The following is a 288,358-nucleotide window of genomic DNA, read 5'->3' as shown; positions in this document are numbered from 1 at the left end:
CATTAATCAATAGGCAAAGAAAACTAACCACTCTAAAAGCTAAAGAAAACTTCGTCTTCGAAACCTCGAAAAAATATAGGTCTCTTACCTTTAAAATGTTTTGGGCAACAGACAAACTCAACGCCTGAGAACAGGCTGATGCCACACGGAAGCAGCATAGCGAAAGTACGCAAACGAAGGCCACGTTGTGCACAGGCCCTTCCAGCTGTAGCATTCCATCTGGAGAACTGCCAGCATCTGCTCTGGTTGTGGATGTGATCGAAGAGACAGCTCTCGGGGACCAGCAACGCGTCCGATTGGAATGGACCTTCTGCCGCCAAACGATCTTTGCAGTTAACGGGAATTTATGTAATACTTCACATTCTTTGAGGAAGTTTCTGATCAAACGATAGGAATGTCTTTTAAGAGTAACCTAATATCATCTCTTTTCCAAGTAATAACTAAACTTCATTATATTTATAAAATATTACAAATAATTTTGTTCATGGCGATCGCCGCCAATTTTGTCACATTTTATTGTATAGATACCATGTTTTGTCGTCATTATTACGTAATAAATGTAATAATCACTCCTAGTGTAAGACGAACAGTTATAAACTATATTATATATCGTATATCACAATGCGAGTTGATTATGATTACATACAATAAAAAAAATTATTCCGTTAGACAACTATAAAAAAAATTCATGCTTGAAGACCGGAAGCGAAAATATATAATAATGTTGCTTAAGGAAATTTTAAATGTGTTTGCTATTACACATAATTGGAATGAGTTTGTGTTTGTTATTGTACATGGTAAATAAGTTTAAATACATACCAAGACAGCGGAACGGTTTGACCCATCGAGTAACTTTGCACTTAGCGGCGTTTCCGGTTCCGAGTTTGCACCAGTTGCTCACTTTGACGTAGTGAGAGGCTTCGACGATGTTGGTTATGTCGTGGCTTGGGTACACCTGAATGATACAATATATATTACAATACGTATAATACTTTATAGAACATTTATGCAAAACACTAAAATACATTAAGGCTACCTATGGTAACATATGGTACTTGCAATGCAGACGGTTTGGACGAGGGTTAGAGGTGTGTATATTGCCATTCCCCGCAATAAAAAGATATAAGGCTTACCTTCATAATAGGTGAAAGATAAAAACGTTTCAGTTTCATACAACAACACAGAAACCTTATAAAATGTTATCAGTAAAGAGGCCGCGTGTCCCTGCCTCTATCAGAGGGCTTCGTGACTTAACTTTTAATCATCGGAAATTATGGTAATATTTTCCTTTCTATTATTTTTATTATTTAACTATAATTATGAACATCCCAACACACCAAACACACCTCCCCCAAGCCGGCTGGTCACCGTGGGGTTTGTCGCCACTCCCTTTCAGTTCAGAAACGAGATTAACAGTTCAGCTCAAAACCCAATCGAAAATAAGTCTAGTATATAAAGTATTACTCTGTCACGTCGCGTGTCTGAATTGTCTATCGAGAACAATGGAAATGGAAAAGAGGAAGACAGAGCAAGAGATGGGCAGACGATATAAAGAGAATAGGACAAGAAGAGTCAGCACATCTGATGTTAATTAGATTAAGTTAGGTTGTGTAACTTAAACAAGTGGTTATATATTATACCGATGTCAACAATAAAGGCTTAGTAACTATGAACTTCACTTAAATATACATTGTTTGATAACGTCGGAGAATACGTATAATAATTAAAACCGATCTAATGATCGTTAAAAAAAGAAAGGTTAATATTATTAATTAAATTAATTTTATACCTTCTTGCAGTAATCAAGTATCTCCATCTTGTCCTTCAAGCAGTTGCGCGGTTTCGTGGTGAGGTCGGGTGTCCAGCGTCCGGCAGCGGACATGTATTGCGGGTGGTAGGACGCGCCCGCCTCGCACAGAACTGCCACTTGCGGCTCTGCACTGTTTGTGGTCTGAAACAAATGAAAGTTTATTACAACTTTATAATTTGCCAAATTTTTTAATCTATGTTTAGAGTTCTAAATCTAACTAGTTGGTTACAGCTTAATTTAGCTATTCACATTAAGACAATTGAAGACAATCACATACACAGAATAAAAAAATCACTTTAGTTACTGGCATAACTTAAACAGTTTATTAATTATTAGCAGCAGTTTAAATATTATTTTCCTTCTTGTATTCTAATTCTTGGAAACATGCCCAGAATGAAATATATTGAATTAACCTTTTCCGTGGCCAACGGAGGCTCCATAAGAGTTCAGTCACCTGAATCGGAAGACCCGACGTCTAGACAGCACAACACTATTGGGAACGATTTAGTCACCATTCGTCTTACTTACGCGAGACATTTTTGCAATATTAAAATTGATTGCAGATAGCAGAGTGTATTAACAATAAAAGTAAAATATACCATAACAATAGTCGTTATAACTATTTTATTACTAGCATACAATGATTTGTACTGCTACTTATGTAGTGGCTTCAATATATTTACTTCAAGGAAATTTTATTACAAAACGTTTCCGGTCTCTCAAAACCAGAACGCCCCCGCTAGAGACAGGCAATAAACGAGGCGTGTTTCATAAATATATCACTTTCAACAGATGTCTACATTGTTTTAAACTAAGCTTTTTAGTTCTATTTATATAAACTAAGTTGGCGGTTAGCAAGCTTTAACGTAAGCAAAAATTCTAAAGTTAAAACGCAAAAAGCGTAACTTTTGCAAAATAAAATAATAACAAACATTCCTTTCATTGTTACAATTTCCACATCACAAGAAAATGTTAACAAATGTTCCTTGCTATTGTAAATAACTTTCTTCATACTAGAAAATATATTCTTAAGAATCTTTTCATTGTAAGTGGAGCTTATGTAAGCATGTGTAAGGCCGTTGCATTATCGATCGAAGATTGCTGTTTGCACTGAACATAGTAAACATATGGAGGGCTTACAGGCTATTGAACCCTGATTTTATTTGCCAATTGAATGTAGCCATTATTCTGATATTAATATTAATTACGCCTTATTTATTCCTTGAAGCATTTGTCCCTATTTACAATAGATACAAACTTAAAATTGTATACACAAATAATTATTTATTTATTCATGTCACCAAACATAACAATCAAATATACAGTATTTAAAATTTTCTTAACCTACTTAGTAATAATAAAAATAATTAAAAATTAATAAAGAGAAAATTCAAACAAATTTTAAAAGGTTCGTCTCTGTGGCAGTGTACTTTTAAAAATAATTTTATTTTTTTCGACCTCTTATAGAGTACTTCTTCCAACTAGCTCCATTTTTCTCTATCTTGAGCATTTTTCACCCAATCTTCCCCACCACCTGATTTAAGCTCGTTAGTCCTTCTTTACCATTCTGATATTATTGGACGTGGAATAGTTCTGTCTATGAGAAAGTTGTTGGTACTTGATTTGTGTAATTTTGTAAATTCTAAGGCACAAGGAGGAAACAAGCAAACACTAAAACTAAGTTCTGCCCATGTAACATCAAGATCAAGTTGCCGGACGTTTCTACAAGCCTTGAGTAGAAACCTTTATACATGTTGATCACGTATGCGGAATTTTACACGTTTACACAAAATGCTTCATTTATATAAAGTTTATAAACATTACTCTACCTCTGAAATATTTCCTTGAACTCACTACATATTTTTCAATACTATCAAAATAGTGATAATGAATTGCAATCCTATTTAATTACATATTATTTGATTGGATAATTCGTTAAAATATCTACCCATCTTTATGAAGAATATACATTTAATTACAGGAGAATGAAGAGGCACTTGTTTTATACTTAAAAATTATTTGATACTGTTGAGATAAAACAACAGTCCAAATTCGTTATAATTATTATTTTTCTCTAAGCAATAAACCCTGTGGCGTTATCACCTTTTAGGTTTCGGCATCTGTTTCGGGATCATTTACTTTTCTAATAGGCATTGGTAAATTTATAATAGAAGATGCATTATGTTCCAGACACACACCGGCAAATTTTTGTGTAGGTCCGATTTTTTCGAGATATTATCCTCCAACGTACGAGAGGAAAATCCATTAGGACAGCCGGGGATTGGGCTTACGACCTTAGTAAGGATGTGCATACGAAAGCCACTGAGCCAACACCGATCTGCTTACTAGCAGTCTAAATAATTAATAAGTTACAAAAAATCGGTCGAAAATGTTAAACCGCCGTCAAAACAATTTGCCTACTGCAAACAGTTTGCGAGTAGCACTCGGCGCAAACCGTTGTCGTTTGTTTAGGTCCGGCAACTTTGTTTAACTGCTACAGAATGTGTCCATTAAACCACCCCTTTATTACCTTGTTACAGTGGCAAGTCAAGGTACTGTCAAGATTTTTATATAGAGTTCATACTTATAGAGTCATAATACTTTTAAAATAAATGTTTCACAAGATTTTAAGTTTCAGTTTTTTTTAATCTAGTAACATATTTGTATATAGAGATAAGGTAATATAATTTTAAGGAATATGAAATTGAAGTAATCATAACATGGCAACACAACGATTGCTTCGAATGGCCTATATGTATCATTTATTTAATTAAATTTTGGTCCGCATTATAGGATACATCTACAAAGGAAAAATATAAAATTTAAAACACTTGTAACTTCAGACTACTCTGGAAGGTATATTATACAAAAGTTTATCACAACTGAAAAATAATTCAAATCAAGCTCAATTATTATTTTCCATTGCCCATTTATTCGTGATATTTTCGGGATTCAACTTTTGAACAAGGGATGTTAAATTGTTCGTTTGTGTGTGACAGCGACGCTACCCATTCAGTAAAAATAATTTGAGAAGGGACACACATTAATCATGTTTATTTGTGAATTTAAGCTTAGAATTTTCAAACAGATGTAATTAATTAATGTTTATTGTGAAATGTAGCTTTTTGAAAGTTTTTCAGGCTTTTATGTCCAAGTTTCTCTTGGACTTTCATCTCCAACTAAGTTCAGTTAATAATATAATAATAAATACACTATTATTCCCTGATATTTTTTAATTTACATGTTATTCTAATAAAACAGTGGTATTCTTAAATCCAGTTTACATAGCGAAATAATAAATTTATTAGCAACCACGTTGGTCCTGTTGTCGTCGACACAGGCCTCCCCCAATTATTTCCACGTCTCTCTATCCTGGTCTGCCCAATTCTCCATCCTTTTGGTAGATCTTCCTCACATCTTTTGATATGACCTCCTCGTATTCTTTTCCCGTTCCTCGGATACCGTTAAAAATACCAAGGTCAGTTAGTATGTCACACTGGCTATTAGTATAGCAAGTGACAAAAGTATGATGATAGTAGAAGAGAATCCAGGTATTTGTTAACCGGTGCTTGCAACAGACTCTGGGAATCTTTTGGTCAGAATATTTCTAATGTACGACTACTGGAACGGTGCTGGGAAACGCCAATCTGCCACTAGACCTTACGTTGCAAATGAAGATGGATCGGACACACTCTTCGAGCTCAACCACATTCCCAAATAGGCCCCAACCTACGGTTTAAGAAATGTTAAATGCTTCTAATTTTACTTTTACTGCCAGTTCTCAAATTAAGGGCGCAGAACGGACGAGATGTTGTAATATGTTTGTAAGGAGTTGCAACCATTACACCATGTTGTAATGAAATCTTTAAGTATAATTAGCTATAATAAAACATATATAAACGGAATAAAACAAAGATTTGTTATCAATCAGCAATAGGCATGGGACACGCACTTACATTCTCGTGGGAGCAACACGCAAATACATTGTCGAAATAACTGATATATAGATATAATCAGAATTAGGGTCTGTTTCACAATGTACTGATAAGTTCTACATAAGTTCCAAATAAGCTATTTATTACTTATTGGTAGGATAAACATTGTTGCGTTTCACGACTATCGGATAGCGCTAATCGTCACATAAAGTCCATCATAAGTTATGAGTCCGATGAAACATGAAGTTTCTTATGCCAAATAATTTGTGATGCATATCTATTTGGTACTTTATCCATACATTGTGTAACCGACCCTTAAAGTTTTTACTTTATCATCAGCGTTATCCACTTTCAAATCGATACATATTTCGAACTACTTTGAAATCAACCAACTGAACGTTTCATTAGGGGACAGGCGTTTTGAAGTATAAAACCCGCCATCACCATCCAGCCGTATCAAGTACATTTGCCAACTCGACTCAACTAGGTTCGCTCTGCCGCCTCGCCCGACTCAACTTCTTGTTATTTCACAGTTAATTACAGACTTTTCACTTAGTTATTTCTATTTCCTTTTGGCTAATTAACTTTAGCGCACTCGCTCGAAATTGCCAGTCTCGTTATTAGTTAACTTAGATATTTGCGATCAACTCACTTTAAACTTTTCCGTTGTGTTGAATTTATTATGAAACTTTCTACGTTATTAATTATTTTTTAAATAATTAATTAATTGATAACGTTTCAACTGTTAAAATCTTTTATATTATTATTTTTACGATACAGCTTCTTCGTTTATGTCTTAAAATCGTTAATCTTTTAATTTTTTATTTCCTTATTGAATAGTACATATATTCTAATATATTCTACATTGATATTCTAAGCATTTAATGGGGAGAATAAGTTTATATCATATCGTATAACGAGAGTTTGGTTTTTATTATATGACAAAGCATAAAGTTCGAACACAACGAATAAAGTTCAAAGTGTGAATGCACGCGACATTTGGTATTAAAAGATCCATATCTTTTAATACCAAATGTCGCTTTTAACAACCAATATTAAAGAAAAACCTGTCCGACCAGCCATTATAAATCTGGGCCTCAGATTTCTGTATCAGTTTGATCATTTGTTATAGTTTTAGTTTAATGCAGCACTTGCGTATGCAATGTAAGTGTCCATGGGAAGTGGTATTACTTAACATCAGGTAGGCCTCCTGCCCATTTGCACCAAAAAACCTATCCTACAACCATTACTTCTTTATAGTATTAGTATAGATATATACAAAAGACCTTATGCCCAGACATTTAGCGTACACGTACCTAAATTATCGTTTAATTATCGGGTGATTAAAGCTTTGCAATTAGAAATCCACGTCGAGGCGAACTCGTAAGGCAGTGTTGAGACAAGTTGGCTCGTTAGTAAGTTTGTCAATACCTTTGACAATATTTGGTGCAACCGGAATTGGGCAACTTGTTTGGGAAGGGTCCTTTAACATGACAAACAACTTGAACTGAAGATGTAAACTGTAAATTAAAGAGCTGTAGATGAGTGCCCGAAGGACTGAAAGCGTGTGATGAGGTTGCAATGAACTTTATATACAAAATTTACATTGTCGTATCGTATATACCATGTCTTCTACAATAATCGTATGGAGGTAAATATTTTTTTATACAACAAGTGGCAAACGGCCAGTAGTCTCATCTAATGTTAGTAATACGCCGCCTATAAACACTCTCAATGATAGAAAGCTCTAGAGAGGACCCTAAGTCAAATTATTTCGAAAAGCTGGTTCCAGAAAGTGGTGGTGTGGGGTATAAACTGCCTTAATAAACGCTCAGTTGTAGAACGACAGACGTCGAGGTGAAAGTTCACATTCTCCTACGACATCCGACGTTTCACGACTGAGCGTTTTTCAAGACAATATTTGCCGCGCACCACCGCTATGTGGAACCAGCTGCCCACTGAAGTATTTCCGAACCAATTCGACTTCTCCTTCAATAAAAGAGCATACAAATTCTTAAAACTCGCGAGCCCCTCTAGCATTGAGAGTGTCCATGGGCGGCGGTATCACTTAACATCTTGTGAGCATCCTGCCCGTTTGCCCCCTATTTTATAAAAATAAAAAAAACTCAGCTGCAGGTATTAAGCGGTATGGAGGCAGCAAGTCGCCCTATCGCTTAGGGCTTTTCAAGACAGACACGATCTTCAGTATTGTACGTTTTTCTAATGAATAAACACAAAACTGGAGCGAAATCAAAAATTCTTGCATGATTAGAGTGATTCTTTATACCTGAGTAGATTAGGCATTCAAAATATTAAACAGTTCCGAAACAAAAAAGAACTGCCAGTAAAATAAACTATTATACTCACAAATAAAAATACAAAAATCGCTTTGAATCCCTATTCGATCACTTATAAGGCGACGACGAAAAGGTGACGACACATCGAATCGGGGCCAAGACTCATCTTTATAAATGTTCTTTCCAATAAAGTTAGATCTCCAACTTAGGGAGAGTTTAAGTGCCAAATGTAGTAAGGGTAAAGAAATACGATTATTCTGAAATATTGCTATGTTCGAAATCTCGCATTTTGATGGAAAATTTATTTTACACGTTCGCCTATTTTCCCTGAAAGCTTTAAAATTAACTATTCTTATTTGTTATTAATACAAAAACACTCCTTATTAATAAAAATAGCGTAGTATATTTGCAACCGGCTCTCTTTTCACAAAATAAACAAACTTTGACAGAAAGAGGAGTTGTTCGGACTAATACCTGCAGCGGAGTTTTATCATCGGACGTCAAGGCAGAATACAAAATACCTATTACCGTTCATACTATATATCCGTATCACCTAACGTCCGTGTTAGGTAAGTAATGTTAAGTGAATTGTAATTCAAAATCAAAACTGTAATTTAAGTACATGAATTCATTAAAACATTATAAATATTCCCTGTCACAGGTCTTGACTTACTAGGGAGGCCTCAATCTGAACTCCACTATATATAGCTTAAATAAAATAAATGTCTCTAATATCTGTTTGTATATTGTCTATATCTTTATTCTCTTTAATGTTCGTAAAGTATTATATACAGTACAATGTTACTCTTGTTATTATAAAAATGAAATATTTCGAGAGTTTCGTTAAAATTCACACGTTATTTTATCCCAATATTAAGCAAATTCGTTATATCAATATTCCATACGAGACACGTGACGTGAATCCCTTCCTTTGATATGTATGTGTTTCATTCATATGGGAATAATTTTAACTATGATATTGCTGAAAGTGTGTCTGTGGTTCTATAACTATTATACATAATACATACATGTATAATAGTATTATTAGAAGCTTTCTTAAGCTTTGTGCAATCAGAAAAATATTATAGCATAGCCTCCCTCAGTCTTCTGTCATATCTTTTCTACGAAAACTTTAACGTTCATTTTGAAATTTCAAGACAGCAGATCACAAGAGGAGTATCTGAGAAAGCAGTCTTGGTATCTCATATAACTCTGGTGCCGTCATGTACATTTAACATTTTGAAGCTATATACGTCCAAACAAATGAAGTAAACATGTTTATTTGAACAACAATGCGAAGTCATTTGGTTTATTTAGTTATATATAACAGATATACGGTCATGAATTTCCTGCATTCGACAGGCAATGTCATTGGGACATGAACACGACAGCTTTACGTAAGCATTGAAATATATTTACGATAATATAAATTTGCAATAGGAATAGATAATAATTGTATAATCTTTAATATAGATTCGTCGATAGTTGTTAAAATCTCTAAAATGGATTAATTTAGAAGCTGGAACAAATTATAAGTATTATATTTTGTGATATATTCAAATAATGAGAGCATTGTGGTTTGCGTGCGACTCTCATCCCTGAGATCGTAGGTTCGAGGCTGTGCACCAATGGACTTTCTGTCTATGTGCGCATTTCACAATCGCTCGAACGGTGAAGGAAAACATCGTGAGGAAACCGGCTTGCCTTAGACCCAAAATGGTTGACGGCGTGTGTCAGGCACAGGAGGCTGACCACCTACTTGCCTATTATATTGAATAATGATTATGAAACAGATCTGAGGATCAGACCTTAAAAGGGTGTAGCGCCTCTGATTTATTTATAAATTATATACAAATATATTTAATATATATATATATATATACATTTAATATATTTTATGTACTCACAATTGTGTCTATGAAAACTAAATCTTGCACGGAAATATAAATATTGAAAACAAAGAAATACTTATTGTAGTATCACATTTAAAAGATACACACTTAAAATGAATAGCCAGATACCGCCTAGTGTAAAGGTTGGGAAATAAGGATCTATAATTTTATAAATTAAAAATAAAGCGTTATAACCGGATTTTTTTAATATTTATAACTCTAATCAATATACTAGCGACCTATCCCACCTGAAACACCTGGATCTGTCGCATGACTGGACATTTATTTGTTAAAATATTTTCAAAATATGTTACTCAGATTTATGTAGCATCTAAAAAGTAAATTTTTAAAATAAGTCTTAATACATTTATTCGTTACAAAACCAATAAATCTTTGTAATATTAGTATAGATGTTACCTGAATAATTGCGTTAAATAATTCCCCTATTAATAACGATAAATCTGGCTAAATGGGAAGATTAATCAGGCCTGTTGACATCTATAAAATTACAAGGCTATCTGGGACAAATTGTGGCACTTAATGGTCAACAAGCTGCACTGAGTGGCTCAACACGACGGCCATAAATTTTCCCAATAATTAAGTTACGCGTGAGAGAGTTCGAAAATACATTCGTTAATTGTGAAGCTTTTGAGTTTTTCATATTGATTTGTTAGTAGTAGTATCATTTTTACACTTATATATGAGGTCTGGGAAGTCAGGTAATAGGGCATAGTAAGGACTTATTCTGTTAAGGACCTACTTAATTACATTATTAACTATCAACCTTCGGTAAAGAGAAACTTGGGAAGATCATAATGATGAGTTGACAACATAGTTAAGGTTTCTTGGGAGAAATGGATGGAAGAAGCCAAGAACAGCTTTTCAAATGGAAAGTTCAAGAGGAGGCCTATACCCAAAAGGGGTCCAGAACACAAAGTAACGGAAATAAAAATAACTATAGACTAAGAGTTTTAATATTATAGAATTAAAGTATCACTAAATTCGCCATCGTTCATTGCATTTTAAAACGAAAGAAAGATATAGTATTGTCTTTGGTTAACATAGCTTTTACATATTGAAAGAAAACAATTTTTTAATCGGATTTAAGCTATTTGTATTATTATAAACTTATAATTAATCTAGTCATTATTATATATTAGTAGTCATTTTTACAAAAACCCGTCATCTTTTAGTCGATACCAACTGCGGGGAAAATAAATACAGATAACACAACTTTCTCTACAGCTGTGATACTTTTGACATTCTACACCTTTTGTCTTCAGTCACCGTGACCACGCACGCGGTAAAGCAAGCAAAACGTCGGAAAATTTTTAATATAAAATTATGTAAATAATTATAAGTTTATAATAATACAAATAGCTTAAATCCGGAAAGAAAGATATCGTGTTCGTAAGACCTCAAATTACAAGTTACAAAGTTCTTGAATGTGACATCGTCTTCCAAGTACCACGAGCTCTTTATGTAAATAAGTACCTTATACCTACTTGTTTTGAGATCGTAACCCAACATTGTTAGACTCAGGGTTGCCATTTACTTTCTATATTAATTAACTGTCTTTACCTCATTTGGATTTTCTTCTCATTATGGACAAGTGGACTATTAATATTGTAACTTCTCATTATTTAATCATTCATTTTTTGGACTGTTTTTAAACGCATTTGATATGGGATAATGAGTGATATAAAGAAACAGTGACGTTACAAACTAAGTATACTAAGGCTTTATTGTATATGTTTCGTAATCTTTTTTTTTTAAATATACAAGTTGAATATAAGTCTTCCATGCCTAACCCCGTCGATATAACTCTGTGACTGTTAGATGAGCTCTGACTTAAAACATTTATGTTATTGATTCTACTAACACTATTATGCTATCACTATATATATGTAGATATATAATACATAGTTACGTAGCCACTAGAATGCAATCCTTGCACATGCGGATCAATGGAATGTGGATATTGACCTGAACATAATTAATACATAGGGCTTCATATAAATTAAATAAATGTACAATTTAGTTATTTGAGATTTTAAATATTCTTCAGTCTTGGCTTGTCTCCTGATGCTAAAACGTTTAAATGTAAATTCAGCCAAAATGGCGTCGTAGAATCTTAAATTATATAATCTTTTATATAAGAATATACCTGCACCGTTTTAACTAAAGTATTTATCTGTTTTTTAATTACAGCGCAAACAGTTTGAGAAGAGACGAAAGAGTTAAAAAGTGCTTAATTTTATGAATAAAGTATGTGTGGAAATTAATCAGTATCACTAATCACAATTTATTTATTGGTAACAATGTACACTTATGAACGTCAAATTAAAAAAAAATAGGAAACTCTCAAATAAAGGGCATTACACTTGCGCAAAAACTGGCCAGAAACTCTTCTCTTTTTGAAGTGAACACGCGTCACATTTTTCCATTACGCGCCATCTTTTCTTGTCCCTACTACGGTTGATTGGAAGTGATTAATAAAAAAAATATAATAACAATAACAATGATAGTAATAATTATATTTCAATTAATGAAATTTTGTAATAATCTTAGTACTAATAAGGTAAAATGAAATAATTGTATTACTTGTATATCATCTATGATAATAAATCTTTATCTAATTAAACTTTATTTAACCAATTCTTCGAAAAATAAGATCATATAGAAGTTTCACTAACGTGTGTACACTAGTACACGCACACATTTTTTTATCGCCAAGTATGGCTACTTACGGTATTGGTATGGCTACTTACGGTATACTTGACACATAGAAACAGCACGCCACATTAATAAAGTTTGCATTATCAGGCAAAATAGGAGCACTTAGGTAAACTTAATAATATACAATCAAAAGTTCTCGAAAGTTAACTTAATTCAGTATGTAATAAATTTTCATTAATAGTCCAACAGCCCTGAGTAAATAGCTAGCCAAGTTTCGTGTACAAGCACCCTCAGAAGCTTGCCTCGTCGCCACTTTTTACTTCGTTCACAAGTTTCAAGGGGAAATTAAAATGAGCTCAGTCTCGCACTGTTCAGCTTTTGTATAGACTTTGTTGTAACGTTTTTTCCTACTTGTATGAAAATGACAGCTGTAATATTTCAGATTTATGATCAGATGATGATAAAATACTGAATATTCCTTTTTTATCGTGAGCTTTTGCGTCAATTGATCTATATAAATTAAAAAGTCTACCACGTCAAATTTTGTCGTGTTGGTGCACTTACTTGCCTGTGAACAGGAAAAGGGGATTGTATTCAGAGTTTTTTCCTTGAAAAAGGAGCAAACGGCTAGGAGTACGGAGGTTCAAGACAAAACTGTAGTACCTCTGATACCCAACAAAAAGGTCATAATTTGGTATACCAAGCCAAAGGAAACTACAGCCACAGGAAGGTTTTTTATTCGTTTTCTGATTACCCAAAAATGCTATAAATATCTATACCCAGAGATAACCTGAAGATCCAACCACAGTTTTAATTGCTTAATTCTGCATAGTATTGCGATTGTCTACTGTTTAACAATAGAACCATGCCAGGAAATATTTTTCGCATCAATACGTCACTATATGATAAATTGAAAAGTCGACGGTTTGACGTGCCGCCATTTGTCCCTGTTTGATGTAGACATATTTACATATCATAAAGTTATGTACAATAAGGCTCACGTAAGACATTTTATAGAGTTACCCTGCATCATTGATATTGTCTAGATAACGCTACTTTCGAAAGACGATAAAGTTTGCTTTTATAGGATGTATAATGTATTTTATTTAATCAAATATAACAATATATATTCTGTCATAAGGATTAGAACCTGTTTTAAATAGGAGATGTTTTTGTCATTATAAAATCTTCGCGTTTGTAGCCTCATCACGAGTTAACGATTTCGTGTTTGCGTATTGTTTCTACAGTAAAGCATGCTTCTACTTCAATCTATCGGTTTCTTAGTTATTCTTTATTTATTTAATTAATTGGTATAAATTACTGCTGTAACGTATGACGAGGAGAATGATGGTTGGACCAACATGTAAAAGAAGGCTTGGAGATTTAATGTAACGGCTATATAGGATATATACTATATCCTATATAGCCGTAATTTTTAAAATAAACTTTAATTACGATTAATAGTTTTAAGCTAGATCCGATTAGAACGTTAAAATACTTTCCTATGCTTCCTGTCGCTAACTTTATAACTATATAATTTTACTATGTTTAATAGTATGGAGAGTATGTGCAGTTATATTTTGTTTAATCATCTGACAGAATTCATCAATCATTTCAGCAGTTTCGTAACACTCCAAGAGGGCTATGTTATTTAGGTTAGATATTATAACCAGTTTACTAATTATATACAACTATTGTTTCGCCAGGAAACAAACCTCAAATCAAAATATGTGCTTACCACACAGGTCGTCATAAACATAATATGTATTATATATTCTAGACTTTAGTTCTAAACAAATAGTTCCTAGATTTCTTAATTATTGTGTATGTAATAATAATTATAAGTAGAACTCTATGAAATATTGCCCTCATTACGTAAAAAAACCTAGACTTGGCGTTCAGTAGTAATGTACTAAGTAATTAAACGCTTCTAACCACAAAGAGCATAAAGTTAAACTATAAGAGCTTATATAGCTATAGACAATGTTCATTAGACTACTGAGAATAGGTCATATAATGTTTTAATAGCTTTTATTACTTGCCGTTGAAATTTTAAAACGACGTCGTAAAGATACTTATTATTTATTTATTTATTAGTATATATACTAACATCTTAGATGGGAAGATGATATTAAAGGGGGCAGGAACAACATGGACTAGGAAATCAAGAGATAGATTTTTGTGATCAAGAAAAGGAAATAATAAGATTATATTTACATTTACTTTAACTAAATTTCATTAATTACTTACTAGAAATTAGATAAAATGTAACTTACAAGACTGGCCATATTTATTTATATTTTATACTGCAATACTCACAAATCCTAAAGATCTTCAAGCTTTTAAACCGGCTTACAAAATCAACCGGCGTCAAACTCAACCGCGTGATTTTTGTACCATTACCACTATCTTTTTAATAAAAAATAAAATAAATCAATGGCGCTACAACCTTTTATGTCTGGGCCTCAGATTTATGTATCTGTTTCATGATCACGTGATCAGCCTTCTGTGCGTGACGCCTGCCGTTGACTTTTTGGGTCTAAGGCAAGTCGGTTTCCTCACAATGTTACCTTCACCGTTCGAGCTTGTGTTAAATGCGCACATAGAAATAAAATCTATTGGTGCACAGCCAGGGATCGAACCTAGGAACCAACACTGCTCTGGTCTATTAATTCAAAGAAAAATAATTGTTATCGTGAATGCTTTGTCAACTAAATTTTAAGGTGATTGAAAATTTAAAGGTGTAGAAATGTTTAATTTAGTATTTACCCTTTAAGGTTTATTAAAATTACCTGGAGACAACAAACGTGAACGATTTAGTTGTCTCGGGAACCTGGCAGAGCATTTTACGATTAAAAAAAAAACATATTTTCTGGATTTAAACGTCCTCTTTCTAAAAACTAATGTGTAAGTGCTCTGCTAACTTCACAAACATGTAGCAAATGTGCTTTAATTTAGTACCATCTTGGAAAATGGATTTGATTTCACTATTAATTTGCTTCTACGGTATGCTTGTTTGTGAATTTATTTTAGTAAAAACGCATGAAATACGATGTTATATTTATTTAATATACTTTTGGAAATATGATGTCTTGCTTTTTTTAAAATAAGGAATTTTGTTTAAAACCTTATCTATAGCCTCCGATGCACAGATAATATCGGAATGGCCATGACATGCCTCGTGCCACCGTATTTGTGCGTGACGTGGGGCGTATTGATTTTGTGTGCGCGCGCATCCAAAGCCTTGCTCCCTGTGGGGGCAGGGGGCAAACAGCTATTCGAATTTCGATTTTTATAGCCCTCGATTTTGTAAGGTTAATATGATGTGTCAGCTACAAGGAACGGACTTTATAAGAGATTGCCACGAGTTGATGTGCTTCGTTTTAGATTGAATCAACGAAGGAGAGAATTGTATTACAGATTAATTTTATAATTGATTTAAAAGTAGTTTTCGATACTTATTTTTGATTTAAAAGTTCTTTTTAATTAATTATTATAGCGTTATGTAAATGACGAGTGAGTTTTCAACATCGAGTTTGCATTTTATAAATGGCGTATAACCCAGAGTTCCTCAGCTAGGTTCAGCGTTTAATCGACTTGAATTTTTTATAATTAATAATAGACACGTTGAATGCATTTGGCAGATGTATTCAAACATCTAGAAAGTTAGAATATATCAAAACGACGATATGAAAAAAGATGTCCGAAGGTTTCTTGAAATTATTAGATAATAAAAAATATAATTAATCAAATTGATTCATTGTATAGCTATCCCTACATGCAATCAGCGAGGCGTTCCTTCATTGAGTGGTTTCTAAAGGATTCAGTGACCTGCGAATGTTCTGTCATGAGTGTTATAATATTAACATTGAGGGAATAAAGGTTGAATGTATCGCACCCCACTCCCATAGGCGTCATCTGCAAAGGAACCATTTTTTATCTCCTTCACTTCATAAACTCCTTCAAATACCTCTCAATATTTACTTAAATTCTTTAATATTTTCTCGTTAGACTTGGTTTCATAGAAGAGTATTATTATAAGATTAGGTTAAATTTAATTAATTTGCAAATTTAAAAAATTTTATTGTGTACTTATGATATTAACTTTAAAAAAATATATCAATGGCACTAAAACCTTTTTAGGTCTGGGCCTCAGATTTCTGTTTCATCATCATTTGTTAATAAATTAATGGGCAACTAGATGATCAGCTCCTGTGCCTGACACACGAAGTCTACTTTGTGAGTTTAAGGCAAGCCTCTTTCATCACGATATTTTCATTCACCGTTCGTGCGAATGTTAAATTACGTTAACTTTATATCATCAAATATTGAAATAAATTTTATGTGTGCATGTATTTTCTTTCTCTTCGTGTTTGTTATGTTTTCCCATATGTACTTGTCACATTTAAAGTGGTTTTTTTTAATGGAACACCTGATGTTAAGTGATACCGCCGCCCATGGACACGCTCAATGCCAGAGGGCTCGCGAGTGCGTTGCCGGCCGCTTAAGAATTGGTATGCTCTTTTCTTGAAGGACCCTAAGTTCAATTGGTTCGGAAATACTTCAGTGGGCAGCTGCTTCCACATAGCGGTGGTGTGCGGCATAAATTGCTTTGAAAAACGCTCAGCCGTGGAACGGTGGACGTCGAGGTGATCCGAACAACTCCTCTGAACACTCTCCATGGTAAGTGCGGTTTTTCTTAAGTACCAATACATCAGTTAGCCGAGCGTTGTAAATAAATAAAAAAATATCGTTCTAATATCTCATGAATCCAAAGTCTAATTCAAAACTGGTCATGAACGTTGTTGACAGAATTAATTATTAAGATAGCCTTTAAGGCTTAAAAGGAATGCTCTTTAAGTAATCCAAACAGCTTTTCATTTTAGTGTTCAGCAAAAGTTTTAGGTTAATACATTTTAAAATGGATGAGATTCTATGTATCAAAGTGTAATGTGAGAACATCAGTGTGAATTGAAATTCAAGCTGAGGGAATGCTTCACAGTAACGATGTTTTACGCCTCGAATTACAATCGCTTTGAGCATATTATTTTTTATACACTTTGTGCTTTACTTTTATTAATGCCATAGTTTTAGAGGTAGACTTTTTGATGCTCTTTTGATGAATATGAGTAAACTTGTAATTTTTGCATTACTAGTTAGAGGACTTTTGTAACTTTAATTCTAATATAGCCTATTTAAGCTAATAAAACATTTACTTATTGATTTATAACTGTCCGTCGCTCTTCAGTCGGCAGCACATATCTGAGCGTCGTGGTGAGCAAGGAAAAATCTGAAGCGTACAAACTGTTTCCACTTGTTTCTGTCCAGCGCTTGTCTTATTCTTATACCTTACAGTTTTGAGGACGACGAGTCTTTCATTTGAACGGTCCATCTGGTTGGCCACGGCCACGTGTTTTCTGTGTTACCAACCACGATTAGTTTCTCCAAGTTCTCATCGCATCTGCGTATTGTAGGGCTGAGATATGATTTAATTAGTTGTCGGCATATAGTAGACAGGCGAGTCCGTAACATATATCTATACAACTAACAGATAACACTGTTATAGTTGTGTAACATATTTACCGTAACAGGATATATAACGACCTTTCAGTTTGAGGTTATTTCTGATATGTCGATAGCTTTAATCTATAGATTTTAAGCGCATTAGAATAGTGCAAACAATTCAGCGTGGCGCAAAATTTTCTGTGCCAGAGTGACGGCATAATTTTTAGGACAAAGACGGTTTCCTTCACGAACGTTAACTGCCCACGTATAAAGCTCTATTGATGCACACTGAATCGCTAACACAGTGAACTCTAATTCGGATGATAAATGCATTAATATTTTCATATATTAACATATGTATATTTCCATTTTCTTCTTTAATCTGTGTGTCCTTTTTTGGCAAAGGCCTCCTCCAAATCCCGCCAGTCCTATGCCACTATTTGCCATGCCATAATTTAGTCCATCCACCTTCTAAGTTAGCTTCTCTTCTTGATCTTGTGCACGAGTATAGTACTTTCTTGCTCCACTTTTCTATTCCTCTTGCCTTGGCGCCACCTGATATTGTAACATCTGATACCTTAGTCTCAATGTATTGTTGATAAATGCAGTGCATTAAACATCCAAAAAGCAAGTCAAACTCTTTTCAATGTAAAATTGTACATTAAATCACTCATTAATATCAGTTAGTGAATAGCCGACCGGAACTTTTTAATTTATCTCCGAGTGCTCGACTTGTATGTTTAGCCATAGTGATTGCTTGTGCCAATATATTTGCGCTTAATTGAAACATTTTCACCTGGCTCGTTTAAATGCAATGTTTATTTTTCGACCTAAAAGCCAATTCAGCTTTTAATGCTTACTGAATTTATACGTTTAGTATTAACAGTCGTAGAATTGGTTATCTTTAACATCTATTGGAGTGGTGTATGGCCTACTACTTCAGTCTTCTTTGCCGATGAGTAGGGATGTCTCTGGCTCTTCACCGGAGAGCGACCTATTCTTGAAGCGTATGGGGGTAATATACTGTGATTTAAAAATGTGCTTGGAAAAGATTAGAAGATAGCAAGAGGTTTACTGTCAATTTTGTAAATAGCTTAATTGTATTTTATTTTAGTTTTATGTTATTTTTAGTTAGAATTTGGCCATGCATGCCTGTAGAAATAAATAAAAATAAATGTCTACCAATACAAATTTAATTAACTTAAGGTAGGTAATTTAATGCCTGATTAGTTAACGAATGAACTAAGAACGCAAAGGGCAGATTCAAACCTTAATTACTGTCTAACTAACTAATTCTTACGACTCTGAGTATACGAAATGTAATACACAAAATACCATTAATTTATATTTATTAACTAAATGTTGTATGCACTGAAGCATTAGTATTTTTAACAAACATTTTACCAACTCATGTTGTTTGATGACGATAAAAAAGATGGTAGAGCAGTATTGACTACTAGCTGCAACGTGCAGCTCCCATCCCTTAAGTCGAAGGTTCGATTAATGGCTGGACCAATGGACTTTCTTTCTATGCGGGCATCTAACATTCGCTCGAATGATGAAAGAAAACATCAAGAGGAAACCGGCCTAAGACCCAAGAAAGTCGAAAGCGTAAGTCAAGCAAAGGAGGCTGATCTCCTACTAGCCTATTAGATTGAACAACAATCATGAGGCTTTACCTTAAAAGGTTTTAGCGCCACTGATTTATTTATATTACTTAAAAGGAGGAAATAAAATTTCAAAATTGCCGTCATAAGGTTTTGTTAGAAATTTCATTGTTATTTTATGATATGAAATGAAAAGTAATAATTAGAACTATTCTAAGCTAACCAACGAAGCCGAACGTCACTTAACTTAACCTAAAATCAAAGGAAAATCAATTGAAAGTTAGCTAAGTAAAATTAATTATTCGATTTGTTTGCTATAACACAAATATACACATTAATCATCCCGGATTAAGGGAATAATCGGTTTGTCACGTTCATCGCTTTGTATCATTAAAACATTATTATTTCAGGAAAATGGGCATCATATCAAATCCCTGATAAATAGGATATTAGAACGGTCTTATTGTATGCCTTGTTGATATTTGTACAGATATAAACAATAACATTTTATTATAAAATGTATATTTTTTTAGATTAAGATATTATTCAGTTTGTATTGAATCTGTCTTCGCATCAACATTTATATCTTAAAATATTTTTTAATAATGTGACTAAAGGCAGTGACTGCATTGAGCAGTGTTGGCCTAGTAGCCACTAAGTTTCGTTATTACTATTGTTATGTATTTTAGTTATTACTATTGTTTTTGATTTATTGTTTATTATCACTATTATGCAATGTTACAGTCTTTGTCTATGGTTTGAAGATGGCAAATAAGTTTTTTTTTATGATTTAGAAATACAATTTAAAATAAAACAAAAAGCTACGTTGCATTTCGCAGCTTTTAAGCGACACGCTATTAAGCGATCCGATTAAAACGATATAAGATAAATCCTGCATATATATAGGCATAATAAGACAGTTGCCTTATTTAAAAAATTACTAAAACTCATATAAATAACGAGCAGTGTTTGCCTAGTGGCTTCAGCGTGCGACGCTCATCCCTGAGGTCGTAGGTTCGATCCCCGGCTGTGCACCAATGTATTTTCTTTCTATGTGCGCATTTAACATTAGATCGAACGGTGACGGACTTGCCTTAGACCCAAAAAATAAAAAATCGAAGGCGTGCGTCAGGCACAAAAGGCTGATAACCTACCTACCTATTTAATTTATAAATTTTCATGAAACAGATACAGAAATCTGAGGCCCAGACCTAAAAAAGGTAGTAGCGCCATAGATTTTTTTTTGACTTAAGGGTAATGTAGAATTCCAGTTGTAAAAGGGTTTTAAAATATATCGAATAGTTTTAGATTTATTCGTTACACACGTAAATATTTCCTTTTTATAATATTACCACAGAAATCTTATGGCACTCCGAAAAATCAGTTGTTATGCCGGTTTAACCTTTAATATTATCGTTGCTAATTTTCGTAAAGAGTACCTACGGTTTTAATAAGGTTTAATCCTAACTGACGTGGGTCGACATTTCCTACTGCTTAAACAAAGAAATTGTTCTTTAAAACCCGGAATCAATTAAGACATTTTTGAATTAAGTATCCTTGGTTTTTTGTACAAAAATATATAGATAGTCAGCAAGAAAGTCAGTGATACAGACAGCCACTGCCCCCTCTATTCAATATAAAAAAATTGAATAAAAAGCGTGGAAAACACAGCCAATGTGGCCGCAATGTAGAAATTCCAAAATTTCCTATTTGAACTCAATTACTTTTTTTTATATAAGGGGGGGAACGAGCCTGCGCGACGCCCCAAAAGGGCCATCACAGCCCATAGATACCCATTTTTAGTGAATGCATTGCCAGCCTATGAGGGAGGAGTATACTAAAAAATGTAAGAGTTGGACGGGAGGTATCACTCAGGAAAGACCTCCATCGGGGGAGTCGATTCCACAGTTTGCTAGTTCACAATAAATGCCTTGTAAAATGGACCATGGAAGAATTTTGAATTCATACTTATCCATGAATAAACATTTGACGACTATATATAAATGTATAGGGGATCTTTTATAAGTAAAAAATAAAAGAAGTCGCCCTAATAGCCAAATAAAGATTCATAAATGGTAAGATTCATAGTCAAGAGTTATCACTTAATTCGACTACCGTATGTAATTCAACACGTTGTCGGTCTCTTAATTTTCCTTTAGCTAATGGAAATCAGACTGACTGACTGCGTTTTTTTTAAACCAGCTACCCACTGAAATTTTTCCGAACCAATTCGACTTAGGGTCCTTCGAGAAAAGAGCATACCAATTCTTGCTAGCTCTCTGGCAATGGGGGTCACTTTACATCAGATAAAACTCCTTTTAAATAAAAATAGACTTTTAAGCCAGACTTCAATTGTAACATCTGCCACGTTTCTCCCGATCTTTTACCTTCTCCTTAGAAGTATTAATTGGGCAAATAGAAAAATGCATAGCCGTGAATCGAACACACGACAGGATTAAGTGTCGTTTACCGTTTCTCGTTTAACCATTAGTTAAATTTTCTAGGTTTCTTATTCATGTAAATAAAGCACGTAATTACTCTAAGTATGAAAGTATAAACATTTATAAATGTAAGCGTAGAAATAATGATGCATTAAAGAGAAACTAGGAGTTTAAAACAAACTTCAGTCGAGCATAAATTTAAAATATATTTTAAAATGTACAAAGTTTGTTAACTTTAAAAATAGTATTGATGGTGCAAGGGATAAAATGAACCGTCTTTATATTGGCCGAACTTGTTCGCAACTGACATTACTTAATCGTTAATAAATTTATATGGGAATGATATATCTGTATGTAATACATTTTATATGATTAATATAGTTTTAATGTCCTATCAGCTTTGGACGGAACAGAGGGTGAGTGAGCCTCCATCGCGTTCAGATTTGAGCCTCGCATTTCACCTCGCTCGATATTCCAATCAAGCATATGCTTATATACCATTGGAATCTCTTTATAGTATATGACATATCCAGTTCCACAAAGTTGCCCGTTGGAGATCTTCATTGTTTTCATATATACTTATTGTATACATAAAAAGATTTTGAAGTCTCAAAAGACGCCATACTTGAAAATATCTAAATGAAAGTATTAAAGTAGAAATAAGTAGTAAGGTAAACGCTATATTCTTGCAAAAAGCAGTATTTCACTCTGAATTTCTGTTTACAGTAACATTTTCTTATTATACTGCAACTATAACAATATTTTGGCCCACGGGGAATTACTGTGACACTCAAAATTTAATTAAACCCATCTCCGTAGACTCGCTTCAAGATTTCACAAGTTTCATCCAAGAGAACGCTTAATTCTGTTTTAACGTAATTAGGCTTTCAGCGCTTTAGGCGCTTGAGATAAATTGTGTAACCAGTTACATAAAGCATAGTGAAATCGAATTGAGCGCTGTAAGCTGGAAATTATTTTGTTTTGTGTTTGAATAATTTTGTTGCCCTGTCAAGAGTCAAATGATGTTATGAAATTTTACAATGGCTTTTTTGTAATAATACCAACTTACAGTCTTATAAATTTAGATCTCGGGCAACATGTTTACTTTTCTATAATGTACCGATCATTCTGTAACAGCTGATCAATGAATTTTTTTATAGAACAGGGGGCAAACGGGCAGGAGGTGAACACCTGATGTTAAGTGATACCGTCGCCCATGGACAATCTCAATGCCAGAGGGCTCGCGAGTGCGTTGCCGGCCTTTTAAAAATTGGTACGTTCTTTTCTTGAAGGACCTTATTTAGCGCAGTTCAGATAGAAAAATACAACGCACCAACACTATGTGGAACCAATTCGACTTCCCTTCAAGACAAGACCGTATACCGATTCTTAAACGGACGGCAAGGCACTCGCGAGCCTTCTGGCATTGTGACCATGGGTGGTGGTAATACACCAGGTGAACTTAATGCCCGTTCGCCCCCTGTTCTATAAAAATCAAAATGTGTGCTAGTGTAAAGAAGTGTAGTAGTGTGTAGTGTACACACGTAAGTGAAACTTCTTTATGACTTTATTTTTCGAAAAATGATCTACTATATACAACAGTACAGTATACAAATTGGTTAAATAAGTTAAATTAGATAAAGTTTAATAAAAGGCTTTTATTATCATAGACATGAATACAAATAATACAATTATTTCATTTTACCTTATTACAACCAAGATTATTACAGAATTTCATTAATTGTAATAGAATTATTACTATCATTGTTATCGTTATTATATATTTTTATTTTTAATGGCTTCGAATCTCTTCGAATCAATCGTGGTGGGGACAATGTGACGGTTTTTTTTCCAACGCCAATAAAGAAGTTTCACTTCTAGATTACAATAAGAATGCAATGTATAGTATAGGTTTACTTTAATTTACTAAGAGGCTTTCTTATTCATATATAAGGAATTATCCAGGCGCCTAATGGAATCTCAAAATAGAAATAAAACTATAAATAGCTATACCGCAATGCAGGGTATACCCATATCTGAAGAATTGGCACGTGAGTCGCATCGCCTCCACCCCATTATGAGGTCCCATAACCGTAGCGTTATCTAAATTATTTCCAAGATTAAATTGATAGCTAGTAGTAGTAGACTAATATGAGAGTATACGTATTAAAAAAACACTTTTTAAACGGATTGAAGCTATGTATTATTATTATAAACTTATAATTATTTACATAATTTTAAATTTAAATTTTTCCGACGTTTCGCGTGCTTTACAGCGTGCGTGGTCACGGTGACATAATAATACATAGCTTTAATCCGTTTAAAAAGTGTTTTCTTAATGTGTAAAAGCTATGTTAACAAAAGATAATACTAGTATACGTTTTTTTATAATAAATACTGTCTTTAGATATTTTGAATAAATCCATTGTGACATAGAAGACAAATAGTCAACTCTAACCGGATATGATGGTATCTTTGATACTAGATACAGATTTGTGTATCGATTTCGAGAGTTCCTGATAAAATTTATGAGTACGAGTGTTGAATGCGCATATTGACAGAAAGTCTTAGTGCACGGCCGGGGATCGAACCTACGAACTCAGGGAAGAGTCACACGTTGAAGCCACCTTTTTAGGAGAAGATAATTGGCTTGAAGAGAATTTGAAAGTTTCAGAGTTTGATGTAAGCTCATAATTAATAGGTATGAATTAGAGGCCTTCCGTTAACTCAAATATATATCACAAAATAACTATAAGTATAAGTACAATTATCTGGAATATGTCAAGAAAGTTGTTTTATCTGTAAGGTGTATGTATGATGACGGGTTTTGTTTGTCCTTTATGCAAAGCTAATAATAATTACAGTAACTAAAACTGTCTTAATATCACAGAAAAAAACAAATTTAGACGGTGATTTTGTAAATTGAATCATCAGATGAAAATAGGAGCACTTGGTGGAGTACTTGGCTTGTCCTGCGATTGATTTTTATACTTACAATATAAATGGTAAAAGTGAGGTTGTAGGTTTTATCAACAGATTTCAAAAATTCTTTGACAAGAGTAAACCACGTCTTTCAAAACTAAAATACATATAATGTAGTAAACTAAGATTAAAAGAAATCTAGAATTGAAAAAATACGTCTAATTTCAGTTTTACATCTCATTTTGTTAAGTCTTAATCTTTGTAATAAAAAGAGACAAATGGGAATATTAAAACATATTAGCCCTTATCAAATGGTTGATAATAGTAATTTTCGGTTGTACGTTATTACGTAAAATAAATCAATGTTATCATAAAAAAACACATTTATAAACTTTAATACGACGAGCATGATTAATAACAGTCCATACATTCGTAACGGATCACAAACAAAGCAATGAGTCAGCAAATTAGTCGTCAGGGCTAATAATTCTGAATCACGCTGCACTCGGCCGTGATCGATATCGTCTAGACATTTAGGCCATAAATAAATGAAATATTAACCCCACGACAAATATCTGCGTCTAGTCCCAGATAGTTTTGTGGTTCACAGCTGTGGTTATACATTTGTAGATTCTAAATATATCAGTTTTTGGAAAATAAAACTGATAAAAGCTTCCAACCCTTTACAAAGCCGTAATCACTAAAGAGCTAAAGAAAGCGTGAGGTCAGTACTTTGTATATGAATTAGTTGATTTAAAATATAATAAACGTTCTGTAGTTCGGTAACAAAAATATAATACCTTGTTTGTCTATCGTTATGTCTAGACATAGAGCACAGATGTTTTTGATTCGTCTTTGTAACATTTATTAAATTGTTTTGGACGATAAACACAATCTGTGTTTATAAAATTCGTTTAATCAAGTTGTAAACGCGCAGCAATGTATTTGTTAGTTAGTACGGAAACTGTTAGTAGCGCAGTGTTGGCCTAGTGGCTTCAGCGTGCGACTCTCATCTCATCTCATCGAGGTTGTAGGTTCGGTGCACAAATAGTTTTTTTTTAATAATAATAATCTTTATTTCTTCTATATAGATAGAAGGTTATTATTTGGAAGTGTATGTGAGAGACTGGTCTCTGTAGCAGGAGACCTGAGTGACAGATCGCCAGCCTAACCACCATTGGACCGGAACACGTACAATCAGGTCATTTTCATAAGATACAATAGAAGAAAATAAGTAAGTGCTAAAAGAAAACATTGTTTCATTTATATGTGCATTTAACAATCGAATTCTCGGACGGTGAAGGAATATCACATATAGATTGACATTTATATTCATGCCCTCTAAGCGTGATATCCACTTTGACTCTTGTTAAGAAATCAAACGTCGAGATGTATAAATAAATTCGCGTTTATATCCGTTAATGTTATATAATCAAATATATGCGTGATACATTATGCACCCTTCTATTATGATAATATGTACGTTTAATTACAGCTATTAAAATCAGAAGTTTTGGGGGAAAGGCCCTGAGATCGGTTCTAAATTAGTTGTTTGCTTTTTTAGTAGCTGTGTTTTATCAAATTTCCCTTGTATAATGAAATAAATACAATTCTAAGCGAATTTCTCACATATAACAATAGTTACAGGAATAACTACAGAGTTGGGGTAGACTCTGGGCTGGTGGTGCGGGGCTGAAGACTTGTAAGCAGGCCTGACCACACTTCTTTTTTGAGCTATATATTGCATACTAAGACCTTCGTACTTCAACAGCTAACTTATACAAATCACAATAGTACTAAATATATAGCCAAAAATTGTAAGAACATAAAAAAGAAAAAAATTGAGATAAAATACATTAAGTTATTGGTGTTGAACTATAAAAATGTTTATTAAATAAAGTATTATATATTAAATATCAGTACTACGTTATATTGCTACGCCTACACGTTTCGTAGCACCGTCTACAATTCTCCAACGTATTCTTTAATAATTAAATACATCTATACTAATTTCATTTGAAATACTTTTGCTTTTGCAGATTTAAACGCATTAACAAAGCATTGTTTATATCTATACAACCATTAATTTCAGAGCTATTTGACCGAAACACGCTCCCGTTTCGGCCTACAAATGTATAATAGGGCTTAATAAACTACGAAAACATTTACTGAATGTAAGCTCGCGAGGAAAATGGTCGGTGATTACTGAAACGAGAGGGCATTGCTGTAACGATTAGATAGATGGGTTCGTAAATACGCCTTACCTATGACGATAGTGGGGCTGAAATTGTCTGTAATTTTATAAGTTATGGTGTATTAGACGTGATTTTAAATATGTTAAGTAGACGAAAAGAATGTATTGATTTAATTTCGAGATGAAAACACCCGACAGCTTTTTAGTGAGATTTCAAAAGGGCACCTTTAAAGTTCACAATGACCGTGATAAACGGATCATTTTTTCTTCTAAATATTACTAATATTTTTTAGTTTTTAATTTGGTTGCACAAACTAACAACACTGTAGTATAACCTAACTAAAGATTCATGTTTGTTATCATGTTCATTTCTTGTTGCTACTTCCATAAAAAATCATGCTCAACATAGTGGCATTGTAAATATTGTTTAGAAAAAGCTCTTGTATATATAAGATTTATTTTTATTACAATCAGTTTTATTTTTACAAAATATCCTAAAAAACAATACATTTTTTTGGGATAGAGAGCATACTGGTCGTAAGCTCATCTGGTGTTATGTAATACCGCCGCCAATGAACACTCTTAATGACAAATGGCTCGCGAGTGCGTTGCCTGTTTTTTAACATATTACAAAACGTTGCATATCAACAAATCAATTAGAAAAATAAACGAACAATCAAAACACGATTAAACCTCATTCATTCAAGCTTATTTAACCGTAAAGTGCAGCTTTTTCAGAGCCGCAGTTTTCATAAAATTCTATTGTCAAACAATAAATGAAACTATTGAATTTTTTCCAAGGCAAGCCGTGCACTTTTAATGCACAATTATTCTGAATACGGATTTTATGATCCGTTTTATGCGTATTTGTGTCAACGTTCAAATAGAAAAGATCGGGAATTTTCCTACAAAAGAACAATGCTATCTCGTTCATATTGATCTCCCGACTAAGCTTTCAACACGTTATAGGGTGATAATATTGCAATTGACGTAATGCGTTTGCTTTTGTGCGTTAGCTGAGTCGTAACAGTGTTCGTCTTTCTTAAATACCACATTTGAAAAGAAATGACTAAGCTGTTTGGCAGGGCATTTAGAATTGTCGTTTATTGCTTACCGATCAGTTTATTTTAGCTTATACGTAATAATTAATAATAATAATAACTGTATCACAGAATTATTAATTCAATTTTATTTTTCTATAAAGTTGTAGAACGACTGTTTTAGATTCCGTTCTAAGTGGGTGGGCCTTTGCCAAACAAGGTAAATTTAAAAACACAGTGAATAGCAGAGATAAGTTAATATGTTATTTTATATCAAGAGAAGCAACTATTAACCCGGAGCTAATCATTGTATGTGTTACAACAAATTTTTAACTTCAAAAAATTCGCGAGAGGACGAGTCAATTCGACATGTAATTTTTTGCCCATGATGTAAATATATAAAATCATAATAGTTCAGGTTATACATATCAGATAAAGTCAGTGCCTTTGTGAAATAATAGAGGTTTCAAAACTAATATATTAAAGCCAATGTTAAGCCTAATTATCGATTAGCTTTCGAATATTATCCCCGGGCTAATGTCGGGCCAACAATAGCTGGTCGTTAATAATGAGGTCATTAGCTTAGTGACGCCATTAATTTAGTGGTTTTAGCTTTGAAGTTTCAGCTTTAATAAGTTATTTTTATGCAACTGCTTTATTTCTAACAAATAACTAAACTATAACTAAATTAATTATTTTATTTTATATTTATTAAAATTAATTATTAAATATTTTTGTCCTAAACGTACTTGTAAACAACAATTTTCTTTTAACATATTTATTTATTAAACAAAAAAGTTATCGTTACAGAGTACTCCAATGCGGTAATTATTTTCATTTACACTGTTTGTAATAGGTTAAAATATTTACAAAAAAACTTACTATTTTCTTCAATATAGGAACTGACATTAAACAAACCTTTTATCTGTTCTCTCATTAATAAATTTTATTTATAGAAGACACTATTATGCGGTACTAAGTTTTATTTTATGGGATACAGTATTATCATTAATCCATTACAAAGTATGAAGATAAGGGCGGGCACTGATCTAAGCAGAACTTAAAGAGGCTATTCCCTGATTACCTAGAAATGTATTTTAACCACTTAATTACTTAATCCTATGTATGGCTTCGCAAATCCTTTGTACTGAGAGTATTTCATTATAGTCATACGGCCGTATGGCATAGCAGTCTATGGCAATTTTAATGATTTGGGTTGGTCTAAAGTACATAAGCTGTACAGTATTTACTAGCACGCCGATCTTCTGTACATGGGAAATGTTAGGATCCAGGAAAAGTAAGCCGAAGTCATAAGGAGCGCAGAAATATGTTTTCTTGTTAATACATAAACATGCGCGTACTCCGTCCAAGTCAAATCACTCGACGGTAATTCAATAAGAAAATAAATGTACTTCTTTTGAGTGATTCATAATTAGATGTGTATTATGATGTGAAAGTACAGGACTGTATTCACATCATCGGTCATAGGGAATGATTTTATTAAAAACTTATCAAATTTCAAATAAGATTACTTTACTTGTAAGCAATGATAATGGAAAGCATGTCCAAACGGTGAGGCAAAGGACGACCCTTCGAGAAATGTAAAGGGAGTGTCGGCATTTCCAAAACTGCTAGCCCTTACAGAGTTATTTTTTATATAACGTAGCAAACGGGCAGGTGCCTCACCTCATGTGAAATGATGGACACTCGCAAAGGCTCGCAAGTACGTTGCCGCGATTCTTAAAAAATATTGGTACGCTCTTTTCTTGAAGGACCCTAAGTCGAATTAATTCGGGAATATTTCAGTTGGCAGCTGGTTCCACATATCGTTGGTGCGAGGCAAAAACTGCCTTAAAAATGCTCAGTTTTCAGATGGCTTGTTAGTAAGTATAAGATTTTTGTATTCATTAACTTAATAATGATAATAGTTAATCATATCCTTCATTTTAGCAGGAAATTGTTTTTTATTTTACGTGTTAGCAAAGCTACTCTAACAACTGGTCTATAGAATCCTTTTAGCGTTTCTGAGTCATGAGATTTCTGATTAGAAAGGAAGCGTCGCTTTCGCACGAATATTCTCTAGAGCCAGTTCCACTAAAGGTGGAATCTTCAAAGGATTGAGGTTTCTGTAGGAGGATTATGGTACTGAATAAATTCCCTTTGATGTTGTTCATATTAAATCTTAAGAATTGTGTAAATGGACATTCGGATAAGTTTAATTAAAATCTTTTCAAAAATTTGGAGAATCCAAAATTTATTTACTTAGATTATATAGCAAAAATGTGTGATAAAAACTCAAAAATATATATTATGGTATAAGAAAATTAAATCAAATCAAAACAAAAAAATTAATTAAAAGGTATAGTGTAAAACAATTGATGAAGCTAAACTTTCAAATAGCTTTTGAAAATACCAAGATTATATCTCTAAGTAATCAGCTATTTCTTGATTCACGAAAATTAATTATGACCTAAATTACTTCCAGTCCAACTTAAACGCCTTTAACTCTTTGGAATAAATTTTAATGAGTACTTGAAATATACTTTGTTTGCCTACGTGATTCCATTACGTTTAGATTGTATGAAGTACTCTTTCTCCTATGGGACAAACTCCAATAATTAATAATAATAATTTTAAATAGATGATTAACTCCCCATGACACGTGGATGATGGTCATTATTTATACAAGAAATAATATTTATTTCATAGAGCAATATTAATATCGTCCGTAGAAAACTAGTGTACCATTCGACGAGGAGACTCTCGCCAACCACATCTCGTTACTTTCGAATAGTGAAAATAACATCCAAAAAAATATAGCTTAATTAAATTCTATTCAATAAACGAAAATTTCAATATCGTAAAATGATTGCATCGCTCAAATGAACTTAAAAGGTTCACGAGTATTGGCTTTGATTATATTTTGAAATTTGAAAATTAGAATTCATTCCGGAAGGTATTGCTAGTGACTACGACTTTTAAAATAACATTATTTATTCTGCTGTTAATAATAGTTGCGTTATTTTTTTGTTATGTAATTATGTAATTTTTTATGTTAATTTTAGTTGTTTTATTATGTTAAAATATATGTTTTTAATGGATTTTAAATATATCAATGTTAGGTTGTGTCAACCTTCAATTAGAAGTCGACAGCTGAGTTTCTTCATCGTTGAGGCGGATTACTTAATTCCACCCGTATCATATCGACGTCCGTCGTTCCACAATTGAGCGTTTTTATTGCATTTTACCGCACACTACCACTATGTGGAGCCAGCTGCTAACAGCAATATTTCTAACAAGCTAACAGAATCAATTCGACTTACGGTCCTTCCAGAAAAGAGCGTACCAAATATATAAGGCCGACAACGCACTCGCGAGTCCTCTCATTGCAAGAGCCCATGGGCGGCGGTATAACTCATCAGTTCCTCCTGTCTCCTCTAAAACTGGCAAAATGAAATTCAGAGTTCTTCAATGTTTTTTAATGTTCATAACTGATTACCGACATTAATAAATATATTTTGACTCTATTGGTATTGATGGAGCCTCGTTAAGTCCCACTACATTAACTAACTATATGTTACGCTATATGCCTTTTGGAAACTCCATCTCACAGCTCATCCTTTTTAAGCAATTCGTTAAGGATCTCTGCCATAAAGTTGTCCGCTCCCCGACTCCATACGATTGGCCTCATTACTTGTAATTTTATTTTTGTTGATTTCGTTATGCACTTCTTGGACTTTACTGTTAGTATTTATTTTGAGTTTTCCTTAATTTCCTTAGTATCTCTTACTAGTGCTGCCTGGAAGAGACCGCTTGTTAGCGATAAGGCCGCCTGTTTCATCGCTAATAATTAATGTTATTTGTATACATTACGTAATGCAACTGGCATCGTTTGTAATAAGTTAATAACCTTGTATGGAAAAATAAAATCCTACGATTATTGTGAATGTCGTGATTTTTAAATAAAACCGGCACAAACCGTTTAATTTGGCATGGACGGTTGGACACCGTAGAAAATGAGAAAAAGAAAAACCATCGACGGAAAATTTCAATCGACGGGGTTTTGTCTCGAATACAGATTTATTGGATTCGTTTTTTGGTTTTTCTAATGAAAACACTACACGCCTTCCTGGGGTAATAAAATATTCTTTGTTTATTAATGTTATAATAATAACACTGTATATGTAACAATCTTATCTGTTGACAACAAAAAACAAAATATTGTAAGGCTTTTTTTAGAATGCGGGATTCCCCTTACGGGAAATCTATAAAGAGTTGTCCGAAAACGGAGAAAATACTATTCGTATGAATTAACAATTGAATTATATTTAAATTCATTTATTCATAAGATTTTGATTGTAAAACATTCCTAATTCACGATTTGCCTTTATTACTCAAATAATTTGCTGTCCCTTTCATATATATGCAAAATTAGTGGAAAGCTCTGGGCTTATGAATACGTTATAAGTTTACAATATTTTCGAAAACCTTGGATCTGTGAAAATTAAAAATGGTTCCAAAATACATTATGCAACCTTAAAATAACTGAAGTATATCTCATATGTATATTATATACATCCTTTTATACTATACATATATACAACCTGTCATAATATTTAAGGAAAAAAGCTATTTACACACAACTGCGGACTCTAGTAACGAAAAAAAATGCAGTATGTCTATTAAAACAATCATAGAATAGTTAATTGTATAAATTGTAAACAGCATATAGTTATATTTTTTTTAAATAATAATAATATATTGCAAGAATATGGTACAATAGTAATTTCGCATATTCTGCCACATACAATGGCAAATTTGTCTTTAAAGGAGTTTTACATTTTACATTATAAGTCATATTAAAATTGGACAATTCTTATATTATTTGTATCGTACAAAAGGTTTAAATAATAATTTGCCTTAATTTATACATACATTCTTACATATTAACATAACTACAAAAAGTTTTTTTTTAATGGAGGGCCATGGGGCAGGAGGCTCACCTGATATTAAGTGATAAGCCCAAAGACATTCTCAATACCAAAGTGGAAAGTGTTGCCGGCCTTTTAATTGGTACGATTTTCTAAAACGTTGAATTGGTTTGGAAATACTTCAGTAAACAGCTTTATAACGCTCAGGTGTTGAAAGACGGACGTCTAGGTAATACGAGTTGAATTTCATATTACACCTCGACGTGCGATGAGAACTCAGCTGCAGGTATTCAGAACAACTCCTCTGAACACTATCAATGCGGTAGAAGATGCAGTGACCCCACATCTCTACGGAACGCGAAGGAATTAAGACGAATTTGAATCGCGCTTCGTTGAATACAGTTATTAATTCGTAACGATGTAAACAGTGGCTAGGGCTATTGCGCTGTATAATCGAATTGATTGAAACAAGTGAAGTTCGATTCAAGCGGTCAGATGACAATCGATCCAATTCATATTCGAATATCGTTAAAATTCTTTGCGTTTCGAAAATGTTTTTGACGAACATATTTCAACAATAGAGATTTTTCAGTTGTGAAAATGTAGAGAGAATTCCTCGAATCCAAACATTTGTAACTATAGTTGTCAAACAGAAAACACGACAAAACAAAACGTTAGAAAAAAACTACCTTTTTGGCCTGGGCCGCAGATGTACATGTTTCGTAATCATTTGTGTTTACCAAATATATCCTTCAAGACCGTACCGACTCTTAAAAGGTATTGAGGGTGTCCATGGGCGGCTTTAACATTAGGTGGTCACCCGCATCACCTCGACGTACGTCGTTCTCGACGCACGCCTGAACGTTTTTCAAGGCAATTTTAATTCAAATACTTCAGTGGGCAGCTGAATTCGACTTAGGGTCCTTCAAGAAAAGAGCGTACCAATTCTTAAAAGGCCGGCAACGTACTCGCGAGCCCTCTGGCATTGAGAGTGTCCATGGGCGGCGGTATCACTTAATATCAGGTGAGGCTCCTGCCAGTTTGCCCCTGTTCTAAAAAAAAGGTGAGCCTCTTCCTGTTTAGCCCTGTTTTATTTTAAAAAAATATTGTTGTAAAATAAAAGTAATGTTATCTGAATTAGTATTACAAAATTATAAGGATCTGAATATTATAGATTGCCATTTTATGGAACTGATACCATAGATTCAATAAAGACAGAACGAAAACCAATAATGCTGATTGGGTTGGATATACATATCTATTACAAACCGGTAGGGTAAACGCCCCAGTACGCCCAGAGCGTCCGCACTCACCTGGAACAGAAGGACAATGTGTCATTTACCTTGTTATTGAGTTCGCAATCGAGGGATTGGAGGAAATTTGTTGATTGATTTCAATTTACCAACGCTGAGCCACTAAATTGATGTTATATTCGGTTTAATAAATCGTATCATTCGTTTTTTGAAATGTGGTTTAACTTGTGGTTTACTTTTACAGAAAAGGGTTTAAATTTAACAAACAGCCCCTTATACCTGACAGACGCCGACTTTTTGGGTATAAAGCAAGCCGGTACCATTGATTTATCATTAACACGGTGGTTCCCTCACGATGTTTTCCTTCACTGTTGTCCTACACGGAATGTTTATTGCGCACATAGACAGTAAGTCCATTGGTGCACAGCCGGGATCGAACTTGCGACCTCGGAATTGCGAGTCACACGCTGAAGCCGCTAGTCCAAAACTGCTCATAAAAAGACATAGACGACAATAATCTCAAATTTATGAGTAAGAGTTTATCCATGATATAAAAGAGTCAGGGCCGTATAATAATTAAAGTGTTAAAGCATCTTAAGCCTAAGCACGGCCCTCAGATGAATAAATCATAAGAAGAAATTACCGCAGAGAAAGCATGTCTACAATTTATTTTTAAAAATATATAAAATGTATTAACCTCGTTATGAAGTTTATAAAATCTGCAATCTTGTGACGCCATACGTTTAATCAATAATTTTGTCCGTGAACTATTACCCTAAAGCTAGGAATGAGTCACGCAACCGCAAAACCCTCCAACATACTTCCCACTTTCGAACATGGGTCGATAATTAGTACTGTTACCCTAATATTAAACAGTATTACATGACAAGTAGATTATTTTTGTGCAGTATTTTGTATATACTAGGTGATCCGGCAAACGTTGTCTTGTCATGTATATTATTTCTAGCAAACACTTTTTTAGTCATATAAAAATTACTATGTACTATAATCAAAAATAGTGGTTGTTTTTAGGGAGGTGAAAATTAAGGGTTTTATGTATTTTTGTATGTTAAAAATAAAAATGAAAAATTTAGGGGTAACCAATACGTACACAAAATTTCACGAAAATCAGCGATCGGGAACTCCGAGGCCAAGACTTAAAAAGGGTTTATACTGCAACTGGTTTTTAATATTCAATTAAAACTTGCTTGTATAGTGAAGAAAAACATCGTGAGGAAACCAGCGTGTTAATGATAAATCGATCGTAACACACTGACAGATACTAGTACAAACACACCTACTAGTAACAAAAATCAATATATCTTTTGGTTTAAATACATATTTTTAAGCATAAAACTTTATTTATAACTTGACGTTTAGAAGTAATTACAGCAGCCGTGGTCAGAAGAAGAATGCTGAGGATATGCTAGGTCCATAGAGTCACGAACGAAGTTTTACGGCGCGCCAAACGATCCCGAGAACTCACTTAGACCATTAGAAAAGAAGAAGATAAGATACTTAGGACATGTGTTTCGACACTAACGATACTGACTTCTTCAAGTCATCATGATGGGCAAGGCAAAAGACGCACTGGCAGAAAGAGGAAGTCGTGGCTCCGCAATATCAGAGAATGCACGGGAGTGGCCAGCGTAGCTGTAGCGTAGTAGTTGGTGAAGAATTATGACAAGCTGAACGCGAGCCTCCAGTAGTGGAGAGGCTCTACGAGAAGAAGAGTGGTCAGCGAGACACGTCAACAACAATCTGCTGTAAAGGCTGTATACTAATACTTATAAGGTTTTATTTGAGTACCTAGTACGTAAAACCAAAATAATTTTAAACGAATTTTTCTATAGAAACGGAATCATAATTTTTTTTAATTATATATTTTGCATATTAACATGGATTATTTTACCATTTCTACCTTTCACATTTTGAACCTTTTTGTGAAATTTTCTTTAAATTGATATTATTTTAATTAACAAAGGAGATATAAATAAGTTATACAGAACGCTTAATTAAGCCGCGTCGAGTGAAAATTTCTCGAGCTAATGAATTCACTGAATGTCCTTGTGAGCTCATAACTTGGAACAGCGTTTTCACTCCTTTTTGTAATAGGGTTGGCAATATTAAAATACACAAATTAAGTGTAGACGTTCACCTCTCGAAAATAATATTTTTGAATAATTTAAAAAAGGAACATTCTTTTTTTTTCAATACATTCACAGGAACCACTCAATCGAGAAGACAACACAGATGGTACATGACCTTTCCTGTTAACTTCTACACGTTTTAAAGGTGAAAATGGAAGATACTATGTATATGTATATCTTCTAGCAGTAGTGTCACCTTGACGAGAAGGGATATAAATCGTCGTCGCAAGCATAAAATTTTGAAAAAAAAAGTAATTTAAAATGTATTTTTGTCTAATCATAAATCTGGTCATAATAACTGTACACTGTGTTTATACATTCCGTTATCCAAATACATTGAAAGTGTGTAAACGGTAATTTCTGTTTATCTTGAACAGCTATCCTCTATCATATGTAAAGTAAAGTTTATAAACCGCTAAGAATGAAAACTACTACCTTGCAACCCTAGTGTTTGAGACAGACCTTGTCCCTTTATTCGCGCAAACGAGTTAGTGAACACTTCATGAAAACGTTTATTGCTTCAACATATATAATAATTATAAAATACAAAATATATACGTTCTAGCTTTTCTTAGTTGATTAAAATAATTGTGGGTGAGAATTATTAGTTTTTTTTAAATATTATGGCAAAAACTTTATGCCAGTTTCAAGTAAAGGGTTAGGAAACTACACGCGAAAAGAAATAAACAAAGACATCAAAAGAAAACAAAGGATAAGCTAGTTAAAAATAAAACAAACATATTACATCGAATTATTAGTTTTATATAGTCTGTCGTTACTGTAATTAAATAATTCATTTTAGATGTAATCTTTGTAAAGTCAACTGTTATATTCATTCAATTGTCATAATTAAGCTCAATAATCTATTTTTCAAGTCTTGTTCGATTTTTCAATCTCTTTACCGAAAGGATTCCTGTTATTAAAAGACTTCAAATTTGAATTGTGATGCAAATACAATAATATTGCTTGTTCTATTAAAAATTAAGCTCCAAATATTAAGCGTAAACTGCATTTATTTTTATATAAACATTTCAAAGTCTTACTAAAATACTTAATATAAATAATTAATTACGAATATTTTTCTAAATTACAAAGTACACGAGTACTGTTTAAAGCCTCTCAAAGATCAATGAAGATAAGTACAAAATATAGTTATAGGAATGTAGTAGTCATAGTAGATTTCAGGAAGAAATACAGATTTTAGTAGAATCCATCAATTTTTTTTCTAAGGCTGGGCTGATGCCGGTTTGCCTATGAGTGATACGGCGCATTGACTCTCTTCTCTTAGCCAGAGTGCATTTCCGGTCATAAATTTTTAATTAACTATATTTTTTTAATAAGGAATAAAAAAAACATAGAATTCTAGTTTTTTCGAAATGCAAATGAAAGAGTTCTTTTTATTATTAATATTGATTCTATTCAATAAATATGCGACCAATCAAATTACCGAATACTATAAAACTACCAAACTATCTAATCTCGAATCTGGAAAGCGAAATTATCAAGCGCAATCCCGAACAAACCCGACCCAACTTGGCTCGTTATTCAAAAGTTGAAAACTAATTCAAACAACGTTATGGCTAATCGTAAATCTCACCTATTTTAAGCCCTGAGATATATTTTTCACGAGGGAAAATGAGATTTTTCGAATAATATAAGTTTAAATAAATGTTTTAACTTTTATTTCAATGAGAAAATATTTTTTATTAAATAAAAAAGACAATGCAAGAGCGTCCCCTTAGCGTAGTAAGATTTTTGACCCAGAAGTTATGCCGTAGAATCACGGCACCAATGAAATGTTCCGTGATTACAAACTAAGGGGAAAACATCAAAACAACAACCTGCATGCTTTAGACCTAAAAATCGATGGTGATGATTGATGCTCAAGTCTTCAATTCTTTAGTTAAGGTCGAAGTGACCGCATATCTACTACTACTACTACACTAAGCATGATTATAACTAGACTTAAAATGGACGCATATTGTTTTAAATCGTTTATCGACATCTATTAATATAATACACAGTTAAATAAAAAGATTATAACATGTTGTAATGTTCCCAAAACACCAACTATCACACTCCTTTGAATGATGTTTCAATTAATTTACGAAGCTCGTGTCACAATAGCGTAATTTGATAATTCGTATTTCCATAATAAGGTCTGTTATAATGTGTAGGTAACACATATCTACATATACTATTCTGTTACTTACATAATAAAACATAAGTGTCTGTATACTCGCAGTTCTTTAAATGACCAAAAATTTTAAGAAACCTTTGAGATCTCTGTAATAAAATAAATCAGAACGTAGATAAGTTGTTAAATTAAACTGTTTAAATTTAACTTTGTAAGTGTTAGGTCTGGGCCTTAGCTTACTGTATCTGTTTCATGATTGTCAATCTAAAAGGCAAGTAGGTGATCAGCCTTCTGTACCTGACTCACACCGTTGACTTGGAGTCTAAGGCAAGATTTCCTCACAATGTTTTCCTTCACCGTTCGAGCGCATGTTATATGCGCAGCCGGGGATCGAAGCTACGACCTCAGGGATGAGAGTCGCTCGCTGAAGGCACTAGGTCAACACAAAATATAGCTAATGTTCAATTATAATAAAACAAAACTCCGATTTTATTTGTCCCATTTATCAATTTACCGCAAATAAATTTCCCTTAGTTGTATATTTCCTTCATCTAAATGTAAGCAACAATTCACCCTAGAATAAAAAACAATTGGCTCGGACGAGCATTGTATCACCCATGAATGGTAGATTACATCTTATCTTGCCTTCAGGGTTTTCTAAGAGATTTTTATGTATGCGGGCTCGTCTAATGGGATTGCTATATTGAGCATGAGAATGTGTTAAGTTCATTTATATAACATTGCTGCGCGCAAAATCCAATATGTATAATGTACATAATATTATCGTTGTTGTTAATTATAGATTCTTAGTTATTAAACTAATAAATAAACGAATAACTAACTCAACAAAATGACACAATAAAAATCGTAAAATTTTGATTAAATATAGTTTTTTATCGCAATACGCCTTTTTTTTAGTATTTTTAATAATTAATTACTTTTCGAAATGTAATTTATAAACAACATCTGTCAACAGTCTAAAATTAGTAAAAAAATCGTTAGCAAAATTCAGAAAGTGTTTGACAGTTCATAGAAATGCATTTCATTTTAAAAACTTTTACTTACGTCAAACCTATAATCGTCGGCAACAAACACCTAGACAACTGTCAAACTGTTATCGTTTCGACGTGAATCAAACCTAGGACCTCTCATATATGTTAATCAAAACCATGACAGCAGTAAGCTTAAACTTATACGATCTGTAAAATATGTAAAAACCATTCAAAAAAGGGCTCATTAACCGATAACTACGATTCGATCACCACTCAATTAAAAATAACACGAAGAGATATCGGATTATTATTTATTAAATATGGCAATATTGTAATTGGTTTTACTAATTGCTCGGAAAGTCTCGACGTAATGGCTTCGTTTTTCCTTTATTTAATGATATTTTTATCTCAGTAGCTTTTACCATGAGACTGACAACGAATATTTGACAGTATCCGAAGTTTTTTAATACATTATCATTTTCATGCAAGCTTTTTTCGACCCACAAAAGCTGAAGGGTATAAAGGTACATAAAACATTATGATAATGTAAAGATGTAGAAGAATGAAAAGCCGTTAATAAGTAGAATATACAAGCCATCCGTGGACGTTGAAATCGGGTTGGGTAGGCCTTGTCGGCCATACCTGGACAAAATCCAGGAGGTACTAGAGAAGGGATAACTTTAAGGAATTAAATATTGTGACTAATCTGGTGAATATATTCTTGAAACCTTGTTGTTTGTACAAAATGATATAAACGATTTTAAAACATATGGTGACTTTTACCAGTATAAAACTCGAAATATAACTAATTTAAGCGTATGACCAATCAGGCTCCAGAAGATAAACCACTCCTTATATGGAAATTGTATTCGTTTTTTACAACAAACTCCCAAGCGAAATTAGAGAATTATTACTAAATAAATTCAAATCTCTCGTTAAACGTAAATTAATCAATAAAGCTTTTTATAAATATGACGAATACTTAAATGATTCTAATCCTTAAGATTGATTTGCTCCAGTTCAAACAATTTGTGTGACTTAAAAATTAGCGTTTAAAAAGAGTGCCGGAGAGTTTCTTGCCAGTTCTTCTTGCCCGCTCTACGCTCTTGACTTGCAAACAAAAATGTACAGTTAAAATTAATTTAACTTCTTTTCTGATGTTATTAAGTGTATTTGTTTACCTATATGAATAAAGTTATTTTGAGTTTAAGTTTGAATGTTATGAAAGTAGATGAAGCCAGAGAGGTATATCAGTACCATAGCAAGGAGAACCTTCGAGAAAAGTCGTGATATTATAAATAAATGAAATAAAAACATTAGGAAATATCTTTTTATTCTGAAGCCAAATGAAGAAATGAATCGAATGAAAACCAAATAAAATCCACATACACGAACATCAGCAAACGCTCAAATTGCACCTCCATGAATACTTTTTGCAATTAAAAGCAGTAAATTTAACCTGACACTGTATTTTCGAAATGCATTCTTAAGTTAAGAAAACTAAGTAAGCCACTTTCAACTTCACAAGAAGTTTGTTACAATGTCCGCGTCCTAGCTAAGTTATGGCTAGATTTTAACTTTGGAATGGGTTAGCACACTGAATAGTTGATCAAGATTGCAGTGGCTATTTTGAGGAGATATTTTATTCATTACTTTAAAGTTTTGTGAATAAGAGAATTGAAAACACAAAGTTTAATTTTCGTCACATACAGATTTCTAATTAACGATGTAATGTATGAACAGGGTTCGCCTAGTGGCTTCAGCGTGAGACTCTCATCCCTGTGCACCAATGGAATTTCTAAGTGCGCATTTAATCGCTCGAACGCTGAAGGAAAACATCGTGAGTAAACCGGCTTGTCTTAGACCCAAAAAGTCGACGGCGTTCGACAAGCACAGAAGGCTGATCACCTACTTGCCTATTAGATGATCATTATCTTGAAACATATACAGAAATTTGAGGCCCAGACCTAAAAAGGTTGTAGTGCCATTGATTGAATTATTTATGTAATTAAATATGTTCCACTTGGCAGTATTGGACAGTGGCCTAACAATCCCATCAACCTTAAGGTTCGAATCAAGGCGTTGCGATGAGATTTTCTTCTATGTGCGGAAATAGCACTTGATCCTACATTGATGTCATGTGTCAACCATAGAAGGCTGATCATCTGCTTATGTATCAAAAAGAAATTATCGAAGAAATGAATGCAATCTGAGGCCAAGACCGTTTTATATGATAATGAAAATGTAGTTTAAATTTAAACTAGACAAAGAATATAATTAATTGGATCTTATAACTTTTGATGGTGATAGTTATGATTAAGAAGCAGCACCAGCTACAATACTGCCTATTCCTAGCCTCCAACTTTCAACCGGCCCTGGTCATGTACTCGTTAAGTTATCTTAACCAAATCATGTATAACGGCCTAAAATACGAACAAACAACATAGAATAATAATCACAAGCCATCAAATTACAGTAGTTCATGGACTAATATAGAATCTGCTGACGCAGCATTATTTACCCTAACGATGTTACCGACCTAAAAGCGCGGTAATTGTGTATTGTTAATAAGTTACATCAAAATTGATGTTGACATTCGCTAACGTTATATTCGTATACGGATTTACTAACGAAGTATTTAGTGTTTATTTCCGAGTCTGATTCGTGTAACCTGACCGATATAGATACGTTTTTCTATGCGATATTTATATGTACAGGTTGCGCAAATAAAGAGACATAGTCACGAGCAATGTTTGTTTACAGATATATTGTTTGTTGCAAATGTTATATGGTACTCCCATAAGGAATTATTATTATTATTTTACATTGGTGTAAAGATGGGGTTTAAACGCATGGCCAGAGTTAAGAGTAACTATGTCATCATTTCATAAAAGTCAAAAATAATTTATTCATATTGGTAACACAATATGCACTTATGAACGTCAAAATAAGAAATATACATTAAATGCTTCTAATTTTACACTTGCTGCCAGTTCTCAAATCAAGGGCGTAGAACGGAAGAGAAGAACTGGCAATAAACTCTCCGCCGCTCTTTTTAATCGCCAAGTATTTTTTTATTTTACACAACGTTTGTAAGGAGGTGCAACCATCACACCATGTTCCACATGACATCATAAGTAAAAAATAATAATAAAATAAATTAAAAACAAAGATTTGTCTCAGATTTTCAAAGATCCTCTATCAGCAGGAGGCATGGTGAAATAGGCACGCGCTTATATTCTTATGGGAACAACAGAGAGAGAGGGAGAGAGACAAACCGACGCATGGACGCCGCCACAAGCAATGACATTTATTTCAAGGATCGTCATGCTGACGATCCTTGAAATGTCAATTTGGCTAGGTCAAATTATATATATAAAGAAATCTATCGATATATAATATAGAGAAACGTTTTGGTAAATTTGTCGAATCACGGTTCCACCTTAAAACAACCCCAAATTTTGTCTTCATATTTCCATCACTCAGTAATGGTGTACCACGCAATAATGTGATGGCATATGCTATTTAACTCCATAGAAATTGATTATAATATCATGATTTGAAAAACCAATGAAAGAAGGTTATTTTTTTTGGCTTTAACCTAATCTAATGTATTCCTGGGAACAGAGACAATACCAGAATAAATTAGTAGCTGTTTTAAGGTGGAGCCGTGATTAGACAAATTTACCAACCTTTTATACCTTTGCATGTATTTTATATTAAGTTGTTATAAATAAATGTAAATTCTGTATTCTATTTTTACGTTTGGGTTGTCTGGAATAAAACTCCTCTAAGCAGCAGTAAGACCAAACATTTCTCTTCTTTTACTCTTTTAAAGTGAAAGCTTGCCGGGGTCTAGGCTCCGAAAATGTTTTAGTCCCATTCGGTGTCAAGACCCTTGGCCCGAGGAGTCGACATCACAGGAGACCGAAGAGCTGGCAATTCAAAGGGGGAACGCTTCCAGTATCTTTGGCTAAAGTTAGCTGTAGAACTTTATATACGTTAATTATCTTATAATTTTGTATAAATTAAATTATAATTCGATATACTAATGCAATATCGTGTATAGAAGATGTCAATTAGGTATGAGGGTGTGCAACTACTTAATCAATTACCATCTAAAATTCGCAATATTAGCGCGTTTAACAAATTCAAAAGGGCATTAAAAATACAAGTCGAAGTGAATCTACTAGACTGAAATTGGACGTGTATCTCGCTCGTATATACATAATGTTTCTCATGTAAATAAAATACAATTTTGTAATTATAAAAATAAAGTTCTTTAAACATTTTAACAGTAAAGTGTTATAATTAGTCAACTCGGGTCGTCGAATATATCACGGCATATAAAATGTAAAGCCATTTACGTAAAAAGTAAGCAATAAAAAGCAATCATTTGTTCGCAAACAATACGAAGATCTGGCAAAACTAATTAAAACTCGAAAAGCCAATCTCATTTTCTAATCAAAAACATACCCCCATTATAGGAAGCCAAAAAGTTTCATTACAGAGAGCACTCTAGTCTTTGTCATCAAAAACAAAGATCAGAGAAAACCCGCTCTAGTTTTTCTTTTGGCTGAAAATAGCTGGCAAAGAGTTACAATCATAATGAAGCCGTACGAATTCTGTATGCATATTGTATACAGGCTCTAACCTCGTCTTTGTTCATATGTATAAAGTTTAGTCAGTTATTGCATAATAGTTCGTGTACCTACTAATAAAGACCCGTAATCAGTTAGGGCCGACACATCTGTGCTTGTTTTTTGATTTCTTACAAAGTGAAATGTGTGTCCACATCTGTGGCTGAAATAGTTAGTCAGAATAATACTTCTTAACCATAGAAGAGTTAGTCACAGTTAATATGTTCATCTCTGGATTTTAAATACGATTTAACGGGTATCATTGTTTCGATTTGGAACTTATAAACTACTTACCAGCTTAGTTACCATAGGTAGATTTGAATATCGAATAGGAAAATTAAAATATATATATTGTTGTATAGATTAAACCGAGAAATGAGAAAATATTTTAGGAAGTGCATAAAATTGCGGTTCTCCCCAGACGTTGAGCACGGCTTGAATATTAAGTAAATGAAAATACAATCTCCAATTTGTTGCCATTGTGAGAACGAGTTGTAAAATTCTATTCAAATTATTTTAAAATCTCAAAATTGTCTTTTAACATTATTTAAAACTAAGTCAATTACATTTAAAACCACACGGTCAGTTCAGATTCAGGTTGGGTTAGACAAAGTGCTGCCTGTCCTTGTAGCAATACAGCTGAAGAGACGGTGTTACATGTTCTGACCAATGTATGGATACGACAGGTATAACAGGTATAACACTGAACAAGCTATGGGCATAAAAGTAATAGAGACGAATTTAACGGAAATAAGGTTCAACATTAAGTTAAGAGGCATCTTTTTGGGATTTGCTGTAAAAATCATACAAAAAGTTTTTAAAAGAAATAGATAATAGTGTTTAATCATCCGGATTAGCAATACCATATGTAAGCTATTTAATACCTCCGACGACTACATAGTCGGGGAATTGTTTATTATTTTTTGTTTATTTATTAACGTAACGTATTGTATCGATACATTACAATATAAAAAAAATAACATATTTAAATCAAAAGGAGGGTAACTGGCGGCCTTATCGCTTTCGAGCGAGCTCTTCCAGGCAACCACTGTGATTAAAGAAAAAAAAATTAATAAATTACATAAGATAGGCAAGAAGTGCAAAAATACATGTTATACACAGTTATTAAGACAAAACTAAACAGGAACAAAAAAAACAAACTAAACTAACAAGATTATACATTAAAAATAAAAAGTAAAAAGACACATAAATCAGGATAATTTAAGATAAGTCTCACGTCGAATTATCTAGAATTAATTTTAAAAAAAACCACCAGGTCACGTCGACTACATGATACTACTTGATATGGTATATGTAACTATAGTTACCATCGCTTCAGTAATGAATAACGTATATTGTATACGTATATACTTCAAGTATCTCCGAACTTCAATACAAGAACGAAGTATTACTCTTATGTAATGTGTATTAGACCAATCGGACGTAATACTTTGGTGTCACTCATGATGATATATAGTCAATATGTATCTATACGAGATAAGTTTAGTAAAGTACTTATTTACACAACTATATTATTGAGAATTATGCCTATCTATTTTATTGAACTGGCCGCAGCAAGCAGCAATTTTATATCCAGTTGTACTTCTTAATGTGTAGTCATTTCTTCCCTATTTGCATACATGCATAACTTAGTTTATTAAAAGAAAGATCTCTAAATTTTATTTACAATGAAAAGGTGATGAAAAATGACACGGTGTAAATCAGTAACTCCATGGAGACCTTTCGCTGAGTCGTTTTAAAAACATTGCTGTGTTACATTATTTGCTATTATTCTATTTTATTCCCATTTATTTATTTTATTGCATGGATCTGGTTAGCGCTGCGCCTTCTTAAGTTCTCATGTTATTTTCACACACATCACACAACATGTGTACATCGTCTGTATAACATATATTCATAACTATATGATTATCCTCCTTGTAATAGGTGTGATGTCTGAGAGCATAGTAAAATGCACCCGTTGAGGCCTTACGAAACGACTTTATTTTACCCTAACCTTGGTCATATTCATCAATGTTCTAGAAACACATACTCGTGTGAAGTACGTGTATTATTAAATAATATCAGAGAATGTAGTCTAACCTTGTGTTATATACGAGTCAAGGCTCTGTTAATGAACGCTTCATGTATTTTGCCAGGGCGGCAGCTGTCAAAATCACTGGAGTTAAAACCCGGGAGCAATACGCAGTCGTCGAGGACTGTTAAGCTAATTCTCATTTAATACTACAATTCTGTTTGTGCAATTTTTGTTTAATTAAATACTTTTTTATGAGCAATAAAGGCTAATTCTGTCTGTAGTTTTTGTGTTTTAAATGTTTAAAATTTTTCATCATCCTTCGTATATTGTTAAATTGTTTGATATCAGTGCTATAAAACTTCTAATAGCGATACCAATTTTGACGTCCTTGCATGACAATTCATAACACACCCTACGCAGAGTTAGAGCTTCTTCTGAGGCCTAGTATGTAGTTACAGACTTTATTCATTCACTCACACACTCACTTATGCACTCAAGCGTGTTGATAACAGTTAAAAATCAATAAAAAATATAATAATAATAGATGTAACTAAATTATATATAAATTAAATATTTTAAGGAATGTATAATTAAGTTTGTTATGAAAGTGCTGGAAACCCTGACACAGGTATTTTTTACTTAAAAGGGTTCCCAAATCATACACATTGTAATGCAATTATACTTAAAATGAATAACTACATAATTTATTTTATTATTAATTCGATGTATTCCCTTAATACGTTGCGATCGTGTGGTACATAAACTAAAGGAAGGTTAGTTGGAAGTTATAGAGTGCCGATGCTGCCAGTGGGTAACTGCGGCATTGACTCACGTACTAATAAATTTTGTTAGTAAATGTACTGATATATAAGAAAATAATGTTACATCATTATCAGGTCGACAAAAATATTTTACTTACTATTAAACAATTGAAAGTATATATTTTTTGGGAATAAATGAATGCGTTATGCATAGCAGAGATGGCAAATATGAATAAAAAATAGTTTGCATAATGGCAATTGTCGATTTCCTTTCCGCACAGACTAGTATGAATGTTTAGAAAAATATATGTTGATTATTCAAAAAACTTTAAAATGTTTTTATGTGTAGCAGAAGCACTGGCTCGTTTCCCATTAATTTTCTTTTTTGTTGGTAATTGCTGTTGTAATAGCATTAGCATGCTTGCCAAACTTAGCTCCAAAACATCAGAATCGTGCCAAGTAAAAAATATTAGTAAAGGAAAATACAAATTTTTTAACATCAACTTATTCTGATCAATATTTGAAATCTTTACAGACGCACCATATCTTGAAACTTCGTGATTTGTTTATTAGTCAATTTTCATAAAAACTACCTCAATATCTATTTTAATTCGAACTTCGACCACTGGAAGCTCTGGGGGTGAGATTTGTAAGTGAGACTTACTCACTTAGCTCGAACTACCAAAAATAAACTTTGACATGCGGGAGTTAGACATAGTCATTGTCACATTTTCGAATCTAAGGAGTCCAGACAGCGCCAAGTGTTGCAGTTTGTCGTTTGGACACGGCGTAGTTATTAAGTAGTAAGTTTTAAAATAAAGTTCTGTACTAACGACAATGTAGGTATGTAAAAATACACCTATTTTAATTTCATGGATTTATACAGAGGAAACGTATTTTTAATTAACAAATGCTAATCCAAATAAAATACCGATTACTCGATGTCTAACATTAGTGAAACAATTTGTAATATTTTAACGCAATTGTGTCAATAGTGAGGGTAGACGCATATTTCTCATAACGCATATAAAAGGGGCTTGACCAACAATTCTTACAAAAGTTAAACATATCTTGAACCAAAATGTCTTCAAATTCTTAAACAAAACACGAAATAAGGAAAGTACAATTTTAATTATGTTCCGAAATTATTCAAAGAACTTTGTCTACTTTCAATTTAGCTTGAACGCTTCCATTGTTTAGACTTTTGAGGGTACTTGTGTAAGCATCTTGATTGTTGTGACACGAATGCTAAGTACTGTTTCGAAATATACAAAATAAAAAACAATTAATTTTCATTTAACATTCAATAATTCTACTATATGTATTGCTGCTTAATGTAAGATATTTTGATTGATTCGGGTTATCGCAAGTGTCAGACGTTATGTCATAAGTTGTGTTACCTCCATCATATTTCGTGTATAAAGATCTCGAATCTTAATGGGCTTTGAATATATTGCCCTCCATTTTGCCAAACACTAAAAAATCGCTTAAGCTGTCAAATTTAAAAATAGAATAGACAAACCTCATCGACACACGATAAAACCTCTTCTAGTTCGTAGTTTTCACAGATATTTAATGTCAAATAATATTCTAATTTCAAAAATCATACTACAGCCAACATTAGTATAGCTAAAATTCACCCTCTTTTAGGGTGACGCATACAAGTCAAGTTAGCGCCTACAAATAAAATGGTATTTGTATTGATTTAGTTTCGTGTCCCTCACTGGAGAAGGGTCGGTGTATTGCGCCCTCGGGAATAAGTTCTATGGTTTCCATCTTCACGTTCTGAGGCACCCCTTGTTTTACTGTTTATGCATTAACTTGAGACGGGTTTGTGTATCATCGTTTGTCGATTCTTTTCGTTTTAAACATTGGTTTGAAATTTTTTAAGTAAATAAAATTTATATATTATATTAAACGTAACATATTTTTCGGTATTTTGTAATATTTATAACTATCAAAATCTTACTAGATGTTAAGGTCATAATGAAATAAAAAAAAATTATTTTAAAATTTTTATTAAAATTTATAAAAATAATTTTATTATATTTTAAGAAACACAATCTCGCTAGTAAGAAATAGTTCAAAAATTCTGAATTTAGCATCTGCATGGGACAGGTGTATTTAAAACTTAAAACCTTTCATTACTCAAATTATTAAAGTGAAACTTCTTTATCGGCATTGCATAAAAGTTTACCGTCACATTATTCCGTTTCGCGTCACATTTTTACGTTACGCGCCATCTTTTTCTTGTCCCACCACGGTTGATTCGAAGTATTCGATATAATAACGATAACAATGATAGTAATACTTCTATTACAATTAATCAAATTCTGTAATAATCTTAGTAGTAATAAGGTAAAATGAAATAATTGTATTATTTGTATTCATGATTATGATAATAAAAGCCTTTTGTTAAACTATAATTAATTAATAGTAGATCATTTTTATATCGATAAATAAGGTCATAAAGAAGTTTCATTTCTTTCGTGTGTACCTACACTAGTACACGCACGCATTTTATTTATTTTTTAGTTAGAATACGAAATAATAAAAAAGTTCACCGGCACGTGGATATTTATCTACTAAATACAATTAGTATTTAGCAGATAAATAGCCGATAATATATTAATAAAAGTAGTCAGTTGTATGTCGATTTAAAAAATTGCGATTTTATCTTAAGATTATTATCACTTTGAATTTATCTATTACTTAGCGTAATATTACAAATGAAAATACTATTTAACAGTAAGAATTTCGTTTGAGTTGTATTATAGCTACAGGAAACCGTTAAGATCACAGGAGAAACCAATCTACCCTGAACAAAAGATACAGTTAAATCAGCCTAAGGTACTTCCTATTCAGATTTAACGTATAAAATCAGTGCTATATAATAACGGAGTAAAGTTAAACTGATTATAAATTTAGTATTTATTTGGTTTATCATAGTTATCTGTGTTAATATAGATATAAATATAATGTCATACCCAAACAATGTTAAACAGTTTTAAAATAGCAAACGCAAAAGTTTATAGAAAAATAACATAGAACATATATCAATCAACACCGGCACCCTAAACGAAGATATATTTGAAACCTTGTACTGCAGATAATTTCTTGTTGCAGAAAAAAAAACTGTGTTCACGAAACCGGATATTGGTTCTTGTGGCATGTCAAAATTACCGCATAATTCCGGGCCAGTATTCTGTATTTGTATCTCCAAATAGCGATTGCAATACTGACTGCAATGTTGAGTAACGCGCGATTCCAATGTGGCGACCTCTGAACTTAGTATTTAAATCGAAATTACCTACATAATCATCGGTGCAAAATATCTCTATTGGAAAATACATAGTAGTACCGAGCCCTAAACGCACATTTAACGATAGTTGAAACTACTTGTTCGTTAATACTATAATGTTTTTGACAGTTCCAAAATATTATACAATTTGTATAGATCAAATTTTATACGTACTATCTATATCTTATTATCGTTTAGGTTCAGTTTAATCTAAGAGCTGTTGTTCTTATTTTATTGTCAATCAATCAATCAAAATGATTGAAATGATTTCAACCAGAGGGCAAACAATTAAAATGAAGTTTTTATGTACAAGAGGAAAATGGGCATGGCCACTTTGCCAAAAGGATCGTGATTAGATTATCAGACGCTATCGAATTGGAGTTGGAATTTCATCTTGGGCAGCAAAGAAATATCTTAGAAGCATTTAATGTATATTTGTATATGTGTTACCTATATGAATAAATGATTTTTGACTTTGACTAGCAAATAAAGTACCGAAAATTACCATTTGTAGAAAATAATATAGTTAAAACGTAGTTTCATCAGTCATTAGGTGTTAGACATAATAGAGAATGAACAGTCTAGTTTATAAAAGGAACCCGCAAAAATCAATCGTCTGATGGACTAGAGAATAATAGCAAATAAAAAGCAATGGAAATCGGTGACCGTACTCAAAAAGGACATTCACATTTATTTCAGACAAAAGGCTCACGGTTAAAACTTTATTATGCTCATAAAAAGAAGTCGTTGTTCGTACCATCAGCAAAAACCTTTCAGTCGATATGAATTTTCATCAAATCAAAATTTAAATGCAATTTTACATATCGTAATTCTGTAACCATCGGGAATGCCACTGACAAGTATGTTTTAGTTGCGTTTTTTACACAATGAATAATAATTGATGTACCAAAAAATAGTTATAACGCACACATACACATAGCTTATTACTAACATCGAAAATAACTTAAATTAAAATGTGTTTATTCATTTTAACAATTAACTATAATGTGTAAGTATTGGGAACCCTTTTAAGTAAATAAATACCTGTGTCAGGGTTGCCAGCTATTCCATAACAAATTCCATTAAAAAAATATAATAAATATACAGTATTATCAAAAATTATTAAAATTTTAAACAAATTTATTTATTAGTATATTTAATTACATGTTTTTGTTATTTTTTTCAACTGTTTCCAACACGCCTGAGTGAATAAGTAAGTGTGTCGGTGCATGTGAGTGACTGAGTGAGTGAATAACCGAAGAAATGTGTACATATTATGTCTCAGGAGAAACATTGCTTCAAACTCTAAATGAAATCTGACCCCTGACTGTTAAGACCCCTAAAGGATTGTAGCGCCATGGAATTGTTATACATAATTCTATAAATTACTAACACCTCTACTATAAAATTTATATTAAAAACGTTGTAGTGTTAAAAGAACGTTAAAATGTATAATTTCAGAGCTTTATAGCGTAATATTTTAATGGTAATGACTCAATAAAATGCCCGGTCATTCACCCTTTACGACGCTGGGAGAGAAGTTTAGACAATAAAGATAAACATTTTATATATGTTTTGTTGGACATATAAGAAGTTGTTATAGTTTAATTGCTGAAACTAATTCCACGTTTCTATTGTTTATGTATTGAGAGTTGTATGTATGCGTGTTTGGCATTTATATGCATTATTTAAGGAAGTACTTTCGTTTTTATAAATATATAAAATCATTATAATCCTATTTTAAAAAGTATTCTGTCACTCCTCCTTTACTGTGCAAAATATCCTGCTATGAAATTCCTTACCAATTGATTCAAATTCATTGAAAATTTTTCTTTTTGATCATTTTTCTGCTGCCTCGTAATTAGATACTACTTATATATATTAATTATTACTCGATTAACCTTTGGATTAGCTTTTACATTTTTGTCTATACATATTTTTTTCTTCTTTCCATTTCATAATAGTTATAGTCACATGTTATTTTGAGTTTTGTTTTGTTAATTAATTTTGCACTTCATGTACTTTACCCTCTGTAGGTGTTTCTTTTTTTATTGTTCCAAATTAGAAGAAATCCTGTAAGAAATGGCTTGTTAGCCATAAGGCCGCCCGTTGCCTATTAACTTATGTAACCTGCTTTTTTGTTTTATATGTGTATGATTTTGTATATTATGGAAACGAAGAGTATTATTTGTCTGTCTCAAATTGTGTTTACTTTGAGCTTAAAAGGGACACGTACAGATAATAAATACGACAATCTGATCTCGTACGATGACATTTATAATAATAATAATTAAAAAATAATAATTTTACATGTGAAACTCAATATTATAAACCCTAATCAGTCCTAATTCTAGTCTTCTGGGCTCATTGTAATATGTATCTTCGATGCCCTTTCAAATTGATTAAACACGCCAATATTTTAAACGCTAATTTAATATATAAGTGCACATCCTAAATACTTAATACATGTATACATACATAATGACATTAAGTACCCACGTAATGATAGACATCGACCGGTCCTATGATCATAATGTATTCCGTAAAATAATATCGAGTAAAAGCTTTCACGATACTTATCTATCGTATCAAAGAAATTTCTTCGAAACTCCCGGAGTTTAATTAAAAATTCCGTCGTACGGTCACTCCAACTTACCTGTAACAAAGGAAAAAAATTCATGAGATAAATAATGAATGATAATTTTAATTAAGTTAAATTTTAATATTTAATTTGCTTCATATCTTAATCAAAACATTTTCACTATGATTATATGGAAGCGTTTTTTTTTTTGTAATTGACGGTGACTGTACTCCGTTGAGCTTACGTGTACGTCGCGAGGACTACAGCATTAAGCGGTACGTGTTACTTCTATTTGTCGACAACTAATTCATTTTTGACGTATGGAAGTAACGTATGGTATAAAGGAACCTTTTTTGATAGATTTTAGTCAATATAGTTGCCTTCGAGAGTGATACACCGATTATAGCGGTCATACAATTTCTCGATACTCTTACGCTTAAAGCTAGGAATGGGACAAAGTTATGATTTCTGTTTGTCAATATCCCATATAATTTTAACATACGAAATTAACGGATATTTATACGAAATATCATCCAAGTATGACACATTTCTGTGTCTCTTAGTCATGTCCATCAACATCAAAATTCAGCCTTCGGTGATCCGAGAACTGAACATTTTTGTGTTTCAGAAAGCCAATAAATATTTTTCATCTATCTTTATCAGGTTGCGGGAAAATATTGCTTTAAAAGTATGTACTACAAAGGAGAATTGTCAACATAATTTTACGAATGTTATAATCTCCCCATGAAATTACGTTATGTTTTTGCAAAAATGCCCGAATACAGTTACTGTTTAATATCATATTTATTAAAAAATATATATTTACGCATTAAGAAGAAACTAAAGTTTCACTAAAAACAATTGCCATTTGCAATAATTTAAATTGAATTATTCTTTCGATGTATTAATTAACTTCAAAACTGAAAGAGATGATTAGTTATCTTATTCTTCTGATTTCCGTTCAATAATTCAAATTCCAAATACACTAGAAAGAAGAACGCATACTCCTAAATTCAAAATACGATTTATAATTCCAACGAACCAGAGTAGTGTTGGCCTAGTCGCTTCAGCATGCGGCTGTCATCCCTGGGGTCTTAGGTTCGATCCCAGGCTTTGCACCAATGGACTTTCTTTCTATGTTCGCATTTAACATTCGCTCGAACGGTTAAGGAAAACATAGCGAGGAAACCGGCTTGTTTAGACCCAAAAAGTCGACGGCTCAGAAGGCTGATCATCTACTTGCCTATTAGATTAACAAATGATTATGAAACGGATACAGAAATCTGAGGCCCAGACCTAAAAAGGCTGTAGCACCATTGATTTATTATTTTATTTATTGCAACGAACTATTGACTTGACAGCCATAAGTAACAATTTAAAACCAAGCAATTTAGATAGTACTTACACTATACTACTTGTCACTAATATCAAAATACTAATTGGCCAATTATAATAAATTAAAAGCAAATATTTAATAACATAGGCACATTAAATTGAGAGAAAAACCAACTCAACTTGTGAAGCAATTAATTCCCTTTATTTGCAAGTCTTTATTTGCTCCCCATTTCATTATACTAATATACTGTATAATTAGAACAGAATAAAACAGATTTCAGACTCTGACAAAACTGAAAATGAGGTTTAACCTTGAAGGTTAATAGTTGTATTGTGTTAATAAAAATATGTGTACATGCACTAACTGGTTCAGATCTTCTCGAACAAGAGGTAAGAACCATTCAATGTTCCTGCCAGATTCTTACCAGACTACCAACATTGGGTTCCAAGAGCCTCTTTATAGAATGTGTTCTACGATGGATTCTGCCACCAATATCGACTTCTTTTCACACTCCTCTACAGCTTCATTTAAGAATAAGTTAAAACAACTATTATTGTCCTAAGCCTTGTATTTTTCTTCTTTATTATATCTACTAGTATATTTGTCGTTGTCCTGATTTATATATATTTTGTGTTGGATTGTTTACTTAGCTAACGATCTGCTGTCATGTTTTGCTTTGTTTCTTATTTTTATTAGCGAAGCTTACGTGTAACTTTTATTTTATACTTTTTATATTATAGATATGTATCTGTTTTGTTTCCCTGTAGTTAACCTAGCGTTTACTAAGTTTATTTCTGTCAAACTCCGTGTATGCTGTATTGATGAAACTCTTAGATAATTAAACTATTGAGGTTTATTGAATTGGGTACATTGCAGTAGTATAAAAAGGTCCTCGGAGGATACGATTCTGGTAAACCTACGGGACGTTACGTAACCGCGACTTGTTCGTTCTATGCCCGTATCTTGCCTTGAATTTTGGCCATCATTATGAGCTGCAACAAGTATCGATGAAGACGCAAAACATCCGAGATTTGCGTATTTTAACAGTAAGCAGTGTTACATAAACTTTCGTGATAAATATTAGCATCACCCTTGTGCATTAACTACGTTAATACCACAATAAGATAACTTTCATTCAAGAATTTACCTCAATATAAAGATTGTAGAGACATTATTCAACGTCAAAACGATTTATCGGGCTGATCGATTACAAATTGTTTCATTACGAACCTAATTACGGTGGCTCCTGAAGATATTCTTGTCATCCCTTGGGAGCATTTAAATGGACTTAATTACTCAGTATTAAGGTTCGGTTTTGGGTTGCGTAAATCAAAAGTTTTTTGACTTCATTATCTTATGTTTTGCTAAAGAAAATGTCTTTGATAAAAGTTCACAAAGCTAGTACAATATCTTGGTCTGAATTTAACAATAATTAGTGATATTACTTCATATAGACTATAGTTTAACGACACAGGGAATCTTAGTATGGGCGTTGGTGCACTTCTTTTTAACTAAATGTGTAAATGATATTGTTAATAATCAAGTTTTTATCTCGCCTTTCTGTTCTAGATAAATCGGTAATTCAAAATGATTTCTGAAATTATATTTCCAAAAAAATGCAAATGGAACGACGAAATACTTTCAAACCAAATTGGTAATACATCATTTGATTGACATAAGGTGAACTTTCAAAGTTAAAATGAATGCTAAAGACTTTTTGAATAGAATTACATATTTATTCAATTTATATAAAAGCCGAGTCGCGGTTTGATTTTCAATGAATCCTCTTTTCATACATTTAACATTTTGAAAGGAAAGTTCCATCGCTCCCATAATTGTATTCCTGTAGCGAGATCGTCTTTTTATCTTGTTTCTTAGAAGTCAAAATTTCATTATTTTGTTTACATTTTAGGGATGTACATATATAAAACGTCCGTATTTAAAAAAAATATATATTGTCTCACAATTTGTAGGTTAAAGAGGTGCTTATTCTTCCAACACCGGGTAATGCTTTCAAGGAGATAGTGATTAATTGTTTAAAGGCGCGGTGCCATTATAGCGTTGACATAGTTTGACAACAATTATAAATAACTCAACTTATTACTATGATATTATGAAAATAAATATGACATTTGAATGCCTATTTTTATATAGCTGATTCTGCGGTCGATCTGTATACCACTTTGAAAACGGTTTATATATTAAAACAAGAAAGTGTTTTTATGAATGAGGTCAAAACCTATTATTTCACTTTGTTTTTTGTCAAAAAATGGACAAAAAGTCTTTATACTCTTACTTACAAACGTAAAAAATACTTTATTCTAATAACAGTTACAGGGCGTACAAAGGAAGAGAAGAAACACTCCACTCCACTCCATTTACTTTTACACGATGCGATTAAATTCAATAAGTCCAGCCAGTCACATGAGTGATAGTCAAAATGCACTTCATTGTATTTATTGACTGTTTACTTTTAATTTGATTTCAATTCGACGTTATCAGTATTAAATAAATGATTAATCTATAAACAAGTCCTGATGCCTGTATGGACTTGTGGTTGCCAGCTGTGGTACAGCACCAGTATGAGTTCAATAATCGATTCGAAATAACAGCCTCAGTCGGGACCTAAATGTAGTGGACGTCGCCACAATAATCAAAAGATTGCTGGAACCCACGAACAAAGGCGTGTAACCGGAATGTGTTGACACCACGGCTCTAGTGAGAAGATTGAAAAGGACAAAACCAGTCGAATTAGTGAACCAGTGTAAGTGGGCGGTACTCTTTAGTGCTAAACAGTGGTAAATGAAAAAAAAAATTCACAAGAACAGAATGTCTTCCACTTAATAGAGGCTGTCATTGAACACTTTCTTATATTAAATACCCTTTTTAAATTAGTTAGTAAGTTTTAAATTACTGATTAGTCTTAAATTAGGCTAGAATTTAGTAATGTTAAATGACGTTTTCGTGCAGAGACAATTTTTAAAATTAAAAAAAAAACTACTCAAAATTCTTTCGAAGACAGCTGTGACATTGTCCGAGCGTTATCGCTGTTAGTAAAATGTAACCACGCATTTAATAAATTCGAATCTTTAAAAGTAATTATAGACCATTACGCTAACTTTGGTCCTTGACATTATTACTGAAGGATTTACAAAGTAATTTGGGTCGTATAGGAAACATTTCCGGGTGTAAAGGGTAAATTGCAAAAGTTCGAGACCTCTGGAACGATATCAATTTGTTTTGTTTGAGCTCGCTTGCTGTGTTCGCTTTAATTCTATGCTTACGTCAGCGTTATGTCAGGTAATCATGAAACATGTCAAGATACATGTTTAGTTTTTTTGAAGTGAAACTTCTTTATCGGCGTTGGAAAAAAAATTACCGTCACATTTTTCCGTTACGCGCCATATTTTTCTTGTCCCTACCACGGTTGATTCGAAGAGATTTTAAGCCATTAATATAAAAATATATAATAAAGATAACAATGGTAGTAATAATTATATTACAATTAATGAAATTCTGTAATAATCCTAGTAGCAGCTTAGTAAGGTAAAATGAAATAATTGTATTATTTGCATTCATGTCTATGATAATAAAAGCCTTTTGTTAAACTTTATCGAATTTAACTTTATTTAAGCAATTTCTGTAAAGTTGCATATAGTAGATAATTTTTCTAAAAATAAGGTCATAAAGAAGTTTCACTTCTTACGTGTGTACCCTAGTACACGCACACATTTTTATTCTTTTAATCGGATATAAAAGTAAAATTCTACAACATTTTTAATTACGTTACTAAGCAATGCGTTCAATAGTTGCCTTATTTATAACGTTGAGAAACAATATACGTACAGTATTGTCTTTGTTAACACAGCTTTTACATATTGAAAGAAAACACTTTTTTACCGGATTAAAGCTATTATTATCGTCGTCCGAACGTCGGAAAATTTTAAAATTATGTAAAATAATTATAAGTTTATAATAATACATAGCTTCAATCCGCTAAAAAAGTGTTTTCTTTCAATATACATACACTAAAAATTCTATATCAAAGGCTGGTGATGAGTAACCAGTGCAAGACATTTCTACCAACTCTATGGGACGTAACGCAACTTTAACATAACTAGTAGCTAATAAATTCATCCAATTAAAGCAAGAGCTAACAAGCTTTTGCTTTTAACGTTCATTCATTCACTGACCTCGTTCTAAACAAACTCTATCGCTATTCAGATTGTAACTATTGAATCTCTTTGCAACCCGTTTTGTATTATTGACTACTTAATATCTGAATGAAAGAACCGCATAAAATCGCTTTTAAATGAAGCATACTTCACGAGAAACGCATTATAGTGGTTCGTTTTGAGTTTCCCGCTGTGGAAGAAAAAGAAACAATATTTTCTACAGCTCCGCCTGTGGTATTGGTAAATTAATATCATCTAAATCAATCAATAAAACCGTTAAGTGCTATACGTAAGTATCAATACAATATAAATCACACAATGATTCTTTATACATTTGAGAGCAATTGAAAATGCTTTAAAATTAACACAAAAATAGTAATGTGGTTACTGATAAAATAAACAAAAGCAATCATGTAAGCCAATTTATTTTATGATTGCATCGATGATACCATTTTATATTTGCCAGTATCGAAACGTTTATTTCAACTAACCTAGATTGGCCACACTAATTTATTCATATCGAATAAATTTCAATAAATTTTTTTTACATTTATTTAAAAATATTAAATTATTTCCCGATCCACTAATATCCGGTTATCCTGTGTGTTAGTAATTATTTGTAACAGTTAGTATGTATACTACTCCAAGGTTTGCCATCTTTCTATATCACGAGCTATTTGAATCCATTGAGGACCCGAGATTTTTTTGATGTCATGTGTCACGTGTTCGGAAGTCCGCATACCATATAACTTATATTAAAAAAAAAACAGTAGCGCTACAACCTTTTAAGCTCTGGGCCTCAGATTGCATATATCTATTTGTGATAGTGGCGGTTTCCTCGCGTTGTGGTCTGTGCACCACTGTGCAAGGGATTGAGATATGTCACCGAAAATTTGTAAAACTTGGAGTCTACATTGTGAACTGTAACATACCGCTTACAAAGACTCGTATTAATTGTATCAATGAAAATGAAATTGCATGTGACAGAACTAAATTGAATACGTAACGCGCTGATTGGTAAAAACATTATGATAGGTTAAGAGATGTATTTTTAAGAGAAAGTGTTAATAAAGAACACACCTTACGAAAGCCTCTTTACCGTCTGGTTTGAACCTGAACCGATGTTCTCTAGCTGACTAAAGCAAAAGTGCCAAATAAAATCAAAGTCGCTACACAACCTTTTTAGGTCTGGGCCTCACATTTGTATATCTGTTTCATGATCATTTTTTAATCTAATCTAATTAATCTAATAGGCAAGTAGGTGATCAGCCTTCTGTGCCTGACGCATGCCGTCGACTTCTTGTATCTAAGGCAAGCCGGTTTCATCACGATGTTTTCCTTCACCGTTCAAGCGAATGTTAAATGCGCACACGATGGAGATGGATAAGAGTCGCACGCTCAAGCCACTAAGCCAACATTGCTCAACCGAATTGAATACATATATTTCGAGGCATTTTTAAATGTCATCGTTTATTATAAACCGCGTAGTACGCATCGTGGAAATCTATTCTAATCTACTGGCCATTATAATAGAACTGAGGTAACGAGGTTGAACTAAGCAGGGATTTTCTAAGTTATCACGGGTAATGCAACCGAATATTGTTTTAAAGTTTGTTATAAGTATTACAAGGGAAACTGGAAACTATCTAAGACGGGGTTAACTAAGTTCGTGTGTTTAATATTCGTGAGTTTTAGACATGATTGATAGAGCCTGCGTCCTCCAAGATTACATTTTGAGCCAATATGACATTATGTCAATGACTTTATATATTTAGGGTCAAATATATGCTGTACCTGTATGACGAGAGATGGGAGCGAGAGCAGGTTGAATTGGACAAAAATAATTACAGAATGGCAAGCACGCGATGGAAAAAGGAAACAAGGAAGACAGAGCATGAGATGGGCAGACGATGTAAAGAGAATAGGACAACTTGGACAAGAATAGCTAATATTAGAAAAGAATTGAAGCAGCTGGAAGAGGCCTATGTGTCACAGGACATGCTGATTGCCCAAAATGGGTCAAGTGCTGTATTAGATTAAGTTTTATTTATGTATTAGAATTAAGTTTTTTTTATGTAACTTAAATAAGTGTTAATGTATTATACTGGGTGTAAGCAATAAAGGCTTAATAATAATAATATCCTGTACACGCGGCATGGAATGCATAATTAGATAGTGTATTGGAATGGCGAAGTCGGCGGTGACCCTTCTAGCACAGATATGGAAAGATGGAAGTGATATAAAACTAAAGTACGTCAAAATACTCAATTTTCCACTATTAAACCGAATCGGGGAACATAAAAATGGCTGATTGAGACGGCATGACGCTTTCACAATGTGGTGCTGGCGACGTATGTTGCGTCTTTCTTGGACAGCCCATAGAAGCAATGTCTAAATTCTAAAAGAAATGCATGTCACTAAGAGATCTGCAAGCATTAGTCTCTAGAGAGGGTTGCAATGTTTCGGCAACCTTATGACAACATTGGAAATGGAGGGAAAGAGACCAAGGTGACGCCCAACACGATGCACCGACCAGGTATTACCAAAACCTGGGCACTAAACTGAAGATCGTCAGAGATCGTCAATATACTTTTCCACAACGGGGTCGGGAATATCACAACGGTCAGCACTCGAGAACAGACTTGATTTTATAAATTTTAAAGTTGAAAAAAAAAGTTAGATAATGATTTAAGAACCATACTTTTAAGGAACTCTTTCACATATAACTTGGGTATATATATAACTTGGGTATATATATACTCTGTAAATGTTTTAATAAATAAGCCTAATAAAAAAAAACACAACAGTAAATTCCTAGGTCTAAAACCCTGGCGGCTTTGCTTTGTATCTGCACTTACCGATTCATGAGATGAGATTTGGTAAGGCACGAAATCAAACAGCCGCATCTGCCGCATGCGAACAGCTTAAGGATTTTAAACCTGTATGTTTTAAGTGATTTAATTACTAAAAGTTATTTGATGTATACGAATTGGTTGTATGATTTTAATTCCAAGCTAAAAAATAATAAATTACCGGAATTACCGAACTTTAAAATCCTGAAAGTGGAATTTTAGATATCTAAGATAAGTAATGGATGGATTCCTGTCAGTAAAAAGTTTCAAAAGAATAATGTCAATACGAATCCAGACGGCACCCGAGGCAGATATTACAAAAACATTCTTATGAGTTTCGATATATTGGTACAATGATTTTATTGCGAAAAATGTGCTTTGTCTCGCGAGAACACATTGATACACTGAAAATGGTATTTTAAATGAACTAAGTGAAATGTTGGCGTTCAAATTCTCTTGATTTTCGTATTACAATTAATTGTATAGAGATGAAGAAGAGAAGTCATATCAGTGTTTTTATACATTCAGCAGTTTTTGTTTTCTGTGACGATCTTAGGATATACAGCGTGCTAATGCCTTCATATGCCTATTATTGGATATAAAGGTGAAACGTCTACGATTAATAATAAGGTTTGGTACTTCCACCCACGAACAAAAACAAAAGATGGCCTATAAAGAATTTGTTCGTTCTAGCAGGTCGTTTTTGGACTTCGAATTTGTTCATAAATACTACTCCTTCCACATAGTGATAGCATACAGTTGTTAAACTATTTTACAACAAATATATTCCCAAGTTCAACATAACCGGCATATTTGCGCTAAAATCCCGAGTCAACGCTTATGTAAATATGCCAATGACGTAAATATTTTCCTCGTTTCCGATGGCAAATACGATTGGGGTGAAATAAATTGGGACCGGGAAACCCTTTTTTTGTATCTCATATGATTTATATTGAAGGAAATAGATGCTGCGGCAATTCGAACTAAGCAGTTTTTAAAGAGCAGTGTTAGCCTAGCAATCGATTTTCATCGTGCGTTCGAAACACGGCTTTACACCAATAGAATTTTTGTATGTACGCAATTTACATAACTAAGATGTAGACAAATATTGTGAGGAAAGTGGCGTGTCTTAAAACCCAAAAGAAGACATGCACCAGGGCTGATCTATAAAACTTCAGACGGATACAATCTGCGGGCAAGACCCATATAGGGATGTTTAACAGCGCCATTGGATTATTATTATTAGATAAATTTTATAATTTACATGGTCCAGATTCAGGCCAGAGCTGTTGTAACCAAGTGGTTTCAGGATTCAACTCTCATCTCTGAGAGCGTGCGCTCGAAAAGCACCATTACTGTAGGTAAAGGTAGACATCGTTAAGAAATAGCGTACCTTACACACAACAATCAAATGTGTTAAGCACAGAAAGCAGATCTGATATGTAAAAAATTAATAGAAAAAATGTGTGCGTGTGCTAGTGTGTACACGCGTAAGAACTGAAACTTCTTTATGACCTTATTTTTCGAAAAATTATCTACTACTGCAACTTTACAGAAATTGGTTAAATAAAGTTAAATTAGATAAAGTTTAACAGAGGCTTCTATTATCATAGATATGAATACAGAGAATACAATTATTTCAATATTATTATTATAACAGTCAAATTTACGCAATAATACAGTCCGGAAAGACGTAAGGGTCTAATCTATTTATTAAAGTACACCACTTGTATAATACATTTTCTACAGTATTAGGTTAAAATGTATTCTAAAATACATGACAATTATGATGAACATAAAAATACAAAAACCAATAAAACTACTAAATTTGCTTCCAAAAAGAAGGGAAAAGAAACTGTAGAAACAAATTTATTAATTATTATATTTAATTTATAAATTCATTATAAGATTTCAAATAAATATAAAATTGCTCAAGAAATTTTACGCTCAGATACGCAAGATCTATTCCGAGATAAACGGTTCGATACCACCTTTAAATTCCATAAATAAAACCTACGCACAGCCCACGCATATAAGCCTTCGTGACTTACACCCTGGCTTCACACCGGCTTTAATATCAGGTCTTTGAAATAATATTAAAACTGATTCTGACGAATAAAAATCTCTAGTTCAGTTAAACCGTGTAAGGTAAGTTTATAGTACAAACACTCAGGACACTTGATGTTCAGTGATACAGCCCATGGACATTCATACTACCGGAAGGCTAGTTTATTGCTATTAATTATTAGTTGAAATATTAAAAAAATATACACAAATACTACACACTAAAGAGTATCTTTATGTAATCCGTATCTATCTGAAAAACTAAACAATTGATTTTTTTCACTTATTTGATTAACATTACACATCAAACCATTTTTTTTTACCTAAGTTGACTCTGAAATATACCGACCGAAGATTTTCTTAAATGTTGGCGATAAACAGAGATCTATTCACAATTCCATTATATAAATGCCATTCACAGTACAGACGAGTGGGCAGCGACACTCCAGCCTGATTGGTGGGAGTGGCTTCATAAATAAAGTGAACCGCCGGTTTCTATACTTAACGTGACGTTTACATGTGGGCAGAGTAATGGTGGGTAATTAATTTGTATAAATGGTTCAACTTGTAAATAATTGTGTAGGCAAATAGATGCCTAAAATAATTTTATGTTACATACAGCTCTAACCTCCGAATACCAAATGAACCCTGATTTTTTTATTATAAAATGTAATAGACACACTAGATTCTCATAGCGTTCAGGGTTTATTCCACGCATTCTGAAGTAAGGAAATTGACTTATTTGCATTCGCATAATTAACATTATGGAAATCGAATCCGATTAACTGTTATAAAAGTTTCTCAGGCCCTGAGGGCCTGACAAACTTATCAACGATTATCAACATCCAATCCTGTCGAACTCACACAAAAAATGTTTCCAGATCCAGTTATTAGGAGGACACACGCACGGAAGATTTTTATAAAGATAAAGATAACCTAAGACTCAGCTGATTAAGGAAAGTAGAAAAACCAGATGACCAGAGGTACTAGTATAAGTGAAAAGGCCGTAACGAAGGATAAATAGCGTCTGTTCTGTCACGTCCCACAATTCATTATAGATGTAGACACAGCTCATTAATCTTAGCGAGATAAAAGCATTAAAACGAAAAAGAAACTGGAGGCCTAATAATTTTTATCCAGCGAAGCCTAAATGTAAGTGTAAATAAAAATACTTCCATTCGAACCATCTTTATAAAGGAATAGTTTTATTCGTATACGAATAAATGCTAATGATTAGAAAAATGTACTAAGAATTCCTTGATTTCATCTTCGTTTTAATATTAAAAATATCTGCTATCTCCTTTGTAGAAACGTCCTAGGTTGAAGTATGAAGTTCCCAATTCCTACAACATGTAAATTATCACTGCCGCAAATTTCTGGTTTTTAATTATTTTTTAGTAATTAAGTATGCTGTTTTACCTTTCTAAGGATGTGCAATTGGTTTTTATTTTATTTGGTTTGTTTCTAGACAATATTTTAACGTAATGCCCGTTGGCAGACAAGAAAAAAGGAGCAGTGTTGGCCTAGTGGCTTCAGCGTGTGACTCTCAAACTCAAAATATATATCCACTGAGCTCGAAGGACCAAAAAAGTGTACGACGTATGTCAGAAGGCCGATCACCTTCTTGCCTATTAGACAAATCTCACGAAAGAGATAACGATATCTGAGGTCAAGAGCAAGGTTTGTGATGACACGGTTTTCATCAAATAAAAACCATCGTGAAGGTATCTGTTTTTAGTCAATCACACAACACAATTTTATGTATTTGATTATAGTCAGTCTGAAATTTCATTGCTGCCCAATTTAGTCTCAGATCTTCATTGGCTTTATGAACTTCAGATTAGCATTGGAAGCAATATCAAACATTAATTTCCAATCTGTATCCAGTATTGGTCTTAGGAAGCTTCTATTGAGAGATATCGATTTCAATAACGTACTCAACTGGAATATATATTTAGTTTGATAACAGATTGATTTTCATGTCATACATAAAGTCTGTTCGCAAAGAACAAAAATTCTTAAATATACATACACTATCCTTACAGTACTATCCCACTACGATAATGTCGAAAAAATAAAATATGTATTATTCAATATGTGAACTCATTCAGCGAACAAAAACAGGTATCGATTGTGTCGGTTACATTCTGAAACGTCTACAGCGTTAGAGCGGTTAGACTGCCGAAGCCTACCTCCAGGAAAAAGAAACGTGGGAAGACCACAAAGGCGATGGGCTGATGACATTATAAAGATTTCTAAAGAGAAATGGATAAAGGAAGCAAGAACAGATCAAAATGGAAAATTCAGGAGGAGGCCTTGGGTATATTTACCCTTGGGTTCATACTGCAGAACACGAAGTATAGGAAATAACAATAACTTACGTAGACTGAGTATTTAATAATAAAACTAACACACTCGGGTGTTTGTAATTTTTAAAGTATGAAATAAAGTGGCGTTATTATTATTATTGTTACGATAATCCGTTGAACGGAAAAAATGCTATACCTACCTGTGTGACGTCGTCGTTGTATATGAATATAAACGAATTAAGGCAATTATGTTTTGCTTCGTTTATTTATATGATAAAAAATAAATCAATGGCGGGCCTCAGATTTTTGTATCTGTTTTATACTCATTTCTTAATCTAATAGGCAAGTAGGTGATAAGCCTTCTGTTCCTGACGCACGACTTTTTGGGTCAAGTAAGGCCGGTTTCCTCACCATGATTTCCCTTACCGTTTGAGCGAATATTAAATGCGCACATAGAAAGAAAGTCCATTGATGTACAGCCGGGGATCGAACCTACGACCTCAGGGATGAGAGTCGCACTCTGAAGCCACTAGGCAAACACTGCTCCATATTTATATGAGTTTTAGTAAATTTTTAAATACAGCAACTGTCTTATTATGCCTATATATATGCAGGATTTATGTTATATCGTTTCAATCGGATCGCTTAATAGCGTGAAAGCTGCGAAATGCATCGTAGCTTTTTGTTATATTTTACTTTGTATTTATATATCATAAAAAAAAACTTATTTGCCATCTTCAAACCATAGACAAAGACTGTAACATTGCATAATAGTGACAATAAACAATAAATCAAAAACAATAGTATTAACTAAAATACATAACAATAGTAATGACGAAACGTGCCAACATTAACATTCGCGAAAAACAATTTTCTCATTGAATTTACGGCGTTAAAACAAAGGCAAAAACAATTTACCAGCGCCTGAACATCTTTTATCACGTACAGGCATTTTTATACACCCAAGGGTTATAAAGATAATTAAGTTTCGTCGTGAAAAATGCAGGTGGCATTCGAGAGCTTTAATAAACCTCGAGAGTTCTTAACACGATTGAGTATTGAGAGGGTTTTCTTTGTATATTTTCCGTTTTACTATTCAAAGGAGACTAGACAAAATCACCTGTTTTGAGATAGAAAATTATAACGATCATACGAATGTATTTACCTCTGGTTAAATAAATTAAGAAACTGAACAGAAACTCGTCGCTCAATTGTTTTTTCCATTTTCAAATATCTATCCGTTCTGTTGTTTCGTTTTTTTTATTTTTTATTAATAGGGGGCAAAAAACCTACGAGACGCTTGTAAAGGGCAGTCATCGCAGACCACTGACACCCATTTTTAGTGGGTGCATTGCCTTTGAGGGAGGAGTACGCTCTAACTTTGAATAGTTGGAGGTCGTAACCTCTCAGGGAAGAACCCCACTGAGAGTATTCCACACTTGGCTAGTTCGCAAAAGAAAGTGCCTTGTGAAACGGACTGTGGAAGACTTCCAGCTATCAAAGTGATGTTCTTGATAGGCTTTTAAGCAACATGACTAACAAACATTTATTTTTTTCTTTACGAATATCTGTTAATATTCTATTGTTTGTGTTTAATAATCGTTTTTAATCTGCATTATTATAATTGTGCTATAAAACGTTTGTATTAATCTTTAAATATCGGAAAAGCTCTATCAATAATTTCAATACAACTCTTAAGAAACGCCATACTTTTCACAACAGTAAAACTCTCTTACTTTGGATTATCAAACGGAACTGAGTAAATACGACTGGCGTTTGATTTATTGGAGGAAATAGTTTGGAAGAACCAGTCAATGAACTGGGGAGCTTTATTAGGATTACTCAACACTCAGACTTGGCTTTAAGAAAGTTTTAAAAGAATTCAAGAACTCTGACGTGCCTCCCGAAGTCTTTAACGCTATTGTAAGGTTTTTTTTCTTTCCCTTCTTTTTTTTCGTTTCTATATTTTCGCACATCCTTTATGGGTTTTCGTTTTCTGGGTCTAAGTGATTATTTTTCTTTATTTGGAAGCGCCTGACGCACATCGTGGATCTTTGTTTGGAATTTTCAGTATAGACATGAGTGTTTCTTCAATTTCCTTCATCATACGAGCAATGTTGATAATTAATTTATACATATAAATTATTATTCTAATTGATAAATTATATCTAATTAACATTTTACCGGTTTTGCCCATTGCATAAACTTAAACTTTTTTTTATGTATTTTTTCTGTTCTATTCGATGTAAATTCACTCCATAGTCTTACAATTTAGAGGTTGGAAAAAGATGATAAATTTACGGAATCTAATGACGTTTTGAATGAATATCATTAAAAAACTAATACAATTATTTGTTTTGTTTAAGTTGGCAACAACATTCATAAAAACTACAAAACCACATGTATAATAACTCACAAAGAATTACCATGAACGGCCTACTCTACTATATTACTTATAAATATTGGTGTGTCTAGCGTACGTATGTGTTTATGTGTGAGAGAGTATGTGAGACTATTTACTTAATATATTTTATAAAGAGACTCTTAATGTATCCCGTAAAATATGGCTTTGTGTAAATCTGTAAATAAACTAGCTTTTCCTGTAACTCAAAAACGCCTAAAAGTTAGATTTATAAGCACCAAGCTGGACAGCTATAGACCATAGATTAACGACGGGTCTAACTGACAGTTCACAGTGACAGCTGGCTGAGAGCATAAAATTGATATGCCTCGTCGGTTTTTGTGGTCAGCGACGATGACATTAAAGGGTTCTATTTTAAAGCTGAATTTCTGTGTGACAGGAAGGGTTGAGCAGTGTTGGACTTAAGCGTACTCTCATCTCTGAGGTCGTAGGTTCGATTCCCGGCTGTGGAACCAATGACTTTATTTCTATAGGCGAATTTAACATTCGCTCGAACGGTGAAGGAAAACATCGTGTGGAAACCGGCTTGCCCTAGACCCAAAAAGTCGACGGTTTATGTCAGGCACAGAAGGCTAAACATCTTGCCTATTAGATTGACAAATTATCACAAAACAGTTACATAAATCTTAGGGTCAAATCTAATAAGGTTGTAACACCACTGAGTTTTTTCCTAACAAGGTGATATATAGAATCAAATTGAGGCTTGATAATAGAATATAGGATGACATTTTTAAATGTTAGAAAACCATTTACAAAGCCGAAATAAATATACGGCACGAGTGAAGGCAGATTTGTTTGCGGTATTTGTGTATAAATGAATTTATTTTTTTATCGGTTGTTGAAGGTTTTAATTTTTAATCTATATTTATATCTGAATTTAAAGCGAATAAGTAATAGGATATATTTAAAGGCCGTTTGAATAATAAATTAGCAGTATCCGCATTAAACATGACTTTCCAGACTCTAATATCAGAAGTCTAGACTGTAGACAACCTCATAAAATATAACTTAACATAACCGCACTAAAATGAAATGTCAAATGACTCAGCCTCCATAAATAAACTAACAGACTGTTTTGTATCTATCTGTTGGAGATAGGTTGGAAAGGAATGAATACGATACGTTTAATCAAAGACAAAATATTTTGAGAAAAATGGCGTAATGTTAACGAAACGTAAGTAGTAAAGTTACGTCTTAAACCTCTTTAAATTAGCTATATTTAAACTATTAACAAATTCTTCAACACGTATAGGTGGCCTAATGATGATCTAATATCAGCAGGCGAACAGTGTGCTTGATCGAATTCGATTCGTAGATACTTCCAATGCATACTCTAAAAGTCTGGCACAGCACTCGAACGTGCCATGATTCGAAATATGTATCTAATTCAAGAATATTATACTGAACAGATAATAGGAGCCATCCATAAACTTCTTAAAATTATTGGCTATTTCTTATTTGATGTAATAATTTGTTAATTGTCGAATTTTTTTTTTGGGCTTCAGCGGCTTATTGATTGAACAATTTCGGAGAAAGGCTTTAGTTAAATGTATGTAGGTCTTGTCTGGTCGTATCCTGTTATCCCTGAGATCGTGGGTTAGATCCCCGGGTGTTGACAAAAGCACTTTTGTTCTATGTGCGCATTTAACATTCGCTCAAACGGTGAAGGAAAACATCGTAAGGAAACCGGCTTGCCTTAGACTAAAAATGTCGAATCGTGTGTCAGGCTGAACATCTACTTGCCTATTAGAACGACAAATGATCATGCAACAGATACAGAAATGAGGCCAGGCCTAAAAAGGTTAGCGCCACTAATTTATATAGGTCTATTGTTTTTAAATAATTACAAATGCGCATAACCAGGGAAAATGTTAAAAGAAAACTCGAACAAAAATACGTGTGAAAGGAAATAACCGGCACAAAGTACAACGCGAATGCAAAAACATTGGGATAAAGTCGAAAAATGCTACTGTAAATCGCGTTAAACTGCCTTCGTTAAATACGTAGTGAAAAATTATACTAACCTACTTGAATACAAACATTTTCAACATGACTCCCGTACTTTGGGGCTTAGTACAATTTTATGTATTTAAAATGTAATCCCATGTTAACGGCATTTGCATTTTTAGTTTATGCAAAAATGTACTTTATGTTTGTGTATTAAAGTATGATTTGCTTATATAGATTGTGTTTTTATAAATTTTGTTCTTAGTACAATTACTAGTACATGATCTTCCTAAGAGTCAGCCTTCTTCAAATTCATACTTTATTTTTTACATTTTTAATAAGGTGTACTTATTAATATGTTATTAATAATATATTAAGTTATGTGTACCTGTAGGTGACCAACTTTATCGAAAAAAGATAGAAAGAGAGAAAAGACGACAGCTCTTTTATTTTATCAGAGAGCTGCATAGAGACAGGAAGGACTTTATATTAAAAGCTATTGCTTATATGTATACTACTTATCAATCGGTAAAGTGAATTAGTAATATTAACAGTATATATGACACTTTTCACTTTTATTTTAACATAATAGGTCAGTCTACGTTTGGGTTTTGCTGTAAATCTATATAAATGATAAATAAAAATCATCGCAAAATATATTACTAAGCTTAAATGTCGAAATCGGCTAGAGGTTTTGTAAAGGAAAAATTATAAAAAAATTGAAACCTTTAGTTTTATTTAGTACTTATAGGTTTTTATCTCAGAAAAACCAAGTCTCTATGGGGTAGCATATCAAAAAGTTCCATATATTGCTGTGTAGCTTCTAAAAAGCACGTAAAGAAAAATAACATATTGAGTCGAAACGCGGGACATAAAAAAATAAATAAATTTATAAAAATTGACAGAAACGAATCAACAGTCTCATTCCGAATAATGAGGCTTTCTTTAGGAGGCAAACGGACAGCAGGCTAAACTGATGTTGATATATCCTGCCCATGGATACTCTCAATGTCAGAGGGCTCGCGAGTACTTTGCCGGCCTTTTAAGAATTGGTACGCCCTTCATGGAAGGCTCTAAGTTGAATCGGTTCGGAAATACTTCAGTGGGCAACTGGTTTCACATAGTGATGGTGAAAAACGGTAACGGAACGACGAACGATGAGGTGATACTATAGTGATACTTCAGTAAATGACAGTAAACTATTTAAGAAGGCGATGGTACAAGCAACACTTAAAAGATAAACTCAGCGAAAGTGCTTTCCAGATAACTCGCGTTTCGTGACATAATTTATAAATGACAAGAGACTAATAATAATTTCAGTGACACGTTCAGAATAACCTTCCTGAATTATTTATGAGCCGGTTTTGATACTCCGAATTGGACCAAATAAATTTACTTTTGAAATTAATAAGCCCTTTCGTTGTTATTTAATATTATTCGTCGTTGGCCTTCGACGATACCAAAATAGTTAGATGCTGAGTTGTATGCTTTATAGTTTATATAAAGTTAAATATGATAAACGGAAAATAAAAGTCAGTCAAGTTTAATTATAAACTGTGAATCACTTATAGACGCGTTTGAGGAGTTCAGCAGTGCTACTCTCCATGGTCGATTTCAATGTCTTATTAGAAACTATCTGTTACTTGATAATTATTAGATAATGAATGACGAAGCCGTATAGTTCTGCCAATATGTGTCGATATCACTAACTTAAAATTACGTGGTTTGAAACCTCAGCAGGATCATCTGGTCAGGATTCACTTATATCATTAACACTATATCCTGATCGGAATTAAAATTACGGAGTAAGCAATTTACCCAAATAATAAGATATATTTTTACGTATTGCAGATCAATATTAATTTAAATAATTTACACTACGTCAGTACAATGAGAGTTAAAATACTGTCGTAAGATCGACATAGGGAGTCTAACATAGGATAAAATTCAGCGTGTAAATGTGTATTTAAATCAAATCAAAATAGTAGGTTACCTTAGGGTTCTAATTTACTGCAAGTTCAAAGTCATAGAACAGACGAGAAGACTGGCCGTCATTATTTTCAATCAACAATATACTCATATTGGAACATGCACATTACTATGGGAACCCGAAGCAAACACGTTGTATCAAGGTGAAATAACGTAGAAAATAATTAATGTATTATATAGAACCAAATCTGACCAGTCACCCGTACACAGTCTGACAGTCACAAGTAGCACCTGTTCACGTGTACGACACATGGCCCGCCATTGTATGTAACATTTGTAAAGCCTTTGAAAAGTTATGTAACTTAACGTTAGTTAAATTATTAGTTTAATTTATATAATGAATCTATATATAAATATGATATATATATACAAATGAATCCCTATTTCGCTTGGTCATGGCATCACGCGTGAACGGCTGGACCGATTTCGCTGATTGATGACTTTTGTATCGATAGCAATTTTTTTCTCAGTGCATAGCGCTTTTAAAATTTAAACTTTTGAAGAGGATGAGAAGAATAATGCTTCGATTGGAGTTATTATATTCATATAAAATAATTATTACAATCGCTAATTGTTTGTGGCATTAATCTTGAAAATCCATGTTTTTCACATGGCCAGTAAGTTATATACGCGCCAGAAAAACAAACAAAGAATGTTGTATATCATAAAGCATTTTTAGTTAATTTTACCAATTTGAAATCTATATTCATAGTTAAGACAGGACAACGTCTGTCGGGTTGGCTAGTATAAGTATAAAAAGCTCAGAAATCTAACACTTGCAGCGAATAAATTGTAAACGTTAGTTTTGGTAATCAGTGTAATTTTGCATACATTCATTAATTATTGTAATATAACTTTCCGAGAATGTCCAATAGGTCGGCAACACTTACATTTGTTATAGGTAACAGATGTCTCACTTAGCTAAATAAAGTTAAAATTTTTGATCGATAGAATTTTATGTTAGTGCTAAGCATTTGTTTTAAACAATTAAAGACAGTTGAGAGCGTCGATCAAAGTGTTTAATTTTTATGAACATCCCTCAACAATAGGCACCGAGCTTACTCACGTTATATGCAAAATATTGTACATTTTTTAAAGCCTAGAACTAGACTAAACTTGAATTTAATACTGTTAAAACATTTTTAGTTTATTTGAATTAAAGTTTTCATTGTATAAATTTTAACGTTATGAAGGCTACGTTAAATTGAAAATGGATTTACGAGGATAAGTTTATTGCGATTCTGTTTTAAATTAAAAATTAATTGTTACTCGTATAAAGTGTTCAATTGTAATCAGAGAATTGTCTGATAATTATGACTTAATATGAAGAATTTAATTTTGAGAACTCATTCAGTTTTCTCTTTGTTCATTTCGAGTTTCATACTACATTATTGGCTATTCACATTTTGCTACGGAAATTGGATACGGGAAGTAATTCCATATTAATTTTTTATATGAGAATGGCTTAAGGTAGCAGTTAACAAAACGTCAGTTATAGATAAAATTATTAGACTAACATTTTGTTAATAAATAAAATATAAACAATAAAATGATTGTAAGAGGCTGGCATTACATTTTCTCACCAGACTTTTTATAGTTTGAGATTTTTATTCTTCTTCTTCTTCTTTTTATTCAGAGTGGTGATTACCTAAAGCGTCGGAGTTACGCCCCAAGAGAATAGGCACTCTCTTCAGAATTGTAGGCATAGCATAGTATTTTATTGTATTAATAATAACTTAGTATTATTTTGTATAGTATATTTTAGATTACATTTTTTATTATTTAAGAAGTTTTACCCAACGTGTTCCAGGTTCCAAGGAGGGCAATTAAATTGTCAAGAGGCTATCCGAATTTTTTTAAATTATTTGGAATTTGAATTACAGTTTTTCATTATTAAAATTTCATACCGGTGTTTCGTCAACCATTTCCTACAATTTTTCCTCAAAACCTCTAATTTAAGTTTCTTTAGTGAACTATTATTTTAAATAAAAATAAATAAATCAATGGTGCTACAACCTTTTTAGGTCTGAGCCTCAGATTTATGTATCTGTTTCATGATCATTTGTTAATCTAATAGGCAAGCAGGTGATCAACCTTCTGTGCCGCCTAACATACGCCGTCGACTGTTTGGGTCTAAGGCATGTCGGTTTCCTCTTTATGTTTTCCTTCACCGTTCGAGCGAATGTTAAATACGCACATAAAAAAAGTCCATTGGTGCACAGCCGGGGCTCGAACCTACGACTTTAGGGATGGGAGTCGCACGCTGAAGCCACTAGGCCAACACCGCTCATCCAACTATTCTTTTAATATTATAAATTATGTTTGCCCCATAACAATATTAGAGTGGCTAAGTGGATATTAACAATTAGTATAATACAATAAAATAATTATACAACTCATTGCATATGTATATTATATGTATCATTAATAATATATAATATCTTCAAGTTGTAAACGGTTTACAGCCATACCTTTTCTTAAAACTGCCCCACAGAATTAATTATTATTGAATTATTACATGATTGATCTTAAATTATAGTGATTCATGTGCAGTTATTATTTTTATGTATGATTTTTTGAGTTTAGTTGTTTTTGTTCCCGTTTAATTTTGCCTTAAAAACTACGAGTATGTGTTATATGTACTTGTACTTCTTGCCTACCTTATCTAATTTAATACATTTTTTTACTCTCACAGTGGTTTCCTGGAAGAGATCGCTCGAAAGCGGTAAGGCCGTCTGATGCCCTCCTTTTCATTTAATTATGTAAAATGTTTATATTGTAATGCAACGAAGTGTTAATAAATAAATAATTATTTACAGTCTAAATAGTTTATATTAGAAAAACAGCGTTAAAACAACTTCGTTTAAATCGAACACGAAGCAATTTATTTATGTCAACTCCAGACAGATTCAATATGCCCTAGTAATTTCATATCGCCTCGCTTTGAACTCCCTTGTGTATAACTAGGTTTCATGTATTCCATTTACTATGCCAGGGTCACACTTAAGATACCGGAGTGTTCCTTAATGAGAGCTTTGGGCAAGACCCAGCGTAAGTGAATTTACTATATAAAACTTTCTCTTAATATCTGGGTCAAATAATTTAACTCCCTGAGAGAATTCTCTATAACGCCTTTCGTATATGCACAAGGAAATAGCAAACGTCGGAGGTTTTATAATTACTTAGAAAAATTTAATTTTTAACGCGAATTTTGTTGTATTCTAAATTTAATTTTTTAAATGGTGGTGGCTAGTGTTTTTGACTTTCATTTAAATATCGTTGTTTTCATAATTAGTAGTTTAATGTGTCAAAACGGTTTTCATATACAATAAGATATTGCTTTATTCTGTATACAACCTAATAAGACCAACTTTATCGAGATGATGCACTGATGTTGGAATTTTCGTGTGTCAACTGAATCTGATTCTACATTCAGAGCCCAACATCTCAGCCGGCTACATATAAAGCATTTTCTAAATACAAGTAAAACTGTTGATATTTTTGTATACATTTCGTGGTACACCTGAAAACAAAATATCTCCTTTTGTCCTATTGCTAACCGAATTAGCCTTTAATAAATACCTTTATAAGCGACTTTGCCTTCTATTACGCAACCTCCATGAATACTTTGAGCAATACTTAATACATTGAAAGGCTTTTGTTTCAAGTTTATTAAGAAAATCTTATCTAAAGCTTTAAGTTGCTTTCTAGATTTGATGAAAGTTAAACGTCACTGTGACTAAGATACGGGATGGTAATGTCCCTTAATTGAATCACAAAGTGCTGACTGGGCGTTTCTGAGGTTACTAGAATATTTAGCTGGTAAGTTCAGGAATAATTTAGAACAGTTCAACGAAAGTTCTTAGAATAGATTTTCATTTCCATGTTCTTATAATACGGGTGTAATAGTTGGTTTAGAATTCCCAATAAATAATAAATGAGACCTCAATAGGCAATCCTAAAGAAATTGCTGATAACATTTTCAAGGACGGCTGTTCAAAGGGAAGTATTATCAACTGTTTCCAGTAATCAACACTGTTCTTATACCGTGGTAATTTTCCAATTCATTTAAAAAAAATATTTTTAAAAATGCCGGCAACGCCCTTTGGCAATGTAAGTGTCTATGAGTGGCGGTGTCACTTATCATCAGATAAGCCTCCTATCCGTTTGCCCCCTATTACATTAAAAAATGTGCGTAAATGTAATTGTCATTTAAATATTAATACAAATTATAAATTTATTTCTTCGATATTTAAATTATTTAATTTAATTAATTGCGATTTCTATTGGTATTGTTGTGACTAAAGCATTATCTTGTATAAATAGAAACTACTGTCGTTGTACTCTCGCTCCATGGCTATTTGCTTCATGCTACGTTTGCCCTTTCTTACTCTCTCTCAATCGGTCTCAATCCCTCTCTCCCTTTTCTTCGACAAAAACGCTGCACATCGTCGTGACGCTAATATTATAATTATTGCGTTTCATCCGAAAAAAAAATTACCCTCAAGCGCCTAAAGAAGTTTCACTTATGTATAAAAGTAATGACTTCTTAAGGCCATACACCTATCTATTTGTTTCGGTCTTTCATTAATCTAATAAGAACTAAATCCATTCTGAGAAGAACAAAAATGGCTCTCATTACTAATTCAATACTTAATTAATATGACTAATTAACTTTAACAGAATTCTCCTAATGTTTAATACTGACTTAATAAATGTCAAGAGGAGAATAGTTCCGCATTTCCAACCTTTGGGTCATGAATACAAAATTATTTCCACTCCCATTCTATCTTCATGAATATTTAATTTTTCGGTTTTCCTTATTCTTTCATAGAAATATTGGATCTCATGAGTGCTTTGTGCGCCTACTTGTGGCGATTGATTTCTATGTTACCTTGGTTACACTGGTAATGAAAGATAATGAAAAACGGCTTAATGTAGAAAGTTGCCAATACTTTTATTGTTTTTCGAAGTAATCTCCTCTCTACACATCGTTGCATTCGATGGAACCACTGAGAAAAGCAGTGGGAACGATTCTTCTTTTTATGACATTTTTGTACGCTTTCACCGTATCTTCAGGGCCCGTAAAGCGAATACCTCGAATTTTATCTTTAGTCCAAGAGGATGTAAATGAAAGTCACAGTGCCGACCGGCGGGCACCAGGTCCGGACTGTATGGCGGATGACTCATTATCTCGACACCTGCCATATTCACCAGTCCATGCGAAGGTGTTACTGATCGGCCGTCGGTTAAAGTATGGTGAATCCATCTGGTACAAAGCTTCCTATTTTGTCAAATTGAATCATACCAATGCCTAGGCTTGCCCGTATCTGCTGATGGGCACTCTTATCTTCCTCTATCATGCGTCGCACAGCACTGATCACAGAAGTCGCTGTCCCTCACGCGGAACATCATTGAGATTGCTATGTCCACGCTTAATTTCGTTAAACCAATTGTAAATAGTGTCATAATATGGGGCTTCATTAAAAATGCTAATCGCAGCCTACCATAGCTTTGTTATTGAGTACGCCCAAACGAAATTTTCTCGCGTTAGGTTCATTTTCACGTCTATCAAGAGTTTTAGATTTGCCGCCAATTCACAAAACAAATGACTAATGAATGCCATATACTACATTATTACCAAAGACTTCTAAAATTTAAATTCAAAAAAGTTTTCATTAGCAACGTCAAGGCAGAATACGAAATACCGTATGACCTCGACGTCCGTCGTTCCACAACTGAGCGTTTTTAAGGCAGTTTATACCGCCCACTACTATGTGGCACTAGCTGTTGTTTAGTAATTTCGAACCAATTCGACTTAGGGTCCTTTAAGAAAAGAGCGTATAATTTATAAATTATACGATATATATGTGAAATTCAATATATATATAATAAGCTTTCAAACGTTTCAGAAAAAGTATTTCTCTTAAATCACCGATAGTCGTAAATTAAGGGCCAATAAATATGAAAAGTCAATGAGCAGACTTTTCCCGTTTATAATTAACTTGGTTAAATTACGTAACGATAAATTAACCGTCTTCAGTTTCAATTTTCCCGCTTTTTCTTTTTAATTGAATCGAGTTTATCGCAGCGTATAACAAGGTTCCGTGGTATTTTACGAGGTGAGATACTTCACGTTTTGTTTCAAATATAAAGCATTTCGCTGGAAAATTGCCATTTATATAGGAAAGCTTTGTTAAATTTCAACATGTTTCTAGCAAAGTATTGTTGATTTTATGTAATTGAAAGTGCTTTGTATACTTTGTTATACCATTATTCGAGCCTATTATACAATATAAATAATTAATTACACAGGCCTGCTATGAAAAAGTTTTTTATTTGCAGCTCAAACTCTTTGGTGTTACCTATGTAAATATTAACTTTATTTTATTGCACAACCTCATATATTTTTGTACTTAAATTATACATTAAAATATCATATATATAATTAAGTAAATTCCCTTGTTTTTAGCAACATTTATTTCGTTGTCTGTTTTTACAATATTTATTCTGTGTAGCCATTCCATACTCTGTGGGTGATCATTCAATAGTATACCGTTACATAGTCTGTGACTGTGACCAACCAGAAAAATCAAAAAATAAAGATATATATTGACGTGACGATTGAAGATGTGATTAATTGAAGAATAAGATTGACGTGAAATAAAATTATGTATATTATATTAATCGGATCAGTGTGAGGGGTTCCATCAAGATGATAAAAATTTGGAAAAAAGGTATACAGTTTAGATAACACTATGATGGCTTTAATTATAACTTAAATATTTTTTCAATATTTTAACGATTTATATACATATTCGTGGCACTTCTTTCAGAACTGAATAACAAACATGAAATTTATTTTTAATTGAAAAGCATTTTTATTGCGTTAATTGAAAGATTTTATTGATGGATCAAAAGTACTCCTTTTTCCAGTAAAAGCACGCCCTTAGAAACATCAATTTAACCAAACAGATCCCAAACCAACAGAGCACACTAAACGACCCCCATAACTCACTCAATTAAAGAGCCGTAACGATCATTTGATTTACACCACAATTACGGGAAATTCACGATTTTTGAACTTAGTAATTTTTTTACTTCAACGACTGGTTTTGACTTCAACGTCGTCTAGACTTTAGCTTCTAACTGTTAAATAAATTATTTACGTGTATTTATTTTTATCCCTCTAAACAAAAATATATAAAGAATAATAATAATAGTCCAGTGGCGCTATAACCCTAGGCCTCAGATACATCCGCTTCTTCAATCATCTGTATTTTACATCTGTAAATCTCCTCTATGCCTTCTGCCTTCTGCGTACACTACAATAGGATCAAAACACAAAGGATCGAATTTTGGTTCCACGATGTTTGCCTTCACCGTAAGAGCAGACGCAAAAGGTCGGCATGTGTCAGGCATTGAAGGCTGATCACCTATCTTGCTTTTTGTAATAGTTGCCTATCACAAAAAACAAAAGATCACCAAATAAATACAGAAATCTGTAGCACAAACCTAAAAGGTTGTAGCGATACTGGCTTTTTCAAACTACAGAAGATCTTCAAGAAGATTCTTTATTTTCATTTAACACAACTATAGTTGCTACTAACACATGAATTATAACATTTATAAACGAATTGTAATCTAGTTCACCTGATGTTAATCGATACCGCCGCCTATGGACACTCTCAATAACTTTAATTTTAGACCATTATAAATATAGTTAATAAATACTCTTTTACTAGAGCTGTCGTACTTTAACAAACAATCTGTGCCAAACATGTCGCTCGGCGATCGACTAAGCTTGATTTATATCCGGCTCGAATCAGTCAAGTAATATCCGGGCCCATTTAACCGTGTACTGAGCGTGCGATCGTATATGGGAAATTGCACTCATATGTTTTACTTACTAAAATAAAAAGGTTGAGGGATTACGATACTACTATTGTATGCATAGGACACGGTGATTTTAAGGATAAAGCGTATCAACCGAACAAATAAACCCGATTTTACTATTTGTTTGTTATATTTTATAGTATAATAGTTTTTTTTTAAATAACTCTTTTAAAAAATGTGCTTAGGAACCCTTTCAAGTAAAACTTAATTGTAAATTCTAAAAAAAAAACATATATACAATATTTAATTACATCTTTTTTTATTAATTTTAGTTTTTTCATCTGTTTCTTTTATATAATTACTGTGTTGTACAATTAGAACCACTAAAATAATTGTTATATAAAAACAACACCCGAAGAAAAACTAAGGGTCGATGTAACTGAGACTAACCGAATAAATTTTTTTTTTTCCGTTTTTCTTACGAAGTAAAGCCAGTCATTGTTATGTTCATTCTTGTATACATGTCTCATATTATGTCAATGGACTCCCTTAGAAAACATTTAAGTTACATATACGATATTATCGGAACATCAACAATTATAAACTACTATGAACAGTCGAGACCAACATTAAACCCCTTTGAAGCAATAAATGCACTCCTCTCATTTTCCCGACATTTCACAGTTTCATGCTTTACGCCTCGCTCGCCGCAGATGGAAATTATGGTAGAGATTTCATAAATCCTGAATTATTTAATGCTGGCCAGCACTCTGCCACGATGATTTATAGTACCATTTTTAAGAGAACTTTAATTGTTTTCGTTAAATTTTATACGTAAATATCATTTGAAATATTCTTGATAGTTTAACACACAAGAATTTCTTCAAAAGTTACATTAGCTGTACCTATATGTTTTAATATTAATTTTATCAATCCCTTTTAAGGGTCAAAGTTTATGTTTGCGTGAGTACCACTGAAACCATAGATAATCGAATCAGTTTCATAATGTCTCTCATATACAACAAAATTTATAGTTTTATTAAACCCATATTTGTTCCAGAATAGTTTGATGAGGTTTAGGTTTCTATTTAGTTTTATTTAGCTGCTTGTTTTCTTTTCCTTGCTACCTTGCTTGTGTTCTAATATAATTGATGTTTATGTATGAGTGTGTAAAATGATGTCATATTTTCTAATTTATTAAGTTATATCTTATTACATTAAGATTATCTCTTGGGCAAACTCGTTGTTTTACAACTTATAAATAAATAAATAATAATAATAATCGGTTCTATAACTCTTTCTAAAAATCTTTTAATATTGTGTTTTAAGTCTTTATAATATCTTGCAGTTATCAAGTACTGAATTTTCTTCTGAATAATTTGTCAAGCAAAGTGTAATTTCCCTCAAGTTTTCCTAGTCACGATCGGAGTTTACGACAATCATAAAACATACATCTCACAAATGATTTCTGAGACATATTATTTTATTAATATTAAAAATGAGATTATAACTTATTTTCTACTCGGGATCAACACAAAATTATAAATGGATATTGAAAATATATAGTGATAAAGAAATGGATGCAGAATTCGTTCGATCAAATAGTATATTAATTTAGAAGTTTTATAATCTCTTTAAATGTCCTTAGACTTGGGGTCTGAAACCAAATCACTACGCAACACACACAATGACAATACAAATCCGTTATCGGGTCAAAGTCTTTTTCTAAGGTCCCTATGCTAAATACGCGTTTTTTTTATCGAAAATAATTGTTATTTAATGCGTGAAATTTCAATCATTTCCACTTATTTAGTCTATACATAAATATGCAGAAATTATTATCCGAGAATTTCAATTAAGCATGATATTAATACCTCTTCGGTACGTGAAAGGCTACTCAGGGCAGTTCCTAGAATTGAGTTTTTCTTACTTTAATTAAAATGCATTGATATTCCTTTGAGAACTTAATCAACCTTTTTATGAAAGTAATATTTTCTATTAAGTACTTTTCCAATATAAGTAATGAGGAAATGTTTTTAAGTCACTAAAATAGAAACAGTATATTTGTAATAAAATTTATTTTCAAATATTAATGCCTTTGTTTAAATTGGGTAAATAAGTCACACGGTACGGTCATTGTAAGAAATTTTTTTTTATTCTTTCCCTTGTTACAAAACTAACATTTTCGTACAAAATATTTATGTACGTTACATCCATCAAACTTGGTATTAAGGCTGATATTTCCTCATCTTCATTTATTTACAGTAAAATTTATAATAATTAACATTTATATTCATCAGACGTAAAGTCGCAAATGAAATTATTAATTAGGATAATGACATATTCCCACAAGATAGCGGTACAAGATGAAAGTCAAATATTCCTCTGCAACCTCATACCTACAAAAAGCAATCAAAGCGAATCTAACAAAGAGACAGTCATATAATTTGCGTGGAACCTATGTAAACAACCTCAACTAACACACGTGGAAATACTAATATTAAACAGTATTTGGCTTATTAACTACAAACTGTTTCTTTCTGTCAAATTGTGTTTTCGCTGTGAAGGAAGGAGATAGAACAATACCTGTAATGAGACTGGGCTTATGATTCTAGTCGAACCAAATAATATATGTTAATATTTTATAGAACAGCGGGCATACGGGCAGATATCATCTGATGTTAAGTGATACTGCCACTCATGGTCACACTTAATGTCAAAGGGCTCGCAAGTGATGGCAACTCACTTTTTAAGAATAGGTACTTCGTTTATGGACCCTTTAAATATTGATCATGATAATTCAAGGTATGACTTCCTTAACGTACTGTACGCTAGGCATGCTTTAAGTTTAGACTAAATCTCTAGAATATTTCATTAAGAGTTAGATTTCCAAAATAGAATCCTGGACCTTCTATGTAAAATCGGAGCCACGGAGACGGATCCACAAATGCCTTTTCCAAATATCTTTCATTTCTAATCCCGAGCAATTTCCCTGGTGTAAAGCTTAGTTCAATACTGTTAATCTAGATTGCGCTCTCCCGACCGGAAGACTGGGATTTCTATTAACTGGACTCAGATATGGCTCTCAGGGTTGCCAAACGAATCTTGATTTCAAAAAAACAAAACACCACAATAGGATCAAAACAAAGACGGAAATAAAACAAATGTAACAACGAAACGTTGTTAGTACGTTCGTTTTGTAGATATTTAAAGTTTAAAAGAAATTCTAAAACTGATATATCATCCTTCACATTTGAACGCATTTTCGAACGAATTTAACTAATAGATTTTACTAATAGCTGATAGTGGAAATCTTGAGTTTTATCTAAATATACTAAAATATAACATGGACTGGTCTTAATCTAGCCAAATTGCATGAAATCCACGACGAAGCTACGAAAGCTAACTCAATATTGAAGTGGAATTATGACTTGGAGCGTGTCAATGAATGTGTATTTAATAATGAATCTTTATACATAATTCCTTTTTTTATAAATATGTTAAGTTCCCAGTGTACCGTATAATACAATAAAAGTCATCAAATATCAAATATTCTTATACAAAGGATTTTGCCGCAACGTGTGAGCATTGTCAAAGTGGGACACAGTCATTATGTTAAAACTTGGTGTCCTACATATGGCGAGCTGGAGGATTGCCAGGATAACCGACAAACATTAGCTGAGCCAGCCTTCTCGATTTCTACTTCTAACCGCCAATATCTTTATTGCCAAAAAGTCAAATTTATCTCGAAATGTTATGCTAATTCATTGCAGTTTTATTCGTAAACAATCAAGAAATCTATTACTTAAGCAAAACATTTCTATTATTCACATGTCCTTTATCTAATACATCTTAAATGTATAAAACTCGTAATTTATTACAATTAGTACGAAATTAAAAGAATAGAACCATTATTTGTTGTTGTATTTGTCAAACCTTTCAAAGAACTCGATTAATGTCTCCATTCAACCACAGCCTATTCAAATCAAACCAAAGTTAACACTAAAACATAAAAGTCATAAATCCTGAAAAAGAAATAAAAATTACATTGAAAGCGGCGAGACGTTTCTGAATACCATTTTTCTGTACTTATTGACTACGTTTCCGACTAGCGGAAATGAGTTTCGTCCCCTCCAGGGAAGGGGAGACTGCAGGACAGCAAACCAACCTTGTTATTAACTGACGGAAAATACATTTAACCTTTTCTACCACAAAATTACATTTAATGTAATTTTACTTTCATAAAAAGGGTTAGAAATTATTTTAAAATATGCTTATTTCATTAGGTTGTACGAAGCCTCTTTCCCTTGACATAGAAAGCTATTTAAAACCGTGTTTGACGTCATACCCTTATTTGTGCATGTACAGCGCATTTGGACTCAGGAAAATTAAAAGTGTACCTTGGATATCTGCCAGTCGCATTCTATCGGGAGCCAAATCTAGACAGAATTGCCTTTTGGGACTTATTGGAGAGGGCGAACAAATAGCCTTTATAAGCGATATCTGAGGCCAAACCGATTATTCACAGCCAAGACTAAGCCAATGATAGATTAGGCCATTTCACGGGAGAAAACACTTTTACAGCTGCCAAGGTAATTTAGTCAGTACTTGAATGGGTAATCAAAGTGGCAGGTACCAGGCGCTCAGAGCTTAGAAGATATGGCGATGAGGAGACACAAAACGCTAGTGCGCCAGGAGCCCTTGAGTCGCGTGCCGTTGAGGGCCGACAGTGATTAGAGCACGCTAACAAAGCGCAAAGGGCTCTTAACCTACATGCTCCGTTCCACAGGAGCGCATGCGACACTCCTACGAATTTGTTACCTGGGTTGAATAACGTTCGAAAGAGGATCCAATAAAATGACGTTAATAAAAACAGAAACTTATAATAACTTAAAATAAAGGGGATGCTAAAACGGTTGTGTCTAGACAATCCAGGCATTCCGGCATATGACTTGAGAGCCTGACAATAAACGACGCGCATAAAATTGTAGATGTGATAAATAAAACAGGGGACAATGTAGCAAAATAGCAGCTATGGACTTTCCAGATAAAGTGAAGCTGGCGCGACAAAATTCAGTTTTATTTCACAAAACTGTAGTAGTGCTTTGAGTGCTTTTATGGCATCTGGAAACGACAATAAAATGGCCTTTAATAAAACGGGAGTTTCAAATGTACTGAGAGTATTTGCTCATATTGATCAACTTATCTTGTACGAGAATCAATATTCTCGGAACTGAAGTCGGGGTCGACAAGCAATAAGGAGGTTATCTTCGCTCGTTTACGCGAAAACGGAAGTGCGATATGTGTTCGGCAGTAAGAGCGAGTCTAAGAGGACATTACGTCAAATGCCTCGGTAATTACACGAGGAATTTGAAGGTGCGAGCGACTTTGTGCTGGTAATTTGGTCCCTAATATTCCCTTGACGAGATAAATTTGTTAAAGGTGTTGAGAAACTTTCACTTGTCTAATTATGTGAACGGAAAGGCTTTTAGAACAGCATAGATAGAATATAAGGTACGTCTAAACTGAAGTAATGTATGACTGTTTTATTTACTCTAATCTACATGTGGTTATGGAACTCACATATTGTCATTTACTCTTTAAGTAAAATTAAAAGTGTAAAATATGTGTTGGTAGAAGGAAAAATTGCGAGTGACTCCAGTTATGGAGAACCACCAAAATAAGATGTGAATTAAAATCATCTTTCCGTTTCTTCCTAATCTACATGCGTTTTATGTCTCGCGTGGTTTTTGTCTTTGTTAACAATGAAAACACACACATATAACACATTTTTAGAAAATAAACATTCTTGTAAATACTAAACGCAGTCGCATACCAGCTGGTAAATAATCAAAGCCGCTGATCGCAATTTATTTATTCTAGTCTATAGCGAATTTCAAAGAGATATTGAGAGCCTTTATCTAGGAAGTTTCCCGGTCCATTAGACGTTCGAATCAGTGCACAGATTTGCATCTATCAATGCGAAATGGCGTGGTTCTGTGCATTAAAGATTAATAGCACTAGACTAAGATGAAAAGGACTCTTTCGTCTATTACTTATTACTTATATAGCGTGTATACTATGCATTTACTGCACCCTCGCGTTTCCAATAGCGTATTTATTGATTACGCCATAAAATAAATGAAACTTTTGTTTTTTGATATTTCCACTTTTTTTTATCACATTTTGCTCACTCAGGCTTTCTTAGTTTTATAAGCGTGGCGATTTCCTAAATCGACTCTTTCAACTGTTACATTGCATTCATTCGTTACTAACAATTAACATTTAATTATTTCACATACATTCTATTGTTGTACGTTTAATGTAGACTAAAAAAAAACTCTATTATTTAAAGTATTTCGATAACCCTTCCTGGGTTATCGAAAGTCCTGTGCACTAATTATAAATCTTACTTTGTCCTCAGCTCATGCTATACATTCGTACTAGACAAACAATAAATACAAAATAATCAAAATCGCTTGGTGCTTCAATCGTGAATACTTAATAAAATATTGTACAGACTTACAGAACGACTTATTACTAAAGTTTAGACTCTGAGTCGTTCCGTAAGTCGATAGACATAACTCTCGTTTATCAAAAACGTTTTAAACTTGAGTTACAGTAATAAGCTGAAAATCTCGAAGTTTATTAAAATTAAACTGAGTACAACGTGATAATTTTTACTGGCCCCATCAAATGAAATTTCCACGGGCACCGATGATATGGTTACGCCACTGATTGAGAGTACATATTTGAACAAAGAACTAAAGGAAATATCCTTGGCTTATAATAACAAAATCTTGAAACCTTGATTATAACCAAATAGGTATTGAATATTTCTCGTGTTTAATAACGGCGAAAAACATTCTTTAAGCAATTTAGGCTTTTATATCCCTTCCTTGAGAGTATAAGGAACTTTAAAATATCCAAGATTTTAACAAAAATGTGATTTAGGTATGGTGAATGTATTTCAGTAGAAAATTTCTAGGGCGTAAAATTAATGGTACTGGTTAATAAGCTGCAATGGTGCTTCACTATTGAATGAGAGAAACGTTCATGAAACATCGTTACTGGAACGCGAAATTGAAATCTGTAAAAACGGTAAAAAATTTACATTGAATCCTATAAGTTCCCGTCACGTTCGTGTTTTTTCATGTCGTTTTCTAGCCGAGAAAGTTCTAGCATATTTTGTGAATCATCTCGCTGTTATATTATTTTAAGCCAGAATCGTGACGGAATATAACTTAGAATGTTCATTTATTACGGAATATAGCTTTGTTTGTAAAGTTACTACAAACTCTCATGTATTTTATATACATATTCAAATATATTAAATGCAAATATGGTCTTACTTAATAGAGACTGCAAGTAGTGTCATTAGTCACTATCTTTTGTTAAATATTCTTTTTAGTCAATTACTAGACAATTATACAATTATTAGACTTAAATTACTTATTCGTCTTAAGTTAGGCTAGCTGCCCACTAAAGTATTTCCGAACCAATTCGACTTAGGGTCCTTCAAGAAAAGAGCGTACCAATTCTTAAAGGCCGGCAATGCACTCGCGAGCCCTCTGGCATTGAGAGTGTCCATGAGCGGTATCACTTAACATCAGGTGAGCCTCCTGCCCGTTTGCTCCCTGTTCTATGATCCAATTATAAACATCTTACCGTAATTATAACATCTAATTATGTAAATATATATAAGTCCGTGAATTGAGGTACGAAATCTCCAGGGTAAATGTTCCCAGTAACTCTAAAGGAGTGTTTAAAATGACTCTATTAGAAACTCAATTTTCTGCTCCGTTGTTTTAAAATATGTGCTTTTCTGTGTAGAAATAGCGCATTCTGTCTTGAAAACAATAGCGTCACTAAGTTTTGATTTCACTTATGTTTTCACGTATGTTAGAGGATCATTAAAGCTACTCTCAAATCAAAATTGGCAGAGATTTGATTTGAGATATAGGAAAAAGGTTTTATCCAAATTAATCAATCGTTACAAATGTATTTAAATAAATGATTCTAGTTATTAAACAAAGCTCAATTTGCCTAAATGTCATAAATGGATGAGCTTCTAGGACTATTTTAGCATGCTAGTATGCAAATCAGTTGACTGTGATGTGTGCTTCAGTGATCAAACATGATAATGAGGGTCATTCAAAGAGGATCATTTGTGTCACTAACTAGTATTTACGGTTTGTATACAATGCAAGTCCTAATATAATATACAATCTGTGGTGGTCTTTCGTTTTCTTGATATATTAGAAGGGTTCAACGATCTTATTTTATCAACAAGCCATTAGCAATATTTGAATTACATTTAAGACAGCCGACAGACAAGCCGTTTGGATAAAATAATATTTATTGGATATCACTACAAAAATGTATGTAGTAAAAATACAATTGACATTGACATTTTTTAGACAAGATACGTTGCCGATTTACGCTTTTGTGTAAAAAGTTATCTATTAAATATTATAGTAGACAAGACGCCACGCAGGCCATCCCCTACGGATTTGAAAAAAAGGACATAGAAACAAGACACGATAACTTTTTAAACGAATTAAAATGTTCATAATTAAGTGACTGTGTTTTACATGAATTAGGCTCCGACAATAAATTAGGCGTACATATATTTAACGTTTGACAAAAAAAGTGTAATTTGTCGGTTTTATTTACCGCAATTTTAAGTTGGGGAGTGAAATAAACAAGTAATAGAACGTAAAAAGTAAATTATTCAACATCAATTTACCCTTGAAGACAGGCCTGAAATTTATTTTTATCCAGAAAATATCCCCGAGATTAATTTCGCCTGAGCTTATCCTTGTTTAGATGTTGCCTTAGTACAGAAATTCGGACGACAATTTCTTTTTAAAATACGCTAGTATTACAATGTTTTATTTTTTTGTATTTCCTGGTAAACATTTTTAAATTAGTACACGGCAATTAGTAGTTTTAAAAAAAGATACAATTCTTTAATTAAAAAATTCACTACGTTTTTTTAGGATACTTCTATTTCAGCAGATAGTAATAATTTGTGAGAGCGATAACCGGTTGTCTTGCTTAAAAATTTACAAGCCAGAAACAAGCGAGCCACGTTTTAAAATGTCACGTCAGCGACAGTCGACAGCTTGTCAATTGAATTGTCAGTTGTCACAAAAATAACAAAACCATAGAATAAACACCGGATTATATACACAGAACAGATAAATTAAAAATAATTTAATTTAAATAAAAGATTACAGTAAAATGCTGGTTTGTTTTGCACTTTTTATAACGGCTTTAGTGCCGTGAGAACATACTTGAAATACTATAGTACTACTGACTAAGAGAACTTTTATTTTTTGCTATGTAGCCATGTAGTCCTTATAACCATAAGAAGAAAAATATTTCTATTGCTATAAAAAGACCTTTACCGCTCAACCAGTTTGAAATCAATCACGTGCCAAGCCAAGTAGCTTTTATCTAGGTATCGTGATTTTAGATTTGTTCAATAACGTGTACTTATTTCTGTGACCTCTTTACGCTTTATTAAAGCACTAAATACATGTTCAATTTTGTTACTCGATGGTCAAGTTGATAATCTAATTCAGACATTAAAAAACGTACAGCGAAGATCAGATATATAAATACCTTTATTGAAGTCCGTGGCTATTATATTTCTTATACTATATATATTTCCTATTACTAATGATAAGGTTACGTAGGGCATAGTTATCATATACCTATTTTCTGATATTGCATATGTTAAAAAATATCGCTTTTATACGCCTAGATAGAAAGACATCTCTTTATTGAATAGTGGTGAAAGCAGGGTCGGATCTACTTCAAAGCCATTTGCAGCCCAGGGCCCCTATTCCCACTGAAAATATTGGTGATATTTTTATTTAAAAATATTTCTACAATTTAAAAAATCTAAGCATAAGATCAATCAACTCAAGGACGATGCGCGTCTATCGAACGGAACGGGGAATTCCCCGTCACTTGTTTTCGGTCGGTGTATTTTTTCGCGTGTGCCTTTATTACGAGGGATTTCTCCGTCATAACCCACAAATTCACGATCCGGCCATGGGTGAAAGCAAGGCTTATGAAGGTCATAAATACTATTTCATATCAGCACAACAATCACTTAGATAATTCTATTCTATTATTAGATAATCCTTACGAGGGGACTAGAAAAAAAAATTTGTGGCAGGTTTTTTAAGAAGACAAAACGTATAGTTTTTAAGTAGACAATTTTTTTCATCTTCTTTCATTTAAAATATACAAAGTCCTTTTAAAATTGTTTTGTGATGCAAGGTAAACTATTTAAATACTATCTTTTTGTATTAACCCAAGACAAGTTTAGCAAAAACAAAACGCAACCGTGGGATACTAATCGATAGATCTCCGCAGGGATAGGTGCATAAAAACCTTCACCGTTTTACTTGAAGAACTTGTTCTAGTAGTGCAATCCTTACTTCTTGTAATTCTTTAACCCCTATTTGAGGTAAAGTCTGTTAACTATCAATAAAAGTTTATAAAGTTCAGAAACATTCAAGCCAAGACATACAAAATAAAATGGCTGCCTGTCGTCGTACATTTGTTTTTGTAAATTTAAACAAAATTATAGAAGGCGACAATGCCGTTTGACTTTAATTAAAACAAAATCCGAAATAAAAATTTCCTGAGATTTCTAAATATATATTTTAATAACTCCCAAACTATTACGGCATTTATCAATGTTCGTCCGAAATACCCGTTAAGACGAATTCATAAGGACTTTAAAAGTCCGTCTAGTGCGTCTAAGCAGGCTGCGGGAAGCATTACTAAGTATTATTTTAAGAGACAGACGTAGTCTTGTGCTAGTCAATATACTCCTGTTTTAAAAGCTAAAAATAAATTCCTTACAATTTATTCGCATATGCGAATAAAGTAACATAAATGATCATATGCTATAGCGCTATAAATCGATCAAATGGGATATACAGTCGGAGGTAATCCTCTTAGAAACCCTCTGACGCGTAGTAGTCTTATATATGAGATGTACATAAAGAACCAAGGACAATGGCTAAGCTGAGCGGTGGAATAGTGTTTAATATATATTCTATATACAACAGCAACAATAATAAATCAATAAACTTATATGAATACCTCCTTTTTAACTATAATATGATAACTACATTTAGAATTTTGATGCATATACATTATTATGTACGAGGAACAACTTAGCATAATAGTATAAATATATACAGAATTTCATTAATTTTAATAGAATGATTACTATCATTGTTATCGTTATTATATATTTTTGTTATTAATGGCTTCGAATCTCTTCGATTCAACCGTGACAACACTAAACGATTCTCCCACTTACAATATAATATATATATATACAATTAATGAAGTTCTGTAAAATGAAATAATTGTATTATTTGTATTCATGTCTATGATAATAAAAGCCTTTATACTTTATCTAATTGAACTTTATTTAACCAATTTTTTTCTATTTTTTAAATTAAAATATACATATATTATTTCAGTCCCATAGAAACTATAAATTTGATAATCAATCTACAGAAATCGGTAGTTCAACGTTAATTCTTTGAGGTTTATTTATATAAAAGTTGCTAGAAATAGGCTTTAAAATAGAATTAATTATTATGAAAGAAAATTATTTAGTTTTGATAGCTTCATTGTAAGCGTGCTTGTTGACTGAAGTTCTTTTAATTTTGCGCTTGCTTTGGCAATCTTCCAACTTATGCAGATAAGCTTATGCAGAGCTCCTGAATATTTTGTCTGAAGTTTTCAGAGTTAAGTAGTTTTAGATCCAATTAATACTTTACCTACAGCACTTACTAACTTTAAATCTCAAAAATATATTAGGCATAAATTCATAATGTTTTGGATGTGTATTCAGGGAGTTAATTTTTTTTTATTTCTATCTCCCTTTTTTATCCTGTTTGTTTAGTTTTAGGTTTTTTAATCTCGTTTCTACATCGTACGAGCCGTAATGCAAAAGTTCATCAACATCACTTTGATGGCTGGAGGTCTTTCAAAATCCGTTTCACAAGGAACTTTCTTTTGCGAAACTGTGGAACCGAATCCTACTGGAGGTCTTCTGAGAGATACGACCTCCAACTATTCAACGTTAAAGTGTACTCCTTCCTCAAAGGCCGGCAACGTAACCACCTATTATATAAAAAAAAACTTAACATTAATTTAAGCTGGACTAATTACTATTTGTAAATGCTAAACCCGTACTTGGCGGTACATTAGCTTATTTTTTTGTAAATAAGTTTTAGAGCATTCCAGCTTCTGAGGACTTTATTGAAATAAATAAATATTATCTGTACTTGTTAAATTTGTTCTAGAATCATCAATTACAAAAATAAATAACAGTTTTACACAAATATAGATTATTTATTTGATTTGTCCTCATTCCTACTAATGCTGTGGTGGATACACTAGCTGTTGTGCGGATCGTTGAGCACCATGCGGCCTACGAGATAGTGATGTAGTCCCGGGATTAGGGGCCATATAACCTATGAAGGAATACGGTCACTTTAGGGAAAATCAAGGAAGATCATTTTTATTATTGACTTGTGAATTAGTAGGATGCATTCAACTACTTAGTCAAACGCCTTCCGCACTTAGTGTATCGTATGGCGAGTTCCTAAAATAGTATAGGAATATCTAAAACTTTTATCCATGTATCATATCGAAATTATTATAAAGTCAAGAATTGAGAAATTAGTTTTGTAAAATATTTTTTTGCTATAATAATTCATAATAAGCCAACATTTTTATACAAAGGCCCATATTAATTAGTCTACATTCTTCAGACTTGAACAGTTTTAATATTCTCAGCAGACAAAACAATAGCGTTCTAGAAGCCATTGTAAAAGAGCTATTGTCAAGAAAACTACATCAGCGAAACGTACGAAGACTTAAAATAGTATTCTCGCATCTCAACTTCTTATTCTATGTATCTTATGTACAAGGTACATGTGTATGTATCCCGTATCTTGAAGCGTACTTTTCGAACAAAAGACTACATCCAACTACCCCGAGGCTTTAAGAATACTTGAAGTTGCGAAACTAGCGCTTCAATATTCAATTTTTTATCATCACTATTGTGATACATATAAAAATTGAAAGACAGTTTTTTGCGAATTTTCTATCGGTATTCGCTATAATTATGAGATATTTAAGAAATATACGGTAAAGATAGACAAACATAAATGATATGATAAGCAATAGCGTTTATGCTTATAACCACCTAAATACAATCATTTACGAACAGCTGATAGGTCAAGATGAGTTCACGAACTTATAGGGGTGAATGACCCCCTATTTACGACCGCGAATGTTGCATCGTATATTTCTATATTTTTGTAATGTCCCACAATTCATATAATACATATATACGTAACTATTATCACAGCTTTTTTTATAATAGTCAGTATTTAAACTAAACAAAATCAATGGCGCTACAAGCTTTTTAGGTCTGGGCTCAGATTTATGTGTCATGATCATTTGTTAATCTAATAGGCAAGTTGGTGATCAGCCTTCTGTGGCTGACGCACGCCGTCGACATTTTGGGTCTAAGGCAAGCCAGTTTCTTCACGATGTTTTTCTTCACCGTTCAAGCGAATGTTAAATGCGGGCGTAGAAAGAAAGTTCACAGGTGCACGAGGAATCGAACCTACGACTTCAGGGATGAGAGTCGCACGCTGAAGCCACTTGGCCAACACCGCAATGTATCAGTATTTAAACTAGATTGTTTTTTTTTTGTTGCTGCTAAAAACATTTTAAAAATTAAAATTGCCAATATGATCCAATAACTTTATTTTTATTTTATTGATAAAACAGGTTTCATAAACAAACTATAATCAGTCATAAAACGGAATTGTTATTTAAAATATGTATAATTGCAGACGAAAGCTCCCTATCATCATATTTATCCCAAGAGTATCCTTAACTAAATTGAGGGTTGCGATGCATCAAGCCGCAGTAACACACGAAATTGAGGAAAGCACGTTTTATATCTTCATTATGATTTTATGTCGCGGTCAGGCAATTCGTCATATAATTTATCTCAATAGGGTTGTGATTACAGGAATTTTAGGGGATTTTGATTTCTTCTCTTTTAATTACATCTACAAATCAAAATAGAATTAACCTGCAAGGATCTGTTCATGTTTCTTTCAAAATTAAGATTTTTTTATATGGACAGACGGCAAACGGTAATTAGGCTCAACTAAATAAGCGAAACCGCCTATGGACAGGACACTCTCAATGTCAGAGACTCGCGATTGGGTCGCCGGCTTTTTAAGAATTAGTAAGCATTTTTCAAGTCATGTCACAGCTGCATATTCTTTAAGTAATTACTACAAACGAACGCGTCGTTTCGTCGTCGGATTTTAAATTGCGTAAAAAATGTATGTATATAGCTTATCATAACAATTTCACAAACATGATGATAAATAACACGCCATTTTCTCTCGTCGAGTGCAGAAAAGCGTTTTCTTTTTCTTTATAAGTCACATAAATCTTGAGCATTTCTTCTTACAATTTCATTGCGCCTCGCGAAAGTTTTTGCGAAAATTGAAAATATTCTTATAAATACAGGCTCTTTGTCTACCGTCTGAAACTCTTTAGTGGAACAGGTATTCCCAATAACTTCTTACTTATTTGTTTAACTCTTGCTATTTCAGTTTAAGCTTTTCCGGGTGAAGTGTTATGACATATTGTAACACCGAAACTAAATGCAGCACAGAAGAGAAGAGAACAAAATGTCCTTCTATGTTCCAGTCTACAAGATTCGTAATGGTGCTATGTTTAACGTCTTCGCATCAACACCAACTGCAACAAAATCTCAGTTTTGTATCTCACATCCCGGTTATACAACGACCAACATTTAAGCCTTAACTTGTTAACCTGGAACATTAAGAATAGCGCAAAATCACCTACATAAGCATATCCCCCGATACAAACCTTCACGTACATAAAATTTTACACGAAGCGTCATGTATCATTTTTATTCTCTTTTGTAAATGATTGAACCTTTTTATAAATGTTATGTATTCCGTCTAGCATAATTGTTTTTGTTTGCTGTAGGATAACGAAATAAATAAATAAATATAATTTTAAAGATTTTTTTGTTAGAAAAATAATTCAATTCTAGATTATATTTAATATTCTAAGATAATCCTTATAAATCTCTGAACACGGTTATATTTGAATGGTAAATACGAACAGTGCATTTCAATATGAAATTATCGATAATTCTGAATGCAAGCTTACACTCCAATTAACGTCGGTGTATTTGCGAACAAACAGACGATGTTCACAGCCTTCAGATAATAATCTGATGAAGTGTACATAATGGTCTTTTGTTTATTCGAGTATAATCTGTATAATATTACAAATTGTGACAATTGATAACTTAAAATCAATAAGAACACTTTGATATCGATTTTCCTTTAGTTTTTATAATTGAAGTGAAACTTCTTTGTCGGCGTTGGAAAAAATGACCGTCACCTTTTTCGGTTACGCGTCTCATAATTACGTTACGCGCCATCCTACCATGGTTGAATCGAAGAGATTCGAAGCCAATTATAATAAAAATAAATAATAACGATAACAATGATAGTAATCATTCTATTACAATTAATGAAATTCTGTAATAGTCTTAGTAGTAATAAGGTAAAATGAAATAATTGTATTATTTGTATTCATGTCTATGATAATAAAAGCCTTTTATTCAACTTTATCTAATATTACTTTATTTAACCAATTCCTGTACAGTTGCATATAGTAGATCATTTTTCGAAAAATAAAGCCTTAAAGAAGCTTCACTTCTTACGTGTGTACAGTAGTACGCACACACAATTTTTTTATCTCTTTGTGTATGTTATGATTGCCTATAAGTGCTTGTCAATTAAAAATTGTATTTTTTATTCTTATACCAATGTATCAGTGTGCCCAGCGTTGGTAAACTTATAAATAAATAAATAGGCCATTGTAGTCATTACCTTTGCGAAGAAAATTCATTAGGACATGATTTTTTCAGCACTTAAGTATATAATTGAATTACAATAGAATTCGTACAGTGGCATATTGGCTAAATATAGTTAAAATGTATTTATGTCGCCTTATTTTATATAATGATCGCAATAGATTGAGAGGACTGTATATAATAAAAATTGTTGTTTTAGGGTACCAATTCATTAATTTGTAGCGGAATTACAATTTAAAGAGTAACCGTTTTTAAAGGTATGTGTAATATAGCCTCTTCAAATTTTTTTGAAAAATATATTTGTTCTATTAGTTTTGAATGAACTAAAATCTGTTTTTTCATTTGCAAAATTACGTAATAAATTTCTGTACTAAAGTTACTCTAACTTGTTTTATTAATTGCATGCAGTCTGTCTAGTGTCTAGACGTAACTTAGCAGACAGTGCCCTTAAATTAAGTATTTTAATTAACAGGTCTACAAAAAGATGAAATTTAAAAAAAACAAATATACCCTCGACTAGGTTATATTGTACATAATACAGATTTGTTGATTTCAGTTGGATTCAGTGAGGCCCTGTGGTCGTAGGTTCGTAGAAACCTCGGCTGTGTACAGATAAACTCTGTCCATGTTCGCACTTGCTCGTATGATGAAAGAAGAACGAACGAACCGTAAGAAAAATCGACTTGTGTCAGATACAGAATGCCGATCGTCTATTATGTTCATTTATTTTTAACTAAGATATCCGATATTCTGAATGTATCTAGCGATTTATTTTCTGTGATGTGTGTACATAGTTCGTTTTAAGTAATTTCTTATATTTGTGAGAATATTAATGAAGATTAAAGAAGTTCTTTTCGTTCGTTCGCTTTTGAATGGTATTTCTATAATCTATGGGAAATTGAGAGTCAAGACAACGCTAAGTATGACTCCCATATATAAAATAATAATTATATAAACATTTCTGATAGGTATTACCTATATTAGCAATGCTTCTGTCTTCCCACATGCCAACAGATTTGTTTCTGGAAACTCTGTTTTTCTTTTTCGGAGCTTCCGTAATCACACTCTCCTTAACTTTAGGCATTTTCTGTTGTGTTATTGTTAGAGTATTATACAAAATATACAACTGTTCTAACAACATAAGTATTAAAATTACCCTGATATATTTAGACTTGCAAAAGTGTTCATACACGTGACTTTATGAGATTAAATCAAATCCTTTAATAACATTATCAACGGTTTCAACGCGTCAAATATTCAGAAACAATGCTATAAATATTTTAACATCATACATCTGAATTTGTAGATATTTTTATTAAAAAACATAGTAAAATCATTCAGTCTAGTTTAAATACGGGCAGGTGAGCACCTGATTTTAAGTTATACCGTTGCCCATGGAACCTCTTAATGCCAGAGAAATTGCGAGTGGGTTGCCGGCCTTTTACGAATTGGTATGCTCTTTTCTTAATGGGTCATTAGTCGAAATAATAATAATGTAGTATAATCCTTTGTGAGTGTATCCTCTTAAAATCGAGAGTTATTTCTAGGTGAGCATTATATTAGCAAAATATTATAACATTTTATAATTTTTGAAATAGTTTAATAATCATATTCAATTTGATTAAATTTACTTTCACGTTCAAGATAACACAGTTTTTATGTGAAAACCTAAAACCCTGTATTGATCTAAATGTGATGTAGCTTATTCTAGAAACTATGATCTTTCACAAGAAAAAAGTAGGTGAAAGTTCTTGAATAATCCTTTGCAAATATTTTCATAGTAGTCTGGACAGAACTTGCTATCACGATTCCACTCCAACGCATATCCCACTCCGTCTATTAATCTCCAGTGGGCGTCACTAGTTCAAACTATAATATTTATTTTTAAGTATAATATCTATTAAGTCTGGTATGAACAACAGTACCATACTAAAACAGTTGAATAGGATAAAGTTATTGAATTAATATAACTTATTCACTATAGCTCTGAATTTTCTTCTTAATGTGTCGTATTCCAAATTGAGTAATCTCACATTGGGGCATCTCAAATAATGTTTCGCTTTATCAATACTTTAATTAGCACAAAATCAGATAATAATAAGCCAGAAGATTTTCATCATGTAAGGCGGTCTCACTGTTAAGAGCAGTTTTTTCCACTTATTCGTTTATTTATTCATGTTCAAAAATTATACTCAATTATTTGATTTAAAATAAAATACTTATAAAATAAACGTTTGGAATATCTAAACCTGAACAGACCTGATCAATCGAAAAATTAATTTAAATTCAACGAAAAATTCTTCACGGCTCTCAATTAAGCTTTGCGCGAATTGGATTTTCTTTATTGAGAAACAGGATTATATTCTGAAAGCCTGTAATGCGATTTTCTTTCCATTTAGTTTGGATAAACGGTGAATGAGAAGCGACAATGCACTTATCTCGTAGACGCCAATACGAAAGAGTTAAAATATATGTAATTTTTGTGTTGTACAGTTTCACGGTTTTTGTTAGGTTATCCACTATTTTATCAAAATATTGAGTCTTGCTTGTTCACTTACTAACTTTTCATAAAAAAAACGATTTTTACAAAGTTCTTTCAGTTTTAACTTTGCCCTGCCAAGGCAAGAATTATCTTTCGTGCAGTCGTTCGGAAGTTATGCGCGTACATTTATACATATATTACATTATATTTTAACAGTACCCAGTTTATATATTCTTCAAAATATTCAAAGAAACTTGTCTTTATATACCAAGGGATCCAACACTGCTGTGGCTGCTCCACCACGATGTATGCAAAAAATTGTTACGCAATGGCTATAAAACTATTTAATCACCTTCCTAGAAGTTATACATCACTGCCTTGAAATTCTTTCAAGGGGAAGGTAATAACATTTTTAAAGGCAAAGGTGGCTTTATAGCGTAGGCGAGTATTTAGACCATGCATTTGACACCAATTGTAAATAACTTAACTTAACTTTGACATTATTTTATATTCTTATTATAAGGCATTGTAGAAATTGATATCACATTTGCATGCCTATTTATATATGTCTGATTGTGCGGATATTTGTAGTTGATCGATCTAGCGACTGTCTTGGCACATAAAAGATTATTATTATTATTATAACTATTCTAAATCATCCACTATATAGCTATATGAGCATTTTGAGGTCGTGCATTCAAATCCTAATGAAAACTTTCTTTAGATGCGCAATGAATCTCTTACTTAGAAAAAAATGGTATGTGCAAGCCGATGTATTAGACGTTCAACCAACGGACTTTGCAAATTTAGAAAAAATATTTTTATTGGCGTTCATAAGTATTATATTGTGTTACTTATATAAATTATAATTTGTTTGTAATAAGTACTACAAATATTGCATCGTGTACAATTCTAAGTATATCTAAGGTGCATCTGTTCTCTGAGTTTGATAGAAATGCAATCGATTGCTATTTATAAACTCAGTTCACTTACCCGTACTTGGTTTCTGCTACTTTACTGTGAGTTCTTAATTTCTCAAAAATTATTTTTTAGTTTAAATTTCAATGATATTTTCACGTCTAATTCTAATCTTTGACTGCTTTCTCTCTCCAGGATAATAGAAAAATACTTTTGATCACATTATTTAACATATCTTTCATATATATTTATGTTTATCATCGTTCCAAATCTTTCATTTAAGGAATTTTATTAATTTATTATATTACATAAGAATTATATTTATGTAATTATATATTTTTGTACAACTTACCTGAGAAATTGAAACATATTTGTTACACAAATAAATTATTTAGAAATCAGAACATCCATTTAGCTTTAGGGACTAATTGGTTCTATATTTGCTAATAGAGTCTTGAAGATACAGTAATATTCAAAATTCTTCGAGCTGCCAAAATCATTGGCATAATGGCTTCATATCTATTATTTAAAAAAAGAAGAAGAAATAGCACGTCCTGTACTGGTTTATACTGACTTGGTCCTGAACTAACATAAAAAATATTAACTAAATAAATTAAAAAAAAGATTTTTATAAAAATTAAGAATGAATTACTAAATTTTTTAATATCCCAGTTTTAATTTTCCGTACAATACTATATTTTTTAAATCTATTCGTTAACGTGACGCCGTAATAATGTATCGCATAGAACGGATTTTAAATTAATATATTAAAGCTCGGGTTCTCGAAAGCTTAATCTACATCAGGTGCGAGCACCCTGATTTGCATACCCCGGCCCACTTCAAATCTAATAACGATTGCAAAAGGAATATTGCTATTAATTCCGCTCTTAATAATCCTCTTTTGAAGTACTATTTGAATTTTGATTTTAAACCGCATTGAAAAGCTTCAAGTTGTTCAAGTATAAAGCTTGAATTAGCTTTATTCAAAAATAATAATTTCAATTATATGTGTATAGTAAACGGACCCGCCCCAACTGCGCAAGATTCATAGATATCGTTATATAGAAGATTGCTTTATATATTAGAAGAACGCTGAAATAATAAAGCTTTATATGTCAACACACAGCAATTCAGAACATACAGAATTCTAAAATATTTAAAATTAATTAGTAAATATATTCTTCATTGAAAAGGATAATACGTTACCTAAAAGTTTTCCATCTATTCCATCTATACTCTCCAGATATTTTTTAATAAGAAAAGGAGTACTTACTTGCGTCATAATGCGTATTTTCTTACGTCATACAATCGCTAATTTATTCTAACATACAAGTTATGAAGTATAAAATAACCTATTATATTAATTTCATCTACTAGGTACAATACGATTTATAAATTAAAATTCGTTGAAATTACGAAATAATAATAAAATTACGCAATCTATTTACCATTTAGCGAAACCCAGTAATCGTCACCGACTAAAAAACTTTTATGGCATCGCGTTTTCCGCCGGTCAACTTTACATATTACGTATTAATTATACGTATAAAACAGCTTTTTCTTTTTTAAATTTTATATCATCTAATCTTACCTGGCTAGCATTGAGAGCTTCCAATATTATGGTAAAAACACTAATAAATAGCACGGCACGCGACATCATTGCGGCCGCGGTGTTGCGTTCCCGGATCCGACTGCTTAGACGTATGTTCTAGTCGCTCCGAACCTGCGAACTAGTATGGCTACGGCAATGTACACGTACCTAGAAGCTAGCGTATATATCGACCCTCCCGGGAGTGAATGGGATAGATATTGAAATGTTATGCGTTAGAGGGAGACGTAGAAAGGAACAGAAGGCATGCGCAGTGCTGTTAAAGCGCAATGCATGAGGAGTGTATAACGAATGACGAAAACTGTCGCCGTCTGCCTCTGTCTGGGTTTCCCGATGATGAGCCATCATTTTCAATAAGCTGACGGGAAATTTGGATCTTACGGCATAGGAATAAGGGCGTCAGGCAATTTAAATTTTTCAAAATACGGTTTTTAATTTGAGGTAACTATATGGGACAATTTTTCTGTATGACTCACGCGTAGAAATTGCGCAGAAAAGAAAGGTGTAGAAAAATCTAGAAAGAAGCTTATTTTATACGTGAAACTACATTGATAGAGGTAATTTATGTTTTCCTTGTATTATCATTATTAACATTAAACAGAAAGAGTGGCTTAAAACCAGTAAATATTTATTTATTACATTTAACATAAATACCTTAAAATTTACATAGCTATATTGATTTATTTGATTTATTAATTTTATTTTATTACCTAAATAGGATCTGTAGTCGATAGAACTTCGGAATAAAATTACACAAAAATAATTAGACACATTCAACACAATAAAATATTATTATTTGACAAATATCCATTAACCGTAGCGATATTCAGTCAAAAGACTGTGCTCTGTGCTAATTGGTACATCTATTATTGTAAAATCTATGTCTTTTTGGCAATCTGTTTGTATTTCAGTCAATCTTTCAAATTTATACGGTATATTTACAATAAGGAGATCACTATCTAATCTCCAAGTAGCATTTTTCGTTTGAAGACCTGGTGGAATCATTCTTATGTCTTTAATTTCACTTGACACTTCATTTATTATCACGTAAATTATCCTGTAGTTGATTTTTACCTTTATAAAATCTTCTATGTTTCGTTTGAATTTATATTTAACTCTATACACATCATTTTCATATACTTCTTGGACGTTATGGTAATTATTGCAATTTGTTTTTAATGATTTGTCGGCTAATTCCAAATGCTTAATAACGTTGTAGTCGGGATCTTCTGGACAGCAAAATTCTTTAGAATATTTTTTATATCCTTTATGTTTGTTTTTGTAACCAGACATAACATTGTGATAACCACATTCAGTAGAAACAATTAAAGCAAAAAGAAATAAACGAAACACAATCGTCATGGTTCTGGTAAAACTGAGACGAGAGAAAAAATGTTGTTGTACTGACTGTTATCAATTGCGACCTTCTTAGGAGGGTATCAATGAGGTTATATATAGTGTATTTTATATTGATAGAATTTTTGATAGCTCAGTCTTTAAATTTATTTAAAAATCCTCTTTTTGATCATTTTTCTTCTGCCTCGTAATTAGCTACTACTTATTTTAGAAGGGCATAATTAATTAACAAGGTACTTTATCCTCTGTATGTGTTTCTATGTTTTATTGTTCAATATTAGAGTTGCCTGAAAGGTATTGCTTGTTAGCTATAAGGCCGCCTGTTGCATAAAAACTTACTTTTTGTTTCTTTATTTGTATAATTATGTATATTATGGTTACGAAGTATAAATAAATAAACTAAAATAAATACTTATATACTTTTATTTACGCCAAAAATGTAAATTGAATCTCTGTGAAAATACTCACCACTAATATTTATTTTACCTATAACGGTAAAAATACCCAGAAACTATATTCTGGACTTAATCGGACTTCTATAAGCTTTGAATTTTGCATACTTTTTCCACACGTTACACTCACTTCAAGATTTCTTTCATTTTTATAAGGAATTGTAACGATAAGATGTTCACGATCAATTTTCCTATTGGCAATTGTTGCTTCTAAATCTTGAGGCATAATGCGGATGTCCTTCACTTCACTGCCATTTTTCATTTTTAAAACAACATAAACTACTCTATAATTAATCTTACCAGTGATATAATCTTCTATATCATTTTGAAACTTGTATTCCATTCTATACACTTCATCATCGTATATTTCTCTCACATTGTAATTGTCTGTGCAAAATTTACTTACTTAATCGTTGGCAGTCTTTATATTGTTAAACACAGTTTTAGCTTCTTCATAGTCATTTTGTTCTTGTTGTTCCTTCACAACTGTTGTAATACCCATTATCAGCTTATTTAAGCAGGATAATGATAGCCACATTCAACCGTAACAATCAAAGCTAAACAAAGTAAGCAAAACATGGTTACGAGTCTAAATAACTTACTTATATGGCAGCGAACATAACATACAAGAAATCTTATTAAATATTAGTTTGACCTTTATGAGTTTAAGAATAATAATTCTGCAATTTTACTTGTCTTTGCAAATCAATGTTCCAATCGCAGGAAACTTTTGGTTAGTAAAAAGTTAATGTTTACTCAAAATTATTTATTTCTTTGTCTGCATTTGCCTTGTCCAAATTAACACCATATTGATGTAACCAGTAGATACGATAGTCTGTGCTCAAAGGTGTTCCTGAGTCCATGGGATTCAACATATCTTTAGGGCAGGATTCGGGTATTTCTATGTTTCTATGTTCGAACGGAATATTCACAACTAGTTCATCATCGTCTACTCTCCACGTAGCATCATTTATACGCATACCCTCTGGTAAGATCCTATAATTTTGTACTTCTTTACCGGATTCTAATTTTAAAATAACACATACAGCTCGACAATTAACTTCCATTTGTGAAGAATCCTGATTGATCTCCTTAAATTTATATTTGAGCTCATATCCATTGTATCTGTAGACTTCTCGTAAGTCAAAATCGGGTGTAGATAATGTTCTGACAATTTCATTTTCAGGTTCCAAATCTCTTACAAGGAGTCGTGTTCGGTCTTCCCAACAGCACCCTTGGTTTTTAGATGGTGTGTTCGATTCATATAACTGGTAAAATGGACTCATAGAAAAAAAATATGAATTAATAAAAGGTTGGCAGTTAATTCCAATTAAGAATGACATTAAAATTAGACGATACATCGCAGCAATACGTATAGTGAACGGTCTTATCTTTTGCACTGAAGGCTTTGGACTGAGATTATTAACAAATTTATACTTATGATAAATTAATTGATGTGTTGCACATGTATGTTCATTAACTATTTATTTATCTGTGGAAAAGGATCGCATCTTCAGGTATCTTTAACTTCCCCTCCTTACTTTACATAATGTACTAAACAACTATGTAGAGCAAGGCTGTGACTAACTGGAATATTGCCAGAATTTCTTAAATAAGATTCGAGCCAAAACAAGTCTACTGCGTGTAACGCCATGAAAAACTAGATGTATAACGATTTAACAGAACGAAATAATTTTTTATCGGAAATATTTTTTACTAAACAACTATACTTTAAGTATGAAACAATGTATTCGCATTCTCTTTCTTCATAATAGAAATTGTTACTTATTTCGTTCCGTACTTATAGGGCGTATAACCCAAATTCTCGGTAGGTATTTTTACAAAGATCACTTGACTGTCAAAGTTGTTACTATTTTAAGCAAATAATTATTAAATAGGACGTCTTACATTATCAAAATGATCCATGCGTAAAGATACTCTTTAACCAAAACAGTAGATTTTTATTTCTGGATGTGTTGTTTTTAATCAGAATCTCTTCAACGTATGTATTCTAAACCATAATAGTTCTATGTGTTTGTGTAATAATATATTGTGCAAGAAGCACACAGAATAATTAATTGTTGTTTCTGTATTAAGAGTCTCAAACATAGCCTGCTAACAACTCCCTTTAGCGTTAATGACTTATGCATAAAATTCTCGTGTCAGTGTGTTTGTAATTAAACTCCTCCGTAATGGCTCGACGGATTTTTGTGAAATTTTCTGTACGTATCAGTTAGGTCTGCGAATCGGACATCTATTTTTCATCCCCCTAAACGTTTTCACCCCAATTTTTTTTGTACAGCATACAAAAGCCATTCTACCCTTACTTTCATCCCTCTACGATCAACTCCTATTTTTTATAATAGTAGATAGTTATTTTTATTGAACTAAATGTTTCCTAGAAATACAATATGCATGGTAAAACAACGTTTGCCGGGTCAGCTAGTGATTTATGAAAAAGATCAGCAAAGTAATAATGAAAACTAAAAATTGTCATTAAACACAAAATAAAATCCTTTTGGAATAAGGTTGGTCCTGTTGTAACAATAGATAACACCAACATGCTTTGTACTAATCTCACAGTTCTTGACCCGTTTTCTACGGACAAGGCCTTTTGAATACTGCAATGCCGACGTGCCTTAAATATATGAAATTAAACGGCAGTTCATATGCTTGGATTTATTTATTGCAATGGTATAACATGATATATAATTTAAATTTATCTCTTTCTGTTTTTATTAAGTAAGGTTCAGAGTTGCTCGACGTGTCAATAAAAAAAAATGTGTTTATTCATGATATTCATTTTAATTATTTTTATACTGGTTATTGCGTCTGGCGAAGTTAGTCCTTAGGGTCTGACCGACGACAACATCCCTATATCTTTTTAAAAACAGCCTACTATCACAGGGGAGCGCTCTGTGTGCTTTTAAAATTACACTTTGGACATATTCTTAACGGTAAGTAATTTGCTGAGATGATAAAGCTCTTCCCATGAGAATATGTATGACCAGAACAGCATTACGTTTAAAAGAGACCTATGTCCTCGCTCTAAATCCAATAAATTTGTTTTACTGGCCGCTCCCTATATGTTTATAAAATATGTTAGAACGGACTGTGTAACTTAACCATGTAACTCAATCATGAAATCTATATCGGGATACCATGATAATCGCTCGTCTATATGAATGCCTAATTATTTGTTAGAGTTACTGACTCTTTGCATATCGCAGTTATGTATTTTAATTTCAAAATTTTTAGGTGGTTGAGTTCGATTAGAGATTCTGAAACACATATAGTTGGTTTTCTTTTTATTGAGAGAAAAAAGATTACAATGAAGCCACTTAGCAATAGTTATCAGTAACAGTTCCATTGATTTTTTTACTTCTTTCCAGTTAAGTCCTGTGAAAAGTACAGCTGTATCATCCACATATATACTTGTGATCTGTAATGGCTGGAAGAATTGAAATTGACCTGTGGTTATTAACATTGTCTTTATCGCCGGCTTTAAGCTATATACAATAATAGCTTGATTAAGTTTTGTCGAGAATATCCCTCTTTGAAAACATAGCTTGGCCAGATGAAAGCCTATTTTGAGGCTACAAATCGTACTTAATTTTTTTTTATCGAAAAATTGTATCGCTCTTGAAGGCCACTATTATGAGTATTGAGTAATCAAAACAACTTTCTATGAAAAGAAAGATATTCGCAGAGTTTTGGAAATTATTGAACAAATTTCTTATACCTAATTGCGGGCGTAGTGAAGGCCCTTAAATATTAAGTCGACCTCACCGCAAATATATAAAATGTCTTATAGTGGTGGAAAGTTTCTTGCCCGCTCTACGCCCTTGACTTGAGAACTGGTAGTAAATGTAAATTTACAATTAATCTAACTTCTTTTCTGACGTTCATAAGTGTACTTGTTCACCAATATGAATAAAGTTAGTTTGAGTTTGAGTATCTTATTTCCGTTATAATTTAAGAAAAATTCGTACGCTTAGGATCATTCTATATACAGTATCCTATATATATAAAGCTCCTTTCGATATATGTGTTTTAAAATACATAGCTGGAATTTCTTACGGATAATTCCGCTATTTAGATAAATACTTAGGCATATATCACATAAATTGCACTCGTCTAGCCCAGAGGCGATGTAAATGGGGATCAGCTGCTATTATTGTACCAAGATACGAAAATTACTGGCCAAAGCCGTATCGAGCCAAGTCGGACATGAAACATATGTGCACTCAATACGTTCAACACTGCCGCGTTCAATAAAAAGTATATAAGGGTTTTGATAAAACGTTGTAAGAAGGTCTATCATGCATATATAGGATATTGGATATAAGATATTTATTCAAATCGATCGCATTACGGTAGGTAACTAATCGAACATTAAAATGTTTTGCTCCTAGCAACAAAATAGGTTTATTATGTAATATAAGATAGAAGTACCACTATTTCTACGTTAATAAATTTGAATCAGTAGACATCCCTACTCATCGGCGGATAGAAGAAGATAGATGGTGTAGGCCGAGAGAAAAAGCCGGCGTAGAAAACTTTTTAATTTTCACTTAGTATATTTAAGCAATTAAAAAGGAAGTTTTGAATTTGTCATATCTATTTCTACTATTATCATACTTGTTGAACAAAGGACCTTTAATACTCAACAATAATCTTAATCGGTCTAGATGTCTTGTCGTAATGTTCCCCACACAAAAATACACACACATATATATATATATGTATATGTATATATATATATATGTATATGTATATATATATATATATATATATGTATATGTATATATATGTATATGTATATATATATATATATGTGTATTTATATAACAGGATGAAATTAGGACATCGAGATCAGCTATGTGTAAAATTGTTTAAAAAGATAAATATTTACTAAATTTAAATCGGTTATATTTTTAAATTATGTATTAATACATTTTTACTCATTCCACGATTTGTATCATGTTTCAATGAAGTTCACGCATAAGTACTATATTTTAAATAAGTTAACTACCGATTTTCACAAGATTTAGTTCTGTATGTTTTCAAATCTAAGTGACTGCAGTTAGGCTGTGCGCAGTCTAGCCTAGATACTAAGACACAGAGTAAAGGATTAGATGAAGGCATTGGTTTAAAAAAAATGTAATTGGAATTTTTTCGTCACAAATAATATCTCGTCACACAGTCTGACAGAAAGCTGGAAACGAAAAATTACTAGTAGTGGTGATATAATAGATATAAAAAAAGCCTGTATTCGAGTACTACAAAATCGGGATTACATTAAGTCCATGTCATTATTAACATTGAAAACGCTTCCGAAGGAGTGAACGCCTCCTGCAAATTCGTCCACTTGTCTCTCATTCTAGCCACCATGTTCAGATCATTCCCCGCTATCCCATTTATTCCAGGTACAGTTGCTCAATGTTTATGACTGATGTAAATGTATTTATATTTATAATTAGATAGCCAACAATCTTAATTACTTACGTTAAAGATTGTCGAGATACTTTTAATCTGCTGCTACTATCAAGATGACGTTCTATCCTGAATCGCGTTAACAAGATATTCCAACCGCTAAGGTTATATACAACTTTTTGACCTAAGCCTTTGGCCAGTCAGTGGTTAACCGACCTTCGGTGTAGTCGGAGGAACTTTTTACCATTTTTTTCGCCAATTCTAACTTCAGTAATCCATGTATTTTTTTAAACAATAATTTCCTAACACTGTGTTATAAACTCTTTTTCTATGGTAACAGAACTGCGTTAACCTAAAGTAATATGAAGCTACACTCCCTGCTTTACTATAAGGCCATTGCATGAGGCGAGTGACGTCACGATCACCAGACATCCCACAATCGACGCCTCATGGCTATATCGACGCAATACCAAATGCCGACAACCCCATATTACTTTTAATAGTATTTCTTTCTAATGCTATCTATCTATGGTAAATAGATGAGACGCATCTATTTCTTTACCACTTTTGCAGTGATTAAAATGCCAACAGACACATTCTATTAGGCTAGCCTCAAGGTGATGACGATTTAAGTTCATACTTCGGATAGTTGTGAGCCTCTAGAGCTCCTTTTCACCCAGTCTCCAACGGGCAGATTGGAGCCAATCCAGGGGACACAAGTGACGAGACGGTGAATGGCTGACTCATTAGTTGGGCCCCCGACAACCTGCGGTCTGGCTGGGACAAACCGTTTCTCTGCAAAAGCAAAGGCTATCTCACCACTCACCTGTCTACTCCCAACACCTTAGATAAGTAGCTACACGTCACATTATCCTGATATACGACTGTACTAGACCAGAATTCACAGCTCAGGTAGTGGCCACGTGTCTGCGTGACTGCAGCAGGTCCAGAATGGACGTCTAAGATGTGGTTCTGCTTACACTAGTGTTTGTGTTTGTGTGTTCTACATAATACAGCAGATGTATATTTGGCATTTTCTGGGCAGGGCTGACCTTACTCTTCCAGCGCCTCCAACCAAGACCATGCCCTTCTCACCCCATATGTAAGAAATCAAAATTTTCAAAAAATACACATTAGTATAGTTTAAATCAACCCAATTATGTAATAAAAATCAAATACGTTAAGGCAATTTGCGTATTGTAAAATAAGGAGGTATTTTCTTTACTCTCAAATAAAACCTCATTAATAACTCACCCTTGTACTTTATCGTTGGCATTGAGTTCCCCTCCCTAAGGGTATGGCATTGGCAAATGTCAAGCTCACCCTGAACGCGATAACCATAATACATCACTAGCTTTAACTACGTTCAAATCAAAATGGATTTTAGGACCTTATATTTAAGTATTTGAATGGTAGTCGTCCAATAACATCATATAAAAGCGTTTTTTCTTTCAACATACTACTTTGATATTTGTTTACATACATTACATGCGTCCGCGAATTAAGTTTGGTGGCTGTTGTATGGATATGGTCAGATATGTTAAATAAAACTATAGGCTATAAATAGATGAGGTTTAAAATATGCGCTAACACTATAACTAACATAAAATTAGGGGTAGTGGGAGTGCGACAAACAAAAACTAACTTGGCTTTTCTAAGTGATCATATATCTAAATGACACTTATGTTATTGGACGTTATCGGAAACGAAAATGTTAAATTACAATTTATGGGTGCGGTAAAGACTAAAGGGTTCATATTGGCTTCAAGTCTGCGATGATTTCTCCTAATTATTAACTAAAATATATGCAACTTAGCTAATGTTTACATAACTCGCATAAATTTATATTATTTGTAAAATAGTAGAATAGTATTTGAGAGATTTCTTACGGAGGCTAGTTTTCTATCCTCCGTAAGAAATCTATCAAATGATTATTTTTATATGGAAAACAAGACAATCCAAAGGGGTCTGGAACCATACCTACTTAAGTTAATTTAAATTTTCTATGCGATTATTTGGACTGTAATTCTTACATAACTTATTAATATTTTCGTTTCGTTTTTGTCATGAACTTTTAAATTTGTAAGTTAATGGAATTTGTTAGTTAAACTCTTTAGTGATTTTTAATGTTTTCGGAGTCTTAGTTTATTTATAATGTTTAAACAATAATAAGAATGCTAAAAAAGAATATTTTTTAATTTATTCAAATGGTTTCGATCGTATAAACCAATTGTATTCAACGTGAACTGAATAGGCACTCTTCAATATTGTCATGTAGTTTGACGTGAGGTTTCAGGTTTTTAGGATAATAAAAAAAACGTTAATTTAGTTTTTAATTACTTTAACTAAATCTAGTTGTTACACTTATTATTTACAGTCAGTGAACTGTGAGATGCGTATTTAATTAAATATGTAATAAGTGTTAGAAGAATCTGTGTAGTAAACTATAGTGTATGTTAAGTTATAGTAGATAGCTAAATATATGAAAGTGTTAGAACTACGAACCTAACAACCCTACGGATTCCTAAGCCCTACAAATGTACCCCAACAAAAAATCTGTGAATATATAAATTAGTACAGGATGCTTACACCACGAGGCCTAAGGTAACAAACGGAGCCTTACAGGTAGGATCAGAAGTTCTTTTAATAAGTGTAATAAATTCTTAGAAAGAGGTGGCCTGTGAGCCATGGTTAAGATGCATGCTGTGATAGCTTAAAACAGTGAGGAAACAATATCAAAACTACATTAGGTTTCTCAGCCCTCAAAGTTTGTTCAGTGGCTTTAGAATAAGTTAAAACTTAATTCTAAGTTACATCTCGATTTTGTTTTTAAGAAACTTATGTAATATTTCAACGTGATAAAGAGGAGATTTTTCTTGACCATTTTGACTGTTTAAATACAAAAACAATGAGATAAGTAGTGTTATTCTTCCGTTAGTTAAATGTGAATGCTGGAAGAGCAATTTCAGTGTGTTTCCTTTAATAAAACAGCGTAGGTTAGAATTCTCAAAAAGGTCAGCAACGCACTTGCGAGAACTATTAAATGAAAAAATTAACATTTACCCACTATCTAATATGATAGTAAAAAAACGGATACTAATTGGCTGAATACGTTGAGTTATGATGAAACAGAAGATTTAATAACTGTTACTCAGTAACACACCCACACGCACGCATACACACACACGCACGCGCACACACACGCAATGCAATGCATTATAGGCATTGAGTGGCAATATTACTTAACATCAGTATGACAACATAACATGAGGTAAGGCTCGTGCCCGTTTGCCCCCTGTTCTATAAAAAAGACATGTGTGCTAATTCACACGTGACACAGAAGTGAAACGATCAAACACTTTGGTTTCAGGATAACGAGACGAATGTAATTAGTAATTTTTACAGAAACAACAATGATTAAAAATGTTTTTTATAATAAATATTATTAATTAGGCAAAATATTTGTCAGTATTTAAATGTAGTATTAGAATTTTCTTTAGATTAATTTTTATTTCTATTTGAATTTTAAAGTTTAATATCAATCTTTAATATTGATAAAATCTAAAATAATTGAAGTTTGACAATCAATGAAACGAAGCGACAGTATAAAGAGACAGACACATGAATTCATAAGATTTATATTCAAGAGGAAAATTAACAATTTTATTTACGAGTACATATCATTAATTATACAAAAATTGAAGTGAAAATACGTTGCAACTTCTTTCATTTATAATATGACCGTAGTTACAGTTGTTATTTACTTTTATCATTTATTATTTATACGTTATTTAATGCAGTTTCTTTTGCGTAAATTGTCGGGGAAATCTCTTGTACGACTTAATGTTAGCGTTGTTATAATATATTTCTTTTTTTCGTATCGTCTTATTATTTTTCCTCCTAAATTCCTTCAATCTACAACTCTCTTACTGCACAAAAAAATCCACTTCAAGTTACACATAATGTATTATGTACTCGAATTCAAATTTAAATAGTGTATAAATACAACTGTAACAAAATTAATTTAAAAAAGCGCCATCTAGGCGACGGTGTAGGTTTTAACTTAAGTACCCACCGTCTACATTACAGCGTAAACACCGTTTGACAAGAAACATTTTAAAAAAGCAATAAGACTGAATTAGTTATAAATAAAGGGTTCTTTTTCTCTTTAGTCACTAAACAGATAAATAAAAGTAACGATTATTATATTAGTAATAACTGATAATAATAATCCAGTGGCCTCAGATTGCATGCGATGATTTTTCTTTAATAGGAATGTGAATGAACGTGATCAGCCATCTGTCAGACACATATCGCACTAGACACTCAGACCTCAGGGATGACATGCGACCATAAGAAGCCATGTAGTACAAAATACAAAATATTTATTATGGAATATAAGATACAGGTATCACTTATTCCACGTCCCGATGTGTTAAGTTAGACGCACGCAAAGAAGACAGTAAAAAAACTGTGTACTCTTTCAAAATACCAAATCATCATACAAAATGACTATGGCAAACATAGAAACCACAAAGCAGAAAGCATACGGTCCGGTATAAAACTGAACGGAAACCTCGCAGTCCAATTTCAGACATCATTTTACAAAACCATATTTGAGGGAATTACACGACCCGTCACTCAACGCGACCACATAAGTATGAATAGTTCTTTTTTAAATTAATGTTATGAAATGCAATATAGATTTTGGAATTAATTTTAATAATACAACATTAACTGAATATATTTATTGAAACATACATTATTGATAAGTATTTCTATAAAAAAATAATTAAATAATATTGTTTTGTTATTACACTTATGGCTAATTTGAGCTTCTATGCAATGAACAATATAAAATAAACGTAAAAATCTAGTAAACTATTAAACATTTTAAAGTAGTTAAACTACATTTTCACAGCATTGATCACGATTTCTACTTTACAAGATAAATATCCGAATAGTTTTTAGGATTCGTATAAGTTAATCTTTATATTGTATATATTATCTCTTTAGAAAACACCACAGACTTTGTTTGCAGGTATTGATTCATCTGTAAAAGAAATAAGATTACATTAGTTATTGTAAACAGTGCCATCTAGCGAGTGATATTGTAAAATGTTTTTATTCACACAATACGAAGCTCATCAGTGATTACTTATTTATCATCGTCCAACTTCTCTATCGTTAAAGTTAGGTGACATACATATTATTAGCCTTAAGAAAATTATTATGTTTCAACATATTCAATAATATTAAAAATATTAAGGGTGACACAGGTGCTATTTTGGCGCGGTTGTGACGTCAACGTTCTCAAGCTCTGACATATTACACCTTGTTTCCTTGTGTATGTTTCAAAAACTAAAAACAATGATAATCTTAGTCATTGAAAGTGAATAGAAAATCAAGGAATTATACGAATAACGCATGGACCAATCAGAGCATTCCTTTGAGTAGACGAACTCTGATTGGCTTGTTATGACGGTCGAAATGGTCGTTCCATTTCTCTGCACCGCAACTATTAATATAGATATTGAATTGAAGAAATTTGTTGGTCGTGTTCTTCTGTAACCGAGTTTTAGAATATAACAAATAAAATAAATTAACGTATGAAATAATACAAATTACAGATATTGCACTCCGCGACGGAGTTTCGTTAACTTTGCGCTTGCGGCCCGTTTTGCGCGGCTATGAGAACTTTTTTTCTATGTCATGAATAGTTGTATATAATCTGTGTCTGTATACTGTCAGTATGCTTTAAAAATAACAAATACAATGTTTACATAATATATACCTTTTCAATATTATACGACACTTGCTAATTACAAAAAAAAATTACTTACTACTCTAAGGAAAACAACACAAATAATAAGCTCTAGTCTTTGGTGAGCTTTTATGATCTGACACTGCGTTGGAGGCCTTGAGAACGGTGACGTCACTCTCCAATTCACCAACTGTTTCTTTATTTTAAAATAATTTTAGAAGAAAATTGTTTTACACATTTCGATAAATAAAGAAAACAACTATTCTAAAGAAGAGAAAAACCAAATCATTTTATTCCAAATTCGAAATCTTTACCGAAAAATACTTTAAATAAATATATTAGTTAAATTCAATATATCTCGAAATTAAATCAAAGATCTTACCAATTTTCTTTGGGTACGGCAAATTAAGGCTATCCATGATTTTAACAAACTCTTCTATCGGCTTCGTCAGCCGTGGGTTGTATTTCTTCTCCTCACCAACAGTTGTTGACGTGAGTCCTTTGTAATCGTGCGCCGGGTATAATGTGAAATGATCGGGCAATGTGAATATTCTGTCATGCACCGACTTATAGAGGGTTTCTGAACTGCCTTCTTGGAAATCCGTTCGGCCGCAACCGCGGATCAGGAGTGCGTCACCGGTGAAGGCCATACACTGAAAATTTGAAAATATTTGATAAAAAGTCGTCCAAGCCTAGTTCAAAAGACGTAGTACAGAAATCATTTCGAGACTAAATAAAACCCTTTATACAGAGTTAAAACGACATCTGTAACATACATATTACCCACACAGACATTAAGTATTAAGTTTGTTATAGAAGTGGACGTGGAGTTTCTTTCCAGTTCTTCTTGTCCGCTACGCCCTTGACTTGCGAACTGGTAGTAAATGTAAATTTACAATTAATTTAACTTCTTTTCTGACGTTCATAAGTGTACTTGTTCACCTATATGAATGAAGTTAGTTTGAGTTTGAAGAGCTGGGAATCCTATACCTAATCGACAAATAATAAAATACGACAAATTTATAGATGCAAGGGACGAAGTTTTTTTTTATGTAATAGGAGGCAAACGGGCAAGAGGTTCACCTGATGTTAAGCGATACCGCCGCCCATGGACACTCACATTGCCAGAAGGCTCACAAGTGCGTTGCCGGCCTTTCAAGAATTGGTACGCTCTTTTCTTGAGGTCGAATGGGTTCGGAAATGCTTCAGCGGGCAGCTAGCAGTGGTGGTGCGCGACAAAAACTGCCTTAGAAAACGCTCAGTTTTGAAACGACAGACGTCGAGGTGATACGGATGGTATCAAATAGCAAATCTTCCTTGTGTCTTTATCCTTCTATGTATTATTTTTGATACGCTTATATGCTCACCCAAAAATCAACGATTATAATAAAAAATAATAAAAAACCCTACGACTAAAATATTTTTCAAATATATCAATATAAATAATAGATTCCGAAATTTTGCAATTCTCAAGACAAGAACCATGAAATAGAAAAAAAGCATTATAATGTGTAAGATTTGGGAACCCTTATAAGTAAAAAAATACATATCCCAGCTTTCATAACCAACTGAATTATAAATTGCTTAATAATTTTATACATATAGTTTAGAAATAGACATATTTCTATGTAATAAATATTATGCAATATTTTAAAACGTCATTATTTACATAATTATTGTGATAATGATAACTTTATCGATAAAATTTTTTACGCTTATCTATTATCTCACATGGTCCGATTACAAAGTTATTTCAGAAAATGATAATTTCATTTTACACAAAAAAATAATACCTCTTTTAATTAATCTCTCACTACATTTTTTTAAATATGTAACAGGGCACGAGGCTAACGAGGTTAAGTGATACCGCTGCCCATGGATACGAATTACCAGAAGACTCGCAAGACCGGCCGCCTTTAAAAACTTTCATGACCGTGCTAAACCAAAAATATAATTTTATTGAACAAGAGTTAGACATTAAGTCTAAACGTCATAAACGTCAACGTTGAGTGACATTTCAGTCAACGTTTGATCGTTAATCTGTGCTGAGTTCCGCCTTTTTTTAATATATTTAAAAAGTGTCTTTACTACTACCCTAAATGCATAGGTTCTAGTCAGTTGGTTTCTCTTGTAAAGTACCAAAGCAAAACTACTATTTTTCATTTATTCTTTATATTAGACCACACTCCAAGCCTTGATAATTCTAAAATTCTTGCAAAATTTTTAAAATAAAAATTACCTGTTCATGGCTAATGTATGTGAAACAGCCATTTGTGTGTCCAGGTGTGGCTGCGGCCCACAGCTGATGACTACCGAAGCGAACTACATCACCATCCTTCAAATAGATATCTGCTAGGGCACCAGATCCCTTGCCAATCACACTTTTAGTCCCGGGGAGGAGAGATTTGAGCTTGCCGGTACCAGTTATGTGATCAGCGTGCATGTGTGTGTTCACTGAAAGATTTTCATATATGGAGAATGCTGTACCGAATCGAGTTATTTTATTTATCTCTTGATCACTGAGGAAGGACTTTATGGAGAGAAAATTTGCACGGAAAAACCTAAAAAGGAGTTTCTTTTTCTGTAATTAAGAGCGAGAACCGTCTCTATTGGGTAAGATAGCAATGTTCCATATGTTGGTAGCTACTAAAAAGGTAGGCTAAATAAAATAATATTAACAAAACAAAAGTTTGCGGCGTTTAAATACAAAATGTACATCTTAACTGACTTCAAACAAAATACACAATATAAGTAATCCATAGAACTAAAATATTGTTGTTTAAATTAAAATCTTTTTAGCAATTCCAGAGTGTATATTTGAGCGCTATTTATCCTAATAATAGAGAAACATAACTATAACTTTCGAGTCAGTCACTCCGTGTTTGATATATTTTTTTTATTTTATTAGTTATTTTAATTAACTTAAAAACGTCAGAGATAAATAGCGATGTCGACCTAGTATTGTCTTTTGTTAAAATAGCTTTTACGCATTAATAATAAAACTTTTTGAACGGGTTAAAGCTATGTATTATTATTCAAACTTATAGTTATTTACATAATTCTAAATTTTCTCTGCAGCTGTGATACTTTTGACATTTAACACCTTTCGGCTTCAGTCACCGTGACCACGCACAGTGAAAAGTACGCGAAACGTCGGAAAAAAAAATAGAATTATGTAAATAACTACACGTTTTAATAATAATACATAGCTTTAATCCGTTCAAAAAGTGTTTTTCTTGATGTCGACCTAGTCAATCTTTATACGAAACTAGCAGACTTGACAAATGTTCTTATGTCATACAAACAAAATCATTAAAATCACTCCAGTTTAGGGAGGTGTTTCATTACAAACACACGCACATTTTTATATACATACGTTGTTGCGACAATCAGACAACCCATGAGAATTCTACAAAGAAACGTGTAAATATGAAACATAATGTTTTAATCCAATTATAAAAGTACGCGCCCTAATAAACACTGCAAAAGTTTTTTTTTATACAATAATTTATTATCACGCAATCGTTTGATTAGAACTATTTGTTTAACGATACGATCATAAATAAAAAAAGATTTAAAAACGATAATCGACAATTGTTGCAAGAGTTGGCAACAAGGATTGTAGAATAATCAAAGACAGATAAAACATATTGATTAATTACTTAAGTATGAGCAATTTGACAGGTGTTATATAATTTGTTATTACGTACATCTTGATGATATCATAATCGGAAATGACATCGCAAAAATCAATTTCATAATAGCTTATACTAGAAGATATAGGCAAAAAGCAGAGGTTGTACAAAGGATTATTTGCGATATACTTACTGGCATAGACAAGTTTGAATCCCAATTCCTTGATAAGATTGGCGTCTCTCTCAGCATGTTCATATACAGGATCAATAAGCACTGCCTCTTTATTGGTGGTGTCACCTAGAAGGTATGTGTAGGTACTGCTTTCAAGGTCGAAGAGCTGAAATTATTATAAAATAAAATTAATCAACTTACGACATCAAAAGTTTAATATGAATCACACCCAAATCAATATCAAAATTATCTATATCTATAGTAAATATTTTTAACGACACACCTAAGACATGCCTGTTTCACCACGATGTTTTCCTTTGAAAAACTGTTAAAAAAAACTATTTACTGCACGGACATGATTCGAACATACGCCTTTTAAAACACCAGTAAGCAAGATGTCATAAATTATGTTTGACAATATTAGCGGCTATAAATCATCAACCTAACCTTTACATATATTCGTTTAAGCTTAATTACGAATGCTAGTTTCTCAACTCTTCCCCGGAGAGCAACCTATTTGTGAAGCGTATGGGGGTAATATACTGTGATTTAAAAATGTGCTTGGAAAAGATTAGAGGATAGCAGGAGGTTTACTGCCAATTTTGTAAATAGTTTAATTGTATTTTATTTTATGTTATTTTTAGTTAAAATTTGGCCATGCATGGGCTGTAAATAAATAAATAAATGAGGGATTGAAATATTCCTGCAAATATTCGTACATCGCAAGTAATACCTCCTAACAAGCCAATGTATTGCGTATTCAAAGATTACAAAGTAGAGTCTAGTAAAGATATTTTTATGGACTATTTTTGCCGAGGAGTACTGAACGTGCTATTAACCCTGAGATCAAGCTTACAGATCACTAACCTAACTTTTATATGTACGCTTTTAATACCGTACCAGCTAGGGTACGGTGAAGGAAACATCGTGACCCATAAATCGATCAAAAAACCTGACTTATTTGCCTGAAATCCGAAGCCAAGACCAATACCGGTATTAATTAATATTATTTACTAAGTGAGTCATTCCATCCACTTATTGCATCATGTAATATTACGGGTAGCTTACACGTATTTACCAATGAAAAACTTTTGTTATTTATTAAATCCCCTGACAAATATTCAGCCAAGACAAGACAAAGATATCTAATACCTACAGAAGTCGATGTTTTTTTTTCATTGCATTTGATGTGAGATCTTAACCTCAATGACCTTGAAAATAAACCTTTGCATCTGCGATAAAATAAAAGATTGCACATTATAATCAATACAAGACCAACCGTTCGTTAGATAAACTTGTCATAATGATGAAAACAATACGATAAAAAAGATTATATAGACGTTCGGTGCAGTTGACGACCTTAGCCTTCCTATATAAAGGGTAAAATTCAGACACGAGATATAGGACTCACTCTGGTATGTCAAAAACGTATAGGATTAAGAGGCTAAAATACACTAATATAGAGAGAATAGCTAATCACCATATTGTGTATGTTTGTCACACAATTGTCATAGAAATAGCAACGTACGTGAGTATTGACTGTACGGCCCTAACCACCCACCGAAGGTGGAAAATAAATTATAAATTTAGTAATGGTTGACTATATGACATGTACGACATATATTAGATTTTTATAAGAAGTAATATGGGTATCAAATATTTTTTTATCGTTTTATTTCTTGATAAGGGCCAAGCCTACATGACAGTGCATATTTATAACATAATTCATGAAATGACTAATCAAGAGAATAATAACATCCTGCTAATTTTTATTATTGAAATATCTTGCTACTACTATACTGCTACTATACACTACTGTAGATGATAGAGTAAAAAGCATTGGGCCGACTGGCACGCTAGATCGACCAAGTAAAGTTGAACAGAAAGAACGGAAACTGGCGCTAAGGAGAGGAGAAGAGAGAATAAAAGAAGTATTGCCACGTGTATTTATAATAATTCTTCTAGTTTTAATCCTGATTCGATAAAAATCTCGATTGAAACAAGCGTTTTATCTATTTGCTTGTTGAAAAATCTTAATTCAATATAGGAACTTATCTTAAATTCATATTTGGTCTATGACAAATACAATAAAGCTCTACCTATATAGAGATCCAATCACGACATAGAACCGCAAGATGACACAACCGAAGCAAATCTATTAAAAACACGTTAACAGACGTAACACGATCTTTGAGGATGACTATTCGTTTTAGGTTTAAACACTCAAAATATATAATTTGCAAAAAAGTAAATTCTCCTAAGATGATGTTCTGGTTTTACTAATCAAATCATAACAATGGACTGTCTATTATTGGTTTCTAAAAACAACATAATTCATTTTCTGAAGACAAGGTATTCGACAAGGTTTCCAACTAATACAAGTAACAATGATTAAAAACTTTTAATACAAAAAGCTAAATAAAACAGAAAAATACAAAACTGATTAGTTTTAGTACTACAACGATTGTTATAGTCGGTTATATTACAACAAAAGTATCCTAGGAAATAATTTATTATGTTCAGTCCCAGTTTGAAATAAATAATAAACTAATGGCCATGAAATCAATGGCCTTCAAGAAAATTATAAAGAGTTGTTAAATAATAGATCATTATCACGTACCAAATATTTGTGCATTATTGTAGAATATACATACATATTTGTAAAAACTTTAAATGTTGTTGGTTGATATATAATTTATTCAATATTAATCTAACAAATAGAATTTCTTAATGTGTTTAAATATTTAAAAATATCACATTTTTATTTATATTCAGGCAATTCAAAGCTTTCGCTTATATTATGCCTTAACTATAAAATGCTCTAGATATAGTACCGAGATGTACTCCATAAATAAGCACGCAATGGATCACTTATAATGAAGAAAGTTTTATGTATAAAATTTCAATAATCTTATTTAGTTTCAAAAGGCAATAATTTAAATGTAATAAAAAGTAATATTAATTTACTGCGTAAATTTAATATTTATTAGTTACCCCCAATTGAATATTCTTGTTCATTCCATTTCGTCTCTTTGAAATTAAAAACCTTATAATTAATAAAATGTTCCTTTTATAAATACCTGTCGAAAGAAGAAATTGTGGTTCCGTTCCATCGAAGCCATTGTGCTGAATCGACCTGCTTTGCCAAAAGTAAGTGTATCTGCTAGCTTCAAGCAGCGAAGTGATACTCGGACAAGCATCCTGAAATATATTACACATAAATTTATCGATTATTATAACATTTCATATCTCTCAGAACAAATACCATTATCACACATATTAGCGTGCGTAATTAAGTACGTAATAGTATTTTTATCAGTTCACTTTACCTGTCGATCGCGAAAAAACATATAGAACGAAGTCTTTTTAATTGTGTACTTATTGTTGTTAATTACCTACTACACGCAACTCAATGTAACTTTTAGGTATTAAGATGTGTGTAATACGTGTGCAGTTTATCTCTTGGTATAAGCGTTTGTTTAAGGAATACAAGCGCCCATTATTTGCATAACATGCGAACAATGAATGATAAAATATGTATAATTATCCACATACGTTGTGAAACTATGGCATAAACAGAACATTTAATACACTTAAATGAAGGCCAAGGCTGAAAATATCTTTTTTATTACTACATTTTATCTTAATTGTGAAATTCCCTTTTGTTCTACGCTTAGATGTAATTTCACAACTTCACATTTTCTTTCATTAATACCTGTATTATAATTAATATATGTAGGCATGAAGTATTAATTATTTTAAACATACAGCTAACATAAAAAAACAATTAAACTAAAGATATAACCAAAGATAGAATACATTATATACACAAAAAGGTTCAAACATTTACTAAAAATTCATTAAATAATTCGGCGTTGTAACGTAACGTTGTGTCTGTGGGGTGTGCTCATGATGCAGGGTCTATGGATCTCCCTCACATATATAAAGTTTGAACGGATGGCTTATTAAATAACATGAAAAAAACTGAACAAAAGAACTTGCTGCAAACTAGTTTGCATGACCTGGTTGGAACAATATTTCAAAAGACTAAAATATTAAAAATGGTGGTGGGGGTGTGTTCAGAACAAACATACGAAATTGCTAACGATTCATTCAAACAAATTTGTGATAAAAGCTCATGAAATTGAAATTTAGTTTCCAAATTTATATAGTAAATATTTCTTACCAAATGTATGGGACCGGTCTACAATACGACACTATTCAAACTAATAATTTAACAAAGCATGTCATATATCCTTGAACTCTCGAAACCGAAAAGGTACCTTTGGTCGAAGTTTCTTAATGATAATGACGGGGCAATCATGTACAGACTTTAATAAAAAATCTCACTACTTCGTGGTTCGGGCAATGTCAGATTCAAGGTTTCTATTCTAAAACAACGATTGCGTAATCCTAACATATTTAAAGCTGAGGTGGTGTTCGTTATAGCGCCTAAATTATAATATTAACAACGCGACTGGGTGGCTGTCGCTGTAGTGCAAAACTATTATTTGACGCGTAAAAATAAAATAAAAATTGAATCAAATTTAATTTTAAATTTCTACATGAGGCTCAATCGCAGGTCCAGCTAACGCCAAACGAATTTAAATATGCAAATGAGAATAGCTCACACTTCGACACGTGATTATTTATGGCGTTAGTGGGTACTGCTACAGTCATTTATTTCAGGACACAGGAGCAAAATAGACGACGCACTACAGCTGCACTGCCTTAGTAATAGCGACAGCAGCTTCCTAAAGAAAATTGTAGGTAGGCCGAGTTCTACATAGGTTTTAACTAAAATTTAATTAACTTCATACATTTATTTATTAATATTAAATAAACAGATATTAGACAAATCCAAAATGTCTTTAAAATAGAAACATTTTTCAACACGAAAATTACAGCCATTATAGTAAAGACGCCTGATTTTGCACAAAGTGGTTTTATTTTCCATAATCCCAGGTGTCATGAGTATAAAGTATTCATAATATAAGTACAAAGTAATATTTAGCTTACTCACAACTTCTTTTAGTGCAAAAAATGTGTAATAAAAAGCCTAAATATTCTGAATTTTCATATTAGATATGTTATTATAATGTATATAAAATATTGCATAATCTCCAATCATTCAGTAGATAATCCTATCTTAACTAAAAAGCAGATGCTTATATAGATATATATATAGCATTAACATATGGCAACACATATCTATTTGTTTTCTGATTACATTGTTTCTGGGTATAAAATCTTATCATGAAATAGTTTGTTTCATTTTCATCGAGATAAAAAAGCCACACACAACTAGAGGACATAAACTATTGCAACTAAAAACTTAATAGGTCATAAAATATAGTTTACTTTAATAATATGATATGTATTACAAGTGTTAATTAGACAACGCCAGAAATATTCTTACCTGCCAAGGTATATAATAGATATTTAAGTAAATTGTGACCTATTTTATTTGATATACAGACAGACTTTTAATATCAACATACAAGAAGAAGTCTTTGGAAGTATAAAAGGCTGATAACCTTCTTGTCTTGTCTTGTCAGACATAGCAATCCCACATTGTTACATCCAGTGAAACTTATTCCTGTTTTAAAATGGTTTTTTTTTTTACTTTTATAACCCTGATTCAAAATTGCGTTTATGTTAATAAAAATATCTAACGTCATTAAAGAGTAATTTCATATCTCGAGATTAAACATTTTATTGCATATGTCTAATTTCATACACCTACAAAATGAAGTAATAAAGTGAAATTTAAGTAAGTTATGAAAAATATATAAAATAACTTACCTTTTAGCAAAAAATATTTTATCTGAACTATATAAAAAATCTTTAAACCTAAGACGAGATATGTACACAGCTAGTTTTGAATTATTGAATGATGACCGTATATAGATAGTGATAATATATCTATTTATCACCGAAAAAGTGATATCATTGTTTGTTTATTTTTGTTATTTTTTTAATGTCATCTCAAATAAAATTTTGTCAAATTGTCCCTTGGGTGAATATTAACTGTTGTAGTCTGTCTACTACAGACTGCTGACCATGACAGCTACAGGCTTCACAGATAAAATAGCTAGTAAAGTCAAGTCCAGTCTATGGATGTAAGTTGTATGTAATTCTTTAACTTGATAGATGAGAAAACACCAGAAGATGTCGTTTACACTGCGTTGCGATCGTAAAGTTGAGACTACTGATAACCTACGTAGAGAGGTAGATAGTAAGTAAATTTGGGTTAAATAATTAGTAAAAAACGTTTGAAGCAGAAAATATTACTTGCAAAAGACGTTTCAATGAATATTTTACTTACTAAACTTACCTAAAATTTTAACTTCTACATTTATTTATATTTTATTTCATTAATTTCTATTTTATAATTAAAATACTATTGGACTCTGCCTGAGGCATGTTTGTTGCTTTAAATATTTACCATGAGAACAAAAGTTAAAAAAATGCTACTTAAATTTATATAACGGAAGTAGGCAAAGTTTGAACATTTCCATACCTCAGATAAGTGCTTAAAATCAGTTACAAGTAGCAGCACGAAACTCTAGCGCTGACCGTTATTGCGCAGAAGTAAAAAATAAGGTACCTGAGGGGGGCTAGCGGAATGAAGAGCGGGCGCGCGTAGCGTCGATTGGCTCTCCAGTCGCATTCCGTCCCCCTCACCGATACTACGCCCCGCGCACATCCCGTGTACAGTCGCGTCATTAATATTATTGTTACTGTTGTTACGTTTTGTTAGTGTTTTGTTGTTTGTTATTTGTTTTTAAGTTTGTTTGTGACTTTAAAGTGAATATGCCTAGAACAAATACTGTTTTGAAAAGACAACCCAGGAAAATGGTTTATGACGTGAATTGTTTTTTAAAAAGGGAATCTAACGAAATAATGGATTCTTTGAAACAAATCCAAAGTGAGATTGACGAAGCTACAAATACTTTGTTCAGTCATTCATTGTCAGTTAGTCAGTCAGCAACATTGTAAATTTGAGCCAGATAAAACAAACTGCCGAAATCATTAAGGCAGGAAACATAAAATTTAATAGTATAATCAGCGCAGTAAAATCCAAAAAAGGACAGCAGAGTCAACAAAAACGTTAATTGCAACGGTAAGAAATATCTCCAATCAAGCCAAAAGTTCTGATTTGATCACAGTGTTCAGAACACCTGGCAAAAAACGTTCCAGAACAAAACCGGTCACAAATATCTATAACTTCGACCAAGGAGTAATTAAGAGAACCATTCATAACTTTGACAAGACAAATAATGAACTTCCTACCATCGGAAAGCTTAAAAAGCAGCTAGAAGATGACATAAATTTCAAAGGTTCAGAACGAAGTCTTCGGCGAATAGTTAAGAGTTTGGGATTTCGGTGGAAAAACACCGAAATCAACCGGAAAGTGCTGATTGAGACTTCTAATATACGTTTGCAACGTATCGAATATTTCACACTCTTCTTCAAAAGCCTGGACCGACGGTACTACTAAAGGGCTTAAGAAACCTATTTCGAAAGGACAGCGAGTTGTCATTGTCCACGCAAGGTCTGATACTGGGTTTATTCCTAATGTGTTGCTGAATTTTAAAGCTGGTACCAAATCAGGCGACTACCACGACAATATGAATTTTAAAAACTACGAAAAATGGCTCCGAACCCAATTAATGCCCAACCTACAATCCAGTTCCGTCTTGGTAGTCGACAACGCGTCCTATCATAATAAGCAGTGGGATCGCGCACCAACCTCTAATTCTAAAAAAGCTGACATGCAGGCCTGGCTCACTGAAAAAGGTATACAGTACGAGGAAACACATTTGAAACCTCAGTTATACAATTTAATAAAGATCAACAAAGATAAATTTAAAACATTTTCGATTGATCGAATCCTAGCTGAACGAGGTCATCAGGTACTGAGACTACCACCATACCATCCCGACCTAAATCCGATTGAAATGGCATGGTCGGATATTAAACAATATGTAGGCAGGAAAAATATAAAATGGAGTGTCAGTAAATGTATAGACCTAATACAAGAAATGGTTTTACTAATGGGTACATGGGATTGGCAAAAGTTGTGTAAAAAGGTGAAGGATATAGAAGAGCAATATGCAAAGAGTGATCATGTCGTGGATTTGGTAACAGAACAATTCATTATTCATGTCGATGGAGATAGTTCCGAGGATAGCAATGAAGATGACGCTAGTGCCGACGAACGAAGCAGTCCTGAGCCCGGGCCCTCAATAAACAAAAGGCCTTGTCGCGAGACCATTGAAGGCGTGATACCGTTCTCTGATTCAGATTGATAAAAGATTACAAATTAAAAGATAATGTTTTTATTTTTCTACATCCCATAAACTTGTTAAAATATCTTAGGTCTTTTTTGGAAATACGTTTATGTACAGACACTTTTTTAGTGTCTTATTATATCTTATAGGTAGGTAATATTACTTACATGCGCGACAGTAATCATGCGCAGCAGCTATCCTTCACATTTCGTTCAGCTTAATATCGTTATTTAGGTAATCATTAATCAAAGTGGCATATAATGTATTGCGTGCGCGACAGTACACATGCGCAGCAATCCCTTCCACGTATCGGCCAGCGCTAGACTTACGTGCCGCTGCCTATATGCTATCGTAATACTGCTGTCGCGTTGCGCACTCTATGGAACTGAGAGTACGTTTGTGTCCCTACGTACACACGAAAAATTAGATTCACAACCTAGTTTTAGAAGTATTATCACTATTATTAAAGAAACAATGTATGTTTTGTCTTTTTCTTTCTCTATGGATATATGGTCACTCTGTAAATATATGGTTCTAGCTATAAACAATGTTTCTAATTATAGATATATGTATTAATATAATATGAAACCACAACAAATATTTTTTTAAACTTCACATAGACGTACAAATTCGTTGTATGTATATTTAAAATAATATGTTTTTGTTTTAGGTACTCGTGGATAAGTACGCCTAAAGAGGTGTTAATTAAAAAAAACTACCCACGTCAAAATGACTTAATCAGTGGCGGAGCGATGATTTTAAATAATGTAATAACCCTAAATTTTATAATGTTTAAGTAACATCGCTTATTTCTAAATTTTAAGATAATAGCTATTTTGATTTAATAAAATTCTTCTTTTACTAGCAAAAATATACAACAATACAGTATCACAATATTGGGTATGTAATTGACCGGTTGCCATATTCAATTTAGTATTGAATATAATATCTGTATAACAAAAGTATTATTTATTTATTGTAGCAGCTTAAAAATAAAAGGAGTATTTTTTTGTTTTATTTAGCATCATGGTACTAAGTGTGAGCTAATGTCATTCCAAAAAAAAACCAGTATGGCGTTAGCGGATTCCGCCTGTCGCAAGTCGCTCATATTGAGCCATAACATTATGTAGGTACTCTGTGATCCAACGCTTCAAGTCTGTGACGCTGTGGTGCAGGACAAAAGTGTGTGTAATGTTGTATATATAGCACACAGCAATGATGTACGTGCGTGAAACTGGTATTGATGTAAATTGTTGATTTTAGTAAACATTGGCTTTCATTCGTGTTTCGATTTTCGTTCACAGAGCATTTCGTATGGAAATCCTGTTGACCATGTAAACAGCTGACGGATATATTATTTTCTTGTGCAAGTGATTGTGTCGAAAGAAATTATAGTGCTACATCCTTAGTTAATTTTATGGTACTGGATATGATAGACGAAGGCTTTAGAAGAAAAATTGCGAAACCATAATTATTGAATGTGAGTAATTTTCCCTTGTCTAGTTAGAAATAAACACTGAGCTGTTTGGTAAACATTAAAATCGTTTCAGATTAATTGAGACTAGATGTACTATAAAATTATTTCTATTATGTATTTGTTTATTTATATATTTACAACACAGATCGGTTTTGTTATTGTTTCATAATATACCTAATCAATGTACAAAGTAGAATAATATTTCCGTGTAACAAAAAACCTCTTTCAAAATTAGCTGATTTTAGTTCAAATACTGAGTTACAGATAATCAATTTTAATCTCAATGTCTACTATTATTTTATAGATTAAATATAGTATACATTCTTAAACCCATAACAAAGACCTCGTATGGTATTACGAGCGTTTACAAACAGCAAACTATTTACTTTTGTCCAGCTAAATACGGCGCAGTATTTAAGGAGTATTAAAAGTTTTTCCATAATGCACGTGAAATAAATTACGATTTCGCTATCATTATTGTGTTACGGCATTGACCTAGTTTCTTAACTTCCTATATAAGCATACATTTTATCTATTTAATCAAAAAAACCTAATGAGATTATATAAAAATACATCAGAGGCTTTGAAGTATTGCGGATAACCAGGGTTTAATTCCCACGAAATTAACATTTATAAAATTATCTTGTTCTCATTGACCATTTCGTTCCAAAACGCCGAATTATAAAAAAAAGATCCTAAGCGCAAATAATACGTTTTTCTTTGTTTTCTTTCCTGGTTTTACCTTCTAGGAATATAATACTTATTTAGATATATACACGTGCGACAAATAACAAGTATTTATCGAAACGGGTTGATCATCAAGGTCTAGTATCGTATTATACCTAACAAAGACTTGAATAACGCAGTAAACTCATATTCTAGGAGGTAAACATAACATTTAGCAAATAAATATAAGTGGTTCCTAGTTAAAATTCATTATTACCGTGTCAAAATGGCAATGGCAAATACTTAATCATAAAAGATACGAATAAATTATCATAATATAATCATCGAATCCGATTCTCTTAACGGTAGAACCTATTTGTGCTTAAGGATTTTTAAATGTTTGACTTAAAAAATAAAATAGTAATAATTTATTGGTATATATTATTGGAGACGTAATAGTTATACATAAAACTGCGCAATTGATGGCAGCGTGTAGTAATTTATTTTTATAAAGAAGGATCAAGGATAAAGTTATATCTTGTTTTTTTGTTCAAGGTCCTTTGTAACCTAAACAATCTACGTCTCAATTATTAACAGCCTCGACGCGCACCGAGTACTTTTCGTGTTAATATGTTGTTAAACAAAAGAAAATTATCTTTTTTAGGTAAACCGTGTTCAAAAATGTTAAATGTGATTTTTTGTATAAATACACAAAAAGGTATTTTAAGTATGTTTTACTTGCAATAAAGTAAATAAAATTCAAATTTGTCTAATATGATATTAGATATAAAATATTTTTGAGACGTAAAAATGCAAGTGAGTACACTATATTCTTCAGCAGATTTTTTGTAATATTTTTAATAATGATGAACCTCATAGTAAGGACTTTAACTAGCTTTGCTATTGATTGATATTTTAAATTTACCATCTGAACATAACCAGTCTTAATCTTGCAATTTTAATTCTGATCGCATATTATTGATATATTTTTATATACTTTGTTACGGTACATTGAAAATGTCAGCCGTATTTGTAATACGGGTTTTGACCTTTCCACTCCAAACCATTTCATACTTTAAAATGTCTACGAATACATACTCGATATAATACGATTGGCAGCACGTGTTGGTCTTTAAATCCGGTAAAGTTTACCATGAAGATATTTTTCGAAAGGCCTTTGGCAGCTTTTTTTTAGTTAGCTGTAGCCTAACATGATTTATATATAAATAATCCTTAATGGTTTTTTTAAATTTTGACGTATAGCAGAGTAGGTACGGATAGAGAACCGTCGTTCGAATCAATAATAAAACACTTCATATGAAAATAACACAGCATAGGAGACAAAGGATTGGCGCTCTTACTGCTAAAAACAGGATTGGAAGTCGTTGCAGTGCTAAATTAGATTTTTATCAATATCTTGATACTCAATATGATTTTTTTTTTGAATAAATGAAGTGTCGCGTAGCAAATAAGAAATATATTTAGCCATACTCGTCTTTATTGGAATTCTTATATATGATACTATAATCTCCGTTATGCACCGTGCATTAGTCTAGAAATTCTAGGATACCTAACTCAGCGGCCCTCTCGTCGCGTCGGTGTGTTACTTTCCAGACGACCTTAATTTGTCTTTGCGAGTTAATGGATCTTATAGGGCTTATAAGTGTATGGAAAAATTGTATTAGTTTTTTCTTCAATAATATTTATAATTTAATTATAATTATACTAAAAATTGATAGACAGTGTTGGCCTAGTGGCTTCAGCGTGCGACTCTCATCCCTGAGGTCGTAGGTTCGATTCCTGGCTGTGCACCAATGGATTTTCTTTCTATGTGCGCATTTAACATTAGCTCGAACGGTGAAGGAAAACATCGTGAGGAAACCGGCTTGCCTTAGACCCAAAAAGTCGACGGTGTGTGTCAGGCACAGAAGGCTGATCATCTACTTGCCTATTAGATTAACAAATGATTATAAAACAGATACATAAATCTGAGGCCCAGACCTAAAAGGTTGTAGCACCATTGATTTATTTTTATTTTTTATACTAAAAATTGAAACCACAAAGTTTTAAGACACTGTAAAAGGAGGTTTGATATGCATATAATTTAAAACGACAAATTTAAAGTAGTTGTTATAAATAAAGAAGTCAAAAATAGATAATTAGTCTTAATTCCTTAATAGATAGGTCTCGTGATTTTATTTCATTAAATTATTATATAAGGCCGTCAATGCATAGTCGACGCTTCCGGAAGTGTTAGTGTCCATGGGCGGCGGCATCGCTTAACATGACGTGAAACTTGGGCACGATTTGTCCGCTGCTCCTATATGTATATATATATATGTATATATATTATATTACGGGTTAAAAAAAATCCTGAGGTTATAGTGCGTACAACAAAATTCTTCAATTTCATAAGGTACAAAGAATATATACACACTACTGTTAGTACTTATATTAAATCAGATCATTATATAGATAACATTAATTAGTTAGGTTTGTGCATAACATTTCATTCATTTTAACAAATGATACATAGAAATTTATATAATTATTTGCAAAATTCGCGAATATGATTAAGTCAAGGCTCTTGCACGATAGCGATTAAGATCACTTATAAATTATTATAAGTGCTCATTGTTCCAAGAAACAAACGCTAATTGAATACGGTAGGTATCTGATGTGCATTCAAGTACAGATATAGACCATATTAGTAACCAGTTTCTGGATGAGAATGAGAAATATACACAATCAATAGTACTATAAAATAGCTATAAATTCTGATATAACTGTTGAATATAAACCACCAAATTAATCATCAATTAAGTATTATTGCCTACCCTATGTAATTTAATCTTTTTTCTTTACTCACAGTGGTTGCCTGGAAGAGATCGCTCGAAAGCGATAAGGCCGCCAGTTGCCCTCCTTTTCATTTAATTATGTTCAATTTTCATATTGTAATGTAACGAAGTGTTAATAAATAAATAAATAATCTTCGATCTGATTTCTGACACGAAGAGTGAGAATGTAAAATTAAAAAAAACCTACTTTGAAGACTTATAATTAAAATTGTTATTCATGCCTCATTCATCATCAAAATCAATGGATCATGTAGGTGCTCAGTACTCGAAAGCTTAAATAGATAAATTTCAAATTTTCAATTTCAACAATATCATATTAAATAATAAATATGTCAGTTATAAACAAATACATGTCGCGCGTCGTCAGAACGAGGAGCAAACGGGCTGGATGCTCACCTGATGTTAAGATCAACCACCGGCCATGGACACTCTCAATGCTTTGCAAGTGCTTTGCCGGACTTTTAAGAATTGGTACGCTCTTTTCTTGAAGGACCCTAAGTCGAATTGGTTCGGAAATACTTCAGTGGGCAGCTCGTTCCACATAGTGTACTACCAGTGTTGCCGCGAACCACACGCGGCAAAAACTGTCTTTAAACGCTCAGTTGTGGAACGACCGACGAATGACGATGATGTCTGATGATGAAACTCAGCTGCAAGTAGTACTTCGACAAACTCCTCAGAACAAATGTACGGTTCCTGGGTCTTAAATAATAGAGGTTTATTGGTATACTCTATATTAACCACTCGCGTGTTACAATAAAATATGAGCGAAATAATGACGTGCTAATGGCTTTGCGAATGAATACAATTTTAACAGTCAATGAGAGAACCTACCTCTGGCTATGCTCTCGGGGTGTAACTCCCATGATTTAGGAAATCGTCACGCTTATAAGTGATCAAAATGTACAGCCATGGCACATACATACATAGGAAATCGTCATGCTTGTAAATGAGCAAAATGTGCGCGCGTATATAGGGATCATCACGCTTATAAAACTAAGAAAGCCTGAGTGAGCAAAATGTACAGCCTTGGCTCGTACACCATGGTTAATGCGGTAGAAGATGCAGAGTGAGACATTTGTATAATAGTAAAATTTCTAAGAGGTAGAGATATGTATTGGTATATTTACTGGAGTAACTAGAGGTCACCTTTGCAACATAAAAAAAGCTATGTAGAACGTATCTAATTAGTAATAAGTACGACAATCGAAATTATAGACCTTGGGTGTTTGCGATATGACCTCAGACTATTAGGCAAACTGCATCACCCTTCTAATACCCTATGGCCTTTTCGAATTAATTCGTTAAGTGAGTCTCTCGATATATTTTTTTGTCACGTATAGTATAGTATTCAGTATATTTTTTTATATTAGTATATATAGGTAAAAGTAAATCGCAAATGTTGTGTAGCGCCAAACTCGAATACAAGTATTTTTTTTATTCCTTGGACTTTGAGGAAAGTTTATGTGGATTTTTATTGGAAATATAAAATTAGTACTTAGTTTTTTATTTCGGAAAAACGAACAGTCTATAGGGTAGTATAGCGACATTTTACATAATATGTTGGTTGGTACTAAAAAGATGGGCTAAGTAAAAAGTCATATTAAGTGGAGCTACCTACAAGTTACTTATAGGTTAATTGTACACAAATAAGTTGCATTGAAATACTAATTTAGGTACTGTATGTACTAGTTTCGCGTAGACCAATTAGCCGGCTTATACTGTACTTGAAAATTACGTGTGACGTATGGTTATGTGTAATAAAACTATTATTATTTAACGAACAACGTAAATTCAAGGCTCCGCTCTGAATATTATGATTTTAGCTCGTCTCTGATTATATTACGCAAATATATAACGCAACGCTTTAGATATTTGAAATGTTTAACTCAATTGCGATGGTTTTTTAAATAAAGAGTGGATTGCTTAATTTTATATCAAAATCGTAAACAGTATTTAATAAAAAAGTATTTATTTAACTGACGCGGACTTGTTCTGTGGAATGTGACAAAGATGGTTTGACTTATAATTTCAAAAAAGCGAGTACTATAGCAGTTTGACCGGTCGGTATTTTATCCACAAATTTCTGGGATACCGACTACGATTGTATATTCCAACTTCCTCTAAGTTCAAGCTTCATCAAAAACGGGTCTGTAGTTTTTGATATACACTTTCATACCCTACCCAGGGTTCATACCCTCGGGAAATGTATAATATACAAAGTTAAATATATATTTTCCATTTCTGTTGATAAGTGTTACATTTGTTTAAATTTCCTACATTTTTCAATTAGATTTAGTAGTCTATTTAAGGCAAATCAAAACTATATAAAAATATTTGATTTCACATGCTTTTAATTATAATATAACAATGATTAAAACATATTCTTATTGAGTAATAATTTACTATTTTCACCGCAGCGGTCATTAGGAATAATTACTATCCCAGATATTTGTTAGTAAATTATCGAACTCATTACAAAATACGGAACGTTTTGCTTTATAGATATATAACATTTATTACTTACAAAACGCACAAAATAATATATTAATAATAAACAAAAAAATATAGAAAGAAAATAATTAATAAAATACATTTTATTTTATGTGTGTATTGTGGTTGTAACTGGCTCTAGCTCAGCATTATGCTGTGGAGCAGACGTGTTCCTCAGCGCTGGTCATTGCGACAGTGAAAAATAATGTAATAATAGTAATGAAAAAAAAAATAGTAAAAATTAACAGTGTAAGAAGTCTATATATAGGTCTAGTCTACTATAGCAATCAGAAAATCAAGAATATAGGTAGAAACCTATATCCTTTATATATAAAACAGAAGTTTTATACATAAATTCTGAACGGTCTAAATTTTTTGTTTATGCAATAACTCTATAAATGGCTCAGGGCCGTTGGAATTAACAAAACAATTCTCACTGAATACGGTTGGACTTCTTTTTATACGGCTGTGTTACTATGGAATAGTAAACATAAAGATAACGTTTTATTGGTAGGTTTTACTAACAATACCTGTGTAACATACACATTGATGTAAACTTCCCTTAGTTATTCAGTAGATAACACAGCCCAAAGAGTATCTAATGTTAGCCTAGCATTGTGTAACATTCATTTCTTTTGTCAACAGCTTCAAAATGCCGTCGCTCTTAGAAGCACTCGAGCGAAAGTATGGTGCTAAGGGTGAGGTGAACCCTTCCATCGACGACATGCCTGTAGCTATTTTTGTGCCTAAACGATCTCCTAGACTGAGTGTGCCTACGCTTCTAGTACTCAATGATTGTGATATAGATTGCGCTGGAGATGCAACTGTATTGGCCGATAAGTGCGCTGATGTTGTGGAGCTTGATCTCGCTAACAACAAGCTCACGGACTGGGAAGAGGTATGCCTTGAGTTTGAAATACTTTCCATCAAGTTCAGTGATCTTAATTGTTTCGAATTGTTGTTATTGAGAGTATATAATTTTTTTGCTGCGTTACAATGCATACAACTTTTAATGATTCACAAATCACATTGTTATGCCAAATACTTTAAATTGTTCCAATGATTTTAGGTATTTGCGATTCTTGAGCAAGCTCCCCGAGTGAGGTTTCTGAATTTAAGCTTCAATCGGCTGTCGGCTCAAATTCAAGCGGCTCAAGCTCTTCATCCACGTTGGGATAGTCTGAGCAATCTCGTCTTGAACTCTACTTATGTCGGATGGCCCAGTGTCCATGGTCTTTTGAAAGCTCTACCGACTCTTGAAGAGCTGCACTTGAGCCTCAATGAGTATTCGTACGTGGACCTCACTGGGAAGGAGGTTAATGAAAAGGACCGGTGCGAGGAATGTTCACGCTTGAGATGTGATCAGACTCAACCAGTTCATCAACAGTTGAAGAAACTCCATTTCTCAGGAAACCCTGTCAGTAGCTGGATAGAAATTTCAAAATTCGGATATGCCTTCCCCAACTTGGAGACGCTTCTAGTTAATGACTGCAATTTAACAACGTTAGCGCCCGATCCCTGTGAGAAATGTGACGATACCAATGGGAATAAGAAAAGTCACGATGGCTTCCCGTAAGTATTTACAAAAAGATATATTCCAGAGCTACTATATATGCAAGTAGAAGTTGCTTCTCTGCGATCAGGTATCCGCCGTATCAATAAAAAATGACATCAACTTCACCTCGATATATGGAAGTCCTCCACAGTCCTTTTCACGAAGCACTTTCTTTTGTGAACTAACTAGCGAACTGTAGAATAGAGGCACGGAGGCACGTTTTTCCTCCTATTATATATTTAAAAAAAAGTTGTGTTAATAAGAATAAAAAGACCGCATCCAAAGGTCTAAAACATTCGAAAAAAAACATTTTTATAGTTAAGGTCACATACATTTTTAATCTTATGTCTAAATGTTTCAAACTGTTTCAAACATTAGCTGTGTAAAAACTAGTCAATGTCATTAATGGTTTGATAGCTGTAATGAATTGTCATTGACCCACTAAACTTGTGATTTTATTGTGTAACTTAATTATGGCTTGTTTACAGTCGACTTCGTTTCCTGAATCTTAATAACACTGGACTGGCCACGTGGGATGAAGTGGATAGACTTGCCAAATTTCCAGCATTAAGAAGTTTAAGAGTGCAGGTGAGTGCCTAACCTTGCTTTATTATTTTTCTCATTAGGCGTAAGGTCAAATATTGTGCTTCAAATAGAAGACGAAAGTGTTGTCGAAGTATAACAAAGAATGTTTTACAATTTTATATTAAAAAGGATTAGGTATGCAGATATACAAGCTAATTATGGGGCTATCTTTTTGAAGATAGTATATTACATTCTTATAAGTGCGTCGTATTTATTGATATTGGTAATTGTTATGCATCAGTTGTTGCAAAGCAATCATTGGATTACTTCATCAATAATCCGCGATCAGAACATGTGCCAATCAACATAACCCTTCCGATTCAAAGGTGCAGATTTTTCAAAGCTATATCAAACGCGTGAAGACATTTATTTTATTCGTGTAACACGAGAGCCGGGATCATATGGGTGAAGGTCTTCCTGAATTAGTTCTGGCCTAGTTAGTGTCAGTGTTTGCGTAATCTTGATGGTGTAACCCCGGAGATTTTCGTCATAGGACTGCTGACTTTTTTTAGATTTCCCAAACCTTGGCATCGTTACGAGTATATCGATAAAGCCTATATTAAACGAATTTTCTGTTAATTATTGGTATTAAGCCATTACATAATTTAAAAAAAAATACAAAGTTGAATTAAAAATGATTTTAAATGTTATACGCCCATATCGTTTGCCCCGGGTCGTAAAGCAAAATTAATTATTTTTCAGGAAACATAAAAGAAGGTAATTCCATTATAACTGGGATACTAAGTACAAAACATAAACAAATATATATATATTTATTGAATGAAAGCTATGCTAATGCTTGATTTTTTCCCCGGGGCAAGCGATATTTCGTTTATACTTTAACCTTTAATTTAAATAATAGTTAAATACACGTCAACTCTGACATTTTATAAACACCTAAATTAATACTTCCGGCTTTTAAACGTAACCTTTGGTTGAAATTTACCAGGTACATTTGCAAGATAAATGTAGACTTCAATAGCCATTGCACTTAGCCGTCTTGGCAATCGATTGGCAATCTGCGCTCCTGAATTGTATTTCCTGAACTTATTTTTAATTTCCAAGATTTAACAACGAAGATGAATTTTGCATCTATGATTTATTAATCTTAACGACAAAAATTTCGTCTTTTGCACTACATACTCATGCCAGACACGTAAAAAATATACTTTAACAAAAACAAGATTGAAGCGTAATTAAAGCCCGTCAAAGTATGGTAATTTAATTTGTTATATCTACGGTGAAAGATAAAATGCGAGCTTGGTAGAGAGCCAAAATGGTTCATAGGTACAGTGTTGCCTGTTGAGCGGAACATACCATATTATTAAATTGGTTGTTTGCTAAAGTTTTTCAATACACTTGTTCACATCGCCAGTTACTTTGTTACCACGTCACCTTATTGCTACCTTGTATGACCTAAGTATTATTATTACTTTAAGATTACGCACGTATAGCGGTTACTGCATTGCGCAGATAATTAATTTATAAAAACTAAAATGTGGGAATTGAATGATTGTCTTAAAGAACCTTATACGAATATGAGCCAAATAACTCCTAGGTCTGCTCCTAATAGACTTAAAAAAAGATTTTTTTTAGAATCGATTTTCAAATAAAAATGTCTATAGAAATAAATGCATTACCCAGTACAAGATGTTTGTCTTTGACATAAATTCTAAACGCAACAGTTTGTGACTTTGAAGGAAATAAAATAAAAAACAATGTTTACAATTCGATTTTCAAAGTTATATATACAAATTGAATATGGACATTTGACCGTTAGATATCACCTTGCTTCAACAAACTTTATTGAATGATTGCTTTAAACAAGAACTTGTTGTGAATCACGGACCAACGAACGATCGACCTGCGCCCACGCATGTAATGCATCTTCAATGTTTAAACATAAAGACCTTTAGAAAAGGAGTATAGTATTGTGGACAATGGACAACATTAGAGATAGAGAGATTTCTATCATATTTATTATTTTACTAAAGTACATATTTACGAACCAATTTGACTTAGGGTAGCTTCGACTTTAGGGTAACCGCTCTACCTCATGAAAAAAGTAAAGACTTTTTGGTTTTAATGCGCAAGTGAATTTAGTTAGTATCTCTTTAGCACTTTATTACCAGAGTTAATTTTAAGTATATTTAAAGGCAAACATGTATGTTCATTCTTTGACGAATGTCGAATTTTATTATTGTATTATTAATGTGACCGAAACATACTCAAAATTATGTATGTTTGTTTCTCATATCACGTTACAAGTCAAACATATATATTTTTAAACGAATCTAAACACCTCGCTAACACAATTTGAATTTAATTTCTTTATCGTTATTAAATATTATAACAATGATAGTAATAATTATATTATAATTAATGAAATTCTGTAATAATCATAGTAGTAATGAGGTAAAATGAAATAATTGTATTATTTGTATTCATGTCTATGGTAATAAAAGCCTTTTGTTTAACTTTAACCAATTTCTGTAAAGTTGCATATAGTAGATTATTTTTCGAAAAATAATGTCATAAAGAAGTTTCACTTCTTACATGTGTACACTAGTACACGCACACATTTTGTTTTATTACTGCCGGAACTACAAATAAAATGTGTAATTTATTTTCTTAAAAACATGTACCAAATAGGATTAAGTTTACTTTGTTCTTTTGCAGAAAATATAGACTTTTTTAATTAAATTGTTATACCGGAACCGCTTAGCAATGAATGCTAACCGACACATCTTACAACTGACAATAGGTAAATAATTATATATGACTGTGTGTTATGGAATTTTGTACTTTTTACCTTAATCTAACTTTGAACAACTGTACTTTATTAGCCAGAGCTCCTTTTGCCTTGAGCTCCCAAACAAACAATACTTGTTTGTTAGCATATCTGTAAATCACATAGAAATTTGTTTCATGCCCTTGCTGTTACGGTTCTTTGTATTTAAAAAAGAAAAATCCAAATATATATCTAGCTAATTTATTTGGCGGGAACTATACTTTTGTAATAGCCATTCGTTCCGATGGCCCAGATCTCCCCACCCTATTACAAGACAGGACCACACGTTTCACATTACGTATTCACCTTTGTCCTACTGACATAGTGGATTAGTCGCATTGCATTACGGCTTGACTATCAATTCGTACGTTGCCAATTGAAACAGAGAAAAATCGTCTTTTATTAACATAGGTTTTACACATTAAGAAAACGTTTTTTAAACGGATTGAAGCTATGTATTATTATTATAAACTTATAATTATTTACATAATTTTAAATTGAAAAAAAAAAATCCGACGTTTCGCGTGCTTTACAGCCTGCGTGGTCACCGTGTAAATTTATATTATTTATATATATTTACTTATAATAATAATAATACATAGCTTCAATCCGTTTAAAAAGTGTTTTCTTTACAGAGATCTCCATGCACTTGATAAACATGTCTTAATTATTTTTGGTATAATTGGGGACCTTTATGGGGGAAGCTGGTTGGTTAGGTTTATTTTTATGTAACAGCGCTAACGGGAGTCTCACCTGATCTGAAGTGATACAGCTGTTCATAGACTCGCAAGTACGTTGCCGGTCGTGTACGCCAAATGTAAGCTTTAGGTAGATAAACTTTATCAACTTGAGATCTTTATATCTTATTGAATTGAGTTATAAACATTATTAACCTGAGATATAAACTTTATTAATTTGAGATATAAAGCTTATTATGTTGAGATATAAACTTTATTAAATTGAGATATAAACATTATTAACCTGAGATATAAACTTTAGCAACCTGAGATATAAACTTTATCAACTTGAGATATAAACGTTATTAAATTGAGATATCTATACAAGTTGTCTTCATATAAAAGGAATGGAAAGTGGTAACCATGGCAACGACAAACTTTAAACCACATTTTATAACGTATAACTAGAGATATACTATATAAATTTGCTGTTATTTATAAAAAAATATACTCTATTCTTTTACTATACTAAACTACTAGAGGATATCGAGAGCAGAACAGACTTTTTATGGTCTCCGGGACGGACTACACAGTACTGTGACTTATTAAGGGCAAGCTGGGTCTGGTCAGCCTATAGTGCAAAATAATTAAACAGGATTTTAAATTAAATAAAGTAACGTAACATATGTAAATTAACGTGGATTTTGTGATTTCGCTTTGAGAAAGATTTTATAGCAAACAAGCACTCGCAAACCCCCCCCCCCCCCCCTTATTCTACCCCTATGTACTGCAAATAACTTTCATTTCCGCCGTTTAATAATTTCTTGCAGAACACTAGGATCACTAATATTTCCCGAAAACCCTTTAATAACGGGCAAGCCGTGATTCCTGTCGGGCTTCTAGCTTGTTGTATCCAAATATCCCTAATACAACGTTGAGTACATTAAAGGATAGAAACTATGAAGTAACGTAAAGTCGTTGATATACAAAACCGTGGAAATTTTGTGAAGTTCATTATGAAATCGTATTAAAATATCTCAGGCTGAATTTTATTTAAATCAAAGGACTCGTGTGTCGTATGTGTCAAATCGCAACGTTGCTAGTTTTGCTACGCTCCATATTTCGCCTATTCAGAATCGACGGAGCGAAGCCCGTTGAAAAAGCATGGAACAATAGTTCCTTCTACTAATGAATCTGCACTCCAATTAATTACCTATTGTTTTGGGATGTTTCGGAAGGCATCCATTGCTTAGCAGTTCCAACAAGAAAGAAATTAAAAGTTATAAATGTCGAATTGTAAGCAGGTGTTTTGGAGGCGGTCAAAAATATATGTATATGTAGATCACTTGTGGCGTGATAAGAGAAACAAATCGAAATATTACTTTTGAGGGTAGTTGTTATCAAATGTAGCGGTCATATTGCTTCCGTAGTTTACACGGGCAAACACAAGAGTGGACAACGCAACAGCGCACCATTTGGCGTTTCGAGTTATAACATAACAACTTTGCCTCAATTTTTTTAATGTAATCGAAAAGTATTTTGCCGGGATATGCCACGCAAACACTCGCTTGTTAATACACCGGTGACTGTTAAGTCGCAAGCGGTTAATAATAATTATAGGTATAAAGATAATAGTTTATAGGCCTCGCATTTGCTGACAGAATGAAGCAACACGAATGAGGAAGCCATTACTGGCTTTGCCTTTCACGGAGTGTACTAGTAAAAGTATATTTCCACAAGTTAATAAAATTAAAATGCCTGCGTTTTTACTATTCTTACCTGTTCACAGACTAAGACATGAAATAACAGACATATAAAACATGACCAGCGACATTCAGTGATACAAAAAGAGATAACACAATAAAAAAGATGAAATTAAGACTACAAAAACATACAACATTGCATTGCATAAACATTAAATTATTTGAATTAAGAATTGAATTATCAGTAAAGTGTTTTAATTCTACTTATAGCCGAGGCCATAGATTTATAAACACGTTAAATGCAATGTCATTATGGTAGCGACATAACCTTTTAAGCGGTATACATTTGTTCCTATGCATTCTCTTGAGTTTGAGGTTAAAAAAACATTTATATTTATGATTTATAAATCAAAATATAGCGTGCCAGTTCTATTATTTGATATTCTTATTTTATATCCTTATATAAAGCTATAAGCTAAGAGTTATAAGTTCTATAGAAATTTATATTACACAGCGTGACATAGTATGCGGAAAAAAATTGATTTAAGGTTTCGCTACTTTTTTCTGAAAAACTTTTCTAAAATGGTTTTTCTTAGTTACACACAGTGTACATATTACGGAGTCTCCAATTCTTTTCTGTTTTTTTTAACTGTAGTCTGGTGACTGGAAGATACCGCTTACCAGATATTAGATCGCTGAAGACCGAAACGTAAAGATTACTTTTTCCAACGGGCAAAGCGATATTATGTTATCATATTTTTAATTCAATAAAGAGTGCTATGAATAAAACTTGCTACTCCATGTCCTTTTGATACGTAAGACTTCTAAGAAAACAATTGAACTGATAATTATGTACTATAATTTACAGTAATACCGTGATATTATTACGTGTAATAATTATCATGCATGTATAGCCAATTATTCGCGTACCCTGTACGAAATCGATAGTGCAGTTAATGAATCGGAACGGATCCGTTACCGCTTGGGACGGAAAATGAAATCCGACAGAAATTCCATGTTTTTTTTTTACGAACAGGGGAAGGGCGGCAGGTGTTCTGAATTTAAATTTACGTATAGGTCAAGGGCTTATCGAATAGTGACAATGTTCGTGACGCAACCAATCGTAAAAATATATATATTTGCTATCGCTAACTCCAGCAACCTTACTGTCTTTCAATAGCGACTGCGATACATATTCTGACGTTTTTGTTTGCACATACGGGAGCCCGTTTGTCTCGTGTTCTATAAAACCGTAAAATTATTAATATCAAAGTATTGTAAATCATCATATTCAGGGCATAGAACTCTGTTTTAAAAATAAATGAACAGAATTTGCTATAATATTACATAGGTATTTGACGATATATTATTCATTCGGAACTTGATGTATGTCTTAAGTCACAGACAACAAAGGCGTGCTATATTTCTTAGTTATATTTATTGTCTGGTCTAGACTGCTTTCTTTCGTGCATTTTATATTTACATATTAGAATCTAGCAATCTGCTTTGTCTTTGATGTAATGTCGTTTTCGCTGTATTTATTAAAACGTACATGTATTTTCATTTAAACCTGCCAAATACTTCAGTCAATCCCTGACCTTGTCCTAAAAGAAAAAATGTGTACGTGTACTAGTGTACACACCTAAGAAGTGAAACTTCTTTATGACTTTCATTTTCGAAAAATGATCTACTATATGCAACTTTACAGAAATTGGTTAAATGAAGTTAAATAAGATAAAGATTGGGCTTTGATTATCATAGACATGAATACATACAATACAATTATTTCATTTTACCTTAATACTATTAAGATTATTAAAGAATTTCATCAATTGTAATAGAATTATTAATATCATTGTTATCGTTATTATATATTTTTGTTACTAATGGCTTTGAATCTCTTCGAATCAACCGTGGTAGTTTTAAAAAGAGGGCGCGCAACGGAAAAATGTGATGTGTAACGGAATAATGTGACGAGTAACCGAATAATGTGACGGTAATTTTTTTTAACGCCGATATAGAAGTTTCACTTCATCTGTAAATCTTTATTGATGTTTTCAATATTTAATTTAATATTCATGAGAAATACCATACTCTGATGCATGCATAGTTTAATTTGTTCCTTGTTCCGCTTTCGGACAAATGTAGAAGGTCGTACAAAAGCAACGGCAAGCTTCTATTACGCACTTTATAAAGTTCTACTAAAGACTACTATATAGGTTTTGGCCTCGGGATTTCTGACGTTTGGTTACTATACTATTTTTTATGTATACGTAGGTTACTTTTGGGCCTAAAGCATGCCAGGTTTTCTCACGATGGTTCCTTTATACACAGCGCACGATTTCAGAAACATTTACTATTTTTATAGGATAATATTATAATTTGAAAGTTTCTGTTAACTATCGCAATAAATCCAATTATTCATAGGGAAGTGGATAATAATTTATTACATGTTTGAAGACAATTGTCCACACTATAAATCTCTTGTTTTTATCCTGGATAGGTATACCCTTGAATAGGCCTCATCTCACTTATCAGCTGCTAGGATTGGTGCCGTACTGTACTGTTCTGTATTATGAAAAATCTAAGCTGCCGTTAAATCCTCGCTGGTATTGTTTTATCCCATATGTATTATATATATGAATCTAATAAATACTTTTTGTTGTATTATTTGTATGTATAACATATATAGGTAATACCTTTTCGATTCATCGCATATGGTCTATGGTTAAGGTCTTTCAGAGATAAATGCACCTAACAATGTAAAAACATCATTTAATAATGTTTTATTCCAGATAAATTAGATCTTTTTTTTCAATTTAGTTATGTACTTTTTGAAATATACCCTTAGTATTTATTTTTCCTTTGTTGTCCGTTGTCTCCTTAATTTACGTGTTAAGCCAGCGGGCTTCGACTCACCAACAATTATCATCAGTTATTTCCGGACTTTAAAAAAAGTACCTTTTTTGGAAATGGGAGATTTGACATTCTCCTGCTGTGTAGCTTCTCGGCCACAGATCTGCCTGATTGCATGTCTGATGGTCTACTGAAAATGATATAAAATAAACAAAAACAAAGTGTTAATACATACATACAAAAAATAATGCTATGTAAAATCGTAAATAATCATCCCGTTTCTATATAGAAACTGCAAATTTTTCCCTACAATAAAGTTTACAAAAGAGAGTGAGGAACATGTACTACAGTCTAGCCTCAACAATAACTATGGCTAATAAGCAATATTATATATTATGTTGGCTTAATTTTGTACAATACTAGTAAATAGCTTAAACTAAGGAAATGTTCATTTACAGTCTTAGTGTTCTATAATGTTTTGACATTTGACATTTTGTTTTGTTTTCGTGTGTCCAAGAGAAACTACAAATAATATAACAAATTGTAATAAACCACTTGACAGTAAACATCACCAGTCGTACTAATAAAAAGTTACTTGATGATGTCCATATATTTCTATAGATCATGTCGTAAATACAATAATCCGCAAACAAAAACGCCTTCCCTATATAGAAAGTAGTCAAAGCCTTGAAAACCTCCTCGATATAGCCTTCGTTTAAAATTATAATTCCTGGTACAATCGTGACTTCTTAATTCAGTGAACGATCTCTGATGGCACCTCTTTTGTATTGGACCCGGAATTATTTATAATCTGTAAATTTATTAAAGGCTTAGTTATCAAGGTCATTGAATATTGCGTTAGGTCGAAATTACGCAGAAAGCTTTGTTTTAGACAGTTTTGATTTAGACAAGGGTGAAGCTTTATTTTTTTTTAATTATTGAGCAGAAAATCTTTCTACAGGAATAATCCTGAAAAATATTTTTGATCGCTTAAAAATAGAGTTTGTCTTAGTGAAATTGATTAAACTTAACTGTCAGTAATTTATGTAAATTGAATTGAAATCAAGGCAAACTCAAAAATGTACATTATTTTGACTTAAACGAATAAGAAATGTAAGAGTACTTATTACTTTAGGCTCGTTATAAAGCCCTCGGGTGACGTTCAGAATCGAGACTCAGTAAATATGAGAACTATATGTCAAAAACATATTGGACCCCAAGTCCTTAGTGTGTCCGTAATTAGATATATTAATGTACTATATGAGGTTATTTTTTGGGGAAATTCATCAAAGTGACACGAAAGATTGCGGATTGGTCCGTGATGAGCAATGAACCCAACCCACTAAAACCGAACAGCCCCATCATCCCCCTGCCCCCGTCAAGAGCGTTTGCTGCGGTAGTACTCAGCCCAACTAGATATAGTAACCTATCGCAAGATATTACATATTTATTATATATAAAAATGAATCCCTATTTCCCTTGGTCACGGCATCACGCGTGAATGGCTGGACCAATTTTGCTAATTCTTTTTGAAGTTAAACTAAAACGAAAGCGTGTGTACACTGGTACACGCACACATTTTTTTTTTCATTGAATAGCGCTTTTACTGTTCAAACTTTTTTCATATAACCTTATGGCGTTTGACATAGCATTGCCAGAATGCGTGCAGCAAATATCGTCAAAGAGAAATGAATATCGCTTAAAACAAATGCTTTGATCGTAGTTTTTATATTAATAATCAATATTCATAGTTAAGACAGGACAACGTCTGTCGGTACCGCAGTAGTAATAAATAATTATTTCTTACAAAAAAACATTAATTCCAGGGTTGGCCCCTTTGGGAGCGTGTAGAATCAACCGAGCACGAACGAAGATTACTTCTAGTAGCGAGGCTGCCTCATGTAAGAACCTTAAATGGGGGTGGTGCTGTCCCACCAGAGGAGAGAGATGCGGCGGAAAGAGCCTTCATCAGATATTACATGGAGAAACCGGAGGCTGACAGACCGGATCGGTAAGTTTTTTTAAATATTATGAGTAGTTATTACTACTACCTGTATCAGGGCTGGATTTAGGGGAGGGAAAACCGGGCCCCTCCACAAAAGAGGCGCCCCCACAATAGAGACTTTAACAAGTAGGAATTTAAAATATTTTTTTAAATTATCAAAATAAATCAAAATTTTAGGCGTTACACACATCCGGTATTTTCAAATTATTTTAGGAATAACTAACATAACAAAGTTGTATGATTAAAAATAACCATGTCCTCTTCAACTCGCAGAATTTTTTGCTTTAAAGAACGATATGATTATTCGTCTCACAATAGAATTAATTAACAATTCCTGCGTCGAAGGCTCTTCATAAATGGAAATTGTAGGCGTGCGTTGCGAAAATTGAGAAACGCTAATTTATAGGTTTAAATATAAAGAGGAAAAATATTATTATGTTTATTTCCAAACCTATTTATTACACGCTTATTAATTGGTATCAAGTATAGTTAATCATAGACTAAAAAAAATGTGATCATTTAGCTCAAGATTTTAACATAGGTCAACATTGAGCTACTCTTTGAAGACATTCTCTTTTTAAACCATATCCAGAGTACTGGGAATAGACATATTAAATGACGTTTAGTTTCGCGGTCATTTGGACGGGAACGCTAAATTAGCTTTTTAAAAACTTGATGTGCTCATTAAGGCGACATGGTACTTCAACTTAGTGTCCTTCAAGAGAAACGCGTATCAATTCTTAAAAAGCCGGCAACACTGGCAATGTCAGTGTCTATTGGCGGTGTTTGATACATAAAAATAATAAAATGAACCATTGGAGACGTTACTACATCTTACGAATCTGCATAATTGTTTTACGTAAACAACATCGTGTCATTGTTAAAATTAGCAGAGCGTGATTCATTCCTTGATGCAACGATTACATTTTGGGCAGAACTAACGACTATTCTGTAATAACGATATTTGGAATTGATTGTCGAGTTTTTGTAGTGTACGATTCCAAGTTTACGATATCATATCGATTTCATATATGTAAAATTTTAAGTTACAAAGTAAGCCCGCAATCATTTGTGTATGTGCACCCCAAACATTCTAATAACCCATATATATACGAGTAATGGCGCTGCTAAACGTGTGCGTGTACTAGTGTACACACGTAAGAAGTGAAACTTCTTTATGACCTTATTTTTTCGAAAAATTGTCTATTATATGCAACTTTACAGAAATTGGTTAAATAAAGTTTAATTAGATAAAGTCTAACAAAATGTCTTTTATCATCATATATATGAATACAAATAATACAATTATTTAATTTTACTTTATTACTACTAAGATTATTACAGAATTTCATAAATTGTAATATAACTATTACTATCATTGTTATCGTTATTATATATTTTTGTTATTAATGGCTTCGAATCTCTGCGAATGAACCGTGGTAGGGACAAGAAAAAGATGGCACGTAACCGAAAAATGTGACGGTAATTTTTTTCCAAAGCCGATAAAGAAGTTTCACTTCAATAACATATAATAGTTAATTGAAATTTAATTTGCAAATATTAATAGTTCTATAAATTAACGAATATATTTATCTCTCCACTTTGTACGCTACAGAAAGCTTCCATTACCGCAGCTGTTATAGGAAAAAGATGACAGTAAATATGTGTTAATTTTTTTTTTTTAGATATTGGGAGTTAGTGGGAGTTCACGGTAAGCTGGACCCGCTGGTTTCCGTTGATCTGAGACCAGAAAAGCGAGTGCAAATTACCTTTACGTGTGGAGACACCAGCGAAGTTAGAACCGTTGACGTTTACAGGTATTGAGAATTTTATCAATATAGTAAAAAGTAACTTCCCGTGATATCCAATAGGGCATGGGACGGGTGTCCTTGAATTAATGAGAGTAAAAAGAATAAGTCTTTCATGAATGTTGTAATTTTTATCATTTGGAATTTTTGCCATTAAATTTGATTTACTATTATTACTACGTTTGATTGTCACGTTCAACTGCCGGACGTTAATAAAATACAGAACGCGGAATTGTCTGGCCGGATAATCGAATCCAACATTACCATACACAGAGAGCAAAGGAGGAAGTCATTTCTCTAGTAACGTATTTTATGTTTAATTTAATTAAATCTCATGTAGAATATTTTGGATTCATTTTGAAAAATTCTTATTGACAGATGTCAATACTTTTTACATAGGCCGTGCATTATACCCATATCTCAAAAACGACCTAACCTGTTTTGATGAAACGTATACCTAAAGTTTATTACTTGTTTCAAATCGATATAACTTTTAGCGCTCAAGAATTCGTGAAAACGTTTTCAAACAAAATAATTTAGGACTACCCTCAAATATTTAATACCAAAAGTGTACATACAAATTTAATGACGCCCTTTTTTTTAAATCGTATTGGAAAATTACTTTCAGAACTGTAGCAGATTTAAAAACGCGATTGGAGCGTTTGGCTGGATTCCCCGCTTCCAAGATGAGATTGTTCTACGTTGACCAAGAGCTGAGGGACTCACAGGTAAACACAATTTTTATTTATCTATATTATTAAAAAAAACTAAGGCAAGATATAAATAACTAGTTTAAATTTACTGGATATAAAAATGGTTTAGAATGTATATTAAATAAATCTATTGCTTCAATATCCACTGAAGAATACCTAAACAGAATGTTTTGGTTCTGTATTCAAGCAGAAGACTCCTTACTGATAATTTTTGTTTTTAGGGTCCGGAGGAAATGAAATATCCGACGAAACAGCTATATTCGTACAACATGTCTTCAGGGGACGAAATAATTATAGACTCGAAATTCAAGCACTCTATATCAGCTAATTCTACAGCGTGAGGCCACTTACAAATACTTAAATATAGGGACAATATTTTTAAGCTTGACAGAAATCCTTTTTGTGAAAATTTATTACAATGCCATCTTATTATACTCAACTTTCTAGATTGTTTCCGAATAAATCTTTTTTTTAATAATTATCAGCACTGTTTTGTAATTTTATTTTAAATGTCGTGACTAGATTTTTTTTTATAATCTGTGGAAATATAATTTTATTTTTAATAGCAGTGCCAAAATTAACTGTTTTCTTTATAATTCTAATTTATAAAAGTATGTATATACTACTAATTATAATTGGATTAAAATGTGAGTAAAATAAACTCAATCAACAAAATTTATTGTTTCTGGTTAAAATTCTAGTCTAAATTGAAAGCCTTTATAATTTGTCCCAATACAAGTCTTCAAATTATAATGCTAATATAATAGAATTAAATCATGATATATAATTATATCTACTAACAAAATTAGAGTTAACTTTGTTACAAGATTTTGTTTGTCACAAATCAGTTGTAAGTTTTACTTACAAGCTTAGCTTGATTTTTGAAGCACAATTAATTTTATTTTAAGATACAATTCGCCCAAAAGAGCACGAAGTCCCAAGCACAGAATTTTTGTTGATTATGTAAACACTGTATGAACTTGTTTATTGATATATAAGTTTTACACAAAAAGGTTCATTCTAATGAAATTCTAAAATGCCGGTACATTTTACATAAAGGGCAGATTGTATTATGCCTCCTTAACTGTCGCAATGAAGCATCTGTGATAATAATTATAATTAAAAATTACCTACTTAAATTGACCATCAAGTTTAGGACACCAAATTTTAAATTGTCTGGCTTTTCATGTGAAATGCTAATGGCATTAATGTGTATACACTTATTAAGTGATATTAACTGCCATTTTCAACATAATATATGAGCATAGTACATGTACGTACATACTAATATTAATGTGGTTACCGTTTTGTATGCATGAATGTTTTATACTGTTTTTAATCTGTACTTGCCTTGTTTTTTAGTACCTTCCAATTAGCTTTAGCCTGTACCTGCCACATGAAATTAGTTTAAGGCAGTATTATTTGACACAACCTGTGTTTATGGAATAATGTTTTTTCTTTGTAGTTTTAGGACATGAAACACTAGATGAAATAAAGTAAAAAGTAAATATTAAACCTGTTTTATTTAAATTCAATCTTCAAAATATAACCTTTTATTATACACAACCAACATTGCACTCTGAACTTGTTCTAAAACATAATTTAGAACTTCATTCCATATCTCGTTATTAATCTCTTGAATCCTTCTTCTAAAAAAGTTTAATAAAATATATAATTTATCTATATTTCTATTGCAGATCATATTTTCCATATAGGAAATGATCATATCTACATCACACTGCTTTGGTGGCTGTCCACTATCAAACCAAGCCCTAAGTAATTCACGAACTTCTTTCCATGAGAACCCCAGTAATCCAGATTTAACAATTCTTTCCGTTTCTATATTTTCAATATTCTTCTTTGTTTCCTCTATATCTTTAGACTTATTCTTAATTGGACTTTTAAATTCATTTTTAATTGCTGGACACTGCAAGAACTTGTCCATAAGAGTTTTAGATGTACTCAATTTTGAGTTTTTTGGTGGTCTTCCTTTTCGTTTATTAGGTGATCTACTAGGTGATTTTCTTCTAGGCGACGCCAGGGGTCGTTTAGGGGAAACTGGTTCATTTTTCATACACAAATTAGGTTTATCTTTTCTTTCATCTTTTGTTACATTAGTTAAAAACTTACTTATGGCACCTTTGGATTTTTGTAGTTTGTCATTTAATTGTTCTAGTTTTGTTACTTGTATTCCAATACCTCGCATTTCTTTCGGATCTATATTGAGCTTTTTGCAAAGTGATATCACTTCTTGGAGTATTATTTGAGAGTCATTAGTAGCTTCAAGCAATGTAACAGACTTATTTATGACATCACAAAAACCATGACCTAAAAACTTTGCTGTTTCAACTGGAGCTTCTTCTGCTCTCACCATTAGTTTTAAAGTAATGCACTTACCTTTTACTTTAAACTGTTGCATTCTGGACTGAACTTCTATAGAAAGCTGATTCAGAAAATGATAGCATTGATCATTTGTTTCAAAACGGATACCATAGTTGACTTCAGCAGAAACCGATTTTCTGACTGTATGGTATGTCAATGGGTTTCGATCACGTCCACGACACTGATCAAAGAGCTGTGCTCCAGTCTTATTACCTAAATGTTGTTGTAAAGATGCCAAAGTTAATGATTGTAGTGATCCACAAGTTTGATGACCCAGTGATTCTAATTTTTGAGATGTTTGTCTACCAACACCTGGTAAATCCTTGAGATTGATGTCAAACATAAAATCTTCAATGAGATTTGCAGTTAAAAAGAATTGACCATTAGGTTTGGCCTGCTTTGTTGCTAATCTGGCCTGAAGTCGATTCCCTCCAAAACCAGTAGAACATGGACATCCAGTTTTTTCTCTAATCTCCTCTCTTAATACTGTTGCAAAATCTTCAGGACTGACATCAAGATTTGTTAGGAGATCTGTACAATGCACATACATTTCATCACAAGACACAGCTTCAATATCTAGTGTATATTGAGCAATTGTATTATAAAGTGTATAAGCTACTTCTTTGTAACCATCAAAGTCATATGGGATAGTTTGCAACTCTGGGCACAGCCTTAAAGCAGCTCCCATGAACATTCCATTACAGATGCCTTTTGCTCTTGCTTCATAAGAACATGAAGCTATTTCACTCATTGAACCAAATTTGTTACCTTCATCACCAATATTATCTATTCGAGTAGAGATTTCAATATTGTTAACATCAAGGCCAGCTTTTGTTAGTTTTCCAGCTTGTTTTTGCCTATAGAGCTCAAACTCTACAGATCTATTAACTCCTGATCTCTTTGTTTGACTTTGGCCACCTTTAGAGTGAGTCACAGCTACAGGTTTACCTTTTAATTCAGGATGTTTCCTCAAACCAACAGATACAAAAAAACAATCCATATCTATGTGCATAATTACTTTATTATATTCAAAATTCATGGAAAAGCTGCTATGACAATTATATGATTTTATTCTGTCTCTTAAATTTATATGTGCAGTAAATATGTAGTTGCTTTCTTCCCTCAAATCGTTAATATATTGCTTAAAACATGCACCAAGTTGAGATATATGGTGTAACCTTGAATTACTATAGAATTCAGATATGAAATTTGGATCTACAGCAGTTTTTGTTGAAGTGTCTGTATTTTTAATATCTATTAAAGAATTTGTTGAATCCACAATGACATAACTAGAATCTGGAAGAGATCTTTCAATATCTAAATTATTCATTGGTTTAACCCAACTATCAGTTAATAATTCTTCCTTTTTTTTTGTATCATTGCTCATTCTAGTAGATTTTTGGAATTTTAATTTAGGCTGTGAATGTTTGTTAGAATAAAGTAAAAAATCTTTATAATCCAGCAGCCGATTAGATGCTATGCTTTCAGTTATCCATTCCGGTTTTACAATATTTGTTAGGGTCATATTCTTTACTTTTGTATCTGGTAAATTTGAAGCAATAACAATGTCTTCATGTCGTTGATATGTATGATAAACACCACCATGTTGAGCCATTAAATCTTTTAGTTCATCAGCTGTAGGTACTGTGTAACCATTGACAAAGATACTAATGCCCTTAAATATATTAGAAACTTGATTTTCTTTTGAGGCTTTAGAGGAAAATTGCTCTTCCAGTTTTGAGATTTTAGCTTGCATATAACCACCCCATGCTTCAAAACCATTATCAGAAAATTTTTCATCTTGACGACTCATTTTTTTATACTAGCTTCCGCCTTTATTCTTTTTATACTACAATTGAAATTGAATTGACAATTGAAAAAAATATAATATTATGAAGCTGTATATATACTGCTAACTGATAATTCATTGTAAGTAAACATGAACTTAAAAAAGAAATCCGAGTTGGAATTTTGTGTTAATGTTAACATTATTTTTCTATTCCCCTCGCGACTAGCGTTGTACTTTGTTTTGACAATTACCACTGCGCACGGTTACGCCTGCGCCTGTCAGCAGTCAGATGACTATTATGCGACGGTTCTAGCTGACTACTCACTATGATAGTTTTGACTTCTGACTAATTGGTTACAAAATTTAAATTTAGTTACAACTGTAAACAAGAACTTAACGAAACCAACAGTACTAAATATTCACATTTATTTAGATTGATTTTCAATTTGTCGTGTAATTATGTTAGCGGAGGTTTGATCGAGTTTTATAAACAGTCTGAACCGCTAATCAACATGTCTTATATAGAGGAAGATAACATGCTCACTGCCCCGTGGGTAGGTCAAACATCATATAAAAACGGTTTAACTATTGCTGTTCTTGCTGTAAATCGTGATATAGTTGAGAATATATCAGAAGCTTTGATCCACGTTCACAAAAAAGAAGACTTTCAGTGGAAAATTATTGTTCTACGCTGTATTGATTTGGAAAGGATCATCAGTCAGTCCGATATCACAGGAAGGGTTGGAATAGATTTCATGGTCATTGCTATAGATTTAAGCACCGTTTTTTGTATTGAATGGGTAAAGAAAATGCTAGATAAAGTCCACCCAGATTTAAAAATGCGTCGAGTGGTATTGGTGAATCCTTGTGGGCTCTCTATTGATTCAATGGCTGTGAATACAAGTGATGTTTTATCATTTTGCAAAGAAAACAAATTAGAAATGATAAACGCAAACATTGCAAAAATGGATGAAGCAGAATATTTAGCTCAGAGGTTATTGAACTATATTGGAGCATCAATTGGTTACAAAACAGGAATACCTAATCTAAATTTACTATAAAAGCTAGATTTTTTATTAATTTGAGATGATGCACACTACAGTCTAGACAAGATTGCCAAAAATGAAATAACAAGGGCTGAATGCAAGTGTGAAAACGTCACAATTGTAATAATGATATATGATGCAGCATTTTATGTAAAAATATTCTAAAAAGAATAAAAATTTTCAAACAAAAGAAAATGTAAAACAATGATCTAATTTGAATTGGTAATTATACAAAAAAGCTGGTGAATATTAAATTCCATATAATGTGAAGTAACTTTTATTATTACTGTTATATAGTTATTATTATAAGTCATATGATAATTTATATACTTTTATATCTTGATTTGACAGGAGAAGGAAGGAAAACATTAATTTGTTTAACCATGGTGCATGTCTACATTATGGTACAAATTTCTTTCAAAATTCCTTACTAACTTAAGTTAAAACACAATTGAAACAAAAAAACTAAATGAAAACAGGCAACGCTTTTATGACATATGCATGTAACCTATTTTTTTATGGAGTGAAGCAATTACATCCCGAGGTTGACCAAAAAATACCTTTGAATGCTTAAAGAACACTTGATTTTCAGGTGTAACAGTATATGAGGTTATCCATTCTCAGTAAACATTATCATTGGACTTTGTGTATATGAAGTTTTATGGTGCTTGTCGCTTTGTATCGCTTGTGTGTGTTAGACATTGTGATGTTATTCCACAGTGGCTAAATAATCTTGGTCATGATTAATATATTAGCTTTTCACTTTAGGGTCTACAACAGTCCTTATACATTTTTTTTTCAAGGTATATATACTATCCAAGTAGGATCATCTGTAACAGCTTAGACCAGTGCTTAAAGTATTATTTTAACTTTATTAGGTACCTATACGTTAATTTAAAATTACAATATTTGCAAGGAAGTGTCTTAATTTGTTAGATGTATGTTCAATGTGATGTTTCCATTTATGCTGAGATCAAATCTAGATCAAGATCTGCATTCCTGTAATCATGTAAGCTGCATGGAGATAAAATTACCGGCCAAGCTTCGACGATTAAGCTCTCCATATCTTGTGCGAGGTACTGCATGGCCGGGATCAACAAGTCTCTAGGCTTCAGAGAAAATGAGTTATTACCATTTGTTTTATTTAAAATATGAGACAAACGGTGAACAGGTTCGTGAGCACCTGGAAAACATCTGTACCAGTAAAGGTCTTAACGCCCGTGAAAACTACGCATCATTTAAAATTGGAGTGGACTGGGCAGATAAAATATGCGGTAAGCCTTGGAAATTTAATTTTCGTGGTAATAATTAATACACCATATAATAAAAATCCAGTCTGGTTGCCTAATATCAGTACGTGAGAGGCCTTAAAACGAAATTACTAACATTCAAAACGAATCTTATAACGCTTATCGGTATCCAATTAGTCGCTATAACAGAAACAAATCTGGATAGTTCTGTATGTGATGCTGAAGTCATTTATGGTTACTAGTCTGTTATTCGTAGAGACCGTGGGTGTTCTGGAGGGGTGTTATGCTTTTGTCAAAAGTACCCTTACATTTGACGCGTTTACCAGAATATGAAAGCAGCGACGTTGAAGATATTTGGGCAAGGTTTAATTTTATGGGCCAGTATTTATACATTTGTGTTGTCTATTTACCACATTCCACTTCTGGAAATTTTTATATTAACTGGTTTGATAATCTAAGTAATATTGTTAAGGTAGTTACTAATAGTAAGAAGATTTAAATATTAGGAGATTTCAATTTTTATAGCTGTAGTGAAAGTTGTATAATCAATTTTAACTGTTTCCTGGCTGAATTGGGCTTAATTCAGTTCATATTGAGTAAGAACGGGAAGGTTGCAGATTAGATGCAGTCCTTACCGGTGAAGAGTAAATGTGGTAGTGGTAGATTTTGGTGATGAGTTCTCCCGAATTGACGGTCATCATCCACCCTTGAAATTAACTCTTAATTACAATTTCTACCAACCTGCACAAACCCGTGTACCATCGAATATTACTAACATAACTGAATGGAACTTTAATAAGGGATTTTTTTTGTCGTTATTTTATATTCTAAAAGACATAGACTGGAGAGAATTACTAGCTATTGATGATGTTGATGAAGCGGTGGAACATTTTAATAGCACTCTATATAGCTCTTTTGATCAAACTTTTCCTAGAAAAATTCGAAAATGAACTAACCAAAATTCCTGTATATTTTAGTAATGAAATCATTGCTAAATTAAGAACTAAAGCGCAGCTCCATTGGCAGTGGAAGTTTCTTAATGATAATAAAGCGTGTTTAGAATTTAAACGTCTTAAGTCAATCATTAAGAACGACATTCGCAAAGCTACCATTAACTATTTACATACCATCTCATTAAATTTAGTTAATAAACCTACGCAATTTTGGTAATGTTGAGTTATCTCCTTATGGGCCAGGATTAAATTAAACGAGTAATTACTTGACTATTATTTATTGCTTAACACTCGTCTAAGCGCAACGGGGCCCGGAGACAACTGACTCGCGACTCGTAATTTTCACACGTCGACAGTTGTCCCCACAGTAATATATTAATTCCCTTAGTAACCCAAAAGCCAAAGAGTTTGCAATTCTTTATATTGATGTTGAATATTATGGTTGTTACGCGGCAGAAGCCCGCCCGCAACTAAATCCAGCAACTGCCAATCCTAACCCAAATGTATACGCTAATCATTCTTATATCAAATGTTTCGAAAAAGAAATTATTATGCGTAGTGTAAATAAACTAAAATCTAAAACACCTCCGGGTCCAGATATGATTCCGACTTAAATAATTAGAGGACTGGCAGGCTAATATTACCTATATCGCATATTTTCAATATTATTTTATATTCAGGGGTCTATCCAACGTTATGGCAGACATCCCGCGTGACCCCAGTTCTTAAATTTAATTGTGGAAACAAAGTCGAAAACTACAGGCCTATCGCGATTCTGTATACGCTGGCGAGGGTGTTTGAAATGTCCTTACACTCGTTAATATTGCCTAAATGCATTCACCACATCACTCCTTCCCAACACGCCTTCCACATAAATCAGTTAATACTAATCTATTGTCATTGGCTGACATGGTATCGCGAGAAATTGACAAGCGATGTCTGGTAGATGTAGTATATTTGGATTTTCGAAAAGCGTTCGATCGTGTCAATGACATTCTTTTCCAAAAGTTGGCTGCAATTGGGTGTGGACCCGTTCTGCTTAAGTTTTTTTCTAATTACCTATCAAATCGTAACCAATATGTTAAATATGGACAATATATCTCACAGCCTTATCTAACAAGTACCGGTTTTAGCCAGGGTTCAAACCTGGGACCGTTGCTATCTTTGATAATGACTAACGACCTTCCAAGCGTAATTAAATCTTCCAACGACCTATTTTTTGCCGACGATGTTAAGGTTTTTAAAGCAGTTAAAACTAGCAATGACTGTCTGTGTATGTAACTTGATTTGGATAAACTGCTGCATTGGAGTGAATTAAATAAACTCCAGTTTAACTATGACAAATGTGAAGTGATGACCTTTTGTGCCTCTCCAAATAAAATACTCTGCCGCTATAGAGTAGGATCTGTAGTTATTAGCCGCGTAGGCAAAGTCCGCGACATGGGTGTTTTATTTGTTCCCGATCATTCATTTGCGGAGCGCGTTCGGACGATTACGGATGCTGCATTTAGAAGATTGAGGTTTGTCTGCGAAATTCAGTTGGTCTGTCGGACACTGCCACTAGGGTGCTATATTCATCATTAGTAAGGCCAATTCTTGAAACCAGCTGTGTCATATGGTCCCCCTATGAAAGGTATTATAGGGCTATGATTGAAAGGGTGTAGAAAAAGTTGCTTAGAAATTTGTATAAATGAAGGCACAATTTTTTCCGTACCTCTACCCTACTAAGTTCTTGAGGGGGTTTTAGGGTACAACTCATTAGAACTTCGTAGAGATTTAGCTATAATCAAATTTGGTTTAAGCGTAATTAAAAACGAGATCATGAGACTGTACGTTCCGGATAATTATTACCGCTGCCGGAAACATAACATTTTGCTGTGCGTTCGGCTCGCACTGTCCAGCGCCAACAAGCTCCCATTCCTCGGTTAGTCTCGCTGCTTAATGGGTTTCTCAACTTTTCAATTGAAGAACAACCTATTTGTGAAGCGTATAGGAGCAATATACTGTGATTTAAAAATGTACTTTTATATGAAAAAGATTAGAGGATAGCAGGAGGTTTACTGCCAATTTTATAAATAGCTTAATTGTATTTTATTTTATGTTATTTTTAGTTAGAATTCGGCCATGCATGGGCTGTAAATAAATAAATAAAAAATTACTATCAATAATTAAACCAAGGCATTTATTTTTATAAACCATCCCTACCCCTATTTGGACTGTTGCGATTCGTTCTGAATGTAGATAGGCGTGATTATTTCATCGACATCGACGAGGAAGATTTTATCGACATCAATCGATTGCTAGCATTGATTATTAATCCAGCACCATGACATCATTTAAATAAAATATTAAAAAGTCATCTTGCACAGAGAAAGGGCATTATACAGATATTCTACTGCAATAACAAGGCAAGTATTGTTAGGCAACTGACAGCAGTATATATTATCTGCTCATTAGTGTCATCTTACAATAGCCAGAAATTTCGGCATATTTACAACATAGTTGCACTATTAATTGTCTTTGATATTTTAGCTATAAATCATGGATGGATTAATTCAAAATAAAATAAACATATACACATTTTAAGTTATTTATTATTCCTCAATTTTACTACAAAATAATAGGAAGTTTTCTACATGTACCATTATTATAATATAATACATATTGTTATATTATTGTGAAATACAATTGTCTTCACATGTGTGCGAAAAAGAAACCTGTTACAGTTTTTCTTAACAAAATATTGAGTAAATAACTTACAAACTAATTCAAATACTGCTCATAAAAAATGTATATAACTCATAAATATTATGATAAAATCTAGGAGATACTTGTAACTTAAAAAATAAAAACAACATTCAGAATGCCTTTATTAGTGTCCAATTAAATCATCACACGGGAGAATACTATTAATAATTTTTATAAATATATAACTAATAGTAATTGTCAAGTATTAAAGTCACCATAGTGACTTATTAAAGTAAACGTATACAAAAATGTAAGTGATAATATCACAACTAAAATGTTCACATTTAGGGCTAAATAAACTTCAATAGATCAGATTCAACCGTTTGATTATCAAGTAATTTGAAAAATAATTATAGAAACTAGTCTTAAATCACAATCAATTAATCTACTCACAACAGAATTTTACATCGCCAAACAGAAATCCAATTAAATCGATTGATATTAATGGAATGGAGTTTATGCGAAGTTACAACAGAAATAGCAAAATGGGTCAATTGCTCTGCCCCACCAGTTTTATTTTTTCAATATTGATGTGATGACAAAATTATTTTACTTATAATCTTTATAAGGGCAGAGAAACAATGAATTCTTTCCCAAATTTATAATATAAACCTACATTTTGTTATAAAATTTTTACACCTAAATATTGATTTCCTATCAAAGAAAATTAAGCAAATTATGTATGTAATTGCACAGTCATATTAAAATGTATTTCCACATTGCGTTTAAAACTACCAACATTTATTATAACTTAACACTAATTTCCTGTACTGAGATTAATATAATTTAGCAAGCCACATTTACTGAATGCAAAACTTCAAATCTGTATTAAAAGTATTAAAATGCTAAGTCCAGTTTGTACTAGAAAAAAATGGTAAAAATATATTAAAATTTGATTAGGACCTTTTCAACACAGATTTGTTTAAATATGATTTTTGAAAATGAATTAAAAAGCTTACAATGAAAATGCATTTTCTACTCTTATTTACATCTACATTTTGAAATTCGATTTTAAGATGAATCTAGAACTGTTTTTGGCATTTTAGGCACTGTATATATTTTATTATGTTGCTTCAAGTACCAAAACGGCCATGTGCCTATAAAATGTCCATGGTCTCCTGATATGTGCTGGGGTTGGCAAGCTATATTCATTGAGTTTGAATTTAAAAGATACTTCACAAAATCTTACCTAAAATTGTCTTATAAGTAATCGCCTGACACTGAATCTTAAAGTTGACAAATAAAACTACACCACACACAATGTTATATAAATCACTTTACCTTTGAATTAAACATTTGCTTGATAAAAAAATATCCTAATCTCTTGGATTTTTAGCTACAAGCGTACATAGGGAATTTATTTCTCTAGTTGTGAATTTGTGTGTAATGTCATATGAGATTCATGATATGTAGTGTAGGGTGTGTCTATAGTAAAACTACACAGTATGCCTAGTTTGGCCCACTCCGGCTCATGTACCAACTATCCTTCCTGCGTAGCACCTTAATATCATTCACTGTACAGAGTTCATTTATAGTATTCTTCTGTGAATCATGTAAAAAATTTGACATCTATCAGATAACAGCTATTGAAACTATACTAGCTATCACAGATCATCATCATCAGAGATTATTTAAAAATATTTATTTCGGAGATTAGCAATTAAAAAAAAAACTTATATCTATTAAAAAATATAATAAGAGGCTCTGTATTCGATTCTGGGCATAACAAAAAACATTGGGTTGGCACAGAAGACTGACTTGTATAAAACAAATATTAATGCAATTTTAAACCTTCTGTTTCCAGTTTTTTTAGAATAGAACAAACAAAAATCCTTAATTTGAATGTTTTGTTATTTTATATGAATGTGAGTGTTATGGCTGTAGACTGTGAAAGAGACAACACACACTGAAGGAAACACACTTCCGATATTTTAGTTATTTTTTTCATAGCTTTCTTTAAATTAATTCTTACCTAATCCGAGTCAAGGTTCACAACGTCGTGTGAGTTGGTCCTTGGCGCAGTATCGCGATGCGGCGGACGTCCGCGTGGGCGTGTCCGCTCTCCCAGCATCATCTCCCGCGCCCTCTGATGTTGGAGGGCCATCGCCACGGGGTCACGACTGCCTAGGCCTCCCGCGTAGAACTTCGCACCCATTTGCTAATAAATTTATAGAAGCAGTTTTTTTAATACATGAGAATGTAGGGATTCATTTTTTAAAAGGTAAAAGTCATACTTAGTTACTCTAAATGTTATCTACCCCATTGGGCTTAGACATATTTCTGTGTGAATACTAACATTTTGTTGCTGCATTAGTTGCTGCAATCGCATCTGCTGCTGTCGCTGCCAAGGCGGTTCGTACTGTAGCCCGCTGCTACCACCTAGCGGCATACTGCCACCACCAGCACCTGGAGAGATCAAATGACAAATTATTGAAAATCTTCCTCCTTAAGTAAAACCGCGAATTTGAACGTATTATTATTAATATTGAAAAGGCATGCATTGTTATTGAAATACAAGAATTACATTTATTATAATATAAATTAATACATGGTATTAGGAATTGAAAACAAAACTCACACATATCCACACAAGTAATTTAACAATATAGTAAATGTAATATTAAAAAAAATTAACAGGAATTTTATTATATTAAATACTTTCATTATTTCTCTAGAGGCAATTCACAGCCCTGTCTTGTTACTAAGTACTAATTATCAAATTCATATTCTAAAATTTGAACCTGGGAATATAATTACTATAATAATTCATATTGCAAGTAAAATATTTATAATAATAATCGATTGCAAGAATATGGTACAAAAAGTTGGTACAATAGTAAGTTGGCATATTCTGCCTCACAATGGCGCGCAAATTTGTTTTTAAAGGAGAATTACATTTTACATTATTAGTCATATGAATTGGTCAATTCTTATATTATTTGTATCATACATATAATATCAAATGTTATTAAATTTATATCGACTACAGTGTTTCACGCAAATAATCATTTTTTGAGTAATACATTTTTTCCATAAGTATTTACACCCAGTCGATTTTTAAAGACTAGTCGGAAGATTTTTTAATTCTTTTGGTAAATTATTGTAAACCTTAATAGCCATACAAAAGGTGTTTTTCCTAAACAGTTTGGAGATTGATTTTTGGCACAGCCAATTTCTCCCCATGTCTACTTCTTACTTTGACTTTACATTCGACTCAAAAATATGTATGTTTCTGTGCACATTTCTAACATATACATACAGGTAAAATTTTGAGCTTCTTAAATAAAGGTACGCAACTATCAATACAGTCCACAAATTGCTCTAATACATTTCTTTTGAGCCTTGAAAACCCTATCTACTCCAACTGAATTTCCTTAAACTATAATTCCATATCTACTAATAGATGAAACATATGCATGATAAGCAGCCAATACCATATCATGGTTAACTGTTTCTCTTAGTAGTTTTAACACAAAAACGGAACTGTCTATTTTGTTCTGTAACTTTTCAATGAGTGCTTTCCAAGTAAAAAACGTATCTAGCGTTATACCTAAAAATACACTCAATTATTATTTCTAGTTTATTGTTTTTGTATTGTAAGTCTATTTGTGTTTTTGAGTTGTAGGTCTGAAGATGGATTATGTGTCATCAGCAAATAGTATACAGTTCTGGTGTATAGCATTTGGGAGGTCATTTATGTATGTTAGAAAGAGTAGTGGGGCCAAAATATATAAAATACATACTATAGTAATATACACTCACCAGAATTCATAACAGCGTTCATCATACCAGGATTCATCATGCCTGATTGTGGGTATTTATACATTTCACCCAACTTCTGCATCAGCTGAAAACAAATATTTTATATTAAGATCTTTAAAAATAAAAATATAAGCATTAATTGAACATTAAAATTAAAATTTGTATGTATATGTTTTTGTTGTGAATTTTCTTAGCAATAAAATTGGCCCATATGTTTAAAATAAATTATGATTATCCATTTTACAGAAATACATATTCACAAATTCTTAATTATTTATTCAATTAACTACATCAAGGAAATTACTTTTGTATCTGTATAAATTAGGTACGATCTTATACATTAAATTTTTTTATAATGTTTGGTTTATTTTTTAGTGTGTTAAAATTTCATTCTAATTTATAAAATATAATCGTTGTAACATAGTGATACTAAAAATGTACGACACATACATGCTTAATGATATAAATAACTTACACCATAATCATATCCTGCGAACATCTAAACAGACAAATTTGGGTCTATCAAAAATTGTATTCAACGAAAATTTGGGCTGCGTGGCCAAGCACTTGGCAGTGAATTGTGCATTTTAAGGACCTAGGTTCGAATTATGGTAAATAATTGTTATTATTAGTATGTCTAAAATAATAATAATAATTTAAAATACATTTGATAAATATGTCCCAGATATCACTTCAAAGTATAGATTACAAATATCTTCTTACAAATATCTATGAATTCTACAAGAAAATTACGAATCAAAGGTTCAATTTTTAATTTCTTGAAGTTCTATTCCTGCTTTATATTTTACTTAGATATAGTTTAGATTTGGCAAAACTGGAACATTAAATTATATTAATTCCTATTGTTTACAATTTAGTTTTTCATTACATTTTCATATATTTCTATAAACATTTTGGTTACAATTTCATATTCGTTTTTACCTGTGGGTTAGCACCGTATATAAGTGGTATCATATCTCGTATCTGGTTTTCAGTGATGGTGGGTGCTTCTTTACGAAGAGTGGCTGCTAGAGCCGCGTACGCCAACTGCTGTTGCTGTGCTAACACTGAAAGATAATGAAATAATTGATTAAACTTTTTTTTGAAAATTGTTCAAAGTCAAAGTATCTATCATATAAGTAAACACGCACTTATGAACGTCAGAAAAGAACTTAAATTTATTCTAACTTTACATTTACTACCAGTTTGCAAGTCCAGAAGAACTTAAAATTATCTGCCACTCTTTTTAATCGTTAAGTTTTAAGTCATACAAATTGTTTCAACTGGAGCAAAACAATCCCAAGGATTAGGATCATTTAAATATTCGTTAAATTTATAAAATCCTTTATTGATTTTATTTACGTTTAACAAGTTTTGAATTTATTCACTGATAATTAATTTCGCTTGGGAGTTTGTTGTACAAAAGAATACAATTTCCATACAAGTGATTTATCTTCTGGAGCCTGGTTGGTCGTACGCTTAAATTAGTGCTGTTATACATGTACCCGGCATTTTAACATTGTTTAGATAAAAAGTTACTTAGTAGAGCCATAAAAGAAATAATACAATGATTTCATATAAATAATTTGTTTAAATTAAATAAAAAAAATCTCTTATTTAAAAATATTTGTTATGTAAACAAGTACTTATTATTAATAATAAATAACTCACTCATGCCATTATGCATAGCGTAAGGCTGCGCGAAGACTGCGGGCGGAGGCCTAGTCTTCTCGTTCTCGAAGTCCTCCCATGCCGCTTTCCTCTCTTCTTCCGTCAGCGTTTCTTCTTCTTTGTTTTCAAGCAGGGAATCGTGCTCGTGGTATTTATATATCTGCAATTATTAATTTAGTTACAATTTTATAACTTTTTTATGATACCTAAAATGTTATAGCAATATTAAGATATATTAAGGGGTGTATATAATCGTTAATAGATGCAATGTCTAATGCCTTATTTGAGACATATATATTTTCATATAAATTTAAAAACTTAGGTTTAATTTGCATATTTGTATTCAGTATTTCTTATTATGTTTTCTAAGAATAATATAAAACAAAATTAGGATTGACATTGCACATTCACAAGCACATTATACTGTCACAGTAGCCTAGCCCTATTTTGGCTAAGTTAGGCAAAAAACTTTTAGTTAAGACTTAAGTTAATACATATTATATGTCAAAACAAAATTTTGCCTGCAGTATACTTATTAAGGGAGTGTTCAAGTATTACGTAACGAAATTGACAGATGGACGTTTGTATTCTTATTGATTCCCATTGTAAACATCTAATTTGTTGCTAATTAATAAATATGTTAACATGACGTCGTATTTTTTTAATGTAACGGGGCATACGCTCACCCGATGTTAAGTAATACCGCCAAAGGGATCGCAAGTGCGTTGCCGGCCATTTAAGAATGCAGTGCTAACCTTTATTGTTATGACAACACTGTTACGTTATTATAGTATTATACTTAAAATTAAAAATCTAAGTTTTGTGAATAAATGACATCACTAATAATTTAAATGTTTTTTTAAATATGTTACCAATTGTTCATGCTCTTTAAGCATTTCGGCGAACAGTCTGTCCTTGGGCAAGGGCGGAATCGGCCTTGGCTGGGGGGGCTTCGGCTCGAACTTGTACAACTCCGCGAGATCGTTCTCCGCATAATGTCTGTCGATCTGCTGCTCGTCGATCACACGCTTCGATATCGCCTGTTTCGTCACTTGCCGCTCGTAAATCTTCTCTTCCATTGTTCCCTGCAAATACAGGTTTAGATGTTATTTTTTTCTCATGCATGTCAATCTGTCAGGACTATATATTGAATAAAACAGATAAACTTAGTACACACTAGACAACGTCATAGGTAGGAAATATCAAAGGTGGTGTTTCCCAGTGGTGCCAACATTAAAATATATATATTGGTCTCAACTCAACCCAATCAAAGAATCATCGTGAACGGGATTTACTTGTGGTGACTTGGGTTTTTGTATATACATTGGCTATGTTGTACCACACAGTAATGTAAGTGTTCCGGTTTAACCATGTCTTGGTGATAGAGATTAAACGTTTTTAACCAATTTTTCAGTAACATAACTGCTTTAAGGTGTGATGAGCACGGCAGTTAATGTTTTTTATTGAATTTCAAGTGTATACATATAAATGAAGAATATTTTAATTAATCCGTATGAATACAATCCTCTTAACTTTTATTTTTGACAACTCAATATTAGCTTTCGAGGTCCTTATTCTAATTAGAATCTCGTCTTGGACACTGTCAAATATCTCAAACATTTTGCAGAAAAAATGGATCACTGAAACTGGATTTAAGTATGATTGACCTTGGGGCTGAGCCCACCCGTATTGTGGCTTGTTATGAAAATTTAATGTGTTTAAAAAAAATATATATATAAATATTACCTTAAATGGGAATGTAGATTATGTAGATTTATGATATTTATTATGTTTTTATCCCAAAATATATAGTATGAATCGTAAAGACATTTCTCTAGAAATGAAAAACTTTGAGATCACCCAAAACACCAGAATCCAGTAAAATAATTTTTAAGGCTTGCCTGAAAGCTTAATATTTATACAATCGTCCATACTATCAAATACTTTTTATTGTTTTATTTTATATAATTAAATCTCACCATAACAAGAAACCGGTAAACATAACATGGTTTTTTCTGCCCAAATCGGTAAACTCTGAAGATACTCTGCACGTCATGCGATGGGTTCCATGACACGTCAAAAATTACCACACGATTTGCAGCTACCAGATTTATACCGAGACCACCAGCTCGGGTTGATATAAGGAATAATCTGAAAAAAAATACAGCAAAATTTAAAAACATTCATTATTTTAAGCAACTATAAAAGGAGGTGAGACCTTTGTCCACAATTCTAGGTCAAGTTGGGAACAATTTAATCAAAATAGATTCAGTCTTTTTTGAAATGTGGGATTTGATTGAAACCATAGATGCTGGAGGTAACTGTAGAAGTAAGGAGTTTTTATTTTCTTTCTCTTACTTTAGAAAATTTTGAACCTAACCTAACCTGAATCTCACATTCAGAATCGAGCTCGAATTACGACTCCCGTATGTCATTTTTGACGTACGGCAGTCGAACTTATCGTAACATTAATGAGCATTATCTTAAGCGGTAAGTTTGACAGCATACAATATGTGTTTGATACACAAGTCATACAATAAAATAAAAATAAACTATAAATGCTCTACATAAGTCCATATTCTAAGTCACAATCACTGTCAAATGTGTGAATGAACTTCATATTGACAAAGTTTGACAGTTCTTGAAATTAGATTTAACTGATTGAGGTTCTAAAATGTTTTCTTAAGTCTAGTATTTTATATAATAATTACTTTAACAACTAAGTAACAAATGTGACAGTGTCGCCACTTTGATGTATGCCTCGTTATTCTATACCATAGACAAAGTATTACTTTTTATCAAATTCGGTTAAACCGCAACAATATTTATGTTATGTTCTCTCTTCTTCAATGTAAAGTTTTTGTGACCATATTATGTATTTTTAGTAAAAGGCTGTATTATTGAAACAACTCACCTCGCTCTAGGATTGTCTTCTCTATTAAAGTTTTTGCACCAAATTGATCTATTCTCGCACGACGTGGAACCGTCTAATCTAAAGTAGTCTACGCCGGGAGACCAGGATCCTAAACATATAAAAAAAAAATTTTTGTTCAAACTATATATATATATATACTTTTAACTTTTAAAAAAGCACGGACATGTTAAAAACGCTCTGAAATAAACTTGATATAAGCCTTTAACATGTTGTTTACCGACTATTTAAAAAAAAGGTGATCAGGCGTTAGTGCCTGCCTTCAAATCACGAAGGCACATAGTTTTTACAAAAGAAACTTACCAACGTGTCCCCCCAATTTTTCATCCACTCGTCCCTCTTGCGTGGCTTCGTCTACTTTCCCTAAGAAATGCTCAATCAAATCTAATGAGTACAGTGATTGAGAAAACACCAATCTGAAAATACAAAATAATAATAATTATAAATGTTTTCTGTATATATTAAAATAAATAATTATAATATATCAACGTTACATGTACGGTAATAGCATGAAGGCTGGATTGCCCTTACATGGGTCATTGCAATCGACGGCATGAGTCCTTTTTAATTTTATGATTAATTATACTCTTTTAGCTAACCACCTAAAATAATATTTAGGATAATATCGTATCTATCACAATTTAACATGTATACTTATGATTATCTGCTTTGATAAATAAATTATTATTATTATTAAAGCTATCTTAACAATATTAATTGTATTTAAATACAACACAATATATAAACTTACATAATGGAGAATACATTTTTTAACAGTGTATTTTCTCTTAGCTGTCGTTTTTAAGTGACCATAGACAAGTATTCCATAAAAATTACCATAGACAAGAGCTTAAAAAAATACATGACGAATTCATAACATTCTCTCTTACTTATGACTCTGACTTATAGAAAACTTACCATAGAAAAGAGCTTTAAAAAAATTACACAGAATTCATCACCTCACTTCTCTCAAAGTGACCACAAATTATAGAAAAATGACAATAGAAAATACTTACAATTTGTCCCCAATAGCTTCACACTGCCGCAAAATATCAAAAAGTAAAACTAGTTTGTGCGAGTTTCGCACATCGTCCAGCTCTTCTTCGTTCACGAGCGACATCCACCATTCTGTTGGATTCTCATTCTTCACCTCTATCACCTCTTGTACGTCATCTTCTTCGGCTTCCACTGAAATTCATTAATGAATAAATAATTTAAGCAATACAATTTTAAATTTTATATATGTTAGACTTGCTAAAAAATATATGAGTTATATTGAATATATACACTGTGTCCCATAAATAAACGCCAAAACGTATGTAACCTAACATTAGTTAAGTTACAAGTTACATTATTATTATATTAGTTAATAATTAGAAGCGTAAACAGACTCTCGAAACCAAAGTCATTCACTCAATTTTGTGTCATAATAACATAAGTGTCACTTAGATATACACGAACTATTCAGTACGCCGAGTTAGTTTTTTGTTAATCCAGCGTCCCAATGCTATCTTAGTTAGAAGATCATTTTTTAAACAATTAAAGCCAGCATACACAGCTGCAAACAAAGTGATTAATTCAACATACATTTAAACCGGTCTACAATAACCGCCACCGAACTTATCTCCCATATAAAAGAATTGCCATTTAAAAGTTAATCATTAAAACTATGATGTTCTTTAATCTTATTGCAATGTAACGTTGACACAAAAAGAGGGCGCATTCCCCAGCCATATACACATAATTTTTTTTAAATATTTTTAGAATGTCCTTAAACCAATAATATCGGGTTAACGTTTATTTATTATCATATACTCAAACTCAACTTACATTTAGCAAGTATTTTTGATTAATTTACATTTCACGAGGATTTTGAATTTATTCAGTAATCATTTAGTAATACAATTTCCATATAAGAAGTGGTTTATCTTCTGGATTATGTGGGATAGTTATATACAGGATATAACTATCCCACATAATCAGTAAGATCACTTACAATTATACTAAATTGTGATAAAACGCGTTTTAGTCAAGTATGGTAATTGATATCAGATGAACTCAATCTCTAAATTTATTTAAAAAATCCTCTTTCTGGTCATTTTTCTTCAGCCTCATAATTAGCTACTACATAAATATATATATATATATATATATATATATATAAATTGTGAGACAATTAACCTTTGGCAGAGCCTTTACATGTCTGTTTATACATATTATTATTTATATTTTTTCTTTGGTTTTTGTTTCATTTAATTTTAGTTATAGTTGCATGATATTTTGAATTTATTGTTAATTAATCATGCACTTCTTGTACTTTACTCTCGGTAGGTATTTCTTTCTTTAGTATCCCATATTAGGGTTGCCTGAAAAAAATCGCTTGTTAGCGATAAGGCCGCCTGTTGCCTAATAACTTATGTAACCTACTTACTTTTTGTTTGTATAATTATGTATATTATGGTAACAAAATATAAATAAATAAATATTGTATTTGAAATATGGCTTCCATAAATTAAATTAAATTTTTTTAAAAGTTAATACCAGGGTTTGCCCGGGTGCCACGTCGCGTAGAACGGCCTTTACTCTTCTTCGGTGACTTCTTCTTCTTACTCTTCTTGCGGCTGTCATCACTCATATCCGACGAATCGTCTGACGAATCTTCGGTTGACGTTTCCTGAAATCATTTTCACCATTTTAAAATGTCAAACATCTAATCTAAATCACATATTTTATTCCGAAGCATGTCAGTACTCCGTAATTTCCAACAGCGATAGAGACCCCGAAGTCTTTGTTTTTCAGTGTAGTTCTTGTAGTGAGATAGCTCAATACATAAACTCAAAATGGAAGTCGAGATCGCAATCGTTATCGCTATTGGAGTAGCGATAGATATATATAGATATACGACATGCTGCGCTGCAATGTCCTACAATGCTCCATGATGGACTATTTGATTAGAGATATTAGAGATTTCAGATAATTTCCGATTATTTTTTGTGACTTTAGAATCACTGAATTATTACTACAAATTGTATTAATTGACTGTAAAAAATTAAATTAAACACATTTTCAAGATGTGTGTGTGTTTCACCGTAAATAAGACTTGGCTTAAAGGTCTCGTTACCAGGCCATAAAATTATAAAAAAAAAAAATGTGTGTGTTTCGCGCCAAAATGCTTCTCTAGACAAGATGGCGTCCCACCCTATGAGGTACCATGACTGTAAACAAAGCAAGTTTTATACGTCGTAACATATAGTTACGAAAATATACCATATTGTCTCCGACGAAACTAAACGACATGACAGTATTAGAATTAGACAGTAAAGACATTTACAAGCATGCTACGTCATCATCGATTCGAGTAGTCTGTAATTATGTCACATTTTTCTGACTTTAACGTTTTCTTTACGATTTTTTTACATCCATAAAGCTTTTCAAAGTCATACATTTATACAGATATCTCTCAACAACACTATATTTTTAATACTGTCAAATAGCCTATAGAACAGTTAGGTTTTTGTATGGAAATCTTAACCAGCGCTGGGCGTATTGACTATACAAATTGAATAGACGATCTATACGTTGGAGCTATCAAAAACATAATCATAATAACGTATATGAATACTTAAGAATGATTAATTGTGTGAGGACCATGAATTTTACTTAAGTATATTAGTTTTATACATACTATGTTATATAGTATATATAATAAATATATATAGTAAACCCGCTTAAGACGATTTCTCAGGGACCCTACCAAAAACGCGTCTTAAGAGAGAAAGCGTATTATACGGGATAGGAAAAATAAAACATAATACATACTATTATGTATTATGTTATCAGGGCCTCGTTTTTTGGTTGAATTTCGTATGGCGCTACTTTGTCATCAATGGAAGAAAATCCAGGAAAACCCTGCAGTATCTTGGGTTCTTCACGTAAGGGCGGGAGGCCTTTCTGGGTGCTCGCATGAGAGCACTCTAGAACTCTCGGGCTTGGGCGTATTAAACGGGATGACGAATCATATTAAGCGTTAAGAAATGTATGAAAATATGTCTCAAGTTGCAGAAAGTGGCGTATTATGCGAGAAATCGTACTAAACGTGATCGTCTTAAACAGGCTCTACGTTTATATAAATAAAAAATATATTCAAAGCTCATACATCTGGCGTGGAGTCATCATTAATGAAGTCTACCAGGGAACCTTCCGAGTCCTCTTCTTCTCTTTCCCTCTGGAAATGAGAAAAAAAATTGCTTAGATGTAAAATGTGAGCCACGGTTCGTAGGTTAGACTACTACAGAAAAAAGATTCGGTATGGCTTGAGCATACGACTCTTATCCCAGAGGTCTCAGATTCTCCGGCTAAGTGCCAATGGCGTGTGTCAAGCAAAGAAGGCTGATTACTTGACTTTTAGAATAAGAAGATGCGAAACAGAAATATGACGCCAAGACCAAGGGTTTTTTTAATGTAACATAAGGCTCATCTGATTTAAGTGATAGCTGCCGACCATAGACACTCATTGCCAGAGGGCTTGCAAGTGCGTAGCCGGCCTTTATTTGGTTGTGGCGCCAATTGTTTTATGCATACGAATAATTTGCTTAATGAATGACTACTTGTTTGCTTATAAACTTTTGAGTAATAATGACAAATAAATAGTTTTTTTTAAATATATCAGTTGATGAGACAGGAATCTGTGCAATGTACCTAATAAGATGTGTTTGTATGAATGTTTAACTTGTTTTAATTCAATACCTTTTTCTGTTGCATAATTTCATATCTCTCAGAATTGTATTTTAGAACTAAGGGATGCGTCCATATTCGTTGAAGAGATTGGAAATCCGGAAACAGGAATCCTGAAGACTTCCCTGGTAGAGGTCTGAAATTTTTTATTTAATAATTTTATTTTATATCTGAATAATACATTTTTTTTACATTGTCTTAAGACTTTAAAAATCACATAACAGCATAGTTCTTTCTCCCAGCATATAGGGAAAAAATCGATATATAAAATTTATTTTAAATATTGATCCTGGATTATTTTGATATAATATGAAACATCAATATGTCTTAAGTCAATGAAACTTGCCATAAGTAAAATATATTTTTAAATAAAATTTGAACAAACTCTCTTTCCATATGAATTATATTTTTTTATGAGGGACGACAATTTATGAAACCGACAACACCAGAATAATTGCAAGTGTGTTTCAAGCCTTTAAAGTTCTTTTTTTCATCAGTTTATGATTGAATTTCTTACCTCCTCGAATAGTTATCCAAATAGTGCGTATACAATTTTATTTGTACTTCAGTGAGGGTGATGAAGAGAACGTACTCATGCTTCGGCGGAAGGAACGGTGCCAGGACACCGTAATCTCGTCGCTGGAATAATTGTTAGTACTTTGAAAACTTAAATAATGGCTATACAAGTTGTTAGTTTAGGTATAAAGTTAGGTAGTAAGTTTAAGGTATAAAGAGTCACTGGGGGTGGTCACAAAACGTTTTACAATTGGGTACAGAAACGTTACGGCGCGTTTCATGGGGGGGGGGGGGGAAATCATCAAAAATTTGAAGCCCTGCATCGTAACGTTTTACGAAAAGATTCATGTGAATAAATAAAAATTTGCGTCATAAATTTGTGCTTAATTTATTCATATGTCCTGACAAGATGACAATGGACAGTATACGACCTGATGTTGTTGTATTACTACAAACCAAAGTGGTTTTTAAAATGTATAATGATTTCATTATTTATTCCTAAATATATTTCATAAGTATCAAAATATTTACATACTAGAATGACGTAATAGTCAACAATAAAAAAGCTTACTTAGCGCTGTCGCGACGCACAAATACTATAAAGTTCAATTTATATCATCATATTTTGATAGAGGGTGATAATTATTATCCAAAATACGTATACGTAATAATAAATAAAAAAATTCAAACCTGTACAGCGCCATCTAGCATCTTGTGTAGGACATGAGATCGTCTCTTCATAATCTTGATATCGTGTTCCGTGGAATCCGTATACTGTCCATTGGTGATGGGATTCACGAACCTATTCAAGTACTCGTTGTATTTACCAAGTAGGTTCGGCTTCACGAATTGCACCATGCAGTAATCTGTAAAACGTAATATAAATTATTTTAATAAATTTCTTTAACTTACACAAAACAGATTTCTCTATCTGTTTCATAATCATTTGTCAATCTTATATGCCGTCGACATTTTGGGTCTAAGGCAAGCCGGTTTACGCAAAGTTTTCTTTCACCGTTCGAGCGAATGTTAAAAGCGTACAGACAGAACGTCCATTAGTGCACAGTCGGGGTTAGAACCCACAAATGATGGTATGATACGGATGGGATGAGAGTCACAAGCTGAAGCTGCTAGGCCAACGCGGGTCGCTGAACGTAATAATCGCGTATTTACATAAATCAATACAATATATGAAAGATATTACACATGTACATCAATAAGAAACACACATTTAAAAATCAGAGAAACAATTGAAGCAAAAAAACATCTTTTCTTGATTAAATATTATAAAATTTGAACTGTTGCAAAAATACGAAAAAATATTGCAAATGGGAATAATCCGTAATTTTTTTTTGGGCAAGGTGTTTAATTAGCTTGGAAAGTATTTAGTCCACAAGTTTTGACAACAATTATGAATTTAAAGAAAACACTTTTTTAACGGATTGAAGTTATATATTATAAACTTATAATTATTTTATATAATTTTAAATTTCTCCCGACGTTTCGCGTGCTTTACAGCGTGCGTGGTCACGGTTACTGAAGACAAAAGTTGTTGAATCTCAAAAATAAAAATCCCCGGAGTAATAAAAATTCTATAAAATAATTATAAGTTTATAGTACATAACTTCAATCGGTTAAAACAGTGTTGTCTTTAAATGTGTAAAAGTTATGTTAATAAAATACAACACTCTGAACAATTATGAATATATTAAATGTTTTTATTATGTCATTTGCATGCCTATGTATGCATCGCTGATTGTGCGTTTTTTATAATTAATCAATCTAAATGTATGTATGCAAATAAAACGATTAGTTATTCTTAAAATATAGTAAAGAGCTGGCAGAAAATAATAAACGGCACAGTCTTTTCTCCAACTTCGATTTCGTTCCCTTTGGAGGAGATTTGGGCCGTTGGTTTCAAGAGCACAGGCGCTAATTAAAGATTTAAGTTGACGCTTGGTAGACAGTAACGGTGACCTCAGAGCAGTTGTGTAACTATACCATCTGAGGCCCGTGGCAATTTCTTTTGATGGGGCCCTATCAGTAAAAATCGTCACGTACTCAGTTTAATTTTAATAAAGTTCGAGATTTTCGAGCCATTACACGTTGTATATGTCCCACTAATACGACAATAATAACTCCTCTCTTAGGCAAGAGGGAATGGTCTGTAGTCCCCACGCTGGCCTTATACGTATTGCATTCGTCCTTAGAACAAAATGCATTCATCATGTATTCGCTAGCTTTTCGGTGAAGGAAACGTGAACAAAACTGCATACATTTGCAATGAAATCAAAATTAAAAAAAAATTGAGCTCGCGGCCTCTTTTGTCTGAGGTCCGTGGCATTTTGCCAGCCCTGCCACCCTATTGTTACGCCACTGCTCCAGAGCTGGTCTTTCCTCACTCAACAAATAAGTACAGCATGGTCAACAGAGACAACTTTTTAAATTTGTTTTGATTTTCTTTTTTAATTATAACTTAAGAATATTGTATACATTGTAATCCATATAACAAATAAATAAATATTACAATATTATAAAAAACTTACATTCTTTTAGATTATTTTGCAACGGCGTTCCAGTTAGTACAATACGCCGTAATGTCTTCACTTTGTTCATGGCTTGAGACAGACTTGTCTTTTCGTTCTTTAATAAATGTCCTTCATCACACACTACCAGATCAGGTCCTGAAATAAAAAAAAATAATTAAATTTACAACAACATTTGCAAGCGAATATATGTGTATAGTAAAGAAGGGTTCGAAAACCAGCGAGAAAATATTGGATATATGTAATTATAAAATACACAAAATTGCTTTAAAAAAATAGATTATAAAATGAAAGCATCTTTCTCTTTCTAATATAGCATAAACACAATTTTTCGGAAAGAGAGAAAAATAGTAATAAAGCCTGGAAGAGATCGCTCGAAAGCGAGAAGGCCGCCAGTCGCTCTTCTTTTTATTTTATGATTTTAATTATTAATTCTGTAGTTGCAACGGAGTGTTAATAAATATATTGGTAAAGATTTAGAAATCCGACAGTATGGCTTTTTTACGAATTTCAATACATATTTTTTTTAATACTTAGACGCAACTCCGGCAGCAAAAATCACTTGGAGGTGTTCCGATCAAGGTCCCCCGAGACACCTACATAATCAGTATCATCAAATTCGGACGACGTAATTCTAAATCCAACTTAATATATATTTTTAAATATTACCTGGATCAACAAGACTTTCTTGGAAGTTTTTGAGCATTTTCTTCTTGAATTTTTTATTACTGTCCGAAGATAGATTCCGGAACATCTCGTAACCGAGCACACACACGCCGCCGTGTTGGTACCATTGCGACAATTGAAATGCTCGATCAGAGTTTTGTTTGAACCTATTAATATAAATTTTTTTTATAAAAATATATTATTATTGCATAGAATTCTCTTGGATCCTTTTTAAAAACAAAAAGGTATTGGATTTTTACATACTGGAGTCTGCACAGTGAAATGACTTCGTTATAACAATCTCAAAATTATGTATAATTTATTAATGAATGTCGTAGGTTCGAACCTCGGGAAATAATGGACTTCTATTTCACTTCGCGCCCCTATGGTTAAAGAAAACTTTGTGCATCCTGCATGCCTTAAACTCAAGTTCGACTGTGTCAGGCACAGAAGGCTGATCACCTACTTAAAGGTTGTAAGCGCCAATGTTTTTTTAACATTATTTTATGGTAACAGGTCTTACCTAGATAACTCATAGACATCCACTTCATAGTCGGTTTCCGAGTGTTTTAACCACATTTTGAACTCATTTACCCAATTCAATACAGTTGATAGCGGACACACGACCAATACACGATTCACGCTTGTGAGGTCACTATGAGTTAGCAGCGTGTGAGTTAGTGAGACAACCTGTCGAATGTGTGATACATGAGAAAGGGATGGATATAGTTAACATATATGTCACAGCCGACTAGCTTAATTAGCCGTTTAATTAACGGCCTGAAAGATAATCAGCCGTAGTTTTTGTTACAACATTTAATAAACTGGCTAATGCTTAGGCAAATCGTACGATACAGTCATTATTTGGCAGAAATAAATAGATGAAACATATGACATAAAATATATTTCTTTTAATATTAAATTGCCTAAGTCAAATTCGTTCAAATGTAGTTGTTGTTTTTCATGAAACTTTGGGAAACACCATCAAAGTTGTGATTTGCCGACGCCATATTGTCAGTTAGAAGAGTTTCGTTTCGAGTTTGAGAGGCAGAAAGTGGAACTAAATTTAAATTAGTTCACAGTTACAGCAAGTAATGAAACGCCATCGATCCAAGTCATTTGGCTAGCTGTTTTATCAAATGGCTGAATATCATTCAGGCCGCTAGTTAAACGGCTAGGCTGTTAATTGAACGGCTAATTAAGCTAGTTGGCTGCGACATATATACAATCGACTCTCGATAATTTGAAACTCAAGGGACCAGAGATAAATTTCTAATTACCAAGAGTTAAAAAATAAAGATTTACTAGAGAGGAAGTATGTAAGAGTTTGATCAAATATAGTGATTTAATATTTCTATATTATTATATATTAAAAATTAAATACAATTCACACATTGTTATTTCGAAAACAGTTCAGTCGTTTTTTTTTGTGAGCGACTTCAGTCTATCATTAACCAGATATTAAAAAAAAAAACAATTGATGAACTCTTCAAATTGTCGAGTTGAGCCGGCCGGAGTAGGAAAAGATCGGACTTCAAATGATCGCATGTTGTGCCGAGTAAAATGACATTCCTTCAACTTTTCAAATTACCAAGGGGATTTACATTGATTTTATTTCAATGACTATTTTTCAAGGGAACGAAAAAAAGAAATTATCGAGAGTAATAGCTAGACAGTATGAAAAATATAATAATTATATTTTCGTTACATTAAAATGATATACAGTCGTGGTCAACTAATTAGGGACACTCTTTGGTTAAAGCGAATTGTGAATTTATTTTTTATTTTCCAACGAGTCTAAACCATATTCCATATCTCTTACATGTAAGTATAATTAGTCATTTATGTGCCCGATTATACAAACAATAACAACTTCTTAAACATTAAACCTCTTTACAGTATAGCTGATAGATTATCGTAGTGCTATTTGTTCAAATAATGCTGGCTGGCCATTTAATTAGGGACACTGAGATATTGCGTTCTATTTTCAAAATTTGAATCTCAATACTTTTTTACTTCTTCTCTTATTGTATCGTGGTTGTTTTGGCGGCAATCCCGATATTTATTTTAAGTTTTGAAAAATATTTTTAAGAAAAATGGGTAAAAATAAAAGTTGCGATCCAACACTACGAAAAATTATCATGAAGTTTGTTGTCGAGTATGGTTGGCCATACCGAAGGATAGCAGAACATTTAAATTGTTCAAAAACTATGGTATACAATGCAGTGCAACATGTCAGACGCAATAACACAGATTTAAATGTGCCCAGAACAAAAAGATCGAGAAAAACAACTCCGCAAGAAGATAGAATGATAACCAGGTTAGCTAAGAACGATCCGTTTCTAGGCTCTATTTTAATTAAACACGAAGTGTTTGGGACAGACGAAAGAGCTGGTGTCTCAGCGAGGACCGTTCGACGACGTCTGGTAGAAGCAGGGTTATTCGGAAGAGTGGCTCGCAAAGTTACCGTTGTTGAAGAAAGAACATAGAAATGCTCGTTTGGCGTTTGCACGTAAATATGACGAGACCAAGGTTAATTTGATTTCTTCAGATGGAAGGCAATACGTACGCCGTCCAGTAAAAGCGGAAATGAATCCAAGATTCACAAAAAAGCAGGTGAAACATGGCGGTGGAAACATTAAAATGTGGGGTTCATTTTCTGGACGTGGGATCTGTGAGGAAAGTTCAGGGTAACTTAGACCAACATCAGTACAAGGCAATATTGGAGGAAACGATGCTTCCCTATGCTGAGGAGCATCTCCCTATTATATGGACATTCCAGCATGATAACGACCCGAAACATACCGCCCGTTCAGTCAAGTCGTTTCTTACCAGTCAGTCAGTATCGGTGTTAGATTGGCCAGCAAATAGCCCGGACCTTAACCCAATCGAGCACCTTTGGCACGAAATCAAGAAAAAAGTAGCCACTTATCGTACCACAACTTTAGATGAACTTAATGAAGCTTTTTGTGAGGCATGGGCAAACATTCCTGTCGAAACATGCCAGAAACTGATAATGTCTATGCCACATCGGTGTCAAGCGGTAATTACTAACAATGGTTTTGCTACTGGGTACTGATTTTACCCGTAATAAAATGCAGCTGTTAAAGATATTATAATACTGCAGATTATTAGTTTTGTTTAACTCTATTTTTCATTATAGTTTACTGTCCTTAATTAAATGTCCAGCTACAGAATTATACCTTAAAATTGAATACATATTCAACCTTTGATATTAAATACTTTTTTCTATTTATTTATTCTTTTATTTACAGCCATTTAAAGCATAATAATCGGACCAAATTATGCAAATAATAGTTACTGAGAAATCAATAGGGTTTTATATTTGTATGTACATAACCGGTTATTGTTCTTCACTATCTTGCATGTCCCTAATTAGTTGACCACGACTGTATATCGTGACTTTAAAATGATGAAAAATAACAAGTGACTAATAGTAACAATTTTTGATTATGAGTGACGTAACACAACGGTCCCAGATAAGTCGTATTGATGACGTAGCATGCTATATCTTCGCCTGTCTAATCTTAAAAGTTATTTAATTTTATGAAAGACAGCTTTGTGAGAATACCAATTAACACGTTAAAGTTTGTTTACAAGCGTGTTACGTCTTCTTGGCTAGGAAATTGTTTTGTCTAGATATTCAAATTAGAAATGTTTTATATAAATTTTTGAATTCAATACTCAGTCATGAACTTAAATGTTTTTTCAAATAGAACACCATACTCATGGCCAGCCTTAATAACTAGTCTATGACCAAATTGAACATTAATTGAATGTCATGAATATTACCTGTAACGTCTTCCCGAGTCCCATACAATGCGCTAATATACAACCAGACCCTTTGCCCTTCTTGATTCGTTTAACGCTCTCAAAGCAAGCGTCCCACATGAACTTTATACCGTTTGCCTGAAATTAAAATATATACGTCATATACATGTCAGGGAATGCAAGAATTATAAGTAAATGATCGAGTCAATTGACCATTGATTTATTTATTTCCTGTATTAGTTTTAAGTCATTTTTTGATCATTTTCTGATGTAGAGGCTTTAACGTGCGTCTCTCTCTTCCTTGAAGTAGATTCTATCCCCGGCTGGGCACCAAGGAAACCTTGCCTTTGATCCAAAAAATCGGCTTAGGTCAGGGCACAGGGTTGATTACATTCTTATATTAGATGGCCAAATGAGCCCACTATGACCGCCAATGATGAATTCAATATATATGGAGCGATATTTCTCAGGTGCGGCCTATTGGAGGATAGGCGTGTCTAAGAGATGCCTATTTAGCCGTCGCTTGATAGAAACCATGTTGTATTCTTTAGGAAAATTTGAAGTTGGCTTTCGCTGTTTTCACAAGAATTGATCCAAATCGTGTCCGCTTGAGGATGTGAACGACAAAGGCGTGCTTCTAGACGAGCGTAGTTTGAAAGATGACGGAATCAGGTTGCATATTTCTCCGGAGTACTACAGAAAGCTGAAAGGTAGGCAACTTAACGGCGATATTGACCTAAGTAAATTCTCGTCTATGATTCGTTTAGCTCGTCTTAATTTTTTTGTCATTTAACGAACCATATTCATTAAAGACTAAATCAGTTTTTTGGCGCAGAAGGCTCACAAGTGCGTTGCCAGCCTTTTAACAATAGAAACGCTTGAAGGACCATAACTTAGTCCTCATTCGCCATTATTAACTTACCTGATGAGGTTTAAGTTTCCTGACAAGTCCTTTATCGACCTCAATAGTCGGTTCCTTTGTATCAGGATCAAAATCGAGTATGACTTTATCCAATACCACTTCATCAGGTTTACCAGACTCATCAAATTGCAGGTTATTGTACTGAAATATAGACAAAATATATATAGTCGCTATATTTAAGTCGTTCCAGTTATTTTGTTGAATTTGAAAGAACCAATTAGGCCGTTACTTACAGTATAAGTAATTAAAGTAAATTTGAATATGCAAATGAGAACAAATCTAATAATCTAATATGAAACTTTTAAAGCCCTGAGGCAAAGTTCATTATATAAGTTTGCGTAAATTATAAATAAAGCTTTTTATAAATTTGAAGAATATTTATATGATTCCTATTTATTGATATCTATATATATATATATGATCCTTGGGATTGATTTGCTCCAGTTCAAACAATTGGTATGACTCAAAACTTGGCGATTAAAAAGAGTGGCAGATAATTTCCAGCTAGTTCTTCTTGACTTGCAAACTGGTAGTAAATGTAAAGTTGGAATAAATTTAAGTTCTTTTCTGACGTTCATAAGTTTACTTGTTATATGAATAAAGTTATTTTGAGTTTTGTGGACACGTTTGCCGTCTCACAGCCCTCGGACAAGCAAAAAAGCTGGAACAACCGCAGAGCAGGCGGAAAGTAATAAACGGCTCAAATATTCTGACTCAAGTCTTTTCTCCAACTTCGCTTTTGTTCCCATTGGAGAAGAGACTCTTGGGGCGTGGGGTTCAAGTGCACAGGCGCTAATTAAAGATTTAAGTTGGCTCCTGGTAGAATAATAGAAGAAGAAATAGAACTGGTGACCTCAGAGCTGGTATTTCCTCGCTCAACGAATAAGTATCGCAATACAGCGAGGAAATGCTGCCAGCGTTAACGGTACACTGCCACAGGGACCCAACTTTTTAAATTTGTTTTAATTTTCTTTTCATTAATTTTGAATGATTTTTATTATAACTATGTAGGTTAGGAAAATTGTATAATTTTTATGATTTCTAATATATTAAGTATATTAAGATATACAGTTAGGACTTAACAAAATTACTAATTTACACATTTTTTTTATAGAACAGGGGCAAACGTGCAGGAAGCTCACCTGATGTTAAGTGATACCGCCGCCCATGGACACTCTCAATGCCAGAGGGCTTGCGAGTGCGTTGCCGGCCTTTAAAGAATTGGTAGAATTAAGTTATTAAATATTCTTACCAATTTTTGCCTTTCTGTGATTCGAGCGATTCTTTCCTTCTCCTCTCGGGCCGCTTTCTTGGTGGCTTCTTCAAGTTGATTTTTACCCATAACCTGAAACGCAATAATATTAATAATTTAGTTTTCTTTAGTTGAATTTTTTTTAAATATATTTTGTCTGTAAATGTACTTACTTGTTTTCTGTTACATATATATTGTTAATCTATGTAATCTGTTTTGGCTTTCTGTATTGACTAAGTGTTTTGTTTTATAATGTGTATGTTAGCTGTAAGATTACTAGTAAATAATAAATAAATAAAAACTGATGTTTAAACAGCTCTGTATAAATATTTAGATCCAACGCTGCCTTTCTATTTGTAAATTTTGAAGAAGTCAATCACATATACATGTAGGATAGGTAAGTTCAAGTATTACCAGTTCATATTCAAGTGTCTGCAGATTAATTTGCAAATGACTGAAGCAAAAAAGTGAATTTTTCCTGATAATTATGTGTATAGAAATAATTTATTTTTTATAGTATAAATTACAAACAAGCCGAGAAGGATAAATGTACCTATGGGCTAGAAAAAGGCTGTCACAGCCGGTGTACACACGTTTTTATGTGTTGCCTTTAGTATACTCTTTTTTTTAATAAAGCCATCAAGTTGATGCGGATGAAATTTTGAGTTAATACGGCTCGTACGGTGATGAAATGAGACAGGAGGTATCAATCTAAACAAGGGAGCGTTCAAGTATTACGTAACGAATTTTGGGAGGGGGGGGTCTTTTGTGAAACGTTACGTTACACATTACAACACACGCCATGGTACACTTTGTAGAATTACGGTTAGAGACGCAATGTTTTTGCGTAGAGAGAATCAAGACGACCAGTCACCAGTAATACATTGGTGACGATTTTTCAAGCCCTAGGCCGAATTTGGTCAAACGGAGGAAGCTGGTGTTTTCATTATTCTGTTTTTTGTGGAGGAAAGATGGTGAACAGATACTTTGATCTTTGAGAGAGAGAGGCTCCACTTTGAGCTAACTGGCCTAGAGGCCCTGATATGGCTAAGGTCAAGAAGTTCTATATATAGTTAATCGGAATCACTTCGCTAGCGCGTTTCAGGGTATGATGTCATCGCAGTGACTTATAAGCATATTGTAGATGGCGCTACATAATTTTTAAATCTGGCGCTCAGATTTCTGTATCTGTTTCATCAGTCAATCTTATAGGTGATCAGCCTTCTGTGCCTGACACACGCTGTCGACTTTCTGGGTCTAAGGCAAGCCGGTTTCCTCACGATTTTTTCTTTCACAGAGGTCAATGCGCACGTAAACCGAAATGGTGCACAGCCTCAAAAGCAAAAGCTCAAAAGCTACGACCTCAGGGATGAGAGTACGCACACTGGCCACTATGTCAACACTGCTCTTACTGATGAATCCATATACATAAAAAAAAAAATTGTCCACAAGTTTTTATTACCTTGCGAATATTCTTTCTGCCGTGTTTATTCCGACCTTCGTTCTCCGTTTCTGAACCTGATCCTTCACTGTCATCTATATTCTTTATTCGTCGTCTCTTTTTTTTGCTGCAAAAAGCATTTTTAGTATTATAACAAGGGTATGAGATTGGTGTAACAATAGTATCGAATTTAGAAGACTTTAATAAAAAAAATAACCTATTAAGGCCAATACATTAGAATCTGTCAAACCATTTTACATGTATGTCATTTGACATACTCGTATTGACAGCTTTCAAGGATTTGCAATATGATGGCTGAACCAATATTGATGAGTTTTGTTAATAGCTTAACTGTTTTTTTTTTAATTTATAGTTTTAAAATATATACTTTATAATACATATAATGTATTCTGTAACGTCACACACCGAAATCTTGTTTTAAGAACTATATAATACTATACTAATATACTATGCATGTAGGATAATATATAAAATATTTGACAGCGCTCAAAACGAGATTATGACTTGAGGTACGCTTTAGAATATGGTCCTTAGGGTACTCAATATAATCCACTGTATGTATTTGTTGCCAAGTTTTTTTCGACGTTTCGCGTCGTCGTCAGCTATGATACTTTTGACATTCCTTTTGTCTTCAGTCACCGTGACCATGCACGCTGTAAAGCACGCGAAACGTCGAAAAATTATGTAAATAATTATAAGTTTTAATAGCTTCAATCCGTTTAAAAAGTGTTTTCTTAATTATATTTTAATACGATACACTAATTCCCTACTGATATTTAGATAAAGAAATGGTATTACAAACAATATACTCACCCATCACTAGAGCCAGAACCCTCACTATCTTCGTCCAACCGTTTATTTTTCTTCCGTTTCCTCTTAACCGGTTCCAAGCCATCATCTTCCGAATCCTCGAAATCACTCATTCTGTGATCCTTTCTTCGCGAGGAACCCGCCTCCGAATCGGACGATATTGCATTCGCTTTGCGACGTTTTAATTTAAGACTGAAATAAAAAAACGGTTCAAAGTACATTTTCAAAATAATGAACACCTTTATTAGGAAGTTCCCAATAATCTTTAAAAGTTTAATTGAAAATTTCAGTTCATGATATTTCGTTCTTGTTAAATAATATTTGTTAGGAATTTCATAAAAATGTATTACCAAACAAATATTAAGTTGACTTGTGATAACATTAATTATAAGTGAAACATGATCATTTATATAGTTTTTAATCCGCCCAAAAATATTTACTTATCTACTTATTCTTCAACAATTATTCTTATTTTTAATTTAATTTACATTTTTTTTTCTTCATTGCTTACACTGCTAACTGTTACTATTATTATTATTATTATCATTTGTTTCTACTGAGTATTAGATTCTAATTTGTTTTTTTGCGACTGACGCGCAAACTAGCTGCTGTGGTCTCTGGCAGAATGACCAGCGCTGTGGAACAGTGTGTGTGTTAGTAATAAATGTTATGTCTATGTCTTATATAAATTTCTAAAGAAATAAATGCACTTTGCCATCTGACAGCCGTCCTAATTATAATCTGGGTTAATTCTGGTTGTTATCTTTAATGCCCTCTTAAATTGACTAAACACGCGAATATTTTGATTTATACGGTAACGAATTAAATAATTGTTTTTTTATTGTAATAGGAAGCAACCGAGCAGGAGGCTCACCTGATGTTAAGGGATATCGCCGCACATGGACACTAACATAAAAGGCTCGCAAAGGGTTGCCGGCCTTTCAAGAGTTGGTACGCTCTTTACTTGAAGGACCCTAAGTCGAATTGGTCCGGAAATACTTCAGTGAGCTGGTTCCACATAGCGGTGGTGCGCAGCAAAAACTGCCTTAGAAAGTTGTGGAACGACGGACGTCGAGGAGGCCCTTATATCTAATAAACCTCTGCATATAATAAATGATGATGATTATCATCACACACATCACATTTACAAGTAAAATTATTTTAAAGAAATTTATAAATAACCGCGAAGCAGATCACCAACGCGCTGGTGTGACCAAGTACCGATTCCCACCGATAACAGCTACGCTAAAGGAAGCTACGGACTCAACAAAGGTAATATCACTAGCAGGGTAGCAGGAATCTTACGTGTCACTTCACGACCACGCAAGACCTTCAGCAATGAAGAATACGACTGAGAAGTTATAATTGTAAATTCTACCAAATTATTTAAGACAAATTTGTAGTCTGTAACAGTTTGTCCCATCTATGTACTACTACTACTAGTATAATATTTAGGACAATATTGTTACTATCACAATAATAACCATGTATACTTATGATTGTCTGCTTTAATAAATTAATTATATTATATTATTATGTATTCACTATCGTCTTGCAATTTATTAATAACTATAATAACTAGTAGAGTAAAATTATATATATAATTTAATGACAAAGTCCATTGACAGACACGAAATTTGACGAACTCAGGGATTGGGTCGCAAGCTGAAGCCACTAGGCCAACTATTTATGTATTATTATTAAAAAATTACTTACTTTTCCTCCTCTGAATTTCCTTTATCCTCCTAAAAAAAGAAGAAATAATTATGTTTCCGTGTATCTGCCACAACTAAGCAACCAAGAATTGTTACTGAACCAACATTGATAAGTTTTGTTATAAATAGGCATTAGGCAATATCAAATTTTACGAAATTTAACTTTATTATTATATAAGTTCGTTTTTTTAATAAAACTTTTATTACGTATATCTTATTCTAGAAAGCCAAACACTTAAATCTATGTTAAAGAGCGATCAAACAATTTTTCTATTTGAAGTTTGACATTAACAAGCAGATATATTGTGTCTTGCTGCAGTATTCCAGTCCGTATGGACTAAAGGGATATAACTAAAATTTTCTTCATATTGTTCGTAATGTTATTAAAGCAAAAAACCTTTCTAAGGCATAAGCAACATATTATGTATTTTTTATTTTGTTAACTAGCATAGCACCTACTAATACTCTGATTCAAAGTTATTATTACATAAAGGCTTCTAATGAGAGAATTCTTATACATATAATAATTTGTAAAAAACACCACTATAGATTTTTTTTACTAAGCTAGGTAGGAGCAATAACTCTAGATTATTGATTCCCAGCGGGGCCCACGTCCCACTGGCTAAAATCGGCTGTATATAAAACAACCATTAAGACTGAAACTTAATTGCAACCTAATATAACATCTCTGTACAGCGAGCATCAAACGCAATGATCTCACCAAATTAATATAGAACATTTAAATTTATTTATGATTTGAATTTCAGTTATCATTTGAAAACATTCCTAGTAATTTCATTCTTAAACCAACCGTTTAAGTGTCTTAAGTAAAAAATAAATTTAAAAATGTAGAACGCCAATGGGGCATGCCAAAAAAGCGTCTGGAAATACTGCTCTAGATAATTGTTTAGGAAGTTATGTAACCTAACGATAGGTAAGTTACATATATATATTAGTTAATAATTAGAAGCGTGAACATAATGTAAGCACTCATGAAGCCAAAGTGAGCCCTTCAATATTTTTTCATACATGAATTGCAACTCAACATTTTCGTTTCCGATAATGTCCAATAACATAGATGTCACTTAGATCCACGAATTATTCAGTACACCAAGTTAGTTTTTTGTCAATCCAGCGTCGCAATGCTGTCTCAGTTAGAAGCTCATGTTTTAAACAATTAATGCCCGGTTCACATTATTATTACACATTATTAGTATTCCAGCGCTAAACTGAAATGCTACTGGAATAATGTAAACCTGCATTGGAAATGTAAATTCTAGTGATCAATCCAGTCCAGTTGACTGGAATGACGGTCTATTTTTCATTCCAGCTAACCCAATCCAGCGCCACTGGAATAGTGTGAACGGCCAATCCAGTGCTTGAATACACGTTTAACATTGAACACACATTGTTGTTATTTTATGGAATTTTATAGGTAATTCTGAACAATGAAGTTAACTGAAAACCACTTCTTCAATTTGTTTCTTTGTACAGAGAACATGTGTTTGTGGGATATCATTTCCGAATTTTATAAACACAAAGGCATGCGCCTCCTTTTTCATTTCTTTCGCTTATCCAATTTCTCACCCAAATCAGCTTTTTTCTTTTTAGTTCTTCTTCCACTACTTCTTCTAACAGTAATAATTGAACAGTTTTAAAACAATTTCTAAACTTCTTTCTTGAAAGCATTGTCACTGTAGTGTTACCGATCTAACAGCTTTTGAATGACTGGAATAATGTGGACGTTCCATTTCAGTCCAGCACTGGACTGGAATGACTCACTGGAGTACTGGACTGGAATAATGTGAACCGCGCATAAAGCTAGCTGTTACCGAGCTTTCAAGTGTTTCATTTAACATATCTATTATATTATAGCAAATCCATACAACAACCGCCACCGAACTTAATTAGTGTAACATCCAAATTTGAAAACACTTTTTAAACGGATTAAAGCTATGTTTTATTATTAAAAACTTATAGTTATTTAAGTACATAATTCTAAATTTTAAATTTCTTCCGTCACCGTGACCACGCACGCTGAAAAGCACGCGAAACGTCGGAAAAAAATTAAAATTTACAATTATGTAAATAACTATAAGTTTTTAATACTAATAACATAGCTTTAATCCGTTCAAAAGGTGTTTTTCTTAACTTATAATTATTTAGATAAATTTAAATTTAAAAAGTGTTAACTTTTTTTTTAGAACAGGGGGAAAACGGGCAGGAAGCTCTGATGTTAAGTAATACCACCGCCCATGGACACTCTCAATACCAGAGGGCTCGCGAGTGCGTTGCCGGCCTATTAACTATATACAAACAACATTTACAGGAAGATGTAAATTAACCAGTTCCAAAATCAAGATAGTAAAGCAGGCGTATATGCCTACCAAGTTATATGCGAGAACTATGACTCCAATACATTTATTACAGAAGTCAGAATTCAATTTCTGAATTACCTGTGAATTTTTATGTTCAGTTTGCGACGTCGAGGTATCACTACTATCACCTAATAAGTCTTCTTTAGCCAGTGAATCATTGTCTCCATTTAACCCAGGCACAGCGACCGATGGCAGTTCTATAAATAAAATTATGTCATAAGATTTTTTGTAAGCATGTCATCCATCCAACCCTAAACGATTTTTCCGAAAAACTTAACAGTACACTATATATAAATGTTTGTTTGTTTTTTATATAACCGGGTGAAACAGGCTTTGATGTAAAGTGATACCGTCGCCCGTGGACGCTTTTATTACTAAAAAGCTTTTGGCGTTGGACATTTAAGGATTGGTACTGAAAGACTCTCAAGCCGAAATGGTTCGGAAATACTTCAATTGGGCGAATTTTAGGAAATTTCTGAATGGAACTTTTCTTTTTCTCTACAAAGCTATATCTCGCTTCAAACGAATTAATCCACGGCCAGTCACCTATATGCCAACACACATGCGCTCTCACTTAATAATTATATGTTATTTATTATTTTACATTATAAATTATTACATTATAAATAAACTAAAAGTATAAATCATCAAAATTCGCTATTTTTAACCTGAAAAACGTTAGTCCTCATTTTTGTGTTTAGTATTTAGGTAAAATGTTTTCGTATTATTGTTTTTTGTTAACATGGCTTTTACACATTAAGAAAACACTTTTTAAACGGATTGAAGCTATGTATTATTATTATAAACTTATAATTATTTACATCATTTTAAATTTATTTTTCCGACGTTTCGCGTACTTTACACGTGGTCACCGTGACCACGCACGCTGTTTATAATAATAATACATAGCTTCATCCGTTTAAAAAGTGTTTTCTTAATGTTTTCGTATGTTTGACGATATTCGAAAGATAAAATTATATATTACTTTTCTTTAATATCCTTACACTACCTTTTGACCTTTCAACTTATCAAAAGAATTATGTCTATATCTTTTTTTTCTCAATAATGGAAATCGAATCCGGGACAAACAACTAACTGTATATATTTATATATTATTAATAATTGCAACTTAGGGGCCTTCAAGAGAGGAGTGTATCACTATCTTACAGGCTGGCAACGCACGCAACCAGAAGTGTTGTAGATCCATGAAAATTTATTAGAGGATAGGTAACCCTCCTGTCCAATAAAAAGGTTTCTTCTTCTATTAATATAGACTTTTTTAAGCACGGAAACTACACAATCTGTTACACCTCGCAGTGACTATAAGTATATAACACTATCAATACCATTCCTATTAACTTTACCTTCGCAGTCCTCATTAGCGGCAGGAGACGGGACATCTGAGCTGGATTCTGGTTCCAACAAATGCTCTTCACCGATCACAGGCACTTTTGGCATTTTGGCCATTCTGTTCTCGTGCAGGAGATCGCGTTTTTCGGTCCGCTGACAGCGAGACCTCTTCAACGTACGGAGGTTCGTTAACCTGGACATATTACAGTTTAAGTTAAACCTCACTCGGTATTAATAATTGAGTTATAAACGGAAATCATTGGTTTACAAAAATGGATACAGTTAATACTACAGCTAAGCTGTTCGATGGACAAAAATAAGGATAATTTTGTAAGGGATTAAATAAACAAACGATTAATTAATTGAAAACAGTGTCGCCCTAGTGTAGGCTTCAGCGTGCCTCATCCCTGAGATAGTACATGGTCGGCTGGTACACACGCTCGTACGGTGAAGGAAACCGGCACGACTTGAATCCAAAATTTATGACATGTATCGCACACGGCTGATCAGTGATCACCTACTTGGCTATGACATAACAATTATCAAAAAGAAACCAATGCAATCTGAGGCCAAGATCCATATATTGTAGTGCTGGATGAATAAATTTTGTTTAAAAAATTTAAACATGTTAAATAAAATCATTTAAGTATATATGTGTATGTTAGATACATATACTTGGATACCTATATCTTTAAAAATGGTTTTTGGAGAAACAGACAGTTTGCTAATTGAAAATGAAAGTTGGAACCTGTTTAAAACCAAAAAGGATCATGTCAATGACTTTTGGTTTGTGTAAACATAATACATACTTATTTGGAACTCTACTTATTAGAATTTAAGTCGGACAATACATCCCACAATTAAAAATATTTTCTTTGAAACCATGGTTACAATTATTAAATAAAGACTAGTTGTTTCTACATACAATTAATAATTAATATTGATGACTCAATTGTCCTAGATTTCTAGATAAGCACACACTGCAGATTTTGTTCCTCTATAACAAATATTCTGCTATTGAACACTTTGAATAAAATAGATCCACTTATATTCTTTTGATTAACAATACTTCCTTAATAATAAAAACAAACCCTTCACCGATAATTTATGTGTCATCACAAAATGTATGGAACAATGGTAGCTTTTAATGAAATAATATAAATTATGAAAATAATACCCATATTTTAGTGTTAAAATATTGCAACTTCAACATTGAACAAATTTTTTATTGTAACAAGAAAGCTTTATTTTTTACATACAGACATGCAGTCCGATTTAATATCTTTAAAACCCATTAATTAAATTCCAAGTCATTACTCTAGTTACCCATTTATTGCTTTATCTTCATTATTTGTATCATCACTGCTGCTGCTCGTTTTATCATTAGAATCCATCTGTAAGTTATATTTTCTTAATAAAAATCTCTCATGTTGCAGAAATAAAAATACAGAATATTTTTACTATTTAATAAAACTTTACTATCTGTAACAATATTTATCTTATAGATAGAGATAAATGAATCCTATATCAGCCCCCTGGTCCTCTGCTATGTGCTGTTACCAAAATTTTAAATGGCCTAGTGTTATTTCTTAAATACATATAGGAGAATATAAAATTTAGGAATCAGCACCGATAGGACAGGATAAAATCTGACCTAAATTACATATATGAATTGTCAAGAGTCCACTATAATACATTGTACATCAAGGAAAAGTGATTGTTGTGTAGGCTCAGCTGTATTGTGGTAATTAGATGCACACAATGATGTGCCTTAACTTACACCCTCAGTCGGAATCACACTTACTTTGGATATATACATAGTGCTTTATACTACACCTACAATGAGAATAAAAACAAAATCTCATTCATTCCTTTCTTATTCAAAGGTAAAAAGAGAAGACCATGTTAACAATGACTTTACATATCATTTTCCTGCTCGTGTTATACATTACTACTACTACCATTTGATGAAAAAAGCTATGATATATTTTCTGACCAGGTGTAGTATAAAAGTTAATGTAAGTTTATGTAATCCTAACCTTGCTATTTCTATTTTCATATGTTCTTATTTTAGTTAACTTGCGTTTCTTTGATTTGGTGTCACTATTCCCACTTGTATTTGATTTGGATGATAATTCTGATCCTGAATGATTTATCGATTCTTTTTCTGGACTGTCTTTAAGTAAATCTTCTCTTATCCTATCATATGTTTTTTTAACCTGTTCATCTTCTGTGTCTGAACTTGATGAAGAAGATAGTAACTTTTTTTTTGTTATACTATCCAGGATTCTTATTTGTTTTGACTCTGGTGACTCAACAATACATTCATTGTTATCTCTGTTGTCCACAGAATTCTTTAACTTATTCAATAAATCACAATCTTCATTGGTTATGTCTGGTGTTAATAAAATTCTATGTGGATCGAGTTTTCTTTCTTTTTGTTGGACTATATTATTACTTTCAGTATCTATGCTTTTTGACTTTTTTATAACTCTGCCTTCATTACACTCATCCTTATCTACATTTTGTCCAATTGTTTCATTTATAGGTATAGCTTCTTTTGGGTTTTCTTTATCAGAGTCAGAGTCACAAAGAAGTTGCTTTTTTACTGTTTCATTAACATTTCTGGTGTCATCATCAGATAGTTCTGAATCTGAGTGAAGGAGTAAAGAAGTTTTAGTTGATATGATGTCTTCATTTGGCTTTAATTTGTCTTTGCCATCATTTGACTTTTGGCTATGGTCACTTATTATATCTGTTACAAGTGTTGGGGATATTTCACATAAAACTTTTTCATTTTGGATAATTTTTTTTAAATTTTGGGATACTAAATACTGAGGTGTCAATTTAGGCAATCTGATAATATGTATACTAAATTTGCATGGTTTGAAATTCTGCATATCTTTTTTCTGGAATTGAGTATAGGTTGTTAAATTGCACCTTGAATTCATATTTTTTTGCTTTGATTTCCTTTTTGACTTAGGGTATTTGTTAAGATTGTCATCACTGTCACTTTCTATTACCACTGGTGGCAGATATTTTGGTATTTTGTCAGGTCTTAGCAGCCTATTAATGTTAACACATTTTATGTAAGTTTTTTTAGAAGAATTTGAGTCTTCACTTCTGTCGCTTTCATAATTATTTGTAATTGCAATATTTTCTGACTGAGATTCAAAATTGTCTTCCTCTCTTTCATCATTCAAGTGCACTTCGTTAGACTTAATGTCATCATTTTCTTCTTCTTCCCGATTTGTCTTATTTATTAAAGACTCTTTTACATCAACACTAATAGATGTCTGGATAGAATTGTCAGTACCATTATTTTTTTTTATTTCATTTACAGTAGAGTTTTTTCCACTATTATTTTGTAAAAAATCCTGTTTATTCTGGAGAGAATTTTCTATATTAGAATATGGCTTACCAATTTTACAAATCTCTCTTTCCAATTCACCCTTTTTTCTATTATTTTCATTAATTGATTTTGTACAGTTCTCTGAGTCATCTTCAGATGAACTTAGGTTTCTCTTAGTTGGTTTTTTTTTTCCCCTATCAGCTACAGGATTTTGACTTAGTTCATCACTATAACTATATGCGATCTTACTTTTTTCATTTTCTCCACATACAACAACGCTATCACACACAACTTTAACAGATTTAAATGTTTCAGAATTTGTGGATTTAGAATTTTCTTCATTTCTTTCAGCTCTCTTTCGCAATCTTAATAATTTACAATCATAAAACACTGGATATTTGCTAGCTAGAGAAGTTGGCATTGTAGTTGCTACTACTTTGGCAGAAGTATAGTGCTTTAAATTAAACTTTTGTCGAATTTTTAGCCGCCTAGAGTTATATTCAAAATATTCGTAATTGGAGTTATTATCTGAACTATAACTGTTCCCGCTATATCTATATGCACTGCCTTGAAGAATTTTGATTTGTGACAAAATAGTGTTGACACTGGATTCAACAGTGACAATCGATTTCTTCGACAATTCGCATAAAAGCAAAACCTTATTAGCAGCCTTTTGCACGGCAAGCGTATTTCTTAGTTTATCTTTTTTTATCCGTTTATCTTTTAGAGTCTCAGAACGTCTTCGTAGATTAGTACCAAGCTTCACTAAATATTCCACGGCGCTACAAAGAACATCGTTCACAGGCGCCGACTTCGCCATTTTACGATCTAGCTTTATAATTCTTAACAAGTATTTTAGTATTAAGGCAATTAACTGCATATAATGATTTGAAAATTCTTGTTTCACATATGAATATACGCTAAAGGATCTACACAAGCTCAATAATGTATAATATAGCGGCAAACTAACAAGAAATTATTAAAGAAATAAAAATGGTGTTGCCAACCAAATATTTCAAAAACTGCTCTTGGGTTTAGACATTTTACTAGCTGCTATTTTGAAGAACATATATACCATTATAATTTTCGTAAGAAAAAACATCGCTATATTTTTGAAAAATAAAACAGTACATTTCACAAAAACTTTCAGTTTGTTTCGAATATAATGATGATAGATATTTTACATACTAAAAGGAAAAACAAAACTAACAGACTGGTAAAACTTCAATTGTGGCAACATTTTTTTAAAAAATATATGAAAAAACCATAGACTACAGAGAAAAAGATAAATTTTAATTTGACGCATTTTACAAATGACAAACACACGGTACCCTACTTGCCAAATATCTTATAATAGTATGTATTGGATTTAAAGTAATTATATTACCTTAAATGGTTAGGTATCTCAACGGCAATTATTTATTAAACATTATTATTGATCCATTTCTCCTAGATTATACTAGCGAATCTTAGATACAACACCTATAGCAAAAAGAGTAGAGTTTGAAGTAGAAATGACGTTTAGGAGCAACGTTTTGATTTTGCCGGGTTACATAGTATGCTAGTGTGCTATACAGTAAGTACATAATATACACAACTACAATAATTATTATAAACAGCGCCCTGCGCTTATTACAATACAGAATCATAAGTGCATGCTGTTTCTAACATAAACCAATAAGAAATATGAGTCAATATTAATTCTTACTAGCGTTTATAATTTTATACCTGAATCTTAACCCGTAACAGTAAAACAAAAAATTCTAGGTACTTGCCCATTTTTTGTACTCACCTTTCATGTAAATGGCTGAACTGCTGTTTATCTGAATTAACACAAACAGAAACACGTTATTTCTATTCATAGCACATTTTTCTTCTAGAATAATAGTAAATAATATTAAAGAAAATACATTTTCCCACGATTTGATAGAATATACGGCGATTTTATGCAAGGCAACTTAGCTACCTATCCAAAACAGTCGTGAAAATGTTCCAAAGACAAACTAGACCAATATCAATAGACACCGTGCTCTCTTTGCCTATTACTATCATAGGTTATATTAAGTTTTACTCAGCTTATTATCATCTGTAGCATTTAAAATCCAAACATAATAAAGACGAGGTCTACATTAAATGATTCTTGTTTCTTAAAATAAAGCCATTTGTAGTCGTACTTTTGATTGTAATTTGAATAACTACAAATTCTAAATTATGTAATACAAGCGCTGCTTTTTTTTCAAATGACCGAAGAAATTGAATTGAATAGAAATTGAGATCAAATTGTCTTTGTTCACTGTAATGCGAAAATATTTCAATTTTGTGAGCAAACAACCACTTAACTTATTTATTTATTAACACTTTGTTGCACATGATATAAAAAGTGAACATAATTAAATTAAAATGAGGCCTTATCGCTTTCGAGCGATCTCTTCCAGGCTACCACTGTGAGAAGAGAAAAAAAATGTATTAAATTGGATAAGATACTTCACCTTAGTTGTTGAGACAAAACTAAACAGGAACAAAAAAATGTAAACAAATTTAAACTAAAAAGAGCATACATGAAAAATAAAAAGTGCACATAAATTATCGTGTAATTAAAGATCAGTCTCACGTCAGTTAGTAGTTAGTAAGAAAATTAGGGATACGATGTGGACAGGTAATGTTTGTACAGAAGAAATTTAAAGGAAGAAAGAGAAGGAAGGAAGTGAATTCCATAGCATAATTGCAACCTAAAGGATTCGCCAAGAAGAAGAAGAGTTATGAGATGCGATTTCCAGGATATAATTTTCGGAAGAGCGTAAGCTATAGTTATCCCAAAAATTTGAAGTCATTTTTGAGATAGCAAGAAGATTTAGGGTTGAACAGGATTATTATTATTCTACGTGGAATTATTATTCTATGTGGAACAAACTATTTTTAGTACAATTTTACTTTCATACAATTTTATTTCTAATTTATATAGCAATGTTTCTATACACTTCGTAACAATTCAATCTCAATAATTATGAGGCAACTTTTAAAATTAAAAGTACTTCATAACGTCAGTCTACACAAATCATTACGTTTTACGGTGAAAGTACACCGCGCGGTGTTGTCCTATAACGTGACATGTCATGAGTTCCGATTCGGGACTTGAATGAGAGCTAGTAAGAAAACCGTACACCGTACAGTAGTACCGTGAACTAATTGGGCATATTTAGATTTTTTGCTTAGTGACGTAATGGAGTAACGAAAAATCTTTATTCATATTTTGACTTAAAGTAAATTAATTTTGAAATAAATATTTTGAAATGCACTGTTAATTTTTAGGAAATTAAATCAAGATATCGCACAATAATCAAGTTGTAGTAAATCAGTATGCATACATTGGTCCGTTACGTCACTATATTCAAGTAGCTGTAATTCTTAAACTATGTGGTTATAACTACAAAAATGTAACTTAAATCTAATAGTAGAAGCACTAATATTTCATAATAATACAAAATAATACATCACACCTTGTACACACAAATCCTTTTTATATCCATAACGTTACTTTCATGTCTTTTTGTCTTGATTTTTTCTATAATCAGTTAAAAATATAGATTTTTCATCCATTCATAGATTTAGTATAGTGTACTAACTGGCTATATTTTGAACATAGCATGTTTTTAGTATCAAGTAGATATAAAATTAAATAAAATGTTCATCTTCAAAATAACGGGACAGTTACTTAATAGGAACTCTCAAGTAACGCTTCGGATCAGTTTTATTCATAATTTAATTAATTTAGGTCACTGCCCTTGAAGCGCACGAGGCACTATAGTTGTAAGTCTTAAACTTCTTATAATATTGTTACGAGCTAGGGGATCGGATAGAAAATGCCGTAGATTTCTTCAAAGGTTTATTTCTTGATAAATCAATGAGGAGTTTATGGGCACAAATTAATTGCAGAGATGCACTAATTGCACGCAAAAACACAGTCACTAATTTCTTCACTTATGCACACTTCACACAGTTCTTTATCACTTGTAATCACTTTATTCGCACTTTATCGCTTTGGTGTCCCTCTTGTTATCGCATTCAAAACTAAAGGCGATTAGTCGCGTTTTGGCTCGCTTATATATCCTTGGGAATAATTCTAAACAATATTCGAGAACTCTCTAGGCGGGCTTGCTACTGAGTAGCGATTGCGCAATTCTAGAACGTTCGCACTCTTTGTCTCTTTCGCACGTTGCTCCGTACTTGTCGTACGGCGTTCTAGAGTGCTCAATGTAGTTTCGAGAAAGTTCCGATCTTCTCTCTCTCTCTCTCGTATCATTTCGTCCTTGTCTCACACCTAGAAAGTTTGGTCTAGAATATTCCTTCATCAAAGGGGTCCTACCTATGCCTAGGCCTGAAAACGCCTGAAAACGGGTCTCCTGAAAACTGCACCACTCTACTACACATGTTCTGAAACCGACTGAAAAAAGGTTTCATCTTCCTGAAAACTAGGGTAACATTATGGAAATTACAATTAACTAATATGTGATTGACCCTCTCCTGAAACGGTCAGAAATCATATTACAGCCTGCTGAAAAGTTCTCTAGCTAGTAGAAAAATCTAGAAACATTGCAGTCGACCCGTCTTCGTAACAATATACTTATTACATTACTAAAATGAACTGCAGGGTCTGGTAACGTATATTCTAAGCACATAAATAACGAAAAATATAATTTAAATCCCACTGGACCTAAAACATACAGATTACATATATATCTCTAAAAGAAAATAAAAAGTAAATTGTTTTACATTAGAAAATAATAAAAGAACAAAATAAAAATTCAACACGAATAAAAAACGTAATATGAAGTAGTCCTTATAGTTCCGTTACATAACTTCTTTTGTCAACTAATACATAACGTTGCGTAAAGGACGTTACGTATGTACGCCGGCCGGTATTAGATCCCAAATTAAAGATGTTTCTAAACCAAAAATTATACGGAAAAAGTAATCCACTAATGAAATAGTTTAAATTACGAAATGTGAGAAATTACTAAGTATTCAATAAAACTAAGCTTTTCTTTCTTTCGCAACGTTCGTAGTGGACACAATTTTTTGACAACTAAAAAACAATTCTTTACAATTTACAGGGCAACGGACGTTTTTTTCGCAAAGGGGTGTCTTCCATAGACATGTTACCTTAAATCAATTTTATATCTTAACCGATGGTTTAATAAGGCTTTAAGTTAAAAGCTTAGTATAAAATCATTCGAATGACACTTATAAACCTTACAAAAAATACCAAGCATTAATAGTAATTTTAGCTGCGAACTTGAACATGTCAAAACGCACGTTTTGATGGTTTTATTTTGCAATATAAACTTAAATATTATGTTCATCTACGGGTTTAAACGCTACAACTAGACATAAATAGATACTTAATAGTAAAATACCGTTTATGAGCCTCCTGAAAGTGGTCTTTTGTATAGCCGCACAAAGTTAGAGGTCGCCCTAAGCAAAAATAAAACTAACTATGCCCAATTATGTTTTAAATTCTATATGTCGAAAACTCTTAGCTTATATAAATATTTTATTTCGACAAATACATAATATTATTTTCTTACAAACAACCGTTTTTGTAAGCGAAGAAGTCATACGATTTGACAGACCCTACGAAATCATGTTTTGACATTTATTGGATTGTGTAATCCCAAATCTTATTTTGAAATTCTAGGTGAATCTTAAAAACCTATCAAACCAAAAATGTTTGCCAGGCATAGTATGAGAAGAAGTATAATTGTAATTGGAAGATACTTTAGTGAAGGAACGGGTCAAAGTCAAGGTTCAATATCGTCTGCGGCAGTTCCTGGTTTGAGTAATGCTGTAATTCACAATTCATCTCAGCCTGTTGGCCCAGGAGTAGATCCAAGTAAAAATGGCCCATATAAGGTTCCAGAATATTTTCTCTATGACAATATGAGTTACTTTGAAGCAGAGAAGGAGATGGCTAAATATCGCTTGCCCCAGCCTTCAGCTCTTAAGAAGGAGTAAATATAATAATTCAATAGTCTTATGTCAGATAATATTATATATAAATAAATATTAGCAGTAAAATATTTACTTGTTTGATGTTAATTACCTAATACATTAAAACCCATTTATGGTAGTAGTAGTATTTTACTACTTCCTGTGTTTACTAATTGTACCCAAGGATATAAAATAAAATTTAATCATAATTCCAGGTTTTTTGTATGATAATCACTACAATTAGTTTATCAGAGTTGTTACTCTGTGATCAATAACATCTTAAAACACTTAAATTAATATGTTACTAGTAATATAACCACATTTTAAATTTAAAGTATAAATATTTTAAGTTTGAGTTAATATACAGTTGATAATAATTGATTAACTTTAACATTTTAAAATTATTTATCAATGTTTTACTTAATGTGGGGTACTCATATTAACTAAAGAGCAGTCCTAATTTGTATCCATCCTCCTTGCCCAAAACCTTGGTCTATGAAGTGGTCATATACAGAGACAGACATTATAAAAAAATATAATTTTTATATTTCAGATAATTATTTTGAGTTTAGCTATAAAAATTAAAAATCAAGAGAGATGAGAAACAAGACAGCTATTCCCTTCTATGGACTTTGAAGATATTATGTTTATAATTTGCTAGTTTGTTTACCTACCAACAATTGCACAAACTATGTTTAATAATATTAAATTAATGACTTAGGCCTGTATAACAAAAACATATATTTTATGTTACCTGTTTGTATTGGTTTTGTGTATTTTACCAAAGTCTCTTGCAACTCCTTCAACAATTATTCCTTTTATTAAAATATGGCATAATGATCTACACACCTAAACCCTATTTAGGAATCAGTATAGAATAGGTAAAAACTACTTCTGCTGGGATCTTTATTTCACAATAAATAAGAATGCTACATCACTAGTATTTATTATAATTTAACTTTTCCTTATTATGTTCATGAATTCTATTATTCTTCTTAGCTTTTTTGTTTGTTAGGTATTTTCAAACTGATAAAATGTAAATAATACACCATTTGATAATATTCTAATAATAGTAGCATTGAGTTAGGATGATGTCATCAAAATAGAAAAAGATGTCTCCAGGTAATATTCAATTGGATATAAACATATATTCATGTATTTCATTGGGCTCTTCTTTGCCAACATGTCTCGCAATTCAGCGAGTTTGTCTGATTTAAGCTATAAAGAAAATATAATGTATATTATATGAATTAGTCAACATATAAACTAAATTTGTACAATTTAAAGCAATTTATTTTTATATTACAGTTGCTTATGATTTTCGAGTTATAAGTTGATTTGTAATATGTTTTGGAAAGGGTTTTATATCAGGAATTCACTTCGATATAGGTATTTATTTTTAGAATACAAATTTGTGATCAATAGTTACACCATCATATTTATAAATTTGTGTAAAATATTCATGGTTCCTTTCTTGGCCTGAACAGATTGTGCGTCAGCCATGCAAAAAAGTTAGGAAGTGTGTTATTAGATTAGAAATTCGATCGGAAGTGTAAAATATTTATAAAACTGAAAATTTGTAAACACCAAAATATTGAAAGCTCCTATCAAAATTTGACAGAAACTTTTTAAAATAGTAAGTGTCAACTCATCATTATATTATCAGAAAACTTTACATTTAAAATATATCAAAAAAATAGTTTTATATTAAATAAATATTTATTTGGGAGCAGTTATTGTGATTGTTTAATTAAGTTAAATTTCAAAACTTACATAGATACCTCAAACAAAATTATCGTTATTTCGATTTCAATATGTTTCTGTTTATTTAAAACATAAGTTCATGTTCCTAAATTCAGTAGATTTTTTTCGAGTGTATGATTTTAAGAATGCTCATGGTAGGCCACCATGGTTAGATTTCAAAGGCATTGGAGTTAATTTATGTTGTATTGGAATAATATATAAATATTTAATGTCAATCATTTTATAATAAAAAATAATATACTTTTCATTATCAAAATAAATTAAACAAGCTATGAGATGTTAAATCTTTTATAATCATTATGATTTACAGAACAAATACACAACTATATTATCTACACCTAAGTAACAAAAAATGCAAGTTAATAAAATTGAACCCTGATACATGTACTAAAATGCATAACTTTGTTTATATAGTAATTGAAGCACTGCTTATTAAATAGGCTTCATTTTCTGAAAGAGTAGGCATTGGTTCAAGCTTATGCAAATACTCTTCCATGGCTTCCTGTTACTTCTTCTTAGTCAGTTTCTCGGAGAGGTCATCAAAGGATGGATCTTGAAGATTAATCATTAAGCTATTACCTGGTAGGAATACCCTATTTTGTGATTGAGCAATCATTCTAGAAATGCTCTGGGCCGCTCTGATTTTACGTAACTTAAGGTAACCTGGACTCATTCCCATTGCTTTACCTAACATTTCTGCTGCTTCAGACTCTCCCTCAGCTTGTACAATTTTTTGTTGTTTTTCTTGTATAGCTCTATCCACAACAAAAGCAGCTCTTTGAGCTTCTTGCTGTGCTACCTGTTTGGCTTCAACTGCAGCAGTATATTCTTTTCCAAAGCTTAATTCAGTCAGTGAAACATCATCTAAAATTATATTGAAATCAGCAGCACGCTCAACTAATTCTCTTCTTATAAGCAATGACACTTGTTGACGTTGCGTGATTAGTTGAGAAGCATTAAATTTGGCCACAACAGATTTCAGGACTTCATTACAAATTGATGGTAAGACCTTTTCATCGTAATCTTTACCAAGCTGTCTATACATTATTGGAAGACTATTTGAATCCGGGCGGGATAAAACACGTAGAGATATATTAACCATTTGTAAATCTTTGGATCCCGTGGGCGAGGAAATTTTTCTAGGCCGCGATCTGATGTCAAAAATGATTGGGTACTGAAACCATGGAATACGGAAGTGCAAGCCTTCAGTCATCACATCATTCTGGATACCTCCAATTCTGTTGAATATAATAGCGCGATGGCCACCCTCGACGGTAAATAGCGATTGAGAAACGCCATAGGCTGCTGCACCGAGTACCGCTGCAACCTTCATACCGATGCCGAGTCCTGGAGGCCCACCTTTAGCAAACTTTCCAGCCATGTCATTAAGCTTACTCTGTGCCATTTCGATGCGATTTCACAATGAGAAAAATTGGTTATAAATTATGAAAAATTATAACCTATTAATTTCAGGATTGTGCAACTTATGAACTTGGATGATGGTTGAAGTTAGACACTGAAGTTGAGTTCTGAAGTCTGTACTCTGTAACCTATACTCTATGAAAGTCTACCCAAAGTGCTACAGATTATGTAGAACTAAATATTGTGACAAAAAATACTATTTAATTAAACTTGATCTTAAATCAATCATATATAATGTAAACGAAATTTAAATTTAAATGAATAAAAACATTTACTAATGAGTAAATCATTATTATAACAATAACTATTTCCTTAATGTGCTACTAGATGTCGCCGAACTTTAAATTTAAAATATTAATTTTCTATAGTTATTGTCGTTATAGTTGTAATTGATATTAATATTAAGATCGTAATACTGTATTCACAATATTTTTTTTCTTTATTACCGACTAAGTCGTAAGTTATATTTGAGTTAAAGTCACGTTAAAACGTTACATTTTTAGGTTTTATAACCCTTCCAAAGCGGCAAAGCGCAGACGCGAAGGCGGTAAAAAAACGTAGACATTTGAAAAAGCCGGCTGTCAGCTGCACGGTCGTCTCATCGCTTAATAAAATAAAGTTAGTTTCGTGTGAAATTATCTTCTACTTAATTGAAAACGTGTAAAAATCAAAAACAGTAGTCACAATAATTGAAATATGTAACGTCGTAGCTGTTTCATTTTTATACAGTGATAACCAAGGAAGAAAAAATATTTTAAATCGGTAAGTTGCTCATTTTCTATTAAATAGATTTATATGCTTAAAGTAGTGGAAAAGTAACAGAATTATTTAAGTACATATTTTAGTATTTAAAAAAATAAGAGGTTTTTCTACAAATACAAAAAAAAAACAAAATGTTTAAAGCACGGTAAAATATTACTTAAATTTTAAGCAAGGATTATTTTTGATTCCTAAGTATTTTACGATTTGAGAAAAGTAGGAGCTATAAATATTAATTTACAGTAAGCAGTTAACAATACAATTACTTGAGAGAGATATATATATATGAATATTCATTGTTATTAGGAAGGAAATTGTTGGAAGGAATGTTTACACGTAATAATAAATAAATATACTTTCATATATAGAAGTGTAGAGTGCCTACACAAAATGTTTGCAACAAAATATATTTTTGGGGCACCTGTCTTTCGTGTAACTTGTTACACATTTGACAGTATTCGCAACAAAATTCAGCTCTATTTTTTGAGAACAGGAATGATGCGCCATTTTTATTTTAAAATGCCTATTTATCGACAATGGTTTTGTTGGCTATTGCAGCAGCACGCGGGCTCATATTTTTTTATATCTCATAAGACAAATATGATATTTTTTCTTCAACAAACTTCCTGGTACCTATATTTACTATAACCTTATATTCGTAACTTTACTGGGATTTTTTGGTAACATAGAACAAAGCGGTCGATCACTAAGATTTTTTTCTAAATTTTCTAAATTCATAATTAAACAGCCTCATAAATCTCTCTGTGTGCCTCATTGGGCTGAAACTCACACTAACAAGTCTCTACGTTAAAAACAAATCAATTTGTGTACCTTACCGAGTAATCAATAGGGTTCGCAAATATGTTTTAGTCAGCAAATATTCGATCTAAGCGATCTAACGTAGACCAGTCCAAAGTTACATATTGGAACCAATTAGTTGAACGGATTCTGGGAAAATTCACTTCCATGTTCTTTGTAAGGCTTCAGTGAAGCATCGTAGTATGTAGTATGAAAATTAAATGTATTAATGAATCGAACGAGATTTTTTATTAATTAATGTACATATTTTATATTATTAAATAACAATTTCGATTTGCTAACAATTGGCCCAAAAGTCTATAAATCTTATATTACATAATAAAAACGTTACGTTGGAAAAAAATGAACCGTCATATTTTTGGGTTACGCGTCACATTTTTCCATTACATACCGTCTTTTTCTTGTCCCTACCACCATTGATTCGAAGAGATTCGATGCCATTAATAACAAAAATATATAATAACAATAACAATGATAGTAATAAATCTATTACAATTAATGAAATTCTGTAATAATATTAGTAGTAATAAGGTAAAATGAAATAATTGTATTATTTGTATTCATGTCTATGATAATAAAAGCCTTTTGGAAAACATTAAAAGTAAGTACATGTAAAGTTGCATATAGTAGATCATTTTTCGAAAAATAAGGTCATAAAGTATCACTTCTTACGGGTGTACACGCACACATTTTTTTTTAAATATGACTATATTTTAAAGGTTATATCTATGTTTAAATTAGTCTGCGATAAAGTCTAAATATTTAATCTCGTTTTTCTATATAATTATTAATGTCCACATTTTAGACGCATCGCCTTTGATTCAGTTCGTTGTTGTTTGGCAACGTCCGTATAGTTTAATTGACATTTACTTTAGACAAGTATTGAATTATTTTTTAATGTTTCCAAAGTTATATATAAACATTGTGTAGCTTTACATAAAGTCGACGTAATTATCTTACAATTTTAACCGGAATAACACAAGGAGAGCTTTATTCCATACTAGCGGCCTGTAACTGCTGTACCGTGTTTTTTTTAATATATAGGATATGAAATGACACACAGGAAAAGTTTAGCCTTGTAATAGAGAACTTTTTAAATTCACGTTTGTATTTGTTTTAATTTTTTCGTTTCTAACATACAAATAAATTGTATTCTTAATGAACTGTATTTCCATATGGTGTATAGGTCCAGCAATAATCTTTTGGGTGTCTCAATATGAAAAAAGAAGTATCATATAGAATCGTGTAAAATCAAATCGTCTTATATAGGGAAAAATATATGGAGATTAAAAGGAGTGCTGTGAATTTCTAGAAAGTTCTTAATGTCGGCCTTGATTTGTGGTAATGTTAGATATTTTATGATGGTTAATATGCGGCATGCGACAATTTTAATAAAGAAATATTATTGTCTTTCAATAATATCCCCGAATCTAATAAACATTTTTAATCAATGAACGTATAAATCTGAAAATTCAATATTGTGTCTTGTAATTCGTTTTCATGAAAATGTGACTGACTCCATTATTCACCGACTCTTAGTTTGTCATCAATCATACATAATTTTTAGAAAATAAATATAAATAATTTCTAGAAGGCAAAATATTAATGTTGGAATCTTCACGAAGTCCCCGATAATAATTAAGTGACTTTTGGTATTAACTGAAAAATACGATGTAATACATCGAATGTTTTATGTATTTTATGACCGGGTTTTGTTTCTTTTTTTATAAAACCTATTTTACAGTTATTTTATTTAATGATAATAAGTAAATATCTGTATACATATCTTAAACGAATTATATTCCGAAATAATTGCGTTTTAATAAACTCAGTAAGTACCGGATTTTTTGTACATTTTAGGTTTTTTAATAATACGGAGTTGTTTGGTATTAGGCATTAGTTTTACTGCGACATATACAGCAGTAAAGAGTAGTTCTGTCGTGATATAAGGGAAGTGGCAGTATTAAACAAGCAAACAGATAATCCTTAGCATTTCAATTTGAATTTGGAATTCGGGATCCAACTATAGATAATGATTTCTATGTTTCAAAATAACCGCAATATTGAAATGAGGTAATAAACGACACTAACATTCAAGGGCGGTAATTGTCATCCAATGACGTCATTCATCTCAGTGGGTCGATGTAATTAACAATCATAGCTCGAAAGGGCATGCAAACAAAATGATCGTAACTTAACGTTTGTTTGACCCTATTGAAACATTGCTTGGGTAATTATTTAATGACCTACTAGAACGTACGCAATGGTCAGCTCGATTGTATTTAAAAAAATATATATATCGGTATAGAGAAGAACTGGTTGTTGGCAATTTATATGGAAGGGATAAACAACAAACAATTTGGGCGACCATTATTTATTTTGAATGTGTGTAAGAGGATTACATTTTTTAGCTCCCGCAGTGGCTAATTTCAGCGGTTCTTTGTTCTGAGTAGTGCTTTGAATTCGATTTAATTTTATTTTGTACATTATGTTTATTACTAAGTATAGGTCAGGGTGTTATTTAGCGTTATACTTCTTCTTCATTTCGCGCCGCCCAACTTCCTCCACTCTTACCTGTCTTCGGCAAGCCTCTGCGCCTGGGTAAGACCTGCACTTGATCGGTACAGCGAGTAGCGGATCGGCCTGAGGTCGGGCCCTCCGCTCTGCCAGTCACGATTAGTTTTTTAGACTTTCTGGATCTCTGCGTGTTACCCCTGTCAAAAACTCACCGTTATACTATTACCGGATTATAACGCGCCTTTGATGGCATTCGATTTTTCCACCTTTTTTATAGTAGTAATCAGCCTGTTGTCTGACACATTTCGTCGATTTGAGACATGCGGGTTTCCTCACGATGTTTGCCCTTACCGTAGGATTAGTAATTGCGCACATATATATTTTCCTATGGGACCTCACACCCTCAGAGATGAAGGTCGGAGCTTAAACCACAACGCCAATACTGCTTATAATAACGCGAATATAATGAGGCATATCTTTCAATGTGTAATTCTTCCGTTAATAAAAACCAACTAAGTTCGTAATTTTTTATTTATTTATTTAAAACCGCCAATCCAAGTTTCTTCTTATAGCGCCGTCTCCTTTTGAAGGTTGGCGAACATCATGCCAACCATATTTTAGGATGCCGCGCTGAACAATGCCTAAGATTCTTCAACCAAGACTGCTTCCAGGTCTCCTTCTGCCTTGAATGTTGATGCTCATATTTTTTGGTGTTACGTAAGACGTGTCCGAAATATTTAAGTTTATTTGTTATTTATTTATTAACACTTCGTTATAGAAACATTACAATTGAGATAATTAAATGTAAAGGAAGGCAACGGGCGGCCTTATCGCTTTCGAGCAACATCTAATAATAAATTGGATAAGGTAAGCAAGAAGTGCAAAAATACATAAAACATGTATGTAGTTATTTAGACGAAAGTAAAACAGGAACAAAAAAACTAAACTTAAAAAGGGACACATTAAAAAGTCCTACTTTTAAGCCTTTATTGCTGACACCCAGTATAATATTATATAAACACTTATTTAAGTCACATAACCTAACTTAATTTAATTAACATCCGTTGTGCCGATTTTGGTGATCAACGTGGCCTCTTCCAGCTGCTTCAATTATTTTCTAATATTAGCTTTTCTCGTCCATGTTGTGCCTCCTATTCTCTTTATATAGTCTGCCCATCTCTTGCTCTGTCTTCCTTTTTTCGTCTTGTGGATTCTGTACATTTTTGTCTATTTCAACCTGCTATCTGTCGTCATGTGTCCGGTCCAGCGCCTTTTTTTAATAACCACTTATGTCCTCTACTTCGGTCGTTGCTCTTATGTCGTCTGCTCTTCTTCGTTTTATTAGCGTTACACCCACCATGCCTCATTCCATTCCTCTTTCGTCCTCAACTTTAAAATATGTTTCTGAGATAATGCCCAAGTCTGGCAGCCGTATGTGATACATGGTAGGATACATAAATTCCTTGACCTTTATCTTAGCTACCACTTTTATGTATATCTCACTTACCATCATAAAAAAATATCATAATATTAACAATAACACCTCAACAGTACAAACAAATTAAACGTCATATTTCTATTTTTGTACAAACTCTGAGTGCACTATGGATACCCTTTATCTACTGATAGATATTATAATACTACTTTCAGATTTTCCCATCTTGATTATAGCATTAATATGTGTAACCGCATTACGTGTAACAAAATGCATTTGACGGCGCATTCTGGGTAATTTCAACTGGTTTATAATTGTATTATGTTCGTGAATAATCACAAACGTTGTAAATTGTGGGATTATTTCACTGTATGACGTATTTTATTTATTGTTTCCTCATTAAAAGGCTATTATTTGTTCGACAGTCTTGGCAATGGTAAGGGTTTTTGAAAGAACATATTGCGATAACAATAACTGTGTTATTAATAAGTAAAATTGTATTTTATGACATATCTTAGATTTTATAATTTGAGATAATACTATTTTTTGTGTTTTAATGCTTAACATTATTATAAAAACATATTAAGGCAAGCATAAAAACTCGCGCATGCATTCCTAGAAATAGCCATGTATTCTAAAACTTAAATCTTCTAACCTCTTCAATTTGTAATAATCACTTTAATTTGTTCAAAGTTCATACATTTATGAAAAGTACCTATTAAGAATGTATATAATGCCTATACGAGTTTAAATACCAAATGGATTCTTAATTCAAAATACGGATGTGGAAGTAACAGTCATATTTTTAAATTTCGAATTTGCAAAATCTATTGTTTGACCTCGATCGAAGCCAGTGAACCATTTGCTAACACCTTGTCCGTAAGCTCGCGTGGGATGTTTAAGGTCGCCTAGATCGCTTTTAGGCTATTTACACAACCATAAATCAAGAAACACTCATTTTTATAGACAAAACTGTTTAAAAAGCTATTTGTTTATCTATGAATAAATGAATGACTGCTTTTAACTTTTTTAATACGCTGTTTGAGAAGTTCGTTAGAAATTTACAGAGTTGTATGTATGAGATGATGTTTGTTGGTAACAATTTTTTTTTAGTATCAGCTGCTATCAAATAAACATCAGAGAGATAGTTACTTCTTTGATACTTAATTAGACTCCGCCTTAAAACCTTTTTGTCTATTGTTTGTTAATTGTGAAAAAAGTATTATAGAAAGATAGGGAGGGGTGTTATAAAAGTTTTTTTTTCAGTTTTTGTTCAATTTGAATTTATGTTACAGTTGCTACAGTTTGGGATTTAGCCATTCCACTTAAACACACATAAAAATTCTACCCGTAATACTTGAAGCTTTTTATAAAACCCAAATATTAAAAATTCATTCACGGAGGTGCATTACGGCTGAATTGATTACCGACTATGAGATGAGAAATATCTGAATATTCAGGTTTTATATTAAAAAAATATTCAGAATTCCAGCATCAAAAATGTGGTTGAATGGATTTCGCGTTAGCGTTTTGCTGGAAAATGAGTGCAGTTGGCCGATAAGACATAAAAGTATTATGTAATTAAATGCATTTGCTGAAATTTTTAATTTGAAACGAAACAGACGATTTCAAGGAATAAACCTATTTAATCTTTTCAATTCGACGACATATTCCGCGAATTTCTTGATTATATCGTCTGGACGGATTCGTTTAATCACTTTTTCGACGATTTGTCGTTCCGAAGTTGTCGAGGAACATTTTAAATGCTCTGTGAATTGGCTAAGAGTTTTAGTTCTAGAAATGTGAACTTCAAAGACTAACAATATTCTGTCCCGAAAGTTTAATTAACTTTTACTAAACAGTACTTCGATACATTCGGCAGTTTTGGATTTACACTGGTTTGGACTGTAACAAATGCTTTTGTCATGACCAAAGCTTCTTGAATTCAGCTCAAGATCGGCCGGCCTGGTGTTGCAGGTGTCTACGGGCGGGCCTAAGTACTTTACTAAACATAGTCCTGAGCATTGCATCAATTTTACACAATGTACTCCTTGTACATGCACATAGTATATAGTTTACGATGTAACGTACATTGATTTAAGCGGAAGTAATTATTCAGTGAGCAGTGTTGGCCTAGTGGCTTCAACGTGCGACTCTCTACCCTGAGGTACACAATTATATAAATCCCATTTCGTAATAGTGAAAAAGTGTTTGGATGGTTATTATGAATGTTGTTTACAAATACAAATAACGTACTAGCCCTAGAGAAATTAGTCCGGTCATTGACATTATTGAGTTACTAATTCATTATGAAATATATTTAATATTTAGTTTTAAAAGGAACAATATAGAACAGTGGTTTTTTTCTTTGAATTTATTTACTATGTTATGACTTGGGTTCGTTTTATATTATTTTTATAATAAATTCGATACTCCAGCATCATCAACTCAAGTTTTCAGGTTCAGGTTGATTTCGTATTTCACCGACCTTCCGGTACAGCCTGGCTTCATGTAGGTGAACCTACCTCTTTTTTGTTCTCTAATATATATTACATACAGTCACTGCTAGTGATGCTAGCATACATTAATGAATATAGTATTGTCTTTTGTTAACATAGCTTTTACACATTAAAAAAACACTTTTTAAACGGAAGCTGAAGCTATGTATTATAAACTTATAATTGTTTACATATTTTTTTCCGACGTATCGCGTGCTTTACAGCGTGCCTGGTCACGGTGACTGAATGTCAAAAGTATCACAGCATTTAAATTTAAAATTATGTAAATAATTATAAGTTTATAATAATAATACATAGCTTCAATCCGTTTAAAAAGTGTTTTCTTAATAATGAATATTTTATTTTTAACTTCTAACGGTAAAGGTTTGTTATTTTGTTTCAATATGTCGAGTTAAGTATGGCGTGTTTCAGTTCCTTATACTTTTCTTATAGAACATTTGGAGTTGATTTTATTTCATTTTTATGTGTTCATGTCCACATAGTGCAAGGGATTTCAACACTACTTTGTTCGAGCTATTTTAAACCAAGTACCCGAAGGAACACATATTAAGTTCCAAGTTAATTACACTAAAGTCTTATCGTAGAATTTATGTTTTAAGTACTTATAGTTAGATTTCCCGTGCGTCCAACGAAAGGGTAAAGTTTTGCGAACTATTGAACACGTTTCTATAAAACTAACTGTAATGTTACAAAATTAATAATTAAACAGAACTTGTTCTTAAGGTCATTTAACAGTATGAAATAGAAGTGTTATTGAGAATAATCCTTATAAATTGTCTCAAAACTTAGCGATTATAAAGAGTGGCGAAAAGTTTCTTGCCAGTTCTTCTTGCCCGCTCTACGCCCTTGACTTGCGAACTGTTAGTAAATGTAAATTTACAATTAATTTAACTTCTTTTCTGACGTTCATAAGTGTACTTGTTTACCTTTATGAATAAAGTTATAAAAAAATAAAAATAGTTACATAAATATTTAAAGATAAGTATTTTTAATAAAAAAATGCATTAATTTTTTTTTAAAACAACGACAGTCACAGGTTAGTCGATGGAGGACGACGAAGCATGCTTGTAAATATGTATTCATTTATCTATGTGTAGTTTTAGGATTAATTAATATTAATTAATCCTATAAATTGCCATTTTTACGTGTTTACAAGCTACGTTGTAATGACTGGTGCGACGCCAATTTGCCTAATTTGATTTATTAGTCATTTATACTAGAATTTATTGTGAATTTGTATAGGTTCTATAAACACTAATAAATAATCTGTAAAGGTTTTTAAATTTTTTTTAATAGCCAATTTAGCTATTCCCCAATATAAACGCCCTACAGTGGTCTCTGTTTCTAAGGCTAAACGATTAAAAACCACGAATATTAATCATGTGAAGAACAATCAGACCTCGTTACGTAACGGAGTATGTAACTAAGCAAATAAGACCCGGATAACTGCATCCACAAAGAGGATATTCTCGAAGCGTATTTCAAAATTATGGAAAGGATGAATTTTCATAAGTCGTAGAATCCTTTTTAAGCCACTTTTATCTCATTTACAAAACCTCTTTCAAGCAGGAGTTATTCATATATTTAACGTTTTTTAGCAAATACACAAAGGTGAATAAATAACTCTTTATATGGATGAGGTTTTTAAAAGTTTTAAATTTTTTTATATATTTAGACCTTGTTATAGATAACAATCAGATATTTCAACATTGCGGAACAGAAATTGTGTCAAATTATTTTTAACTTTACTAAAAAAACTATTTTGATAAACGTATACCTTTTTTAAACAATTTGATATAATTTTTCTTGCCATACTGAGTGGCTGATAGAAATGAATCGATGAAAATGCCGAAAGCTTTTGTTAAATTATGTGTTAGACTGTTTTTTTTTATCGGATGCAAAAAACATATTTTTGGCTATAATAAACTAATAAACATGTACGTGAAGAAAATAATAATCGGCTAAAATAGAACAGTTTCTCCTCCAACCGTGATTTTATTTCTCTTGAAGAGACTCTTGGGCCGTGGGGTTCAAGTGCTCAGGTGCTAATTAAAGATTTAAGTTGCCATCTGGCTCATAGTACCAGTGACCTCAGAGCTGGTGCTTTCGAATAAATAAAGTGAAGAAAGCTGCCAGTATTGAAGGTACACTGCCACAGACATCAACATTTTTTTATTATTTTTAGTTTTCTATTTTTAATAACAATTATTATTAGTATGTTTCTAAATATGTATTCCTTATTATAGTCCATTAAATCTTTACCGACCGAAGTGTAACTTCCAACACACATTGAGACGGTATGCAGTTTTATGCATGATTCAAGCTCCATGTGTGACCTATATGAACTAGCCTACTTTTACCTTGTTTCCGTATTCTTCAGTTAACTGCTTCGTGTAAATTGTGATAAAAATGTTTAGGAGATCGTTAATAAACAATTTGTGCTAAAAGCTCTAAATTGGTATGGTTGGAATTTTATCTTTAAAATCTATAACATTGACTAACATTTTTTTTCTAAAACAAGGGTCAAACGGACTCGCCTGAAGTTATGTGATAGGAGACTTGTTATTTACCTCCTATAGACGCTTACCAGAGGGCTCGCAAGTGTGTTGCCGGCCTTTTAATAGTGGGTATCCTCTTATTTGTGGAATTATTTCGGATGTACATCGTTACATCGAAATACGTTCGAATTGGAATTTCGAAAAAACTAACAAATAACATACTACAACTACATAACATCACTTTTACGCCATCACACAACATAACCAAAAACAGTATTACTTATAAATGTATTGAATATTTTTTATTGTTTTTAACCTTTTGTGAATGTTTGAGCGTTTTTGTAGATATTATGTATTCCATATTTGGTTATATATTTAGAACACTTGTTTGTTTTTATATATAATTTTTGTTAGTTGTAGGTTTACGAAATGAATAATTAAATTATACAATATTGTTAATTAATAAAAGCTGCACTTAAAATGGACATAAAAACATATATATGCCGTTTTTATGTCCCATTCAAATTAAGTATTTCATAATAACGTAAATAGCTATAATAGCATTACTCCTGTTCAAACATTACCTGTCCACATCGTATCTAACTTTCTTATTAACTACTAACGTTAACTGATCTTAAATTATCGTGATTCATGTGCACTTTTAACGTTTTTTTTGTTCTTGTTTAGTTTTGTTTGTTGTAGTGCCATGGATTTATTTTATTTAAAGTTTATTCTTAATAACTATGTATTTTTGCACTTCTTGCCTACCTTATCTAATTTAATAAAAAAATTCTCACAGTGGTTACCTGGAAGAGATCGCTCGAAAGCCGTAAGGCCGCCAGTTGCCCTCCTTTTCATTTAAATATGTTTAATTCTAATATTGTAATGCTACGGAGTATTAAAAAAAAAATTATTGTTTGTTATATTACTAATAGAAGGAGAGAAACAAGATACGGTAAAGTAAGTGTGGCTTATCAAGTGCAAGATATTTTGCTTAACGTCAAGTGCAGTAGCCAGGTTCTGAAGATCTAGGTCAAGCTGTATTTACGGTTACAATTGGAACTAGACACGAAAGCATATAGGGTGACTAGGTTAAAACTAAAACGTGTGGACTCTTAACTATAGAGAGTTAGAATACACAAGGCCATTAGACTGACTTAAATTCCTTTGATTATATATAATAGTAGTTCAATAGTCTTTATTTATAGAAAACATAGCTTTATGCGTATCACCTCCACGTCCATCGTTCCACAGCTGAGTGGTTTTAGCCGCGCACAACTGTATTCCCGAACCAAGAGTCCTTCAACAAAAGAACATCCTAAAAGGCTGGCTACGCAATTTGTCTATGCGCGGCGGTATCACTCAACTTTAGGTATGCGTCCCGTCCGTTTGCCCCATGTTATATATAAAAAGTAGCTTCCTGCGAGTACGAGAAATTCAAAGCCATGTTGTTAATTAAACTATTATTGTACTGTGAAGTGAGAAAAGTATAGAAAAAGTAAACATGATTTTCCGTGTCTAAATAAAAGGATTAAGAAATCCAAAATAGCACGAGGAACTTTTTTATTATAATATTTAATAAAACATATTCACTAGGATGTTTTAACAACTTTTAATTATACTTTTCGCTATTTTTGATCGTTATTATTCTAAAAAAACACTTGGAAAAGATTCCATTCGCTTAGAAGTATGAAACTTAATTGAAAATGTCTGGGCATTTGTTTTGTGGAAACTGCATAATATTAACATTTTTAACTAAAGTTTGAAGTGCCTAGAAAGAGGATAACGGTACTATTTACAGACTCATAACTTTATACAGGTAAAACTCTTTGTATGGAAGTTGTTTATAAGCCTAGATTTTCCTAGGTATAAGGAAAATTAAATAGGAAGGTTTAAGTAAGGAAGTACTATAATGATTTTAATTGCTTTCAGTTTGTAAACTCCAATACTCGTAAAGTATTCCAACATGTGTTGAAGTATGGCAAAATGTTCTCTCATCGTAACTATGACTTTCGACTACTTCATATTTATTTATTCAATTTTCTACAATATAAAAAGTTTTACAATATGTTATAGTATATAATAGGAAAAGATAACCATTTATATCCCCCTTCGGGTCTAAATATTGCCTTTTAAATATTATTATCTAAATTTGATGACGTCCATTTTACACTCGCTTTGCATAAGGTGGTATGTTGGTGCTCTCGGCTTCAGGCCTCGTGAGTCTGCGCACTTAACATTCGCTCGAACGGTGAAGGAAACATCGCGAGGAAACCAGCTTCCCTTAGACCCAAAAAGTCGAAGGTGTGTGTCAGGCACAGGTGGATGAACGTATTAGATTGACGAATGATAATTGAACCGGATTTAGTAATCTGAGGCCCAGACCTAAGTGGTCTGTTTTATATATATAAATATAACTGATGGCGTAGTGATGACGATAATGTGTGCTGTAAGGAATTATATTACTGATTATGAACATAATAACTGGCAGATAATCATTTTTGCGTCAGTTTCGTTTGTCCTACAAGAAATCAGATATTTGGACCAGATTAAGACATGTCGATAGACTATATGAACGTACCTAATTTGTAAGTAGTATGAGAAACTATATATCGATTAACGCCTTGATATTTTTGGCGATGACCCATTCGATTCATAGGGGATCAGTGTATAGAAGATATAGCTACATGTTTTTCGTTTTTTAAGGTAAAAGTCACTTTTGAGAAACTAAATCGTGTCGTCAGTTAGACCAATCACAATCTAGGTTTCCGCCTTCGTTTTTTAAAAGTTTATTCTATTTTACCCGCCCATTTTTAAAAACAAATGACTCGCAATTGATTTCATTAGCAATGACAATGTTAAACGCGATGTTCAAATCAACGGAATTGTGTCAAGAGCTATTTAATACTGTAATCTCTTATCTGCATTCCCGAGGCACTACTCGTAATTGTATGGCGTGTGATCACTTGAGCAGACCGGCTTGATTAAACGATAATTATGTATATTATGACTAATGGTTTGTAGTGATGATTTGGATGACTAAGTTCATTATTAAGCGAACTATAATAGTATGTATCGCTCTGTGATAATAGGAATAATTTTATTTATTTACTAAACAATAATGCATAACAAAAAAAAATAGGAAAATCAATTTAAAAAATTAAATAACAAATACTTAGTAGAACTTTTGTCAATAATATGTTATGCATTAACTAAAGTAATACAGCGAATCATGTGTTCAGAAGGTTAGTCCTAGCTATCACATGAAGATTCTAGAATTTCTTTATCAGTCAACTTTTGGGAACCATTTTGGTAAATTCCCATAATAAAGTATGCTTAATTTTTTTGAGTGGTTAGTGAAATTTGTAAGGGAATTGTCATTTTCATATTGCTATTAATTTTTGAAATAGCCTGTTAGGTAGTCGAAGTTACCCTTTCGCGATAACCGCGGCTATTGGACGTTTTTATGTCCTCCATAAATCGTCTTGGTCTGAAACAGCTCGATTTAGTAGGCCGAACAATGCTTCATAGTATGTTTGACATACATCTTGTGTTTTATTTAAAAAACGTCGCTATAAATAGTAGGTGATGCATTGATTTTATTACGTAGTTGCTTTATTTCGTATTAATATCCATTGAAGTGTTAAAATATATATTGACGATAAAATACACAGGTTTTTAACAAATAAGAAATTCTGACGATACATGATGACTTTTGATAAATAATTACTTAAAATTAATATCAGGCTGCAGGCGGGTGTAAATAGTTTGACAATGATGTAGCTTCACATGGGTGTTAGTTATACATATTAATAAATGTTCTATTTCGTTAACAAAAATACATTTTACACAAAAATCCATAATTTTTTTAAAGTACTTGATCAAAATATTACATTATCAATTATTGTTTCACAAGATCGAACACAAACCCAAGAGCTTGGTTACACACTCAAAGGCGGGTACTTTACGGGCCTGAAGTCTTAAAAAATCGATTAAAATAAAACAAACGAATTGTCTTTCAGAATGCCTTTGTAAATAGTTAAAAATGGAATAGCAGATGCACTATTGCGACACGTTATCCGGACGAAGTATAAACAAAATGTTCGAAAATAAATAAATTTAACATGTTATACGCAACATACGAAGCTCCAGTTAACTGTCCATGAATAATAAGTATAGCTTCGCTTCGGGGAATCTATAATGCGGTTAATTTTAACCATGGCGCGAATTACTTCATTGCCTCACTTTGATGTTACTAATGTTGCAAATAATCTATAGAAAAGAATTAATGACTCGCTGGTGTGTGATTGACGATATATATCAGAAATATCCGGACTGCGACCGCTGTATTATAGTTTTATTAATATATGTTTGCATATGTTTATATATTAACACTTCGTTGCATAATATAAATTGAACATAATTAAATTAAAAGGAGGGCAACCGGCCTTATTGCTTTCGAGCGATCTCTTCCAGGTAACCACTGTGAGAAGAGGAAAAAAATGTGTTATAGATAAGGTAGGCAAGAAGCGCAAAAATACATATTACACATTATTAGGACAAAACTAAACAGGAACAAAAATACTAAGTAAACTAAAAAAAGGATACATGGAAAATAAAAAGCAAAAAGCCAACATGAATCACGATAATAAAGATCAGTTAGTAAGAAAGTTAGGGATACGATGTGGACAGAAAACGATTGTACAGAAAAAAATTTAAAGGAAGTTAAAGAAGGAGCTAAGGAATTAGGGACGGGAAGTGAATTCCATAGCCTAACTGAAGTGACCTTAAAGGATTTGCCAAGAAAGGATGCATTATGAGATGGGATTTCAAGGATATAGTTTTCGGAAGACCGTAAGCTATAGTTTTTTTTTAAATAATAATTCTAGATAATTCCCTGACTATGTAGTCGTCGGAGGTATTTAATAGCTTACGTATGGTATTCCTAACCCGGATGATTAAACACTACTATATATTTCTATTAACAACATTTTTATGACTTTTACAGCAAATCCCAGAAAGATGCCTCTTAACCTAATGTTGAACATTATTTCCTTCAAACTCGCCTCCGTCACCTCCATGCCCATAGCTTGTTCAGTGTTATACCTGTCGCATCCATACATTGAACAGTCGGTCAGAACATGCAACACATTCTCTTCAGCTGTATTGCTACAAGGCCAGGCAGCACTTTGTCTAACCCTGAACCTGTAAAGATACGACAAGAATCCACCGTGACCTGTCAACATCTGGGTAATCAATCCCGTTGGTTTTATTTGTTTAATTATCGAAAAGGCCGAAATAACAAGGTATCTGTGATTCCATTTTTCTATCGTGTTTCCACGTAGACAGTCCTTCAAATGCGATATGGGGAATCTATTGTACACGGGCGCCTATTCTAGATGCGCAGCTTCCTTTGCCAGTTAGTCTGCTCTTTCATTCCCCTCCACGCCCGCATGCGCTTTAACCCAAAGAAGATGAGTTATGGGCTCCCAAAAATTTGAAGTCATTTTAATATTTAACGTGATTTTTAAATAAAAGTAAAACACTATATTAAAAAAAATGTGTCATAATAACTCTGATGCATTAGCTCACTGTATTGGGAACTAAAAAAAATATTCATATTCATAATTCACGCACTCTCTACGATGGCTCTGCGACTTCCAGCACACCCTGTCCTGTGCCACCTCCCACTAATTGTTGGCTTGCAGCAGATCCTTCTCCACTCCACAGGTCGCATTGGCCAAGATCGGGCAGTGATCCAGCCAAACTTGGCCTAGGCCAACCTACTAGTCGAGGCGGCCTTGTATTCGCCTATAATGTTCAACGACGCATAAGGGATGCGTCGTCGGCTCCAGGATTTTGTTCAGTATTTTGGGTTCCGCTACCAGGAACTTCTGCTCCTCTTTCACGGTTATCGTCCAAGCCTTACAGACATACATTAGACTGGTCGTGTGCATAGTCTTCCACAGACTATTCTAGTAGTCCCGATGGATAGAGCTGGATCATGAGTATAGAGCACCGTAGTGGAAATGTATGTATGTCCCGTATGGATGTTGACAGTTAAAAATCAGGTTAAAATTATGATCTGTATCAAAGACAATGTCATCTTAATACGCCACTTTCAAGCAACATTAATATATTGTGTCACTAGTGTAACGAAAAAAATGTTGATCGCAATTTATAAGACAGTTATGAATGAGTCATTTAAAATGATAAATCATCGTAAACTATACATAATTTACATATGAAAATAACTTTCTAATATATTTTAAATTAGAGCTTTTTATATTATGAATTAATTTTTACATTAACATATGTATATGTAATTTATTTATGAAAGTACACCACTACATATACAATGCATATATTATAAATTACAATATATCTTATGTAAAATACTTCATCCCTCATACAACAATTACGTTGAACCTAATAATATTACTTTTAACTACAATTTTAGTTTTTACAGGTAGTTTCTTATGTAAAAATACTTATTCGCCTAACAATGCGGATGAGGTAGGCGCATTACAACTCTTATTTTTTCAATTCGTTAGTGGGCTTATAAGCCGAATATATCAAAATTACTCTCTATCTCTCTACAACGCGTGGCGTTTTTAGTTATGGGCCTTAGATTCTGTATCTGTTTCAAAATAATTTGACTAATAGGCAAGTAGGTGATCACTGATCAGCCTCCTGTACCTGTCACATGGTGTCGAGTTTTTAGGTCTAAGGCAAGCCGGTTTCCTCACGATGTTTTCCTTCACCGTTCGAATGTTAAATGTGCACATAGAAAGCACAAATTGCACAAATCAAAACTCTAAAATGAGAGTCACACGCGGAAGCCACTAACAAACTAATTTCAGCTAACACACACACACAAACTCTCCTATGAATAACAAATTAAATAATCTATGAAACAGATAAACCCCAATGCATAACGAGTTGTAGCTAGATGTAATATCAATGTATGTATCTCTTAAGCTCTGACATAGAAATCAAAATGAAAAACAATCTCTTAAGTCAAGCGACTTTTTATAGCCCTTTTCAGTTTATTCCACTAACCTATTTGAGATCGTAAAACCTAGGGCACAGATTACATCATCCAATTTTTACGATTCCACGCCGAGTGTGAGTGACTTTATAGCGGTGAATTGTAAATACATACATTCTTCTTCTTCTTATCCGGTACACTCTTGTCAGAGCGGTTGTGATCGCTATGTAGTAGTGGTAATAGAAGGGGCAGATGTGAAGCGCTTCACGATGTTTCGCCATCGTTGCTTATTAGAAGTCATCCTGCTACACTCATTGAGTGTACCTCCTACGGCAGACTTGATCTGGTCGGTCCAACGCGTAGGTGACCGTCCGCGTGGTCTCGTGCCTTTCACCTTCCCCTGGACGACAAGGCTTTCTATGGACTGAACACCACGCCGAGATACGTGTCCGAATAATGTAAGGATGCGAGATTGTACTGTCGAAAACAGACGCTGCTTATTACCGAGTTCTTGAAGTATCGAGACATTTGAAATACATGCGAACTTATATCATATTCGCTTTATATAACATGTTATGTAAAAAAGTATTGTCTTTGGTTAACATAGCTTTTACACATTGAAAGAAACCGGTTTAAAGCTATCTGTATTATTATCAACTTATATACTATTATATTATTATATAAACTTTACATAATTTTAAATTTAATTTTTCCGACGTTAAGCGTGCTTTACAGCGTGCGTGGTCACGGTTACTGAAGACAAAAGGTGTTGAATATCAAAAGTATCAGCTGTAGAAAAAGTTATGTTATCTGTATCTATTTCCCGGAGTTGGTATCGACTAAAAGATGAAGTTTATAATAATACAAATAGCTTTAATCCGGTTAAAAAATTGTTTTATTTGAATGTTGTGTAAAAAATGATTAATAATTTGCTGCTTACTTAAATATTATTGAGGAGTCTTTTGACAAGAATCTTTAGACATACATTTATATATAAGAGTATTTCCATGGAAGGGTGATACCTCATATGTATACATGTTATATAAGTGATAAGAAATAATAAAAATGAGTTTTTGATAAAACTTATCGAAATATAAATTTCTTCAACATATCGGCATGTCCCACAGTTGTGTGCTTAGTTAAGCACACTTTATTATACTTACATGGCCTACAGGCCAAACTCAAACCTAAATTTTATAAAGTCGGTTAACAAATACAGATAATCGAAAAATATGCCGAGACAGACTAAAATAAAAGTTTTAAAATTTTTAAACGACTATAAAATGTTATATTTATTTGGAATATCACTTTTCAACCTGTTGTTTGGTTTGTTTTATAATATATAGCGCATGCTTTGTATACTGCTTTAATAATTCAAGACAGTAAATAAATTCAGTTTCCATTAGCAACCGCAAAATTCAGGAATATTTATCAATGAAAACCGCGTCGGTAATTATAATGATGTCAATCAAGCTGACACTGTATAATTCTCTTGATAATATTGAGTACGGATATGTGTAAGCGACATATTAAGTTAAAAAGTGCATCGCTGAATTATAAATATTTTAATTCTACATAAACCTTCTTCGGTTATAGTTATTTTCTTTTTTTTGTTGCCAGGATAAGTCGCGGAAATGGATATTGTTTTACCGAATTACTTTAAAACGAAATAGAAAAGAAAACTAGTAATAATATTATAATACTTTTAAAAAAATGAAATGTAATTTAACAATGGAAAGTTTCATTTGTGTGCTTTGTATTAGATTCATGAAAAAGCTTAATTTAAAGCTTTTTGTGCTTGCACATTGAAAGTTAAGCGGAAATTTCATAAGTTTGCTTCGCTTTTACAGCGATATGAAACATGTATAAATTATTCAGTTACGTTTTAGAATTTATATTTTAAACTAAGTTAAAATTATTATATATTTTGTCACGATAACAGCAAGTCAATCGGCCGAATATAGGGCAGAACTTGCATGTGTCTGTTATGCTAGAAACACCTGTGTTTCCTTTTGTAATCTTTCTAAAATGACTAGGTCCCTATACATCATTTGTTAATAAAAAATTAAATGATAGGTTCTATGAAGAAAGTACTAGGAAATCTTAACTAAATACAGTAAGTAAATTTTTAAAACATAATGAAAAACTGAATCGAAATTCCAAATAATTTTATAAATTTTGAAATAACCTCCCTTATCAATCAAATTACCACCCTATGAGAAACACTGGTTTAGGCTGTATATGACTGAAAAGTTTTCAGACCCCGGTGGCATACCCTGATTACTGATTGGTGCTCACAAACTCATATATCTAGATCTCATATATAGATATCGCTGCTTAACCGTTTCAGTTCAGTAACACTGAAGACGAATGTAAGATGTTTTTATTTATTGAGTAATAAAATTTGACAGTAAGTTAGAATATTATTAGCCTTCACCTGCGAAAGGGTTCTTGAAAAGTAATTAGGAAATAATATAGATAAGAAATAGTAAAACAATTATGTAATTTATTTTCTTATAAGATTAACTTATTTTTTTTACAAGAAATAAAACGACTTTTTTAATTTTATTACTTAATTATTATTTGGCATCTAATTTGTAAATAAATAAATAAAATTATGTTTAAATCAGATAATTAGCTAACTTTTGTATAACAATTAAGTAATCTTATTAAATCATTTTTCACTGACTGGAATATATTTGTTAATTACGGCGTCAATACAATTTAATCACAACAAATAAATATAGCCAAAAAAATTTAATAGCTCATTATTATATATTATAAAACGATGTTCTCCGGCCTCCATTGTCTGTTTAAGTGTGATACATTTACAAACTAAAAAAATGATTTTAGTACGATTTTCTTTGAAAGAAAACAATTTTCCCGGCGTTTCGCGTGCATTACAGCGTGCGTGGTCACGGTGACTGAAGACAAAAGGTGTTGTATGTTAAAAACTATCACAGCTGTAGAGAAAGTTGTACTATCTGTATTTATTTCCCCGGAGTTGATATCGACTATAATAATACATAGCTTCAATCCGGTAAAAAAGTGTTTTCTTTTAACGCGTAAAAGCTATGTTAACAAAAGACAATACTACGATTTTCGTTGATTGATTCCAGTCTTTCGTCGTAAAAACGCGACAAAGCTGCTGGCGAAAACTTGTTAAGTTAGAGATACAATTTAATGATGGCATGCAATAAGTATAAGGTGTCAAATTTTGTGTGAATTTAACTTCATATTAACATCTTTCATGAACTTTAGATTTATCACATTAAGTACCCTCCCTTTGAACAACCTCTTAAAACTTTAGGAAAGTCTTTAGTAAAGATTAAAGTTTGAAAACACCTGAATACTGACAGATATAAGTTATAACTTTGGATAAATGAAAGTAATAATAAAGTTTTCTAGTTCAAGCATTAGTGGGGGTTTCTATTGTTATTGCCACGGTTCTTCGTAATCGAATACGTTTCTTAAAAATACATCGATAAATTAATGTAATAATGTTATTATTAAAAAAAATGTGTCTAATAATAGCCCGTTGGAGGTTGGGACGTGCTTTGGTATGCTTCTTATGTGGATACATTAACCCAATCGCATTTTCCTCAGACAAGCACTGTTACGCAGCCGCAGAGCAAGTGGAAAATAATAAACAGCAATGATATATCTGTCCTCAAACTTTGATTTGTTTCCCTTTGTAGAAGATACTCTTACGCCGCGGGTAGGGCATTTAAGTAAGGTGCTTTTCTCATTCAAATAAGTATCGCAAGATCAAATACGCATCAAACAATTTTAAGCTTATTTTAGTTTAGTATTGTCTTTGGTTGGTCAAAGCTTTTACACATTGAAAGAAAACTATTTGTTAACAATTCCTTAATAAATTTTTTTTAAATTTGATTTTAGTTTTCTATTTTTAAATTTTTAATTATTATTATAATTGCCATGAAAGTTCGGTCGTGATTTAAGAAGAAATTGAGTGAAGAAATAAAATAACTAGATTTCGAACATTAAATGATATATGAGCACTTATCTGTAGTTAAGCAATTATTACTAATACTATCTATATTTTTCTCTTTCTTTACTTACATTTTGATAAAAGAACAATCGCCCGGGAGACTCAGAGACTCAAATGATATTAAGTGATAATGCCTCCTCGCAATGCCAGATAGCTTGACATTCAGTCGATTAAGAAAGTCTAAAAAATATGTTAAAACCTAAATATCGTGTAATGAAAGATAATAAAACATATTTTTTTACTGTGTATCATTTATTTGCATTCATTAATACAATCTCCAGTATACAGACTCATTGGCTGAAATATTGAGGTGTTATCTGTGACATCGAACAATAGCACGCCTTATGTGGGTTGAAAAATTAAATAGATGTTGTCATTTGAGATGTCACTTATGAGTTATTGAGATGGACGTTTATGACCGGTTTTATTATCTTTGCGTAACTTTCCTTATACATACGAAGATTTACGAGTTAGTAGTAGGCGTTGAATAACTTTGAACGACTTTGCATAATCGATATAAACAGAGCAAGAGAAAATATTGTGAATGTTTACGCTGAATTATAGAGAGATGAGTACTTTAGTTAATACTGTGCAATTAGTATGAATGGGTTTGTCTCTATATGATTCGGAGATAATCAGTTATTAGTAGGATAATAATTTTACAAAAAAATAATTAGTAATAAAGAAAAATCACACATTTAATCCCCCATAGGTATAACTACAAACTAAGACTTCAAAAGCACCCCAATCAGCTAGCAGAACAGCTAACTATACCAGAAACTACTCGACGACTAAAAAAGCGACGAGAAATTTTTGACCAGGACAACCCAACTGAGTTTAAATAAGAATAGGCTCCGCTGGGAGTAGCGCCTAACACGTCAAGAAGCACGCAACGTATGTACTTAAAGTCGCAAAGACTGATTGTATGATTAATAAAAAAAATAGTATTGTAAATAAAGTCAACGCGTTCCTAGACGGAGTTATTGTGACCAGTAAAAGTGTGTAAAATAAAGAAAATATATCTTGTGAGATAAGGGCGCCTTGGTATATATAAACCGACACAATTCTATATCTGTTTCATAGACAATATCTTTATAAATAGCTTATCTGCTTTTAGTGACCTCTACGTCGATTCATGGGGTCCAATACCGGCCGAAACACTCACGATGTTGTATTGAAACATTTTATTAGTGCATAGTCGGAATTCGAACCCACGACTTCAGGTTTGGAGGAAGTTTTACTCAGTGAAGCTTATATAAATGAAACTCATTTCAATATTATTATAATATTTTAAAGAACAAACGGGCAGAAGGCTTGTTTGGTGTTGAGTGATACCGCCGCCCATGGACATTTTGAATACCAGAGGTGTCACGAGTGCGTTGCCGGCCTTTAAAACTACGGAAGAATTTAATTGTTTGTTAAAATAACTATAAAAACAACAGAGTAATTAAAAACATTATTTGACACCGCCGAAATGAGTTTGTAGGCAATGATTTAAGCGTTTGTTGCCATTTTTCAACGAGTTTATTTCCGTAGTTTGTTATTTATGGGCGTCTGAAAATTGTTGAAAATATAACCGACCCTTTCATTTTGCCGCTTGAAAAATTAATTATTAAGAAGGTCTTAACTAAATGATCATTAAAAAGATTTTTATAACTCAGCTTGTAAAATAAATTGTAAAATTGTAATTGAAATCTATTTTTTTATCTGTTATGTAGAGCAACTTAATGTATATATTAATATATACCTACATATGTATTAATCATGTCTGAAGGTCGTGTTGGTGTCGCAACTTTCTCCTCCATTCCCCTTGTCTTCATCAAGCCTCAGCACCTGGGTGATGGTTAGACGTTTTTCTTTTTTTTTATAAAACAGGGGGCAAACGGGCAGGAGGCTCACCTGTTGTTAAGTGATACCGCCGCCTGATACCTGATGTATGTGGCATTGAGTGTACATGACACTCAATGCCAGAGGGCTCGTGAGTGCGTTGCCGGCCTTTTAAGAATCGGTACGCTTTTAAGAATCGGTCCAGTGAGTAGAAGAACCTAGAGATCTAGTGGTTGAGGTCACTCCTCTCCAGTTTCTCTATGTGTTTATTATGTTTTATAGTTATCTTTGGTATGACTCAAACGGTCAGGGCGTGGCACAGATAAGTAATATTACAATATACTATACCATAGAAGTGGCCAGCCACGTAACAAAAATCACAATGAAACCTCCTTAGTGGACCTTACACGAGAAGTGATTATTATAATTTGAGGTTTTAATGCTGTACTCGGTAGTGTTGTTAATGTCATTGTAATGTCATTTTCAGACGGCTATAGTCTTATAATATATCTTCATAAGTATTTGATTGTCCTAATTTTAGTATATGTGATGTTTGAGATCATATAAAATAAATAATTGATTTAAAAACCCGTACAGTGAAAATATAAGATACTTACCATATTTATGGAAAGGGGCGGAAAACTAGTTCGAAACTATCCGTCTTTAACCGTAAGTTACTGAAGATGGGAATTTTGGTGGACTTTAGAATAATCGCTTCAACTTTTCCAATACAATATAAGATTGTTTTTAAATATTTTTGTGAATTTTACGAGCGATTAAGTTGTTCTTTGAATATCGTCAATATCTAATGGAAGTTTTCATCACAGTGACATATTTAACGACGTATCTACTACGCAACCGAACGAATTATTGTTGCTGGGAATCAAGTCCTATAATTCTGGGTTGTATGTGTATTTAGAGTTGTGACTGCTAAGTCTGACTGTCAAAAACGTAATTTATTTATAAAAACACACAATCCTGTCGAAACAGGTGACCCTAAATCGACAAGAATGCATAACCAATAAAGAAAAAATAATTAGGAAAAATAAATAATTTACTATACACATGATGAAATTGTATCGGATGTTTACATTATGGAGTCTGCTAAGTCTTTCTGAATCTTTACTCTGCCTTTACAAGATTCTCACATTTTTTAAACCGCAAGGTTGTGTTCCGAAAATCATATTTAAATATATTTTTGCCTAACTTACCTTTATTATGATAAGTGTAAGTACTTTTACCTAATGATATAAATGTTACTTATCTAGTTTTAGATAAAAAATCTAAACAATATACAAAGCCAAAATATAATACATAGATAAACAAATATATATATATATATATATATATATATATATCTCAATTTGTTTATATATATATCTTGTCGCATACGGGGGAGGGGTGAAATCTATGTGGAAGTTCAGGGAAGGTTTAAATGACATGGAACCATACATATTAAATAATGAAAAATACTAAAAACTACAATTGAAGTTTCCTTCCTTCCTTCGTAGCTGGGAGATATCTTTTGTTTTTAAATAAAACATTGTTACTTCGTTTTCATAATTATAAGCCCTTCAAAAATTTATGTTTCATTGCTGTAGTCCGATGTCGGATCTCTTTGTAAATTGTTTTGTAATTTTTAAAACAGACCGTTTACGACACAAATATATATAGGCGATAAGAAGTTCACCGGGTTCGCTATATATATACAAGATATTCGAGAGTGGCATGGCAACTTTTATTTATATATTAATAAGCATTTTAGGTTTAAGCGTGTAAAAACGAAATGTCTAAATCGACAGAATTCGTAGTCACAACTGTCAAAACATTCATTACCGTTTCGCGAAGGTTTTGCGTGTCTAACGGAGATTGTGTCACGGACAACTGTTACTTGACATATGGAAAATACGATTTTCGAAATATTGCATGAATTTGCTTTGTGATTTTCACTCTTAATGCTCACAGTATATTAAATTATTAATATCTAGTGGTCTATACTAATCTATAGTGTTTGTTACTCAGTAGTAGTAGTATGTTAGTATTAAACAATTTTTGGAATCGGTCCAGTAATTTTTGTGATTTCTTCTTACCTGTTTTTTAATAATAATATAAGTATATATATTGTTTACCACTCACTCTTACGGTGAAAAAACGGCAATACAGATAAAAACGAACTATTAAGAAAAAAAAATAGTCACGATACGTTACCTTACAGAAACTTTTGAGGCATAGAGGTCGTAGCGCCACTATGTACACTAGTTTTCATTATTAAATGTTTCCGTATGAAATTATAAGATTGCGGGATTTTTTTAATATACGTTAGAATAATGTACAATTAAACGAAACGTAGTGGAAATGGCACGTTGCATTGTGATTGGTCATAAAGTATTTTATCGTCTTTGATTGGACTAGAAATGTTGTTGATCAATCACAATGAATCGAAACGTACTCTCATTTCGTCTTTAATTAATATTCTCACTAAGTTCTTTAGGACTAGAACGAATGACCTTTGTATGCTTAAATAAGCGTTTTTGTTCATATCTTGAAACATTTCATTTGCAATAAATATGAGTAAAACTGAGTAATGATTTCTGAGATTTAATTGAAGCGTTTGTGAAGAGTACTTATATTTTTAGCACTCTTGGCATTAAGCTTTGAACAGTTTTTGATAGAAATAGCTTTAAGAAATAAAAAAATAAATACTTAAAATGCTCACACGTTCAGTATCCATCGTTGTACTATCTATTATACTCCTAAAGGAAATACGTTCAAAACGGCATTAACCCTTTTCTGTTTCTAACTTAGAAGAGAACTTTGGTCATATCACCCGTCACGAACCCGATAACCTGGAACAACTGCTTGTCGTCGGCAAAGCCGCGGGGCAGAGCGCCAACCCATTTCTGTGAACAAGTAACGCTTCTCCTCATAACAGCTGCGTTTAGAGAGAGACCGAACAAAGGGCAGAGATATCTGGCTTATAGTGACGCGACGAAGAAGGTGAAAAATGAGAAGTTTCTACCTTCTTACTGTCTATTATTTTATAATATTTTTAAACGCGGTCTCACACTACTTCTTCGATACAAAATGTTGTCTCAGAATCTGTGTGCTGCGACGTTACGGACTACGCGATTGCGCTGTACAAAAACTCATTATCAGTATGGATGTTGGAGTCCTATTTGGAAGTTCTCACTCTTATTAGTATGATATCATAACTGTTTGGTGGAGCCTGTTTCAATTTCAATGTTTGAGAGCCTTAAATAAAAATTAATTAATGTATAAAAATCCGCAGCGAAAAGGAGGTAGTTACTCGTCATATAGAGAGCGACGTCAATTTTATATACGATTTGTTTTGAGGGTACTTTGAGGACGAATAATCATTCCGACTTTTGTTAATTGTGAATATAGCACGTGTTAGTCTAAAACAAATGACGCTGTTTGTAAGTCTAAAATGGCCCGGAATGGTTTCTAAAATAATTAAAAGCTATTAATAAAATCAATAAAACGTGAACCACTTTGAGTTATGGCACTTAAAACTACGGAGCCTAAATCACATTCCGTTGGAAGTTTCGAATATTTTTGATTTGATTTTTTTTTTACATGAAGTATATGTTATTTTATTTTTGCTTTTAAATATAACACATGTTATTCAGATACATATGAATATATATTTGAAAAAGCATAATATAAGTCTGAAAACGAGATGAGAACTTAAGAAGGCGCAGTGCTAACCAGATCTATGCAACTTACTCACAATCGAGTAGCCCGCAATATAGCAGCATACAACTGCATTTTTATATATTCTTAAATACATGACTATTATAGTGAACATGAATGTTACAAAAACTAAAAATTCAAATTTTAGATTTTACTAGTAATTGTTTGCTTATCAATGCCCCTTGATCAGCCCACTACGAAATATGGCAAGCTCCTTATAGGATTCGCGAAGAATGGGAGAGTTGCCTGAACTCCTAGATTTGTTTTTGCAGAAGGAATTTGGAAAATTCTGCTGGTCTTATATTAAGTTAGTATCCCCAGTTGATAATTTTATTTCTAACAACTCATCAGTACTTTTACAAAAGATATGATTTCACTGGTCCCAACTTAGGACCGCCTACTAACGGAGCAACAATTAAGTGTCGGTAAAATAATTATATCGGCTATTATTATTAATCGGTTATACTAAACTAGCCGCTCCCAATATGTAAGAAAAGAAATAAAGAAAAACTTTATTATACACTTAATATGATTTGTTTACTTACCCTTATTTCCAATTTATCCTCATAAAAATCTTCATCAGAGTTCCAAAAGATACTCGATTTGGTCCAGCCGTCTTCGAGTTTTGTACTTATTAATTTTGAGAGTCATTTTTATGTAAATAGATTTTAAATGTCTTATACAACCACGATTACGAGACCAACGTAGGCCTAGTGACTTCATCGTGCAATTATCATCCCTGAGGTTGACTTTGACTTTCTTTCTATGTGCGTTTAACACTCGCTCACACGGTGATGGAAACCATCGTGAGGAAAGCGGATACCTTAGACCCAAAAAGTCGAAGTGTGGTGTGGCAGGTACAGGAGGCTGACCACCTACTTACCTATTAGATTGACCAATGATCATGAACCAGATACAGGAATGCGAGGCCTAGACCTAAAAAGTTAAGTTTTTATTGTATACAGCCACTATACAATGTGTTGAAAATATCTATGTTCTAGTTATTTTAGAACTGTAAACTAAACAAAATTAAATGATTAATTTATTTGTTTCAATAAAATTCATTCAAGAAGCCCAATATTCAATCAAATTACAGTAAGACCGAAGACCTACTTTCATTTTATCATCAAAGCTCAGACTTTTCAATAGCCTTATGGCATAAGCTGTCTGGGGTACTGCAAAAGATTGTCTAGCAATTTTTATTCAATTCTAATCGCCCACGACGACTCAATTTATAAAAATGTTGTTAACTTATTAACATCAAATATACTATGATTTAAAATAATGATTTTTAGAACGAATGTATTTAATTAAAAAAGGTCCAATACAATCTTACACTTAAAAATATAATCATAAAAATGAATTCACGAATAAGACATCAAGCTTTATAACAAGCGAATGAAAAATAATAAAAAGCCGCCGCAGAGCAGGCGGAAAATAATAAACGGCTCAATTATAAGAGTCTTTCCTAGAACTTCGATTTTGTTCCCTTTGGAGTAAATACTCTTGGGCCGTGTGGTTCAAGTGCACGGCGCTAATTAAAGATTAAAGTTGGCGCCTAAGAGTATCGGTGATCCCAGAGCTGGTGCTTTAAGAATAAGTATCGTAATCCAGCAAGGAAATGGTGCCAGCGTTAAGGTACACCTCCACGGCCGAACCGAACTTTTATAATTTGTTTTAATTTTCTTTTTATTATTAGTATGTAGTTAAAAATTTTTTAAATAATTTATATTTAATTGTATTACTAATAAATGTTTACTTATAGGGACACTGTGAGTAAGATGTGTTTTTGTTTTGTACCTACTACTGAATCAATTTAAAGGAAATGCAATAAAATCTATTTTTTAGAAGAGCATTTACGCCTTCATCACGACGTAATTCGCCATAAATGGAATCATTGTTTCTGACATTAAACCAACTCTTTATCTATTTTGATATTTTATTTAATTTCTAAGAATTCCTCATTAACGGAGATAACGAAACAACTATGTATCTTTACATTGTTACTATACTTCTGACATACAGCTCTCGCAACAGGAGCCTGGGGTACGAGTCCGTTACGTAGTCTAAATTAAAAAAAATAAAGACAAAAGATATATGTAAAAATGATATGAGAACTTTAAAATCATGTAAAGTAATGTAAAAACTAAAGGCTAATATCAAGTTAAAATTTAAACTTAATACAAAAGTAAAGGAAAATATATGATTAACAAAGAAGACAGACAGATGTGGAGCAAATGGATGATTTATAAAAATGAATTTTAATTTTTAATTTATTTATCATTTAATTTAAACACATTGAAATTATCAATTATGATTGGAATCTAAATTTATGGATTATTAATAGTAATATTTTTTTTTCATCCGTGCACATATTATTATAATTATTTATAATTAATCATATGATATACTTGTTTAATATATAGTTCATTATGAAAATAAAGAGGCCATAATAATAATAAATATACAAAAAAAAAAAATCAATGGCGCTACCACTTTTTTAGGTATGGGCGTCAGATTTCTGTATCTATTTCATGATCATTTGTTAATCGAATAGGCAAGTAGGTGATCAGCCTTCTGTGCCTGACGCACGCTGTCGACTTTTGGGTCTAAGACAAGCCGGTTTCCTCACGATGTTTTCCTTCACCGTTCGAGCGAATGTTAAATGCGCACATAGAAAGACAATCCATTGGTGCACATCCGGGGATCGTACCTACGACCTGAGGGACCGCACACTGAAGGCACTAGGCCAACACTGCTCCTAAAATACATAATACAAAATATGAAAACCCCCGTAATAGTAATGAAAGGGCTGATAAGGATGCCCTCAATCGCAACGAAAGTTAAATTAAGGCAATTAAAAAGCGTCAATGGTGTCTTGTTCAAAATATGGGTCGGCACAGTTCAGAGGTTATCTTCAACGTTTGGGAGCGTGTGGAGCGTGCTCTAATTTTTTGGGACCCGCAAGGGTTTTAAAAATTAGTTTTGTTTTATCCTCTCAACTTTAATAATAATAAAGCCCGTTTATTTCCAATCTTTACAAATGTTGAATATACAGTTTGAATTAGTTATCTATTGCTACTGCGGTTTTAAGGCATACATTATGCCTGATCTATTTTTTTCTTCTATATCAACTTTAATACTTTTTTCCTTTTCTAAAACTAACTAGGTAAAAACACTATTCATTAACATCTCATAGTTGCTTGGAAGAGATCGCTCGAAAGCGATAAGGCAGTTGCCCTCCTTTGATTTAATTATGTCAATTGTTTTATGTTTCTGCAACGAAGTGTTAATAAATAAATAAATAAACATCTCATTATTTGCAATATAATCAAAACACAACACGACACTTTATTAGGATCACAAAACAGGAGAAATTGCCGGTCTTACTGCCAAAGTTTCTTCCAGACAACCCAGACGTAAATATTCTAAAAAAATACAATACAGAAGTGTTAAGTTTGCATGGCAGAGCACTTCCACTACCGAAAGACAGTAAAAAACATACTTTTTTGCAACAACCAAGGTAATCTTTTTTCCGTTTTCATAAGGACGGAATTCTCAGTGATATTTACATCGTATACTCGCCACGAATTTTGCTTAACGGCCTATATTACATGTCCTAGTGCAGATAAAATTCGATTTTCAATTTCCGAGCATGCTGCTTGTTTAATACAACGCTACTGGACCACACTATAACGTGGCACTAGCTTGGCTATAACTTTCAATTACGTCAACTGAGCCACCCTTTTCGTTATAAATGAACGGCTTATTGGACGACTATCCCAAATGAATCAGAAAGACAACAAATATATTCCGAAATATGTTCCCTTTTTTATCTAGGCTTACATTGTATTAGGAATATTTTATCTGAGTTTCATCACTTTGGACGTTACGGTAAACTTAATCTATCTTAAGAGAATTTTGGGAACAGCAGTAGTACCCCGTAGATGGCTACTGCAACTCCAGTACAACTGGTTTCCCAGCATCCAATGCCTTACCTCCACCGTCACCAGGTGTGATCTGTCCATCTAGTGGGAGGCCGTCCAACACTTCTTGTTTCGCATTTAAAGAAAGCGTTTCTTCGTACTGCTGGGCATAGGCTATATTTATACCATTTTTGTGTTCCATCCTTACCAGGTGGAGAAACTCTACTCTCTTCACCTTGGGATGCAATCCAAAGACCACTATATTGCTTAAATTGAATCAAACACCTTTGCATCATTTCATGCCTTGTTGATGCAGTAGTTAAAATATGATGATGCCGATGTTAATATTACATTGGCCAAATCCATCGTAAAAATACAGAAAAATACATTGTTATGTTATAAATGTATTTATTTATTCCCATAATACATACTAAAACAATACGAAATATTATACATAATATTAAATGCATAAGATACTTAATATCGCTACTGTGAACTGCAAACATGAAAAGATTGAGTGCATTATTAAGGATTTCTTAAATTTAGTCTACAGTTATGATGAAATACGCGAAGGTTAAAGAGTAAAAAAACCTCATACATTTCTTGGTAGAGAAATAAAGTAGGTCATAAGTCTCTTCATAATTAGTTTTAATGCTTCCACATGTCAACGTGTATGTATCCTTTGTAAGCCGTTCGCTTTATTTCTTTTATTATTTTTAATGTGTTCTTGTGATCTTATAAGATTCGTTATTCTTTTGTTTTGTGGCATTTACACATCACCCGTAACGCTAAAGAAAGTATGCGAGATTATACTCCAGAACAATCCCGTTCTTTTAAATTAGTTATTTATTAGTAATCTTACAGCTAATATACATATTATAAAACAAAACGCTTAAAAAGTCCCTACAGGTTACATAGATAAACCATATGGTTTATATATATATATAACTTATCTGTTTAATAATGATATATCATAAGTAAGTCAAATAGACAAAGAAATGGAAGCTGAAATTTAAAATTAAACAAACGACAAGAATACATAATATTTCAAAGAAAAAACAAAATTGGGACTGCTAAACAAAGTTAAAGTCTTCCCGCCTCTTCAAATATTTCCTCACATCCTCCTTGGTGAGGTCGAAAATATCAACATCCTAATAATTAGTATCATAGTTAGCTAAAACCCGAAACATTGACGAATTATGCAGGTAATTTGTGTTTGTTACAACTAAACCATGAACAATTATATACCTTAATCTTCTTCATAAATCAATTTTTGAAAAAGTTTTTATATAATATAAAAGACTGGCGCACTTTTGTACAAATAGCTACAACTTTCCTCTGTAATTTTATCATATATCTCTAATCACTACGGCAACGTTCGTAAGAGAAGTTCGTTTCGTTGTTACTCAGACTTAGCAAACCCGACTCCCGAAGTATTTTCCTTTATCGGGTTATCGGCCACAAAAGTAGCTTTCTATTTATAAAAGAATTTTTAACATTGACTCAATAAATCCTAATATAATGCAACCTTACAAACATTTCCTCTTTATTTTATTAGACATTAGTATAGATTCATTAAAACCTGAACCAGTTCCAGCATTCCTGGATCTTAGAAGGCCTTTGTCACAATGAAAGAGGAGATTAATTTAATTCTATCATCCTTTCATTTCTGCAGACTCTTGCTGAATTTCTAGTTCGCAGGCGGCACCTTTGTGCCCAGAAATTCCTTATATTAAAGAAAAATATTTTTTACAAATAAAAGAAAATACTTACTCCATTATTTAATAAAAATTGTATAGATTTTACACAATTCTAAAACTAATATGTTTTATAGACTGCTATTCTAATTCTAAAACTAATATGCGTATTACAGATTAGCTGAACTTAATTTATGGTTTTATGAATACAATACATAATAAATAAATCCACTACTTTCGAATCAAACATAACCCATTATCCGGTTCAATCGTTCTCAAGTTGTGTTCGGACGAACCTGACTTTGTTTTCTATATTAAGCTTAATTACATAACTGTATAGTTTCGATGTATTATTTATACAAATAACAGCTCTTTCTAATCCTCTTAAAACTTGCTCTCCAATTATAGAACACTAAGACTGTTAATGAACATTACCTTAGTTTAATCTATTCGTTAGTATTGTAGAAAATTAAGTCAACATATATTACTTATTAGGCATAATTATTGTATAGGCTGGATTGTAATTCATGTAAAGTCGCACATTTTTTGTGAACTGTATTACTGTTTATGACACTGTTTCAATCGAGTGATATTTGTATTCCGAATTAAAATTTAAAATAAAATATTGTACTGTGCAAAAAAGATTTCTTGTTGCGTATTAAAAATTAAAAATTTCGAGGACTTCACAGCAAGTCAAAAGATGGAATGGACTGGAAAGAATGTAATGAATTTTTCATTCAGCTTCTATACCATTTTTGGGTGTTATTTTGTAATGTACGAGATACACTTGACCGAAATTTAATTGTTCGGTTAAGGCTTTCAAGGTTTTTGACTTTTTTGTATATTGATTTATTGCTCATGTTTTTAAAGTTAAAAGCTTTTATATTGGTTTAATACGGCTTACCGCAGCTGTTGGTTAAATGAATTTAAAATTGTATGCAAATTTTTAAAGCAAATTCGGACAATTTAATTAATAAATTATACACACTTGTAGCATATTTTGATCATACTTGTTATATATATTCGTTTTGTGAAGTCTCCGATAGCCAGATAGATACAGATCTTTAGAAATTGTTTTCATAATGATTGGATGAAGTCATGTTTCGGCTATATAATGCGCAGAGGCAGTAAGAAATTGGAGAAATTGATAGTGGTTGGTAACCCAGAAGGCAAAAGATCACGTGGCCGTTCACCAACCAGATGAAGTGTCTGTGAAGTTAGCAGAGCACTTACCAGCAGAGCACAAAACTTAGAGTTCTGGCCTAGGCTTTAATTGTGTTAGGCTAGACATCTAAAAGATGTAATAGAAACCGCGGAGTTCCCATGTCTGGACCCAAAAGTAAATTGTTTTTGAAATTTTTCTAAAATTTTTGAAAAAAATGCGAATTTTCGTCATAGAGGTATGCTCTGCTGAGAGAAAGCGAAAAGAGCGAGCGAAAAGAAAGAGTTCTGGCCTAGACTTTAAATGTTTTGCCTAGAAATCTATTTGATTTAATAGAAACCGCGGAGTTTCCACGTCTAGACAACATGCTTTTTTTAATTTAGTGAAAAGTTTGAAAAATGCTAATATTTATTTCGTTTTCTCTCACTCTTATTAATTTTTTTTTTATAATCAAACCTTTTTATTTTTGTATTTAAATGATTAGGAACTATTACAAATAAATTGGTTGTTTTAATGAGACCTTTTTTATCGAAATCGATAAGAAATGCTCTGCTGTGCCCGGGAAGCTGGCAGAGCATTTCACGATTTAAAAAAAAAATATTTTCTGGACTTAAATGTGCAGAACTCTTTCTAAAACTATCAGGAACTCTAGAACTATTGTGTTTGCTGCCAGAACTCTAAGTTTTTTGTGCTCTGCTGGTAAGTGCTCTGCTAACTTCACAGATACCCAGATGAACCGGTCAAGTGAAAGACTCATCGTCCTCAACACTGGTGAAAACAGATAATCCGCTCCAGTTGTTTCCTTGGCATGACGCTCAGATTTGACCTAACGACTGAAGAGAGAGAGAGAGAGATAAAAAAATCAACTCACTTACTTGGGTTGATTATGAATGACTTTAGATTTGATCAAAAGTTGGAAGATCCAACCTCGGTTGTGCACCAATGGACTCGCTCGTAAGATCAAGGAAAACATCGTGAGGAAACCAGCATGCCATATGCCATGTCTCAGGCACTGCCTGCTCACCTACTTGCCTAGTATTAAAAAGATCATGAAACCGGTACAGAAAACTGAGGCCAACAAATAGTGTCATGGATATTAAACGGATTCTGTAAAACGTTTTGCGTATTTTTTTTGTGTTAGAGGGGAAACGGGCAGGAGACTCACCTGCCCATGCACACTTATATTGCCAAAAGGCTCGCAAGTGCGTTGCCGGTCTTTTAAGAATTGGTCCGCTCTTTTCTTGAAGGACCCTAAGTCGAATTTGTTTGGAAATACTTCAGTGGGTAGCGGGTTCCACATAGTGGTTATGCGCGGCAAAAACTGAGTAACCGCGAAACTGAACGTCATTCTTATGTCAACGCCCAGTATTCCAATGCTAGCTGAAAATCATATTACATTTAAGTTGCTGATTATACACAAAATATAAAATGCAACTTTGTCCTTAATGTTAAATAGAATATAAGTGACTTAAACTTGCGTAATATCCTTGCCAGAATATCTCTGCACAGTCTGTGACACAAACTGTTATATTATTATGTCAGTTTGAGTTTAGTCTGTGCTGTTGGCGCGACAATGCGAGATTCACCTTATTAAATTTGAGTTGTGCTACGATCCGAGAATTAACACCCCTATTAAGTGTCTAATGCTCGCTAATCTCTTAAGAATGTCTAGGTAAATGAAATTTGGCAACATAAACCTTAAACCATTTCAATGTGTGTTTCAAATTCGTATATGTAATTAATTCACCGGTACTATGGAAACGTTCAGGTTTATTCTTCTTTTCTATCGAGTTACTGTCAAATTGGAATTCTAGAAAATATTTTTAAATAAATATTAAGTTCGAGCCGTGTTGCCCTACTGGCTTCGAGGCTCATCACTGAGGTTCGATCCCTGGCTGTGCACCAATGGCCTTTCTATGTGCGTATTTAACATTTACTCAAACGGTTTAGGAAAACATCGTGCGGAAACCGGGTTGCCTTAGACCCAAAATGGTGACGGCGTGTGTCAGGAGGCTGAACACGTACTTGCCTATTAGATTAACAAAAGATCATGAAACAGATACAGAAATCTGAGATTCAGTAGCTCAAAGGCTGTAGGTGACACTTAATTATTAATAACTACGATTCAACTCTTTTTCTCCGATTCTTTTATTTATGGTTCCCTTGATTTTTTATATTTTATTAGCGTTTTGTGTCTGAGACACTCTGTCTGACAAGACCCAACGTCTTACACGATATTTTCTTACGCCATTTCCATTGTAATAATAATTTTATTCGCCTCTTCAGAATTTTACATTTTATACCCTTCCATCGTGTATGTAAAATAGTATATGTAGTGTCCAACCAAAAAGATATCGTTTGGTATTTATAATATTCTATACAATTTAGAACTTTAAACTTCTTCTCGACTTAATTCACAACAAAGATTGTTCAGTTGTTAATTCTCAAATAGCTAACAGATTATTTGCAAATCCAATAAGAGTTCGCAAGTTCTAGTCTGAATTTCTAATAACTTCGAAAAAGTATTAAGATAAAGATAAACGAGAGTTCAAAGTGGCCAAATAATTAAAATAATATTTTGATTCTTAATCGCTTTAAGTTACTTTATGACTTATATAATACTAGCTGCCCCCGCGAACTTTGTTTCTCCTTAATGTGGTTTTAGTTAGCCTTAATACGTGACACGAAAGAATAATTTCACTGTATTATCGTCACTATAATTTGAATTTGATTTACACTTCGGTCTAAGTAACACGTGGTTGGCTATGCTAACACCAAAAATTAAAAAAGTAGAAATAATTGACGATTTCACGGTATTTCTTCTACATCTAAATCTATAAAGCAAGGCGTCCTGTTTTATATTCAAGCAAACAATCAGTATTCGGTATCAGTTGGTTTACATCTTTCGGCTCTGTACTTAATTAGCGTAGTACTTTTCAATATAGTATTGGTATAAACATATAAGGTAAAAAATAAAATTAAAACGTTCATTACAAATACATCACGGACCGCAGCTCAAGTTCTCCATACAGAATAATAGTATTACTTCAACATTTCGATTGTATGTGTTGCCTTATAAGGGTGCTATGAAAGTCGAGATTCGGTATGTCCTTTTACGGAAACTTCAAAAGACCTAGTAATTCGAGCCTATTTTTCGGAGTCACGTCACTGCGTTTAGTGATCCATTGACCTGAAGCGGATTGCTTGTAAAATGTAAACGTGTTTAGATTTCAAAGCGTGGGCGCTGAGCTTTTTCACATCTATTCATGAGTCATGCTATAAAGTATCAAAATTGTTGAATCTTTCATACCATGCAAATATCTATACACAAATACATTACGTTGTTCATTCAGCAAAAGGATCTTGATTAAGATTCTGTTTTCTTCTTTTGTTTTTTCTCTATGACTATTGACTATGCTATATCTGTGACTAGTAATAATTTCAGTTTTAGAAACCTCATGACTTAATGATTTGTTGAAATTGTTTCGTAGTGGTCTGTGGTAGTTTTTTAAACTAACGTGGCTTTTGAAAGTGTTTTAAGTAGTTTTATAATACCTTTTTATGTCTTATGGTAGGACATAGGACACACTAATTACACTATTTATTTCTTTATCAAAGAGGGACACTTTTGTACTATAAAACACATTGCATACTTAAAGAGAAAAACCCAGCAGGGTAGTCATCTGGAATGGGTTTTATTGGAATGGATTGTTGCTTTTGGCCATAAGGGCCTCGACAGCTCAGTTCGGGCTATTTTGGCGGAATGACCTTTTCCCGGGACTAGCGTGTCTCTTGCCTCGTCCTCAATCGCGGGTTGGTCCATCGCCTGAATGGCATGGCTTTTTAATATAATTTTTTTTTATCGAATGTAACATATGCATAAGGCCCTCTGTTTATTAATAAATAAATAAAATGTTGAATGTGTCTAAAATTATGATTTTTTTTTATTTACGTACAATTTAGATCTATACCAAAATAAACCTCGGTCTTATTCATTATAGTAGCGTTAAATCAAAGTATATCTTGGCTTGTAGTTTCCGTCCACATCTGCTTGCCACTCGATAGTAAAGTAAATAAATAATTGCCTCAAGCCAAAATTTAACACACTCTATGAATAAAATATAAAACAAAACACATTGATAATTTAGTAGCATTTAATGCTATATTCGAATCAAGTTGTTACCACATAGCCAAAGTACCATAGTTGTTAACACAAATATAAAATACATTATTTGGGAAAAGAATCGTGGCCAAATAGTTAAAAGGCCTGTATAAAAACCAAGTGTTTTTGAATAGAATATTGTTTTATTTTTTGCTGAGACTTTAATAAATATATAGGTATACATTTTAATAATATTACATTAGTTCATTTAAAAACAAATGCTTTTTCATTTGTAACAGAACTTATATCTGGACTGGAAACAAATTAAGGGAAAATGTTCAGCCAACCAATGTCGGTATATGGTAGTACTTTGTAAAGAGGGCTAAATTAAATTGTGTAAACAATGTAATAGGTTTCAAGATTGTCATATTCCCGTTGGATGAAAATAAGAAAGTTCCAAATTAAATTCCAACTTGATCCTCGAGCAGCGTATCTTTATTGTATTGGAAAAAAACACCTGGATGTCAGCGAAGATTTTGCGGACGAATTCTCTCTAAATGTAATAAGTTTGGAAAATGTTCGGAATTACGTTGCGTTTTAATTAAAGTTTTAGATTAACTTTTTGATACTGGTTCAAGGGAGATTCTTCAAATTATGAACCAAGTAGAATCTGCAAATTATTGGTGTTTTAAGGGGATTAATACATAGAATAATAAATTAAAATGAATCATAAAATATGTGGTTAAGCGTAAAATACTAACCGCTGGATAAATTCGATCATTTTTTATTTATTCCTTTAAATCTGTAGATGTTTTAATGGAGAGACAAAATTTAAGTGCATGGGGCACACACATAGGGTAAGGAGCAAAATGCTTCATATGTTGGTATGTTGCTGCTACAAAGGTAGGCTAAATAAAAAATCAAATTAAGGCGAAACAAAGTTCGCGGGGCAGATTCCCTTTCCATAGGGACGAAGTTGTTAATGGTATTCCCAGCTATTCTTAATTCTGTGAATTGTTGTCGATCAGTCATACGAAAGACAAACATCGAAGAAAAACATCGTGAAGAAACTGTCATGTCGTAAAACAAAATTTGCTGTAGGTGCCGATTAGCCTGATGCTCCATTTGGCATTCGCGCAGGCAGAAGCTAAATAAATGAATATAATAAACAAAATAACTGGTTAGGAAAAACAATTAACTTTGTTTTTGCGACCAGTTTTATGGTCAGGTTGTCCTCTGAGAGTCCTTTCTTATTGTAGCTTATTCTCATATATGCTGGGCTAGCCTGCTCCACCTTTGGGCAGTACATCGGCCCATTTTTTTACTTCAAATCATTGCCTTCTCCTGGATACCATTCTAATTAGAATACCCAGTTACATTTTGTGTTCTTCATTTATTTGTATAAGAAGCAAAGGACGTCCTTTGCTTTTGTCTTTTTCCGTATTTTTTTTGTCCTCCATGGCTAGTATAATTTTATGTTCTCTCTCTCCATGTTTCGCCGGTAAAACAAAGTTTTTAACAGTAGTTCACCGTTGCTCATTGTTTCGTTCGTACTTAGCCAAGTCTGACATCTATTACTTAGACATGGAAGTACGAATGTGTTACATTACTTTTTACTGTCATTGATATAGTGTTTATTTTTAATAATTTATGGTAGTATCCAGAAACGTTTCCAAGCGTTAATTTTCCTTCGGTCGACTTCTTTTGAAAAGTGATCCTTTATATGTCCTAAATATTCTTCTACACATTCCATAACCTCCAGATTAACTTTTATCTTGGCATTTATTGCATTGGACATTATCTTAATTTCTAAAGGGTTTATAGTTAATTCTTCTTTCTTCCTTTCCATATCTAACTGCATTAACATTGTCGGATGGCTGACCCCGCTGCGAATATAGACAGTGTATATTATAACATAAATAAAAATCGTCAACTAATTAGTCGGTAATAAAAATTAAATCTTGCTTAATGCTATTAGAGTCAGGAAATAAAATAAACAGACTTTAGACAGCAAGCAGCCGTAGTTTAATTTAATTTGGTTTCACTATTCATTTTTTCCCTTTAGTCAAAGCTTTGAATCTTTATAATTCTAAAATACTATTTCAAGGTAAAATTTGTTGAAGTAATGGTATTTTAAATTTAAATTAAACACAAATATTTTTATCTTTTCTATGAGAGTTCCAGCCTATAATTAATTTTAATTAACATCCATTTAGCTTATCGGATATGATATTATGTTACTTATTAACAGTTGTCTTCTTGATTTTTATACATTATCGGCGATAAAATAAGTTATTTGTAGAAATTGTTACGCTTATGTAAATTAACGTTTAGCCAATTTAACGTTTAAAGTATAAATAAAAATGTGTAAACCTTAAAACATCTGAAACAATTCTTAAAAAAACGGCAATACGTTAGTGACCCTTCTCAGATTCGGGGTTGCCATGGACAAGGCAAGCATATTTCTTTTTATACGAATTCATTACAAAAAATACAGCTTAATTTACAGACAGTCTGTGTACGGGAAGGGAAATAAGCGGCAAGTGCGTTTCATCTGTCAAAATCCAAAGATTATTTGACAGCTGACGTGAGGGTCGTTTAGACTGAAACTTGGCAGTTGGCAAGACAAAGCCTATTAGCAAATTATTAGAGCGGGAGTGATGTAACCTTACTTTGATTACCTCAACAACAACAAATACCTCCGACGACAACATAGTCAGGGAATTATCTAGAAAGTATATAAAACATGTAAACAATCATCGTACACTTGAAATCAATTCCTATTGAGCACTTTAGTTTTTGCTACAGTTATAAATTGTATATTAACATTCTCGGTTCCGATAATGTCCAAGCGTCATTTAGATTTATGAACCCTTAGATAAGCCAAGTTTATTTTTGTTAACGTCGCAACCCCTCTACCCCCAATTGTATGTTAGTTACAAGCTCATATTTTAATCCATTAAAGTCAGTTGTTACCCAGCTTCAAACAAAGAGTGTTATTTAAACATCTCCATACAAAAACCGCTAGCGAACTTAATTCGGGAATAAAGCATTTTCTTTAAGTTATTATTAGGTCCTTACATATGAAATTAGCGTATTTCGTACTGGCCACTTTAATCACGATGTTCTCCTCTTTGGTAAGGAATTCCAAATTCAAATTTGTACAGCTATTTACTCATGTATTTGTGCTTCGATGACCGTCATTCATTTGTTTTTTTCTGTTTGCGTAACTCATTTTACAAAATGGAAAACTTAAAGTATCGTTTACGAGTACGAGTTCCGCACTGTTGCTGCGGAAACGACTCGAAGGGTGTATGATGTGTATGGCGGTCATGTTGCAAAAGAAAACACAGTTCGTTTTTGGTTCCAATGTTTTTGCTCTGGAAATTTCGACCTGCAGAACAAGCCCCGTGGACGGCCTGAGACCCAAGTTGATAATGAAGTATTGAAGGCTATTGTGGAAGCGGATCCATCGCAAACCACGTCCAAGTTAGCTGCAGGCTGCGGTGTTAGTGATAAAACTGTTTTAATTCACTTGAAGCAAATTAGGAAGATTAAAAAGCTTCACAGGTGGGTACCTCACGAATTGACTGAAGTAAACCGGCAAACGCGCGTCGACTGCTGCGTTACATTACTGAACCGGCACAATAATGAAGGTATTTTAAACCGAATCATTACCTGTGATGAAAAATGGATTCTTTACGATAATCGGAAGCGCTCAGCGCAATGGTTGGATCCTGGCCAGCCAGCCAAATTCGGCCCCAAGCGAAAATTAACCCCAAAAAAGTTACTTGTAAGCGTTTGGTGAACTAGTGCCGGTATTGTTCATTGCAGTTTTCTCAAGTCTGGCCAGACTATTACGGCTGATGTCTATTGTCAGCAATTGCAAACCATGACGGAAAAGCTAGCTACACGGCTACACAACAACAACCTAGGCTACAACCTAGGCTGGTCAATCGCTCCACGCCACTGCTACTTCACGACAACGCTAGACCACACACTGCACAACAGACGGCTACCAAATTAGAAGAGCTTAAATTGGAATGTCTAAGACATTACCATCTTTTTCGAAATTTGCACAACTTCTTGCAAGGGAAAAAAATTGACTCTGATGGGGCAGTCCAAATCGCCTTCACAGATTTTATTGATTCCCGTCCGACTGGTTTTTTTAGTTAAGGGATCAATGAACTACCTATGACCTACCCTTCATACTTTGATTAATTAAATGTATTATATTTAAAAATATTCGACTTTTTGTTCCTCCCATACAAAACGCCTAATACTTGTAAGCGCTGGGCCGCAATTGGTGGAGGAAAATTATTCGCGCCATATCTTACTATACAGCTGACCACGATACTCAGCGTTACCGACCCAGAGAGAGAGAGAGATTGTTCATACTAACCTGCCCAACTCGCCGTTGCTATATAGCTGAAACACAAATAGATTATTGAAATATTTGTAAATACCGGTCAAGGATCACTGTGCCAAACAGTAATAGTGTGAACTGAAAGGAACAATATGCGTAAATTTCGCAATGTATGCATTTGCTGAATGTCCGTACATCTCTATAGTCGATTGTTTGCTTATATCTTATGACGTTAAATATCAACGATAATAGTATTAATATTTATAAACATATATACAATATACAGTTTTTTGTGTATTTAAGTCATGTATAGTCGATGTACAGGACATCTATCGAGTCGTATGTAAAACTGCAAAATTACAGTATAACAAGTTTCATACATCATATTATTTTAATTTTAGATTTAACCTTGTCATCAACTCTAGTGAATTAAAAAAAATGGTTTATATATTCAGGATAAAAATAAAATTTAACTTAACGAAACCTACGTTGCATATTTGTGTACTTTAATCTAAACCAACGGAAATGTTATCACAGAAAATGAATTACCCTATAAGAAGCAGCTTGATAGGAAAGAGAAGCAATATTTTATAATACCAATAAGATAGTAAACCAATTACGATGCCTTGTTAGAATTTTAAATTTTTAAGTATTTTTTATTCAATTTAAAGAATGTAATTAATTCAAGTAGTCAATTATGTGTTTAACTATTCGGCGAAATTATGACTAATTTCGGTTCCACCATCGCACTTCTTTATTTTACTAAACATAAATAATAAAATACGCCTAATCGTTATTAATATTTAACCAGAGTAAACAGCCAACAAACTGGGTGACGTTAATTCGATTTTTTTAAATAAGATTAAATTACTTAAAATAAGTAATGTTAATCAAAATTAATTATGTTAATCAAAGACCAAAAACTACTTGCACTGAAGTAGTTTTGTAAATTACAACCGAAATCCAATCTTAATTGCAAGTTCGATTCGGTCGCAGTTTTTGGTTTCTTTTGAATCAAACAGGAAGTTCGTTAGACGTTTCACAATTCAAAGCCAGACTTGAATTCTATTCTGTGTTCAATTTTCAGAATAAAACTGTAATATTGAATCTATGAAGACGCCTTTCGCGTTTAACACCCAAACTTCGGGAGGTTTGTTTTATTTATAATTACATAATTCGTAAAATTTTGTTTATTAACCGCTTTTAAATGCAAAAGATTCAAATCTGGTTTGTATTTTTATAACGAATACACTGAGACGCGACTGTTTCGCTTTCAAACATTCGTTTACAATGATAATAGTACAGTATAGTTAAAATAATTTGCAAAATATTTTAAAATGTCTAGTGAGTGATAATAATAACATTTGAAATATGTATTTCTTGACAAAATGTCCTAGATGGGGCAGAGAGCGTCCACAGTGAGTCTCCACTGTATTCTTTACCTCGCATTTCACCTCGCTCCAAGTCTTTCCGGATTTCTTTGTGTCTGTACGATGCCAGGTTTGCTTGGGACAGCCACGCTTCCACATTCCATGCGGGTTCAATCACACAATCAAGCGATTAATTTAGGATATAAATGGAATATCTTCGGAGTTTCATTTCCATTTTTTACATATCTAGTAAATATGATTTTCTTAATTAATTTCCATGTAACTTTGTGAGTCATTATTACCAAGCATAGTAGAAATTACATCATAAAATACAATGATAAAAAATTCTTACCGAATCTGTTGATTCAATAGATTGATTAATACAAATTCATCACCCTGATATGACGTAATATGGCAGCCGTTTTTTTATATCTACTATCAATTACTAAAGGTTCTCATAACACTGTTTGACCTTCATTTATCAAATTTAGAAGTTAGGGGATCTAAAACTGTATATTTCGTGGCGTATGCAGGATAAAGAAAATATATGTGCTCGTGCTGAATGGATGAAAGACTGTTACTTCGTGCAGAAGGAATCTCTAGAGTAAAATTTCAGTGCTTTGAACATGTCTTTTGAGTTCAAAGCTTTGATTTATTCGGAGATTTCTTGCACCTGGAATAACGTAATTAATAAAAGCCACAACTTAAAAATTTTGAGCTCAGTACTCAGTTTTAGTAGGATAATTTTAGTAAAAACTTGTACATAGTGTTAAATACATATTATCTGTTCTGCAAAAAGCAAGATAAAAAAGCCCGGCATTGCATTAGCGAGTCTAGTCCCGTGTCTATCACTCAATACCTGAGTATACCTCCTGCTAGTTTGCCCCTAGTAGTATTAACAAGCAAATCTTTCTCTTTAATTAAATAAAAACGTTACTTATAAGATAATCGGTATTAGCCAGTTTTTGTTAAGTTCAATTTATTAGTTTAACATAACCATAAAGGAACTGCCCTATGATCCATTGTGGGTGGAACTTCACGTTTCTATGTACTTAAGACATAAAATAATATATCGCTGATATGGCGTCGTGGGTGAGGTTCATGAATATTCATTACAGGATTCGAATCAGGATATGGCTTAGTTTATGGTCGCTCTGTGTTTTTGCTTTATGACAATTGACCTAAAATTAAAGCATTGTTTTGAATGGAAGGCTAAATTATTTTAGTATTGTGGTTCCAGGCTACGAATTATTTTAAATCGCACAGAATCTATGGTTCGATTTCTCCCAAGAAAAATACGCAAGTGGTTTTATAACAGAAGATTTCATAACAGAAATTTTGTCCATATAAACAAACGCATAAACTCGGTTAATGTTCCGTAAAAAGTATTACATCATATAAAATCGTCCGTTATTTATATCTTGTCAAATTTCTTATATGGCTACGCTAAAATGAAAGTCTCACAAAACGTCTCGGTCAATGTCTATGGCATTAGGATTAGGATTTATTCAAAGTCAAAGTCAAAAATCATTTATTCATATAGGTAACACAATGTACACATATGAACGTCAAAAAAAATTTAAAGGCTTCTAATTTTACATTTACTGCCAGTTCTCAAATCAAGGGCGTAGAACGGAAGAGAAGAACTGGCAATCAACTCTCCGCCACTCTTTTTAATCGCCGAGTTTTTTTTTTTATTTCACAACGTTTGTAAGTAGCTGCAACCGTTACACCATGTTACACATGACATCAACAGGAGGCATGGTGCAATAGAAGCACACTTAAATTCTCGTGGGAAAAACACCCCAATACATAGTCGAAATAACTAATATCGCCGTATACATGAATTCAAGTACGACCAGTCACCAAAAGTAGCACCCGGTCACGAGTATCACACATGGCCAGCCATCCATATTATCCAGCCATATTAAAATAGATTGATTATTATTATTTAATTATGTTAACACAGTAAAGGATAATTCTAGACTTACGAGTAGCTTTTCGAGCTAAGTCAATATTGGTTTAAACGGTTCGGTGTTCACAGCGAAAGCTAATAATCTAATAAATTATATATCGCATCTGTTAAAACAAAGATATCTAGGCGTATATAAGCCTGAAGTAGAAACATCAATCGCTCACCTCTTTATTAAATATAAATATTTAAACACGTGAACAACCAAAACGAAGACGTTGGTAGTTTAACGTTAGTTAATTAAAATAATAGAAACTCGGAAGAAGCCCGACGGAATGATCGTATTCTATACGAACGTGGGATTCTTTTCCGGTGTCAGCTGTCAGTAGCATTTGTTTCTTCAATAAAACTATTACCACAGATTATATGATGATTTTACTCGTAATGCCCTTTGAACCGCAATCACTTAAAATGCTAATATCCCAAAGCACACGTATCGAATGCTAATGTAACTAAATCGTCTTCAAAAGCAATACTTCATGACAATTGGCCATTCCGTATTCATAGAGGAGAGACCACCGACTTTGTATTATTTCAAAACGTGAATAAAGAACTATGGCTCTTATTTCTAAAGTATTACTGAAAAAAATATTTAAAATAAAATTAAAATTTAAATATTAAATATAAAATTATAATTAAAATATGTGGAATTATTCATTCAAATTTGATGGGAAATTTATCTTACCTTTTTTTAAAATATACGATGAAAAGGTAAACATAATATTAGCTCTTAAGAAGTAAACATCAAAGATATTGTTATGTAAACAGTAATTTAACATTTTTTATTACATTGGGCACAGTTTGAGTAGAATGATTTCATGTGACGAATTTAGAAACCAGCTGTTATTTGAAAACCACTTCCGATTAATCTTTTATAGTTTTCCTATATTTAAAACAGAAATGTAACTTTTCTTCGAAGTTGCATTTCGTGTTTTTGGAGATCCAAACGCCAGACACAAACTGCAGGTGTTTGATATAACCGTCCCTTAAAATTTTAAAGATATTTGTATTGTAGAGAACACTTTTTTGTATATTAAAAATGTATATAATATAGGCAATGTATGTACTTTTTTATACTATATTTTTCTTTTATCAACATTTATTTAATTGACGTTCATCAAAGAGATATTCAGCTAATTTTGATTTGAGTCGAGTCTCTATGATTAGACTAGATGTTGACCAATCACAATAAAGCGTATCTTGTTAACGTTTCGTTTCCCAATTTTACATTTGATTCGCGGGTCTTTTAATATAATATTAGTTTTTAGTAATCGCTTATGATCTTGAAAACAATTTCTGAGAAATTATATTTTTATTATTTACATCTCATTCACTCAAAATTACTATACTTATCGTGAAGCTAAAATTAAAAATTATGTAACAGCAATTAACATTTAATACATTTTCAAGTTCACAAAATTTCTTATACGAAAATGTATAAGAAATTTCGTGAACAAGAATGAAGTTAAATGTGCTTTAATTAATATTTGATGTTTAAAAGCATGTATAAGATTTTTTATTTATGGTAACACATTGTAAAAGCAGGTCGTACAAAGCTCTTTGTCCTTTGATTTCTTTCGCTTCGAAGGGTTTCTTGCAAAAAGTCAATGTTCGAAACAGTTGTTTAGTGTTATTTAGTTAGTCCTTCGATTTTTTAACCGACTTTGAGAACCCCGAACGAGTCTCCTATGTAGGAGTCTTTTCTCTCTGCTTCTATATGCTGAGATTCGAATGGACTTATATTGGATGGAGGCAAACGTAAACACAGGCTCTGCGAATAAGAGAGATATGAGGAGAATTGTAACTGGATATCATGTCGTGAAGAAACTCACGTAGAAGGGACTGGATGCAAACGAGCAGAACAATTTGAATAAAATACCGCCCATGGAATGGCGGGGGGTTTGCGTTGCCCACAATGGGAATGGTACGCTCTTTTCTAAAAGGCTCTTAAGTTTATCGGTTCAGTAATACATAGGCTGCTAGCTTTTTCCATAAATAAGAAAAAACCATAGACTGTCGACTTCTTCTTATAGTGCCATCCCTCCGAAGATTGGCGATTATCATGATATAGTTTAATTTTGATTCTGAACAATGACTTGGTGCTTTGACCATGGTTGGGTTGGTTTATGGTTTTTCAACCAAGACGTGCGTCTGTGGCAAGGTCCCCGTCTACCTGCCACTTTGCCTTGAATGATTATGTGATGGTCGTATTTTGGTGGCACATAAAACGCTACCGAAATTCTCAAGTTTCCTTTTCTTTATTGGTATAAGGACTTTTTATATCTCACTCACACTGTCGAAATATTTTTCACACTGTTTTGTCTTACATTCACAATGAGTAAGAGTGTTCTACACTGGTTTGGGTATAAACAAAAGTGACTTAGTAGTATAAAGTAGGTATAAAATAAACTTTGCACCGATTTTGTTTAACTGTGTCATAGCCTCAAAATATTAATGTATTAAACCATAAAACTGTGTTTCATAATAACCGCTAGTAATACCTTACTGTAGTAGTAATTTCTAAAATTACAATTGCATGAGTTGGATTTCATCCAGGTGTTAAAACGAGCCGCGAACTATTTAGGAAGTCCGGTTCTTAGTTTAAATATTCAGATAATTCATATCCACTTACGTCTGAAGGTTTGTCTGATAATCATATTTATTTAGAATTTCAAATTGTAAATGTATATGATTTCTATGGAGCTGCCGTGTATTCTCGTATTTGAAGCATTTTATAATTAACTAGCTGCCACCGCGAAGTTTTAGTTTTAGTTAGCCTTAATACCCTAACACGAAATAATAATTTCACTGTATTATCGTCACTATAATTTGAATTTGATTTAAACTTCGGTCTAAGTAACACGTGGTTGGCTATGCTAACACCAAAAATTAAACAAGTAGAAATAATTGAATTTCACGGTATTTCGTTTACTACAAAATAAATTTAATTTATACTTTAGCCTCTATAACACGTGGTAATCATGATATTGAATTGTAGCTTATATGACACGTTTGTCGGTTTACCATAGCAGTGCCATCTATTGATTACTTACTCAATCCAGTCGAAATGTATCGACATCTGTTAGAATCTTTTGGAGTTGTTGATAATTGTGACTGTCAATTAATTATAGACAAATAATTTGCAATAAAATAAAATTGCGACTATAATTAAAGATCTAAGCTATCCTATCTCTTAAGTTGGACCAGACTGCTCACGGTGTGCGAATTTAATTTAAAATCGGTTAAGTAGTTCAGGAGTCCTTCGCGGACAAACATCGTAACAGGAGATTTATATATTAAGATTAAGCAGTGTTGGCGTGTGACTCTCATTCCGAGGACGTAGGTTCTATCCCCGGCTGTGCACCAATGGGCTTGCTATGTATGTCCGCATTTAGGCTAAAATATCGATGGGGTATGTCATGTACAGGAGGCTGTTCACCTACTTGCTTGTAAGATTGAGAAATGATCGTGAAACAGATACAAAAATCTGAGGCTCAGATCTGAAACGGTTGCACCACTGATTTTTTTAAAATAAATTAATTTATAATACATATATAAATGATCATAAGCAGAGCTGTGTTGGACTAGTAGTCGCAACTTGTGACTCTTTCACCAATGGACTTTCTGTCTATGTGCACATTTAATACTCGCTAGTACGGTAAAGGACGTCGTGAGGATACAGTTGCCTGTATCCTGTAGCCTGAAAATTCGACAATGTGGATCAGGCACATAAGGACGACTTGTCTATTAAGTATAATAAGTGATCATGATACATGTATAGAGGTCTGAGGCCCACTTAACTGGGTGTAGCGCTACTGGATTCTTTTTAATTATCTTAAGATATTAATACATATATGTATATTGACGCTGCCTTGTGGTTCTTGGGTTCGATTACTAGCGAAGTAACATTTTTTAGGCACTTGACACAAGCGATTATCTACTTAAAGATTATCAATGAGACGTATAATTGTATCTACCCCATGTTTTCTTTACAAATATCGGTACATATGTGCAATTAAAAAAATATATTGTTATAATTTTTTATATTAGCAATTTAAAGCGGCCCCAACGTTTCTTTAATACGATATTAATAGTAATAACATTAATTTAAAAGAGTTTAGTTCTTACTGGCTTTGTTCTCGAAAACCTATTTTCCAAATCTATGGAACAAAATGGTTAAAATTGACGAATCACCAGTGCTTTGTAAAATTCTTTCACGAGGTGCAATAAAAGTTCTATTGTAATCTATTATAAAATATATATGAATTATTTAAACAAATATTTTTGGCGTTACCATAGTGCAATTCCGAGAACGCGTGTTCACTGTCGCGTCAGCGTCCTTGATATTATTATTGTGTAACTATATTTAATATCATCATAGACGAGTCTTATTACATGGGTTATTGGAATCAAGAGGTAATTAATAGAACATTTGATTAAAACAGCTACCTTATATGTGCTAATAATAATGACAAATAAAAAAATCTATAACTTTTTGACTTGTGTTCGTGTTGTTGCTGTTTCTTTCTTTGACAAAGGTAAATAATATTTTAGATAGTGCTATGTATTGATAATATATATACACACAGTATTGCAGTTGTCTTTAATAACGTTGAAGATAGATCCCGCCAATTCACCTAACTAAAGATGTGAATAACGTCCTGTTCTATAATGTCTATCTACATTGTGTCTTTAATAATTAAATATTAAATAGTCCTGTGGTTAATCATATGTCGTCTATATACATTAAAATGTTTATAAAAATTTTATTCATACTAAGTCACAAAAGCTCTAACGACTACAAAACCTTAATCTTTCCATTGAAGACTGTATATTAAACCTAACACATATAAATCTCGTTCAATAACCCACCGGGGTACCTAACACGTTATAAGTTATATAATCCTTAAGCTTAATCCATAAACTTAGTATATATTGGGAGACTGCGGGATATCGGATCTTGGTATTAGGTTCATTTGAGTAATTACATTAATATACGACGAGGTTATATAGACTTTAATACCCTCAAGTGAATGTTGAAACATTGTTCATACAAACTTCTATTTTATTAAACCAAAGGACTGCAAAGCATTTTACTTGACCTCCATCAGCTGTATAAACCAGGACGAATAGGCCAATGTGAATTGCCGTTGGCATTGGCCGTTGGGGTTTACTTCAACGGCTGGTCGCGTGGGGGGATGCGGACAAGGTTGTTACAGCATTCTGCCCCGATTTCTGGAGATGTCGTGGGGTTTTAGGCACAGTAGCGACTACCACATAACCCTCCACCATAAGGCAGTCACGCCGCTGTATGCGTAACGTATTACCCCACAAATGTAACATGCACAGAAATGTGGCCAACTCCAAGGGTTGTAGCGATACTTTTTTTTAATGTGAAAATTAAATTCATAAAAATTAAATTAATATTGTAGATAGCTCGGTTATTATCAGCTATATCCAGCTGCAGAGTACAAACGCTAAATTGTGAAAACAATGTAGAAGCGAAATTATCGAATTAGCGAAACTTGTTTTTTTTTTTGCGTTGTCACATTTTGATCTTGTGTTTATGTAAAAAAAAGTCGTATCTTCGTTTGTTGCTTTTATATCGTATGTATTTAGAAAGTTCACACCTTACGGTTTTGTTATGTTTGTTTGTAATTTATTGACAAGTAGAAAATTTCCTATTATATACATTTAAGCCTTTTACAAAGTCAGCAAATACCTGTATTATATAATTTTTTAAGGGGGCAAATATACAATTAATATTTGGAATTAATAAAATTAAGTCAATGTTACATACATTGAAGTGTACATACAGTGAAGCTTCTCACAGCAAAATAAAAAAATGACAATAGGACATTTCTCTTGTCATGACGTATAAAAGTTTCGTGAAAAGTAAATTACAGACTGCTCCAATGAAATTCGAATATTCTTTGAGTTCTAGTTGCACTGAATTTTGAACTGAACTGTTTTTAAATATCGAATTGAACATTATGAAACGGAATTTTATTAAAACTGTTCGTAACTTTTTCTTTATAGAAATATTTTTTTAATTTTAAACTCAACATTGTCGGAATTCCAATCGTTGGGTCTTAGAGCGAACCCCGAGGCGCAAATCTTAGGGGCTAAAAACTTTTAAGACGTCTTAATCGAAAACAGCGTACCGGTTCTTAAAAACAACGTAATATCGTTTTTTACATGATAGTTATAGTAAATTAAATTACTATAGAAGTTTTATTCTGATACACGAACCACTACTATATGGAACCAGCTGCCCACTGAAGTATTTCCGAACCAATTCGACTTAGGGTCCTTCAATAAAAGAGCGTACCAATTCTTAAAAGGCCGGCAACCCACTCGCCTTCGAGCATTGAGTGTCCATGGCGATATCACTAAACTTCAGATGGACCTCCTGCCCGTTTTCCCCCTCTTCTACAAAAAAGAACTATCAACACATACTATAAAATATACATATATGTTTCATCTATGAGTCATGGCCAGCTGTAAATAGTTCTTACGCAATTTTATTGTTTTAGGTTCACCGGATGACTCAATTTGTTATTTCAATTTAGCTGGTGATATTTATACACTTTGTAATTACACCTGTTCGCTATTTCAGCCCTTCTCAATCAGTTTAAAATATAGGTTCATTATTAAATTTGGTTTCAAGCACTGTCAAAATCAAAAAATAACTCCGTCAAGACAATTAAAAAACAGTGCATTTCACATGACTTACTATGAAAATGGAAGCTCTAAAGTTTCCTTGCTTTTTTAGAAAAATGGTGGTTATACTCGTACACACATATGGTACGATAATGATAATTCTGATATCGCTTTTAAATACAGTCATTAGAAAACACATAAAGGAATGTTTAATAAATTCTTAATTTTATTTACGCCAGTATTCGATACTACTTTAATAAAAAGATTTGTATGAAATAATAAATTAATTAAAATATTTAAAAATATACATACTTCATAGAGTATTTACAATACTCTTACATAGTACCAGAAAAATACTGGGTGTTAATTGTCTGAATAAAATTGGAGGCTAGGGAACAGTTTCTCCTGAATAGAATACCACAGATCTATAATTTGAAGAAAATTCCTGTAATATAGTCTATGCTTCCATAGACTCATTAAATGCAATCTATATTCATATTGCATGTGTTGAGCCATAAATTGTGAAGGCTGGCAGAATTTGATAACGATGAGTCAAAATTCGTAGACGCGTCCAGCAGTCTGAATGAAGTGATGTCATTGCACTAAATTAAACACAATAACGTGTAAACATTTGCGGTTTTGTCGCCAACATCACAACTGAACAACGCTTTTAGATTGTATATTTTAACCGACTTCGAAAAAGGAATTTACAATTTGATGTGTTCCGGGGAAGGATGTGTTCGAAAACGAACGAAACTAACGAAAAACTTAAAAATGCTCTTTATTTATAGAAAGTTAGTAGCTAATAATGTATCACCTCGACGTCCGTTGTTCAACAACTGAGCGTTTTTTAAAGCAGTTATTGCCACACATTAGTTCTATACCAGTTACCCACTGAAGTATTTCCGAACCAATTCGACTTGGGGTCGAAAAGTTTCTTGAAAAATAAATTACAGACTACTCCAATGAAATTCGAATATGCTTTGAATTCTAGTTGCACTGAATTTTGAACTGAACTGTTTTTAAATATCGAATTGAACATTATGAAACGGAAATTTTATTAAAACGGCTAAAAACTTTTAAGATGTCTTAATCGAAAAGAGCGTACCAATTCTTAATACCGGCAACGCATTCGCGAGCCCTATGGCATTGAGAGTGTCCATGAGCGGCGCCATAACATCAGATGAGCCTGAGATGATGATAACACTTATGCCCTCGGTTCTATAAAAAAGAAGACTTTACAATGTATTTTTGCGAATTTCTAAAGAAATCTATGCGAAGTTTATTGGTGTATTTATAAAAAATAATAGTCACAGATATATGAAGAACAGTTATGTTTAGCGTATCTTTTATAGTTACCTATTTTGTCGGCACCAATTTATTCGTATGGTTTACGACTTACAACGTACTTTAGTTAATACTAGTATAGAATATAGATTAAGAAACAGAAAGCTATAGCTACTTTATATAATTTTAGTTCAGACATATGTTTGTGAATATATATTTTTTTTCCACGAATATTGAAGATTAAACTTAGGATCAATTTTGTATTAGATGTATTATTCTTACATTAGGTTTTAATCAGTATATTAAGAACAAGGCGAGACACACGGTTTCATCTAAAGTACTATATGTCCCTTTTAATCACGTCGTAAACACTATTTGATAGAAAGAGACGAATGAGTACTTTAAAAGAGCTATTAGACTTCTATATATCTTCTATATATATAAAAATGAATCCCTATTTCCCTTGGTCACGGCATCACGCATGAACGGCTGGACCGATTTCGCTAATTATTTTTGTTGTGTTTGTTATTGTCAGGAAGAGGTTCTTATGAAAGAAAAAAATAAGAAAAGTGCGAGGAAAATTGGAAAATTTAAGAATACTTAATATGGTGGATATTAAGTAGTCCTGACTTTTGTTGCGATAACAATTTTCTTTGAAAAGTGCGAGGAAAATTGGAAAATTTAAGAATACTTAATATGGTGGATATTAAGTAGTCCTGACTTTTGTTGCGATAACAATTTTCTTTACAGTGCATAGCGCTTTTACTATTCAAACTTTTTTGATGTAACCTTATGGCGTTTGACATACGATTACCATAATGCGTGCTGCAAATATCGTCAAAGAGGATGTAAGAGAACTGAATATCGTTTAAAACAAATGAGTTATTATATTGGTAATCAATATTAATAGTTAAGACAGGACAACGTCTGTCGGGTCCGCTAGTATTTGATAAGTTATTATATATGTAAGTATGTTATAAGATAACTATTATTTTTATTACACTATATTGCATCACTGTGCAAGGACCCTAGTGGTTATTTATCGTACATGAATATTTATTTCGTATATCAAAATAAAATTTCAATAATGGGGTTATAATTGTTATTTAATTTACTAAAACTATCATGTCAAAAACAATGTCATATTAAAACAACACACCGGACGTGGCCTAAATATGATATCAATATAAATTGAACCCTGACATTAAGATAAACGCATACTCATAGTAAAACACTTAAAAAGTTATAAAGAAAGTCCTTATAGTTAAATATAACTGGGTGATAAAATTGTTCAGTTATCTCGAGCGGACGTTGAACTTATACAGAGTTTTTGTTACTTACTACGAATAATACAATGTTCCTGTAAAGGCATTTTGTTGTTATTTTCTCATTTAAATGAATTTTATAAAACATGTTTTATTATGAAGTGGTTAAAAAGTAGGCAAGGCAACCGCGGGTGGTGAAGTCGAGTTGGGTAGGCCTTGTCGGACATACCTGGATCAAATCCCACCTGAAGTAAGTAATAGTGAGATATATAAGCAGTGTGTGTGTGAAAAGAGAACGTAATGGATGGAATCAAAAAAGAAACGAAAGGTAAACTTAGGAGGTGTGGCCATGTAGAACGGATGAAAGAAGAGCGGTTAACAAGTAGGATTTACTGCGCAACCGTGGATGGTGAAATCGGGTAGGCCTTGTCATATCTGGAGTAAATACTCGTACTAGAGAAGGGGCAAGTTAAAGGAACCCATAACCGATGAGCATGCATGGTAAATGTGATAAAACTGGCCGAAGCAAGAGAGATCCGTGATCTCTGCCTACCCTTCCGGGACAAAGCATGATAATATGTGTAAAAAAAAGTTTTATACAGAAGAAGAAAATTAGCTAAACAATATATATTAAATAATAAATTTATTTGACTTTTTTTGTTGTTTCTGATGTCAAATATTACATATTTTGCCACAAAGTAAATATTTTAGGATAGTTTATTTGCATGGGGATCCTAAAAGCTGGAGCGTTTAAAGTTCCAAACATCGAGTTATGTAATGGTATATATCTCGTAACTTTAGTAAACAAATAGACTGCCCTGGACTGGTCAATTATTAACAGTTTAATATTCCTGACACGACTGCTGGTGTTACATTACTACAAATAATTTTTATGTTTTTTTTTAAATTATTGTACAACAATTACAAAACAATTACATTGTTTAACATCAGATAGTTGACCGAAGAGTTTGTTTTTAACGTGAAACGTTCCCCTGGATATGTATGTCAAAGTCGGTCGTAATTGCGTGAGTAATAGCGCGCTTAGATGGGGCATAAATTCCAAAAAAAACGTACTTTCATAAAGGTGAAACTCGTTTTGAGCCACGTTTCATGACATTCGCCTCGGCTAGATGAAAATTCCCATAAAAGTTACTTATGTATGCAGCGACCATTATCACCAAGTAAGAAACTATTCTATCCAGACTCTTGAAACATATGAATTGTTTACGACATTTTATTGTATTTATTTTAAATCAAAGAGAGAAAATAATGTAGAGTCTCGATAGAATACGGATAATGTATTAACCGGATATGTAACGGTAATAAATCAATTCATACAATGTTCAGTTGCTTAATCATTTATAAAATTTATTAATTTACCTACAATATCAAACAACTTTTGAATAATTCCGGTGAATTTATCATAACTCCGTGAAGGCAATTATTATTATTGGCTTTAAAAATTATAATTAAACATTCATAATTTTACAAATCAAGATGGCGTTGCACCAGTCTTTGACGAACTATGCCTAAACAAACTTCGAGTTAAGAAAACACTTTTTAAACGGATTGAAGCTATGTATTATTATTAAAAACTTATAATTATATACATCATTTTAACGCACCACGTACGCGGCCACGCACGCTGTAAAGCACGCGAAACGTCAATTTTTTTTTATATAAATAATAAGTTTTTAATAATAAGACATAGCTTCAATCCGTTTAAAAAGTGTTTTCTTAATGTGTAAAAGCTATGTTAACAAAAGACAATACTATGTGAAACTTCGAGTTTTTACCGTATTAATAATCATTATATTCTTTTAATATCATTATCAAATTATACGAATACACATATATTATATTTCTATCAAAATCAGTCTCTAAGGAAATTAAACTTCGAGACAGTATTGTATTTTAGATAGGCGAAAACACTATTTACAAGCATGCTACGTTATTTCGATTAATGTGAAGTATTTCCAAACCAATTCGACTTACGGTCCTTTAAGACAAGAGTACCAATTATTGAAATGCCGGCAGCGCACTTGCGAGCTTTCTGATAATGTCCATTGGCGGCGGTATCACTTAACAACCTGCCCCTATACCTCCTAATATATAAAACAAATATATATTTAAAAAAATCTTTGATCGTATAGTCTGTGAGGTATGAAAAATCAATATTTAATATAAATTATTGATTAATTAATTATTTTACTCTTAAACCGTGTCAAATTTTGTTGTTTTGTAGTTGAGAGTATAATCAATATCTAAATTGCCAGAGAAAGAAAATACATTTATATTTCACTGAGCAGTGGTGGCCTAGTGGCTACAGCGTACGACTTTCATCCCTGAGGTCGTAGGTTCGATCACCAGCTGTGCATCAATGAACTTTTTTTCAATGTGCGCATTTAACATTCACTCGAACGGTGAAGGAAAACATCGCGAAACCGGCTTGCCATAGACCCAAAAAATCTACGGCGCGCGTCAGGTATAGAAGGCTGATCACCTACTTGCCTATTAGATTAACAAACGATTATAAAACAGATACAGAAATCTGAGGCGCAGACCTAAAAAGGTTGTAGCGCCACCGATTTTATTTTATTTCACTCAGCGGTGCTCACGATTGATGGTTAACTGCATGCATTATGCAGCAAGTTGTTATTGATAGATGATCATATCATAAGTGATTGTTAATTAATTTGATAATTAATGAAGCGATCAATGCTGATATTGAATAACATAGCGATCCAAACTGTTATCGAGGGAATAAAACGATTTGCATTTAAGACACTTATAGAGGAATGTCGACCAAGTTAACAAGTTAAGTCTGTCAGTGACAGTTCAACCTAAGCTCGTGTGTTCAAATCCTGTACATCAAGCACATTGGACTCTCAACCATTTTTATTTCAATGACTCAGCTGTAAGTAAAAAAAAAAATTACGCTCAATTGAACGAATAAACAAGCTAATCCGTATCTACATTGCGCTCTTACCTATGTAATTATAACATTTTATTACAGAAAGTTCATCGAAGGACACTGAGTACGGCCGTGGAGAAATATTTTAAATATAATCTTAGTATTGTCTTTTGTTAACATAGCTTTTACACATTAAGAAAACACTTTTTAAACGGATTGAAGCTATGTATTATCATTAAAAACTTACATCATTTTAATTTTTTTCCGACGTTTCGCATGCTTTAAATGACAATGACAATTTAAAATTATGTAAATAATTATAAGTTTATAATAGCTTCAATCCGTTTAAAAAGTGTTTTCTTAAATATAATCTTGTTGTTCCGATTTCTACTTCCTTCAAAAACGTATTAGATTTTGACATACCGGATTCATAAGTCTCGTTACTGACTCTTACAGCTTACGTAAAAACTTCATTTTCTAAAAACATCTTTTACATCACAAATAAAGCGCTTTTTTCTTAAAAAAATGAGATACAATATCAATACTATGTGTATTGATATAAGCTTATGTCGTCGCAATTATTTCGCCTACTACTGATTGGATAGGGCGTGAGTTATTGACAAGTAAATTTAATTATCCGAGTGACATCACTTTAATGATAACACTGCAATTTAACGTATAATATATAAGTATATAAAAGTCGATTTATGGCGTATGATACGGTCGAATTTTTATATTGCTGAATTTATGAATTTCTAGGTCCGGCTTCGGCAACCGTGACTCGTAAAACTAGAAAAACTATGTACCTTTTTGATACCGCAATAAATTCCGTGAAGTGGTTTTAGAGTTTATAGCGAATAGACGCGTATATATGTACTAATACTAGCTGACACGGCAAACGTCGTTTTGCCATGTATATTATTTCCAGGAAAAAAAATTTAGTTCAATAAAAATAACCTATATACTATAATAAAAATAGGGGTTGATCGTAGAGGGATGACTATTAAGGGTTGTATGTATTTATGTATGCTGTATCACAAAAAAAACCATTTTTTTTAAATTAAAAAATATTTTTTGGGGTGGACACCCTTATCACTTAGTGGTTTGCAAAATAGGTAGTAACCGATTTTCAGACTTACTGAATATGCATAAAAAAATTAATAAGCATCGGTCGAGCCGTTTCGGGGGAGATGGGAACAAACATTGTGCCACGTGAATTTTATATATATAGAGATAAACCTTAGACATATGCAGTAGCTGACGTATTTGTTATTGGTATTATCAAGCTATATAATTTTAAGAGTCCGTCCCCGAAAAAGTTTTTTTTTCATATATCTGAACAATCACAATTATCGTTGCTGTCTATTGGTAAAATAATTTACATCAAACACACGACTACACGCAATACTCGTTGAGCGAGTTTGCTTATTATTAATAAGTAAATTATATGAAGAAGTATGAGGGTGTGCAATTATTCAATCAATTACCGTCTAAAATTCGTAATATTAACTTAGCCAATTCAAAAGGGCATTAAATATAGTGAGATTGAGTTTAGAAGACTAAAATTAAGACGGCTGTCCGATGGCAACGTGTATCTCGTTCGTATATATTAAGTTTCTCATATATTTTTTTTAATGAAATATAGTTCTTTAAACTTGAAAAGATCTAAAAAATCACTTCAGGAGATCTAGAGATTACAACCTCACAAACTTTTTCTATACTAATACTACTAATATATATAATAATAATTTATTATTGGTAAGGAATGTTTTTAAAACTGAATTTATCTAATAAAATAATTGTTCTCGATTCAACCAACTATAAATGATTGTGTAGAAGAGACATTCCAAAATAATATTTTATTACTTTTCGACAAATAAAGTTCGTTTTGATACTCATACGTAAGACTCAGTGACACATTTACTACTTTGAAAAAGTTTTCTGGCTATGTCACGTGAGATGAACATAATAACCAAGACGTAGAATTTGCCTTACACTACATATTCACTTACACATATATAATTACATATATGTTTTAATGGATAATTCGTGTCATGTGAGGTTTAGTGACGAGATGTGGAAGGTCATAAATGTGTAGAATAAGCAGGCAAATTGGCTCCCTATTGTGTAATAGGGTTAGTTTAATCTGCTTCAGTATATACATGTTTATATATAAGCCGCTTTGTTGTCGTAGGGATCTGTTGGATGCTGTTAATTTATAAACTGTGCAATAATATGCTGTTTTTACCTTATATCTTGCTTAAACTGAATAATTTCCTGTCCTGTACAAAACTGTCCCCATCGTAACCCTAACTTAGGTGCTAACTAACCTACTCTTTTTCTGTTTCATATCCATTTTTTATATAGTACTGTTCCCTGTTTACATATGTTTTAGTTGCTCTGTTTTGTTCCATTCGTTTTGCCTATGTATTATGTATTGCACTTTTGCGCTTGCCTAATCTAATATTTTTTCTCACATTCGTTGCCTGGAAGAGATCGCTCGAAAGCGATAAGGCTGTTGCCCTCCTTTTCATTTAATTATGTCAACTGTAATATGTTTCTGTATGTATCGAAGTGTTAATAAATAAATTAATATTTCTGTTTGAGACGTTGCGAACAAGCGGATATGTATATCATCTCCACTAAGTGCTATAACTTAGGGTTTTACGCTTCACTAAATAGAATTGCTAGATATTTTCGGACCGTCCATCCGATTATAAATAGAGCTATTATCACTCTCTTATATTCTTGTGCTATATTTGGTCTTCTTGTAGTTTGTTTTCTTCCCTTTCAACTAGTCAACCCATGAATAAGTATATACTCATTTAGTTAATTCTGAGGTGGTTGTAATATCATTAAAAAATAAAAGTTTTATGTATCATATTTTAAAGGTTTGCGATCGCTCGAAGCGACAAAACCTTTTTTTAATATTCGAGGTGAAATAAATTTGCCCCTGATAGTGGCAAGGTTATGTGGATCTGGATGAGCAATATCAACTAAGACCACCTCAGGTAGTTCCTACAAGAGACTGTTAGACTACCGTTAGAGAAGCTCTAGGGTGGCTCTCGGGACTAAAGCCACGAACGAAAGGGAAGCACTAAAAACTATTCATTATAGATTTAACGTTCATTTCACTAAATAATATGTGGTATTAAAGTTATATTCTATGCGATTAAATATAGTTTTATGATATCTTTCATAAAATGAGAAACTAAGCGAAAAATCTTCATAAGTAGTCCTTTACCCATTCAAATGGAAAAGGTAATCTGGGCCAGTGAAGTAAGCCTAGATCTATTCATAGAAGTACTAATTAGTTACTGTAATATGAAATGAGAACAGAAATTGTAGAGGGAATCGAAAATGTTCTTCTTTTGGGGTTTATTGGCATACGTCGGCTTAATTGACAAATGAAGGTGAATATAACATCTATGCCGTTTAAGTTAGCATTAGCTTAATGAAAAAAGCTGGCTTTCTTTTATCTGCAATAATTCTACGATAGACACCGTCCTATTGACATTATCATTGCTTACGAAATTCTTAATAACTTGGTGTATAATTTTTTTTTATCAAGTGAATTTTCTCTTAAATAGTCACATCAGTCCTTTTTTACACTCGGGCAGTGACGACCAACGGTTGGCTTCGGCGACTCTCATCAGTTAGGTCGTAGGTTCGATGCCCACCAATGGACTTTCTTTCTATGTGCGCATTTAACATTCGCTGGTACGGTTAAGTAAAACATCGTGACAAAACCGGCTTGCCTAAGACCCAAAAACTCGACGGGGTCTGTCTAGCACATGAGGCTGATAACCAACTTGACTATGAGATTGACAAATTATCATGAAACAGTTACATAAATCTTAGGCGTAGATCTTACAAGGTTGTAGAGCTGCTGGTTATTTTTGAAGTGAAACTTCTTTAGGCGCATGAGGGTAACATTTTTACGGATGAAACGTCTCGGAGATGTGCAGCGTTTTTGTCGAAGAAAAGGGAGAGAGCGATGAGACCGATTGAGAGAGAGAGTGAGAAAAGACTAACGTAACATGAAGCAAATAGCCATGGAGCAAGCAAGTGAGAAAGAACGAGAGAGAGAGAGAAAGGGAGATTGAGAAAAAATACACGCTATGGGTTGATGTATTCGTTTAGTAGTTACATATTAAAAAAAAACTTGTAAACAGTGTGAATATAGATATACAAATACATGGAGTGGTCATATACTGGTACATTATCATCTTTTGGGGCTTTTAGTTTTGCCGTAGTAATAATTAATTTACAAAGAAGTTTCACTTCTTAGATGTGTACTTTGTGCGCACTTTTTTATTTAATCAAGAAGTTTACACAGTAGAAATATCACAACACAAGAGAGGGGAACCAACCAACCACAATTAACATTGACAGTTTGACAAATGAAAAAAAAATAATGGGTGCGTTCTCCGTATCAAATTTATAATTAATGAATATTTAATTATCATGCCTATCTTACTTCTGTCTGTCCGCGGGAATGACTGAAAATCATTTCTATGGTAACATGATCTCAGCCTTTCACTTATACTGAAACTTTCACTACCAATGCCTACTATGAACTTGCATACAAAAATGTCAGAATAGGTATCGCTGTCGATATTGGAGTTACAAAGTAGGGACGCAGCTAGCCTGTCCACTAAAAATATTATTTAATTTTCTTCCCAAGATTTTACATTCTGAAAATAATCGAAAAAAACACAAGCATACTTTTCATAAAGACATTATCGTTAGGAAACAATTTTCGTTTCACCTCTGAAGGGTCTCGAACATAAATACGTGTAGGGCTTTCACGGTAAAAATGCCAAAACCTTTGCGTTATCAATCACTCAACGAGTGCGTTTGAATAACGCGGGCTCCCGATAGTGTTTGACGTGATTCGACAGTGAAATATGGGATTTTAACTCATACAAAAATTCTGAGGAAACATGAAAAAAAAACAAGTACATAAGTTCACTATTAAAAACAATACGTCACTTTGAAGTCCGTCGTTCTACCAGGCCAGCGGCTCACTGAAGTATTTCCAAACCAATTCTACATAGGACCTTTCGAGAATAGAGCGTACCAATTCTTAAGAGGCCTTATTTAATAAAAAGTGTCGTTCAAAAAAAAATACGACGATATATAAGAGCGTATTTATAATAATAAGACAAAACGAAATCCAAGGACGAAACCTTAAATAGTAATTGAATGTTTGTATCACTCTATTGTCACTTCGTAAATTAATCAAAGGCCAACAGTTCTCCGCTAATTGAAGCTTAATTTGTTAGAACAGAGAAAGTACTTGCGATAGGAACTGAGAAACTAGAATATCATTAAAGTTATAAGGTATATAAGATGCTCTCTATTTGTAATGACGATGGAGCTAGATAATTAAAAATGTGTGCGTGTACTAGTGTACAAACGAAAGAAGTGAAACTTCTTTATGGCCTTATTTTTCGAAAAATGATCTACTATATAATGCATCTTTACAGAAATTGGTTAAATAAATTTAAATTAGATAAAGTTTGACAAAAGGCTTTTATTATCATAGTCATGATTACAAATAATACAATTATTTCATTTTATCTTATTACTACTAAGATTATTACAGAATTTTATTCATTGTAATAGAATTATTAATATCATTGTTATCGTTATTATATATTTTTGTTAATGGCTTCGAATCTCTTCGAATCAACCGTGGTAGGGACAAGAAAATATGGTGTGTAACCGAAAAATGTGACGGTATTTTTTTTACCAACGCCGATAAAGAGGTTTCACATCAAAACGGATATAAAATATTATAGCTTTGTTGTGTTGCCAAGTAGCTTGCGAAACATTGTTATAATTTTGTCAATAAATTAACATTTTTATCTCCACGCAAAAGTGTAGGTTGACTTTTAAATTACAAATAGCATGAGATCATTCAAACTGTGTCCAGTTTGTATTTCCATCACACTGTTACAAATGTCTTTTTTATTTCAGATTATGTATACAATAAATAAATAAAATTAAGAGGATATATGTTTGATGAGATTTAAGGAGAACACAAAAACAAGCCAACACTGCTCCACGGTTTAGTTAGTCTTGAAATTCCCACAATTTAGTGGATTTAGTGGATCTTAACCTTGGATGTTCTGGATCCGAATTTCTCGACAATTTCAAAGAATGAAAGGTCACTCTTAATAAAAAATATTATTAGAAACACTTAAAGTAAAAACCTTTAAAAATTTTAACATTTATTTATCAAAGTACGAAATAATTTTGGTTGTCTAAAATTACTTCATACTTTGATAAATGTCTACAAAAATTTCTAAGTTACCGCTTAAGTAACTCATGGGTACAAAAAGGCTATTTGTTCAGATGAAGTCACATCCTCTCCTTTATTGTTGATAGTGTGAACGTGACCTGAGGAGTTAGTCATTTTCCTGAGAAATGTTATTCCATTTATGTTTAAAGTAATATGACGTTATATTGTATAATTAGTAGTAGCTTGCTATTCAACTTATTGTAACAATTACAAAAAACTTATTAATAAAATAATTGTTCAGACTTTGTTCACGACTAGAAATTCTTTTTAGTGTAAAGGTCTTATGGTAAACGTCTTCAGATTTTTAAGAAAGATAATTTTTTTTTCCTTTTTTGGATGGGGAGTTTAGTGATAGATTTTGTCAATATACAATAAGTGAGAGAGAATCGAGCATATCTTCTTATACTTGCTATATCTTTTAAAGTTAGTTCAGTCAGTTGATTAAGACGAAAATTTATTGTGTTAATCTACTAAAAATTAAATAGAACTTCTTTCTTCTTATTACAGTTGGTGTTTGATAATCAATATGACATCCTGGAAGCTGTTTTTCCTTTGCGCCGTGCTCTTCTGCGTCGAAGGCAAACAGTTGCATCAAAAACGGGAAACCAAATCCCATATATGCGACCCAGTTTATAACAACACAAATAAAATTCAATGCTACTGCGTTCGAGATTCCAATCTCGACTTGATTCGGAGTGCCGATTGCTATGCAACTGTCAACGAAATCTCAATTGATGATGCCAATTGGAAGGTTTTTGAAGAACTCGGAAATGTCCACAAGCTAACATTCACGAATACACGTGGCGTTATTTTGAAGTATATACCTCAACACGCATTACAATACACGAAATCAGTTCTGAAACTCGAAGTTAAGTACGCGAACATTGATTCAATAGAACCATTCGATTTTGCTAATCTAACATTCGTTGAAGAAATAACACTAAGAGATAATCAGATCAAAGATTTAAAAGCTAATGCTTTTGCGCATCACAGGGACTTGGCAACAATTGGCCTAGATACAAATAACATAGTCGAGATAAACAGGAATGTATTTGTTGACTTACCGTCTCTAGAAAAGCTATATTTGACGAGAAATAAAATTACAACAATCCACGACAAAGCTTTCATACATTTGTCTAATCTAAAAGAACTTGAAATTGATACCAACAAATTATTCATGTTGAACAGTGAAACCTTTTTAGGATTGAAGAAGTTGGAAAAGTTAGATCTTAGTAGTAACAGTTTGCAAGTGATAGGGGATTATACGTTTGCGCCTTTAAAGAACTTACGGGTGTTAAATTTGGATGGAAATAAAATTCAGATGCTGGACGAGAAAGCTTTTCATGGACTCGTTAATTTGCAATCTTTGTCAATTGCTCATAATACACTGAAAGAAATAAAAAATGTTAAATTGTTTATTGGATTAAAATCCTTAAAGTCAATGAGTTTGAAAGGCAATCAACTACAGAATCTTGACTCCGATGTAATGGCGCCGATACTGGAGAATTTCTACAGTAATGTCAGCAGCCTAGATGTCGAAGGTAAATATTATATCTTATTATTTAATTAAGCGTATCAATAGCTACTCTTAAGATGTGAAATGTTAACGGAATGATTAATTAAATTTTTAACTTATTTCAAAAAAAGGAGGTTATCAGTTTAAAGTATAAGTTCGGGCACACAACAGGTGGGACTTCGTAAGTGTACATCAGATATATCAGAATTTAGTAGCCCAAGTTTCATTAAAATCGGTTCAGTAATTTTTGAAATGGGTTATTGTAATTGACGACATGTATTATTTAGCTATCTAGGTAAATAATAGTTGTAGGTATTTGAAATTGGTTTCATTCTTCTAATAAAATAAATTTATTCCTGCATAATTATGGATATTGTTCTATGTAAAACGATAATTCTATAGGGTCGAAGTCACAAAAGACTAACAAACAGACACACACATGTGTATATACCGAGGAATCCATCGCGGCTGTTGTCTACATGTTGCACCACGATGTATTCAAAAAATAGTTACGCCTTGGCTATCAAACTATTTAATCACCTTCCTAGAAGTTATAGATCACTGCCCTGTGATGCTTTCAAGGGGAAGGTAATAACATTTTAAAGGCAAAATGCCGTTATATGGGCAATTATCATATCTTTTACAATACTTATAAATAACTCAACTTATTATATGACATAATGAATATTAATATGACATTTGCATGCCTACTTGTATATGGCTGATTGTGCGGATTTTTTTTAATTTATCTAAATGGTCACTTCTCTGTGACACTTATTGAAATACTGTTATTTATTTTAATTACTGTTCTTATAAATTATTTATAATATAAATAATTCATTGTATTTTTCAGATAACATGCTCCCCTGCGATTGCCGCCTGGACTGGTTCTTATCATTAATGAACATCACGAAAAGTTCGCACTTGAAGCTATCCATCGAAAATCTTAAATGTATACCCGCCTCGGACATCAGAGACAAATGGACGAAGACAACGGAAGCTGACAAGAACACAGACGTAGAAGACGATGGCCAAAATGATTATGAATACTATGATGATACACAGTTAAATGGGAAACTTTTTTACGTTGACATGCGTTTCCTTTTAAATTGTTCCAAAAATTTCGACAGCCTTCTCAAACCGGACGTTGAATCACCCAAACAAATGACTACAGTAAAGTCAAGTACAGCACCAGTAAGTATGGAACCAAAAGTCCCTATAGAAAATAAGGGCGAAGATCAGAAAAATGTATACACGACCAGTCGACTGTCAACTGTTTCAGCGAAACCGATGGCTAATGGCTTTTATGACGATCGAAGTATGGCCGCCGACGAAGCGAAGCCGGACAAAATAAAATCTCATCGAAGCATTCAGGATTTTGAGAGCCAAGCCAGTAACTCTCATATGACATCTTCGTGTGTTGCATTATTAGTAGGAGTGTTTAGTATTAGATTATTATACTAGATTAACTTAATATATAACCAGTGGTGTTAATACTGATATCAACTCTGTAAGGAGATTTACGAGAATACAATTTAATTTTTTCTTTGAAACACCTAACGTTTAGTAGAAAGTCTATTGAAGTGCAATCTACAATTTTTATTTCCAAAGTTATTAAACAATCTCATAGTGTCTCGAAATACGGTAAACATACGATTAAAAGCCCTAAATCACTTACACTTTTTTCTCTTTCCATCAAATTGTGTTAACGCTTCGAAACAGATGTCTTGACTATTTAGTTCACTAAGTGAAAACTGTTCAATAGGCTGTTCGACCGTATGAAAAATAAAGTGTTATTGAGTGTTCTGTCTGTCTGTAAATGATATATGTGTATTTTGTGTAATTTAAGAGTGATAACGCGTAATAAAGATAAGTTTGTTTACGTGTTTACAATTAAGGGACGCCATAGGGACTGGTGCGACGCCATCTTGGCGGGTTTTGGCGGGTTCTATTTTTATAGCTAGTAACGGAATTTTAAAATAACATTTTGTTTTTGTCCTATAGTCACTAATAATTATCTGTTATGGTTTTTAAAATAATATCTTTACTTTATTAAACTGATTTATTTTGATTGATAATCAGGATAATTCCATTTGATTGTTGGTAATATTAATTTGTTATAATTAATTTACAAAATATATTATTTTCATTATGTTAGAATTAACACCATTGACAATATATATTTAGTAATTAAACTGTATTATATATTAGTTCTAATAAGTAGTGCAACGTTACAGTCGGACGTGTTATTTTTTATTTTTATATTTGTTATAAAATTTGACTGCTTTATTGTAAGAATTTATAATGTTTGTGTAATAACATCGATTATTCATAATTAATTAATTACTGGATATTTTAAGATTACTTTATTACTTAACTAATTTTTTAAATATTTAATTGACTCTGTTAAGTTTTATTTTAATATCTTACCCACAGTCATTAGAGATAATAAATGATAACGTAGGACTCGCTGTTTTATTTGTATAACTATATTTAAAAATATTGCTATAATAAATAGCTAAACAAAAGTTAGTTAGAGCTAGAGAAATGATTAACGCACATATTTCCCATATATAATAATCAATTTAGTTCAGCGCCACCTTGAATTTAGTAATCGAACTAAGACAGCGCTTTGTATAAGGTTTTGCGCTTACTACGTCGCATGCTTACTGCTAAACTGGCTGTTGTAGTGTAACTATGTTGCCACAGGTGGCGCTAAAATTTCTATCATATTCGCAGTGTTTCAAATTCAATTTTTATAAATAAATGATACCTGTATGAACATTATATATTTCCATTGAATATAATATCATATATTTTTATAAATATTGGTTAATTTATATTTACAGCAAAATTATAAAATACATGCCGCGTCATTGCGTCTTATAAAAACGTTTCTATAATAAAATATCAAATAAATTCGCATCTGCTACCCGGTGATGCTATTAAATGAATAAGGTAATTTGAAAAGGGACTTCTCGCAGCTAAAAAATCTAGAAATGCACCATATTTTTTACATAACAATTAATTTGATTAAGTGTATGTATTTCTGCAAAATTTTAATAAGGGTACAAATTTATTGCATTTGTAATTTTAGGCCTTAATGCCTGGACAATAAATTTTAACAAAATTAAAAAAAAACTTTCTGCAAGAAATACAGTACAACTTAAATATAAAGCAGGGCAACTGGCGGCCATGCCGCTTGGAAAAAAAAGGAAAGGAAAAAAAATTAAACGCAAATCTTGCACCTGTGGAAAACTTCGTAAGAGATACAATTACTTTGTCATAAAGAATGGAACAAAACAAATCAATTGCAACATTAGACAATAAAAAAAGGACACATGAATCACGATAATTGCAATTAGACCTTGCGATAACGAATGTTTCATCACGGTGAAGTTGGAGTAAAATGCAGTTTTTTTAACTGGAAATCCTGGGATTCTTATCCAGCAATCATAATTCGACGTTCCTTGGTTTATTGAACTGAAGCCAAGTCGTTGGCTAACTGACGTTTTTCGTCGATCATCGTATGATTACTTTTTCACTTATTGCTTGATTTAAAACTATATTAATAACTGTTAGCTATATTTTTATATATAAACAGGTAATATAAAGAAGAAACACAAAAACTCCTGCATCACCTAAACACCTGCCTGACCATATAAAGAGTATCCCCAGTGCTGACATCCGCATAGCAATGAATGTTGCTAAGTTGCAACATGTGACACGCCCGCAAGTAGCGATTCAAAGTCGATACAGGAAACTGCCCAGGAGAAGGAATATCCCTATAGGGAAGCAGTGGGAAGTTTAATGTACCTATCTACCAGAACCAGGCCAGAAATCGCACAAGCGGTCAATCTAGTAAGCAGGAAGGTCGAAAACCCCACTAGAGAAGATGTCACAAAAGTCAAGAAAATATTCAAATATTTAGTGTGACCAGATATCGCACAAGCGGTCAATCTAGTAAGCAGGAAGGTCGAAAACCCCACTAGAGAAGATGTCACAAAAGTCAAGAAAATATTCAAATATTTAGTGTGAACCAAAGAGAAAGGCATTTTGTTCAAACGAAACAAACCGATAGAGAACATCGATGCTTACAGCAACTCGGATTATGCTGGAGACCCATTGACGCGAGGAAGCACTTCTGACTCCGTGCTAATGATAGCCGATGGACCAATATCATGGGCATCCAAGAGGCAGCCTATAGTAGCGCTATCGTTGACTGAAGCTATGTACTCGCTGCAGCAGACTGTTGCAAAGAGGCATTGTATCTCATATCCCTATTACAAGAAATAACCGGTTTGGACATAAAAATAAATTTGCATGTTGATAATCAACTTGTGAAATCTGGATCCTTCAGTAAAAGGTTGAAGCATATAGACGTGCGGTACTATTTTATACACGAACACTTCGTTCATGGAATAATCAATATTAGCTACTGTCCCACAGAAATTCAGTTAGCTGATGTAATGACAAAACCCTTATCAAAAGTAAAGTTTGAAAGACACTGTGAAAGATTAATGTATGTATAGAAAAGTGTCTCGGCAACATGAGTGAACATCAGGAGAGGATGTTGGAAGGTCGTGGTGCTGTCCAAAACAATTGTCTATGATGCACTGCATTTGAATTTGAATTATGTTTTCTTTACTTTTGATGTGCGGTGTCATTTATAGATTCATTATATATTTTCTCTTATACAAGTAAACACTATATTTTCAAGTATCATTTGCGTTTTAATTAATTGCTATAGCCGCTAGTCCATTCTATCAGGCTGAAGCCTGAAAGCAACAGCATGGCGCTCCCACTAGGAAGGGATTAACTGATTGCACTGGTGCAATACTTCACCAGTGTTAATGTATATCCAAAATATTTTGAAAAATTAATGGCCAAACGCAAATAACCGGGAAAGGTAAGTAATGGTATAAAGTGTAATGGGGCTTGAAATGGATCTTTCCTTATGTCCCCTTTAATAATTTTTCTGTACACCTACATGTAGCCAAAAATAATTCGACTTTTTGTGTCCGAGACAGGCCGGCTTCCTCATAATCTACTTAGCTAACTACATATGTATCAAACATTCGCTGGTGCACAACTACACAGCCTCTTGAATGTCCTCGCGGTTGAAAGTCGCTAGCAAGAGACACTACTCAAGAATTATACCAAACAGAATCCAATTGACACAGAATAAGAGAAAAATCAACAGTGGCGCTACAACCTCATAGGTCTGGGTCTCAGATTTCAAATTCTGTCTCGTGATCATTGTCCTTTGGAGTCTTACACACGCCATTCACCTTTTGGATCTAAAGAATTCCTCTCGATGTTTTCCTACACCATACCAAATGCGAAATAGAAAGTTCATTGGTGCAGACCTGGGTATCGACATCTTCAAAAGCCTCTTATAGTCACCTCAAATCTATAGGCCAACACTGCTGTCATATAAGCCACCCATAATATTATCAAAAATGTTTCTAGGACTAATGCCCGTACTCTATAATGATGAAAACGATATTCCTTTCTCAATAATTAACAACAGGTGACGCCAAGCATACACTGATAAGTACAGATATTGCAATTAACTCCATGGAGACTTTTTTCCGAGTCGCTTCAGCTACCTTGAATACTAGTTTTTCTATAATCTAAGCACTGAAATTGAATTGTCGTTTACTTGAACATAAACTAACTCTTTTACTGTTAGAATTCCTCATTATGTATTGCCTCCACTTTGCAGGTTACCTTTGTAGGTTATAACGCGAGAATAAGGCAATTTACATAACCTCAGGCAAATAGACAAGTCGCATGTTACAAATACAGCCATAAAACTTTTCTCACGCGGCATTCTAGTTATTATGATTTATTCTACAATGTTTGATCGACTCTGTATCATGTGTTTTGCCTTTTTTAAATGAACCCGCGCATTTATAAAATGATAGCACAATTATAAATACTATTTAGGTACGATAATAATTATTAAGATACAAGGTTAAATAAGTAAAAACTTATGCAATGTTTTTTATTTATGCTCTCAAACAAAGTATGGTAAATCGAAAATCAAACAATTATGAAATATGAAAGAAGTAATATAAACAAAAATGGCGCGGCGCAGTGCTCTATGCAGCTTTTGTATAACACTAGTCGCATAGTTCCGCTAAGCATCCGCGAATATACAATGTAAATAGCAATAAGGTAGGAATATAACAATGCAAAAGGAATAAACATATCATTAAGAGCGCAACTATTGAATGCCTGCGTCGATTACAAGATTGGCGCCTTTAGGAGACGTTTGGCGATCGTAGATTTGTGTGTTTTTTCATTACTCCAATTTATCAATGTTTGTTTCTTTGTATTGGTTTCATCTTAATAGTCTGTGCAAAGAGATTATTTATTAACCCAACACTTGCTCTTAAACTTTGTTACTTACATTTTAAAATCGACGACGTACTCGTATGAGTAGAATACATATGTTGATTACGCATGTCATGAGGCAATCTGAGGACAAGACCCATATAGCGTTGTAGCACTAATAGATATTAATATAGCTGAATGAAAACGCCAATGAAATAAATTTGTATACTAATTGCTTTAGAGCACACGAAACTTTTATTAATACAAATTAAAGTAATTATAAAATATTTAATTCTGATTTTTAATATAAAATACAGACCTTCAATCTGGGTATATACAAGCTAAGGTAAGTCACGCACATATCTAGTCTAGTGTAAGTGTTATATATTCGTTAAACATACCTACATAACATTATACGGATAAAATATACTTAAAGTTTTTTTTCACGTTTTTTAAATCTAATAAGAGGTAAACGGGCACGATGTTGAGTGATACCGCCACTCATGGATACTTACATTGCCAGAAGGCTGGCAACGCACTTGCGAGGCCGTTTGGGCCGTTTAACTATTACATAAGAAGATTTATCCCCCCCTCATTTTGTCAGCAAAAGTAAGCAAGGCTCTCGAAAATAAATAAACGTATTCATTTTTCGTAGGAATCCTCTAAAATGCATTTCGTTTTCAAGCATAGACAATGTGTAAGCAATATGTGTAAAAAGTAAATAATTTCTATCGATGTAATGACCAAATAAGAAAAACAATGATCCCCTGCCCCTATAATGGTTATGTAATACTTCACCGGCCCCTATTACAGTAGGTCCTCCTTAATTTTTGCCAGTGGTACCTAGGCAGACCTACTGGTTAGTGACCATTATGCCGGTTCAAGAAAGCTACCTTCACCGCCCAATCTTGGCCCTTTCGGGCAACCCTTGCCCCAGCCAACATAGTCGATGAGTCTTTTAAAGCAATTAAAAGACTCATCTTTGCGTAACATCCTGGGGCCGACATGGAGGGAGGAATGATCATGGAGATTTCGAAATAGAAGAGTTGGTAGCCCAGTTTATTTTCAGTTAATTTACATAGAACCACAATGAATTATAAACCTAAACCTACAGGAATCTATTGGTGAGAACCGTACAATAATCCGTCCGGTATATATTCAGTTTGTCACGTTCATACAGAGAGACGTCGAGGGACTTTTATAATATGTGAAGACAAAAGATTTATTTTATCTGTGAAACAGCGCCGTATGCCGTATATATTAATATAAGGAAAAATTAAGTTACAAAAATACAATCTTGTCTTATTTGCTGTCTTGTGGATTCAGACTTCTGAGCAAATCTAATACGCACTAAATAATAAATTAATTAAAAAAATAAGCTAGCTAATATGTACAATACATGTAAATTATTTCTGAAGTGATTTAGTTTTCATTTATACATTTATATAATGGAACAGTTCACGCATCAGCTAATAAAACATATGTGAGACGAATATTTCTAACGAAATTGCCTTGCAAATGCCACACATTTATCCTTTAACAAGAAAATTCCAAATTTGCTTTTATAGCGTAGTAAATAATGCAGAGGCGTTGTATTCACACGCTATTTTCAAACTTCTATTTGCTTAGTAATGTAGAACATTAGGTACTATTAAGCGTTCATTTCATTGCATATTGTACGTAATTTTCCAAAAATGTTTCTTATGAAAGTTGGTCTGGCCCTCACACTTCTTTCTCTATTACTAGCTGGTTTCGCACAGTTGGACAAATTTTATAATATTTTGGAAACAAATATTGCTTTGTTACGTAGGAATGAACTTTTAAAAATTTGTAAAAAGAGTATAAATTAATTAATTCTTTTTATTGATCTGTAGGTGATCTTAACGCCTCGAAAATTGTGTTCTCAATAAAACCCTAGACCGTCAACACACAGCGGGCGGCGGTATAACATAAGATGAGCTTCCTGCCCGTTAGCCCCCAGATCTGTAAAAAGTGTTCTCAATCGAACCCAAAACCTGGTCTCACGCTGACACTTAGCCACAAATTATGTACAGTTTTTTATTACTTTTTATTTAAGCTCATTTTCTATTATTTTTAAACAAGTTATTTTTTGCAAGTTAACACTAATTCGATAGAAATAAAATAACCTAGACCTAAACTAGAAATAGACAATGAACCTCTAGTGAATGTGATTCATTGTCTATGTGTCTAGTGTTTAACTCAATATATCAGTCTTCACCGTAACATTATTAAGTGTGCGCGATGCATGCGTAAGTTGGTGTGCGCGCGTGTTATAGCCAACAATAGCCATGCCTTGTGTTGTTAATCGGTACTCGAAGCCCCAACCACTCTAGCATTCTGTACCATATTCGTAAGGACTTCAAATGGTTTCATATTTTCCTTACCCTAGAGTATATCCAACCATTCATAAAACGAACAAAGTCGGTTACATAAGCAGAACGGGTAAACTCCATACATCCTCATGATATAGCGAGTAATCTCATTTTGTATTCGTTCCACCATTGCTGAGTATTTCTTTTGGACCAAATCAATGCATTACTTTCCAAGAGGAATAAAATTAGGCTTATACACAAGAATTGACGAGATTGATTTAATGATTTTAATGAAACCTGTGAACAAAAGCAAACTGACGTTGCCTCAGTCATTTTATTTCTGTCCAATGCAGAAATGTAAAATTTTGCGTGTTTATGGTTTATAATATGAGCTTATAATTAACATAAAATTATGGGTTGCGAAGCTAACAAAAACAAACTTGACTTATCTAAGAGTTCATAAATCTAAATGACACTTATGTTATTAGACATTATCGGAAACGAGAGTGTTAGATTTCAGTTGTATATATGACATTGTTTGTAATGTGAGTAACCTTTTAACTAAATAAATAAAAATAAATATTCATTACTACGTTACTAAATGTTGAAATCGTTATAAGTGCCAGCAAGCAACTGAGCTAAATACATTTTATATAAAAGTAGGAAGACATCAGGTTCTTTAAGAGGCAGATAAATTTTATGACAAGTTAATCGAGTCAATCTATGACATTCTCCTTATTGAAGTCTTAAGTGGGAACAAATTATCCTTATTCTGTGAGAAACGTGAGATCTCTAAAGGACGGTATGTGAAGTTTGTAGGTAATCATACGACAAGCACTCAATAAGACCTCGAAGTAAATCATCTTTTATTTGATTGCCTTTTGATTGTTTTCTTTGATTGCTACTGTAGTCTAAGGATTTTGAGGATATGTGTGGTACCGAATGTGATTAATTTTTTTTTCTGATTTATTTATTTACTAATCATACAGCGGACAAGTAGCACATATGCGTTTTATAAAAGAATACACGTAGTACACAATACCAAAACAATTCATACTTAATATATTAAAAAAAACTAAATTTTTGCTGCTGAGTCCTTGACTTCCCGGTTCTTTAATTAATATTTTTACTTATCTATTATGTTAGTACTATAATCGTTTAGTTAGTTTAGTTTAGTACTAGAAGTTGGTTTGTAGACTATTGCCAGTAAGATAAATAACTATTTTCTCGTACTTGTCAAAGTAAACAAAGAATTTCATTGAATAAAGTTAAAGTTTTAATGTGTCATAAAATCACATATAAAACAATTGACGATCGCACAGTTGCAGTTCAAAGATCATAAAATAGATTTAAAAGTCGAACGTAAGGCAACAGACAAAGTAGGTTAGAGAACAATTTTCCATATACTGATAACTGATGTCTTTGATAACGATAACACTTGCAAATTTAAACAAGTACATTACATTTAATTTAAATTTAAAAGCATTTCTGATTTTGTAGATTTTTTGAGAATTATTTTTCCTTCTGTATAAAAAAAATTATAATATAAAATATGTATTATTAATACAGTGCAATGATCCTAGAACATCTCAGTCGGCCGTCCTGATCTGGACAGGTTGTTATAACCGAAGTAATGCGTTTGAACAACTGTACATAGATTGTTATTTCAATCGGTATACAGAAAAACGTCATGAAGGCTCAGGCTCAGAAGGCAACACAAAACAACTTCCAAGCTGTAACGCAAGTTCAGCTCTGCACATTGAGAGTAAACAACGTCTATGTCGAGAGAACGTTGGGATATTTGCTACCGTTGCTAACAAATCGAATACGCGGGCAGTTATTAGATAGTCTAACGTTAAGCAACATAAATAAATTGTTTTATAGGTTGAGAAACTATTTTTATACACAACAAGGCTGCTATGGTTACAATTATATCCACCACAGTGGTTTTCAAGTTTTTTTCTTCTGCGCGTATTTGCAATCAGCCATTTATATAGTATTTGCATAATATGGCTGTGACCGAAACTGTACTGTGGTGCTTCGAAGATTGTAAGCTTCTACTCATCCACTCCCTAGAGCTACTGGCGCTCTTCTAGCTCTAAAATATTTTCAGTTGACGAGAAAGTTTGTTCTGGTAATAGATGTTTTCAAATGAGAATATAAAAAAAATACTTTCAATGTAGTAGATCGAGGATTCTTTGGGAACCTTGGAAACCAAAAAAATCATTGTTGAAGACGGTATATCTATAACTATAGGGCCACAAAGTACTGAGTTCATAGTTATATACCCATAGAAGTGGATGCCTCTGGATTTGTGAATAATCTTCATAATAGCTCTTTCGATATTACATATCATCATTTCTCTATACAAAAAGGAAAATGTTAATAACACACGAGAAGTATTTGAACGTAATCGAGATTTATGTATCATTTCGCTATTGAGTATATCTCTTGGGATGTGACCTAGTCTGTGTACGCAATTTGATGGTTCAATATGTTTTAAGAATAGCTTTGCCCCGTTGCACCCATACAAATTCGGTCCAACTTATTGATAAAATAGATTGGAAAGATATTTTAAGTATTATCGCTTTGAAGTTGTGGTAAGGGGTGATACGGTAAATATTCTTGAGTTTGATAAACGACAAAACAGTAACTGTTTTGGGTTGTTGTTTTGTTGCTTATCGAAAAAGTCATAAGAGATTGACAAGGAACACAGGAAAATACAGGATTGTATCAACTAAGAGCGGTTCGGATCGTCGACAGCCAGTTACTTTTCGAGCGGCTTGATCCTGTGATGTTGTGTATGTTGAGTCTCTCTGCATGTTCTGCCGCATTTACCACGGAAAGTTCAGAGAAGTTGTTTGGATATATTCTCGTTAAATTTTTGCTGCTCATCACCGCTATGCTTCAAGAAACAGCGTACCGTAAAGAAAAAAGGCCGGCAACATACTCGCGAGCTTTCTGACATTCAGAGTGGTTATGGGTAGCACTTAACATCATATGAGGCTTTTGCTCGTTTGCCCTTTGTTCTATAAAAAAACCAACAAGTTTCAAGATAAAAAAATTAAAATGTCAGATTACACTTAAATTTGAATCACTTGCAAGCAGCCATTCTAACAGAAAATTTCATCAAGATATAAAGGAAAATATTAAGAAAACAGCAAAGTCGCCAACAATAGCAAAGTAGAGGGCCATAACGACACAAGAAATTACTTAAGAATGCTTCCTCACTTTATCTCAAAAAATGAGAAAATGGAAGTCATTTTGGTAAGCAATTTTGTAAATACTGTATTTGGAATATTTACCTTTTGTGTCTTTATAAAGCTAAATGTTTCTATTTATATATTTTTATGGGCTTCTCCAACACGTGAATGTAGCGGGTATTGAACTTTTTGAGTGTGTGTGAGTGCACGTTAGAGCTAAAGGAAAAAAAATAGTACACAAGAACAAAGAGAAATACTCTTAATAGAGTCTGTAAGTATTGTACACTATCTTATGTTATAAATTCTTTTTAGTAAATTAGGTTAGTTTAAAATTACTAATAGCTCTTAAGTCAGCCTACATCGTAATGTTAAATTGTGTGAGCAGATAAAATTTATTAAAAAAATTATGCCATAAACAATCGCTTTAAGATGTCATGAAACATAGTGTAAAAAAACTTGGCAATTAAAGAGCGAAGAATTATTTACATTCGTTCTTGAGAACTGGCAGAAGGTAAAGAAGTATTTTATACTGTCCTTATATATATGTACATAGTGTCACGAAAAAATAAATGTGTGAATGAATGAAATTTGGTTTAATCTTCCGAAGGTTGGCAAGTAATCGTAAATAAATACTTGAGTACATACGAAGGCTTATCCGTTCTTCCAGAGCATTGTTGGCCTAGTGGCTCAGCGTGCGACTCTCATCCCTAAGGTGGTTGGTTCACCCCCGGCTGTGCACTAATGGACTTCCTTTCTATGTGCGCATTTAACACTCGCTGGAACGACTCGAATTTTGCTTTTGAAGTATGAGATAGTGTTCGTCAGAGTTAACAAATGTGTAGGAGATATCAGCGACTAAAACGCTAAAAAGGGTCTGCATCTGGGACCCCTTTTTAGAGCTTATTACTTTTGAGTTATATATTCACAGCAATCAAAGATACGTATTGAAATATCAATAACGAACTACTGTTATTGTGGCAGATCAGTTTTCAACAGTATCCCATATTTTTCTTTTATTGCCAATCGAAGCTTGCATTTCTGTCGATTTTATTATCAATAGACGAATGCCCGTTCAGACAACCGAGTATTTCAGGATACGGGCAAACATTATTTTTCATTTTGTGCCAAAAACTCTTAATCTGATCATTCTATAGTTTATTTTATAGACTATAGACACATACTGGTTTTTGAAAATGATTTTTCTTCTTAAACCGAACCTAGAATGAACTATAATAATTGTAATAAAGTAATAGACATTTGCAAGAGAATAATGATTAGTTAATATTCAAGCGTATTTTAAAATTAATTGGCGAAGTTAAAAGTGTTTATTTATTTCATGTTTATTATATATTTTTATGCTTATCAAACGTAAAGAAATGTAATTTGTTATAAACTATAGCTTTTGTTTCTTTGAGTCAAATTTAACCACGATTAAAGTGGTTAAATTTCTAAAACACAATTGAATTGAATTTTAAAAGGATGTTATTTTTTACAGACAAACGCAAGTTACTTTAATTAATTAATATTTTTAGTTACATACATTCTTTAACGTACACGAAAAAATAACATAAACATTGTTTTAAAACGTGGTTATAAGTGTTAATTTAAATCGTCCTTGCGACCGGTTTTACCAATAAACACTGCTTAAGAATTCGTCAAAGGGAAATAAATAATTTATTGCGATTAAATATTTCAGTTTAAACTATGTAAAGCTAAAATGAGTCAAGTTTATTTTCGATTGATCTCGTCTTTTACAAAGGGGACTCTTTACATCAATTATAATGGGATATATAATAATTGCGTCATGAAATCCGAATCTTTAAGGTAAAGATCGCTCGAAAGCGATAAGGCCGCCACTTGCCCTCCTTTTAATTTATTGATGTCAATTGTACTATTTTTCTGTATATAACGAAGTGTTGATAAATCATAAAAATTGTTTGAATGTTTAGTTTTGTGTATAAAGCGTATGTCATGCGTTCCAATTCTAGCTGGCGCACAAACACATAAAAACATTGTGTAATAGGCACGTTTTTGTTTCAAAAATCTGCCTGAACTGATAAAAATTCTTCTTCAATCTTTCCTATCACGTTGGTCTTAATCAAATGCCTGATTTGATATAAAAAAAAACTAATGCATAAATCCCAGGTTAAAGCAGCGAATGAAATTCCATGACGGTTGTCTATAACTATTAATAAAAACAATCAAAACCGCAAAGACTATTAATCAAAAACTTCATTCGATCTGAAATTGCTAATAAGTTTGTATCTCAACATAATCTAATAGATTAAGAATGCAGATACTTTTAAATAGTTTGTAACGAATACGTTGTTAAATTATGCATCGAACTCAGTAAGCGTAGGATGGTTCGATCGACGATCGTATTCGTAAAATTCAACTTGAAGAGGGGTATTGTTCTGTATTTCCGTAAAAAAATTGTGGTAGACAACTACAAGGCAAAGCAAGCTTGTGACTTACGTCTGTCTGGAACTGCTGCTAAATGAAATTAATTCCTAAAACTACACGGGGACTTTCCGGGAACAAATCTAATAGCTTCCTTTTTTTTTCTTGCTTCAGTAATATGCCTTTTGTCCGCAACACTTAGTATACGGTACAGTCCGTATATATGTGTAAATTCCCTCATCAATGAAGTCTGTGTACAGAGGTTAAGATTTGCAATTCGGAAGAGCCATAGCTCTGAATATTTTGTGATTCGAATTTGACTTTAAAATACGCTGCAACCGCCTATCAAGTGAGGCTTCGAACTCAACAATCTCTCGTTATTTCGCTGTTTACATAAGCTCACTTTAAGATTTTAATGAAAATCCTTTGTTGTCTTCGATTGGGATATTAAAATATTCAACATGAACTTTTTGAGCGGACTTTCTCGTATAAAACAGATTAAACTTAAAACTTTACTATTAATTTAAAGTTGTAATTTTTATGATATTTGTGTATTACAGAACATAGTCAGGGATCAGAGCATGCTTGACTAGCAACAGAATAACGTCTATTTTTTTTAATAATGACTTTTAAGGAAAATACCAGTTCATTTCTTCCCGTTATGTTTACGTTGAGAATGAAATATACAGAACAGTTCTTTACTTAAATCTCTTCTTCATTCAAGACATATTGTAAAACTTAAATTAAGCGTTCTCGTCTGTTGCATTATAAAAATATTATATTATTATTTAAGCTTTGATAAACACGAGTACAATGTGGGCTTAGTGTCGTGAGATTCAAGATTGTAGGAGGACGTTCTATGTGGGCATGTTACACACACTCGTGAAGGAAAATATGGCGAGGAAACCGTCCCAGCCTTCTTGTTTTTATAATTAAAAAAAATCTAAATTGTAATTTAAATAATATATAGTTCTACGGAAGACTGGGAACCCTGACACAGGTATTTTTTACTTAAAAGCGTTCCCAAACCCTACACTTTGTTATGCATATTTACTGAGTAAAACACATTTTTGTTTGATTTATTTTATTTTACACAACTCGACCTTACATAAGGCATGGTCAGCGAGTTAATATTAAAAATTTACGAAAAATATTCGATGTTTTTCTACTTAAGTATTTTATTCAAATAATATTATAATAAACAACCTTAACCCTGTACTAAGAACATTTGCAAATCAAAACAGGTCGGGGCCAAACGTGCCCCGAATACTTTGTGGATTAAGAATTTGACTTTAAAATTAAGAGATAAGCCCAATGCTGCGTTACTTAAACACAGAATTGATTTTCAATAAGACCTCTGGGAATGTTCTGCGTTGTTTTTATAATTTTGTTTAGTCCCCCAGGGATCTTTTGACTAAGTAATTAGTTGCTTAAATAGAAGGTGTGGCCGTATATTATATTAAAAGTTTGTTTTACAAAAAATAATCATAAACATTAAAAAAATAAGTTTTAATTTTATATCTCGTAATATAAAAGAAATTACTTTAGATCTAAGTTTTGTTAATCTACTGCTTAACAAAAAACATTAAAGCCTTTTTATTTGTCTTCATGTTATAATTATTTCGGTCTGTTATTGTATATCTTATATAGTTTTGTACTTCTTGCGATTCTTCAATCGTGCATTTTTTTTCTTTTCACTGGAAGACATCGCTCTAGGCCGACAAGGCCTCCCTTTGCCTTCCTTAATTTATATTTGTTAAATGTTTACTGTATTTCATGCAACTAAGTGTATACTATAAATAATTCAAAATATTGTTTCCGAGAGGATTTCCTAACACATGTATAAATTTTCTCAGTCATCATAGGATCTCTTATCTGTAGTTAATACAACACACTATTGAATTTATGAAAAACGTATTGTATTTTAATTATCTAAAACAAAGTACGTCGAAAAGCTTGTTGAAATATTTTTCTATATAAAGTTTTAAACCAAATTTAAAGTTTCAATATAATATGTATGAAAATGTATGCTACGCTATAATAGCGTTTCGAGTACTTTTTAGCACTCATGGTCAGCGAACCAGGTGCATTTGACAGATAACTATTCGTAAGCTTAGTCTTTTGAAATATTGCTATAATAGCGTCATCGTGTGAAAATTATACATGTATTTATGTATGTTTTATTTGAGATTATGAATCAGTGGCGATATAAACTTTTTATCAGGGCCTCAGATTTCTGCATCATGATCATTTGTCAATCTAAGTAGGTGATCAGCCTCCTGTACCACAAGCCGTAGACTTTTAGGGACTAAAGCCAGCCACCATTTGAGCGAATGTTAAAAGCGCACATAGAAAGAAAGACCATTCGTGCACAGTCGGGGATCGAACCTACGACTATGACAATATTCGCACGCTGAATCACGAGGCCAACACTGCTCTTTAAAGCACTTATATGAATATATATACGTAAATACATTTACATTTATATCCGGAAAATAAGTTTTATTACATATATAGTGCGACTGTATGTGGACAATCTCAAGGAGCTGACTAAACTAACTTAGTAAGTAATGAAGGGAAGTTAGTGACAAATCGGAGTTCTCCACAAGCGATCGGCCTAAATGATCCGTTTTAATCACTGTCCGGAACGACTGAAGTATTGCCTTTGATAACACCTTGACCTTTCCTCGTGTGTTTCAGAGTTAATTATCCTATAAAAGGAAAATTATAATAGACTAGCAATTAACAAATACAATTAATTGAGACAATTATTTCCAGCAAATAATGTTTTAAGTATTTAGTACGTGATTTTATAGTTTTTATTTAAGTCAATTGAGACGAACTGGTAATGGCTTAAGGCCTACATGAGGTAGATAGTATGTTATATTTTTATCAAGTGGAACATATAATTTTTAAATATATTATTGCCTTGCCGAAATCGAATCCGGCCGGGTAATATGAGACACGCGTTCACCACTAAGCTACATATAGATAAAGCAAGTAGTCTGTGAATATACAACTTACGAGTTGCAGTAAAACTCTCAGTATTCACAATGAGAAGGAATCGAGTCATAAACACGCCAATATATTGAGATGAAGCGTTTCCGTTTTGCTTGTGAATTTTCATCCAATTTCCTACAAGAATTTTGTTTATGAACGCCAATGATACTGCAAAGTATAACATACGAGGATTACGAGGGCTTTCAGAAAAAATCATGGTATAGTTATAAAGTGAGATTAAAAGGCCGGCAACGCACTCGCGAGGCCTCTGGTATTGGGAGTGTCCATGAGCGGCGATATCACTTAACATCAGGTGAGCCTTCTGATGACTGCCAGCTGAACTATAAAAAAAAAATCTAGAATTTGTATCGCAGAAAGAAACGCTGCCAGTGTTTATGGTTCTCTGCCATAGGGAACAAACTTTTGGATGTTTTTATATAAATGTTTAATTGTTTTTATTATTACTATCTACGTTAAGAAAATTGTAAGTACTGTATATTTGATTCTAATAATAAATAAAGAACTTTCTACTAAAAATCATACACTTTTTCTATTCGCATAATCTTTCTTAACTGCAAAGACGTATTTAGAAAACTCCAGTGAGGCAGTGGTTAAAGCATATCTTGAGTTAAGATCAATACAATTAATAATACTGTTATTTATAATATTAAACAGATATTATATCTGATTAAGTTTATTTTTTTAAATAAACTAATAAGTACGTACCCAGTCAATTCAAAGTTCGTCTGCAGCGATTCGGTGCCGGGGTCCGCGGAAAAGCTTAACTTATTTAGTACTTCTGTAATTAGGACTCTACCCATTAATTATACTACAAAATCTGTGGTGTAAATGCATGATATAAATCTTGGCTGGATTTTACATTTAATATCAAATAAATACGAGTATCATATCCTGGCAATATTTAAGGCATGGATTCCCACTATAAAAATGTAATGTTGAATCCATACTTGTGTCTTTTAATTATTTCGTTTTCTCTTCTTTTTATTATACGAAATATATTTATATAAACACTAGGACGGTATGTGGGACTTAGGCAGTCCAGTCCAGTGATAGTTTAGGTAGTTTGGGGTTTAAGTTAATTGGTCCTTATTTGGTTAAAATAAAACTTCCTAATAATTCGTTGAGAAGAGGTGAAGATGGAATGTGGAATGTGTTTAATTTTTAAAAACTGTAGTTTTATATACAAAAGTTATCCTACACTGGCCACTAGTGGTAACATGTGGTACCAAGATGCGAAGGGTGCGTAGACAATAAAATCGAGGCGCGGCAAAAAGTTGTCCTTTTCTGCGCGCAATCGTCGAAGGGTACGAACGTGTTCTTCTCAGAACAGTTTGATATCGTGGTCTAACGATAACGCCAATTAACTGTTTCTTTTCAGAACAAACTATTGTTTCATGAAGATAACGTTTACAACTGTCCTTGTCAGGACACATCACTGTTTCATTACGACACGTACTAATCACCTACAATAGTGACCTTCAGCAATTTAGAGTCACAGACGAGTCAAACCCTCCTAGGGTGCACCCCCCCCCCCCTACCTTAAGATGCTCCAAGGGACCAGGTGGTACTAATACAAAAGTAAATTATTAATAAAATCTTGAATAACCATTTATAAAACCTTCCTTTCGTGGACCTTATTATAAATAAGAAGAGTCAAGCAGATCTCCAAACTAAATTGATACGATAAATCGCCCACAAAATCTATTAAACGCCGTTAAATGGTTAAGATCCGAGTTCAGAAGTTAATGTCCATTGGGGCCATTCGATACATCCGGATAAGTGGACCGTTACTCGGACTATAACCGGACGAAACCGGAAAAAACCGGATTAAAAAGGTAACGTTAATGGCGGCGCCGTGAAAAGTGATGCAATTACTTGGAATTGATTCCTTCCTTTGTTCTTCTTTTGATGTTTTTTTGCCCGGTTTTATGGTTTACGCAGCTCTGATTGTGAAGGAGATTACATGCTTAATCCAGCCTTTTTGGGCTTATTCGGAGTAAGGATGTGATTGGAAATCTGCTATATGTGGTTAAATACTTTTTATTTATTTTTAAAATGAATGAAAGTAAAAAAAACACAAATTATTTATTTTGCTTTGTTTGATATTAAATTTATTAAATCCTATAAATTTAATATAACTATACTAGAAGTACTTAGTAAATAGTCATTTTGTCTCAAATTTCGGTAAAATTACTAAAGTTTCTAAAGATCTAACAGAATATAACTGTAAAGTTTTAATATTTTAATAAAGCTGTTTAAATTATTTTATTTATATTGAAGTTGAAATACATTTTTATTATTTTATACAATACAATATTTTTCCATGACATTTTTATAGACTAGTTTTTATAACAAGTATTTGTTTCCTAGGCCAACTTCTTGTATGCCAGTATATACATTATACTTCACAATGATTGATTGTATTAACAGAAATTCCTAAACTCAAACAGATATGCAGATGCATCAGACCTTATATTTCTTCAAACCAATAAAAAAAAAATATCGATGAAATTTCACCAGTTTAATACTTTTATAAATGCCAATGTTCAATAAATTCAATATTGAAAGCAGGAACAACTATCGCAACGTTCAAGCGAGATATGCGTGTCAGTAAAATATTACATTACATATGCTTCTGAAGTGAAAACCATCGAAGCCTTAAATTAGTTGGCAAACAATCCTTAGGGAGAAATAGGGAGGGCACTCTTCATTCCTTTCACGTACGTGTGGGGAAGCAGGCGTGAATTTTACTTATCTTAAGAACAGGCACGCGACTTTGTCTACATGGTTTGGATAAGGCGTTAATAAGAAAATGTATTTTAAGTTAAGAAATATGTCTATGTTGTTCTCTGGCTGGTGGATTCGCCTGATCGTTGGCGTCATAAATAAAAAAAGGCCGGCATGCTATTGGCACTAGGAGATGCGGTTCTGAGATATTTGGACGAAATATTTAAAAAAAAATAACCTGAGTTTCTGGAATTGAATTTATTTAACAAGGAGTTAAATCTGTCTACTCATGTCACTTGATCTACGATAATTGTACAATTCACATACTTTTTTGAATTAAATTAATTTATTAAGTATCTGGGCATTTAATTTAGACCATCTATCCGCCAAAGATAGAACATGGTGGCCCATGAGGGGAGAACAAAGAAGATTCCGCGAAATAATAACAATTAATACGGAAATACGACGAGACACCGGTTAGCGCGGCGAACTAACGATCTTCAACATCACATCAAATCATTGCTGTGGATGGAGCCTTGCAGTGGATATTTCTAAAATCACGGGCTGTATTGGAAAGCAGAAAAACAAAGAAGATTCGAGCAGTGAATCAGCTAAAGTTTCACATCGAGCAGTTACGAGTTCGTCCGCCGAGATAAGTGTCCTTCCTGAACAAATTCCTAAAAAACCTAATAACTAACAAAATAATATTCAAAATCTTTCGTCATTTGTGTAAATTAAGTGTTTTTAGACAAGTTTTACAGCGTTTTATGCACGTAAATTTGTTATTTAGTGCAAAATTGCATCTTTTTTTACCTACCCGTATGTATAAAAAAGTGAAAAAAGGAATTAACTTTTAGCTATTTATCGCAATATTATTCTAAATTAATTCATAAATCATTCAATTGTATGTTCACTATCCCGTAAAATAGGTCAATGGAAGTCAATAAAAAGTCACTCAATTGATAGAAACTTAAATTATTTTACGAAGTAACGTTGGTTTCGTATTTTAAGTTTTCTCATTTCGTATTGTTTATACATACAATATTTAGCGTATTTGCCGAATATTCCAGGCTAATATTTATCATTGCCGTGCGCCGTTTGCAAGTACATACTTATCCCGTTGGATTACATTGGCCGGCCGCGGC

General features: G+C 32.7%; 10 protein-coding genes and 1 long non-coding RNA gene across 20 annotated transcripts in view; 4 read left to right on the top strand and 7 right to left on the bottom strand.

Annotated features, from left to right (window-relative positions):
• The window catches only part of LOC123714285 (amyloid-beta-like protein), a 110,204-nt gene extending 9,048 nt beyond the window's left edge, over positions 1-101,156 (bottom strand). For 2 of the 5 annotated variants that reach the window (XM_045668495.1, XM_045668498.1), the window contains exons 1-4: positions 101,028-101,156; positions 1,790-1,951; positions 820-955; positions 89-325 (exon numbers count right to left, since the gene is read on the bottom strand). In XM_045668495.1, the coding sequence (XP_045524451.1) occupies positions 89-325; positions 820-955; positions 1,790-1,951; positions 101,028-101,096 (604 nt within the window). In that variant the 5' untranslated portion in view covers positions 101,097-101,156. The remainder of the gene's footprint in view (positions 1-88; positions 326-819; positions 956-1,789; positions 1,952-101,027) is intronic. The other 3 variants (XM_045668496.1, XM_045668500.1, XM_045668497.1) reach the window with 2 other exon arrangements.
• An 11,931-nt stretch (positions 101,157-113,087) lies between these two features.
• On the bottom strand, positions 113,088-123,822 carry LOC123714575 (persulfide dioxygenase ETHE1, mitochondrial). The gene is made up of 6 exons (XM_045668894.1): positions 123,666-123,822; positions 120,941-121,061; positions 117,882-118,026; positions 116,293-116,507; positions 114,436-114,706; positions 113,088-113,342 (listed from the first exon to the last, which is right to left on the bottom strand). Exons 2-6 carry the CDS (start codon positions 121,058-121,060, stop codon positions 113,302-113,304), a joined length of 792 nt encoding a protein of 263 aa, XP_045524850.1. The 5' UTR covers position 121,061; positions 123,666-123,822; the 3' UTR covers positions 113,088-113,301.
• A 3,089-nt stretch (positions 123,823-126,911) lies between these two features.
• Positions 126,912-149,859, top strand: LOC123714004 (tubulin-specific chaperone cofactor E-like protein). Of its 2 annotated transcripts, XM_045667988.1 has the most exons (10): positions 126,968-127,057; positions 127,180-127,377; positions 127,462-127,637; positions 134,297-134,549; positions 134,721-135,223; positions 135,695-135,794; positions 145,645-145,829; positions 147,509-147,640; positions 148,260-148,359; positions 148,566-149,859. In XM_045667988.1, exons 4-10 carry the CDS (start codon positions 134,304-134,306, stop codon positions 148,683-148,685), a joined length of 1,386 nt encoding a protein of 461 aa, XP_045523944.1. In that variant the 5' UTR covers positions 126,968-127,057; positions 127,180-127,377; positions 127,462-127,637; positions 134,297-134,303; the 3' UTR covers positions 148,686-149,859. The 2 variants fall into 2 exon arrangements, with proteins under 2 accessions (XP_045523943.1, XP_045523944.1); XM_045667987.1 differs by lacking the exon at positions 127,180-127,377 and having other exon boundaries at positions 126,912-127,057.
• Positions 149,855-152,754, bottom strand: LOC123714003 (DNA repair protein Rev1). The gene has a single exon (XM_045667986.1). It carries the CDS (start codon positions 152,537-152,539, stop codon positions 149,876-149,878), a length of 2,664 nt encoding a protein of 887 aa, XP_045523942.1. The 5' UTR covers positions 152,540-152,754; the 3' UTR covers positions 149,855-149,875.
• A 68-nt stretch (positions 152,755-152,822) lies between these two features.
• LOC123714195 lies at positions 152,823-153,831 on the top strand. Its single transcript, XM_045668382.1, has one exon. The coding sequence runs from the start codon at positions 153,028-153,030 to the stop codon at positions 153,574-153,576; it is 549 nt and encodes a 182-aa protein (XP_045524338.1). The 5' UTR covers positions 152,823-153,027; the 3' UTR covers positions 153,577-153,831.
• Positions 153,832-158,338: 4,507 nt separating this feature from the next.
• LOC123714746 (transcriptional regulator ATRX homolog) lies at positions 158,339-194,354 on the bottom strand. 3 transcript variants are annotated; one of them, XM_045669223.1, is made up of 30 exons: positions 194,165-194,354; positions 190,347-190,414; positions 189,035-189,213; positions 187,749-187,867; positions 185,294-185,322; positions 183,581-183,769; positions 182,768-182,873; positions 181,306-181,398; positions 180,054-180,194; positions 179,153-179,269; positions 175,863-176,029; positions 175,343-175,506; positions 174,674-174,811; positions 172,818-172,993; positions 172,129-172,250; positions 171,624-171,747; positions 171,034-171,102; positions 169,419-169,551; positions 167,894-168,065; positions 167,181-167,293; positions 166,860-166,968; positions 165,925-166,096; positions 164,818-165,030; positions 163,946-164,105; positions 163,217-163,341; positions 162,750-162,773; positions 162,275-162,359; positions 160,809-160,918; positions 160,485-160,670; positions 158,339-160,054 (listed from the first exon to the last, which is right to left on the bottom strand). In XM_045669223.1, exons 2-29 carry the CDS (start codon positions 190,412-190,414, stop codon positions 160,485-160,487), a joined length of 3,603 nt encoding a protein of 1,200 aa, XP_045525179.1. In that variant the 5' UTR covers positions 194,165-194,354; the 3' UTR covers positions 158,339-160,054. The 3 variants fall into 3 exon arrangements, with proteins under 3 accessions (XP_045525179.1, XP_045525180.1, XP_045525181.1); XM_045669224.1 differs by lacking the exon at positions 194,165-194,354 and adding an exon at positions 193,760-193,780; XM_045669225.1 differs by lacking the exon at positions 190,347-190,414.
• Positions 190,479-193,371, bottom strand: LOC123714747 (putative uncharacterized protein DDB_G0282133). The gene has a single exon (XM_045669226.1). It carries the CDS (start codon positions 193,250-193,252, stop codon positions 191,045-191,047), a length of 2,208 nt encoding a protein of 735 aa, XP_045525182.1. The 5' UTR covers positions 193,253-193,371; the 3' UTR covers positions 190,479-191,044.
• Positions 194,355-197,928: 3,574 nt separating the features above from the next.
• LOC123714225 lies at positions 197,929-198,449 on the top strand. Its single transcript, XM_045668418.1, has one exon. The coding sequence runs from the start codon at positions 198,097-198,099 to the stop codon at positions 198,382-198,384; it is 288 nt and encodes a 95-aa protein (XP_045524374.1). The 5' UTR covers positions 197,929-198,096; the 3' UTR covers positions 198,385-198,449.
• An 800-nt stretch (positions 198,450-199,249) lies between these two features.
• On the bottom strand, positions 199,250-200,023 carry LOC123714412. Its single transcript, XR_006754303.1, has 2 exons — positions 199,667-200,023; positions 199,250-199,578 (listed from the first exon to the last, which is right to left on the bottom strand). It is a non-coding gene; the product is annotated as an uncharacterized LOC123714412 (long non-coding RNA).
• A 373-nt stretch (positions 200,024-200,396) lies between these two features.
• On the bottom strand, positions 200,397-201,653 carry LOC123714636 (prohibitin-2). The gene has a single exon (XM_045668992.1). It carries the CDS (start codon positions 201,527-201,529, stop codon positions 200,630-200,632), a length of 900 nt encoding a protein of 299 aa, XP_045524948.1. The 5' UTR covers positions 201,530-201,653; the 3' UTR covers positions 200,397-200,629.
• Positions 201,654-202,072: 419 nt separating this feature from the next.
• LOC123714498 (connectin-like) lies at positions 202,073-268,996 on the top strand. 3 transcript variants are annotated; one of them, XM_045668762.1, is made up of 3 exons: positions 202,073-202,308; positions 266,179-267,212; positions 268,041-268,996. In XM_045668762.1, exons 2-3 carry the CDS (start codon positions 266,198-266,200, stop codon positions 268,649-268,651), a joined length of 1,626 nt encoding a protein of 541 aa, XP_045524718.1. In that variant the 5' UTR covers positions 202,073-202,308; positions 266,179-266,197; the 3' UTR covers positions 268,652-268,996. The 3 variants fall into 3 exon arrangements, with proteins under 3 accessions (XP_045524718.1, XP_045524721.1, XP_045524720.1); XM_045668765.1 differs by lacking the exon at positions 202,073-202,308 and adding an exon at positions 251,569-251,648; XM_045668764.1 differs by lacking the exon at positions 202,073-202,308 and adding an exon at positions 265,432-265,536.
• Positions 268,997-288,358: the final 19,362 nt, after the last annotated feature.

This window comes from Pieris brassicae, chromosome 9, assembly GCF_905147105.1.
Source record: "Pieris brassicae chromosome 9, ilPieBrab1.1, whole genome shotgun sequence".
Classification (NCBI taxonomy): Eukaryota; Metazoa; Arthropoda; class Insecta; order Lepidoptera; family Pieridae; genus Pieris; species Pieris brassicae.
Note: the sequence above shows the minus strand (reverse complement) of the source record. Positions and strands in the feature narration are given on the sequence as shown.

Bases quoted from the DNA above. Each gene is read 5' to 3' on its own strand.
- LOC123714575 (XM_045668894.1), bottom strand. From the start codon at position 121,060: ATGCTTGTCCGAGTATCACTTCGCTGCTTGAAGCTAGCAGATACACTT. The intron at 116,508-117,881 runs GTAAGTATATCG...AAAATCTTTCAG, and splicing joins ATTCAAACTTGTCTATGCCA to TGAACACACACATGCACGCT. The intron at 113,343-114,435 runs GTAAGATCTTTG...TTTCTTTTACAG, and splicing joins GCCGTACCCAAAGAAAATTG to ATGAATCAATACCTGCAAAC.
- LOC123714195 (XM_045668382.1), top strand. From the start codon at position 153,028: ATGTCTTATATAGAGGAAGATAACATGCTCACTGCCCCGTGGGTAGGT.
- LOC123714746 (XM_045669223.1), bottom strand. From the start codon at position 190,414: ATGGATTCTAATGATAAAACGAGCAGCAGCAGTGATGATACAAATAAT. The intron at 171,103-171,623 runs GTATTGAATTAA...TCTCATTTCCAG, and splicing joins AAATTATGCAACAGAAAAAG to AGGGAAAGAGAAGAAGAGGA. The intron at 164,106-164,817 runs GTAACATATTTA...TAATAATTGCAG, and splicing joins TTAAAGAGCATGAACAATTG to ATATATAAATACCACGAGCA.
- LOC123714747 (XM_045669226.1), bottom strand. From the start codon at position 193,252: ATGCAGTTAATTGCCTTAATACTAAAATACTTGTTAAGAATTATAAAG.
- LOC123714003 (XM_045667986.1), bottom strand. From the start codon at position 152,539: ATGAGTCGTCAAGATGAAAAATTTTCTGATAATGGTTTTGAAGCATGG.
- LOC123714004 (XM_045667987.1), top strand. From the start codon at position 134,304: ATGCCGTCGCTCTTAGAAGCACTCGAGCGAAAGTATGGTGCTAAGGGT. The intron at 134,550-134,720 runs GTATGCCTTGAG...CAATGATTTTAG, and splicing joins AGCTCACGGACTGGGAAGAG to GTATTTGCGATTCTTGAGCA. The intron at 135,795-145,644 runs GTGAGTGCCTAA...CATTAATTCCAG, and splicing joins TAAGAAGTTTAAGAGTGCAG to GGTTGGCCCCTTTGGGAGCG.
- LOC123714498 (XM_045668762.1), top strand. From the start codon at position 266,198: ATGACATCCTGGAAGCTGTTTTTCCTTTGCGCCGTGCTCTTCTGCGTC. The intron at 267,213-268,040 runs GTAAATATTATA...TGTATTTTTCAG, and splicing joins CAGCAGCCTAGATGTCGAAG to ATAACATGCTCCCCTGCGAT.
- LOC123714636 (XM_045668992.1), bottom strand. From the start codon at position 201,529: ATGGCACAGAGTAAGCTTAATGACATGGCTGGAAAGTTTGCTAAAGGT.
- LOC123714225 (XM_045668418.1), top strand. From the start codon at position 198,097: ATGTTTGCCAGGCATAGTATGAGAAGAAGTATAATTGTAATTGGAAGA.